This window comes from Crinia signifera, chromosome 1 (assembly GCF_055691185.1).
Source record: "Crinia signifera chromosome 1, ASM5569118v1, whole genome shotgun sequence".
NCBI classification, from domain to species: Eukaryota; Metazoa; Chordata; class Amphibia; order Anura; family Myobatrachidae; genus Crinia; species Crinia signifera.
Genome location: NC_139217.1, coordinates 335,560,072 through 335,848,429, shown reverse-complemented (window position 1 = coordinate 335,848,429; position 288,358 = coordinate 335,560,072). Strand labels below are relative to the sequence as shown.

General features: G+C 45.4%; 4 protein-coding genes across 5 annotated transcripts; 2 read left to right on the top strand and 2 right to left on the bottom strand.

Annotated features, from left to right (window-relative positions):
• The first annotated feature begins 78,032 nt into the window (after positions 1-78,032).
• On the top strand, positions 78,033-195,505 carry CABP7 (calcium binding protein 7). Its single transcript, XM_083145334.1, has 5 exons — positions 78,033-78,595; positions 141,921-142,064; positions 159,182-159,294; positions 185,509-185,662; positions 186,607-195,505. The coding sequence occupies exons 1-5, from the start codon at positions 78,487-78,489 to the stop codon at positions 186,732-186,734; spliced, it is 648 nt and encodes a 215-aa protein (XP_083001460.1). The 5' UTR covers positions 78,033-78,486; the 3' UTR covers positions 186,735-195,505.
• A 23,913-nt stretch (positions 195,506-219,418) lies between these two features.
• Positions 219,419-239,257, bottom strand: ZMAT5 (zinc finger matrin-type 5). Its single transcript, XM_083145329.1, has 5 exons — positions 238,920-239,257; positions 230,994-231,056; positions 226,752-226,832; positions 225,167-225,269; positions 219,419-220,024 (listed from the first exon to the last, which is right to left on the bottom strand). The coding sequence occupies exons 1-5, from the start codon at positions 239,044-239,046 to the stop codon at positions 219,895-219,897; spliced, it is 504 nt and encodes a 167-aa protein (XP_083001455.1). The 5' UTR covers positions 239,047-239,257; the 3' UTR covers positions 219,419-219,894.
• Positions 239,206-240,774, top strand: UQCR10 (ubiquinol-cytochrome c reductase, complex III subunit X). Its single transcript, XM_083145330.1, has 2 exons — positions 239,206-239,457; positions 240,488-240,774. Exons 1-2 carry the CDS (start codon positions 239,317-239,319, stop codon positions 240,530-240,532), a joined length of 186 nt encoding a protein of 61 aa, XP_083001456.1. The 5' UTR covers positions 239,206-239,316; the 3' UTR covers positions 240,533-240,774.
• Positions 240,775-247,645: 6,871 nt separating this feature from the next.
• Positions 247,646-287,599, bottom strand: ASCC2 (activating signal cointegrator 1 complex subunit 2). Of its 2 annotated transcripts, none has more exons than XM_083145327.1 (19): positions 287,097-287,599; positions 284,804-284,885; positions 284,148-284,306; positions 283,752-283,922; positions 282,037-282,166; positions 281,203-281,270; positions 279,230-279,337; positions 279,029-279,141; positions 276,421-276,495; positions 267,093-267,200; positions 265,394-265,462; positions 260,715-260,789; positions 260,468-260,636; positions 260,095-260,303; positions 259,041-259,160; positions 257,086-257,283; positions 250,588-250,684; positions 249,424-249,503; positions 247,646-247,889 (listed from the first exon to the last, which is right to left on the bottom strand). In XM_083145327.1, exons 2-19 carry the CDS (start codon positions 284,882-284,884, stop codon positions 247,718-247,720), a joined length of 2,202 nt encoding a protein of 733 aa, XP_083001453.1. In that variant the 5' UTR covers position 284,885; positions 287,097-287,599; the 3' UTR covers positions 247,646-247,717. The 2 variants fall into 2 exon arrangements, with proteins under 2 accessions (XP_083001453.1, XP_083001454.1); XM_083145328.1 differs by lacking the exon at positions 287,097-287,599 and adding an exon at positions 286,874-287,002.
• Positions 287,600-288,358: the final 759 nt, after the last annotated feature.

Below are 288,358 nucleotides of genomic sequence, written 5' to 3'. Positions count from 1 at the left end.
TAATAAAATACACAATAAAAATGGCACAATTTGTTATCAAAAGAACTGTTGATTGGACTTCCGATCGTCGAAGAGATGACCAACGCGTTTCGTCAAAAAGACTTCCTCAGGGGCAGTGGAAGCAGCATATTATATGAACAGTTCACACTGTAAGTCACAATACATAACAATAAATGTACATATAATGATACAGATAATTATTACAAATCTGTGTATAATATCGTATAGCCAAAAAACAAGGGAGAAAAACATGCTAACGGAGAAAGAGTTGATATGGACAGAAGGACAATGGAGAGGGGAAGCAACATGATATTCAATAGGATCTACAGTGAGTCTCTAGATCATAAGGGCAACAAGTGGGCCACCCATGGGAGAAGAGACCAACAGTTCTCCGCCAAACCAAGAGATGTGAACAAAAAAATGGCCTGCACCAAACAAACTCAGTGAATATACATCATACCGTATTCTGTAACAGGAAATTACGGAGACATTTTTTTCCTTTTTAGATCAAGGAATCCTAAAATTGTTCCTCCAGAGTAGAATTTTGCCACCATTCAGATATAACGGATGATAGAGGAAAAGAAGACCAATTACCCTTAATCACAGGCTTATAAGATGTTAGACAATTAAATAATGGGTCTAATGACCATAGTTTACATATCATCCAATAAGCATATATAGGGAACACAAGTGGTAAAGATGGCCCAGCGATGGTATAAGGGTTCCACAGACAGTCAATAGAACAATCAGAAACTTTGACAGAGTGTCTAAGGGGAATCACATTACAGCATATATAATATACATACATAATAGGGTTATGCCACACTGATCAACTGCCAGATAGAGTTTTGAAAGTACTTACAATGGACCACAATAACAGGATGTGCAGTGCAGGAGTTCCAAAGCTGGAATGATGCTCTGGGGATTGAGTGAGCTCTTATAGGGCTCTAAGTCTGACATCACTTACTGCATTTTCAGACTAAGAACAACCAAGTGGAAAAGATATCTTTTTTTTTTTTTTAGTCAATATATTTTATTCAAATGATCTTTTGCTTTACAATTTACAATAAACAAGTAATTTATGGAAAACAATCATTAAAATTAGACAATGTTATTTAGAATTTTACATAGGACACTGTGACTGTTTAAAATATAGATAATACAATGTGCCATAAAAACAACTCAAACTTATTTTTTAAGACAAAAAATAATAAAATGACAAGATATCTTAATTCCACATTGGTTCAAAAATTGTGATTATTGGGGTTTTTGAACCAATGTGGAATTAAGATATCTTGTCCACTTGGTTGTTCTTAGTCTGAAAATACAGGAAGTGATGTCAGACTTAGAGCCCTATAAGAGATCACTCAATCCCCAGAGCATAATTCCAGCTTTGGAACTCCTGCACTGCACATCCTGTTATTGTGGTTCATTGTAAGTACTTTCAAAACTCTAGGGCAGTGGTTCCCAAACTTTTTTATATCACGGCACCCTAGAGTATCAGAATATTTTTCACGGCACCCCTAGGTGCAAAGTTTGTTATCAAGAATTTCAGAAAAACAATATTAAATTAAATATATTGTGCTTATAGGTCATGCTTTGGTCCAGTTATGTAGTGAGACAAATATTAACTTCTGCTTATCCACATATTTTCTAATTGGAAGCCACAAGCACTGTTTTTGCCTATTACATGGACCACAAACAATTTGAATTGGTTCTGGACCACCACCCTGAGGCACCCCTGCAAGTACTCCAAGGCACCCCAGGGAGCCACGTCACACAGTTTGGGAACCACTGCTCTAGGGGAAGAAAATTGGTCGAACATAAGGTTCTATGGCAGCGCTATCAAAGATATTGTGTGGATATTTTGAACCACTATGTGGTTAAAATTTTAAAAATTGAGAGATTGGATGAGCTATTACAATATATTTAATAAACTGAAAATTTCAGCAATGTTTAAAATACATATGTGTAAAACAACAACATAAGGGTACAAATAGCAGTGGGTGCACTCTGCATGTTGGACCTATATAGAAAGTCCTGGGATGGGGAACAGTGGATTGGATGAAATACAGTTAATGTTATGTGGATATATTTACCACTCCATGATAACAGATGTGGGGAAGTTGAAATTCGGGAGTCCTCCTGCCAGTTGACTGGTTGGGGTGTGGATGGACCAATATTTTCCAATGCTGGATCTCCTGATGGTTATGGAGATGAATGGTCTCCACACTGGATGGAAATGGAGATGGGGTGGGGAAGTTTCTCCTTGTTGTTTGTGGAGATGGGACAGTGCCCCAATGGGCTTGGAGGGCATGCACTCCTGTATACTGGATCCTCTCTAGTAGGGTATCCTTCGGATTTGGTTGTCACTTTCCACGGCCACTGGAGGTTTTCCAGCTACATTTCCCGTAGTTTGAAAAGATGGTGGAGTGGTATTGTATCCAAAAAGGAAAAGAAGTGCTGTATCCACAGGCAATAAGGTGTTGTCCAACAGGGGCAGCAGTGGGAATGTGGATGGGTCTCCAACGTGTTTCGCTGCTTACCCAGTGTGCAGCTTTATCAAGGAGCTGCTGTGGTCTACCACTCATATTGAGCGCCCCCAGGTGAACACCTGAACGGTGTATACCTAACCAATTGCTTACTTTCAAAACTCTATCTGGCAGTTGATCAGTGTAGCATAACCCTATTATGTATGTATATTATATATGCTGTAATGTGATTCCCCTTAGACACTCTGGCAAAGTTTCTGATTGTTTTATTGACTGTCTGTGGAACCCTTATACTATCGCTGGGCCATCTTTTCCACTTGTGTTCCCTATATATGCTTATTGGATGGTATGTAAACTATGGTCATTAGACCCTTTATTTAATTGTCTAACATCTTATAAGCCTGTGATTAAGGGGAATTGGTCTTCTTTTCCTCTATCATCAGTTTTATCTGAATGGTGGCAAAATTCCACTCTGGAGGAACAATTTTAGGATTCCTTGATCTAAAAAGGAAAAAATGTCTCTGTACTTTCCTGTTACAGAATACGGTATGATGTACATTCACTGAGTTTGTTTGGTGCAGGCCATTTTTTTGTTCACATCTCTTGGTTTGGCAGAGAACTGTTGGTCTCTTCTCCCATGCGTGGCCCACTTGTTGCCCTTATGATCTAGAGACTCACCGTAGATCCTATTGAATTTCATGTTGCTTCCCCTCTCTATTGTCCTTCTCTCCATATCAACTCTTTCTCCGTTAGCACGTTTTTCTCCCTTGTTTTTTGGCTATATGATCTTATACACAGATTTGTAATAATTATCTGTATCATTATATGTACATTTATTGTTATGTATTGTGACTTAGTGTGAACTGTTCATATAATATGCTGCTTCCACTGCCCCTGAGGAAGTCTTTTTGACGAAACACGTTGGGAATCTCATCTCATCTGATAACAAATTGTGCCAAAATACATTTTTATTGTATATTTTATTATTACTCATTGAGCATCTTTTATCATTAAATAAGATTGTTACTTTTAAATGTGTTAATTCATGTCTGGAAGCGCACCCTGAACTTTTTCCCTTTCTTCATATATACACACACACACACATACACACATTTAATGTATATATATATATATATATATTCATATATATATATATATATATATATATATATATATATATATATGTATATTATTATTCACCTACTGTCTGTTTGGCTGGCTGTGAGGGGTGGCTGGGCAGGGCTTCTGGCAGCAGCACTAGGACCAGGGTCTCGTGAGAGGAGGGTGACTGGATGGAATGCTGGAGCAGAGAGGAGGGCGGCGCTGGCGGGCCTGCTGAAGCAGCAGCAGAGAGGAGGGCGGCGGGCCTTCAGGGCGAAGACGCAAGATGATGACATCATCTCCCGAGTGTCAGGAAGACTGCAGTGCGGAGGCAGACGCGGGCGGGATGCGGGATGGTATGTACTGGCCACTGGGGAGAGGCGCTGGAGGCTTTATAAGACACCCGGATTCTGGGAGAATCCCGGAATCCGGGAGACTGGTAAAGGCCTCCTGGAGGGTTGCCACCAAGAACGGGAGAATCCTGGAAACCCGGGGTAAAAGGTGGCAACCCTAGTAGTGCATCTTTAAGTTAAATGACTATATTTTATTATTTCGTGGATATGGGTATAAAACTATGTGTAGCATTATGACTGCAATTAACAAACACATATTCTCCTGCTATTCTCCGTACGCCCTTTACTTAAATATGCAGATGCAAATGGCTGCCATAATACACCAAAGTTGCGTAGATGCAATTCAACTTCAACACCTGGATCTCCTTGCATGCAAGCAATAAAGGTAAATATGTTTATCCAATGTTCAGCTGTGTAGTATTTGTCAGTCTTCTATACATGTCCCTAATTACCATGTGCAGATGTATCTATATGCCATAAGGGAGCGCAGGCAGCCAAAATGGCGCACGGAGCGGCATAGGGGGGCGGGGCAGTGGCGGACCGCAGTCTGAACGGCATGAGGGTCAGGGGGCAGGCAGGTATGCCTGACCCCCCCTTTTCACACCGGGCGCTCCGGCCAGCCAGTCAGGGAGAACAGGGGGGAGTCTGGCCGGGAGGGGTTTAAATAGCCAGGCCAGTGGGGGAGGCAGCATTCAGCACAAGCAGAGCCAGGAAGCAGACCTCCCCAAGCAGCATCAGCAGCTTACAGCCGAAGCACAAGCCACTGAGAGGACAAAGGGCAATGTCTCCTTACCTAGCTTTGAGCACCAAAGGGGATATCCATCAGCCAGAGACCAGAGCAGGATATTAGCAGTCTTTGTCATACTGCTTCACAGCTGCGGGCAAACGGCAAAAGTGTGGAAGGGGCTTCAGCGACAGAGGCAGCATACAGCCAGCATCCATACGGCTCGAGAGGAGAGGCCGCAACCAGCATAGCAGCAGCATGAAGACATGTCTCAGGCAGAGGATACAGACGGAGGAGCGAAAATCACCAGCGGCATCCAGCCAGGGATCGGAGCTGAGCAGCAGCAGTCTGTGTCATCCCGCCTCGCAGCTGCCGGGAAAACTGCAATAGCAACGTCGTCACCAGAAGACATGGGGAAACCTATCCACGCCATCTGAGTGAGTACAGCAGCAGAATCCAGCCATTTGCCATACAGCTCCCAGGCCTGGTTCCCATAGCCAGCATGAGCACGAGGAGGAAGTGGGGGAGGAGTCCATCAGGACAAAGGCAGCAGCAGATTCATTGAGGAAGCGGGGGAGAATTTCAGCAGCAGCAGAGGAGTTCGGCCAGAAGGGGCTCCCCCTAGTGGCCGCATCTCATCAAAGCGTTCAACATTCACCAGCGCAGAGCAGCTAACACCACAGCGCAGCAGTAAGGGCCGGCTGCAGCCGCACACTTCGTTTAGAAGAGGCAGGAGCGGGCGTGGCCACGGCGGCATGTGAGTGAGGGAGGTCGTGTCGGCTCTCCTGCTCCAGCTCTCCCCCCCCCGTGCACAGCACCCAATACCCAGCGTTTGCCCATGCTAGGCGGCCTGCCTTTGATGTGTTACCGGGCTGTCCGGCTCGTCTGGCGCGGCTGCTGAAGTGCCGCGTGTCTTGGTGCCTGGATTCACTGTGACGGAGGTCCGGCGGGCGGCCCAGCAAGCAGAAGGAAGCGCTTCTCCCCTCTGACGTGCTTCCGGGTCAGCGGAGAGCGCGTCTGCATCGAGGGCAAGCGCCCCACGCCAGCATCTCCCGCACGATACAGGGAAGCAAACATAGCTGCCGGCATCTATTGCAGTCCCTGGATACTTGGCGACCCCACTAGACGGCGGCTCCACTGCGACAGACGAAGCTGTGAAGACACCACCAGAGTAAAATCGCAGACTCCACTGAACAAACGCTGGTTTCCATCTAGCAATACCTAACAGGGTAAGCCAAGTGGATGTTAAGCCCTGTTATGTGACTGTCCTCCCGCATTAGCAGCTGGTTCCAGCTCCAGGGATGCCTTGCTGCAATACATAGCTGCTCTGGGCCCTTTATGTGATGTTGTGCTTGTCCCAGTGGGGCATTATCTGGCAGTAAAACTTGCAAAGTATCGGACAGCGTTATAGAGCATTCTTGGACTCCATTAAGTCTTTGCAAGGTGTAACATTGTTAAACTCTGTTACAACAGAGCTTGTCATACTTCAAGAGACTTGTATTTTGATGAGCCGTGGTTATAATGGGCAAATCCAGCCAGTCCGCAGCAGCTACCAGGCTGGAGAAATACGCACGTGTACAGTCACAAGCAGGAGGTTCCCACGCCTCTCATCCTAATACCCCTCAAGTTACCCCTATAAAAAAATCTGCTGAGCCCAACACGGCAGAGGGTACTGAGGAAGTTACACTACAACAGCTACTGGCAGCAATAAACACCTGTGAATCCAATGTGACGAGTCAAATACACAAGGTCCAAGCCGATATCATGATTCTTCATGACGATGTGAATAAAATAAGGGACAGAGTTACGCAAGCTGAAAGCCGCATCTCAGAGCTTGAGGATACAGCTCTCCCCCTAAAAGCTCAAGTTAAGGTTCTGTCCGATCAAGTGTCTGATTTGCGGAGTAAACTCTCCGACCTGGAAGGAAGAAATCGTCGTAACAACATCAGATTCCTGGGGTTCGAGGAGCGATTAGAGGGCGATAGCCCAGAAAAGTTTTTGGAAAACTGGCTGACACAGTCATTTGGCCGAGACGCATTCTCTCCCCAGTTCGCCATTGAAAGAGCCCATCGTGTTCCTGCAAGACCTGCTATACCTGGTGGGCCGGCTCGCATCTTAATTGCTAAATTACTGAATGCAAGGGACCGGGATTGTATTCTTCGCCTAACGAGGCAAAATCCAGATGTCACCTATATGGGCAAAAGAATCTCTGCATTTCCAGACTTCCCAATAGAAATCCAGAAAGATAGAGCCAAATTTAAGCTGGTCAAGTCTAGGCTCAGAGAACTGAACCTTAAGTATTCGATGCTATATCCATCAAAGCTCCGAATAGAACACAATGGAACAACAAAATTCTTTATATCTTCAGAAGATGCCGCCGCATGGATAGATGGGGCCTATCCAGGAAAGAAACAGCTGGCAGCCAGATAACTAGATCGCTGGTTTGCGTTAAAAATCATATAACACATCTATATGTCCGATACTTAATTCTATAATCATGCTGCTTTATTCTATAGGTGGAGTTGTGCTATGGGGGGGTGGGGGGGGTAAGCTCAGCTTGAAATATTATTGTCTAATTGGGGGAGCTGCCTACATGCAGGGTGGTTATTGGAGTTGTGTTTGCCCCGCTGGTGCTTGTCGACTCTCTTGTTTTTTTCTCTTTTTTTTTTTTTTTTTTTTTTTTTTTTTTTTTTTTTTTTTTTTTTTTCTCTCTCTTTTGGTAAGGGCAAGGTATGCCTAGGTGGCTAGGTAATACAGGGAGGGGGTGGGGGGAGGGGTTTATGTTACTAATTGTTGTGTATTTCTTTACTGTATGTTTGAAACGCTATATTGCACATTTGCACTATTGCACTTTAAGGTTTCCTAAGTGGCCATTAGTAGGTGGACGTCAGTTTATTAACAAGGAAATTATGAGGGATCTCCTGCATTTATGGTGAAATTTCTCACATGGAACGTCAGAGGTTTAAACTGCAAAGTAAAAAGAGCACTAGTCTTAAATCACTGTAAGAACCTGGGGGCGGATATTATTTGCCTCCAGGAAACACATCTAAGCAGTGATAAAACTCATGCCCTTAAACGTTCATGGATAGGCCACCAATTTCACGCCCCGTTTACATCATCATCTAGGGGAGTGTCTATCCTTGTTAAGAAATCAGTTGTCTTTGCATGTCGCTCAATTAAAATCGATCCAGGAGGTCGTTACATCTTTATGGACTGTAGTATAAACCAGGCCGAAGTATCATTGCTTTCAGTCTATGTCCCCCCTCCATTTAATTATGAGGTGGTGCGTTTGGCAGTGTCCTTCTCTTTAGCATATCCGGATAATTATTTAATATGTTTGGGTGATTTTAACAATGTCATCTCTCCTCAGTGGGATCGATGGAGAAGAAATGATAGTACAATGGGTAAAGAGAAGTCAAATTTTGCTAAATTTGTGGAAGAGGTTGGATGGAGGGATGTTTGGCGGGAACGGCACCCTAATACTAGACAATACTCATGTTATTCGGCCACATACCAGGTATTTTCCAGACTGGATATGGTTTTTACCTCTGATACAATGCTCCCTAAGATTGCCTCTATTGAGTACACAGCTCGGGGTATCTCTGACCATTCCCCTTTGGTGACGATATGTAGTCTGGAGGAGTCTGGGGGCTTAAGAACATGGAAACTTCAGCCTTTCTGGCTTAATCAGATAGATCATGGAGAAGTGGAGAGCGCAATTAAGTTGTTTTTTGAGGTTAATCAAGGTTCATCCTCGATTCCATATATATGGGATGCATTTAAGGCCTTTTTAAGAGGGATACTTATTAAACAAATTGCCTACCAGAAGTGCCAACATCGGAAGAAAAATGCTGAAATGGAGGGTTGGGTATCTAATCTGGAGAATATCTATTTAGCTTCGGGACTAGATACAGACCGTGAAGCATGGCAAAAGGCACAAGCATCTTGGTTGGAATATGTACAAAAAGTGAATTATAGGAGACTTAGATCCAATGCCAACCAAAGGTTTGCTAACTCTGATAAAGTGGGTAGTATGTTAGCCTATCTGCTCAGGATGGATAGGCCGTCAAATATTATAACAAAAATAACAATAGATCATAGCCCACCCTTGATATCCACCCCCGATATATTGGAAGAATTTAAGTTGCATTTCAGTAAAGTCTACTCATCGAGTAAGAATATTCGTAGCAATGAGTTGGAGGCGTTCTTTTCCTCACTTGTATTACCGAAGCTCTCGCCTGATGCTCAGCATTCTCTAGATGCACCCTTTTCTATCGAAGAGATAAATCAAGTTATTAGGACTCTACCCAGGGGTAAGGCCCCAGGCCCGGATGGGCTGCCAGGTGAGCTGTATCAAAGGTACTTAGAACTTTTGGGGCCCCGGTTACTGGAACTATGCCGAGAGATGACTCAAAACGGTGTATTACCCCTATCACTATCTGAAGCTACTATTGTAGTTCTCCCTAAAAAGGGTAAAGATCCTGCTAGAGTAGATTCGTATAGACCGATGTCATTACTTGGTACAGATGCAAAAATTATAGCAAAAGTGATGGCAAATAGACTGAACAAAGTCATACAAGAAATTGTTCACCCTGATCAGGCAGGGTTTATGAGGGGTAAGACTACATCACACAATCTTCGTAGAATCTTTACCTATATCCAGAATATTAGGCTAGATCGTCAAAACGCTGCCATTGCTTCATTCGACATAAATAAAGCCTTCGACACTGTCGAGTGGGCTTTCATGTGGCGGGCTCTGGAGGCCTTCGGGTTCGGTACAGGCTTTATAAATTGGTTGAAGGCGCTATATGAAAGTCCCAAAGCCAGTATTGTCATTAATGGAAATAAATCTACCCCTTTTTCATTACATCGCGGCACAAGGCAGGGGTGTCCCCTATCACCATTGATTTTTTCAATTGCAATAGAACCCTTAGCGCAGTCCCTAAGAGAAAGATTACACTGCTCTCCCCTGGGGTTAACTTCAAACGCAAACATCATATTGTTGTATGCTGATGACCTGTTAGTGGGGATTAAAGACCCGGACAAGGACCTTCCTATGGTCCTTTCACAATTAAAAAACTTTGGGGTGCTGTCAGGACTAACTGTAAACTGGGGCAAATCTCATATCATGCCCGTAGGTCTGGCAGGCCCGGGTGCCATAGGGATGACAGATAACCCGATGGTTGTAGTATCACGCTTTAAATACTTAGGCATAGTGGTGGCGAATAATCCAGAGGATTTTATAACTGATAATTTACTTCCAGCTATGGAGGAACTGAGACATAAATGTAAATGCTGGTCTAAACTTCCTCTGTCAGTAATAGGTCGGGTTAATATAATTAAAATGGTAATACTTCCTAAATTATTATATATCCTACAGCAGGCCCCTATATATATTAATGATAAGACGTTTAGAGCCATTAATAGTATATTGCTATCTTTCATCTGGAACAATAAGCGTCCAAGAATAAAATTATCTACTCTATGGCTTGACCGTAGGGATGGAGGTCTGGCGCTGCCCGACTTTAAGAACTATTACTTTGCTTCGCAATTGGCGCATATAAAGATGTGGCTGGCAGACGCTACCCAAACTCCTGAGCTACTTAGGCTCATTAAGCAGGTAGCCCCTAGGCTGTCTCCCATGCAACTTCTCATATCAAAAAAGATCTATAGGCAATATCCCCCTATTATCACACAAGCATTAAAGATCTGGAATGCGGTATCTAAGTCCTATGGATATGACAGGGTAGATCCAGATTCGTATATTTTCGGGATTAAAGCGTTTGAGGAGGTAAATAAACAACAAGGAGGGAGGTTATGGGCTCAATATGGGATAGTCAATATCGGCCAATTTTATCAAAACCAAGTCCTTAAATCTTTTGGAGATCTTCAGTTTGAATTTAACTTACCCTTTTCCATGTTTCATAGATTCTTGCAAGTCAGGAGTGCTTTAACAACTCACTATCGAGGTCAATCTGACTGGCTGTTGGAGAATCCAATTAAGGTGTTCCTACTGAAAATTCAGGCACGGCACAGTCTTGCAAAACTCTATAGGTTCTTAATCTCGAATTGTCAGAGTAAAGGCCTGAACCAATTAAGACAAAAATGGGCAGCGGAAATCCCTAATATCAGCGACTCAATATGGCAATCTGCCCTAGCTTCATCAAGCCGGGCCTCTAATTCCATCCGAGTACAACAAGTACAATATAACATATTGCATAGGATATACTTGACTCCAACCAAGTTGAAAGCAATAGGTGCTTCATCGTCAGATCAGTGTCCGAAATGTGGGGAACCAGCTGCCTCGTTTAGGCATCTTTTATGGTCATGTCAAGAAGTAAGTAGGTTTTGGGAGGAAGTTATTAAGGTATGTCAAGCAGTAGGGGCTCCACGAGACATCTTAACAGAAAGTAGTATATTATTAGGGGTTTGGCTAGACCCCAGGGTCACTAGAGGGTTGAATCTTTTACTGCTAGCACTTATTTCACTTGCAAAATTAATAATAGCACGACATTGGCTTGCTCACAAAGGTCCGCACTATCAAGAATGGATAAATATAGTTAATGTCACGTATGAACATGAAAAATTCTTTTTCGCTTCCAAGAAAAGGAGCAGCGAATTTTATGAAATTTGGCACCTTTGGCGCTTATCACCTTATTTTACACATAATATTGTTATATAATACTAAAGTTATGAGATTACTAGAAATACAGACACAGCGGTTTTACATATAGCACGTAAGCACTATTACTAGTTGTTCAATCAATTTTATGTGGATGTTATTATTACTAAAAACACTTACTGGACGACTGGCATAAGAAGGTTACATTTATGATGGTATTCGACAGTGTAAAAATATTATCTGAATCGAGGTATGAACACTTTAATTTGGAGTTTTAACTTTATCACTTTAGTTGGAATTTATTAGTGGGGTGAATTTTGAGTATTGTACAAACTATGTAGTATAAGTTTATTATTAAGACGATTGATGGTCAATGTTGCACAAATTATAGAAGATAAAATGTTTTTAGTATAAGATATTATTGAGATGCTAGGTCGCACTAGGAATATGCACCTAATTTGTGGCACTTACGATGGAATTCACGTATGAACGGCAATGCCGGCAATGTTTATTGGCATTAACTGGAGGTTATAGATGTGAATGGTGCAATAGGTTTTCAATTTCTTGTGTTTTTTTTTTTTTTTTTTTTTTTTTTTTTTTTTTTTTTGGTTTGGTCCCGTTCTATCCCAGCCGTCTCCCGATGATGCTTGTAAGATCCAAAGAGGTGGCATCAAAATGAGGGAGAAATGATCGGTCACGAAACAAAAATTGGGTGTACTGATCGGTACTGTGTTTTTGTGTATTTTCCTTATGTATGTTATTTTTTCTATTGTGATGTGTGTATGTTTCTTTTCTTAAATGTAAAAATTAAATAAAGATTCAATTTAAAAAAAAAAGAAGAGGCAGGAGCAATATTTTTATCAGGGTGAGCATGTTTATCAGCACAGATGGAGGGGATACAGCAGAGGGCATCAGAGTCCGCCTATGTGTGGCGTCAGGAGCCGGGCAAGGAAACACGGCGAGGCTGGGGCCTTGGCGACACTCGTGGATCACCAGATACGAGCACATCACCACAGATGAGCAAATACCCACACGGAAGGAGCACATTCATCAGGCTGAGAAGGCATCAAGGCAGGCCATCAGGCCACAGGGAACAGGCCAGGACAGCAAAGTACGGGCACCGCTATGATCGGCGTGGCTTCAGCATTCACGGCGTCTCAGCCAGAATCCATTTGCTCACCTCCTTGCGCATTGTTCGGCGCGGGTAACGGGTGGCATGAGAAGAGGGTTTCCAGGATCGAAGCAGGAGCAAAACAAACGATGCAAAGGATTGGTAAGACAAATGTTGATAACCTGAAAAACTCGTAGTATGCCAAGGTAGATAGTATACAGAAAGTTTGCAATAATATGTACTATGCCATGAGCTGTATATACATTATCCAGAATGTTAGCAATGGTAGTTACTGTTTCCCTTGTGGCGCCTTATAAATAAATGATAATAATAATGATAATAGTATGCCAGTAGGCATTATCCAGAATATAATATGCCAAGAAGGGAGGCAATAATTACCCAGAATGTTAGCAATGCTAGGTAGCATGCCAAGGGACGTAGAATGTTTAACAATGCTAGAAAGTTATACATTATGAGAACCAGAATGCTAGCAATGCTATGGGCGACGCTGTAGGGGTGCCTAGGACGGGTTGCAAAATGCACTTATATTAAAAGGCAGGGCCTTATAGCATAACCCCTGTGGCACCATATAAAGGAAGGATTATTATAATAATAATAATAATAGTATGCCAGTATGCATTATCCAGGATATAATATGCCAAGAACGGTGGGCAATAATTACCCAGAATGTTAGCAATGCTAGGTAGCATGCCAAGGGATGTAGAATGTTTAGCAATGCTAGAAGGTTATGCATTATGAGAACCAAATACTAGCAATGCTATGGGTGATGTTGTAGGTGTGCCTAGGACGGGTCGAAAAAGGCACGCGTCCCGGTACAGAGTGACAACAAAACAACATATGTGCAATCTATATTAAAAGGCAGGGCCTTACGGCCATCAAGAGGGGTATAATTTAGCCACCGTAAAACTGTTTTAAGGACATTGGCTATAGATTGTCACGCGCAATGAAGTATAATGGACAGTTTAAGTCATTCCTGAGAGACCATAGGAATTCCTTTGTTATACGGCCAGAGGGCAGGTGAGTAGTTGCCACGGTTTTCACGGCAAGAAGTAGCCCTGCTGGCCTAGGAAGGAGGGGGGAGGTGGTGTCCCTCACCCCCCAGGGTGATAACAGCCACACAGATCCTATGCTGGGTCTGGGAGGAAGGGAGAGGGGGGGGGGTTGTGTTCCTCTCACCCCCCATAGTGATAACAGCCACACAGATCCTATGCTGGGTCTGGGAGGTAGGGAGAGGGGGGGGGGGGGGTTGTGTTCCTCTCACCCCCCATAGTGATAACAGCCACACAGATCCTATGCTGGGTCTGGGAGGAAGGGAGAGGGGGGGGGGTTGTGTTCCTCTCACCCCCCATAGTGAGAACAGGCACACAGATGCTATGCTAGGTCTGGGAGGAGGAGGGGGGGCTGCGTTCTCCGCACCCCCAAAGGTTGGGCAATCTGTATTGCATATGCAGGGCCATAGGGTATGCATGGTTAGAGAGATCAGTACAAGTAATGTTCTCATGGATATCATGGCATGTCATGGAAGAGTTGGGAGGCAAGGGGGGAGTCCCAGCAGCGCAGCATCCCCTTGTGTGGAAGGGCGCAGGGAAGGGGCAATCAATCACCCCTTGTGCCACGGCAACAGCCCCAACATCGCTCGGCTGGAAGAGCCCAGCGGCATGCCCTTGTGCATGCGGAGCATTGGTAAATGGTCAGAACAGGGCAGAGCGTTAGCAAACAGGCAGGCAGAATGGATTAAGGAAAAGGGAGCGTGCCTAGGGATGGCAGCAGTCAGGTAAAAATTGTTTTCAGCACAGCAGCGTAGGTCTGCAGCCACGGTGCAAGGGGGCACCACAGTGAGATGGATGGTTTTGGGTCAGTTACAGGGCACTGACCCGAGCTACCTACACCAGCCAAGGGGTAAGGGACATTGGAACATCGGCCGAGGTGTTGGTTCACTTACATGGCTTGGTAAGCCCGGACGGAAATGCAGGACCCTTCTTTAAAGGGCATGCATGTTTAGTCTCCAGCGCTAAGAAGCACAGCAGACAAAGGGGATAATTAGCCAGCAAGAAAATTTGCAGCATCAGAGACTGGCAAATACATAGGCGGGCTTAAGCCATCAGGGAGATTAGCACGAAAATGGCATAGGGTAGGAAGGCAGCGCCTTACCTAACCCCACCAATTTCGGTCCCAAGGGGTACACCAGGGAGGCCCGGGCTCAGCCAGCACCCGTCATTTATTGACTCAGCGGTCAGGAGGATAAGAGCGCAGGGCCAGGGAGCACGGAGGCAGACGTTTAGACATTAATTCAGCTTTTAGGTTGCACCCTCAGCGTTTGAAGGCTTTTTAGCCTCAAAACTTTTAGCCTCATGGGAAGGAGCTTGACGTCTGTTTTCATAGAAAAAAGGTTTGGTTACAATTGCGACATCTCATGGGTTTCGCTACCAAGCATTCGGCTCCTTCCCGCAGGAGCGCATAGGGTCAAGGGCGATAGCATGCCTCCAATGAGATCCGGCGGGGCAGGGACCCCCCGGGTCATCGCTATGCTGTCACTTGCGGTGAAACCTACAGAATGCCAGTCCTGCCAGAGGTGCGGGGGGGGGCATTACGTTCCCCTCGTACCGGGCCACAGAAATTGACACGGTCATTCCCCCAGTGGGAGCCTGGGTAAAAGTATTAGGGCAAAGAAAGTCATGCCGCGGGCAGTCAGTATTGGGAAGTTTAAATTACAGTTACTCGTAGATGCCGCAAGGGCCAGAAGCTGCGGAGCTGATGGTCCACCGGAAGAGCGGTGGGCGCTGAGGGGAAACCCTAGTGGGAGGCCATGGAGCAGCATGGAGCTATTGAGCTATGCCCAATAGTTGTGCCAGCAACAACTTGGGCAGAGAGGAGCTCACCAACAGACTGATTCAGTCTGGGGGGCGGCAATCGGGCAGTTGTTCAGGCGGTGAACAGCCAGCAGGTAGCAGAACCGCCGCTCATTAGGTGTCCTGGTAGTCGGTCGCAGCATCCCGGCACAGCACCAATATTAAGTTTAGGCCAAAGGAAGGCGCCGGGAGTGGGAAACGGTAGGGGACGTATTATCCAGCCGTAGCTAGGAGCACGCAAGGTAGCAACTCCCCATGCGAGCACAACAGAACATGGAGGGCGTACAAGTCTGCCCAGTGAAGCTGGATTCAAGTGAAGGGCAGCTGCAGGAGGTAAGCTTCCAGGCAGCAGCTTGCCTAATGATTCTAAAGGGGAAGAAGGCCGCCAAGGCCTGGGTGAGCGCCATGCGGGCGGCCATAGGTGTGTCGGGAATCTAGATTAAGACAATGCAGAGTCTTTTTCAGTGCAAGCAATAATAAGGGGCAGGACATGGGAAAAGGCAAGCATTCGAGCCTCGACATCTAGGGGTAGATATTCATGCTAGAAATGTCGACAATCCGGCCAGGTCACATTTAGTGAAGCAGCGCAGGGGCCTTTAGCGGTGCATGCCGGGTTACCGAGCCCCTAGCAAGAGCTAAGCTCGCCGCGGGGATGGCGGTAGCGCAAAAAATGTGGCGGTAAGCAGCAGCAGGGGCCAGTGCAAAGTGCATAGACCCAAAATGGATTGGGAGGGTAGAAGCTGGGCGCAGCCGTACGGGTGCAACGTGGCAGCTGTACAGGCGCAACAAGGCCTCGGCATGCCCGGGGCAACCGGCCCCAACTACATGGAAATCAGGCCGCCGGGTGAGGAGCAATGCCGGTGCATAGCAGGGGCTCCCCCCCGGACAAGCGACAGTTTGCAGCAATTCCAAAGAGTGGCATGTTGGCTAGCAAATCGAAAGGTTTGGCACACAACTCAGGCAAGCTATATGTGAGGCCGGTCATCAACAGTGCTGCACAAGCGTGCCGGGTAAGCACAGGGCCCGAAGAGGAGAGGCGTATACGGAGCGGTGGCCATTCCCGCATGAATAGGGTGGAGGCCAGGGCTGCAACTAGACCATATGGTCAGCAGCCTGAACTAAGGTATTTTTGGTCAGACAGGTGCACCTGTCGCTGGGCGATAGAGACCCGTTCGGCAATGCACGGCAAAGGTGCCGGGGGGCTAAAATAAGTGGAGGCGGCAGGGTGGGGGTTTTTTCGGCCCCTGGGCAGGTAGAGGGGCCTCAGTGGCGGGAAGAAGCAGTGCGCAAGGCATCGGGACAGGAGGAGCCAGCTGAGGTTTGCAGATTCACCCTCGGTCGGGCCGCACGCCAGGCTCCAGCTGTCGACGGCGGGCCAACCGGCTGCGCGCCAGCCAACGGGTGATCGGCGGGGGCTGGCTCACAGGTAAGGGGCGTAGCCAAGGGCCTACAGCGTAGGCGGGGGGCACGCCCCGCGGTTTAAGTCAATGAAGGCCATTGACAGGTTTCTTGCCTTGCCCACTGTTCTCTGTCCCTACCCTGCAAAAGGTAATTAAGGTGTGGTAAATAAACTGTGGCCAATGATTCAATCCCACGCACTGTCTCTGAGTATGATTTCGGTTGGGGTTGGGAGTGAGGTTACATGAGGGACACAGCACACAGCCCTCGCACCCTTAAGGGAGCGCAGGCAGCCAAAATGGCGCACGGAGCGGCATAGGGGGGCGGGGCAGTGGCGGACCGCAGTCTGAACGGCATGAGGGTCAGGGGGCAGGCAGGTATGCCTGACCCCCCCTTTTCACACCGGGCGCTCCGGCCAGCCAGTCAGGGAGAACAGGGGGGAGTCTGGCCGGGAGGGGTTTAAATAGCCAGGCCAGTGGGGGAGGCAGCATTCAGCACAAGCAGAGCCAGGAAGCAGACCCCACCCACCCATCCCATCTAGTATTTATAGGGTCCGGGACCCATAAGGTAGCATGCATTTAAGTTGTGTGGTATGTAATGATGTGATCTGTAATGGTGTGATATGTACTGTATTATTCAAAAAATAAATAAAAAAAAAAAAAAAAAAAAAGCAAAGTAATAAAGGTAACAAGTAAATTAACGGGATCATGTATGAATACATTGGTGTTTCAAAGGGAATGTATTGTATTCAAGAAAGTGTTGAGCGGTGGTTGGGTAACCAGCTATAAAGGGAAAAGGTTTTAATGTTATGCAATATTGTCACAGTTGAGTGTTGTAAGCATGTCGCAGGGCGGGAAGAAGCAGTGCGCAAGGCATCGGGACAGGAGGAGCCAGCTGAGGTTTGCAGATTCACCCTCGGTCGGGCCGCACGCCAGGCTCCAGCTGTCGACGGCGGGCCAACCGGCTGCGCGCCAGCCAACGGGTGATCGGCGGGGGCTGGCTCACAGGTAAGGGGCGTAGCCAAGGGCCTACAGCGTAGGCGGGGGGCACGCCCCGCGGTTTAAGTCAATGAAGGCCATTGACAGGTTTCTTGCCTTGCCCACTGTTCTCTGTCCCTACCCTGCAAAAGGTAATTAAGGTGTGGTAAATAAACTGTGGCCAATGATTCAATCCCACGCACTGTCTCTGAGTATGATTTCGGTTGGGGTTGGGAGTGAGGTTACATGAGGGACACAGCACACAGCCCTCGCACCCTTATGGCACAAGACCACTGGTGTGACTGAGGCACTCTGAGAAGAATGGCATACCACATATTTCTTTACATTTTGTATATTATTATACCCATCACAGAATCAGGGAAAAGCTGCACACTGCATACTATAGATGCAAGGCTGTGACTTTAACTACACAGCAATTGGCTTCACACATGCAGTCACAGATAAAGCACAACAAAACTTGGCTTGAGAAATGTGCGTCTCTTAGCATTGGAGCACATTTTGCAAAGATTCAGACTCAGTCACACACACACACACACACACACACACACACACACACACACACACACACACACACACACACACACACACACACACACACATTCATAGCCATCTGTGTACACCAGCTAACCTGTTTCTAGTAGGTATAGTAAATATAGGATGCATATTTTGATTGAAAAGCTGCTCAGTGTAGCCAAGCCCCTCGGGACCGAGAAGAGCAATTTGTCACGATTTGAGCAGCAGCTCCATAACTGATCCAAAATATATTAAAACTTGTTCTCAGAAGGAGTTATTTTTATATTTACTTCAAACTCGATGCAACACAATAAGACATTTTTTTATTTTTCAAAATAAATTTATTGAGTTCTCTCAACAAAAATAGAGATACATGAAATATCACACAGTATGATATAACAACATACCTCCCAACTGTCACGATTCCGTCGGGACAGTCCCGATTTTCGGGTCCTGTCCCGACGTCCCACCCGCGGCAGGCATTGTCCCGCTGCGGGGGGTGGCAGTTGGGAGACCCCCCAATGTAGTAGAATAGACGCTGTGCGCATGCGCACAGCGTCTATTCTCGTATGAAAATGAGGTCGCGGCTAATTAGCATAAGCCGCGCCCTCATTTGCATACGCTACGCCCCCTTTTCGGGCCTATTTCTTCACATGAAAAGTTGGGAGGTATGTAACAAATACTTCAAAACTAAAGCAAAAGGCAAAAAGCAATGTGTTATAGTACTTTATAACTGGTATCCTATTACATGCGATAAATTGCCGCACAGCAAAAACTGGCTTTTTTAGACCACTAGTACTATAGTGCTGTCCAATAGTAGCGTGTTTTTAATGTCTGGTAAATGGCCTGTTATTGGGCAATTACAAAAGGGATCTACTGTAGCATGTTCCGGAGCCATATGTTCATGGTGAAAAACAGGTCTCCTGAGGCACACAAAGCAGAATCACTGATAAGTGTCGGCTTTTGGTGCTCAGTGGATGTTATGTTAAGTAATTAAGAAAATATAAGCTAGTAAAAATAAAAAAATTTAAGTTTTCCTTCTTATTACCAAGTGTTAGCTATATGCCATAAAGGGACAAGACACTAAACAAAACAAAAAAAAAAGAGTTACAAAGGAGTTAGGGACAACAAAATGTATTTACCTGTATTTTATTTATTTATTTACAGTTACTTATATAGTGCAGCAGATTCCGTTGCGCTTTACAACTGATGACAACACTGAAAGAACAAACTGGGTAAAACAGACAGACATAGAGGTTGGAGGGCCCTGCTGCAGGCTTACAATAGATAAAACTGAGTAGGAGGAAATTATTAAACCAAATAAATAGTCTAAATGACTGTGGGGCGCATTTATTAAGTAATATTTACGGCTAAATACCCGAAAACACCCGTTTTCAGGGGTTAACCGCAAATATTAAGTATCACCTAAATTTATTAAAGGGGGACCGCAGCAGGAATCTCCGATCACTGCTGCGATCCCCTCTGCAGTGCCGCCGGACACATCTCCCATAGGTTTCTATGGGGGATGCGAAGCTGCCCGATGTATTAACATCGGGCAACCCGGCTTCGCACCCCTGGGCTATCGCCATTCTGGGACGGCGATAGCCCATTGTAGCCTATGGCTACACATTGCACTGCCTGAGCGTCAGTGCGGTCAGCGGGGTCGCCAGCACGTAATTGCGCATGCGCAAATCCTCCTGGCTTCCGGCATCGCAGGGACAGGCTCCTTTTGGAGCCCTGTCCCTGCGCCCTCAAACTTAATACATTCAGGTGATATGATCGCATTTTACAATGCGATCCTGGGCTGTAATATTCCGCCCAGATCGCATTGTAAATGCAATCTTGATAAATGTGGCCCTCTATACCATAGAAATGTATGAGAGAAATGCAGAACATGATGTAGGTATAGCCTCTTATGCAGAGTTCAGCAATTTTCTGTGTAAAATCAGTCAGAATATTTGAGCTTGGGTGGTCTCATGCACAGAATATATATATAGGGACCCCTTTTACAAAATAATTAAATTACCCCTTTTTCAATATCATTTTAATGCAGTCTGATATTTTAACAGCATTTATGTAACTTTACCTAATAGTGATGCAGTTCTAGAAGTCCCATGCTTTAAGATCTTTTTGGCCAGAATTAGGGGGGGTACACACCAAAACGATTAGGGCTCAATTCCATCAATCTGGATCCAATTCCGACCGATTGGATGCAGATTGTATGTAGATTGGGCATGTTTAGGTCCAATTCCGATCCGATTCCAATCCGATGCGCGTCCCCGCTGTTGTTTGGTCGTTTTACAGATCCTACCTGCTGCAGTGAGGATCTGTAAAAGATCCATTCAACTGGATACAGACTCAGATCGGATTGGGATCAGATTGGATGCAGATCGTTAGCAGATTGTTAGCAGATTGTGTGCTCCAACAGATCGTGCGAAAATCACACAATCTGCTAACGATCTACTAACAATCAGGATCGTTCTGGTGTGTACCTGACTGTGAAAAGATTTGTAGTTACGACACTGCGTACATATAAGTGGTCTATTGATAGACATAACTGAAATGTACTATTGGGAAAATTCAGTAAAAATGTTTTCACAAGTACTATGACCCGACGTTACACTTTAGAGGCCTATTGACTTCTCTCTGCAAGGGTGCTGTCCAAAGGAATCCAATCAGATTCCTCCCAGCATTCCCTACAGATGCCATGCCACTCTGCACTTGTGCAGACGGACATCCGTGTCATAAAGCCAGAAGCCCAGAGACCAGAAAGGGACAATCTTATTTGGAGAGCTGCCCTTTACAGAACTAATCGCATATGTAAATACATCCATGATTAGTATCATCACATATGTAAAGTATTATGCAGATAGTATTCTCGCGGGAAGTGGCGGGATGTTACGCAAATGGTTGGTACATGCTGTCTATAATGTAGCTCTGAATCTCTGAGAAGATAAATGAACACATATCAAAAGAGAGAAAAAATTAATCAGAAAAAAAGAATGACTGAATAATAATAAATGTTCCTTGTAACTAATAAATGTTCCTTGTAACTTTAGCGCTATAAAGAATATGAAGATACAAATCTTGAAATACAAAAATTGGTATAAACTGTATGAAAAAAACACTGTAGTTCAGTGAAGCAGTTAGAACATTGTTGTAGAATCCTCACACCGCGATGCCTCCATCTGCTACATCTGCTCATGTGCTTTGTTAGTAAAGTACACAAAATGAACCTGTCATACAATCTGAGGTGTGCAGGGTATAAAAGAGTGAATTTCTGTCTTTATTAATTAAACAGGAGCATAATGGAGAAGAGTCTTTCCGAATGTTTAGCAGAATAATCCTGAAAAATAGAATTGTGTTATTGGCTCTCTACAGCCAAATCAGCAAAAACATGTTGAATATAGAGGATGGAGGGTACAAAATTGTGGATAAAAATCAGACAGATGACTTTACAACAAACTCAGAATGGTTAGACTTCCTGAATCAATTACAGGAGTAGGTCTATTTTGCTGGTCATCTATTTATTGCATGATTGTGTTTGGGATTTTTCTGAAATATGGATATATATATATATATATATATATATATATAAGCGAATAGATCAGGCGGCACTCTCAGGAACTTCAGAGTGAATAAACAGGTGCTTTATTGCTCCAACATGTTTCGGGCTACTGCCCGTCCTCAGGGATCCCTGATCCCTGAGGACGGGCAGTAGCCCGAAACATGTTGGAGCAATAAAGCACCTGTTTATTCACTCTGAAGTTCCTGAGAGTGCCGCCTGATCTATTCGCTTGTACACAGGACCTTTGGGTCCAGGGAGGAAGGCACCGGACAAGTACAACGTGTAACTTTGAGGAGTGCCGGGCAACAGTGGATTCTATATATATATATATATATATATATATATATATATATATATATATATATATATATATATATATATATATATATATAGGGACAGATTACCCCAACCGCGCTTCTACAAATGTACGGCAGCAACTCTGAGGGGCCCTCTGTTAGACAGGACCCAGGATAGAGATAGAGAGAAATGGGTTCTCAGAATGCGCCATTCCTGAAGTACAGGTGACAGGATGATTATTTTTTGTCCAATAATAAACAGATTTATAATAACAATATAAAAAATCTTTTTTCTTTTGACAGTAAAAAATCTTTATTAAAAGATGTCTTCTCAGTGATGGTAAAATTCCAACGCGTTTCGTCAACAAATTGACTTCATCAGGGGCATTTTGACAGCAGAACAATACACAGGAATTTCACACCGAAATAGGTTCCTTTAGCGAGATTCATATATAGCAGTCTGTTCTCATAAAGTGAAGGTAGTTTCAACAATAGGATCATTGGATATTATCATGAAAAGTATCATTTGTGGAAACGGAGTCCACTGATTTTCCTATAATTGCCAGTAACTTCTGAGGGAGATTAGGTGACCTCAGGGACAGTGTCGAAGAATTGACACCAATAAATATTTTTTATAGTGGTGGTAAAACCGGATGTGCTCTCCTGGATTCCAATCACTGAATCCAGGAGAGCACATCCGGTTTTACCACCACTATAAAAAATATTTATTTTATATATAGAAAAATGTGTTTATCTGCTTCAAAATTCAAATACACATATGGGTATGAATAATCTATAAACAATTTGTTTTAAAAAGAAAACACAAATATAATATAGGCAGCCACCTACATAAATAAACAAAATTATGTATCTAATATCGATATTAAAAGGAAATATGAAGATGCATAAATTTAATGGTAATTTAAAATAATGATTTGGTACTGGATTAGTCAGACCAATTATGTAGTACTAGAATGGATTTTGATAGGATGTTCACAATTTCTTTAGCAATTGATATATTGATTAGTTATTCCATGACTCTATATAGTAGCCACTTGCTGGTCATCACACAACGGTATCAGTTCATCTACATTAGAACAATAGATTCCGATGTGTGTGTGGACAATTATCAGGTGTCTTTTGACCAGTTGGCAATTGTTAAAAAATATAACACAGTGTCCGTAACAGGGGGGGGGACACCTACATACCACTCCTGATGGTCAAATGGCGTGAGCTGTGTCAGGTATCGGCAGGGAGCCGCAGTGTCACTCAACCACTGCCTAGTACTGCTCCACCTGCCGGGGTATAGAACTTCGTCTGGCGCAGCTTCGCCACCCATGTTGCTGGGTCTCATTTGCTGATGTGGAGCCGATGTCGACCTAAGGCTGGGGTAGCCAACCCTAGTCCTCGAGAGCTACGAACAGTGCATGTTTTGCAGGTCTCCTCACAGAATCACAAGTGAGCTAATTATCTCCATCTGTGTATCTTTTAAAATGTGTCAGTGATTAATGAGTGCAGCTGTGCAGCAGCTAGGTTGTCTGGAAAATGTGAACTGTTGGTAGCTCTCGAGGGCTAGGGTTGGCTACCACTGACCTAAGGAGTGTCGACCACTTTGTGCTGTCCCATCGACCACATCCCGTATAGAGACATCATGAAATAAATCTCCCAGCTTGTGCTTGGTGTTTAACACTCTTGCCCCTAGAAGGGATATAGGCTGGGTGGAAACAAAGCTTTTCCCCGATGTGGCCTCACGTGCCAGAGCCAAAACAGCAAGTGTAATAAGACATGTTGATCTCCTCAATCAATTGCCATTATTGCTTTAAAATTACGCCATCATTTTTCTCAAAGACTTGTTTTGGTTTAGTTTTTATTTTTATTAGTCTATAAGTCCCATCATGCATTGCCACTGTTTTGCTAATAGGTATTTCTAAAACTGTGGCAAGGCATGCTGGGATGTGTAGTTTCACAGCTGGAGAGCTACAGGTTGACCATGCCTGGTCTAGGTTTTTGCTATTACCCACTTGAAACAGGTATTACTGTATATACCAGGCATTCCCAACCACGGTCCTCAAGGCACACTCAGTGCAGGCAGGGCCGGCGCCACCACTAGGCAGCCTTAGGCATTTGCCTAGGGCGACGGCCACTGGAGGGCGGAAGAAAGGAGCAGGAGGTCCCCCCCCATAGAGGTGAGCAACTCACACCCCCCCTCATCCGACACCCACCCCCCCTGAGCGATGCGGTGGGGCCCGCCCAGCATCACCCGGCACCGCCCCCCCTGGTGGAGCGGATGTGTTCCGGGTCTAGATGGAGGTGAGCGCCGATCTCCCCGCCCCTCCCTGTTGAGCAATGCCCAGGCTGCACAGTACATCACCCGGCACCGTCCGTCCCCTCCCCGAATGGCGCGACGGCCGCACACACACACCACACATCCCCCCCGCACGGAGCGATGGCCGCACCGCTGCCCCCCCGCCCCGCACATGGAGACGGACAAATTCTTCCTCCCACCCTACCAGGAACCAGGACCAGCCCCGGAACCAGGACCAAGGCCCCGGAACCGGACTCTTCAGCCCAGGAGCCAGGACCCCGGATCCAGGGACCGACCCAAGGGCTCAAGATAGGTAAGTATCAGTATGTGTGGGCTGTGGATGTATTAAACGTTTATTTTTCTGGGTGTCAGTGTGTGTTTTATTTAACAATTTCTTGTACTGTGGAACTACAAGTGCCAGCAAGCCCTTTAATGCCCTGCATGCTGGGACTTGTGGTTCTCCAAGTCCCAGCATGCGGGGTAGGCTTGCTGGGACTCATAGTTCTACAGTATAAGACAATAGTTTTTATTCTTTTTTTTTACACTTTTCATCAGCCCGATGCACACCGCCCAGGGGCATCGGGGACAGCCCCGGACTTTCAGCACGGGCTGGTAAGTCCTGGAGGGGGAGGGACCCCTTCTTTGGGGGGGTCCCCACTTCCCCAGGACCCCTGCCCATGCTGACCAGCCAGGGGGATAATGCTTTGGTCGCGGGACCTTATATAATAAGTGTCCCCCGGCTGTGGCATTACCCTGCTGGTTGGTTGGGTCCGGTGCTGGTTCTTGAAATGCGGGGGACCCCTAGTCATTTTGTCCCCCGTATTTTGGGAACCAGCGCCGGACCTTGAGCCTGGTGCTGGTTTCATTAAATCAAGGGGACCCCTATTTGTCGGGGACCGTGATTTTATGTCACCAGCACCGGCTCAATGAGCCCGGGGCTGGTTATGCTCTTGCGAGGGACCCCGCACATTTGTTTTTGTTTTTTTTTAAATTGCGATTTCCTGCAAATGTGCGATTTTCAGACCTGAAAATCGCACATTTTCAGGACTAAAGAAATCGCATCAAATCGCACCTAGTCGCACTATTTGGGCCGTTTTTTGCATCTCATTAAATATGCGAAAAACGGCCCAATCTTTCGATTTTCAAAAGTGCGATTAGGTTTACCGCTACACATAGAATGTCACCCTAAATCTCTCACTTTCTGAATCTCTCATCCTATTAAATTTCACCCTAAATGTCTTTCAGCAAAATATATAACAGTACTTTCTATCCAAAAACATATGCAAGAGGGCCAAATAGCAAACAGAGATTTATATTTGGGATTCCAAGATGACGTAACCCATTTTTTTTATTTTTTATTATCAGCTACTTATACAGTGCAGCAAGTTCTGTTGCACTTTACAATTGGAAATAGGGATAAAACAAACTGGGTAGTTACAAACAGTCAAAATGGTAGGAGCCAATGCAGAATACTAGGTACAGGTTGAGTATCCCTTACCCAAAATACTTGGAACCGGTAGCATTTTGGAAAAGGGATATTTCAGATTATTTTTTTACTCACCTGGTCCCCTGGCAGTCCCCAGACGTTCCACCAGTGTCCGTCCTGAGAGGCATCCTTGGTCCCAATGATGCATTGTGCGATGTACCGGCGCAATGCATCATTGGAACCAGGAGTGCCTCTGAAGATGGATGCTGGGGAATAAAGATGATTTTGAAAAAAAGGTGTGTGTGTGTGTGTGGGGGGGGGGGGGGGGGGTAGGGATTAGTTAGGTTTTCGGATATATGGATGAGGGATCCTCAACGTGTACTCCAAATACCTGGAGTCTGTCTACTCCACTGAGCTCACAGCACTTCTAGTGGCTACTACAGTAAAGCACATTTATATGATGAATTGTTAAATTGACACTAATATGATGGGAAATGATGACAGTATTGTTATTTGCGTATAACATGCATTAATTGAATAGATATATATTTTTAAGCCTGCTTTCTTTGTTCTGCCACTTTGCATTACACTTTTTTTTTTAGAAATGTGTAATTATAGTGCTGAAAGTTATAAGCAGGAGAAAGTTGTGGGGCATTGAAGGAGGTAGTGAGAGAAGTAGGGGCTAAAAGGTATAGAAAGTAGAGATAAGCAGGCAGTGAGAAGTGCAGGGGGATAAGATAGGGAAGCAGGCAATGAGAGGTACAGGGGATGAGAAATAGAGGCAGGTAGGGAGAAGTGGGGTGGATGAGAAAGGGAAGCAAGGAGTAAGAGGTGCAGTGAGTGCGAAAGGGAAGCAGGTAGTGTCAGGTGTAGTGGATGAGAAAGGGAAGCAGGTAATGTAAGGTGCAGGGGATAAGATAGGAAAGCAGGCAATGAGAGATAAAGGGGATGAGAAATAGAGGCAGGTAGGGAGAAGTGGGGTGGATGAGAAAGGGAAGCAAGGAGTGAGAGGTGCAGTGGATGAGAAAGGGAAGCAACGAGTGTGAGTTGCAGCAGATAAGAAAGGGAAGCAGGTAGTGTAAGGTGCAGGGGATGAGATAGGGAAGTAGGCAATGAGAGGTACAGAGGATAAGAAATGGAAGCAGGGAGTGTGAGATGCGGCGGATGAGAAAGGAAAGCAAATAGTGTAAGTTGCAGCTGATGAGAAATGGAAGCAGGTAGTATAAGGTGCTGGGGATGAGATAGCAAAGCAGGCAATGAGAGGTGCAGAGGATAAGAGAGGGAAGCATGGAGTGTGAGGTGCAGGGGATAAGATAGGGAAGCAGGAAGTGTGAGATGCAGTGGATGAGAAAGGAAAGCAGGCAATGAGAGGTACAGGGGATGAGAAGAGAAAGGGAAGCAGGTAGTGTAAGGTGCAGCAGATGAGAAAGGGAAGCAGGTAATGTAAGGTGCAGGGGATGAGATAGGGAATCAGACAATGAGAGGTGCAGAGGATAAAAAAGGGAAGCAGGGAGTGTGAGTTGCAGCGGATGAGAAAGGGAAGCAGGCAGTGTAAGGTGCAGTGGATGAGATAGGGAAGCAGGCAATGAGAGGTGCAGAGGATAAGAGAGGGAAGAATGGAGTGTGAGGTGCAGAGGATAAGAGAGGGAAGCATGGAGTGTGAGGTGCAGGGGATGAGAAAGGGAAGCAGGAAGTGTGAGATGCAGCAGATTAGAAAGGGAAGCAGGTAGTGTAAGGTGCAGGGGATGAGATAGGGTAGCAGGCAATGAGAGGTGCAGTGGATGAGAAAGGAAAGCAGGGAGTGTGAGATGCAGGGGATAACATAGGGAAGCAGGCAATGAGAAGTACAGGTGATGAGAAATAGAGGCAGGTAGGGAGAAGTGGGGTGGATAAGAAAAGGAAGCAAGGAGTGAGAGGTGCAGTGGATGAGAAAGGGAAGCAGGTAGTGTAAGGTGCTGGGGATGAGGTAGGGAAGCAGGCAATGAGAGTTGCAGAGGATAAGAAAGGGAAGCAGGGAGTGTGAGTTGCAGCAGATGAGAAAGGGAAGCAGGTAGTGTAAGCTGCAGCAGATGAGAAAGGGAAGCAGGTAGTGTAAGGTGCAGGGGATGAGATAGGGAAGCAGGCAATGAGAGGTGCAGAGGATAATAAAGGGAAACAGGTAGTGTGAGATGCAGCGGATGAGAAAGGAAAGCAGGTAGTGTAAGGTGCAGCAGATGAGAAATGAAAGCAGGTAGTATAAGGTGCAGGGGATGAGATAGGTAAGCAGGCAATGAGAGGTGTAGAGGATAAGAGAGGGAAGCATGGAGTATGAGGTGCAGGGAATGAGAAAGGGAAGCAGGAAGTGTGAGATGCAGGGGATAAGATAGGGTAGCAGGCAATGAGAGGTGCAGTGGACGAGAAAGGAAAGCAGGGAGTGTGAGATGCAGGGAATAAGATAGGGAAGCAGGCAATGAGAGGTACAGGTGATGAGAAATAGAGGCAGGTAGGGAGAAGTGGGATGGATAAGAAAGGGAAGCAAGGAGTAAGAGGTGTAGTGGTTGAGAAAGGGAAGCAGGTAGTGTAAGGTGCAGGGGATGAGAAAGGGAAGCAGGGAGTGTGAGTTGCAGTGGATGAGATAAGGAAAGCATGGAGTGTGAGATGCAGCGGATGAGAAAGGGAAGCAGGTAGTGTAAGGTGCACAGGATAAGATAGGGAAGCAGGCAATGAGAGGTGCAGTGGATGAGAAAGGGAAGCAGGGAATTTGAGATACAGGGTATGAGATAGGGAAATAGGGATTGTGCAATGCAGGGTATGAGATAGGGAAAGAGGGAATGTGAGGTACAGATGTTAATTAAAGGAGAAAGAGACACTGGAAAGCATATTTGGAATTAAGGGGGTTACTGTGATGAAGATATGGGCGCAAGAGGAGAGTAACAGACAAGAGGGAAAGCTGAAGGGACACAGTAAAGACATAAGAGATTAATACAACCAGGGAAAGCAGAGAGAGAGAAATACTGTAGAATCATGTGAAACATTTAAAAAAGATGAGCAATGGGTGAATAAGCTTTTCGTCATATCATATGCGTTATATTATACTACATAGTACTTAAGGCATGAAATATCATTATTAACTCATTATAAATATCTAAAACTTGTGGAAGGCTCATGGTGAGCAATGGCCATTCCATTCCAATTTCCATACCTAAACTTCTAAATTGCCACTTCGAGGAATGTGTAAATTCATATATGTGTCATAAAAATGGTGCATTACCCTACAGTGCTTTTGCTGGGAGGTTCCTGAAAATCAGATGCCGATCCTGGCCACCTGGAAGGTTAAGTCAAGTTTCCCAGAGCTGGCCGCAGCCCCCACAATACACTCCTTCATTTTGAAAGTCTGGGGACGCTGAAACACAAGTTTGCATAATTGTAGCACCGCCCTGTGCTTTACAATGTGGTAATATGGTAATGAATAACAGGTGTGGGACCATGATGACACAATCCTGCAAATACTCCTCACACCGCCCTACGTCCCTTGTATCCAGGGCCAGATTTTTCACTAGGCCCATGAGGCACGGCCTAGGGGCAGAACCTATCATGGGCGGCAGCTGGCAATCCCTCCCCTGCACCCTTTGAAGGTTTTTTTTTTCAATATAAGGCAGTCCCGCGCTCCCTCCTTCAGCACCGCAGATGCAGTCCCTCTCACCATCCCATGCTCCACTCACTGGGGCTGGTGAGTGAAAGACCCCCAGCAGACGGGGGCAGTATATTGAGGAATATGTGGCCAGCACCATCATTGCTTCTCAGCCCTTCCTGTGTGCAGTGTAAATCTGATCTTTGGCTAGCAGTACTGTATGTAGTGTAAATCTGACCTTCTGTTCCATGAGAAACAGGCTATGAATTGTTAAACACATGCCATTTTCGGTTTGGCCAGGTAATGCATATGCACCACCGGGACCCAAAATGTGCTAGATGGCGTTGCCCACCAGAACCCTAAAGGTGCCCATACACGCTCCGATCCCGGCGGTGCAATGTGTGCTTTGAGGTGCGCGCTCCCGCTGCACCTCATCGCACAGTACAAAAAGTATGTGCTGCACATACTTTTTGTACTTGTTTTTCATCACATCGCATTGCATGCACAAGGCATGCAATGCGATCATGTGATGGATGCTATTTTAGCCCAGAACGCACGCCGGGATCTGAGAGTGTATGGGCTCCTTAAGAGCTTCTATCCATTGCTCCTTTTGGGAGGGATCCAACCGGATTTCTTCTAGCACCACCCACAGTGCTTGATTCACTTGATGTATATGCATATAGGATGCTAGGTCCTAAACTTAGAAGTCCTGTTATTGTAAGCTGTCTTTTGTGATTTTCTTCAATAATAAATGCTGATATGCATGCGGTGAGTAGTGGGATGTATTGCATGCAAAGCGTGATGCTTGATGCATCCTATTCAGTGTTATAGTAATAACCCTTGTCACATACATTGCAACAATGTGTCTTGTGTCTTCTCACGTTGATGTGCTTGCTAATGTCACCCAAGTTGTTCTTTTAAGTGTGTGTTATGATGACTCTTTTACAAAATCAGGGGCCTGGGAATGATAAATTATGGGGTCTGGGATTGTCTCTCAATGACCCTCCACATTCCCCTGTCTCTCAATACCCCCCCCCCCCATTCACTTCTCAGCAATCCCTGCACACACATTTCCCTGTGTCTCTGTGCCCCCCCAGCATTCCCCTCTGTCTCTTAGTGCCTCCCCACACACATTTAACTCTCTCTCTCAACAATCCCACCCTCCATATTCCCCTCAGTCTCTCAGTGATACCCCACATTTTCCTCTTAGCAGTAAATAACATTACTAATGTATGAGTCCTCATCAGCAAAGAACAAGTCCTACTCTCCATGTGTGACCATGTTGGTGTCTGTCTGCATCTTTCCCCATCCACAGCCTCTTAGTACAATTCGGCTGCATGGTGGTGAAGAGATCAGGGGTGACATTCTATTGAATGAGAGTTGTGTTTTTTTGGCGATTTTTACTCCAAAAAACGGCCAATTCACATTTTTCCGTGAATTGGCATATTTAATGTGATTCGAAAAGGTCCCTAAATTGTATATTTTTTGCGATAAGTCATGCGTACTGAAAGTGCGGTAAAAATTCGCACTTTTATCGCATCCAGATGTTTTCCAATAGAAAAGTATACAATTCACTTATTTAATGGAATGGGATTTCGCAAATCGCACTTTTAAGGTGTCTAATAATCGCCATTTTTTCAGACCAGGTTCTGATATGTGAGTTGGCCAGAACCCTGCACAGATCATTGAGATCTGTGCATGGTTCTGCGGTAAAAAATGTGTTTTTTTTTTTTAGAAAAAAATTGCGTGGGGTCCCCCCTCCTGAGCATAACCAGCCCTGGGCTCATTGAGCCGGACCTGGTTCCAAAAATACGGGGGACAAAAAGTGTAGGGTTCCCCCGTATTTCTGAAACCAGCCCCGGACTCTTGGACCGGTCCTGGTTCCAAAAATACGGGGGACAAAAAAATCTGGGGGTCCCCCGTATTTTGAAACCAGCACCGGGCTCCAACAGCCCGCAGTGTCATGCCACAGCCGGGGGACACTTTTTACATAAGGTCCCCCGGCCGTACCATGAGCACCGTGGCTGGTCAGCCTTGGACGGGGTACCTGGAGAAGTGGGGACCCCCCCAATAAAGGGGTCCCCCCCCAAGGCTTCACCCGTCCAGGGCTGAAGCCCAGGGCTGTCACCGGCGTCCCTGGCCATTGGACGCCGGCCTGATGGTGTAAAATCTTTCAATCCTAACATTGCTTTATACAGGAGAACTACAAGTCCCAGCAGACCTCCCCCACAGGCTGGGACTTGGAGAATCACTAGTCCCAGCATGCAGGGCATTAATGGGTCCGCTGGGACTTGTAGTCCACCTGTAATAAGAATGTTAAAAGAAAACACACACATAGAAAAGTAAAACTTTATTACACACACACATCTCACTTTTACAACCACATACTCACCGATCTAGGATCCTGCGCTGGTCTCCCTTCTGCTGCAGAGCCGGCTACCCCCGCACTGACAGCGGGGACAACCGGCTGTCTCAGATGCAGCTAACAGCTTCTGTCGCGTTGTCCCAGCGTGACACAGGCTGAGAGTGTCTTCGGCTTATGCGTCTCCATGGAGACGCATAACATAGCTGTAAAAAGTGTCCCCCGGCTGTGGCATGACACTGCAGGCTGTTGGAGCCCGGTGCTGGTTTCAAAATACGGGGGACCCCCAGATTTTTTGTCCCCTGTATTTTTGGAACCAGTACCGGTCCAAGAGTCCGGGGCTGGTGTCAGAAATACGGGGGACCCCTACACTTTTTGTCCCCTGTATTTTTGGAACCAGGTCCGGCTCAATGAGCCCGGGGCTGGTTATGCTCAGGAGGGGGGACCCCCACGCAATCTTTTTTTTATTTTTTTAATACAAACCCAAAATCGCACATAAGCTCAAATTCGCACATTTTCATGCCTAAAAATCGCACATTTTCATGCCGGAAAATTCGCCCATTATCGCACTCAATCGCACTTTTTAGCCTCTAATGCGCATCTCATTAAATATGCGAATTATGACTAAAAACTGCGATTTCTGAAAGTGCGAAGAGCGGCAATGTGGAGTGCGAAAAATATATGCGCTTTTCTCTCAGCCCATAGAATGTCACCCCAGATCTCCAGCACCCAGAAGAACCCTTCACATGACAGGCTGCGGGGTAGACTGGGGAAAGAGGGCATTCTTGGGCTGCATCTAAGATTGAAGATGGCTCAGTGGCCGGGGCCAGAGGTACAAGTGCAGCCAGGGCCGAATTTGTGCCTAGGCACGTGAGGCACCGGCCTCAGGGCGGCACCAATTAAGGGCGGCAGGCAGGCTAACATTCTGTTAAATAGCAGCATGGCACAGCGGGTGGGCAGCAGCGAGTGACAAGCGCTGCCGCCGCAGACATGAATTATCATGTGTAGGCAGCGCCGCTCGTCACCCGCCACTGCTCACCCGCTGTGCCATGCACATTACATCACCGCTTGGTCCGACGGTCCCCCTGCGCGTCCAGAAATGTCTCAGACTCACTGCTGCCGGCGCCCGCCCATTGGCTACTCTACATACACACAGTCTATTGGCTGCTGTGTATCCAGGAGCTGAGCAACGCGCAGATCCTCCCTGCGCTCAGTCAGTCCCAGGTTGTGAGCCGGAGAGAGACTGACAGAGACAATGTGCTAATCACTGTACTAATAAGTGCCTCCCTCTCTCCGGTTCCTCCGTACAGTGAGCAGTCTACAGTGCTTAAAAAAATATTGAGGTGGGCTACAGTTACATTTTAATGAAATATAAATAACATTGTATATACATATATGATTACATTAAAATAGGAGGGGGGGGGGGACAAAAATGTTGTGCCTAGGGGCGGCCTGACCCCTAAATTCGCCCCTGAGTGCAGCCCCTTTTCATGATCCAGTCCCAGGACTCCTGTACCTGCAATCCCACTCTGACCGCCGCTCTGGCAGACTTGTGTTTTAGCTGTAATAATGTTAATCTCCACAAACAATTAAATAATATTCTGTTAGATGTGTTAATTGTGTTGATAGTTTGCTGTTTAGGTGTTGTGCCAAATGTATTATGCCACAGGAATGAGGCTTCCTAAGTGAGTCCTTTATTGCAATGATTACCATGGTTGTATCTGTAATGCAATGCATGCACAGATGAGTCTTTTTGATTGGGTTTCTAGGGATGTGTAGTCTCATGAGTTTATCTAAAATGCCCATGCCACTGCTGTCAGCAGCACAAGGACATAGCGGGATATGATATAGCTGGGGGAAGTCAGTATGTCTATATTTATAAGAGGAAGTCTGGAGCAAGATGGCAACACTCCAAAGGAGGAACACATTCATTAATATTGCTGCAACATTGTTTTTACAGTTTTAATTTAAATGTCGTGCCACAATAATACATGTTTCTACAGGTGAGGTATTTTGCTAGAGCTGATCCATGTCCCCTCCTCATGAACTGATCCGCATCTTGCCTGGACCTGCCCTATTTCCAACTAGATTATACTCTTGGGCATCTTGTTACAACTCTGCACAGTTACACATCCCAATGTGAGATCAATAATGACTTATAGCCCATTATAGCCAGTAAAGCAAAAGCATCTGATTTTGTGTTTGGAACAAACCATAATGCTTTGCAAGAGTTTCAAATACATGTATTTTGTTTCTCTACAGGGTAAATACTGTCTGCTTTTGCATGTAGCCCACATATGTTAGACAGCTTTATACTGCGATTTAGATTTCAGTTTAAAAACACTCAGGGCCAGATTGAGAAGGACTTTATTCAGGTCCATTCGCTTGCATGTGAATTCGCAACTCCTCATCTCCCGGCTGCTGCAGTTCATCTCCCTGCCGCTGCAGCTCACCTTCTCCTGGCGCCATGCGGACTTGACAGCTCCAGTCGGGTCCAGCACAGCGCGTCCCCAGGGACCCACTCATTTTGTAAAAGTGGGTCCTCGGTGCACAATGTAAAGTAAAATATTGCAAGCCTCATTGACAGGGGTGTGCGTTCATATAGGCAGAAAGCATGCCCCTGTCACTGAGGCACAGCTATAGGTGCCACCTATACAGTTTTTTTCTAATGGGCATTCACAGCCTGCAGCTTGGCCCCACCCCCTGTTTCTAGAACTGTAACATTGACAGTCAGAGGCACTGCTTTTGGTGCCTCCAAAACCAATAAAATTTAAATTATAAGAATAAGATAAAGCAAATACTTATGACGCATAATATGTCATAAATATTATCTTTTGTATTATTTTATTATTTTAATCATATAATGACAGGGGAGGCACTGCCTCCCCTGACTGCACGTCCCTGCTGAGTACAAACCTACAGATTTATCTGTCCAATCTATCTGGTGGGAACAAAAATCTGGCAATGTATGGGGCTCATTGTCTGCTGATCCGCTCTACCAGTCCATTCATTGGTCGCCTGTATTTTACCATATTCAATATAAAATACTTCTACTCGTATAAAGCTATTAACCATACTACACCAGCATATTTCTCTTTACTTATCACAAAATATCTCCCATCTCGACCACTCCACTCTGCACAAGATCTGCGCCTCTCTTCTGCACGGATCACTAGCTCCCATTCACTATTAGAGGACTTTCATTGGGCTGCTCCCACCCTATGGAATGCCCTTCCACGCACAATAAGACTCTCCGCTATCCTCCAAACTTTCAAGCGTTCCCTGAAAACTCACCTCTTCAGGCAAGTCTATAATATTTAAATACCACATGAATAACCCTCTCAGGCACTTATGTATTATATAGGTTTTCTTCTTGACTTGCAACTTGGTGGAACTGCTATGCTATTACTGGTGTCTGTCCTTGTGTGTCCCTCCTATGTCCCTATAGATGTATTCTTTTAGCAGGGCCAGTTTGTTTTATCACTGTCTACAATTGTAAAGCGCAACGGAATCTGCTGCGCTATATAAGAAATTGTAAATAAATAAACCATTTGCACCAAAATGCTGGAAAATAAACAACAGTAATTCAGATAACTTGGTTAGGTACTTATGTATTATCTGGGCTCCCATGTTAAATACACCCCATTTTTTCATACCCCTACTATCCAACTACGCATGGAGTTGATTTTATATAGTGTGGCGAGCGCAGCGAGCCACCGTGCCCGAAGCGTGACGAGCGGACGCGGTCTCATAAGAAAAACGGGAGCCCAGATATTACATAAGTACCCTTGGTTAAAGTAATTTGATTTATCAAATTAAACCAAACAATCATTTTTATCCATTTCCCAGTGTTTTGGCGCAATATATCGATTGTCATTTTCTCCCATACATTTACAGATTTTTGTTCCCACCACACAGATAGGACAGATTAAATCTTTGTGTGTGTAACCAGTTTTAGATTTATGGCGATCTGCCCCTGAACACACTCCACCCGAATCTAAATCTCTCTGCACATGTTACATCTGCCCCACCTGCAGGGCAACATGGTTTTACCTCTTTGCATGCTTTTTTCTTTGCTAACGAAGATAAATCAGGCCCTTACTGCTTAGTCAGCCATAAAGAACACAAGAACTCTGAGTGATATATACAAATAGTTTACCTTTAATTACTGTGAGAGCATTTGCTTTCACAATCTGCCCTTACTTCAAACAACCCTTTCATGAAGGTGATTCTTTCTTTATTTTAATCTAAGGGGATATCTTATTATGCAAATGTATATATTTACATAATTTATTAAAAATGTCTACAAAGATAAATGTTTAATATTCTCTTTTAAATGTTTAAAACAACATTGTCCATTTCCACAGTGAAATTTAATGACAATATTTTCTTTAATTGTTATCTTTGTATTTATTAGGAAATGACACCAGCAGTGTAAAAATATATAAACTAGCTACACAGGATATTCTCTTGCACTTTTTACACTCATACGGTTACGTTTATTGAGCATAAAGTTCACAAAAGATTGTCACATATATGAACGCAACGCGCATGTGCCACGCCTAGACTCCGTACCAGTTCGGCCAAATCCCGTCCAAAACTGTTCCCCGCAATCAGTCGGGAAATCTGGGCGTATTATGGGCGTCATGCGGAATGGCACATGGGCGTAGTTTCAAAGTGGGCAAAACGGGGCGGAAACATGGGCGGACACGGGGGAGTACACTTATGTTGGGGGGCGTACATTCGGATACCACTCCGAATGCACGCGATGAAAAAGGGCAGAAATGTGCGGTGTCCACAAGTGTACTATTGCTTTGCGGACACCACTCGTTCATGCGGTAGGCGAACGTACGCCTAATGACTACAAGCTTTAACACCTGAACCCAATAGAATCTACTCCTTTACTCATTACTCACTAATAGGCCGCTTGTCAGTGCTTTAATTGAAACCATTGCACTTCAATTGCTGTAAGGGTTAATGTGTGCAATGCATGTGTTAGGCATGCTTGTAAGGATATATTGGCATCTAATTGATTCCAATTCCAAATAAGCTGTTTTTTATGAGGATAGGTAATTGAATAAGTGGGTCATGTGATGTATTGCAGAAGATACTTCATAGTGGGTTGTTTGGCGTAAATACTCCGCTTACGGGCGGTAGCACCGCTTGGCTCCCGTTCGGATGCGGTATTTCCGAGCATACTCTGTAATACTCTGTAATACCGTGCATAATCGGAGTGTTTCTCCCGCACACGCATGGTTTGTATGTCGTCCGTAAACACGCCCTGTTCTTAAAGAGTGAGTCCGTCCGAATGCGGAGGACACGTGGGCGTTTCTACGGACGATGGCCGCATGCGGCAAAACACCGTGGCGTGCGGACCGCTCCGTAAGAATGCGGGAATATCCGCACCAACCAGAATAAGGGCCAAAGTACGATGGGGGAGAAATGTAATACAGGTTGAGTATCCCTTATCCAAAATGCTCGGGACCACGAGCATTCAGGATAAGGGAAAATTCCGGTTTTTGGAATAATTTTTTTTTTTGCCATACTTACCTGCCCCTGGTGGGTCCCCGATGGTCCCTCGGCATCCATGGAGTCCTCCGGCGTCCACGGCAGGCCACCAGCACCGTCTCCGGCGTCTCCAGCGGTCCCAGGAGTGCTTTGCGCAAGTTCCCAGGCGCGCACTCGCGCAAAGCACTCCTGGGACCGCTGGAGACGCCGGAGATGATGCTGAAGGCCTGCCGTGGACGCCGGAGGACTTGGTAAGTATTAAAAGAGGGTTGGGGGGAGGACAAAAAAAAATTTGAATTATTCCAAAAAACCACGGTTTTTGGAATAATTCGGATACGGGATGCCCGGATACGGGATACCCGACCTGTATAGGGTGCAATTTTTTTAGGTGTCTAAAAAAATTGCATTATATCACACATGTAGTGGGGTGGAATTTGCATGTGATTTAGTGTGATTTAAGTACGTACTGAAGTAATTAAGTCATGAAAATGTGCGATTCTTTTGACATGGAAGTGTGCAGTATTTAGTCAAAGAAAAATGTAAAATGGCGTGGGGCTTTCCCCGAGCATACCTAGCCCTGAGCTCATTAAGCTGTCCTGGTTCCCCAAATAAGGGGGAAAAAAATCATAGGGATTCCCCATATTTCAGAAACCAGCACCAGGCTCTTGGACCAGTCCTGGTTCCAAAAATATGGGGGACAAAAAATGTAGGGGTGCACATTTTGAAACCAGCACCGGGCTAAAACAGCCAGCGATGTAATGTAACAGCTGTGGAATATTTTTTACACAAGGTTCCCCGGCCATCACATGAGCAATGTGGCTGTTCAGCCCTGGACTGGGGTACCTGGGGGAGTGGAAACACCCAAATATAGGAGTCCCCAAGGCTTCACCCGTTCAGGGCTGAAGTCCATGGCTGTACCCGGCAGGGCCGGTGCTAGGGTGTCCGGCGCCCTCCTGCAAACCATAAATGTTGCGCCCTTTCACATTGCCATTGCAACAAGCTGCAGCCTATTTGTGGGAGCATATGCACTGTCCACCATCCCCGCTGCCTACGTCCTGTTGCGGGGGGCATCACTTCAGCATTTCATGCAAGCCTCCGTCAATGCCCACCCTCCCCGCAGCCGATGGCCTGTTGTGGGGGCATTGCTTCAGCATTTCATGCGAGAGTTCGAGACAATGCAGGCATGTCAGGTAGAGGGCTTCGACGGCTGGGTGACATTGCACACAACCCAAAACATGGCAGCTAGGGTGCAGCCGATACTGCGCAAATGTTTCACTGTGTAGCAAACCACTCGCATCTCAGTGCTGTGTCCGCAAAATGTAGGCATTATTTGAAACGGTACTTGTTTCCTATCACGGCCACAATCGCGGGCATCGTGTGCCTTAACTTTAAGGCACACGATGCACACGATGCGACGCGATGCCCACGATTTCCCCATAGGCTTCAATGTTAAAATATTTAACATTGAAGCCTATGGGGAAATCGTGGGCATCGCGTCGCGTCGTGTGCATCGTGTGCCTTAAAGTTAAGGCACACGATGCCCGTGATGGCCACGATTTCCCGATAGGCTTCAATGTTAAAATATTAAACATTGAAGCCTATGCGATGGACCCGATTTGTCCAGAGGCTTCAATGTTAAATTATTTTAACATTGAAACTGAGTCCATTGAACATAGTAACAAATGGGAAAAGGCCGAATAAGGGCCATTTCTCATTGGCTATGGCCCCGTCATGTGTGTAAAAAATAATGGCCCCCCATTGTGTCCGCCACCCCCACGATTAACGCGAACCCGAAGCGTGGCGAGCGCAGCGAGCCCGCGAGGGGCGGCGGTGCGCGTCCTCCGACCTTTTCATTCCCCTACTATCCACGTCGGCGTGGAGTTGAGAATAGATTAGTGTGGCGAGCGCAGCGAGCCACCGAGCCCCGCGAGGGGACGCTGATACCTGTGAAGCCCGCGACGGGACGCAGGGATCTGTGAAGGTATCAGCGTCCCCTCGCGGGGCGCGCTTCGCTCGCCACGCTTCGGGCTCGGTGGCTCGCTGCGCTCGCCACACTAATCTATTCTCAACTCCACGCCGACGTGGATAGTAGGGGAATGAAAAGGTCGGAGGACGCGCACCGCCGCCCCTCGCGGGCTCGCTGCGCTCGCCACGCTTCGGGTTCGCGTCAATCGTGGGGGTGGCGGACACAATGTGGGGGGCAGTATTTTTTACACACATTACGGGGCCATACCCCCATATTGGCCCTTTTACCATTTTTTACTATGTTAGGACTCAGTTTCAATGTTAAATAAATTTAACATTGAAGCCTATGGACACGATGGACCCGATTTCTCCATAGGCTTCAATGTTAAAATAATTTAACATTGAAGCCTATGGAGAAATCGGGTACATCGCGTCGGTCGCGTCGTGTGCGTTTTGGTATGCACCCGACGCGACCGACACGATTTTTTCCGACACGACCACCACGATAGAAATCGTGGTGGCCGTGCTAGGAAACAAGTACCTTTGAAACATTTCTAAATTAATATTAAAAAAATATACAATTATTAAAAAATATGTTATAAACATGTATAATAAAAGACTCACTGTTCTTTGCTGTTTAAATCTTGTACAGTCCCTCCTCTTCTCTCTGCGTAGGCAGGACGCTAAAGACACCGTTACATCCCTCTCAGACTGAGAAGGAAAGGAGGGGAGAAAAGGAGGAGATGGAAGAAGAGGGAAGGAGATAGAGGGGGTGGAGTGTTGAGGAATGGGCTGCGCTGCACACTGAGAAGAGGGAAGGAAGGGAGGCGGCGCTGCTGCCTGTTTTTCATTTGATTGACAGGTGCAGGGAGCAATGGGTAGGGGGCGGACCTGGACATGACATCCAGGCATTCACAGTGTCAGTGAGTGAGGGGAGCCGCTCTTCAGGCTGCTGGTTGCCTGTCTCAATATTTGACAGGCTGCGGCACCCAGTAGCCATGATCAAAATAAATATAAAAAAGATAAAGTTTAGCCAAGCGCGCAGCACAGCACTGGCTGCGCAGGCTGTACAGAGACTGGGCAGGGGGTGGAAACAATCAGGCACTGCCGCACCGCACGCTCACTGCCGCGCTTTGTTATTACAGCACTGCCTGCCACAGCGCAAGAGTCCGATGACCTTCCGTTGAGGAAGAGGGGGCAGGAGGAGGACTTTGGAGGACAGACAGTTTGGGTGTGTGTGAACTCTGGGTGAGGGATCAGCATTTCATACTGCCACCCGCTGTCAGACAGGCGCTTCGGGCAGCGTGCAGGCAGTGATAGTGAGGCAGCTTTAACAGAGCAGGGAGAGAGTGCCTTTTCAGCATGGCGCCTCCCTGCTTTGCAGGAGCTGCTAAGTGGGTAGCGCCGGCCCTGGTCCCCGGCGTCCCAGAGCGGTGGACGCCAGGCTGATATGTGTAAAAAAATAGATGAAATCCCATTGCTTTTTACAGGAAACTACAAGACCCAGCATGGGGGGCATGAATGTACTCGCTGGGTATCGTAGTTCCCCTTTAAAAAAATGGTGTAAATAATGAGACAGGGCACCCAAAATTGTACAACTTTAGTCTCACCCCTTTTACACTTTAATAACATTCACACATAGGCCCTTATTCTAGTTCAGTCGCAAAGGCAAATTCCTTCTGAAACCATGCGCACTGCAGAGGGGCAGATGTAGCTTGTGTAGAGAGAGCTAGAATTGGGTGGTATTTTACTTCAAAGTGAGATCTACTGTATATTGCAGTGTAAAAATAAAGCAGTCAGTATTTTCCCTGCACAGAACCAAAATACAGTAACTCACCCAAATCTAATTCTCTCTGCACATAATGCATCTGCCCCCCTGCAGTGCACATGGTTTTGTCCATTTCAGAAGGAATTTGCATTTGTGAGTGAACCAGAATAAGGGCCAGTGTTGTCCTCTCTCTGCCACTGCCGCTGACAGCTGGGGGAGCGGCATGCACTGTAGCAGAGATGGAGACCCTGTGACATCACAGGCTGTACAGGCTGTCAGTGGCGAGTGAGTAGTGGCAGTTGCACTACTCACAGCTTGCATGTTGTTACATGTGCAGGTTATTAAAAATGTGCTAATTCGCCCATTTTTGGCCAAAAAAATCACACACATATCTAAAAAATTGCACCCTATTACATTTTGCCCAGGGAGTCCCAGTCCCAACACAAGGTGTAAACATGTTTGAAAAACACTTACTCTTTAAAGTTGTTAAAATGCTGTCTACGTTCTAAAGGTCCATACAATCTGGGCGATTATGCCCAGCGTGTATGGACAGCGATGATCGCTATCATCACTGGGGGGAAAGCTGTCAGCAGGGGGAGGATGGCTTTGCATAGCGCAGCGCTATGCAAAGCCATCCTCAAAGCTGCTCATAATACTAGCAGATGAGCGATTTTCCCAGCGATGATGCGGGAGCACACCTCACCGCTCATCGCGGGCCATACACACTGAGCGGCTTTTAAATGAAAGCCGCTCAAACTTGCTGTTTTGAGCGGCTTTCAGCTCAAAGTTGCCAGTGTGATAAATTAAGTTATTTTCAGCTGCAGCATTACAAATCATTCGATGGTCGGCGATCATCAAATGATTTCTCCTGGGCTCGAAAAAAATCAGTCAGTGGAGACTGACTTATATTTGTGGGCTCCGAGACGAAGACAAGGTGGGTGGCTGAAATCAGCCACCCGCCCCTGGCACTCTGCATCCCACTTGCATTTGCATGGGAATGCCCAGCGTTTTAATGGGGATGCCCATAAAACACTAGGCGGTCCCATGCCTCAGCACCACCTCCACCCCCCATGTGCGAGTGATACGCCCACTGTGCATGCGCAGAGGCTTACCATTGGTCTCCCGTACTAACACTCGGGGGACCTATGAAACCAGAATGAGGGCCTATGTGTAAGCACCACTACTATTCTAAGTATTATTTGCAAGGGACTCTACTGTGATACACACACACACACACACACACATAGTAAAAAGGAAGGCGGAACAAAACCCCTCCTCTAATGGTCTTACCCAGCATTTAGCGCTGGAGGTGTTTGCGGGGGTCAATAACGTTTTGAAAAAAAAAAAGAAAAGGGAGAGAGGAGCGCGCGGAGCGTGATGTCAGAGAGTGGGGTGAGGTAGAGAGCGTGGAGAGCCTCGACGTGCCAGAGAAGCAGCTGGGCGGTATGTGTCCCCGGGGGAACGAGAAGTCGGCGGGGGCAGGGGCGTGAGGTGTCTGAGTGCAGAGAGTGACGGCGGGCGCCTGAAGGCCCAGCACCGGTGACCGGAGGAGAGCCGCGCCGCTGGGTACAGCCGCAGCACAATGAGGCCGCAGGTGACGGAGGCCAGGTAGAGGGCTGCTTGATCGAGCAGCGTATTGCAGCCAGAGAGCAGCGCCTGAGAGCCAGGAGTGGGTGAGCCCCAGTGTCGAGGGAAAAAACAGCGAGTAGTGAGTCCCATACCCCCACACGTGTGAGAATGGGGGCGCCCATTACCCCCTGGAAGCAGCCAAGTGCCACTCCAAGCATGAACCCCACTTGGAGAGAGATACAGAGTGAACCACACACTGATTCCTGGGGCCACTTCACCTTTAAAGATTGATGCCCAATAGACTGTGCAGCAAACTCTTACTGGACGCTAGGGAAGAAAAGAGGGGATCATTGAGAGACTGTGCCTAGTTCATTCCCCCTTACCATACTGCATATATTATTAGGAAAGGGCAGAGGAGGACATCTGTCGAATTTAAACTCTGTGGATTACAAATACCCATTTGGGGCAAGGAACTGACTGCTAAAGACGCTTTAGTCACTTATACAATTCTGAGGGACAGTTGAACTCTAATCTCAAAGAATCTGTCTGGATACACAAAAGAAGGGACAATTAATTAATGAGTGACAGTGATATCCCTCCAGGTGTAAAGTGCACTATAAAAATATTCATTATTGCGCAATAATAATTACTGGGTTATTCCTGCAATATATATATATATTTTCTGTCTACTGTGGTCTAGGCGGAAACAGTAATTACTTGTTTATTGTTATCTACGCAATAACCATTATATGTGTTGTTTTGATTTATGCGAATATGATGCCCAAGGTTATAGTTAATTGAGAGTACCTCCGTGACAGTAGTACAGTTACCAATAGCAAGAAGTGAACTGCATTGATTATTTGCTTAGACCGGTAGTCTGGAGCAAAGGGACGTAGCGACCACTGTGGTCGTAGTTAGATAGCGTACGTGGTACATTATTCAACTGTCATTGTGTTAAGTAATGTTATTGAAAGCAACATGTTGTTCGTAGTGTGGTGCAAATAAAGTGTTAATCCTTTGTGCAATACTTGGTCTCCTGCCATCAATCTCCTGAAAAAAAGAAAGAAGAGCACGGACAAGGAAGTTATACCGGTAAGAAAGAACTGCAAACATCACCTGTGGTTATCACACTACTACTGGCCGTTATGATTGGCAATACTACTGTGGGCATTATATGTGATACCCTTTTTACCCCAGAGGTTGGACCTGGGATATTGCCGCTCCAGTCCGGGGGCGGGGCAAGGTGTAAATGGGCTGGAAAAAAAAATAATGCGGGTACTGTTCCCCGGGAATCTGACCCGGCAAATGTTCAGGGTCGGACACGGGGCTTATCCGGGGCTCAGGGTGGTGTAAATTGTCATTATCCAGGTTATTTGGTGGGGAGGCCGCGAAGAGCTGATTGGTGCTTCTGTGGCTCTGGCAGATGATGTCATCTGCCGGAGACCCGCACAGGGCACATGCAGGGCCGCCGAGAGGCAGGGGGGGCGGGTACATTTTACCTGGGCCCGGGCCTGCCAGGGGGGCCCGGGTCCAGACACACACTTTGAAAAAAATATTTGTTGGGGCTGCGGGAGGACTAGCGTCCGCCCGCCCGCCCATGTGTCCGGCCACCCACTTGTTATCTGTGGCTGTCCCTGCCTTCCCCTGCATATAGTGCACAGTCAGTCAGTCAGTGAGAGACAGACGCTAGAAGTGATAGTTCACCTCTAGCGTCTGACAGGAAGCACAGCTCTGCACTTCCTTGTAACGCTGCAGAGCTGTGCTCCCTGTCAGATGCTGGAAGTGAAAAATGACTTCTAGCGTTTTATCAGCGGAAGCAGGGGAGAGTGAGACTGACAGCCAGGGCTCTGCACTGCGGGGCTGGCCCCGCCCACCACACTCGGAGCAGCAGCAGCAGCCAGGCTCCGTGTGTCAGGGACAAGCCCTGCTCCTGCCTCTTCCAGGGGCGGATTGGCCCACCGGGAAACCGGGTATTTTCCCGGTGGGCCGGCTGATTTAAGTTCAAATGTGGCCGCTCATTCTACCTGCTGGGCCGCGGACCGCCATCTATGCGGTTAGCGGCCGCGGCCGCAGCTCTATTCCATCACTAGACATGGCCGCCCGCAGCCAGCCCTGGCTGCCCAAACTTGAAATGGCCGCGGGAGGGCTGGTGCGCATGCACACAGCCTCTCCCGCGGTACTCGGAAGTGGCCGAGAACTGAAGACGCCGGCTGGTGACGTGATCCCCAGTAGGCAGCATGCAGCGCACAGGACTGGGGATCCGTCTGATGGGCGGCGCTGGGCAGCGCTGAAGAACAGAATACTGCGCAGCAGCTGAGCACACAGTAATGTATTAAAATCATAAATGATAATAGTCTGCTCTGCTGTGCCGTTTCTATATGTAAATGTATATTTATTTATATATGTGTGTGTGTGTGCGTAAGTATATATATAAATATATATATGTGTGTGTGTGTATATATGTGTGTGCTTATATATATATATATATATATATATATATATATATATATGTATGTGCACATATATATACACAGGGGAGGGGGTGGGGGGGGGGGGCGCAAGGACGCACTGCTGTCTGTTATGGCAATAATCGTCCACCTTCACCCATTAACCTATTCCTTTCCAATCCAATATTAATTCACCCTACCAGCACTCATTAACACAGCATCTTTTCACCTGGGAAACCTATTAACCCCCCTCACCTGCACACACAAACATTCAGTACTGATTAACCAGTTAATTAATTGTATACTGGGCATCATGTGCGTGTGGCATATGTTTAATGGGCATCATGTGTGTGACATGTTTAATGAGTATCAAGGTGTGTGGCATATGTATAATGGAGCATCACGGTGTGTGTATCATATGTATAATAGGCATCACGGTGTGCGTCATATGTATAATGGGCATCACGGTGTGCGTCATATGTATAATGGGCATCACGGTGTGCGGAATATGTACAATGGAGCATCAAGTTGTGGGGAATTTGTATAATGGAGCATCACATTGTGCAGCATATGTATAATGGGCATCAGGGTGTGCGGCATATGTATAATGGGCATCATGGTGTGTGGCATATGTATAATGGTGCATCACGGAGTGGGGCATATGTATAATGGAGCATCACGGTGTGGCATATGTATAATGGAGCATCACGGTGTGGCATATGTATAATGGAGCATCACGGTGTGGCATATGTATAATGGAGCATCACGGTGTGGCATATGTATAATGGAGCATCACGGTGGGGCATATGTATAATGGAGCATCACGGTGTGTGGCATATGTATAATGGAGTATCACGGTGTGCGGCATATGTATAATGGAGCATCACGGTGTGTGGCATATGTATAATGGAGTATCACGGTGTGTGGCATATGTATAATGGAGCATCACGGTGTGGCATATGTATAATGGAGCATCACGGTGGGGCATATGTATAATGGAGCATCACGGTGTGTGGCATATGTATAATGGTGCATCACGGAGTGGGGCATATGTATAATGGGCATCTCTGTGTGTGGCATATGTATAATGGCATCATGGTGTGTGGCATATGTATAATGGAGCATCACGTTGTGGGACATATGTATAATGGAGCATCACGTTGTGGGGCATATGTATAATGAGCATCACGGAGTGGGGCATATGTATAATGGGCATCACTGTGTGTGGCATATGTATAATGGAGCATCACGGTGTGGCATATGTATTATGGAGCATCACGGTGTGGGGCATATGTATAATGGAGCATCACTTTGTGGGGCATATGTATAATGGAGCATCACGTTGTGGGGCATATGTATAATGAGCATCACGGAGTGGGGCATATGTATAATGGGCATCACGGTGTGTGGCATATGTATAATGGGCATCACTGTGTGTGGCATATGTATAATGGAGCATCACGGTGTGGCATATGTATTATGGAGCATCACGGTGTGGCATATGTATAATGGGCATCACTGTGTGTGGCATATGTATAATGGAGCATCACGGTGTGGCATATGTATTATGGAGCATCACGGTGTGGGGCATATGTATAATGGAGCATCACTTTGTGGGGCATATGTATAATGGGCATCACTGTGTGTGGCATATGTATAATGGAGCATCACGGTGTGGCATATGTATAATGGAGCATCACTTTGTGGGGCATATGTATAATGGAGCATCACGGTGTGTGGCATATGTATAATGGAGCATCACTTTGTGGGGCATATGTATAATGGAGCATCACGGTGTGGGGCATATGTATAATGGAGCATCACTTTGTGGGGCATATGTATAATGGAGCATCACGGTGTGTGGCATATGTATAATGGAGCATCACGGTGTGCGGCATATGTATAATGGAGCATCACGTTGTGGGGCATATGTATAATGGAGCATCACGGTGTGGGGCATATGTATAATGGTGCATCACGGAGTGGGGCATATGTATAATGGTGCATCACGGTGTGGGGCATATGTATAATGGAGCATCACGGTGTGGGGCATATGTATAATGGAGCATCACGGTGTGGCATATGTATAATGGAGCATCACGGTGTGGCATATGTATAATGGGCATCACGGTGTGGGGCATATGTATAATGGAGCATCACGGTGTGTGGCATATGTATAATGGACATCACGGTGTGTGGCATATGTATAATGGAGCATCACGGTGTGGGCATATGTATAATGGGCATCAGGGTGTGCGGCATATGTATAATGGGCATCACGGCGTGTGGCATATGTATAATGGAGCATCACGGTGTGGCATATGTATAATGGGCATCACAGTGTGCGGCATATGTATAATGGGCATCACGGCGTGTGGCATATGTATAATGGAGTATCACGGTGTGTGGCATATGTATAATGGACATCACGGTGTGTGGCATATGTATAATGGGCATCACGTGTGTGTGGCATATGTATAATGGGCATCATGGTGTGCGGCACAAGTATAATGGGCATCACGGTGTGCGGCATATGTATAATGGGCATCAGGGTGTGCGACATATGTATAATGGCATCAGGGTGTGCGGCATATGTATAATGGGCATCAGGGTGTGCGACATATGTATAATGGCATCAGGGTGTGCGGCACATGTATAATGGCATCAGGGTGTGCGGCACAAGTATAATGGGCATCACGGTGTGCGGCATATGTATAATGGCATCAGGGTGTGCGGCATATGTATAATGGGCATCACGGTGTGAGGCATATGTGTAATGGGCATCACGGTGTGTGGCATATGTATAATGGGCATCACGGTGTGCGGCATATGTATAATGGGCATCAGGGTGTGCGGCATATCTATAATGGGCATCAGGGTGTGCGGCATATGTATAATGGGCATCACGGTGTGAGGCATATGTATAATGGGCATCACGGTGTGAGGCATATGTATAATGGGCATCACGGTGTGCGGCATATGTATAATGGGCATCACGGTGTGAGGCATATGTATAATGGGCATCACGGTGTGTGGCATATGTATAATGGGCATCACGGTGTGTGACATATGTATAATGGAGCATCACGGTGTGTGGCATATGTATAATGGAGCATCACGGTGTTTGGTATATGTATAATGGGCATCACGGTGTGAGGCATATGTATAATGGGCATCACGGTGTGAGGCATATGTATAATGGGCATCACGGTGTGCGGCATATGTATAATGGGCATCACGGTGTGCGGCATATGTATAATGGGCATCACGGTGTGCGGCATATGTATAATGGCATCAGGGTGTGCGGCATATGTATAATGGGCATCAGGGTGTGCGGCATATCTATAATGGGCATCAGGGTGTGCGGCATATGTATAATGGGCATCACGGTGTGCGGCATATGTATAATGGCATCAGCATGTGCGGCATATGTATAATGGGCATCACGGTGTATGGCATATCTATAATGGGCATCACGGTGTATGGCATATCTATAATGGGCATCACTGTCTCCTCCACCACTTTGTGACACCCTCCCTGCATCCCCTGCCACTCTGCATCCTGTGCCACCCTGTGTAAGTCCTCATTCCCTTCGTTCTCAGCCACTCTGCATCTCCCCTCCCAGCATTCTACGGCACCCTCCATCCCCCCTCCCTCCCTGCATCCTCTTCCACCCTGCCACTCTACTGTGTTGGGAGACCCCCTGTCACCCCCCCCCCCCCCCATCTCTATCTCCCCAGCCCCACAGGCTGTAGAATAAACGCTGTACGCATGCGCCTATTCTGCAGCCTGAGGGGCTGGGGACATAGCCAGCAGCTAAGAGAGACACTAGCCATGCCCTCACAGCGGCAAAAATTGGGCGTGGCCTTGTTGGAATAGGCCACACCCTCATATTGATAGGCCACACCCCCTAAAAATTCAGGCGCGCCACTCCCCCCCCCCCCTCAGGGCTGCTTCAAGATTTTTCCCGGGCTGGTTTTAATTCCCAATCCGCCCCTGGCCTCTTCCAGCTCCTATATGTCTGCCTTTAGCTGCCTGCTCCACTACACTGCCGGGTCCCTGCACCACAGGAGGGAGAACAACACAGCCAGGTGAGAGCTGTATCTCCTGGGGCAGTGGGGGCTACAGAAAATGTGTATGTATGTGTGGGGTGGGGGTGGGGTGGGAGGAGTTGGCTGGGTGTAATTTAAAACAGAGCATGGCTTTAATATGATTTTTTATTTGGGGGGGGGGGGTGTATAATGTAATACTGTATAATGGTGTGTGTGTGTGTGTGTAATGTAACAGCAGTGTGTGTGTGTACTGGCTGTAAGATGGCATGCTGTGTATAATTTAATATAATGGTGTGTGTGTAATGTGACAGCAGTGTGTGTGTGTGTGTGTACTGGTTGTAATATGGAGTACTGTGTATAATTTAATATGTGTGTTATGTGGCAGTGTGTGTATGGGGGAGCTGTGCGTAATGCAGGGCTCGACAAACCCCAGGGCCAGGTCGCCAGATTTGCCAGGTATCAGATCACACTGCGCAGAGTGGTGGTTTCTGTCAATGCAACAGCCGGGCAGAGTGGGGGACAATCCCCCTGGCTCCGGCTGTGTCAGATCAAGTCCGCAGTGTGGAGATGGCTTGCGACCAATCGGAGCTCGCACTTCGGGAGCCAAGCAGGAGCAACAGTGTTGGCTCCTGATTGGCTGTCAGACCACAAGCTCCAATTGGCCCTAAAGCCACCTTGAGTTTTGAAATAGCCACGCCGTGGACCTGATCTGATACAGCCGGAGCCAGGTGGATTGTCCCCCACAGCGTTTGTCATTACCGCGCATTGTAGCGGTGGGGAGGGAGAGAGAGGGAAGAGGAGGAGGAGGGGTAATCCCTTATGGCAAATAGCATGTTACCCCTGGCAAAGAGTATGCAACCCCTGGCAAAGAGTATGTTACCCCTGGCATCAAGCAAGTGGTATAATATGTAATGGGTGTGTAGCATGTATAATAGGCATTGCAGTTCACACATTTTCATCCTGGCTCCTACATTTTTAAACATTTGCCAAGCCCTGGTGTAATGTAATAGCATGTATGTACTGGGTGTAATGTGGGGGAATGTGTGTTATGCAATATAGTGGTGTGTACTGACTGCAATATGAGGGGAGGGTTGTGGGGTAGATGTGTGTAATGCATACTTATATATGTATAGGCAGCAAAAGAGGCAGAAGTTTTCTTTCACATGTTTAGTGCAGTGTTACAGGAAGCAACATCCGTAACTGAATCAGGCCCAAAGTGTTCCAGAGTTTTCTTCTGCCACTGCAGGAAAATCCCATAGTGGCCATAGGTGCGCCCATAGGTGAAGTTAGACACGCCCTCTGGGCAGAGCATGACACACCCTCTCAGTGACACATTGCGTTCTTTTAGCAGCTCAAATCTCCCTGAAATTAGTTTTCAAAAGTAGGCAAGTATGATTAACCCCTTGGCAACAAGCTAGAACCACTGGCAATGGAAAATAACCCCCTTGGCAACGAGCATTTACCCTTGGCAAAAAATAACCCCTTGGCAACATCCAATAACCCCACCCCTGGCAACGCATATTAACCCCTTGGCAACGAGCAAGAACCCCTGGCAACAGACATTAACCCCCCCTTGGCAACGAGCAAGAACCCTTGGCAACAGACATTAACTCCTCTTGACAACAAGCAATAACCCCTGGCAATGCATATTAACCCCTTGGTAACCGACATTAGCCACCTTGGCAACGGACATTAACCCCCTTGGCAAAACTAAACTTGGCTAAACACTGCATGCGTCTAATAAGGCGGGGAGGCTGAGGGCATGGCCAGCAGTTCACACAGCACTGGCCATGTCCTCACAGCGACAAAACGGCACCCAAAATTTTTTGGCGTGTGCCTGCGGCACGCACATATATTCCTTTGTCCGCTGCCAAAGTTGGGAGGTATGCACCTCTTTTCTGTAGCTCGCCACTCCAGGGGGGGCCCCGTGACGCTGTTGTACCGGGGCCCAGGATTTCTCTTGGCAGCCCTGGGCACATGGAGCAGCGCAGCAACAGAAGCAGCGTTACCACACTGTTTGCAGCCTGTACTCTACACTACAGCAACAGTCTGTGCTGGAAGCACTCTCCCCAGTGTGTTTTTGGGCACAAAGTGTTACTTTTGGTCTATTTCCAAGTTTTTACAATTTTGTATTCATACGCATCTTTATCTTTCTTTATGAGAATGCATTACATCTATAAAGATTCCAATTTATGACTATTTTATGCATATTTTCAGCTTAATAAAGTAAAAAACTTGAAGAGTTTCATGTTCCATTTGTTGTGACCTCATCATCAACACGCCAAAAAGCCATTTTTTAATGACAGCAGCAAGGATAGGCAGGGCTGATCCATTCTCAGTGTAAAAGGGCATTACCCGGGAATAACCTGGATTGAAGTGCAGTGTAAATGGGGTCTGAGGCAGGGCATGCCCTGGCAATTTCCCGTGTTCCATTTCCCGGGTCCTACCCGGCATTCTGGTGTAAAAGTGGTATAAGGGAACTACCAGGCCTGGATTTCCCACTAGGCCCATGAGGCAAGGGCCTAGGGGCGGCACATTTTATGGGCGGCAGTGGCAGCAGCATAGCCAAGCGGAGCGGGCATCGGCGTGTGATGAGTGACATCATGATCAGCGGCGGCGCAGCTTGTCACTTACCACTGCCCGCTCGGAGACGGCATGCTGCAGCTACACATGTGTGACTGCTGTGCTGTCCGGCCAGCGGCAAAAGTGTTGTGCCTAGGGGCGGCCTGAACCCTAAATTCGCCCCTGGGAACTACTGCTCTGGATGCAGTGGCGTAACTAAAGGGCCGCAGCCCCCGCGGTGGCGGGGAGGCGCCGGGGGTCTGCGGACGCTGTTGTTTGTTCGCCAGCTCCCCACTGCTTGTGGGTGCAGCGGGGAGCTGGCAGAGGGGTCCCTGCGGCGCTGATTATGAGTTGCCAGGGTCCCTGTAGCAAAGTGGAAATACTGCGCTACCGCCATGCGGCGGAGCGGGAAGCGCTTCTAACTTTGAAAACACTGGCCGCGGCCGCACACTGATTGGCTGAGATTCAGCCAATCAGCATGCGCCCAGTGTTTTCAGAGTCAGAAGTGCTTCCCGCGCCGCCGCACGGCGGTAGCGCAGTATTTCCACTTCGCTGCAGGGACCCCGGCAACTCATAATCAGCGCCGCAGGGACCTCCAGGCTCTCCAGAGTCCCTGACCACAGGTACCCCCGTGCCGCATGGACCCCCCCTGCCAGCTCCCCGGGGGGGGGTCTTGTCTTTTAACGGGGAGGGGGGGGGGGGGCGAGCAACATTTTCTGTTACGCCACTGTCTGGATGTTATGTGTCTCAGATTCTCATATGCAGGGCTTCTGTGCCGGCACTTTCACTGACCTGCACAGTCGATGTGGCGCTCGAACAGGGGGTGGCGGGACAGGGGCAGTCCATGGGAACGCCCAGAGATTCATGGGTGTCCCCATGAAAACACTGGGCGTTCCCATGGAGCTGCTGCGGGACATGCGTGGGGATGTGTTTTCATAACATTTCCCCTTGCATGGTGGCCAGGGGATACGGTGGCAAGGGCGGGTACTCTGGGACTCGGCTTCGCAGCTTACTGAGTCAACCAGACTCAGGCCCCATGTGGTCTAATGTGAATGAGACTGTGCTGCTTTGTGGCATTACTTGCATTGGGATTACTATTGTGCGGCCATGCCCCTTCCTGGTAAGGCAACACCCGTTTATTATGTATGGGAGAGATGGCACAAATTCATTGTGTGCAGGTAGGGAGCCGAACACTCCACTGGAAAGTTCATGTAAACTTCTTATTCAACTAAAGCCTCGTAAACACGGTGCGATTTTAGCCATTATCGCTGGGGATATGGTTGCTGTACGGGGCAGCTGTCACCGGGAGTGCGCTCCTGTGACCAGCCCTGGGGTGGTCACTGGTCGCAGAAGCATGCTCCTGCGACCAGCGGCTTCCCCCAGCAATCAGCTGTTTTCCCCAGCAGTGTCTTCTTTTCATCACCAACCATCTCTGGTCGCTGATAAAAATGGGACACTGAGCATATATTGCTCCGTGTGTACAGAACTTAAGTTAGATTAGAACGTAAACAAATGCAAACACTATAGGTTTACCTAATTTACTATCTTGGACATAGTACTCTGGGCTCAATAGGACATACATAAATTCTAAACAGCAGCCTAGCATTCTAAACATCAGTGTGTGCGTTTCATTGCTTTAAAGGCTTAGGAAAAATACTTATTTTGGTAGACTATATTTACATTTTTAAATCTTTTTGATGAATCCATGGGGACATTCATGCTCCTGGTACAAGCTTTATTTAAATTCTAGTGATTACGCTCTAAATCACAGGTGTGAAATGCATTCACAAAACAGCTGAACATATTGGGGCTGATTCAGACCTATTTGTAAGGTTCCAAATTCGGCTCTGTTATCAATGATGGGGGAAGTCCGTGCATGCGCGTATATGCACATGTGCTGACCCCCTGTGCGAACACCTTGCGGCCTGACACTGTCCACCTACTTCTGTGACATCAAAAGTTGCGGAGAAGCTGGCTGGTCTGATAATAAAGTTGGCTGGTTGGCATGTCTGAAGAAAAATCTGGTTAGGTATGTGGAGCAAAAATGTTCGTTGTACAGAGAAGTTGTATGGTTGGTCAGTTGTATGGATGGAGGAAATTTGGTCTGATGTATGGCCCACAGAAGGCGCTTATGGACTGGGCCTAATGGATGGAGGCCTCACTCTCCATCCAAACTCACAATACAAACATCTTGGGCCGCACAGTCTTTTGAATAGAATTTTTCAATTCACTACGCTCACCGCCCTGCCATACCCAGGACACCACCTCTCCGCACCCTGCACTGTATTGGATGCGATACATCATAAGTGCCTAGCAGCAACGATGTGCCACTGATGGCTGCACATAAGATTTATCTTATATGCAGCCCATCCGACCCCCGGGTCAGACCTGATGCGCACAGAACCACACAATGGATCGCATTGGATGTAATACACTTGCAATTTGGCATGATTTCACCCGATTTCTCTGCACAATCCTTCGGAATTGGGTGAAATCAGGTCCAAAGCACATAGGGCCTTATTCTAGTTCACTCTTTCTGACAAAATCCTTCTTAGATGGACAAAACCATGTGCACTGCAGGGGGGCAGATGTAACATGTGCAGATAGAATTAGATTTGGGTGAGTTATTTTGTTTCTGTGCAGGGTAAATACTGTCTGCTTTATTTTTACACTGCAATATAGATCTCACTTTGAAGTAAAACCCCACCCAAATCGAATTCTCTCTGCACAAGTAACATCTGCCCCCCTGCAGTGCACATGGTTTTGTCCATCTAAGAAGGATTTTGTCAGAAAGAGTGAACTAGAATAAGGCCCATAGTGTGGGGGCCTTTACACTACATCAACTGGTGTATGTCTCACACAGCCCCATTGTGCCCAATAGAATAATTTATATCCAAGTTTTAGTGTATAAAAGTGAAAATCATTTTTGTGGTAATTAATAGTAATTAAAAGGTGCAGTGGAAACTGTATGACAAATGGTTACTTGATTTTCTGTTTTATTTTCATATCACAGCAGATTTGTACTGTGGTGGAGAATGCATGGGGGGGGGGGCGAAAATGAGCTCTACAGTGTATTAATCCTATTATAGCGCACTCTTGTCTTTACATTGCATTCAATATAACATAAGTATTGATTTGTGTTGTAAGTAAAGAGGGAGCACTGTACTAGACTACTGCTGGCAGCATGGCTGCTTGAAATTTTTATTGAGATTTCATCAAAGCATTAGTCAGGAAACAGCAAGGGTGCATACGCACTGGGAGTTTTTGGCCAGTGTGCATGGCCAGCAAGGAATTTCAAGATTTCAGATACTGTAAGTGTGGTATTGTACATGCATGGCAACAGCAGAGATTTGAGTATAAATAATATTTGAATAACACTAAGTATATATTAATAAATATACTGTATTGTTCATAGGATCTTTATGTTATTACATGTATAACAGGGTTGCCGACTCTCCCGGAATGTCCGTGAGACTCCCGGAATCCTGGGACATCTCACGGACTCCCGGAAGAGGGCCCCTTAACCCCGCAGCTGCCGCCTCGCTTGCGCGATATGAACTGCGCATGCGCTAGATCATAGATGCCGACGCCGCCGATGCGATGACGCTACATCTTCATCTGAGGAGAGAAGAACAGCGTGTGTAAAGGGCGGGGTAAGTGTATTCACTGCTCTTCGCGCTCACGCGCGCGCTGTACTCACAACAAGCCCTCTGCCGGTACTGTACCAGACTACTCACTGCATTCCTCGGCCTCTCTCCCCTGACTCTCCTCTCAGGGCTGGGCAGGGTGGGGGGCCGCTACGATGTCACTAGGGCTGACTTCTTCTGCACCTTGCTGCTGGGAGACAGATCTATGCAGCCGGGCTGATTACTGGACCCCTGCAGCTATAACAGGTAGAAGGGGACAGCCAGAGGGCAACTTCCAGTGGTGCAAGGAAAAGGGTGAACAGCCTTGAACATTGCTGTTACAAATTATTATAGGGGTGTGTGTTTGTGTGTGTGTGGGAGGGGGGGGGGGGGGTTAATGGTGGCGGTGGGCTGATTCTTTGTGCTGCCACCTGCACTGAAAGTTACTAGCAAGCTCATGCCCCTGCCTGATCTCCCAGCACTAGACTGTCCTTACCCTCCCCATGACACCCCTCTGACTGGTCTCCCAGCACTGTCCCCACTACACTACTCATACCTAGCCCTCCCCCTCTGCCTGTTCTCCCAGCACTGCCCCCACTACTCCTTCCCTGACTCCCCTCTGACTGGTCTCCCTGCACTGTCCCCACTACACTACTCATTCCTTGCCCTCCCCCTCTGCTTGTTCTCCCAGCACTGCCCCCACTACTCCTTCACTGACTCCCCTCTGCCTGGTCTCCCAGCCCCACTAGCAATCTGGCTACATGCTTATCAAAATACTTTAGAAATAGAAACCCCTAGCGACGCAAGGCCCGCCCCTAGCAACGCAAGGCCCACCCCTAGCGATGCACGGCCCGCCCCTAGCGACGCAAAGTCTGCCCCTTGGATTTTATATTTCTCCCTAAAATTATTTTTCAAAAGTAGGCAACCCTGATGTATAATCATGTTTATGGTCAAAACTCACCACCAAATCATTTGTTCGTGTGTAAATCTGGCTCTGATGGAAGCCAATCTGCCTCACCAGCCATTGACCTCTGTGGATCTTTGGGGGAACAGTTATTAGGTCCATAGTGTCTAGGTCCGAAAGATTTTAGCACCACTGCGTTCAGGGTACTTTACTGTTCCCTATCAGAGTAATTGGGGATGGTAAGATATGGAGAAGTAAAAAAAAAACAACTGATGGTGACAATTTAATGTGTCGAACATTGCCATGCCAACCATTTCACCATATCAAACTTCTGACCATGTCAACCATATGTATGTCAACCCTATGGTGTATTAAGAGAGAAAGGGGCTCTTGTGCAGTTACTGTCAGTGTACAGTACCATCTTACCCTGGGCCTGTTCAGGTTTGATGTCATGATGGCCGTCATTGTGCTATTTTGTATGTCTCTATATGACCCAAATACGGAAAAATGTGTTCCCTTGCAGCTCACTTCACTTGTTGACCTTTTCATTTCAACCTTTTGACCTTGTGGATCTTTTGTAGCTGTCGACCCTATGGTGCTGATCTATTGACTGTTGATCTATCATCCACCACCCGTTATATTATGTTTATTTTTTTCCTTTTTTTTTTACCCTTGAGGGGTAAATTTACTAAGATGGCCCATTCTATTGTAGATGGGATGTTGCCCATAGCAACCAATCTATTATCTTCTAGAAGGTGCAAAATAAATAAGAAGTACAATCTGAATGGTTGCTATGGGCAGCACCCCATCTTTAATAGAACTTCCATCTTAATAAATTTACCGCTCAGATTTGGGAATGTATATACAGTATAGCAAACATAAAAGCAGTCAGCGCCCAAAATATTTCAATACACTTTTGCCAGCTGCTCTTCAATCTGGGTCCTAGAGATTCAATACCAAATTATTTTTTTTTTTTTTTTTAAATTAGATTTTTATTAGTTTTTTTTGCAAAACAGTTAAAGGGAGAGGGGTACAGAATGGTAGAAAGGGAAGGGTGGGGTGGTAGGGAATAGAGATACAAACATATGGTCATTTACATAGCATTGTCACAAGACATAGAGGAAACATTATATAAAACATCAAGGCATAACTTCAGGGAGTGTCTATCGGGTCAATTGCACCAGGGGACCGGGTACCGTAATAGTTAGGTTGTTGTAATATTCGCGTACAGTTAGTGAGGTCAAGTCAGCTAGGCACAAGCCTCTTGGGGAATTTTTAGGATGGCTGTTTGGTCACAGGTTTATTGTAATGGGTGAAGGGATCTATAGGTGCGCCAAGCGGACCAGTGTAGGGCCTGGTTGGGAGGGCTTCCAGTGAAGAGTAGACCTGCCGTTTCATATTCGTAGTGGGATTGGACCGCATGTTCGACTGCTAATAAAGTGGGGACTTGGGGGGTACGCCAGTGTTGAGCGATCAGTGACCTGGTCGCTAATAATATGTGCCCCAACACATACCTATCAGATGGGGGGAGAGCCCCAAAATAAATATGTAGAAGTGCCAGTTTCGGTAGTGGGTGTACATAGTAGCCTAGGATGTCAGATATGAGGGTGAAAACTGCTGTCCAGAGGTGGGCAAGGGTAGGGCAGGACCAGAAGATATGGATGAGGGAGCCAACGCCCCCACAGTTACGCCAGCACATACTGGAGTGGGATGGCCAAATTGAATGAAGCCTGGCAGGGGTGAGATACAGCCGATGGAGCAGTTTATAGTACTGTTCAATATGAGATATACATTTTGACACATGGAAACAGTTATAGAACACTCCCTGCCATTCTTCATTTGATATTGAGCAGGTAAGATCAGATTCCCACTTCACTAAGACCTTCAAATTCTGAGGTGAGTGTAGGGCTATGATACACGAATACCACTTACTTATTCCACCCTTACTGTCATTTCTATAGAGTAGTTATCTGATATATGTTGGGATTACATATATTTTATGGGGGGTTCATGTCACGCTATGTAGCCAATGGCGAACTTGTAGAAATTTATAGAAATCTCTATGAGGTATGGTGAATTGGGATTGAAGCTGGCTAAACGTTAGGAGATTGCCATTCATGGTTGCTTCGTTAAGTGAGACCATGCCACCAGCTATCCAGGACTCTAGATTCAAATCCGGGATCAGAGACGCTAAACCTGCTAATGATAGATCAGGGGATGGGAGGTGAGCATTATCTATTTTGGATATCAATTCCAGCCAGGCTTTCCTTGCGGAGTGGACCACTACTGAGCGTGACAGTTGACATTGGCCTTCACCTTCTGGGAGCCAAAGGACATCGGTCAGAGGGAGGGGTGCAGTTAGTCCTATTTCTAGTCAAACCCATGTTTTGGGGTTGCTATCCACAAACCAAGCGCTAATGGGGGAAAGGATGCATGCTAATTGGTATAGGTGTAAGTCTGGGAGTGATAGACCGCCCTCTGATTTAGGGAGTGACATAGTAGAGCGAGCCAGTCTAGGTTTTTTCCCTTTCCAGACATATTTTATGAGGGCTGAGTTGAACTTAGTGATCAAGGCCTTAGGGAGCAGAATAGGGATTGTTCGAAACAGATACATCATTTTGGGAAGGACCATCATTTTCAGAGCAGCTATGCGACCCACCCATGAGACATGGTGCATCATCCAATCTGATAATAGCATGGAAATTTTGCGAAGAAGGGGGAGGTAGTTGGCGGATATTAGGTCTGAGACTTTCGGGGTAAGGTGGATTCCGAGATATTGCAGGCTTCTATCCTGCCAAGCGTAGCTATATTGGGTCTTCACTGATTGGAGAAGGGCAGAGGTAAAGTTAATTGGGAGGGCTTCTGTCTTGGAGGTGTTTAGTTTGTAGTATGAGACAGCGGAGTACTGCTCCAGAGTCACATGTAAGTGGCGTAGGGAGACATCCGGTTTGGCTAATGTGAGCAAAACATCTGCTAATTTTGTATTTGTTACCAAAAACTATGGGGCCCTGAATCAGCGTATTAGTTCGGATAGCTTCCGCGAGGGGTTCTATTGCCAAGGCGAAAACCAACGGGGATAATGGGCATCCCTGGCGTGTACCGTTGGTAATTTTAAATGGAGCAGAGAGGATGCCATTCACGTATACTCTGGCGGAGGGGTTGGAATACAGTGCTGAGATGGAGGAACGTGCTCTTCCCTCTATGCCCAATTTCCTCAAAACTGCATGGAGGTAGCCCCAGTGTAACCTATCAAAGGCCTTCTCTGCATCCAGCGAAAGGAAGGAAGCAGAGGAGGCATCCAACAAATTGATGAGTCTCCTGGTGTTGTCCGGGGCCTGACGGCCTTGAACAAAGCCTACCTGATCTGATGAGACTAATGAGGGGAGTAGGGGGCTGAGTCTGTTAGCGATCAACTTAGCATAGATCTTCACATCTGCGTTTAAAAGGGCTATTGGACGGTAATTAGACACTAATGCTGGATTTTTCCCCTGTTTGGGAAACGCTACTATTCTGGCTTCCAGCATTTCAGAGGGGAATGAGCCCGCAACAGAAGCCTCATTAAAAACCGAGAGTAGAGTCGGCGACAAAACCTCTTGGAAGCAGGAGTAAAACTTGTTAATAAACCCATCTGGGCCTGGAGCTTTACCTTGTGGTAAGCTTTTAATAACCTGTATGAGTTCTTTCTCTGTCCATGGAAGATCCAGGGCTTGGAGGTCGGGCATCTTTAAGTTAGATAGGGATAGTTTACTTAAAAAAGAGTCTATATCTGAGGCGGTTGGTTGTGGCTAGGGATGCCAATCCCGGGGCTATTTTTCAATCCCGGGATTCGGGATTGAAAAATGCCTAATCCCGGGATTCCCGGGATACCCGGGATTGAGTTTGTCAATAGAATGACAAACTTTAGTCCCCCCCCCAAACCCAGTCTAACTCACCCGGCCATTGCTGCGGGAGCCGGGCAGTGATGTTCAGAGGCCGGCTTTTCATTGGGGGCCGTGTGCGGGTGGTCTGGAGGCCTGCAGATGTGCGGCAGCCAGGCAGCGGTGGACAGGAGGCGGACTTGGAGTAGCCGGGCGGCAGTGAAGGCGGCACGAGTACCGGGCGGTGGGCGGGCACGGAGCCGCAGACAGGCTGCGCAGCGTGACCTCTGACATCAGGTCACGCTGCACGCAGCCGCAGAGCAGCGTGCCGGGGTTTGGGAGAAGCCGGGCAGCACCTGAGCTGGTCTCAGCGCTGCCCGACATTAGAATTGCGCATGAGCAGGACAATCCCGCAATCCCGGGATTGGAAGATCCAATCCCGGGATTCAAATCCCGGCATTTTTAGGGCCAAATCCCGGGATCCCGCCGATCCCGATCCCGGGATTGGCCACCCTAGTTGTGGCGTGTTAACGTCCTCTTTTAGATTATATAGATCAGAGTAGTAGTTGGCAAAGGCAGCCGCTATATCTGATGGGTCAGAGACCTTTACCCCTCTAGAGTTGGTTATCCCCTTCACTCTCTCTTTAGCTGTTTTTGCCCTCAGTTGCCTTGCCAATACTCTACCTGCTCTATCTCCTTGGGTATAGTACCTCTGCTTTAAACGGAATATATTCCTATGAACTTCTGTCAGAGCAATAATGTTCCATTCTTCCCTGGCTTTGAGGAGCTCTCTGTAGACCGTTTTATTGGACGGAGTGGATTTAAGCCTATTTTCTAAGTCCGCAAGTCTAGATTCAACTTCCTTTTGGCGAGCCTCTCTCTTTTTGCGCAACTGCGCTGCCGCCTGGATGGCTGCGCCCCTAGTTACCGCTTTAAGCGCGCACCAGTGTGTAAATACTGATGTGTCCATCGGGTCATTAGTGTCTAGATACGTGGTGATAGATTGGGCGATTATCTCTCTAGTTTCAGGATGTGTTAGGAGGTGTTCCCCTAAACGCCAGGGATTGGGTGGGGTTCTAATGGATTGGGGATCCCAGATCAGAAGGAGCGCAGAGTGATCGGACCATGCTATTGGCAGGATAGAAGCCTTACACATCTGTTGCAATGTCCACTTATCTGAGAATGCCATGTCGATTCTGGAAAACGACCCATGGACCGGAGAGTAGAATGTGAAGTCTCTATCTTTAGGATTTTTGGCTCTCCAGATGTCATATAAATCGTATTCATGGATAATGCGGCGAAAAGCCGCAGAGTTATCACATCTACTTCGGGCTTTCGAGGGGCGGAGCTTAGAGGATTTATCAATACTCGGATCAACCACCATATTAAAATCTCCTAACAGGAGCAGTTGGCCGGATAAGCAAGCTTGTAGAACATTACAGAACTTGCGGAAAAAGGGAACTTGTTTGGTGTTGGGGGCATAAACAGTGGCTATAGTGACAGGTCTATCCTGCAGTTTGCCTACCAAAATTAAGTACCTGCCGTCCTGATCTGAGAGCTGCTTAGTTACAGTGAGGTCACAGGAACTTGCCAGTAAAATAGCTACCCCAGCTTTTTTAGTTGGTCCATTGGACATATAACATGTGGGGAATTTATGATTAGAGAGTTTTGGGGGGGAGGAGGAAATGAAGTGGGTTTCCTGTAGGGCAACAATATGTGCCTTCAGCTTGGCAAAATGGGCGAGGGCTAGTCGGCGTTTGTTTGGTGAGTTTAAGCCTTTAACATTTAGCGAAAGTACCCTAACCATTGTCGAGTATGAGAAAGTTGCGTCTCAGGGCCGGCCTGTGGCAATATGACACAGCAACCTTGCAGATAGACACCCCTGCATTCACATGAATACCAACATTTAACTTGATGTTTCTCTCTATTTTAATCTCGAGGAGGGGGTGGGGATGTGGGGTGGGGAATGGGAGGGGAAATAGGGTAGTTAGGTAAAAGAAAAAGCAAACAGAAATTGAAATTGCGCACCATATAGGAGCGTCTGTGGGCCACCGTAGATGGTAGCACATTGGGGGTAGTGGCGGCCAAGGGTGCCACCAATGCTCCACTTAATATTCAGGGAACATAGTGAACCTCAAACATCTATGACCCCAAAGTCCCACCTCCTCCACTCAAATTTGTGAAGGGCGTTAGGACCGTAGGGTGTAGAGAGCTAAAGCCCATCCAGACCTAATAACCTAAACATCGATTATAAAAATTTTTTAGGTGGGCTTGTACCTTAACATTTAACAGACTGGCAACATATTGTGTAAAACATACCAGAAATAGTAACACATACTCTATACATACTGTTTCTAACTGGGAACTGTAGGCCTCCTAGAGGAGAGAAAGCGGGTGGGGGAAGTGCACCTCCTGAGTCCTACCTATGGAAGATTCTAACTTAAGGCAAAACTACATATAGGGCTCAGAGGGCTTCCCCTAAATCAAACATCCTGTCCAAAGGATATCATTTCTCAAGTCGCATCGGCCGCCATTGACCAGTCTTGTGTCAATTTTGGCATAGGCAATCCTCCGCTCGGTGTCGCCTTCAAATTCCAGGAGGACAACAGTTGGGTGCCCTCAGTAGGGGAGGAGATAGTTATGATGCGGCCCTCTCGTCTGATAATCAAACGGGTAGGGAAGCCCCAGCGATAAGGTATATCTGTCTCCCGGAGGGCTCTGGTGATCGAGGTGAAAGACCGCCTGAGGGCCAGTGTGGCAGCAGAGAGGTCCCCGAAGATCTGTAGGTCACCCAGGATAGATTCGCTCTCGCCTGTCGATCTGGCCGCTAGGAGGATCCGGTCCTTGATGTGGTAGTAGTGCAAACGCATAAGAGTGTCTCTTGGTGCCTCCTTAGGTGCTGCTTTCGCCTTGGGGAGGCGATGGATACGATCAAGTAGGAAGTCCGTAATTTGAACTTTGGGAAGCAATTTTGAGAAGATATCTGTGGCAAATTGTGTAAGTTCAGAATTAGGTACCGATTCTGGGATTCCTCTTATTTTTAAGTTATTCCGACGGGATCGGTCCTCCAGATCTCCGACCTTGCTGCGAAGCATCGTAACTTCTACCTGGAGATCTTCATGGAGTGAGATGAGCTCATTATGGGATTTAACCACCTCCTCCAATTTGTTCTCTATATGGTCGGTGAGCTGGCCCAAGGCATCAACGGAATGTTGGCAGCTTTGCAGGGCCAACTTGAATTCTTGTGAGACATCCATCTTGAAGGAGGCAAGTAGCTGTTTCATTGTGCCAACCGTCAGTGGGGCGTCGTCCGCCATCTCAGACATCGTTGGTGGGGTTGTGGGGGGAGGGCCCGGGCGGTTGCTGTTAATGGGCGGAGGGTTTTGTGTTTTGTTAGGATGGGATTTGTCCGATGCACCAGGAGATGGAGATGACTGTTTGAAGAAGCTCACCGGAGGTACTTGGGAGGAGCCTTTGTTGCGTTTAGCAGGCATCCCACCTGGAAAGGAGGGGGTGGACTCCCTATTGCCGTTTACAGTACAATAGAAGTATGTGATATAATGCCAGTGTGAAATAGGCCTGAGGTGTCACATTAGATTGGTAGGTAGGTGTGGAGCACCGGTGACATGAGGTGAGTCGTTACATAGCCAGATGGAGACAGTCTAGATCATGTCATATTTTCAGCAGGTATAGCATATATGTGGTCTAGTGATATAGTTTAGAGCCACCAGATGGAGCTGTGGAGCCCTGACTGTCACCAATGTGAGTACAGATGTTAACCACGTAGGCTCTGGTCAGGAAGCGACAGATGTGTGGAGATTGCAGGCCTTCTGTGGGGTATTAGCAGGACCCCTGGTAAGGGCCTGAGTGGATGATGGGAGTTGCTGTGGGGTCCAGCTGCGTATAAGGGGGGGAGAGTGTGCTGCAGAGACAGTGCTGTGCTCTGCCACACTCAAGATGGCCGCCGCCTCCGGAGCTGAGTGTGGGAGCCTTTGGTAGTGTGCTGTCAGGGCTCAGGAGGGAATAGACCCCCTGTAGAGTGCTGGCCAACCCCCAGGTAAGGGCTGGCGTGTAGGCAGGCTTCCTGGATTACTCACCCCCTCTTTTGCGGTGCGCGCTCACTGCGGAGCTCGCGGCGCGGCCACCTGTTTAAATTTAGGCCGCGGCTCCCGGTTCTCGGGTAGGCCGCAATCCGCGAGCAGCCGCGGACGGCTGCCCCGACTCCGCTGCCTCCCGCCGGTCGCTTCGCCTGCCTCCGGGGCCTGAGAGGAAGCCCCCTGCCCAGATTTGTCTGCTGGTGGAGCCCTGGATCGTGGCTTTTAAGCCCGAAGTTGCCGGAGCTCAGGGTCAGTGCGTCTGCCGTTAATGGCTGCCAGGCCACGCCCCCCCAATACCAAATTATTTCTTAATGGTATAGATGCCCAGTGCACATACATCAGGCTCTCCGATACATATATGGTGGCTATTCCCTGAACTGGATGAATACTGGAAGACAGGAGGCTGTCAATATTAATTACTGGTCTTCCATTGCCAAGCACTCCAGACTTCTGGCTGATTAACGATATGGATGTACCTATTTCTCAGTTCAAAAAGTCACCACTCAGACATCTGATGAAGGCTACTATACCATGTTATTGGCGATGATCAACTCGTCCTTCAATATCTCGATGGTTAGAAGACCTCATATAGTCATCTAAATTAACTCCTGCAGTTTTCTCTGCCACTTTGTATTTGTGGATGATCTTTAAAGAAGGTACAGAATATGCTACATATACTTTGACGACAGCCCATACAGTCACCACATAAACCTAACAGATACAGTATCACTCTTGCTCTCTCTTTCTTTTTTCTTTCTATATTGATTTTCACTTTATATTATATCAGCTTTTTTCTATGTTCTATTGCTATTGTTTTTTTTTTGTATACTATGTGCGTAGTAACCTCAAATGCTGTATATTTGCAGGGTTTTCAAAAACGCTATATAGCGCATATTTTACTATTTTAAATTTGTCACTGGGGACTAAGTTTCTTAAACTGAAGGGGTCCCTAAGGATGCGCTGTGCTGCAGCTGTGAGCCAATCACTGCAGTGGCAGCCGGGCACCAATCATTGTGCTGTGGCCACCCCACAGCCAATCACTATACTGCCCGGGAGCCAATCACTGTGTGGCTGCCTGGGAACCGGAGGAGCAGCTGCCTTGGGCAGCACGTATTATGGGTGGCAGCACCTGCCCCCCTGTCATTTAGCTGATTTTTTAAAAACATCTGCAATAAAATACAGCTGACTGCCAGGACCCATCTGCCACCTCTTGCGGGAGACTGGAGCCGCGCACTGCCAGGACTCACCAGCCACCTCTCATGGGAGCCCTGAGCCAGGCACCTTGGGGACCCACCTGCCACCTCCCATGGGAGTCCTGAGCCATGCATGGCTGGGACCCTTCTGCTACCTCTTGTGGGAGGACGGAGCTGCGCACTGTCAGGAGCTGGGACCCGCCTGCTACCTCTCACGGGAGGCCGGAGCTGTGTATGCCACTGGGATGCTGAACAGGACAGAGGACATGGAGGACAAGCAGAGCCAGCAAGTATATATACACTGTCCCTTCTTTCTTCTAACTGTCTCCGCACTACCCCTCTCTCTCCCCACTCTTTTTCACTCCTTCTTCTTTCTCTATTACTCACTGTGCCCTATCACCCACTCTTAATAGGGAGGAGGGGGTCAAAAATATTGTTCCTAGGGACGGCCTGACCCCTAAATCTGTCCCATGCACAGCCCTGCAGTAGCCCTGTGATCTCCCCGGCCGGCCTCAGCCCTGGGTACACAGTGGAACTACTACTGAAGAATAGGCCCCACTCAGTGGCGTAAGTTCGTCCCAGTTGCCCGGAGGCAAGATAAATATTGGTGCCCCCCCCCCCAAACACACACACACCATCTTATATAAATATATGTACTCTATGTATGTTATGGATATTATGTTTAGACTAGAGTGGGACATCTACTGTATGGTCCTGTTAGGAGGAGGAGACAGCCACAGTAGCGATATTAATAGCTTTCAATTAACTGATTCAAACTCACAGGGGAGGAGAGGTGCCCCCTTGGGAGCAGGAGCCCGGTGGCAGATGACTCCATTGCCTCCCAGAGTTCCGCCTCTGGCCCCACTTCCTGGAAACCTGGTCCAGGCTCGCCAAGCTGTGGGTGCTCGATGCCTACTACGTCTATCAGAATGCTGTGCTCCTTACTATGCACTGCTGTGGAGGGTCTCTGAGGCTAACTGTGGCACTTCCAATGTCTGGGGAGAGGAGGCAGCTGGTGTAAGGTATGTGCCATGCAGGGGAGAAGAGGCGGCTGGTGGATGAGCCGTGCGGTAGGTGGTAGAGAAAGTAGGAGGCTGCCATAGCAATGTAGGTAAGCAGCACTTGTGTAGCATAATATACACTGCTCAAAAAAATAAAGGGAACACTTAAACAACACAAAGTAACTCACACTTTTGTGAAATCAAACTGTCCACTTAGGAAGCAACACTGACTGACAATCAATTTTGCATGCTGTTGTGCAAATGGAATAGACAACAGGTGGAAATTATAGGCAATTAGCAAGACACCCCCAATAAAGGAGTTGTTCTGCAGGTGGTAACCACAGACCTCTTATGCTCCTATGCTTTCTGGCTGATGTTTTGGTCACTTTTGAAAGCTGGCAGTGATTTCACTCTAGTGGTAGCATGAGACTGAGTCTACAACCCACACAAGTGGCTCAGGTAGTGCAGCTCATCCAGGATGGCACATCAACGCGAGCTGTGGCAAGAAGGTTTGCTGTGTCTGTCAGCGTAGTGTCCAGAGCATGGAGGCGCTACCAGGAGACAGGAAAGTACATCAGGAGACGTGAAGGAGGCCGTAGGAGAGCAACAACCCAGCAGCAGGACTGCTACCTCCGCCTTTGTGCAAGGAGGAACAGGAGGAGCACTGCCACAGCCCTGCAAAATGTCTTCCAGCAGGCCACAAATGTGCATGTGTCTACTCAAACGGTCAGAAACAGACTCCATAAGGGTGGTATGAGGGCCCGACGTCCACAGGTGGGGTTTTTTCTTACAGTTCAACACCGTGGAGGACGTTTTGCATTTGTCAGAGAACACCAAGATTGGCAACTTCGCCACTGGCCCCCTGTGCTCTTCACAGATGAAAACAGGGTCACACTGAGCATGTGACAGTCACGACAGAGCCTGTAGATGCAAAGGAGAACGTTCTGATGCCTGCAACAACCTCCAGCATGACCAGTTTGGCAGTGGGTCAGTAATGGTGTAGGGTGGCATTTCTTTGGGGGGCCACACAGCCCTCCATGTGCTCCACTGAGGTAGCCTGACTGCCATTAGGTACCGATATGAGATCCTCAGACCCCTTGTGAGACCATATGCTGGTGTGGTTGGCCCTGGGTTCCTCCTAACGCAAGACAATGCTAGACCTCATGTGGCTGGAGTGTGTCAGCAGTTCCTGCAAGACGAAGGCATTGAGGCTATGGACTGCCCCCCCCCCCCGGCTACCTGCACAGTGATCCAGCTTGGCGGAGAGTCAAAGGGAGAATGGGCAGATCCTGACCAAGTATCGTGAGCAGCTTTGCCTTTTGGCTTGTATTTACAAATCTTGTGGTATCCAGCCCACAGCGGTATTACACTTGGTACGAGGCTTTCTTGTGATGTACCTTGGCTGTTTTATACACCTTTATTAAAAAAACGCTTTTAATGCACTATGGAATGCTCCTTTCTTTCTCTTGTTGCATAGATTTCTCCTCTGTGGATCCCAGAGGTTCTCCACCCAAGAAAGGTTGCAGCTGGGACCTATATGGACTTTGGTGCTATATAACTCTATGAGAGTTTATTTCAGCTGGGAATTCCAGTAATTTTATGTGGCACTTGGTTTTATTATTATTTTTTTTCTATATATATATATATATATATACTGTATATATTTACATATTTATCTCTCTCTCTATATATATATTTACATATATATATATATATATATATGCCACCCTGCATACCCCGTCCCACCCTGCTTCCTTCGTCACCCTGCTCCCCCCTCCCTACCTGAATCCTCCGCCATCCCACATCCTATGCCACGCTGCGTCTCCCCTCTGCCACCCTACATCCTACGCCACCCTGCGTCCCCCCTCCCATGCGCCATATATCCAGTGTACGCTTTAATTTTAGGATAGGATTGTGTTTATTCAAAATAAGTTTTAATTAATTACCACTGTTCTGCCTGTTACATCACTTCAAAGCATCTACTCTTCCATTAAAATATTTTCATGTTGTTTGTGAGCTGCGCCAATAGTTTAAGAGAGTAAGGGCCTCTGATGATGCAACATAAATGTGGGATCCCAGTGCATTACTTTTTATGCAGAAACACCTATTTGTAGCCTGGAAACACTATAGTCATATGTTGTTATGGTTTACAGGACCTGATTTCTGAAGGTGTGATAAAAATAATCTTAACAGTTCGTTACGGCCCTAGGTGGAAGGTGGGGTTTGTCATACTTTCAGTAACACTTTTAAAAACTGTTACAAGTTCCAATATTGTCAGTAACTAAAATGTTGCACTAGATTGTTTATTTCATACATTACACTCCATATGGTTTGAGCATTACCTCTCATTGAGGCATATTCAACTGGGGACAAAATTTTGTCTGCAAAACAAAAACAGATGCTGACTTCATGACCAATTTTGAATTATTGGAAGTATATGTGGTCCTTATACCTGCAGTATTACAATTTTGGGGGGGGGGGGGGGGGGGGGGGCAAATCACCTTTGTACAACAAAAGTGAAAGCAGGGATAGAGGGAGTGACAGCAGGAACAGGGAGAGTGACAACAAGGACATGGTGACAACAGGAAGAGATAGAGTGCGGGGACATAGCTTGGTATTTCAGGGACAAAGAGAGTGACAGCAGTAACAGAGAGAGTTATGACAAGCACAGTAAGTGCAATGACAGGGAGAGTGACAGCAGGGACAAAGGGCCTTATTCTGGTTAGGTCGGTGAAACGGACGTACTGTCCGTTTCACCGTACGTTTCCCGTACACGGACGGTGAGCGAAAGTCCGCCCACAGAACAGCCGCATACGGACGGTCACAAACACCGACAATGGGGAGTGGCATACACTTGAGCGTATGCCACCGTGCACGGACGGGTCTCCTCTTAGACACCGTTAACTGCCATACAACTGAGCGTACACCACCGTATACGGACGGGTCTCGTCTGTTTTCACACCGACATCTTCCGTATATCTGAGCATACGCCACAGTGCACCGACGGGTCTCGCCTTTTTTCAATGGAAAAATCAGTGTGTGTCACCGATCGTGAGAGTGAGCGTACGTCCGTGCATGGTGGCATACCCTTCACATATATGGCACTGCAAATCTTGCCTTTGAACTATAATTAAGACAATTAATTAATTATTCTAACTTTATTCAATAATTGTTTTCTATTAAATCAATTGTCTACCTTAATAAATACCCTAATAAAACAACATTTTAACCCTCATTACATGTATATTTATTATGTTCTAATGTTGCATTTTAATCACTATCTATGTGTCCCCACATTGGTTTTACTTTTAAATAAAGTTATGTTGATGTTACAATGAAAAAGTTGACACATGTGAATAGAGTGTCCTGCTTTTTAAAGTATATAAAAACACTTACTGAATGGGTGTAGATGGTTATAAAATAACTACCTTGACATATATAAGCAGGTCTTAGAATGAATATTACCTAAAATTAAACCAACCTTTACATGTAGAGAAGTGTAGAAAGATATGCTTCCAATGTGGGCTGTGTGTGGCTTGCAGGTAGTGAAATCATGGTTTTCACTTAATAGGCTGCAGCATTGCTTATTACATTCAGGTGTAGTAATCAGCGTTAATTAGCAGACCCAGGCGTCCGCTCTCATACGGGGTGGTCTGGAGCTATCTTTTGCGTCCGCCTGTTTTTGGCCCAAAATGCACGATGCGTTCGCCGATCGTGCGGTTGTAGCACCGTACATTTTTGGTGCACACCCCTGTGTACGCCCATGTTTACGCCCAGTTTTCCTCATTTTTCCAGGCGCTCCCCTAAAAACGCCCCCCATGCCGCCCACAATGACCGTACTCTTGTGGACAGGTTTTTTCGCACGGAGAGACCCGTCCGTGAGCGGTGTGAGGTCGCTGCACATACGCATTGCAAAAGCTACGCATGCGCAGATGAAAAAAAAAACCAATCAAGCCCGTATACGGTCCCACCGTACCAAGCAGAATAACCCCCAAAGTGACAGCAGAGAAATACAGGTGGGAGAGAGTAAGGCTGCAGGGTAAGATTACCTTATTCTGTGATAAGCGGTAGTGGTGGGTAGGAGGAGGCTGAGTTTGGTAGCAGTGGTATGGAGGAGGTGACTGAGTACACTGGCAGCAGTATGGAGGAGGAGGCTGCGGTCGGCGGCAATGGCTGAATGGAGGAGGATGTGGTCAGTGGCAGCAGCTGGGTGCAGTGGAGGAGCCGGTTGCTGGTGGCTGTCGCCTGCAGAGTGCCTCTGGCTGTGAATTGTCCCCCTCTCCTCAAACTGTCATTTCAAATCCGACATGCACCAGCAGCCAATCATGAGTGGCTGCTCATGATTGGCTACTGGTTAAAAATTCCAATTGGTAGGTAAATAGTGCCGAATTTGATATGACAGTGTCAGTGGGATTTTTCAGTCAGTGTTCGAATTGCCGATATGCCATACCAGTGTTTAATGGCCCACTTCGAGCATTGGACAGACGTTGACACACTGACACTGTACAGTAACCCCGATATGCGCTGACACACTGATGCTGAAACACAGATAGATGCTAACACACAGACAGAAGCTGACACACTAATGTAGACACACAGAAGCTGACACAGTTTCACAGACACTGACGCACTAACCCCGACACACTGATGTGGACAACCAGACGCAGACACCAACACGTGGATGATGACATGAACACTGACTATTTTGGCTCCCCTACCATGGGGGCTGGAGACAGCTCAGTCAGACGGGACACAGGGGGAAACCCGGGGAAGGCGTCACCGCCGGGCGCATGAGTGGGAGGAGCAATTGCCACAGTGCTGGGCATGGAGGAGAAGATGCTGGGAATACAGCTCTGCCAGGTATTTGCGCAGGGATTGGGGGAGTGGAGACAGCTTTGTGTGTGCCTGGGGAGGGAGGGGTTATGGTGCCTAAGGTTATTTGAGGGGCGCGGGGACAGCTCTGCTGGGTGTATCACAAGCGCCAGACACAGCAGGGGGGCTAACGGTTGGTGACAGCTCTGTGTAAAGCCCTGGTGTCTGAGCCGCCAAGTGGGGGAGCGGATACATAATACCGGCAAAAAAATCATAAGATTGGTGTTTCACATCTTATTTCTTTAGCACCTTTTAGAAGATATGATTGATTGCTCATAGCAACATCCCATGTGAAATAGAACTCCCATCTTAGCAAGTTCCCCCCACTGAGGTATACCGGCACACTTCCAGCACTGTCTGTAAAAGTATCTAAATCAACAGGCCTCTAACAGAATTTGGCCAAAGTTCTGGCAGATGACTTAGGAGCTGCATGGTCTGGAGAGACAACCTCTTCAGAAGGCCTAAAGGACCATGCACACTGGGCGATTTTTCCCAGCATGTATGGACAATGATGATGGGGAAAATTGCAGGGCTGAAAATCGTTGAGGGCATACACACTGAGCAATTTTCCCTCTTCTGAGCAATTTTCCCGGGGTGGATGACAGGCTGTTATGGAAAGCCATCCACCCCGTCACTCCTCTGCTGGTAATCAGGGGCGGATCTAGACTTTTCTTCTGGGGGGGGGGCATTTACTCTTGATCCTCCCCCTTCCTGTTCCTGACTCCTCCCCTTCTTATTCCTGATTCCTCCTCTTTCTGATATATATATATATATATATATATATATATACTGTATATATATATATATATATATATATATAAAAATATATATATACTTTCCAACTACAGTAACATTGATCATACACAAAACACACCTGCTGCACACTGAGTCATACATGTGCTACACAGTACATAAAACACAACGCATATGTGTGCAAGGGAGCCACATGTGTCTGCGTGCCCGGGAATCACATGGCATGCGCTGCCAGCAGCTCAGGTCACCATGGCAACCACACAACTCAGGCGGCGTGGCCTATAAATGGTTCCTGGCCCGCCCCCTTACCGCCAGGAAGCCCGGAGTGTGTACAGCATGGGGGTCTCTGCTCTCTCCCGCCGCCCCCGGTGCTCCGTCTCTCACTGACACTGACACGACCCAGACATCATCATCGGGACCGGGTGTATCGGAGCATGGGCTTCACTCCCCTCCTCCAATCCCGTCAGTAGGGGGCGGCCCTGAGTCACCTAGTGCCCAACCACGTGCTGAGATGGGAGGACCCGATGCTCTATTGGCCAATCCTGAGCCGGTGGGTGAGGCCTGTGTTATTATTGTATTACCTGCAGTTATGTAAAGCCAGGTTCTAGACTTTTCTTCTAGAGGGGGGAGACCGCCCCATTTGCCCCCCCTTAAATCCGCCCCTGCTGGTAATACAAACATATGAGCGGTGGCTATCAGCGATGATGTGGGAGCAGGCATTAGCGCTCACCGCTGGCCCATTCACACTGGGCAGCTTCTGAGCTAAAAGCAGCTCAAAAAAGAAAACCGACCTGCTTTCAGCTCAAAATCGCCCAGTGTGAATGTGCCTTTAGTAGCAACAGCTCCCCAAAGATAATGACCTCTCATTGCTGAGACGATCCAACCTCAAGCAGTAGAGTTCCCAGTAGGTTTGAATGTTTGGTACTTATATGTTAGTTGGGCGCCCAATTAGCATACGGACAGTAACGTAGGGAAATTGCATCACATCGCATGGGCCTTTGTAAGGGCATGCGATGCGATTTTTTTCAGGTAACTTTTTTTTATATTTTACAATAGCTTTTATGCACACACCCCCCCACCCCCCCCCCCCCACTATCCACGCCACCCTGAAGCGTGGAGAGCACAGCGAGCCTCGCGAGGGGAGGCGGAACGCGTCCTCCGACCTTTTCATACCCCCACTATCCACGTCGGCGTGGAGTTGACATTATATAGTGTGGCGAGCGCAGTGAGCCACCGAGCCCGAAGCGTGGCTAGCGTTGCTAGGAATATTTACATAGCATCCTAAGAACAATTTCAGAAGTTGCAACAATTTACAGCACAAGTGAGGTTATGGTGGGTTTTGTTTTGCATATCTTGTGAGTTGGTGACTTTTCAGCCTTCTGCTACTCTGAACTACAGTGCCATAGGTTCTATACCTTTATATGATTGAATGGCATTTAGGGGAGGACCAATGCACCAGGTGAGAGAGGGGAACATAGATGCAACATGCTACAGCGCTATTTATGTAAATGTGGATCTTAAAATCTTCCTTAATTATAATATGAATATCCTGTGAAAGGATGTGAATGAGTCATGATGAGAAATGACCTAGGATTTGAGAGTGATTTTATGGGGTAAAACGGGAAAAAACATACAAGCAGATTAAATATCAAATAAAGACAAAACAGATATGTTTAGCCAAGTTTGCAGGCTTGATGATGTGATTGGTTGTAAATATTTGTCATGGAAAGTAATGGGGAGCCAGGTAGCTTTCTGTATTGCTTACAAAGGGGGTGATTCTTGTTCATTCGGACGTGGCCGAATTTAGCCCCGTTCCAATGTTTGGGGATCTGTGCATGCGTAAGAACGTATTTGCGCATGTACAGACGCCAGCCACAAACGTCCTCAGTGAGTCACACACATTTGCTGGGCTGTTTGTTGCGGGGAGGGAGGGACCTGAATCAGGCCCAATGTACAGATATGATGCAGAGTTGGACATGATTTACATTTAAAATGCAGATGTAACTGGTGTCCCAAAAATATTAGGACATCTGTAGCTCTGCTTTTATCCTAAATTGCTTGTGATTGTGTTGAGCTCAAAAAGTGTTTTTCTTTATAGAATGTGCTAAAAGCTTAAAGTACGCATTAAATGCTTCAAATGCTTGTGGTTTATCAGTTCTATATAGAGTTGTGAGCAGACACGTGTTTTGATTATCAGTGTACTTTGATTTTAGCAAAATCATTCTCAAATATTTTGGTTTTGGATCTGGATTTCTTCAAAAATTCATAAAATCAGCTAAACTCATGTAACATGGACCGGGTGTGGATCGTATTGTCGACAACACTTAGGTCGACAGTCATTAGGTCGACAGGTGGCAAGGTCGACAGGTGTCTAGGTTGACAGGTGTCAAGGTCGACATGGGGCAAGGTCGACGCGGGTTTAGGTCGACACGGGTTAGGTTGACAGGTCGACACAGTTGGAAGTCAACCGCAGCCTCGCTGCGCTCGGCACACTATTTTATTCTCCCACCACACCCTAATGGATGGTAGGGCATGAAATATCGCCTGTTGGCACATGTCAGCTTCCGACCTAACCTGTGTCGACCTAACACTGTGTCGACCTTGCTACCTGTCGACCTAATGACTGTCGACCTAAGTGCTGTCGACAATACGACCATAATCCCATGGACCTGTTTTTGTTCCTATAGTATTACTAAAATTATTATGTGATCCAACCTGAATTATACCCCTTTTACACCAAGGGATGTTTACCATATATACTAGAGTATAAGCCTACTTTTTCAGAACATTTTTTATGCTGAAAAAGCCCCCCTCGGCTTATACTCGGGTGAGGGTCCCGCTTGAGTCAATAAGTTTTCACAGTTTTTTGTTGCCTCGGCTTACATTCTGGTCGATTTATACTCGAGTATATACGGTATGGTAATTGTTTCCTGGCACGGCCACCCCGATTTGCATCGGGGTGGTCGTGTCGGAAAAATCGTGCCGGTCGCATCGCATGCGACCAAATCGCATGCGATGCGACCGACGCGATTTTTTAATTGAATCAAATGTGAATAGGGTCCCTGGGACCCGATTTTACATTGGATTCAATGTAAAATATTCCCTAGACCCCCAATTTTTGCCGGCAAAATGGACCTGATTTCAAAGGAAATCAGGTCCATCGTGTACCTTAACTTTAAGGTACACGATGCCCGCGATTGTGGCCGTGGTAGGAAACAAGTACCTACGGTATTTTATAAAATATTTTTCAAAGTTATATTCAGTGCTCAAGCACACATAGCAGTTAATAAGTGCAGCATCTCCCATGTGCTCCCCCCCAGCCCCCTTCCCCTGCAGCAGCAGACCGAATCTCCCTTGCGCTCCCCCCAGCCCCCATACCTGTATGCTTCCTGGCTGCTGTCTTCACTTCTGATATCCTTTCAGCACTACCTGGATGTCCCAACCTGGGTTGGGACCATTTACATCGCCCACGACCCAGGTCCAACCAGTGTTCAACCATGGTCAGGACCTAGGTAGGAAACCAGTGTTACTGGACCTGGGTTGGCCCCTTTTACACCAGCGCTGACCTGGGTCCGACCTGGGTCTTTGCCTCGGTGTAAAAGGGGTATGAGTTCCACTGATCCCATAATTATACCCCTTTCATACCAAAATCCCTGGTCTTCAAACACGGGAGTTTTCAGGGTCGGACCCACCTTCATACCCATTTACACAGCACTTCGACACAGGTCAGACCTGGGTCTGCGCTGTTTACACCGAATCTGGGTCAGTGTAAGTGGGGGAGCACAGGAGACAGTGACATCTCCCCCTGTAGCAGCAGACAGCGACATCTTCCTCTGTACTCCCCCCTCGTGCTCTCCCCCTCAAACAAAATTCTCACTGGGGTGGGAAGCACTTGCTTAACTCACCCTCAACTGTCAGCATGGCCGGTGGAGTGCCTGTAGTCTGTGTGCACGTGGAGTGTGTGCGCTCTCTGCTCCCGGCTCGTGTCTTCTGCTTCTGTGATCTGTAGCGCTGCCACTTCACTGATGTCCCAACCCATGCTGGGGCCATTTACACCGCACTCTAACCAGGTTCTACATCGGTTCCACCCAAGTCAGGACCTGGGTAGAAGTCCCATGTAAATGGACACGGGTTGACCCCATTTACATCACCACTGACCTGGGGTTGCCAGGCAAAATCCTGGGTTTTTGCAGCAGTGTAAAAGTGGTATTAGCTAGCAGAGGGATCCCCTGGAACACTACCTGTCAACGGCTGCCATGCATGTGTACAATTCCCACTTCCAATCCAAGCACGTCACAGGGATGAGCTTTTTTGGAAAATGCAGTAACTTCAAGGTAAATAGTGACCTCAAGTTGCATACCGAAGCAAAGGAGAGTTAATTCAGTTCTTCTTTGCCAAACAGCATTAGTAGATCGATACATGAAAAGTTTATATAGTAGTAATTGGATTGTTAGTTACTATTAAGGTGCGTACACATGGATAGATTTGTCCAACGATTCAATCTCGTTAACGATTTCCTCTGAACCTCCTGCACAAACGATTTGGTGACAAATGATGAACGATTGAGCAAACGATTACACATGAAAGATTGATCTTTAACGATGGTGGAGGGAGACAGTCAATTAGCCTTACCAAATCGTTCATCGTGCATACACATGAAACGATTGGTACACATCGTTAACGATTGGTCGCTGATCTTTCTGCATGCAGGAAAGATCAGCGACCTCTACCAACGACTGTCGGGTACGCGCATTGTTCGATATATTGTTCATACACACGGAACGATTTGAACGATTGGTCGTTAAATCGATCGGGAACGCCCAGATCGTTGGCCAAATCTATCCGTATGTACGCACCTTTACAGTAGATCAGTTTCCGTGGTTCACTTAATACCTGCAGAAATGGACTGTATAATTGTAACTATAGTATTTTGTGTATCTGCAGGTGTTAATTAATGATAATAGTAAAGTAAAACAAAATATATATGACATGATGAAAAAACAAAAGATAAATATAATTGTATAGGCAGGATCTGGGCAGAGCAATGGGACAGCTAGGTAGGGGAGGTGGCACCAAGGCCTCCAGGAATGTCACTGCTCCTTTCCATACAAACAAGCACAACACTTGCACAAAATGCAGCATGGAAAAAAAAAGTTTAGTGACTGTAAGGTTTCATTTAAAATAAAAAAAAAAAGAAGCTGAGCTGTTTGGTATGATTGTACACAATGTATGAGAGCAACATCACCAAGGGGCTGCATGTGTGTGCTGCACTGCAAAATGGTGCAGAACTGATTACTAGTATAAAATAAATAAATAACACACCACTAGTAGCAATCATATCACCATGGCACACAGACTGTGGTGCACACAATGCTCTGATTGCAGGCTGAGCCCACCAAAGCTCTAGGCAAACACTGTCAGGAGCTGGTCTGCAGGGTCCTGCTTAATCTAATGGGTCACTTATGTTGGACTCTGTATAGTGACACCTACGAGGCTGCTGAGGGGAGCCACAAAGGTCATTGCACAGTATTTATTTTGACCTCAGCAATGTAATCGGGAGGTCATCCATGTAATCGGGAGAACACCAATGACCTCCAGTGCCAAAAAGCAGCACCGGTCAGTCACCTGTGTGCGGTGGGGTAGAACTGTGTATGACCTGAATAATTCCGTCAGAAGTGTAACTAGCGATTTATATCGCTCTCCTGGAAAGCCTGGCCGCTCTCCCGCCACACTGTGCTGATAGTAATGTAGGCGGCGGGAGAGAGCAGAGAGTGAGGGACGCCGCTCTCCCCTGTATTGGTGCAATGTGTGCTGTGCATATGTCCCTGCCTAAAAGTGCTCTCCGGTGTGCTGGTGCCCAGTGCCATGCACAGGGGCATGCGGGGAGTTAGACTGGGGGTAATGCCACCTGGCCACACCGTCCACTTACAGCACTTATAGGAAGGGGCCAGGTAGGTCCCCCCCCCCCCACAGCTGCACTGTCTCCCGCTCTCCTTCTTTCCAGTTCTCTCTCTTTTCCCTCTCTCTCCATCTCTCAGTACCCCCCTCCAATTTCTTCCCCCCGTCTCCCTCTTTCATTCCTCCTTTCCCCTTCCTCCTGTTGCCTGTCTCATTCCCTGCACCCCCCCCCCCCCAGTCACTCTGCCGCCGCCGCCGTATCTCTCCGCTGTCACTGTCTATCTCCTTCTCCTCTTTCGCGCTCCCCCCTTTTTCTCCATCTTCATCTGCGGGTTCTCCCCTCTCTACCTGTGTCCTACCGCATGCCCGTGTGACATCCCCTCCTCCTGGCAGTCTCTTCCCATCCTCTGTCTCTCTCTCTCTCTCTGCGGTCTCTTCCCGTGACATCCCCTCACTCCGCCGTCTCTGACATTCCCGCTGTATGTGGCTCCCACTCCCCCCGTGACGGCGGCAGGCTGCAGCCCGCATGCAGCTCACCTGTGCCCCTCGCCCAGTGACAGCGTGTGTCGGTGCTCATCTCCCGGTGACGGTCCCTCGGTGACAGTCACTCCGTATGCTGCCCTTGCGAGTTGTGTCTGCCCCCGGGTGTCCTATCGCCCGCAGAGATGCCTTTTCACCCGGTGACGGCGGCGTTAATGTACCGGGGGGTCTACACCATCCCCGAATTACTGAGAGAGCACCCACCCACCCAGCTCCCCGAGGACGAGATAGAGGGTAAGTGGCCGTATGGGGTATAAGGGGGGGTGGGGGGGGGGGGGGGGGTGGGGGGCAGGTGTGCTGTGTGGGGGGGCAGGTGTGCTGTTTGGGGGAGGGCAGCTCCAACAGGTGAGTGCAGGTGTCTAACACCGGGGGAGTAGCCTACAGGTGACACAAGTGGCTCATAGCACATAATCTAGTGCATTGCATGTCCATAGTGTGACATGTACAGGATTAGGGAACCAGGATGGTTGTCTGTAGTGTTAACGTCTATGGATTGATCCTATTGAACTGGGTGCTGGCATCAGGAATATGCCAGTAGTGATAGCTAGAGGGATATATATCTGTCTGTGATGGTGAAGGTTGTAATGCGGGTGACAAAGTATAAGGCATGTAAGTAGGCTGTTCCCATATGTCTTTCATGTATTTCATTCATAGATTGTGGAGTGGGGGTGGTGTGTTGAGTAGATGGTAATTGGTGTATAGCAGTTGTCATTGTGTGTGCTGATAGAAGGAACTGTTGCCATTCTGGTGTCAGAGCTGTCATACAATCCAAATCTCACCACAAGTAGGAACCACTAGGTTTACACTCTGTTCCCGCTTGCTGCCAGCTGATAAGCCACACACCAGTGTGATGTTTAGTTTCCTATAGGAGCAGTTTACAAAAGAAACAGCTAAAAATGGTTTTACTGATATCATTATGCGCAATGGCTGGAAGTTTGTTTCCATAATCAACCATTCTTAAGTAAAGCATTGTTCCAAGGCTTCCAGAACATACTACCTGTCTGTTTACATTTTATTAACTATCTCTGCTGTATTTTTTGGTATGTTTTATAAATTATAAGGAAATCTAGTTAAAAATGATTACAGTCAAAAGAGTTAGGCTCCTCAAACCAAGACACCTGGTAGCTATGACCGCTGCCCTCAGCTTCCTAAACCACTGCAGTGGGTACATCATCACCTCTCTCCTATATCTGTACCTGCCTGGTTCTTATAGGAGAGCTAGACCTAGCACACATTAAGTATGATAGTCACATTATTAGTGTTTATGTACAGTAACATGTACTTTATGTATGCAATAAAACCAAATTCTAGAACATAAATATAGAAACCATATTTGTCCAATCATATTATAGGAAGTAACCTCAGCTATACAGCACACATGTAACTGTGTAACTTTTGAACATAAATATATATATATATATATACTGAGCATAAAACTTGAAGGTGAATCCAAGTTTCTATTCTTCCAAACCTACAGAAAATACTGTTAAAACCCTTTATGTACTGATTTCTGAAGCAAAACTTGTACACTAGTTGTTTTACTAGGATCTGTATGTAACATTGTGACTCTATAATTACTTGTCTGCACACTGACCCAAAAGTGCACCTATTAGCACTAATCTGTAAGCGCCCCTTGCTGAAATTTTGGCTGGTGTATGATTACACGATTACCCATAAATAAATAACTGTCATTGGCCACTTTGAAGTAGAGCATTACGGCACTACATTTTTACTGTAGCTGCCTCTCAGATTGTGGGCCAGATGCACTAAGCTTCAAATGTGATAAAATGGAGAGTGTTAAATGGCCAGCCAATCAGCTCCTACCTCACATTTTTCAAACACAGCCTGTGACATGGCAGGTAGGAGCTGATTGGCTGGCTGTTTATCACTCTCCATTTTATCACTTTTGAAGCTTAGTGCATCTGACCCAATATTTTAGATATATATTTTCTTTTTTGTTAATTATTTATAGTTTATAAACCACATAGAGCAACGGTTTGAGCATACGGTACCAGCTTTGTGGGTTTAAGCATTGTTGTGCACAAGTAGAGCCTAATTCAAAAGGTGGATGCAACAGCAACCATGACTGCGTCTTCTGCAGCAGCACAACTGTGCCTGTATGCTAATACCGCAGCCTATAGATTTCCTACTGAGATGCCCACTGGCAGCAGTGCTAATCCACTATTGTGTGGACAAAGAGGCGCCATCGGACATTGCATTAGCCCTAGAATGTCTGTCAGAAAATTGCCGCTTAGTTCAGTGTAACTGGGTTTTTAGACACAGTCGCTGACCATGACACATCAATGTCTGTGATCATAATCACATGGATCTGTATCTTAGTCCACCAACCATCAGCAGTTTGGATTCGATTTATGAGCAGACTTCAATCATTGACCTCTTATTTGCGCATATTATTTTATAAACCGCATGAAAGCGTCCAAATCAGGTCCGATGTAATGTGCAGTCTCGTGCGCATCGCATCGGAGCCTGTGAGTCCCACCAGCTGCAGGAGAGATATGTCTAATTGCAGCTAAGCCATGGGCAAATAGCCCGCATAGGATATATCGCATGCGATCCTGCCGCCCGGGAAGGTCCCAGCCGGCTCAAGGGGGATGGCTTGCGACTTCTCAAAGGGGATGAGTCACACAAGTATATGGGCAGCTTAAGTGAGAGGGCAGGGCTCAGATGATGGATCCATGGGCACATTTTGCCCAGTGCATTAGGTGACATGAAAACATTGCTTGCCTAAAGGACATTGAGAGAAAAAAAGTTGAAGCCAGGGAATAACTTAACATCAGCCATTAAATTTGATGCTGCTGATGTATTAAACACAATCTCTGAAACCTCTTTTTTAGAGTGGATTTATTACCTTCATAGTCTTACCTGCTTTATTATGTAGGTCATGCACAATTCAGACAGCATCTCATTGAATTGTGTCCTCTTGGATGTATTCTAGGTGTCTGAGTGTAATTTGAGTATTACTACGTGGTCTGGTCCACATTAGTATAAATTACAGGATTGTGTACAAGACATTTAGCGGACATTAATATGTAGGTGGTTTAAACAGTTTTTTAATTAAAAAAAAATGTATAGCTTAGATTACTATTCGAATGGTAATTGTATAGCTGCAGTATCCTAGCGAGATATTCATATTAAATCACTGCAAACACAGCCCTAGTGATTGGTAGAAGAGGAGGTATACAGTATGAAGGTTTTGTTATGAACAATAAACAGTTTATATAATTAATGTTCCTGTAGAAGCACGTTGTGTACATCCTGCAGATGAAAAGTGTTTCTTAATGTGTACCAAGGGCATGATGATCCGCTCAGTCATGTGGCTTTATCCAATTATAGTCTGATATATCCATTTTACCGCTTTCCTTCCTTTTATTTAGTGGTTATGTGTAACATGTAATGATTATTTGTAACAAACCCATTTTTTTTGTCAGTTTTCTATTAATACGAACTAAGAGGCTTATTTACTAAGATGGGAGTTCTATTGAAGATGGGATATAACCAATCAGAATATACTTCTTAATTTATTTATCACATTCTAGAGGATAATCTATAGAATCTGATTGGTTGCCCATAGCAACATCCCATCATAAATTTAACTCCCATTTTAGTAAATAAACCCCTAAGAAGGGCAAAATGGTTGCTTCCATGGAGCCACGCTGCTTGGTTTGCATAAGTAGAGCTAGATTTTACTTAAACACGTAAGTGTGCAGAGCAAGATGGCGCCATAGGCAAAGAAGCAGAAGATTACATCAGTAAACAGGAATAGTTGGATTGAGAAAGCACAGTTGTTACATAGTATATCATAGATGTACCTAAATGTGCTTTAACCCTTTCATGTCCAACGTCTAGTGAGGCTCAACAGCCCCAGCGCTGGTAGCAGATCCAATGGTGAGCCACTTTAAAATAAGAACATTAACATCGTTGAACATTCAATGTAGATTATTTTTTCATTTAAAAAAATGACAATTAATTTCAACATTTAAACCAGACTGTTTAGTGGCATACACACGTAGTGATTTTGTGCTCTTTTCTAAGCAATCTGACTATACTGCTTGGAAAGTAAGCACAGATCTCTCTGTGTACCCCGAGCAATTACGAATGGCAGTCCCGCACATGGCTATTACCTGCTAACTTAAGGGGCATACACACGTAGAGATGTATTCTAAGCAATTTTGCTAGGTGTAGGCAATTTCCCTTTGTCCAGATCTCCCATGGGGAGCACATACACATGCAGAGATTTGTGCTATGCGATTTTGCTAAGCAATTTTCTTAAGCAAAAAAAGGCCGGGTAGTGGTTCAGAATGAGAGATTGCGATCAGTGTCTCTCATTCTGTACACAGAGATAGATTTGCAGTCACCTGCTATGCAATTTGACTAGATTTTGACTGCATGCACTGATTTACGTTAGCAGGAGGTAATAAATCATTCGGGGCATACACACGGAGAGATCTGTGCTTACTTTTTAAGCAATCTAGTCAATGCTGTTTACAAAAACTCAGCATTTGTGTTAGTGTACAGAGATCTTCCCAATTAATGATTAATTATGGTTATGTAACAAACAACCTTCCTTTGCTTGGTGCATCCAGCAGAAGGCCCCACGTTGGGTGCCACTTTGTAATAAACAACCTTACACCAGACAAGACGCTGACACAGTTTTAGGGGAAAAGCAGCCCGTTTACTTCCACAGCAATTCAAACAGGTCTTTTCCACAGCAAGTTTACTGGGTTCCTTAACCAGGCACCGGTCCACAAACTGCATCCACCATTACAAGCTCCCTGTCTCTAACCCACTGGCCCACCATCTTCTATCACTTGGCCACTTGCTGGCATCAGGAGCCCAGAGTCCTTGCCTTAATGAGCTTAAAGCAAGTGTGACGCATGTGTGCCTGGTTGCTGGAAGTGCTTGCTCCAATACATGAATGGGATCTCAGGAATGAAATTGCAGGGTATTTCTCTCAGTCCAGTCCTAAATCCCAGGTTGCTTTGGTCTGGGGCACCTGAACAACTGTTTCCTGTTCTTCAAACATCCAAGGTGGCATCTGGACTGGACTGCCCCATATCCTCACCCAAAGCTTTGAGCCTACGGGTGAAGCTAAGTCCAGGGCTATCAAAACTGGTGCTTTACACAGGGCACTTTTTAAGCCCTTCCAGACAAGCTTGTCCAGACTTTGCTTTTACAAGCAATCAGTGAGTGGAGCGGCTCTGGTGGCAAATTTTAGAACAAACTTGCGGTAATAACCCACCAGGCCTAAGAAGGCCCTGAGCTAAGTGTTTCTCTAAGGCCTTGGCCAGGCAACAACTGCCTCCACCTTATTAACCTGAGGTGTGTTTTGATTCCGGCCTACCACGTACCCCAAGTACTTAGCCTTTGACATACCTATTGCACACCTGGTTTGGCCGTAAAGCTGTGGAAACGCAGTCTCTTTAACACGGCTTTCACCTTGGCTAAATGAGACTCCCATTGGTCGCTAAAGACAACAATGTCAATTAGGTATGCAGCTGCATACTTTCTGTGGGGCTGGAGCAGCATATGCGTAGCCTGCTGGAATATGGCTGGGGCCCTGTGAAGACCAAATGGCAAGACTCTATACTGAAAGAGGCCATCTGAGATGTAAAAGGCCATTTTTGCTTTGGCCCCCACGGTGAAGGGAATCTGCCAATAGTAATAATAATAATAAAAATAATAATGTTATTTATATAGCAGTTTTCTCCTAATAGGACTCAAAGTGCTTGCATTAGCCTTTTACAGCACAAAATACAAAACAATCTTAACAACTTAACAAGGGACATTAGTGAAATGCTTGGGTGAACAGGAAAGTCTTGAGTCTATTTTTGAATGTTTCCAGAGTGGAAGCTTCTCCCACTGAGTGGGGAAGTGAGTTCCATAGAGTTGGAGCCACAGCGCTGAAAGCTCGACCCTCAGATGAATTCAGGGAAATTCTGGGTACTGTTAGTAGTCCTTCATCAACCGATCGCAGTAATCGAGTGGGACAATAAGGGATCAGAAGCTGCTGCAGGTACCTTGGGCCCTGGTCATGTAGAGCTTTAAAAGTCAGTAAGCCAATCTTGAAAATGATTCGCCATCTTATAGCCAGCCAGTGAAGGGAGTACAGAATGGGTGTTATGTGGCTGATCGGTTAATAGCCTGGCAGCTGTACTTTGTACCATCTGCAAGTGGTGCAATTCTTTTACTTGGAGACCGAGGGAGAGGGCATTGCAGTAGTCAAGGCGCGATGATACAAATGCATGTATGACTTTAGGCAGTTCTTCTGAGGGAATTAAGTGCTTGATTCTGGCTATATTCCTTAGATGATAGAATGAGGATTTAATTGTGGCTAATACATGATGTTTAAGTGTCAAGCCACTATCCAGGACAATACCAAGATTCCGCACATGTTCCGTATTTTGAAGTTCTGCACCCCAAGTGTAAGTCCTATTGGTTGGCTCTTCTTCAGTCTTGTCCTGTGACCTATAATAAGCACCTCTGTTTTATCAGGGTTCAGTTGCAACCAACTGACACTCATCCACTCCCGTAGCTCAGCTAGACAGCCTTTTAGGGTTGGTACAGTATTGGGTTCTCAGGGGTGAATTTATGAAGCTTGGAGAAGTGTTATCTATCCCCATAAAGAACGTTATGAGCAAGGTGATAATGGTTCAGCCAATCAGCTCTTACCTGTCAATTTACATATTGTAGCTGATTGGCTGAACCATTATCACCTTGCTCATAACGTTCTTTATGGGGATAGATAACACTTCTCCAAGCTTCATAAATTCACCCCTCAGTACCTGGAGCAAAGGACAGGTATAGTTGTGTATAATCTGCATAGCAGTGGTAAACCAGGCCATGATTATTACCCAGTGGTAGCAAGTAAACAGCAAAAAGCATGGGAGATAATATGGAACCCTGCGGGACACCACATGGAAGTGGCACTGGTGATGATGAATACACTCCAGAAGAAACTCTCTGTGACCTACAGTACCAGTGAGAAATGATTTGAACCAGCTAAGAACTGTGCCAACCAACCCACAGAAATTTTTCAGGCGCTGAATTAGAATATCATGGCCCACGGTATCAAAAGCTCCTGAGAGATCCAGAAGGATTAAGATTGAGCAGTCACCTCTGTCTCTTGCCATCAGAAGATCATTAAGCACACATACCAGGGCTGTTTCAGTGCTGTGTCTTCTCCTGAATCCTGACTGGAATGGATCATAAATATCAAATATCAATAACCTTTTCTAGAAAAAAGGTTTGATACCGGTCTGTAGTTGCTCATGCAGTTTGGGTCTGAATTTGTTTTTTTAAGAAGTGGTCTAACAATTGCTTCCTTTAGTGGCTCAGGAAAAATGCCTGTTTCCAGAGAGCATTCAAGCTATTTTTGCAAATACAGAGCTGATTATATCCATGCACCCTATTAGCAGCTTAGTTTGGGCAGGGTCCAGGTCACAGGTGGTGGGACACAGCCGTCGGGTAATTTCTGCAATGTCTTTTACATCCATTGGGTCAAAGCTGTTCCAAGACGTTGACCAAGAGTGGTCAAGTATTGGCTTTAGGCTATTTGCTCGATCACCTCATCCTTGGCTATGCCCAGGCAGGAAAAGATCAGCAATAATTATTTGGCAATGGTTGCTGTCATCATATTTCTTAGAGCAGGCATATCCAACGTTGGCCCTCCAGATGTTGTGAAACTATACATACCAGCAGGCTTTGCAATAGTTTTAGCATTCTCTAATAGCAAAACTGTGGCAAAGCATGCTGGGATTTGTAGTTTCACAACATCTGGAGGGCCAACGTTGGACATGCCTGTCCTAGAGGGATGGCTTCATGGTTTTGGGTGGCATAATCAAGGAGGACTAGGATATACTGATGTTCCCTTGCTGATTTTTACACCGGCCCCACAATATCCATCCTAATCCTTTAAAAGGGATCAGAAATTACTGGAAGAAGGATAAGCGAAGCTCTGTACTGGGGCTTTGGTGCGGTACACTGGCAGAAGGGACACTTCAGACAGTACTTTGATACTGATACCCGGATTCCTGGTTAATAAAAGCGCTGCTGTACCCTCTTCAGAGTTTTCTCCTCCACCAAATGTCCTCCCCACATTATGAATGGGCAGCTTCTAAGACCAGAGGCTGATGGACCCATAGTACTATAAGCTGCTCAACTTTCTTACCCCATTCCTTGACAAATCTATATAGTAAAGGGTTTAGCCATTTTCCCCAGTGCAGCATATCTCTCCATTACGGCAGCTAGATCCTCCATATTTTGGGGATCAGCCTGGAGAACCCACCTCTGCATGCCTCCTTCTACTACAACGCCAGTCCTGGAACCGCTGGCCTTTGCAGTATGGCAGCTTTAAGCTGTGAATAGGTGGATGCCTGGTCTGCCGGGAAGTCATGGTACGTTTTCTGGGGATCAACCATCAAATATGGGACAGCTTATGTCCCCAGCTATTCTCTGGCCATCCCAGGTGTGTGCCCCTGCGCTCAAAGGTCTCCATATAGGCTTCTAGATCATCTGAGGGACACCCTAGGCTCCTGGTGATGCTGTCACAGGAGACCCACTTAATCATGAATCAGGTGCAGGGTTTCCTGCTGAGCCTGTACTTGTGTTTGGAGAAGCTGCATCTAGTATTGTTGCCCTGCAGCCACATTAGTTAAGGCCCTTAATTACTCCATGGTGGATGGAACGGATGCTTGGTATATGAATCTTGCATCCCTTAACATTTACCAATAAACCACAATTCAATAAACAGAAAAAAAAAAACCACGAAAATAAAATAAAAAAAAAACACTTTTTTTTATTAAATACAACTGACACACACACACACTGGCTGTTTACTAAGGTTACTAACCTGACCAGAGGAAGTTAGCAGCGTCTGTGGAAACTGTCACGGCTTCAGTGGCTTCTGCAGCCGCTAGGTTTTGGCTGTGCTTGGTGCGTCCAGCAGAAGGCAGAAGTGCCACTTTGTAACAAACTACCTTCCACCAGACAAGACACTGACACAGTTGTAGGGGGAAGCAGTCTGTTTACTTCCATAGCAATTCAAATAGGTATTTTTTATTTATTAACAGCAAGTTTACAGGATAACTTAACCAGGCCCGGTCCACAAACAGCATTTATTTATTAACAGTTTCTTATATAGCGCAGCATATTCCGTTGCGCTTTACAAAGGAGACAGTCATACAACAAACAGAGTATTTACAGAGAGTCAAAAGGTAGGAGGGCCCTGCTCGCAAGCTTACAATCTATAGGAAAAAAATGTATTGATACATAAGTATACATACTGTATTCTTTATTGCATTGATTCCACCAGAATGCAAGGTTCTGTGACTGGTTCTGGAATTTGATAAGCTTGCCTGAAGAGATGTGTTTTTAGGGAACGCTTAAAGGTTTGGAGACTGGGGGAGAGTCTTATTGTGCTTGGGAGGGCATTCCACAGAGTGGTTGCAGCCCGAAGAAAGTACGGTAGAATACAGGTAACCAATGAAGTGACTGACAGAGTAGCTTTGCAGACGATGAACGTCCGGCTAGGAAGATTAGCTCGCAGCTGCATTCATGATGGACTGTAATGGTGAGAGTCTGTATTGGGGAAGGCCAATAAGGAGACTATTGCAATAATCAATGCGTGAGATAATGAGAGCATGGATTAGAGTTTTTGCAGTGTCTTGTGTAAGCATGGACGATTACAGGCTCCCTGTCTCTAACCCACTGGCACACCACCCTCTATCGCCTGGCTACTTGCTGGCATCAGGAGCTCTGAGCCCTTGACATAACAAGCTTTAAGGTAGTGTGACACGTGTGCCTGATTGCTGGAAGTACTTGCTCCAACACCTGGACTGGATCTGCATGGATAGGATCTCAGGAATGAAATTCCAGGGTATTTCTCTTTCGTCCAGTCCGGTGACACAGCTCCACAATGGGATGTAGTAGGGTCTGCCAGGAGCCAGGCACCTATGCTTCAATTCTTTGGGAGCAGGCTCCTCCCTCTGAATCCCATAATGCTTCAGTTTCGTTTTAGGTGCCCACAGGAGTGGGTGCAATGCTGAGTGGCTGCGATGCAGCCACACTTTTTTTCTTTGGATTTTTATTAGTTAGACTAGGTTTTTATTGTTTTTTTAACATTAGACTTAGTGGCAGGTTTTGCCAGCGTGTGACTTCTGGCTGAAGGCAATACACGCTGAGAGCGCAGCAGGACACTGACAGAAGCGCGTCCTGTCAGTGATCTGTGTGCAGAGGAGGGCATTCGCCGGAGGAATGCCCACTCTACACAGCGCTTACCTAAGCTCAAACGGAGGTTTGTCCTGGGCTCCGGGGGACCCCATCCAGCGCCTTGCCTAGAAGGGGATCTTGGGGACGGGTCTCTCAGCGATGGCGGCCACCATCTTTAAGAGTTTGGAAACTGAAATCCCCCAGGGGAGTTGAGGTTTCTTACAGGACGCCCAGCGTTTCTGGGCAACTCTAAGTGGTCCCTAGAGGGGGAGTTACTGGAGGGGAGAGGCATAGTGGAAGCGCCTGTGTGTGAGGTTTGTCGCCAAAAGACATCAGCTACCCTCACTGGAAGGGAGACTTGGTCTCTTCCATGATTTACTGGCGCCATTTCTGTGCTTGCTGTGGAGCTGAAAGACAGAGATCCTGCTCAGAAGTCTCTCCTGACAAACGCTTCCCCTGCTGATCGCTGGCAACAGAACACACAGATAAGTACACTGGTGCATTACTCTATGAATTTGCCTGAACGTTTAGCAGTGTTTTATTCTGATATTAACATGGCGGACGAGTGCAGTTCTGTTGCTGGGGAGGGAGCGAATGAGATGTTTTACCATTGCAAAAGATGTAATGTAAATTTATCATGTGAACAGTTGGACCAGGGGGAATTGTGCCCTTCCTGTGAAGCTGTGCCCTGTGGGTCACGGACCCAGAGTCCTGAAGGAGCTGAGCCAGCGTGGGCTGTGGCTTTGGAACGGTCTGTTAAGGCTTTAACAGAGGCTTTAAATAGGCAAAAAGGGATCTTTGGTGGGATCTCCGGGACCTATTCCCTCATCTCAGGGATCTCTTACCCCTGCACAGGGAGACCCTATCTTGCTACAGGCTATGCAGGACACTGCACAGGGTGTGCATAAGATGTCTTCTCTTTTGGAGCAATTTACAAAGGTATCTGATGAGGTGATGTTTAGACAGGGTTCTTCTATGGTACCTCCATTAGCTGCTGACACAGATGATGGTGGAGTAGATGAGGATGATTTGTGTTGGTCACAGGGAGAGGAAACAGATTCTTCAGCCTCTGGTATTGAAGATTTGATTCTGGCTGTAAAACAGGCTCTGGATTTGCCTGCTGAGGAAAAGGCTGCTGCGCAGTGTACTTGTTTCCTAGCACGGCCACACCGATTAAGATCGGGGTGGTCGTGCTGAAAAAAATCGGGTCAATCGCATCGCATGCGATTTGGTCGCATGCGATGCGATTGACGCGACCGACCGATTTTTGACCCGATTTTTTTCATTGAATCCAATGTAAATTGGGTCCCTGGGACCCAATTTTACATTGTATTCAATGAAAAAAATTCCCAACCCCCCCCCCAAATTGAAGCGCGTAAACAGCAGCCCACGATAGACGCATACCCGAAGCGTGGCGAGCGCAGCGAGCCCGCGAGGGGCGGCGGTACGCGTCCTCCGACCTTTTCATGCCCTACTATCCACTAGGGCGTGGAGTGAGAATAGAATAGTGTGGCGAGCGCAGCGAGCCACCGAGCCTGAAGCGTGGCGAGCGCAGCGAGCCCCGCGAGGGGACGCGGATACCTTCACAGGTAAACGCGTCCCTTCGCGGGCTTCACAGGTGTCCGCGTCGCCACGGACACCTGTGAAGCCCGCAAGGGGACGCGTATAACTGTGAAGGTATCTGCGTCCCCTCGCTGGGCTCGCTGCGCTCGCCACGCTTCGGGCTCGGTGGCTCGCTGCGCTCGCCACACTATTCTATTCTCACTCCACGCCCTAGTGGATAGTAGGGCATGAAAAGGTCGGAGGACGCGTACCGCCGCCCCTCGCGGGCTCGCTGCGCTCGCCACGCTTCGGGTTGGCGTCTATCGTGGGGCGACGACGGGGACATCTATAATGTGAAATGGGTCATATGGACCCATTTCACATTTTTTGACATTTTTACACCATTTCAATGTTAAAAATTTTTTTAACATTGAATCCTATGCAAAAATCGGGGGCATCGCGTCGCATCGCGTCGGGACCAATGTTAATGGTCCCGACCGACGCGATGCCCCCGATATTTTACCTTTCCCGACAAGATTTCAATGTTAAAATATTTTTTAACATTGAAGTCTATGGAAATATCGGGGGCATCGCGTCGGTCGCGTCGGGACCAATGTTAATGGTCCCGACCGACGCGATGCCCCCGATATTTTATCCTAGCCGGCAAAATGGACCTGATTTCAAAAGAAATCGGGTCCATCGTGGGTAATCGTGTCCCTTAAGTAAGGGACACGATTACTCACGATTGTGGCCGTGCTAGGAAACAAGTACCGTGTGTTTAAAAGGAGCCATAAGGATCCAGTGTCCTTTCCCTCGGATAAAGGCATGATTGCTTTATTAGGGGAGGCTGGCAAGTCTCCAGAAAAGAGACTGTTAATGTCAAAGAAATATGCAAACATGTACCCCATGCCTGAGGATCATATCAAGGTATGGGAGAAGGTTCCTCTGGTGGATTCTTCTGTGGCCAGATTATCCAAGGCTACTGAGCTGCCAGTGCAGGGTGGCGCGGCCTTTAAAGATCAGGTTGATAAGAAGGTTGAAGGCTGTCTGAAGGCAGTTTTTGAAGGTGTTGGTTTCACTATGCGCCCCATTATTGCTTCGGCCTGGGTGGCAAAAGCCATGATCAAGTGGGCAGAGACTTTGGGTAGTCATCTCCAGCAGGATGCGGAAGCTTTTTCTGTGGCAGAAAAGTTGAGGTGTGCTGCGGAATATATATGTGAAGCTAGTGAGGAGGGTGCCAAAATGTCGTCCAAAGTATCCGTCACTTCTGTTACTGCCAGAAGAGCTCTCTGGTTAAAGGCCTGGGAGGCGGTTAGTGAATCTAAAAAGTCACTGGAAACTATCCCTTTTAAAGGTGAGCTTTTATTTGGGTCGCAATTGGATGAGATCATCAAACAGGCTACTGGGGGTAAGGGTACTTTTCTTCCCACCACCTCTAAATCCTCTGGCTCTAAATTTGGAGCCTTTAAACTGTCTTTTCGTCCTTCCTTTCGAGGGGGAGCAGCTGGCAGAGGTCAGTCAGGGCGTGGAGGATTCCAAGCCGGCAGAGGTAGAGCGACCAATTCAAAGTTTGGCGCCTTTACAAAGAAACATGCCGCCAAGGGGGAAGACAAGCCCTCTGCATGACGGCGGGGACTCCCTGTTTTGGGATCAGAGTAGGGGGTCGCCTCCTGCAATTTCAGTACAGTTGGAGGGTAGCCACGGAAGATCCGTGGGTACTCTCCATTGTTTCAGAAGGATATCAAATAAATCTCAGGGGTCCACCCCCTCGCAGATTTCTTCCCACCCCTTTACCAAGGACCGCGTCTCTCAGATCTTCTGGGAGCTGCCTTATCTCTCGAGAAGAAGGGGGTAGTTATACCGGTTCCTCGAGAGGAGATTGGAAAAGGTATTTTTCTTAGTCCCCAAACCAGACGGGTCATTCAGGCCCATTCTAAATTTAAAAATCTTTGAATGTTCATCTTTGGGTGGATCACTTCCGCATGGAATCCCTGAGGTCGGTGCTGTTGAGCATAGAGCCAGGGGAGTTCTTGGCATCAGTGGACATTCAAGATGCTTATCTCCATGTACCGATCCACAGAGATTTCCAGTCTTTACTCCGGTTTGCAAATGGGGGAAGACATTGGCAGTTCCAAGCACTCCCGTTTGGGCTTGCCACGGCCCCGAGAGTGTTCACCAAGGTGATGTCCACCATGGCTGCAGCTCTCAGACTGCAGGGAATAATTGTTATCCCTTACCTGGACGATCTGCTTTTCAAAGCAGAGTCGGCAGAGTTGTTACAGGTTCACCTGGAGGTGGCAACACAGTTTTTGAAAAGTCAGGGCTGGATCTTGAATCTGCCCAAGTCCCATTTGACACCAACGCAGACTTTCGAAACTATCCAGTTCGCCAGATTCCATTCCAGGATTTTCCAATGGAACATCCTATCCTGTTGGTCCGGAAATGCCAAGACGATGAAACAGAAAGATTTATCCCTGTCACTGGAGTCCAGTGAGTCTCTCCTATGGTGGACGGATATAGAAAATTTGCAGCTGGGGAGATCTCTCAGGCCCTGGGATTGGTTGGTCTTAACGACCGACGCCAGTTTGAGGGGCTGGGGGGCAGTAGTTCTTCACCTGAGGCTTCAGGGCCTTTGGTCGAAGGAAGAGTCCAAACTGCCTATAAACATTCTGGGGCTGAGGGCAGTCTTGAACGCATTAATTCAGGCGGAGGATTTTCTGAGGAGATCCCCGCTGAGAATACAATCGGACAATGCTACGACAGTGGCTTATTTGAACCATCAAGGCGGGACACGCAGCAAGATGGCGATGGCGGAAGTTTCCAAAATCTTCAGTTGGGCAGAAACCAACGTTCGAGCATTGTCGGCGATATTTATTCCAGGCATCAGGAATGTGGAAGCAGACTTTCTCAGCAGGGAGTCGCTTCGGGAAGGAGAATGGACTCTCCATCAAGAGGTTTTTCAGGAGATTGTGAATCGATGGGGTCTGCCAGACATAGACCTGATGGCGACAAGAATGAACCGTCAGGTTCAGAGGTCCTGCTCGCGGGTGAGGGATCCTGCAGCGTGGGCAGTAGACGCCATGACAGTTCGGTGGGACTTCCAGATGGTGTAAATTTTTCCTCCATTTCCCATGTTGCCGAGAGTATTGAAGAAAATAAAGAATCAGGGAGTACGGGCAATTCTAATTGCGCCAGACTGGCCCAGGAGGTCATGGTACTCCGATGTACTGAGGTTGTCGAAGGATTCCTGGAGGCTTCCTCATCGTCAGGACCTGTTAGGCCAGGGGCCGTTTCTTCACAAGGACCCAGGTCGTCTCAATTTGACGGCGTGGCTTATGAAACCTCCTTATTGAAGAAAAAAGGGTTTTCTGATGAAGTTATCCAGACCATGCTGAGGGCCCGTAAGCCGGTGTCTGCGGCAAATTACCATCGGGTCTGGAAGGTATACATTAGATGGTGTGAGAGGCAGAAGCTTCACACTTCCAGATTCAAATTGTCAAGACTTTTAAATTTTTTGCAGGATGGTTTTTCATCAGGCCTTAGTCTGCAATCCTTAAAGGTGCAGCTTTCGGCCTTATCTATATTCTTTCAAAAGAGAGTAGCTTTGCTACCTGAGGTTCAAACCTTTTTACAAGGGGTTGCAAGGCTTAAACCGCCTTATAGGAAGCAGGTGGCGCCTTGGGACTTATCTTTGGTCTTATCTATGTTACAGAATCCTCCTTTTGAGCTGCTAAGATCTGCGGAGCTAAAGTATGTGACGTGGAAGCTCACTTTTTTGTTGGCAATTGCATCAGCCAGATGAGTGTCTGAGTTGGGTGCCTTGTCTTGCAAGTCACCTTTTTTGATTTTTCACGATGACAGGGCTGTGATGCGAACAGTGCCAAAATTCCTACCTAAGGTAGTGTCATCTTTTCATTTAAACCAAGACATTGTACTTCCAGTGTTTTCTCCCCCAGACGGGGTTAAAAATAGGGACAAACTGAAGAGATTGGATGTGGTTTGCGCCTACATTGAGAGGGTAAAGGAGGACATTCGAAAATCGGATTTACTCTTGGTGCTATATGATGTGCATAAGGTTGGGTGGCCTGCCTCTAAGCAGACCATCGCTCGCTGGTTGAGATCTACTATTGCCTTTGCCTACTGTAAAGCAGGTAGACCGGTTCCGTCTAGGATAAGTGCACATACCACCAGGTCGGTTGCTTCTTCCTGGGCAGTGCGCCATGGGGCTACTGCGGAGCAGTTGTGTAGGGGCTGCCACCTGGTCCTCTGTTCATACCTTTACCAAATTTTACAGATTTCATGAGTTCGCATCGGAGGACGCTTCATTCGGACGGGCAGTGATGAGAACTGTTGGTCTGAGCGTACCCTCCCAAAGGACCGGCTCGTGAATGTCCCATTGTGGAGCTGTGTCACCGGACTGGACGAAAGAGAAAAGGGGATTTTTGTAAGAACTTACCGTTCGAACCCCTTTCTCTGAGTCCAGTCCGGTGACACAGCGATCCCTCCCTTACGCTCAGTTAAGTGTACCGTTCATGTGTTGTCATGTTATGGTTCTGTTATGTTACATATAAAGTGTTCAGGCATTGTTCTGAGTTATGTATCCTAGTGTGCTCTTGAAGTTGAACTGAAGCATTATGGGATGCAGAGGGAGGAGCCTGCTCCCAAAGAATTGAAGCATAGGTGCCTGGCTCCTGGCGGACCCTACTACATCCCATTGTGGAGCTGTGTCACCGGACTGGACTCAGGGGTTTGAACGGTAAATTCTTACAAAAATGACCTTTTCTCTTAGTCCAGTCCTAAGCCCAGGTCGCTTTGGCCTGGAGCTCCTGAACAACTGTTTCCTGCAAAAACCCGGGTTGGCATCTGGACTGGACTGCCACACTTACTTAAAGCTTAAATGTGGGTAATTGAGCAGAATCTTGAAAGATGAACAGTTAAACGTAATGAAAGTGATGGATTTTGGAGTGCCGTATAATATTTGCACTATTGCAAAATGCGCATCTTTGTCTTTTATCTCACCTCTTCACACAAGTAGATGCATTTATAATAGTTATAATAATAATAACAACAACAACAGAGAGTAGGCATGCATATTGACATGCAAAGTGTGTCTGGTAAGTCGCTGCAGTGTAAAACAAAAGTGGACACAAAGTTTCTCCACAGATGCACCCCAAATCTCAGGGCAATTTGCATGTTTTGGATCTGTATTTGGATTTGCCAAAACCACCCTTGTGGGTTTTATTTTAGATTTTGGATCTGTATTTGTTTTGCAAAAATCACAGAATTTGGCATATTTTTGTTCCTACGATATTATTAACCTCAATAACATTCAGTTCCACTCATTTTTAGTCAATTTTGACCAGCTCACAACAATATTGTTTTCATCTAGACAGGGTCAATAAACTATGAATATGTTTGTCGTCTACAAAAGAAGACAATCAGTAATGTTCCAAACAGCGCATAATGCAAAGAAAAGAGGTGCAAGATGGAATTATTCTTGGGTCCTCCCAGCCATGCTTATGTTGTATATATTAAACAGGACATGTACAGTATAACAAATAAATTATTTCAGTGACAAGGACTGCAACACTTGTGGGTGAAATGATTGGTTTGTTTGGGGCCCCCACAAAACAAGCTGACAACAGGCAGTGGACATTGCTCTCTCCGTGCACAAACTGTAGTGTACAGTAGGCAAGATGTCAACATCATCATCATCTGCTTCCTAACCCCATCAGTGTGTACATCCTCTTCTTCACACATTATGAATTCATCCCAACTAAAATCCACCATCACAGGTGCCTCTGTATTTATAATTGCTGGCAAAGTTCTTCCTCGTCGAATGTGTAATTTATTTGATAAATATCATCTTTTCCACATTTGGGGGAGTAACCGGCTATGGCGATCTCTGACAAGGTTCCCGGTACATACTGGAGGGTGGGCAACTTTAGTACAGCAAAGCTAGTTTGTGCAAAGGACTTGAAATGATCTTGGTTTTCCTGCCAGTAGTGAAACAGACTGTCTGACATGCCTATTTAGATGCTATCACCAAAAAATTATCAGCCATTATTTGAATGATGACCATATCAGATGGAGTCAGGGAGACATGTCACTAACTGTAGGCAGTTCTTTCTTAGGAACAAAAAATGTTTTCCTGGCAGTTGTCAGAGAAACTGTAGGAGATGTGCCGTGCCATGCCATGTGCCGCTTGAGCTGACAATTTGTTCACCAACAGCTCTTTGCTTCTCATCAGATGTATGACTTACCTAGGATCAAGTATGGTCGCCAAAGTATAGTGATCTGATTTCAAGAGATTGAAGTCCTTGGATCATGGCAAAGAGAATTAAAGGCGGGGCGTGGCTTGGGCTAGCATGTGAGCGGACACAGAGTCCGTGAGCTCCGCTTGAATCCTTTGATAAATCCTCTGTTTGGAACTCTGGACGCGACCCTGCTCCCCTGAGAAGGTGTGTGAGACCCCCCAGACGCTCGGCAGCACTGCGCAACGGACTATACCTGAATAGACGCTCCGGTGTGTGGCATCCAGATCAGACGCGGCAGTTTCTCCTCCAGCCCGGCGCCATCTTGGATCTCGGCGCGGAGACGACCCGGCGGCCTGCGGCGGTGATCCTGCAGCGCGCTCAGCCCAGACTAAACTCGTCTTGTCTGCGGCGGCGTGTGTCCCAAGAGAACCATCGGGTGACGCGTGTGGGGGTGAAGGCAGCCGGCGGGAAGGCACGGTGACCGCGCAACACAGGCGCCGCCATTTTTCTCTCTGTATCTCCCTTTACTATTGTGTCGGAGGGGACCTGCAGTGTGACACCGGAGGGTGCCTGCCGGTTGGGCAGACATCAGAAGAGAGAAGGAGAGGGAAGGGGCGAAAGGGGTAAGCGTGACCCCCCCCCATACACACCGCACATCACCCACGTGACCTGGGAGACCTGGCAGGAGGGGAGCCCTTATAAGATAATACAGCAGCCATCTTCTCTCTCCCTGTGAGGCTGTGCTTCCCTAAAGCAGTCTGTGCTGGGCTCCAGGCTCAGGCATAACTGCTGGGACTATCTCTACATCACAGCCAAACGCCCCCTACTACCACATCCCTGTACTGGACTGCTCCTCTATCCCACACTGTGTATCCCCCTGCCTTAGGTGATACGGACTCTACATCAGCACAGAGAGGGATATCCCCTCTACTCCCTTATCCTTTGTACTGCACTGTGGGTCCTAACTGCTGGCACTGCCTCCCCCAAGACACTGCACTGCACACCCCGGTTCCGGACTGGGGGTGGGTGGTGATCCATATTTGCTGCATATAAAGACCTGTGAACACAGGAGACATATATCTAATATACTCCCTTACCACCTGGAGTGCTGAGTTGAGGCCCTATCTATATTGAGACATCGAACACCTAGGTGTGAAGCGACAGCATAACTCGGTGATACCCTACCTGTTAAACATGGGTAAGACGGGACATGCCTCGGCAGCTTCTAAGCTTGAAAAATTCGCCAGAGGCTCTCAGGCGACCACCCCACCTCACCCTGAGGACTCCCTCCCCCCATCTGCCGGTGACACCGACTCTGCCTCTGCGGCACCCCCTGTTCAATCTGCTCAATCCACCCAACAAATCCTGGAGGCGATTGCAGCATCTGAGCACAGGGTCACAGATAAAATTGGTCAAGTCCAATCAGACATCACCCTGATAAGGCACGATATGCAGAAGCTCCGTGAGAGGGTTGGCGAGACGGAACACAGAATATCGGACTTAGAAGACATTACCAATCCCCTAAAAACCACGGTTGCAGAACTGGCAGCGCAGGTAGACACTGTAAAGGCCAAACTGTCTGATATGGAGGGTCGTCTCAGACGCAACAATGTGCGGCTGGTGGGACTTCCCGAGAGAGCCGAGGGATCTACCCCGGAGCAATTCCTGGAGTCCTGGCTGCTTAAACTCTTTAAACGTGAGGACTTTACCCCCCAGTTCTCGGTTGAACGGGCTCACCGCTTGCCCTCTAGGGCCCCGCCGCCGGGTGCTCCGGCCCGCACGTTTATTGCCCGATTTCTCAATTACAAAGACCGGGATGCCCTGCTGCGGTTGGCTAGGACACAAGGTCCACTAAAATTTGAGAATCACAATATCTCGGTCTACCCAGACTTCGCCGTCGAGGTCCAGAAATCGCGCTCTCTGTTCATCAATATCAAAAAACGCTTGAGGGATAGACAGATTCAATATTCCATGATATTTCCAGCTCGCCTTCGTGTGGTGCATGCGGACACTATCCACTTCTTTAACTCAGCCAGAGAAGCCGAGGCGTGGCTGGAACGTATTCCCAGACCCCGGGACTGAACGTGTGGATCCAAACCCGGTGATGCTGATCTGTAATCCTGTTTGACTGCGGTGGTAATGTTGCGTAGTCGGGATACTAGCTAACACGACGCAGTAGACAGGAGGGTCCTCGCAAATTTAATGCAAATGTTTTATGTTCGCTGTTTAAATATGGGTTCGTGTCTAGGGTATCCAATGATACCCGTGCATAATATCTAGCGGAGCCCATGTAGGTAAATAGCTTGTAGGAACAACTGTCTTCCTATACCCTCTTGGGTTCCACTTGGTAGTACACAATTTTTTCTTAACTTTGGTATTAGTTAGTTTGGTTTAAGGGAATAGGTATATCTAGTTGGGTAGATATGCAGGGAGGGGGGAATTTGGTTTTGTTTTGTATAGTAAGTTTAGTGTGTCTTGGTCTCTATATATGTATTAAGAGCAGATGTGTGAACGTGTTGTTGCCTGGGAGGGGATGTGGCTTGGGCTGGGGTGGGGGGGTGAACGGGAGGAGGTCCGCTCGGGCGGGGTGGGCTTGGGGGTCAATTTTTAGTACATTAACTGCATACAGTGACTTCATGCAACCAACTCCATGGCTGATCACAGGAGTGGGTTGAGGATGCTTAGCTGGAATGTAAGGGGGATGAATCACCGTATTAAACGTGCACTAGTCTTTAATCAGCTTAAAAACCATAAGGTTGATATTGCCTGTATTTCAGAAACACATATCACTGGTAGCAGAACCCTAGCAATGAAGAAACCATGGGTGGGCTTTATGTACCACTCAACATTTTCAAATAATGCTAGAGGGGTCTCTGTATTAATTAGAAAAACCGTTAATTTTCAGATGGTCCACAACCAAATTGATCAATATGGTAGGTACGTTTTCTTAAGGGCCTATGTCAATCGCAAGCTCCTAAATATCCTTGCGGTGTACATACCGCCCCCTTACAGCAATGAGGTATTGAAATTAGCTATGTCATTTGTGTCCCTGTCCCCTGGCACCCCGGTGGTATGTCTAGGCGACTTCAACAACTATATGGACAAACAGCTAGATAAATGGAATGAGCGGGCGTCCCCTGGAGTCTTGCTGCAGGCTCAACCTACCCCATTCGCTAAACTGATAAACGAAGTGGGCCTTATTGACATATGGAGAGTTCGGAACCCCTTGATACGTCACTTCTCGTGCCACTCGGCCAGTGTAAATGCCCTATCCAGAATTGATATTGCTCTCATATCCCCTGACCTATCCCCTAAAATCCTAGAGGTTAACTATCTGCAAAGGGGTATCTCTGATCACTCACCGCTGCTGGTGGTGATGGAGAACCAGGGGACCTCTCCATCCGGTGGCTGGAAGCTTAACCCCTTTTGGTTGACATTGCTGAAGGATGACGGGGGGTTAACTGGCGACTGGCAGACATTTGAGACCTGTAACGAATCATATAATGACCCAACTGTAAAACACGACGCCTTTAAGGCCTATATGAGGGGGACCTTTATCAAAAAAATAGCAAATATTAAGAGATCAAGCAGGCAGGAAGAGCTCAGGTTGGAGGCGGAATGCAAATCTAGGGAAGAGGGTTACATTATCTCAAGGTCCCCGGCTGATCGCATGCTTTGGGATACCTCGAGAAGACAGTGGGCTACACACCTGAGGGACAAGGCCAAGCGTAAATTACTGTTCAACCAACATTCCATGTATGCCCAGGCGGAGGTGGGGGGCAGCTACCTGGCTTACTTGAGCAGGGATGAGAGAGGAGCGGGTACCATACAGTGTGTTAAAAATGGTGATGGCGAGCTACTATACTCTACCCCAGAGATAGCACAGGAATTCAAAACATATTATAAAAAACTATATGCCACCAAAGCTAACTATAGTCTGGAACAACTAAAGGGCTACTTGGACAAACTTTCCTTGCCCCAGTTGTCACCCTCCTCAGTGGCGGCCTTGGAGGCCCCAATCTCCCATACTGAGATTGAAACTGCTTTGGCGTCTTTCCCTAACAGGAAGGCGCCTGGTGGAGACGGCATTCCTATAGAAGTTTATAAAAAATACAGAGATCACTTCATTCCCTACCTGCTGAAGCTATACAATGATTTATTTGAGAAGAGAGCCCTCCCCCCCTCTATGAGGGAAGCAACCATTATCGTTATCCCGAAGCCGGGGAAGGACCCCACAGCCCCGGAATCCTATAGGCCTATATCCCTCCTCACTTCGGATATTAAAATATTAGCAAAGGTCCTCGCCCTTCGGCTAAATTCAGTTATTTCATCAATCATCCACAGCGACCAGACCGGCTTTATGCCTAATAAATCGACCACGCAGAACTTGCGCAGACTTTTCTGTCATTTACAGAGGGGGGACACGGCCGGGTCGGGGGCAGTGGTGGTGTCCTTGGATGCTGCCAAGGCCTTCGACTCGGTCGAGTGGTTATACCTGTGGGAAGTTATGCGAGGGTTTGCCTTCGGCCCCAATTTCATACGATGGGTAAACTTGCTCTATTTTGCGCCCAAAGCTAGATTGTCTATTAACGGTAGTCTGTCTGACAGTTTTGAGCTGGGAAGGGGGACCAGGCAGGGCTGCCCGCTCTCCCCGACTCTATTCGCTCTTGCAATAGAACCACTGGCCTGCCTAATTAGGGGTAATTGTGCGATTAAGGGGATAAGGGTAGGGGGACATCCAGACGTTGTAGCATTATATGCAGACGACATGTTGTTGTTTTTAGACGATGCTGGCCCCTCCCTGGCGGCACTGCTTGACACAGTTAATACCTTTGGGGTATTCTCCGGTTTATTAATTAACTGGGATAAATCCAACATTTTCCCACTCTCCGGAAAGGTGCCGGAACACCCACCGGTTAATTCCCCCCTGCAGTGGACTACTCGCTTTAAGTACCTGGGCATATGGATAACTCCTGTTGGTAAAGACTACGTACTCCATAACATTACCCCAATTACGAGTGCTTTTCAAAATAAAATACATGTCTGGAAAAAACTTCCCATCTCGGTGACAGGACGTATTAATCTACTTAAAATGGCTATCCAGCCTAAATACCTATATGCTCTCCAACATGCCCCCATATATATACCTAAAAAAATCTTCACCAAAATTAACAGTGTAATTATCTCCTTTATATGGGGGAGCGGGGCACCTAGGGTGGCTTTCAAAACTCTGACTAGAACTCGCACTGAGGGTGGGCTCGGCCTCCCGAACCTACGCTTGTACTACCTGGCATCTCAACTTGTTCACATTTCGGAGTGGATTGGTGAAAAAGGGGGTCCCACTTTCCCTAACATGTGCGGTGAGCTACTGGGGATGGGTCTCCCCCCGCTGCATTTTCTATTAGCAGGTGGCGTAGCGAGGGGACTTCCCCCCTTACTGAGACAGTGCAGGTTGGTGTGGAGACAGGCTCACGTTATCTATGATTGGAAAGGTATTGATAATGATACTCCTCTCTGGGACAACGCTACATTTGGGGAGCTTCTTGCCATATCCGAGGATAATATATGGCGGAGGACAGGGGTAACTTCTATACAGCAGCTGTTTGAGGAGAGCACCCTTAAATCCTTTCAACAACTGAGCACAGAATTCCATGTATCAAACAGGGCCTTCTTCAGGTATTTTCAGTTACGGCACGCCGTGCAGGCTCAGTTTCAGGGTACCACGCCAGCCATATCTAATTCTCCGGTTAAGCAAATGCTACTGGGACTTGGACAACGCAAAAGGGTTTCAACAATATATGCTGCCTTAAACTCGCTGGCGAATCCCGAAACGTTAGATAGGCTGAAAAAGGGTTGGGAGGAGGATCTAGGTCCTATTACTGACGAGCAATGGACACAAATACTTGAAACGACCAAGGCCTCGACTCCATGTGTGAGGTACCAGCAGATTTCATTTTATATATTACATAGGTCTTACCGCACTCCATCCTTACTATGTAGAGCAGGGCTTAGGGAAGATTCGAACTGTCCTAGATGTGGTGCAGAAAACGCCAATTTTTGGCACATGTTATGGGTGTGCCCCAAGGTGCTTGATTTCTGGGAGAAGGTTTGGAATAGTATACGCCTAACGGAGCCCTCCCTCCCTCCATTCACTCCTCCCCAATGTATATTTGCCTTGGACCTGGATGAGACATGCTCCCCTGTCATATATAAATATGTGCTATGCTTAATCACTCTGGCTAAGGCCATTGTAGCGCGCAATTGGTGTGCCGTGACAGCCCCTAGCGTCCAGCACTGGAGCGCTCTAGTTAATCAAGTATCAGAGCATGAGCGCTTTCTCTTTCAACAACGAGAGTCCCTCCCTAAATATCATGCTAAATGGGACCGCTGGAATGACTATGTGGTGGCCCTTGACCCTCCCCCTCCCTTGGCCGATGAATAGGTGGTTTCGCTTCAAGGCCTGCTGGGTTCCCCCTCACCTCCCCCCCCCCCCCCCCCTGACAGTCTGGATACAATGAGACGGAGTCCCTCCGGCTCGGGCGCGCCACGCCCTGGCCCCGACCCTCCCCTCGTAACCTTATGCTCGTAGATTAGCCATCCAAGTGTAGTACTTTTTTTTTTCTTTTTTTGTTTTCCTCTCCCCTTTTGCTGCTCAAAATTACCTAGCCATTTGGCAAAGGGCTTTATGTCAAATAAGAGACCAAGACACAACTTGTTGTTAGTTAGAATTTTTAATGTGTGTTCTTTTCTTTTTCTCTTCTTTATTGGAAATGTTTTATTGACATACTCAAGTACGAAGTGCACATTGCCTTATCTTCTCTTTAATTCTCATGTATTTAAGATTTGCATAAGTCAACAGCTGTAACACAGGTTTATGTAACTGTGATTCTAGCACTGTACTACAATGCATTGTCATGCTTGCTATTTCTTCTTTTTTTTTTGTTGTTGTTGTTTTGTTTGCTAAAAGAAAAATAAATAAAAGACGTACTTGATTAAAAAAAAAGAGAATTAAAGGCTTCATCTACAAGTCCGACATACCTATTGTTATATTATTATTGCATTTTATTTATATGGCGGTCCGCAGTGCCGTACATAGAGCACATATTAGAAAAATATAGGATACACCGAACTAAACATAACAGTAGATGAAGAACAAATACAGTACTACAGCAGCATACCCCTTTATAATTAAAACTACACATTCACCAGTATAGGGCACAGCCTGCAATACTGCAGAGTACAGCGCAGCATATAGCAGCATGCTCCTATATAATTAACCATATTCAGTAACTAGTATAGGGTTTACTAGTAGCATATATACAACTGATTTACACCAGCCATACAACACATACACTTTTTTTCCATCTCCGATCATGTTTTAAGTGTTTTTTTTATTTGCAAAAACACATTCAATATTAAACATCAATCAAACATCAAAAAAGTGCAGAAGAAATAAATGTCTGTTTAAAGTACAGTAGAATAAAAGTTTATCTCCCTTAAGCAGAATAAATGCTCTAGGAACAAAGAAATCTCCAACCAGCATCAGCAGAAGAATTACAAACAGCCTAATGTAGGGTACACACCAGAACGATTTGGCCCAAAATGACCCAATTTAGATACAATCTCGACCGATTGTATGTAAATTGGGCATGTTTTGGATCATTTCGGATCCGATCCCATGCACGGCCCCGTGGGTTTCTTTCTCAGATCCTACCTGCAGCAGGTAGGATTCATAAACGACCATTCTAGTGGGTACGGGTTGCGATCGGATCGGGCCCGGATCGGATGCAGATCATGAGCGGGTCTTGAGCTCCACAGATCGTGAGTGGGTCGTGAGCTCCACAGATCGTGAGTGGGTCGTGAGCTCCACAGATCGTGAGCGGGTTGTGAGCTCCACAGATCGTGAGCGGGTCGCACGGTCGTCTCACGACCCGCTCACAATCTGCATCGTTCTGGTGTGTACCCAGCATTACATGAATAGCGTTGGAAACCATCATCATCTGCTATCTGCACCTGCCCTGACTACCTGCAAATAATGTGGTTTTCCCAGGCATAAATGTATTGTTTGTCCCAGTCTGCATGTGTTTGCAATTGTGAAAACATACCCTTACTGTACTGTACTTTATAATGCCTTTCCCACCCTATTCAGGCACCTGCAGGTGTGCATGCGGTCTAATTCATCATGGATCACTAATCAGAGAATTTGACATCTGTTCAGTAATCAAAGAACTGGGCGTGTGCAGCGTTTGAATTGCGCATACGCGGCCGCAATTAGCGACTAAATATCATACACATAGAAGTAGCAAATTGATTAAAAGGAAGCTAGAGTTTAGGTGGAAAAATGGTGTTTTGTGGGTGTGTTTGTTAAAACGCAAGAATGCCCAAGCATTTTTGGGGAGTGTATCTAACATCAGCGATGTCCACTTCCAGCATGGTTCTTTAGCAGATAAGTGAAAGTCCTAACCTTAACAGTTTGATGGTTCTGTTTTTGCACATGGATCTGCACGTGTATGACTATTTGCAATGTATTCTCAGTTTTGCAAGAGGCAGCAACCTTTTGGTTGCAGGTACCTGCTTTTCTCTAATTAGCAATCCATGCTTTATGTTCACAATTTATGCTTTATAAAACGGAGTAACTAGTATTTCCCAAATTAAGGTTTAAATGCTTCTTGTTTTCATATTAAGTTTCATGAAAAATATTACAAAAAGAAAAGCATTTTATTGGTTTGGAATATCTATGGGGTCTAGTCATATAGGGCCTTATTCTAGTTCACTCTTTCTGACAAAATCCTTCTTAGATGGACAAAATCATGTGCACTGCATGGGGGCAGATGTAAAATGCGCAGAGTTAGATTTGGGTGAGTTATTTAGTTTCTGTGCAGGGTAAATACTGGCTGCTTTATTTTTACACTGCAATATAGATCTCACTTTGAAGTAAAATCCCACCCAAATCTAATTCTCTCTTCACAAGTAACATCTGCCCCACCTGCAGTGCACATGGTTTTGTCCATCTGAAGCCCCGTACACACGGGGGGACATATATTGTTCAGCAATATATTGCTAGCAATATATTACTGAGCAATATATTGCTCAGTGTCCCCTTTTCATCAGCGACCAGAGATGGTCGCTGATGAAAAGGAACCTCAGCTGGCGGTGCCGCAGAGGTAATCAGCTGGTCGCAGGAGCAAGCTCCTGCAACCAGCGATTAGAATGGGGCTGAAAACGGGAGCGTGCACAGGGCACACTCCCATCACTGGCAATATGGTCGCCAGCGACCATATTCCCAGCGATTTCAGCCCCTATCGCCCCCGTGTGTACACAGCATAAGAAGGATTTTATCAGAAAGAGTGAACTAGAATAAGGCCCATAGAAACGGAAATGGTTACCACTAATTACCATTACTTATATTGCATTATATCAATATGATGTATAGTAGTGTTATGTTGGAATTCAGTAATACTTACCTTTCCCTCCACACTCCTGTGGAGGAAAAGACAGATATAACATGAGTCCCCACATGTCTTCTTCTTCTCACTGCTTATGCACCAGCAGTGAGCACAGATCACTGGTGGGGAGTAAAGGCCCCCATACACTAGGGCGACTTGTCCTTAGGACAAGTCGCCCCCGACTTCCCCCTGAGCTTCCCCGGCTGCTCCCCGGGGGAGCTTGATTAGATTGGCACTTGATGTGCCATTTTTTACATGTGATAAATCGTCTCGATTTATCACATGTAAAAAACCCGGGGAGCAGGGGGGGGGGGGGCTACAGAGGTGGGAGCAGGGGGGCTGGGGACGCTGCGGGGGACAGCGTCTGTGTCCCCCGCTGCTGGGGACAGCGTTTGTGTGCCCCGCTGCTGAGGACGCTGCGGGGGACAGCGTCTGTGTCCCCCGCTGCTGGGGACAGCGTTTGTGTGCCCCGCTGCTGAGGACGCTGCGGGGGACAGCGTCTGTGTCCCCCGCTGCTGGGGACAGCGTTTGTGTGCCCCGCTGCTGGGGACGCTGTGGGGGACAGCGTCTGTGTCCCCCGCTGCTGGGGACGCTGCGGGGGACACAAGCGGCATAGAGCCGGGCAGGGGGAGCCGGCGGGAGCTGTCAGTGTTGAATAAAAAAAAAAGCCCATACAATGCATGGGCAGCCTGTGATTGGCTGAGCGCTCTCTCAGCCAATTGCTGACTGGCTGAGAGAGCGCTCAGCCAATCACAGGCCGCCCATGCATTGTATGGGCTTTTTTTTTTTATTCAACACTGACAGCTCCCGCCGGCTCCCCCTGCCCGGCTCTATGCTGCTTGTGTCCCCGCAGCGTCCCCAGCCCCCCCTGCTCCCTCTACCGCAGCAGCGCCGCCCCAATAGGTCCCAAGTCGGGTGGTCGGACGTGCAGCAGGTCCGACTACCCGACGCAGATCCGATGCGCACGGGACCGCGCATCGGATCTGAGGGGACATCAAAACTAGCCAATTTTGGTCCGATTTCGGCCAGATCCGACTGATCTGGCTGAAATCTGACCAAAATCGGCTAGTGTATGGGGGCCTTAAGAGTCAGCGGCAGGGAAACAGTTGTCATCTTTATTGGGAGGGGTGGCAGAAGGTGTTGGTGGGGGGGGGGGGGGCAGAGTGAGTTGGTGATAGGGTGGGTGGCAAAGCAACATGAAGGGGGGAAGAGGGATCAAACCCACTAAGATACTACTTAAGCAGTTCAGGTTGATCTACTTGTAGTGGCAGTGGAAGACAGTGCATTTGGGAGCCAGAACCCTTTGTGCTATAGAAGATTCCGCTAATCTGTGCTGAGTAGCCCAGACACCAATGATTGGCTAGGTGTCACTGAATGAGAAGGAGTGACTCGTGAGGATGAAGGTGATTGGCTAGGTGTCACTGAATGGGCATATAGACCTAGGGCCAGATTCTCTAAGCTTCAAAGGTGATAACATGGAGAGTGATAAACAGCCAGCCAATCAGCTCCTGTCTGACATGTTTCAAACACAGTTTGTGACATGGCAGGTAGGAGCTGATTGGCTGGCTGTTTATCACTCTCCATTTTATCACTTTTGAAGTTTAGAGAATCTGGCCCCTAGTCTCTGATGCTCTTCTTCCCAACTATACCAGGCTGATAGCGGACTGGTTGTTCTACAGTAAAAAGACAGACAATCAATAATTCGACCCCAAATAGTCAACATGTAAAAATGTTAACAGGGTCAAAAGGTTAACAGGTAAAACACATGACAATGTCAAAATAACAAATGGGAATAGTAACCTTGCCGAAGCCTGGCAGGTGTACACGTTTCCATTAATTTGGCTAAGATATGGTGAAACAAAAAAACTTGTCTTGAACATTTTTGTGTCAACCATTTTATGTTGATCTTATGATCCTGTAGATCTTTTCTATGATCTACCTTTTTAATTTCAAACTTTTTACTCTGTTGACCTTGTTAACCTTTTGAAGGTCAACCATATGGGGGTCAACCTATTGACTTGCTATCAATTTACTGTAGCTCTATTAAACCAGACCCCTTCCAACTACCTTTTTCTCCATGTCCTATAATAATCCCATTGATTTTGACTAGATTGTTACCATGCATACTGCTCTTTTTGCGGTCAGTTGCCAGTGATGGTGCATATTTTAGGCCCTGCCCCCTTTCCACCCGCGAGTCACAGCACTGCTTTGCCCTGCTGCTGCTGGCCAGGTAGTGGTAGAGTGTGCAGGCTGGGGCAATATGTGCGCAGTGTGGGGAACCTTGGATGTACGATATGTCTGACACTGCTCTAGGCTGCCAATCCATGTTGATAAAATCAGACGGGGCGGATGCCATTACGAAGCTCCTGAACCTTTGCCTGCCCCTGGCCTGGGACTTTACACCAAGAGACAGACTTCTGCAGCAGAGGAGGCGGGTGGAAGGGTTGTTACATCACGCAGCGCGGAGGAAATGCCATGTCACAGTGAGTATGCGGCGCAGGGAAGAAGCCTTCCACTGCGCCGCCCTCACACGCTATGCTGACATTTGATCCATCGGCGCTGGAGATGAGGGTCCGTGTAGTTGATGCAAGAAGAGCTTTGGACGCTGCAGTCTGCTGTAGCAGCCAGGAAGAAAAAAAATCCTGTGTACAGCACTAGACATCTGCAGATGCTGTGGGCCTATTTTGGAGGTTTATTTGCAACTAATTGTATGCTGATTTTTAAATAAATAAGTAAAAAATTACTTTTTTTATTATTTAATGTAGCATATTTTAACAATTTTCATGCATATTTTACGTATTTTTCATGCATATTTGCATGCCTATTTCAAGCTTTTTATGTTGCACATAATCCCATTATCAATAATGCAGACATAGCTTTTATAGTAAAGATAGATAGATACAGAGATACATAGATATGCCCACATCTAAAAACTATAACAATAACATACTTACAATTCCAGGCAATATTAATTATCCATTCTTATGAACAGAAGAACATGGGCCGCTCTAGTGTAACTTTGTTCTTGAGATGGAAGCAAATCAAGTGACTGTAGATTATTAACAGCTGTGTGACAGCGCAGAGCAGCTGGACAGCAGATCTGTCCCTATGAAACATCACTGGGACCTTCCAGCCATGTATTGTAGCCAGTGCTTGGCTGCTTCATTAAAATTCTCAACTACAAATCTGAGCATGAAGACATCTTCATGCAGCAACAATTGATCACAGTGCAGATATAATATACAACAGTGTGGCAACAACTGCAAATCACTTGTAAATTATTGTGCCTTTGTATGCAGTGTCCAGTACATGTAACTATGTTTATGAATCTCCCATTCTGGCTATTTTGCAACCTTTCAAAATAACATCTAATGACTCAGCCGTATCAAATGATATACATATTTTTAATAAAATAATTTAGCAATGTGAAAATTCACAGAAACCATGTTACTAATTTGTCACTGTGAAGGGCTCATTCACTTATAGCCTTTTCAGCCACACGCAAGTAAAGACGTTATTAAAATTGGTTGAATGGCTTTTTATGGGCATGCATTGCATATTAAAATGTTAATGTCGTGTTTAGCATTTTAGAACGCGGTTCACCTTTTGCTCAAGTGTTAACATGCGCTACCAGTAGAATAGATTGTACGCTCAAATGCACTTGAAGTTAATTCTTAAATATATTAATGTGAATGAGCCCTGAAAGCATTAGAATGTCACCTGAATCAGCATTACACATAACACTTTGCAATATGAAGATATATTTTGACATTCTGTGGTAAATGTATGAATGGTCGTATGAGTGCCGTAATCTGTGCTGATACTGTTTCTCCCCATGTATGAAGGATGAGAAGCGGGCTCAGTGACAGTGCCCCTTTCATTATTGGTGCTGCTACCTACAAGATAGCATGCCGATAGCAGAGGGCAATGTATGATGTCGATAGTTGCGTGTGCCGTTGCGCATACCCCACAGCAGGGACAGTGCTGTCGCTGGCTGTGGCAGGTGCTGGGGCAAGAATACACAGCATGCCCAGCGATTGATCAGAGGAGGCACAAAGCAATGTGGGGGACCTGGCAGGATCTCTGGAGATTCCACTACCCCGCTTCAGTGCTGCGGCTTCCTGCTTTGCCTGAGTAAACAGTTACCCGTATATACTCGAGTATAAGTCGACCCGAATATAAGCCGAGGCACCTAATTTTACAACAAAAAAACTGGGAAAACGTATTGAGTCAAGTGGGACCCTCACTCGAGTATAAGCCGAGGGGGGCTTTTTCATCATAAAAAATGTTCTGAAAAAGTAGGCTTATACTCGAGTATATATGGTATATTGCACTTATCATTCAGGTATAGTACATTCCCACCTCTCTATATGCTACTACACTGCAGGCAGTGTCAAACTGGGGCATGAAGGGCCCACCTAGGGAATGCAGTTATAAGGGCCAAAGCTTTAGAGTGTGGCCAGCCCCCACAGAGGAATGGCCAGCCATTATGAAATTGACCTAATAATAGAATCATAATGTATAAAATAAGTGCACAGTCTGGAACATGACATTAAAAGAAAGTAGGAGGCCCACCAGGGATTTCCCTGTGCCCCCCTGACTCTACGTATGCTATACTTATGTATTCCTTACTGTATTCAGGACATTCACTATTCATTATGAGAATGCTGATATGGTTGTAATGTCAACAATGCGTTTTAAGTCTAACTCTATTCCTAACTCTAACTGTAATGGAAATGTTGACATTTTGCAGCTGTCAACTTAAATTATGTCTGCAATGTAATTATGTTGATATAATCCATGTTGTCTTTCTGCTGTCACCATTGTGAATACTGACTAGTGGGGGACTTAGGGTTAGGCTGCGAGAGCGGCTGGGGGTAAGGTTAAGTTGCGGGGAAGGAGGGTTAATATTAGGCACTTAAAAGGGGGGCTAGGCTGTTAGGCTGCCCCACAGTGCCGAAAGGTGTCAGACTCCCACACTGCCACCATGCTGATCGTCTCACCAGCCTACACACTACAATATCAGTTGACTGGTTGACAATCATTGCTCCTAGTTTTTAAGCATCAGGATCGGGGGTATGGGAGGGTCAGCAGGGTACACAATTGTTTAATTTCAGATAAACTGGTCACTCAGGAGTCGGAACTCCCAAGGACTGGACAAGTGTGTGACCAGATTTAAGGCCCATACACACGGGACAATTTTGAGCTCAAAGTGGCTCACTTTTCCCGTTTTAAGCTACTTTGAGCTCAAAATCACCTAGTGTGTACATGGGCAGGTAATGATCACTGATACTTGCTTCCACATCATCTGCCCCTGGTATTAGAGGGTAAACAGTTTCCCACAGTCTCTTACTCTTGAAAGTGGTTCACCCCCTGGGCTGGGTGAAAATCGCTCTGTTTGTATGGACTGAGGGATTTATCGGCCATCAATTCATGTTCATGTGCAAAAACGCACAGTGTGTATGCACCTTTAGTCCTGATTGTCTGAACTATGCAGCCCTGCCACATCTCCACCGCCCAGTGTGAATCCTGATTGTTTTAACCATGCACCCCCACCTCCAATAAAAGCAGGGTTGCCGACCCTCCCGGAATTTCTGGGAGTCACCCAAAAATCGGGACCCCCTCCCGGCCCCTCGGAAGGGTGGGCAACCCTCCCGGATTCAGGGGCGACCCCCGCTGTCCCCCGGATCGCGGCATTAAAATGCCGCAATCCTCGGGTCTCAGAGGAGGGGGCGGAGCTAAAACGGCAGAATCGCGTCATTTTAGCCCCGCCCCCTCCACGGAGATCCGTGAATTCCCTGCTTTACCAGCATGGGGCGGGGCTTAGTGATGTCACTTGTAAGCCTGCGCCCCCTGAGCGGCTGCTGAAACTCTCCTCTCCGGGCTTCTCCCGGAGAGGAGAATCTTAAAGTCGGCAACCCTGAATAAAAGTGATGATAAAATAATGTGAAAAGGGTGAGAAAACATAATTTTTCACATTATAGTAAAAATAATTTTCACAAATATTCCCATGAGGATGCTGTGAGGTTAAAAGGAACCAGTAAACTGGGAAACAGAAACAGAGAGTATTTATGCTGCTCTACTCATGAATGAAAAAAGCTAAGTTTCCAAAAAGAAATAAATGCCAGTGTGCAAGACAAACCTAAACTGCCCATGAATATATGGCCTTATTCAGCGTGGATTGCTAATCAGATAAATCGCAATCCGTATTATTATCAAATGACTACATGTGCACAGCATTCACAGTGTGGCATCAATTGCCAAATACATATCCATGTGCATAAAAGTTGCGGTTTGATTAACAGGAAGCCGGCATGTAGGTGCAAATACATGGCATTTTCTGCGTGTGCTTGTGAAAACGCAGGTGTGCACAGGCATTTTTGGGTTTGTCTCTGACATCAGCAATGACCACTTCCAGCCTGGTCCTTTAGGAGATTAGTGGAAGCTATAGGCTGGTGCAGATCTTTTGCTTTTTAGTTCGGTTAGATTTTTGCAAACGGATCTGCAAATGCTATTTGAGATAAATTCCCAATTTTGCAAGGAAAGTTTTTTCTTTCTGTCTGGGTGGCAAAAAAATGTCATCACACTCAACTGATTTTTCTCTAACTAGTGATCCATGGTGAGTTAGGCCCATAGCTAGATCACATAAAGTAATTCTACTGTCAAATTTTCAGTAATCAAAGTAATATTTGACTCTAAAAACAGAAAATGCCTCATTGTGATTCCCTGTCATTTTTTTTTAAATATATTTTTAAAATGCAGTCTTGGTGGGGGATGTACAGCCTTCAGATATATCACTGTTCTGTATGCGCAGATTATTGCCCAAAATGACATCAACCATTATCTATCGCAAGCATAAAAGTAGCACTACAATTACACATCATCTGTCTCCCGTGTCATCTCCTTACCAAGCTGTCGGTTGCACAAGCTACTGTTTTAATCCTTCCTGCACAATGTTAACCACTGCAGAAACATCAACTTGCAGAGAAGTTTAAAGACGGAAGGAGCCAGGCAATCCCAAGGCTGTATAGCACAGTGTCTGCGACCCAGAGCTGCCAAACTAAACAGGATTACTTCATAGGGTACCAAGAAGTGCTATATATTCTAAACTAAACATTTTGTATTTTATTTTTTGGTGAGTCCTGATAGATTTAATAAAGCCACGTGTTTTAAATGTCCTATGAAACTTCCATACCTACTCGGTTTTTAAATTAACATGGTTCAGATTTATCTGTATTTTTCTTATTTGCTATCCAAAACACATCACAGTTGGACAGCCAATACAATGCCATTTTTGAGATCCGAATAAATCCAAACCGCATGTCTATAGGGACAAAACTATTTGGCCACACCTGTTAAATATTGAAATCAGACCAATTGCACCAGGTGTAGAAAATCAAGCACCTAGCAATACAGTCTTCATTTGCAAACATTTGTGAGACAAAATGGGTAATTTGGAATAGTGATATTATTACCACACAAAATCACAGAATATGCTCATCCACTGCTAAGGCGCATGGTGCATAAAAGTCGCCAACGCTCTGCTGATTCCATAGCTGAAGAGTTCTGAAATTCCACTGCCAATGATGTAAGCACAAAAACTGTGCGTCAGGTACTTAATGGAATGGGTTTCTATGGCTGATAGCTGCATGCAAGCTTTAAATCACTAAGTCCAATGACAAGCCTTGGATGGAGTAATGCAAAGCACACAGACACTGCACTATGGAGCAGTGGAAACATGTTCTGTGTAGTGACGAATCACACTGCTCTGTATGGTAGTCAGATAGATGAGACTGGGTTTGGTGGATGCTAGGAGAAGGTTACCTGCATGACTGCATTATACCAACTGGTGAAGTTTGGTGGAGGAGGGATAATGGTACTCACCAGGGGCGGGCTGGGCCGGGGGGCAGGGTGCCATCTGCCCCCCAGGCCGCTCTGGCAGGTGTGCTGCGGGCCGCGGCCGTATCCGCTGCCGCCTACCGTTTTGCACTGCCGGCGGCCATGTTCCTGTAGTCTTTTAAAAGATGTCTGAGTTTGCGGCCACAGGAACATGGCCGCCGGCCTCCACGGCTACGTGGAGGAGGACCCAGCCGCCTGTTCCCTGCAGGCTGGTGCCGCCCACACTATTCGGCTGGCGGCAGCCAGAGCCCGTGTCCCTGGGCGGCCCCGCCTCCTCTGACTGCATAGCTGGGGTGGCTAATCTGCGGCTCCCTGTCTCCTTATTGAGCTGCCTGCGACCCTTCGATCACCTGACCCTCCCTCACTTCCCCCGTCGCAGAAGCAGTGCGCGCTTCTTCCCGATCACTGTGGGCAGCAGTGATCGGGAAGCCCATGCCTCCCCACACAGTTTGTCGGAGGATAGCGGGCTGGCCGCAGCCTGCGGAGCACCCCCCCTCTCCCAACAATTAGAGGACGCCTGCCCCCCCCCCCTCCTCCCCGTACCTGCACAGCGTGCGGTCAATGCACGGCATCCTCCTCCCCTCCCAGATGCAGCAGGACCCCTGAGCCGACCATCGGCAACAGAGCCCGCGGCAGAGTTGAAAGTGGCCAGTCAGAAGTAAGTTAACCTTTGTTTAGCTGGCCATGTCGCAGGGTAGCAGGGGGTTGCGTTGGGGGGGAGAGGATAATTTGAAACGTGTGGATAATGTAGCCGCAGGAAAGCTGCGGGGGAGGGGGGGGGTGTATATATCTATGTAGCTGCACTATGTTGTGGGGGTAGAGTTTGTGTATATATATATATATATAGTGTTGGAGGCAGTATATGGATGAGAGTGGTGGTGTATGTACTGAATGTACATAGGGCGGTGTATAAATGTATGCATGTATGAGAGTGGTGATGTATGTATGTATGTATGTATGACGGTGGCGGTGTATAAATGTATGTATGAGGGTGGCGGTGTATAAATGTATGTATGTATGTATGTATGAGGGTGGCGTGTATAAATGTATGTATGAGGGTGGCGGTGTAAATGTATGTGCGTATGACGGTGGCGGTGTATAAATGTATGCATGTATGAGGGTGGTTGTGTATAAATGTATGAGGGTTGCGTTGTAAATGTATTATGAGGGTGGCGGTGTATAAATGTATGTATGTATGAGGGTGGCGGTGTATAAATGTATGTGTGTATGTATGCGTAAAGAACAGGACACCCCTTGCATAAATAAAGAACAGGACACCACAGTTTGCTCCCTCTGTATAATAATAATGCAATGACACCACAGGCTGCTCCCTCTGTATAATAATAATAATTCCATGATGCCACAGGCTGCTCCCCCTGTATAATAATAATGTCCTGACACCACAGGCTGCTCCCCCTGTATAATATAAAAGTAATGCCATGAGCCCACAGGCTGCTCCCTCTGTATAATATAATAATAATAATAATGCCATGACACAAATAATTATACAGGGGGAGCAGCCTGTGGCATCATGGCATTATTATTATACAGAGGAAGCAGCCTGTGGTGTCATTGCATTATTATTATTATACAGAGGGAGCAGCCTGTGGTGTCCTTTTCTTTATTTATGCAAGGGGTGTCCTGTTCTTTACGCAAGAGAGCAGCCTGTGGTGCCCTGTTCTTTACGCAAGAAAGCAGCCTGTGGTGCCCTGTTCTTTATTTATGCAAGGGGTGTCCTGCTCTTTAAGCAAGGGAGCAGCCTGTGGTGCCCTGTTTTTTACGCAAGGGAGCAGCCTGTAGTGTCCTGTTCTTTATTTATACACAGAAGAGCAGCCCGTGGTGTCCTCTTCTTCTTTTTTTTTATTTTTTTTTATGCAGGTAAACAGCACGTGGCAGGGGCGGATTGGGAAGCCGGGCAAATTTCCACTGTGCCGTGTCCCGCACCCCTCTCAGTGGCCGTTCTCCTACCAAACCTTGGCTGCCACAATTGGAGCTTCTGCACATGCGCAGAAGCTCAGTTAACCCAGAGCCACACGACAATGGCGTGCTAGGCGAGGGGGCAGTGTCACTAGCTCCCCTGCATCATATATTAGGCTGGCTGTAGGAGGCTGTCAGTGTGGCAGCTGTGGCCACTCTCACTGCCATAGGCAAGCAGCTCTGCCTCCTTCAACAATGCGCTGTTACTTATGGGCCAGTGCTCTGGACTTGCCCCCCAGGCTAAAATGTGCCAGCCAGCCCCTGGTACTCACCTACAACTCCTTCAGCTTCTCCCACACCTTAAGTCTCCAGGTTCATCTCCCTAGACATAAAAACCTGTCCTGTCTGCTCTACCAACAACCAGGTTCTCAACTCCCCTCGATTAACACATCACACTATTATTTCTAAAAATTATCCCAGACCGCTTAACACCTAAAAAATACACTCCAACATCCAATCAGACTGTACATCAGTCTCCAAAGCTTAAAAGTCTCCTTAATAAACAGCCTGTGCATCAAATCATATCAGTCCTCCTATTTACACTCAACCTCCATACACCTGCATTTTCATTATGTAATCCCCTGTTTTCTCAGATTCTCCCCCTGCTATTACTCTGAAAGCTCTATCGAGTAGGGCACTCTTTCTTCTTGTTTATTGTCCCATCATGCCTTGCCACAGTTTGCTATTAGGGAATGCTAAAACGATTGCAAGGCATGCTGGGATGTGTAGTTTCACAACAGCTGGAGGTCCGCAGTTTGGACATGTCTGCTTTAGTCCATCCATGTTCATTCAGCTGACCCATTTATGTGTGTACAAGCCATAGATCAGAGGTGGCCAAACCGGTTCTCGAGATCTACCAATGGTCCATGTTTTCCAAATCACCTACAGATGTAGCGCCGCTCATTCAGCCTACCTATAGCGGTTATACCGCCATGGCAGCCCATGGTGCAAGGCGTCGCAATACATTTTAACAGCTTGGCAATTGGCAGTGGCGTTGCCGGGTGAGTGCAATACCATTGATCATCCACCATATGTCACTTTTTGAAATCTTCACTGCGCACGCGTGATATGTGTGCTGCAGCATGTGCAGGAAGTGTCTACAGTATTAAAAAGCTCTGTAGCACAGGAACTACTTTGCTACTACTGTACTGTTCAGTAAGCTACAGTACTGTAGATAGACACTAATAAATACAATTACATTGAAGTGCATATCATTACACTATTTTATAACTTGCTATGGGCACAAACGCTAATGGATTAGTGGTTAGTGGATATGCGCGCCGCACTGCATGTTGTACATTAAAGTACAGTATGCCTGAATTTGATTAATAAAGGGAACTGATTTTTTTTTCCAACAAATTTAAAGTAGGTCAGTTACTGTATATTTTACAAAATATCCTGCATCCCTATAAAGCTTTCTGTGCATCTGCATGGGCACAGGCGCTAGTGCTTCTGCACGGGCACAACCAGCTTTTATTGCATTGTACTTTAATGGCTAAAGCTATAAGTGATATCTCTATAAATATAATGGGGAGGCATACAAGCTCATCTGTAAGTTCCTGAATGCCAAAACACTGTGTTTAGCCTCTTTATACAGTATGTCCTATTTGTGGTACTCAGTAGTAATGTGCTAGGTGGACAATTGGAGGGGACCCTACCTCAGTTTGCTTGCCAATTCCCTTACTGATGTCATATAAACTAATACTGTCTGCTCTGAAAACCAAGTCTCCTCTTTCATTTGGTACCAGACTCAAGTCTCTAGGACACATAGAACCGGACATATCAGGGTGCAAATTAGACAAATTTTTCCCCATTGACTAGAATGGACCCATTAATTCAGACCCACCATGGGTTCTGATGCTTGCAGTTACTCTTTCCGGGGTAGAGAGAAGTGTGGGGCGCTAAAGGTGCACAGTAAATTAATAAAATGTATTAAAGACAAACACACATACAACAATACATATATAAACAAGTAAGAACAAATAATATATACATATACCATTTACTGCTTAATGGTTTCCAGTCAGGATTAATTGTAAATTCAGATGCCTTTTTAAAGCTTCACACTTAATGCCGAGTGTCTGGTAGAGACTCCTCTAAAAACGCGTTTCGCCGCTCTCTGGGTGCCTTTTTCAAATCAAGAGTAATGGTGTGTACACACGGGCCGATATGGCTTCCGATGTTGACGATATAGTCAACATCGGACTACCTGCGGGGTCAAGATAGGTAAGTTTCAGTATGTATGGGCTGTGTATGTAATAAAGTTTTAGTTTTCTGGCGTCAGTGTGTTTTTTTATATAACTATTGGTTTTGCTGTGGAACTAAGAGTCCCAGCAAGCCCATTAATGGGCCACATGCTGGGACTTGTGGTTCTCCAAGTCCCAGTTTTCTTTCCAGGCTTGCTGGGACTCATAGTTCCACAACAAAACCCAATGGTTTAATCTATTTTTTTTACAATTTATCAACCCGGTACCCACAGCCCAGGGGTACCGGAGACAGCACCAGGCTTCAGCCTGGCCAGGTAAGTCCTGGAGGAGGGACGACCCCTTTATTGGGGAGGTCCCCACTCCCCCAGGGCCCCTGGCCAGACTGACCGGTCACTGGGATGAATGCTTTGGCCAGGGGGGACTTGTATTAAAAATCCCCCCCCCCCCTGCTGCGGCATTACCCTGCTGGCTGGTTGGGCCTGGGGCTGGTTCTTAAAATATGGGGGACCCCTAGTCATTTTGTCCCCCGTATTTTGGGAACCGGCCCTGGGGCTGGTTTTAAAAATTACAGCAGAGCTCTGTGCAAATTGTTCCCTGATTTTTTAATACCAGCCCCAGCTCTTTCAGCCTGGTGCTGGTTACGGCCGTGGAGGGGACCCCACGACGTTTTTTTTTTCTCATTTATTTTTCTATACACTGAAGCCTGCCGGGATCTGACTGATCCGTGCAGGCTGAATCCAAATATGACAGGAAAATTAAGTGTATTTTTCTGGCATATTTGGCCGGCAATTAGCGGGCGTATCACGCTAATTTACGATAATTACCGGCCATATTGAAATTACGGCCGGTTAGTAAATTAGGAAACACCATTCTTTTGAATAGTGATTCCTAGTCGTATTCTATTGATGTATTTGTAAATACGAATAATCATATTTTTGGCATAGTGAATGCCAAAAATACGAATACGCCGAAAAAAATTGTATTTTACTATGAAAATACGATTTTTTTTTGTTGAATTTTGCATAGTAAACTTTCCCCAATAACTTTTTTCTTCCCCCTGCCCACCAATGTGTTAATAGGGGATATGGTCATTTGGTCTACAACATTTAGTTCTACAAGCATTAGGTCGACATAACTTAAGGTTGACATGGGTTAGGTTAACAGGGTCATTAGGTCGACATGAATAAGGTCGACATGGGGAAGGTCGACAGGCAAAGGTAGACATGTGGAAGATCGACATTCAAAAGGTAGTAATGTTTTTTTTTTTACTGTTTTTTTTGAGCCGACGTGCCGACAGGCGGTACTTCATGCCCTACCATCCACTAGGGCAGTGGTAGCCAACTACGGTCCTCGAGAGCTACCAACAGTTCACATTTTCCAGACAACCTAGCTGCTGCAAAGGTGCACTCATTACTAGCTGAAACATTTTCAAAGATCCACAGGTGGAGCTAATTACTTCACTTGTGATTCTGTGAGATCTGGAAAACATGCACTGTTGGTAGCTCTCAAGGACTGGAGTTGGCTACCCGTGCCCAAGGGTGTGTGGGGGGGGATGCGACTGCCACGCTCCACTGGGGGGGAAAGGGTTGTGCGGCCGCCGCTGCACTCCATTGTGGGGGGGAGAGTTGGTGGCAGGAGTTGTGGCAGGGGGAGGGGGTTGGAGATGCGGCTCCAAGGGGGGGGGGGGGGGGTCGTCACTCACCTGCTACCAGCTCCTTTCTTCCTGCTCTCCTCGGAGGGAGCGCTGCTGCTTCCTGCTGCTCACCACCGCCCTCCAGTGCCCGGCGCCCTAGGCAAATGCCTAATCCTGCCTAGTGGTGAGCCAGCCCTGAGCCCAGGGGGTGATCCGCTTTCAAAAGTAGGAGACTGTGGGAAGTTGTTCACTCTCTACTACGCAGATGATGCGGAAGCACGTATCAGTGATCATCACTTCCCCATGTACACACTAGGCGATTTCGAGCTCAATGTAGCTTAAAACGGGAAAAGTGAGCCATTTTGAGCTCAAAATTGCCTAGTGTGTATGGGCCTTAAATCTGGGCACACACTTGTCCAGTCCTTGGGAATTCCGACTACTGACTGACCAGTTTATCTGAAATTGAACAATTGTGTACCCTCTGCTGATCCTCTCATAGCCTCGATCCTGATCGGCTGTCGATCTGTTTTTTAAACATGCTTAAAAACTAGGAGCAATGATTGTCAACCAGTCAACTGATATTGTAGTGTGTAGGCTGATGAGACTATCAGCATGGTGGCAGTGTGGGAGTCTGACACCTTTCGACACTGTGGGGCACAGTAGTGTCATTTTTTAAATTTAAGATTACCATGTTGAGCCAATCGCAGCGACACACATCATTGCCCTGCCCAGCAATATTAGCCAGCGTGATGTAGGGGGCGGCAGTCTGACGGCAGAGGAGGCTAGATGAAAAGCTCCTGAAGAAAGAAGACAACGGGAGAACTGGTGGGTGGCAGAAATGCAACAGAGATTAGAGGTTACCTCCCTTCAGGTGAAAATCACAAAAGAAGACGCGGCTGCCACCAAGCAACCTAGGACCCCCCCGCACCTACCACCACCAGGAGCGCAGAGTATATCCCTGGGCTGGTTGTTGCTCAAGAGGAGGATCCCATTTGATTTGTTGGTGTACCCACATTCCAAGGAATTCTAGCCCTTGGTTGACCACTTTATGGGCTGGTGCAATGTGATGTCAGGGGAACTCCCACTGAGTGTCCCTCTGCTATAGCATTATCCCTCTGGCTAGTTTAGCTTTGTGTTGTTAGTTGGAAAATAGGGGCGATCCACAATGATTTTCCTCCTAATTTTCATTACCAGAATAGGGTAGGGGTCCAGGGCTGGTAATTGAGTTTTTGAGGCGACTTCACTATTTTATGTTTTTAATATGGGAAACATGATTCATAGCAGTTAATATTCTAACTCCCCCCTTCAAAGTATTTATTCATAAATTTCTCCTCTGGGCCTGAGACAAGTTTTTACCACATTTTTTGTAAGTAACCTATTTCAATTGCTCACAAGGTTCCCAGCTGTGCTGAACACTCTTTTCAAGTACACAGTGGAGGTTGTGCAGCTTTAGTACACCAAAGCAAGTATGTACAATGGGCTTTACTTTTTCCTCCAAGTACAAAAAATGACATGCTAATTTGTACATTGTCATTAAAATAATCATCCCCCATTGTATTGACATTTATTGTATGAGATTGAGTCTCGGTAGAGGTGTCAATTTTTGTGGCCAATTGTGTTAAGCCAGACCAGATGTCATAATGTTGTTTCACTCTATTGTGCTGAGTTGACTGATTATTACCAGTCAGTCTCTTGGAAAAGGTCAGTTTTTTTTCCTAGCAGCATTTGCAATAGATGCTGAAGCAGAGGACTCTGTTGTATCATGTGCCACTTGAAGTGACAAATTGTTTGCAAGAGGCTCTTTGCATCGCTTAAGCACTGTGTCATTTGGAAAGAAAGGTGTTGCATAGGGCTAAAACCTATAGTCTAGCATGCCCAGAATGTAATGATCTCATGTCAAGACGTTGTAAACCCTTGTGTCTCAATAAAAAAGTAACTTTATCTTCAAGTCCAACATACTAGATGTAATCACTTTGTTTAATCTCTTCCTTCAGCTTCTCTACCTGCTTTGCCAGTAGTTTAATTTAGTGAATCACCTGACTCACTTCATTGGTTACAATATCTGAATTCACTTCACTGGTTCCAATTTCAAGTGGTTTCAATAGCGTGCATTAAACTGAGTGTATTCTTCACTCTGCTGGACTATAGGAGCAGGTCTCCCCTTTACCTATCTCATGCTCTGCTATGTACACTTAGATGTCTTGTTACTGTTCCTCCAATCGCAGAAGCATATTAAGAAGAGGATTTGTCACCATTAGACCAGTAAGATTCCGGAACCCATTGCTGGTGGGGGTGGTTACAGCAACTACTGTTAATGAATTTAAAGCAAAACTGGATGCATTTTTGGCCACTAAGTAAATCCTATAGATATGCTTTATTCAACTCAGTAATTACAAGTCAAATAGGTTAAACTCGAAGGACTAACATCTTTTTTCAACCTTAATTACTATGTTACTATATAAAAGATGAAATTGCACCTGGATACCACCTCTTGCTTCAATTGATGGTATGCAAAATGTTCCGCACGATTGTGTAATTTTTAAGAAATTCTGAACCAAAACAAGTTTGAGTATCGCCTGGCTTCATCAATCTGGTGTGCAACCCCACCACTGGGTCCAGGGGTGCATACTCCGCATATGCTGCACCATATTTATAGTACTAACCTCTCATTAGTTTAGTTGTGCTACAGCAGCCCTGCAAAATCCATCGCGCGATACTCCCAGAGTTTTTTGCATGCACATTAGGGGGACATGGTCACCTGGAAAAATGTCCAATGTTCTACAGTATTTACAAAAAGACCTGTGCATACACAGTAGACTCTTGCATCTCTCTGGAGTCTACTAGTGCCTGGCCCTGTGGCACTGACCACATAGCGTGGCTACCGACAGAAAAGTGCCCCGGTTGGAGACTGCATACATTTGTCCGTAATCAGCAGGTGTAAAGGCAATGTATATATGAACGGGGTAAAAATGTATGTTTAAGTACCTCCACTCCAGTGTCCAAATCAGTCCGCCCGTGTTCACAGAACCATGCTGTAGATTTTGTGGGGCTGTAATAAGTGTGCTCCCAATAGACTCCCTGCTTTGTTCAGCAATCCTGGCTTTCAGCAGAGACGCCGATTTTATTTATTTATTTACAGTTTCTTATATAGTGCAGCAGATTCCTGTTAACACTTCACAGAAGATGCAGAGATGTTATCCGATTTTTATTCTTGTGCATGACTTATATTGTTTGGACTAAAACATTCAAAAAAGAGATGAAAAAGAGGAAAAAGTAAAAAAAAAAGAGTGACCACGTCAGCAGGTTTGCGGCTATTTGAAATGTCATGCCTGCTCCTGAGCCAACCGGAGCTCACAGTCTAGCAGCGAATCAGGAACCACTACTGCCATTCCTGATTGATTGCTGGTCAGCGGGCTCCGAGTGGCTCGTGAGCCAGCATGAGAATTCAAATAGCCCCAGGCCTGCTCTGAATACAGCCGGGCAGCGCACCGCTCTCTGCCCAATTGTCACTGCTTTCAGTTCTGCCCGGCTGGTGGCGGCTATCCTGATGTCCTCATGCAGCAGCATTTCACTTCCCTGTGGAAACAATCAATTCACTCCCCCTTGGCAATGTGTATTTAACTCTCCGTTGGCAACGAGCATTTAACTATCGGCAATGAGCATGTAATCCCCCATGGCAACAAGCATGAAACCCCTGTGCAACGAGCATGATACCCCCTTGGCAAAGAGCATGAAATCCCCTTGGTTTTGAGCATGCAGCATCTGCATTCGAGCATGAAGTCCCTGGCATCGAACAAGAACCATCTAGCAATTACATGTAGGTAAGCTGTGGCATAATATGTAATGGGTATCTTGCTGTGTGGTATAATATGTAATTGGCATCATGGTGTGTGGCATAATGTGTAACTGGTATTATGGTGTGGTATAATGTGTAACGGGCATCACAATGTGGCACAATGTGTAATGGGCATCAGGAAGTGTGGCACAATGTGTAATGGACATTACAGTATGTGGCACAATGTGTAATGGGCATTACCGTGTGTGGCACAATGTGTAATGGGCATTATGGTGTGTGTGTGGTACAGCATAATGGGCATTATGGTGTGTGGCATATTGTGTAATGGGCATTACGGTGTGTGGCACAATGTGTAATGGGCGTTACCGTGTGTTTGTGTGTCTAAGGGGCTCTAGTTGGTGCAGTATGTCTAAGGGGCTATAGCTGGCACAGTGTGTTTATGGGGCTCTAGCTGGTGCAGTGTGTCTAAGGTGCACTACTGTGTGTTGTAATTTGAATTGGTACTATTTTGTACACACTATCGTTGTTTTTATGTATCAATTGATACTCCACCCAAATTGTAGTCCCCCCCAGAATATCCACATTGAGGGGCGATACCAAAAATATTAGGCTTGGGCCGGCCCTGCACATAGGTCAAAATGAATTTATATTCCTAATTTTCAAGTGCCTATGTTGTTACAGTCATTGGTGCACCCCTGATTCAAATACAGCAATAAGGATGGCAATTCACTACGAATATTATGATCTACATGCAAGGGCTGATACATTTATTTTAAACATACTAATAAAAGTTAAATTTTAGAAACTGGCAACTTAGCAGCCTTTGCCACAGAGACTTAAGGGCGCACATCACCAGAGTTTTTTTTCTTCTCTGGTTTCTCTCTTGGAAATAGCCTCCTTTATTGCTGTATGGTAGAGTGGCCAGACGGAAGCCAATCCTTAGTAAATAGCTCATGGCAACCCACCTGGAGTTTGCCAAAATGCACCCGAAGGACACTCAGACCATGAGAAACAAACTTCTCTGGTCTGACAAGATAAAGATTGAACTCTTTGGCATGAATACCAGGCGCCATGTTGAAGGAAACTAGGCACCACTCATCACCAGGACAATACCATCCCTACAGTAAAGCATGGTGGTGGCAGCATTATGCTGTGGGGATGGGTTTTTTTTAGCAGCAGGAACTAGGGGACTAGTCAGGATAGAGGGAAAGATGCATGCAGCAATGTACAGAGCCATCATAGATGAAAACCTGCTCCAGAGCGCTCTTGACCTCAGACTGGGGAAACTGCATCGTTGACAATGACCCTAAGCACACAGCCAAGATATCTGTAGTGGCTTCCTTAAGTGGCCCAGTTGGAGCCCATCCCAGAATCAGAGTGAACATCTCTGAAGAGATCTGAAAATGTGCACCAAAGCTCCCCATCCAACCTGATGGAGCTTGAGAGATTCTGCAAAGAGGAATGGGCAAAACTGTCCAGAGATAGGTGTGCCAAGCTTGTGGCATTATATTCAAAAATACTTGAAGCTGTAAGTGCTGCCAAAGGTGCATCAACAAAGTATTGAGCAAAGGCTCGGAATACTTTTGTACATGTGATTTTTTTATTTTTACAAAATTTGCAAACCTCTCCCAAAACCTATTTTACATTGTCATTATGGGGTATTGTGTATAGAATTTTGAGGGGAAAATTAATTTATTCCATTTTGGAATAAAGATGCAACATAACAAAATGTGGAAAAAGTGAAGCGCTCTGAATACTTTCTGGATGTATTGTATAGTAGATGAGTATTTTAGAATTATGTAACTATTTGTGCTGTACTATTAGGTTGCAGTGTGAGTTTATTTAACACTGTGAAATCCACATGTAACAGTGCTAACAGTATTAGAGCTCCTTATGCCTAGTTCAGTGGCATAACTACGGCTCTGCAGCCCTAGCAGTGGCGGGGGGAGCCGGATTTCTCACTAGGGGTGGCAACTATCATGGGCAGCAGGCTGTGACCAGACAGCCGCCAGGCAGGCAGAAGTGACACAATACAAGGCAGAAGTGACAGCCAGGGAGAACGGTGGGCTGCCCGGCTGTCCCCAGACCAGGTTTGCGGCTATTTGAAATCTCCCGACGACTCGGGAGCCAATCAGAGCTCCAATTTACTTGCAAGTCGGTGGGAAATTTCAAATAGCCGCCAACCTGCTGTGGGGAAAGCTGGGCAGCCCACTACTCTGCCCGGTTGTCTCTGGTGTCAATTCTGCCCAGCCATTGCCTATCTGCTGCAGTCCCTGGCAGGGAGTTAATGAGTGCACCCAGAGAAGAGGTGTACAGGGAGAACAGATCATGCTGTTCATAGCTCTGGAGGTTAGAGGCCGGAAGTCCGGGATATTGCCGCTATGCTTTCTGATAAAATTATGTCCCTGATCATGGAGGTAATAAAATATTTTCTCCATCACTGCAACATGCAAATCTGGGTCTTAAGTGCAGAGAGTGTTAAGACTCGGGGACCCGTGGGTGCACGGACCGGTGCAGGCCCGGTGACCGCACGGGATCCCCGGCGTCCTGTACCTGGTGCTGGAGACCCCCCGGTGGTAGGCGGGCAGACGTTCTGTACTGCGCCGTCTGTGCGCCGAACAGACAGGGTTACTTAGCAACCAATCCGGCGCGCAGCTTCCGGGAGTTCACAGGAACTCCTGGCCGGTTACTAGACAACCGTTAGACGCTAGGTAGCTATCTGTCCTAGCTGTTACTAAGCAGCCAGGATGCTTTTACATTCGCGCCCAACCAGCTGTCGGCATTTTCTTTATTAGGGGCTGGTTGGCTGGCCGTCCTCTCATTGGTCTGGGTCCTCCTCCTAAGGGGGCTGGACAGGACATCACACGCCGGTGATAGTTACCCTGTGGTTGTTTTGGGGTTATTAACCCCTTAAAGTGGTGCTGTGCACTACGAGGTCGCTTAAGTTTGGTTGCGACAGGCTCACTTTATTCTGGTTGCGACGGAGTCCAGTATTTACTTTACCGTTTGTGATGAGGTCGCTTGGTTTTGGTTGCGACATGGTCGCTTGGTTTTGATTGCGACTGAGTCGCTGTATTCACTGTATCGTTATCTAACTATACCTGTGTGCATTTATCCTCTTTTTCTGTACTTGTGTTATTACAGGGATTTTTACGTTAGCATTATCCTTCTTTATCTGGGGTTTATTAGTTTATTTCGATTTTCCTCTTGGACCTATCCTTGGCGGTCATCGTGGGCTTGTCACATCCTAACAACTGGCTGCATCGGAGCTAGGGTGGGCTTAACTCGCTCTTTCAAACGTGGTGGCTACAGGCAAAGCCTAGCATCCCACAGTCCACGGCCACCTGTCAGCGAGGGCCAATAGAGTCAGGTTAGAGGGTAGCAGCACCGTTCAGTCTGGGCGGCATTCAGTTACCAGAGTTACTCCCTGGATCGTAACAGAGAGGAAAGGTCTTCTTCTAATTTTGAGCAATCAGGGTTTTTGCTGCTGCCAAAATGTGTGTGGCTAGTTTTTTAGAGAATTTACCGGGGGTTGGGGATAGCAGAACATAAATATCCAGGGATCTATTGGTACTCATGTCGATAGGAGAGCGTTCAATAGGACCATCGAATCCCCGCAGTCACACCCATGCCAACATCCAAGTGAAGAGGAAGGAAAATTTGATATGCAGTTTCAATAGATCATTTGGCTATGCCCAGTCTCATGTCGTCCCTGGCTTCTTCATCCGAAAAGAGGTCCTAGATCTCGCTACCAAGCAATTTCTCATGTAGCGTAGGCTAGCATTAAAAAGGAAGGAGTAAATCTGGGATATCAAGCCCTTAGAAAATGGGCAGTGTTTACAAAGACTTTCGAAAGGTAGACATAGATAGCAATTGACCCTGGTCAGAAAAATCAGCAGGAAATGTAAGCCTAACCTTAGTCCAATTATGGAACCTTGTGTTAAAGAGAGTCAAGGGAGATGTTGGGAAGGTAAGATTCATCTTAAAAGAGCCCGAATCCCAGAGTTTAGTGATACATTTGATAGCAGGGAGCATTGTAGATATAATGGGATGGTGTGAGGAGGGAAATCCCCATAAGGGAGTCAGGTCTGGGAGATTGATACAATGTCAAGCCATGATTTAGAGCCAGGTGGAGGCACAGGAAGCAATAATTTGAGAAAGATGAAAGGCCAGATAGTAGAGTTTTATGTCAGGAAGATCTTTACCACCTCCTGCGACCGTCCTCCCCAAGGTTTTGGCTGCAATATGTGGGGGTCTCTGTTTCCAAATGAAGAGGATCAAGGCTTTTTAAATATTAGTAAAGAATGAGACAGGAACAGCTACAGGGAGAGTCTGAAATACATTTTTGGGGAGTATATTCATCTTACTATGACGACTATGATTCTACCCAGCCACAAAATAATAAGACGATTCCATGAAGCTAAATCGGTCTGCATTCTAGAAAATAGAGGTGGGAAATTTTCATGAAAGAGGGAGTCATAGTGGGAAGTCAGATAAATCCCCAGACATATGATCTTTTTGGGTTGTCATTTGTTAACATTTGCTCTAATGCTTTCAGCTTCACAAGGGGAAACATGAGGCAGCATGGTCTCAGACTTGTAATAATAATGTTATAGCCAGAGACTGTGCTGTAAGACCGAAGGACAGAAAAAAGTTTAGGAAGGAAAATTGCTGGTTGAGTCAGGGAAAAGACAATATCATCCGCAAATAGAAATATCATGGGATTGATGTGGAGTACGGGAGTAGGGAAGGCAGGTCCAGTGGAGAAATATCATGGGATTGGTGTGGAGTACGGGAGTAGGTCAAGTAGAGCTCATGCTCCATGCACTGAAAACGTGTATGTTCCAGCCGGTACCCTCTCACTCAATGAGTCTATTGGCCACCTAGCGCCCAATCAGGAGCCAAGAAATTCTGCTCCTGATTGGCCGCTAGGCGGCCAATAGAATCATTTGGAGGAGAGGAGCTGAAGATGAAACTTCAGCGTCTTTCCTGTTAGATAGTGCGAGGGTACCAGCGGGAACATACGCCTTTTTTTTTTTTTTTCTGAAGACCCGGACTACGGTGGAACGAAGGGTACGTGATCTTCGCCGGAGGACCTTGGTAAATAGGATTTTCTTCCACAGGTCCCCAAATGGATTTCTACGGAGCCTGGAGCCTGGACCCCGGATCATAGAGCCCCAGAGCCCGGATCATGGAGCCCTGGACCCATGGACCTACCTACAGGCTCAAGAAAGGTAAGTATCAGTATGTATGTGTAATGTATGTATTAAACTTTTATTTTTCATATGTGTCAGTGTGTGTTTATTTAACTATTTCTTTTACTGTGGAACTACATGTGCCAGCGGGCCCTTTAATGTCCTGCATGCTGGACTTGTGGTTCTCCAAGTCCCAGCATGCGTGGGAGGCTTGCTGCGACTCATAGTTCCACAGTATAAGACAATAGTTTTTAATTCTATTTTTTTTACACCATTTTATCAGCTCAATGCCCACCACTTAGGGGCATTGAGGACATCACCAGTCTTTAGCCTGGCCAGGTAAGTCCTGGAGGGGGGGACCCCTTTATTGGGGGGGTCCCCACTCCCCCAGGACCCCTGGCCAGGCTGACTGGTCGGTAGGGATGAATGCTTTGGCCGGGGGGACTTGTATAAAAAGTCTCCCCCCGGCTGTGCCATTACCCTGCTGGCTGGTTGGTCCTGGGACTGGTTCTTAAAATACGGGGGACCCCTATTCATTTTGTCCCCCGTATTTTGGGAACCAGCCCCGGAGCCTGGGGCTGGTTTAAAAAAATCGGCGGAGCCCCTATTTGGCCGGTTTCCTGATTTTTTTAATACCAGCCCTGGCTCTTTCAGCCTGGTGCTGGTTACGGCCGTGGGGGGGTACCCCACGCCGGTTTTTTTATTTTACTCTTTGGTACTTGTGTATTATCACGGCGCCCATCGCATCACATACCACTAATTAAGGTATGCGATGGCATGCGATGGACCCGATTTCAGCCTTTTCCCGGGCTTTTCACAGGTATACGCGTCCCCTCACGGGGCTCGCTGTGCTCGCCACGCTTCGGGCTCGGTGGCTCGCTGCGCTCACCACACTTTATACAATCAACTCCACGCCAACATGGATAGTGGGGGTATAAAAAGGTCGGAGGATGCGTACTGCCGCCCCTCGCGGGCTCACGGCGCTCGCCACGCTTCGGATTGGCGTTCATAGTGGGGTGGCGTTAACAATGGGGGGGCATTTCACATACTCATGACCCATGAGGGTGGGTATACAATTAAAAATCAGGTCTGGGGGGGCATTTAACATGGTAATAAGGCATCTGGGTGCCTGTACAATACGAAAACGGGTAAAATCGCGTCGCATCGCGATTTTTCATCGTACAATGCCCTGCGATGGAAATCGGGAGCACCGTGATAATACCCAATACGTTCTCTTTTTTTAACACACTGAAGCCTGCACGGATCTGACTGATCCGTGCAGGCTGAAGCCAAATATGCCTGGAAAATGAAGTGTATTTTCCATGAGTATTTGGCCGGCAATTAGCGGGCGTATCCGTATTGAAAATGCGGCCGGTTAGTAAATTAGGAATCACCATTTTTTTGAATAGTTATTCGTATTCTGTCGATGGCGTATACATTCGTATTTGTAAATACAAATACGAATGTGTCAAAAATATGAGTTAGCCTAAAAAATTTGTATTTTACTATGAAAATACAATTTATTTTTTTTCGAATTTACCTTAGTAAATTTCCCCCAATGAGTCACCGCTGCTCACTCTGCAGTCGTCTGACTTGCACACCCGGCATGTGCTGCCAAGCTGGTGAATAGTCACAAGCCTCCCCACTCCCGTTGCCTCAGCACTGCTCAGCTGAAGCCACCTGTGTCAAAGCACAGCTCTCTGTCCCAGGCAGCACAGTTCTCCTCTCCAGAAGGCTAAACTCAGGAGACCTCTTCAGTGTGGACTGCAGTCCACTTCCCGCTGACCGCACGTGCTACCAGGCCTTCCCTAGAGCAGCCCTGTAAAACTCCAGGAGATAACGTCAATTGCTTTTTCAGCGTCTAAAGAGAATAAAATAGTAGGGAGTTTGAGATGTGAATAAGATCAACATCACATCTGGTGTCATTTATAATACGCAGCTGTAAACCCATCATTGACAGGAGATTTGCCATGTGTTTGGTATTTTATATATTTTTCAATTTCTTCATTGGAGATCTCAGCAATAAGATGGTCCAAAGTGGCTTGGGATAGTTTTGTCAGGTTAGGTTTGGATAGGAAGTCAGAAATTACATAACAATGGGTCAAAGGAGATGAGGTAGGAGATTGTATAGGCAGCTCTAATAGTAGTAGGATCGTGAACCATCTGACCATAGGGATCTGATATTTTTAAGCAGAATGCAGTGTAGGGGTCGTTGCTGGGCAATTGCGACACGGCTTTCCCCTTTCCCTCGGCGGCAGCATGGACGGCCCTGGCACTGGGGAGAGACTATAGAGGGCTGGAGGCCTTTCTAGACACCCGGATTCCGGGAGAACGCTACTTGAGGGTTGCCACCAAAAAACGTGAAGATCTCGGAAATTCAATCCTTACTGAGAGAATTCGTAAATGTAACTATTATGAGTGCACATGCCTGCCGTTCACATCGCGCATGTGCGGGGGGAATTAGCAACAGAAAATGTGCATGGATCCTTAACATAATCCTTACACAGTTTGAGTGACGTTTTTTGGGTGTGTCTGGAAAAAAACGCAGGTGTGGCCAGGAGGGTCTGTCAAATCAGCGATTACCACTTCTAGCCTGTCTCAGTCGCTGAATACTGGAAGCCTTCAACTCACATTTGCACAAACAGTAAAATCCTTTCAATGGTTCGTGAATTTCATATGGATTTGCAAGATACGATCAGCGATCAATTTGCAATTTTCTGGCAATTTTTGCAACGGGTGTTTAGTCTTTCTGTCTGTGCAGAGGCTTTGTCCTCGCAGTCCACTACAAATTCGCACATTAACGGCCAAGTATGTATTAGGCCCAAGGTCAGAAATCATTATTTTTTCTAGAAATGGGGAGACCCATCTTCCCCATACTGGCACGAACAGACATCTTGGCACTCTTGATACAAAGAGGGAGCCCTCAACCAGCAAACATACAATGTATAAAAAAATAAAATAAACTTTGATTCATGATGACATTTTATTATGAAAGTCCTGGTGTAAAATAATTTTGCTGTTTTGGAAAGGTAGATTAATGCTGAACGCACTATATATACCCCACTATGGGGGTATTCAATTAGCAGCAGGATTTAATTGGCATAAAAAATCTGCACGGCTTAGGGAAAGTATTTTAAATTAAAAATCCTGTTTCCTGCGCTCAAAATCAGTATTCAGGTACAGAAACCCACTGATTCCACATAAATCATGGAATCAATAGGTTTTTTCTTGTGCACAAACCTGATTTTTTTATCTTTTTTTCTGCAAAGTCAGTCAGTGGATTCCCTAAAGCAAGGCAAATAGCCATGGGGAAAGCTGTAAATAGTTCAATTGTTTTTTGTTATTTTTATTTAATTATATTTGGTGTGTTGGGGAGCAACTGAAACAAACACAGTAATATATAGATTGTTCCAGTGAGAAGAATATAGAAAGTCTTTCAATAATTAATATGTCATATATCTGTCCACAGAGATGAATTGACAATAAAATGGTTTCTCTTTTTAAAACAATTATTAAGACTGATAGTCACAAATAGACAAAACATACATTGATACATAAAATAAAGTTATTACGCGCTCTTATTTCCGTGCATATAGTAAGAAATGCCCAGTATCTGATATCATGAGTAATGATAATTGTCAGGCACTTTTCAGATTGCCAGGCTTTTGGCTGTGATTTGTTATCATTCGTATTCATTTGAGCAGGGTTTTTTTCCCCAAAGATTAGATCTCGATAATTTACTAAACACAAAACCCAGCAGAGTTTTCTCAAATACTAATGAAAATCACAGTAGAACAAACATGTACGAATCAATAGACCATCTACCAAACTCGGCAGGATTTTCCATATTCCCCACTACAACCTGGAAAATGATCAACATTTGTTTCTGCAAACTCTGCTATGAATTCAGCTCAAAATGAACTTTTCAAATAGAAGTGTTTTGGGTACTTATGTAATATCTGGGCTCCCGTTTTTCTTATGAGACCGCGTCCCCTCGCTGCGCTCGCCACGCTTCGGGCACGGTGGCTCGCTGCGCTCGCCACACTATATAAAATCAACTCCATGCGTAGTTGGATAGTAGGGGTATGAAAAAATGGGGTGCATTTAACATGGGAGTCCAGATAATACATAAGTACCGTGTTTTGGCTGGCTGGTCTAGAGAAGCATGCATGGGTCAGTCAGATCTCTCGTCCTAAGCATAACCAGCCCTGGTGCTGGTACATAGTACATAGGGTCCCCCTGTACATAATACATAGGGTCCCCCTGTAAATAAACAACCAGCACAGGGCTATTGGACTGGTGATGGTTCCAATAGTACTGGGGGGAAAAAGACATAGGGGACTATTTTTTAAACCATCATCGGGCTCCACTAGTCAGTTAGGTAATGCCAAAGCCAGGGGACACATTTATAGTGGTCCCTGCAGCCGTGGCATTAACCAGTGTCAGACTGGGGAAACCCCCATTGATCCCCACTGCCTGGGGGACACCTCCAATTATAGGGATCAGGTTCCAGACTGTTCAAATGAATTAAACATTATACATATGTTACATCAGGGTTGCCAACCCTCCCGGAATGGCCGGGAGGATCCCGAAAATCGGGTCCCCCTCCCGGCCCCCCGGAAAGGTGGGCCACCCTCCCGGATTCCGCCAGACCCCCTTCCGCACCCTAATGTACCTGTGGGTAGAAGCTATAAATTGCCGCGATTCGCGGCTTTTCAGCGAAAGGGGCGGGGCTAAATATGCTAATCATTCATAATTAGCCCCACCCCCTCACCGGAGACCCGCATATTGCGGTATTTGCATCACTGGGGGCAGGGACTGATGATGTCTCCATCAGACCCCGCCCCCAGAAGTAATGCTGACAGTCTCCTCTCCGGGCTTCTCCCGGAGAGGAGACTGTGAAAGTCGGCAACCCTGTGTTACATTATACTGCACATGACTATGATGTACATTCGGTACTTGTTTCCTAATTGGGCGCCCGCTACGTTAATTGCGCACCATGCTATTCTCCGTATAAAAATCGGATCGCATCGCATCGGATACCACAAATGCACATACACGATATTGAACGATGCGATGCGATCCGATTTTGTTCCCGCTTTTATGGTTGGCCCATAGGATATATAGGAAACCCCCCCTGATGGTTTAAAATGCGCCTCCATTGTTTACGCCACCCCAGTATTGACGTCAACCCGAAGCGTGGCGAGCAGCGGCGGTACGCGTCCTCCGACTTTTTCATACCCCCACTATCCATGTCGGCGTGGAGTTGAGAATAGAATAGTGTGGCGAGCGCAGCGAGCCCCGCGAGGGGACGCGGATACTTCACAGGTATCCGTGTCCCCTCGCGGGCTTCACAGGTATCCGCGTCCCCTCGCGGGGCTCGCTGCGCTCGCCACGCTTCGGGCTCGGTGGCTCGCTGCGCTCGCCACACTATTCTATTCTCAACTCCACGCCGACGTGGATAGTGGGGGTATGAAAAAGTCGGAGGACGCGTACCGCCGCTCCTCGCGGGGCTCGCTTCGGGTTGACGTCAATACTGGGGTGGCGTTAACAATGGAGGCGCATTTTAAACCATCAGGGGGGGGTTTCCTATACAAATCGTGGGTTTGCGGGGTTATTACATTGAAATCAATGTAAAATCGGGTCTCAGGGACCATTTAACATTGATTCCAATGTAAAAATCGGGTTGATCGCGTCACCGCATGCGATACGATCCGATTTCAAATGAAATCGGATCGGATAGCATCGTATGGCATCGTACATCATCGAGTACCGAATCCGATGCGATGCGATCCGATTTCATTACGATGCCGTACGTAGAAAACCTGGGCGCCCAGATAGGAAACAAGTACCGTACATTCTACAGTGCATCACTGTTATTAATCAGTTACATTTTCATGCATGCATTATCATGCATGCATTAGCTGGATTTACTCTATTTTGCTATACTCTATAATGGTTAGGCAATCGTCTGTGGCAGCTGGTCACACCCCCCTGGTGACTGGCCAAACCCCTTAAGAGGACACTTATAACTGCATTTCCCAGTGGGCCCTACATGCCCCAGTTCATGACTGCCCCCAACTAGTAAGCCCTGGCTGGGGTCCTTGGTGTAGTGGGGACTCCCCCAATAAAGATCACACCCCCCCTTCTGGACAACCAAGGGTCCCTGGGCAGTGGGGTGTGGAATAGTGTCCCGACAGTTGGGATTCCGACTGCCAGTATAAGGACATCAGAATCCCGTCTGCCGGTACTCCGGCAGGGGGATGAGCGCATCGAAGCGCCTTGCAGGCTTGTTACCATCTGCAGGCTCAGTGGTTTGCTCCTCTTACCACAAGTTCTATTCTCCCTCTATGGGGGTCGTGGACCCCCATGAGGTAGAATAACCTCTGCAAGTTAAGATCCTGAAGGTCATGGATTTAACAGTCAGTAATCTGTAAAACAAATATTTCAATAAAGCCAGAACACGCACACACACCTTGAAAGTAAAGTTTTATTAAACATACATAAACACACATACTTACCTACATCCCACATACTGTAGCCCTTTAATCCTATTCTCCAGTAGAATCCTTAGGGTGAATATAAATAATCATAATGCCCACTTAATCCAGTGTAGATCGGTCCTCTTGGTTCCAGGTAGGCATTCTAGGGTAAAAAAAGTCTGAATCCTGAACCACGCACAGTAAAGAAAATCTTTTTTACTGTTATGTGGAGACCCATGAGCCAATCAGAGAGTGCCACGTAGTATTTATTTACAGTTTCTTATATAGTGCAGCATATTTCATTACGTTTTACAATAGTAGACAGAGATAAAACAAACTGGGTAACAACAGACAGACTTGGAAGTAAGAGCGCCCTGCTGCAAGCTTACAGTCTATAGTACCGCTCTTCTGATTAGCTGAACTCCACTGAGCTGTCAATTAAGCCAAATTCGTATGCTTCTATAGTGAAAAATCCCAAAAGAAGTGCATCTGTGCAAACCTTGTGGTTTGCGGTAAACCACAAAGTTAATTAGGTCAATCCACAAGCAAAAGGTTTACAGTGACTAAAGGTTGACACATGAAAAGATCAACATTAGTTTTTCATGGTTTGTAGTGTCTCAATGACACATGTGGACTGAAGAAAAGTATACCACATACACTTCCTTGAATGGCTTGCTTCTTCATTCACCATGCTTCGGCCCAGGTGTCACACTCTGCTACCTCTGTGCTCAGCACACTTTAGCGTTCCCAAGTGGATAATAAAGCATGAAAATTTTCCAGAAAAAATTTAATAAAATCATGTAATAGCTAATCGCTGCGGGGAAAGCCGCTCAGTGCATACACACTGAGCGGCTTTCCCTCTGCCCGGTGCCGACGGAGGGGGGGGGGTTGCATAGTGGAGCGCTATGCAAAGCCGTCCTGAAAGCTGCTCGTCTGCTGGTATAACCAGTGGATGAACGGCTTTCCCGGCGATGTTGTGAGAGCGCACAGCAGCGTCACTGCTCATTGCTGGGGCCTACACACTGGGCGGCTTTGAGCTGAAAGCCGGTCAAACCTCCTGTTTTGAGCGACTTTCAGCTCAAAGTCACCCAGTGTGTATGGGCCTTTAGAAATTCACATGGAATGAGCCAAAATTCATGTTATGCCACACAGAATTTGCAAAAATGCACATTATGCCACACAGTATGAGCCAAAATTGACATTACGCCACACGGAATGAGGCAAAATTCAGGGACAGGGAGAGTGACAGCGGGGACGTGGGGAAGAGTGACAATGGGGTTAATGACAGCGGAGAGAGAGTGACAGCGAGGCCACAGAGTCAGGAAGTGACAACGAGGACACAGGGACAAAGTGAGTGCAGAGGCCTTTTGTGGGCTAAAGCACTACTTATTTTTTAATCCTACAAGGGCTGTAAATGGAGAAGAGACAGGCAACCTGTGGGGATGCGGCGCTGGGAGGAGGGAGGGGAACCGGGCCACCCAGCAGCAGCTCAAACCCCCCTCAGCCACATTTCTCAGCGGATGACCAGACAGTGCCATTCCTTTTGCTAGAACTGTTACTTGCCAGCCTGCTCCCAACACTATAAACCTTCCCCCTACCTCACCTTTATAATGAAGCAGCATTAGAGGCAGAGCTTTACCAGAAAATCAGTCCCCGAGCGTAGCTGCCAATTACTGTCCAGCAGCTAATCAGGAACCAATGCTGCCTGATTGGCTGCAGGACTGCAAGCTCCAATAACTTGTGGCCGGTGCACATGCACATTTCAAATAATAGTAGAGCTATTGGAGTCAGTGGGGTTCTGCCACCTTCACCTTATTCATTGTGGAGCCTTACACGGCCACGTACCTGGCATAATGGTCGGGCCTACCCTGGGGGCAATGCTCATTGCCTGGGGTCAGTGCTTATTGCCAGGGTTTAATGCTCGTTGCCAGGGGAATTACATGGCATCAGTGCTAAGCGCTCCTGGAACTTCTGGGTAGCGCTGCAGCGAGGTGCTTCCTTTCAGATGGTAGAGGTCAAATATGATATCTAATGTCTGTCTTCTCCGAGATGAAGGAGTGCGGGGTAAGGCTGTGGGTGGATAGAGACAGATGGGCACTTCGTGGTCGAGCTACCCAAATTGCTGCAGTTCTACGGCTTGGAAATAGCAGTACTAGACAAATAGCTTATAACTGCCATGTTCCAGGCTGTACTTGAAAAATAACAGTTAGGAACTTATAAGCTGGAGCTTAGGGGGTTATTCTGATTCTCATGGGGGACCGAATTTTAGAGTCTGCAGATGCTTGGTGCAGACGCTTGGTGTGAGCAGGCACTGCAAACTGCATGTTTGCCATCCCGCTTGCACCTAGCAGTGTGGGTGTGGGGCGGTGGCAGGGGGCACAGCTCATGGGAACGCCCAGCATTTAATGGGCATTCCCATGAAAATTCTTGGCATTCCCATGGTAATAGGGGGGGGAAGGCAGCTGACGTCAGTGGATGTGGTGGGGGGGGGGGGGGGGGCGGCATCGGGGGGACTTGCAAGGCTGCCAATGTCACAGCCTTGCGAGTCGACCAGAATAAGGTCCTATATCTTCATCCAAAGCTTAGTAAATAGACCCCAATATCACCAAAATTGTATCAGGTCCAATATATTGACACCTGCACCCCTTTGTTATAAAAAGAAGTAAAGGCATATTTGTAAGCCCACATAGGCATACTGTACATCATTAACCCAGAATGAATCAGCTTTCTGTCATGGTTACTTTTCACCCATTTAAGTCATTCTTAAAGCTGACAATGTGCAAATAAATGTAGCGGAAACTAAAATGATGCTGACAAAAATCAGTTTTACTGTGTGTAGTGAAGAATTCTGAGTACAATATAAATATTAACTCAGTGTATACACAGTGCACATAATTTAAAGTGGCTAGAGTGTTTGTGTGTGTGTATATATATATATATATATATATATATATATATATATATATATATATAGTCTGTATAGGTGCATCACTGTGCTGCAGGTGTGTACATAGTAGGTGCCTGCGGAGTATCATTGTCTCATTCACATTAAAATTCCTCTCAGGTTTCAGTGTGGAATTCAATTTGTTCAAACACGAGGCACAAAGGAGTGAGCTGAGGAGACCTGGAGACTGCGGTGTATGTGTGTGCATGCGTAGCGTGTGTAAAAATGTGTGGGTCTAGTGTGTTTCTACATGGTTTTGTTTCTTATTTACATAAATTACACAGTGTCTGCAGAGCTGTAACTGATGAAAACGACACATGAGGAGATATGATTCAATAAGAAACAAAGGCATTGAAGAGAGTCAGTGGCTGGTAACAGCTAAATTCACATGGAGCTTGCATGCTGTATGCGTGTTTGTTTTTTTGTATGCGACTTCCATTTTACTATGTTACGAGTCAGCGTGGGTATGTTTAGTGGCTGCAGTGGGTGTTTATACTGTGTATGCCATGCTCTGCCTGCAGAAGGGAAATGTTTACATTGTATGGCTGAGTATTGTGTATATCCGATAAGTGAATGACAACAGTGTAGCTGAATATGTGTAACAGGATTCCAGCCTTTGATTGAAGTTTATGTATGTAAATGTGTGTAAATACACTGCAGCTCTATGTATAGTGATGTATGTTGCTCATTTGTTCATCACGTGACTGCAGTATATATGACATCTCCTGGTTCTTACATTTGTTCTTTGTATACAGCATGTCATTATTCATTTTTATATGTTTGTGCACCACTGCAGTATATTTGTAGATGTTTAAATTGCAATGCGATTAATGAAGGGTTATAGTTCCGAACGCAGGGTTTATTAAATCCGCCTTCTCTCATCCTCCTGCTCCCCCCCCCAGAGGCTTTTAGTTGTTTCTTTTTTTGCAAATAACATTTTTCGTTACATAATTCAGACAGTATTTCGGTCACTCCTGTATTCTCATTCCATGGATATACCAATAATGGTCATTGGTTCCTTAGGTCCTTCTGAAGATGTGACCTCTGCAGAAATTTATCTCTTTGCTGCTTATTTTGTTCTGGCCATATAATTTCTGCATTAGAGTCATAGCTGCCTACCCTCCTGCATTCTGCAGGAGACTCCCTGAAAATAGCAGCAATCTCCCTCTCTCCCTCATTAGTCTAGCAATCTCCCTAATTTCACCTAGCCTACATTACACTGTTATATTTTGGGGGAAAAAGGAATGAGAGATAGATACATTTACATTGAATCATCAGTACCATTTCCTAGCACTTTAGCAAGTATAATATTAATATCTCTTACCAACAGCTATGTGGCTCATCTACAATTTGGATATAAGTAATTTTAAAAGATTCCTCTCAGATGTAGCAGTACACACCCACGCTTCTAGGTGCCCCGTTCACAATTTCTTTTCACAATCTCTCTATTTATGGAACTAGATAGGCCCTGTGGGCAGTGTTCCCTCTAAGCTGTGCACACGTGCACGCGCACACACCTTGACGAGTGTGCACACAGACATTACAACAGAGCGCACAAAGCAGCAGTAGTCCCTTTTTGCAGTTGTGGACTCAATTAATGTGCGTTTCACCCATTAACTACATTGTGTACTGTATTTTGAATGTTGAAATGTGTAATATCATTTTGAAGTAAAATTAACACAAATGCTGAACGTCATTTTCCAGTTATATATAAGTGACGCACAAAAATGTAAATTTCATTCCAAAGTTGCACAACCAAAATCTTTAGCCGCACACAGCCTTCGTAAAATTAGAGGGAACATTGCCTGTGGGTGGAGCATGACACCCCCCCTCAATGGGGCGCTGTGGAAAGTTCTATTACAAACTATATTCTCCCTGAAACTAGTTTTCAAAAGTAGGCAAGTATGATTATAGTTAATTTTTCCACATATTGTTTTTCGGTGTACCCTACAGTGCCAGTACTCAGCAACACCCCCCCCCCCCCCCCCCTAAGAAGGCCGTTATCTATTGGCCTTATATATAATCATGCATGCATTTATTTAATTCTTACAAGACAATACAGATGGGTCTGTTCCCATCCTTGCAGGGGATGGCGCTGGCGTCGCCAGCCGCCATCCCCCGCCAGCGCCATGGCGATCGTGAGAAGGGGGCGCGCGCGCACGAGAGGCGTGCGCGCCCCCTTCCGACGGCGCTTCCAAACGTTTCCCCGGGTCCCCGCCGGCTTGCCGGCGGTAACCCGGGGTCCCCGCCGCCTGCCCGCATCCCCCCTAACCCCCCCCTAACCCCGTCCGTCTCCCTGAGGCGGAGACGGACAGGGTTTCCGCCACGCTAGCGACGGAGACTGAGACGCGCGTGCGCGTGAGACGCACGCGCGTCTCAGTCTCCTCGCTGGCGAGGCTGCTGGCGGGTCGCCAGCGCGTACGTTCTGGCGACCCGCCAGCAAGGATGTGCCTATGCACATACTGTATATCCACTGCTTTACACAAAGAAAATTAACATAAATACAGTAGAAAATTACATTATGGTGACATGAACAAGCATGCTAATGAAAGTGCAAATGGAAGTATAAAAACTTTAAGCAAGTATCAATTTGATTTTAATGTTTCTATTTAATTGGTGTATATTTATCAGTGTATAAAAGTAGCTGTATAAATATAGACAAACATCTGTCCGAAGAGACAACAAGGATCCCAGTAAAAATGCAGCTGACTTACGTTGCAGCCAGTGTCTGATTAACAATTGGCTGATTAGGCTGCAGAATAGGGAGCCAGGACTGTAAAGGTCATTCTGATTGACTACTTTGTGCAGTCCCCCTCTCGCACGCCGTTTTTAGCATAAACATCCATTCGCAGCCTTGCGTGGGGTGTGGTATAGGTTTCCGACAGTCGGGATCCCGACGGTCATTATCCCGACGTCGGGATCCTGACTGGCCGGACCCAGACAGCATGGTAAGTGCAACAAAGCTACGCTCGCCACCTATTCTTTTCTCCCTCTATGGGGGTTGTGGACCCCCACGAGGGAGAATAGCTGGTGGCCGTCGGGCCCCTGTGTGTTGGGGTTTTGACTGTCGGGATCCCAACGTCGGGCAAATGACTGTCGCATCTCTCACAGTGACGTTGGCATTTTTAGCAGATATTTTGCTAATTATATTATTTTCAAAGATGTTGGCACTCAAAGGGTTAAAACACAGGATATAAGGCCACATTAATAACATAGAACATGAAAAAATACCTATATTTCTTTTTGCATATAGGCCAATTGGCAGTTCAGTAGGTCTTGTTGATTTCAGTAATGCAAATAATCCAATGCGTTTCATTAAAAGGCTTCTTCAGAGGTGTTTACTTTCTTCTAAAGTCCTAATTGGCTATGTTTTGTAATCATTTTGGTGGCTGCCCTAGATCCCATAAATCACCTCTTTTGAATTATTTATAAATACATCACTTGAGTTGTAATGAATTTACTTCTAGTTAGTAGGATGAGCTTTCTAAGCTATTGAATAGAAAACCTTTGGTATATAGCTAACCAAGTGATAAGTAGCAGAGTCCTTGGTTAGTCTCTTCTCTATGAGATATAGCAATATGTGTCCCATCTGTACCCACACTCTTCAAACAAGCACAGAATGGAGACTACTCACCTACTTCCTTGAAACACACCTGCTTTGTGCATCCATCCATATGATAGCCTTGGAATTGCAGTCCAGAAATACCTGTTTAATGTCCACTGCAGATCTGCATATGGTGCTCGCTCCATCACTTAAAATACTCTGAAATGCATGTGCAGACCTCATCTGTTTTTGCCGCATACGCAGCCTGCAGAACGCCATGTGTGACTGATCTGCATTTGCACTCTTGTCCATCTTAAAATCAGGTCATTGATGTGTGTTTGTAGCACAGGGGCAATGTGTTTTAAGTGAATAACGTGTGATAAATGGTTGTTCTTTGTCTGTAAACACAGAGATTCGAGAAGCCTTCAAGGTGTTTGATCGCGATGGAAATGGATTCATCTCCAAGCAGGAGCTGGGCACTGCAATGAGGTCTTTGGGGTATATGCCCAATGAAGTGGAACTGGAGGTTATTATACAGAGGCTGGATATGGATGGTAAGGCACTGTCCGTACTTCATGGTAGTGTACAGTCCAGAGCAGATCAATTCATATTTTATACCTGTTCTCAAGGATGTTAAACTGGTTCTATTTCTCTCTCTATAGATATATATCCTTATTACAGTTAAGTAGCTGATATTGACTTAAGTAGAACCTTTTTTTTTGCTTATAAAGTTTTACATTTTAAATAATCTACGTGTCATTGCTATAAACTAATAGACAAGTGTATGAACTACATAGAGTAGATTGTACTTCAGTAGATTGTACTTTGCTACATCGTTTTTATAAAAGGTTACAGTTATGTAACACCTCTTTAGAAGTAAGTGATATCCCAAAAGTATTACCCTACTTGGCATGACAAATAGTGTGTTAGGATAAGTATGATTTATGTATGACCTGCTCAGATCTCTCTGATGGTTCTAGTCTTTTGGACCATTGGAGTCAATTTGGGAAAAATCTCTACTGTGAAGCACATTTGTAAGTTCTGATGTAGTATGTTGTTGAGTCCAAGCTCTTGCTTATTTGACTGTCATTGGGGGTTTAGACATTAGCCAGTCCCTTTTTACTGTACTGAGACCAACGAGATGCTGAGTATAATAGTATGATACCTGAGTATAATAGCATGAATACTGTGAGGGAGAGATCGGAGATCTGGGGGGGGGGGGGGGGGGATCTGGGCAAAGTGTAATGAACCCAATTGGGGAGTACAATAACAAAAACTCTAGAAAGGAGGCTTACCAGATTTAATGCTGAGTCAGAGGGATTAAAACATACAGAGCGTAGCAGTGTAAAAGTGACAGGTTTAGAAGCAGAGTAACAATGGTTACGCGTGTCAGCTCTTCAGACTTTCGATGTGACCTTCTGACTTCATGTTAAATGTACTAAATAACTGTGCAGTAAAGAAAAAAAGTGATGTCATAAAGAAGTATATATAGCATGTAGCTATTTCATTTAACTGATGTTAGTGTACCAAGCTACAAGACCTGTGTCATCTGATCATCCACTACCTTATAAAGTAACTCTATATACACACTAAAAGATTTATCTGTCCAATCTGCCTGGTGGGCAGCACAGACGGTGTAATGGTTAGCATTGCTGCCTCACAGCACTGAGGCCATAGGTTTGATTCCCACCATGGCATTCACTTGAAATCCACAAGAGCCTGAGATCTGAGCCAACCTGGGAGTGACAGATGTATGTTCCATACGGATGCAGATACTGCATACCACATGACTGTGACCCGAGGCAGATGCGGAACTACCATTGGTCATCAGGTGCAGTGCACCTGGGCCCCTGAGAACTAAGGGGCACACTGCTGCCACTGTCACCCTCTTCCTGTCGCCCACTGTTTTTGCCTGTGACATTCTGCTTCCCCCTGCCTCTCGCTGTCACCCTCTTCCTTTCCTTTTCACCCACTGTCATGTTGCATATTGTGAACTTGGTTTGGGGTGGAGGAGGGGGGCCCAAATTACATTTTTGCACCTATGCTCACCACTCATAAGTTCCACCACTGACCAGAGGGTTACAGTTGCATTCAGGCGGGGATCTACAGTATACTTTTAATTAATCTTGTCTTACAGCACAGCAGACACTGCCCAGGGGTCTCAGAGTGCCCAGGCTCATCAACAGGTCGGCACTCAATAAATCTAGACTGTAGCAGACAGCATAATCAATGTAAGATATTTGAATCTGGTAAAGCTACTATACAGGAAATACAAACAGCAGGGGATAGCGATCACAGCCACACAATTTGAAGGGAGGCGATTTACCCAACCCCCTGGATCTGCCCATGGTTACATGTGGAGTAATTGCAGTAGACGTGTTTTGCTTACTTGTTTACTTAATGCGCCTCCTCTCTGGGAGAAGCCACTCTGTAGGAGACTCTCTGCAGCATTTCCGGGTGCGGGGAAGGAGCTTGATGTCATTAAGCCCCACCCCATTACAGTAAATGCCGCAATTCTAGGATCGCAATTTGCATGGGGCTGATGTGGGGGTCCAGGTAAATGTGAAAGGCTTGCCCATCCTTTCAGTGGGCTGAGAGGGGACCTGATTTTTATGGTGTTTTTCCTACTGCTAGAAATTGTGGGAGAGATATACTACACCTTGGAAACTAATAAAGTAGAGAGAGATAAAGTACCTGGCAATCAGCTCCTTGTTTCCGCAGACACACCTCCTTTTCGACACTTTGCAGGCGGAACATTAAATTCCGCCTGTTGAGAACCTGTCGAGCTGGGCGAAAATGAAGGAAGTTCCGACAGTCGGAACACAAGATTGAATACCCCCCTATATTGTCAATGATCGCATGTATGGAGGGGGACCCAATGACATACCTGAACAATATCATTCCGTGTGTTTGCACTATATCATTCGCCAAGGAGTTCCGATTATATCGTTCATAAACAATATTCTCTCGTGCAAGTATTCCCTACCCCGGTCCTTGCGGCGCACTAGCAGTGCAGGTTTTAGTAATATGCTGGATTCAGAAACGGTGGTTAACTCAAAATAAATTAGGTCATCATGAAGTCACCTTGGGGCCAATTTAGACCTGTTCATACGGGTCCGAATTTGGCCCCTTCTCCAAAATTTTCAGGGTCTGTGCATGCCCGAATATGCCTATGCGCAAACCCTGGGAGCGAATGGCTGCGGTCAGTTTCAAGAGGACAGGAGTGCTCCAGGAGGTGCAGCAAGGGTGCGGGCAGTGGGCAGCAGCATGTTATAAGAGTCCCCATAAAAATGCTGGGTGTTCACCTGGGAATGCAGGCATGGTGATGTCTGCATGGGGAGGGCAGCACACATCACATGACGTCAGCGCCCGCCCAAAATTTGTCCATCTCCGGCCAAGATAAAAGTCAGTTCAGATTGACATTTATCTGCGAGCAGCAGAAAAATTCGATAGGTCAACAGTGTTTAGGTCAACAGTCAGTCGTTCGACCACAGCTTTTGGGTGCGGATGTTTGATTGTCATTTGCTCCAATACATTTCCAGATTTTTGTTCCCACCAGACAGATTGGACAGATATATCTTTAGGTGTGTATCCTGCTGAATGGATTTTATCTGGGGCAGGCTAGTTAAGTAGCTATTGAAGTAAAGAACTTAAATATCCACACTGGTTCCCTCTGGGAAAAGCCCACAATCTGTAGGCTGCCTGCTGACCTAGGGCAGTATGGGATGCGTGTAAAGTGGCAGATTCAGGTCCTATGGGCCTAATTCATGTTTGTATGCACATGCAACTGCTATTTCAATTCTCTAGGCTACAGAGCTGCTCAATTTAGCACTGGCCTCATCTACAAACAGACACTTTTCTGTCAATCTCAGGCAGATGTAACGTGCAGAGAGAGTTAAGGCCCATACACACGTTGAGATTTGTGCTAAGTGATTTAGGCTAGGTAATTTCCCTTGAACTTCCTGGTGTCTAAATGGCCCATACACATATAACTAATCTGCTAAGTGATCTAACTAAATTGTGCCTCCATGCACATGTGTCAGCACGCACAGGACCGCAACGTGTGTATGCTTCTTTAGATTTGGGCGAGTTATTTTGTTTCTTTGCAGGGTAAATACTGAACATCTTATTTTTACATTTGAGATTGAACACACCTCACGCCAATATAAAGGTGCCTACACTTGTTTGGGTCCCGTGCATGGTTATCTGATATCTGCGGTTGTGGGGATCCCACGGAGTGTTGGCATCTGCAAGCGGTGAGGGGCGTGGTAGTGTCTGTACATGCACAGACGACAGAGGGGGTCATTAATAACCCATGGGAGTTCGCTTAGTCCGTTGGTGGGAGCATACATTCTGAGAGATATCACTTACAACAGGGTTGCCAACCTGACCCTCTCCTTCAGGGAGAAAATGCTCTGTTCCTGGACATCCCTGATAACATATGATTGCAATCACCTGTGGGGAGCTGGTTAATTGATAAGAAAGATGTTTCACCACAGGTGATGGTAATCATACATTACCAGGGAAGTCCAGGAACAGAGCATCTTCTCCCTGAAGGAGAGGGTCAGGTAGGCAACCCTGACTTACAAGGTATAAAATGAGTAATATCACAGTCATTTTATCGCCCAGTGTGTATGGAGCTTAACTCTCTGCATATATTACATTTGCCCCACCTGCAGTACATATGGTTATGTCCATTTGAGAAAGATTTTGCTTTGCAATCACGGGGCATGCTCAGTCTGCCTATATTTGCTCCATTGAGTGATAATTGGTCATTGAGTACAGATATGATTTGGGCCCAATGTCCCTTTACTGAATAGACAGTGTACTGTAATGTAGTCCAGTCACATCATTTTGCTGTGCACATACAGTAATGTGACCAACCCTGTTTATAGTTCATACAGTTTTTATGTCCAGAGTCTCAGGGGGCATCTAAGGGGGCAGCAGTCTAGGGCAGGGATGAAATTATTGCCGGTGCATTGCACCGGAGCCCAAGGAGTTCCTGGGGCCCTCTGCTGACTGCACCGCATGCCGCCGCCATTTCCATATTATTTTTTTAATCCTTAAGTGTGGCACAGTGGCAGCCTTGGTGCGTGGGCCGGTGGAAGGGAGGTTATGTGAACGAACCGGACAGGATTCCGTAGGGGTATCGTGACGGCAGACAGGCATAAATGCAGCCCCAATGTCTGCATCCATGCCAGTGAAGGCAGGAGGATGGTGGTCCTGTTAGTTACCAGCATAGCAACAGGGAGCCAATCGCAAGGCTGCCTGTTGCTGAATGGGGGGGGGGGGCAAAGCAAATTTGTTCCCCTGGGCCCACAACTAGGGTTACCACCTCATCCCTTTAATTCCGGACACATATTAATTACACAGGTTCTGTGGCTGGCTGACTTCAAGACTCCATTTCAACTGTTGTTTTTAAACAGCCATGAAGACTCCATTTCAACAGTTTTTTTTTTAATCAGCCACAGAACCTGTGTAATTAATATGTGTCGGGAATTAAAGGGATGATGTGGTAACCCTACCCACAACTCTCTAGTTCCGCCTCTGATCCAGGGAAAGCTACACGGAGACAGTGGGCATGTGTTGGCAGCAGTGTGACACACAGCATCTATTCACCAGTGAGTAACTCAACAGCGAGAGACTCACAAATACCCCCACCCCCCCCCCCCCTTCCCCACTGCGGTCCTTTGGTGAGACAGTCCCAAAAATATGGTACTGTTATGCAAAAATCGGGGCAGTTGAGAGGCATGGTACAGAGTGGGGAGGGAAAGTCAGAGCTGCAGGGTGAACTCTGGCCGTAAATTGCTGGTCAACATGGATGAAGGCCGACAGGTGTCAAGGTCGACATGGTTTTAGGTCGACAAATGCGTTAGGTCGACATGTGATTTTTCACTGTTTTTTGATCCGACATGTGCCGACAGGAGGTATTTCATGCCCTACCATACACTAGGGTGTGGTGGGAGAATAAAATAGTGTGCCGAGTGCAGCGAGGCACCGTGCCTGAAGCGAGCGATGTGAGGGGCTGCGGTTGAGTTCCAACTGTGTCCATGTCGACTGTGTTGACATTCGGGTAAAAAAACTGTGAAAAAAAACTCATGTCGACCTAACCCATATTGACCTAACGCATTTGTCAACCTAAACCCATGTCGACCTAGACACCTGTCGACTTTCACCCATGTCGACTTAGAACCCTATCGACCTTGCTGCCTGTCGACTCAACGGTGTCCACCTAATGACTGTCGACCTAAGTCGGGTTGACAATACGATCCACACTCAAACTGCTGCATGTGCTGCTGGAGACTTTTATGTCACTATAGCTGTGTCCAGTGTTATTATATGGCAGTTGAATCTACATTGGCAGAAATTTACTAAGATGTGTATTCTACTTCAAATGTGATGTTGCTATGGGCAACCAATCAGAATCTACTTCTTATTTATTTAGCACCCACTAGAAGATAGTAGATCAGATCTGATTGGTTGCCCATAGCAACATCACATGTGAAGTAGAATAAACATCTTAGTAAATTTATCCCATTGTGTCTTATTCTGCATATACCAGGCGGTATTCTCACTTAAGTTAGTATGTATTAGTTTAAAAATCTTATCCTGTTTAGTCTAAGAAGCGCCTCTTGAAAATATCAAACAATACGGTAAAACAGAGCTTGGCCCATTTTTTTCTACCATTCAGAAATAACATTAATGACCATTGATGGTTTGCCACCAGTGGTCAAGATGGTCAGAGCAGCTGCTGATTGTGTGATTCTTCTTTTAATAATAGCAACTCCAGCAGCGAAGTTGGCTGCCCAGCAATGGTGAATGCCAGGATCAGCAGCTGCTTTGATGGGAAAGAGGAACTCATTTGTAAAGCGCAAAGGAATGTGCTGCACTATATAAGAAGCTAAATAAATACATATTTCAAACTATGAGGAAGGGAAAAACACATTCTATGCTATAGGAAGGGGGATGCTCATTACTTTTAATACTAAATGGAGGCACACGGCTTGATTCTGATTGACTTATAGTCTTTGTGGAGGGGGGTGAAAATATATATTTCTAGTACAGGTATATGTCATAGCACAGGTATTTCTAGTACAGGTATATGTCATAGCACAGGTATATGTCATAGCACAGGTATTTCTAGTACAGGTATATGTCATAGCAGTTATTTCTAGTACAGGTATATGTCATAGCACAGGTATTTCTAGTACAGGTATATGTCATAGCACAGGTATTTCTAGTACAGGTATATGTCATAGCACAGGTATTTCTAGTACAGGTATATGTCATAGCACAGGTATTTCTAGTACAGGTATATGTCACAGCACAGTTATTTCTAGTACAGGTATATGTCACAGCACAGGTGTTTCTAGTATAGATATATATCACAGCACAGTTATTTCTAGCACAGGTATATGTCACAGCACAGGTATTTCTAGTACAGGTATATGTCACAGCACAGGTATTTCTAGCACAGGTGTATGTCATAGCACACACAGGTATATGTCACAGCACAGGTATTTCTAGTACAGGTATATGTCATAGCACAGGTATTTCTAGTATAGATATATGTCACAGCACAGGTATTTCTAGTACAGGTATATGTCATAGCACAGGTATTTCTAGTATAGATATATATCACAGCACAGTTATTTTTAGCACAGGTGTATGTCATAGCACAGGTATTTCTAGTATAGGTATATGTCCTATAGATTGTAAGCTTGCAGCAGGGCCCTCTTACCTCCAAGTCTGTTTGTTGTTACCCAGTTTGTTCTATCACTGTCTACTATTGTAAAGCATAATGGAATCTGCTGCGCTATACAAGAAACTTATGGGAGGGGGGATCTTAGAATGCACACCCAAGATACATGAGGTGCTATCATGCTGGGACTTGTAGTTCTGCAAAGAAAAATACATGGTGCAGATGCACACTCCATATTATTAATCAATAATAGAGGCTCTTGGTATATTAATTGGCCAAGAAATATTTGCCCACCAACCAGCTTCACGGTGGCCTCATTTCTGGTGGGTCCCTAATACTAAGGGGGGTATGCAATCGCCGTCGAGCATCTCCCGTAGGTCGAGCTGACCGAGAACGGGACCGGGTCACGGCGGGCGAGCAAGCTTGCCTGCCGTGACCTGAAGATTGAATACCCCCCTAAGTTTGAATCTGGGGCGCGGAACCCCGAAAAGGTTGGCATAGGCCAGTCACCCCAAAGCAGCACACAAGTGAAACACTAAGCTAAAGGTGTGTTAATAAGTAAGTAGCAGAAGCTAGAGGTTAAAAAGTGAAGTGCTAGAAAGTATAATATATTAGTGTAAAATAAATAGTGCAAAATAAATGTTAGGGTGTGCCACCCCGAAAGCAACTCAGCCACACCAACCCAAGGGGAGCCGCACCCCAAATCCATCCCCAAGACTATTTCTTGGCCAATTAATATACCAAGAGCCTCTATTATTGACTATATAAGAAACTGTAAATAAATAAACACAGGTATTTCTAGCACAGGTGTATGTCATAGCACAGGTATTTCTAGTACAGGTATATGTCACAGCACAGGTATTTCTAGCACAGGTGTATGTCATAGCACACACAGGTATATGTCACAGCACAGGTATTTCTAGTACAGGTATATGTCACAGCACAGGTATTTCTAGTACAGGTATATGTCATAGCACAGGTATTTCTAGTATAGATATATATCACAGCACAGGTATTTTTAGCACAGGTGTATGTCATAGCACAGGTATTTCTAGTATAGTTATATGTCCTATAGATTGTAAGCTTGCAGCAGGGCCCTCTTACCTCCAAGTCTGTTTGTTGTTACCCAGTTTGTTCTATCACTGTCTACTATTGTAAAGCATAATGGAATCTGCTGCGCTATATAAGAAACTGTAAATAAATGTAACAGCACAGGAATTTCTAGTACAGGTATATGTCACAGCACAGGTATTTCTAGTAGAGGTATATGTCACAGCACAGTTATTTCACAGGTATATGTCACAGCACAGGTATTTCTAGTACAGGTATATGTCACAACACAGGTATTTCACATATATATGTCACAGCACAGGTATTTCTAGTACAGGTATATGTCAAAGCGCAGATATTTCTAGTACAGGTATATATCACAGCACAGGTACTTTACAGGTATATGTCACAGCACAGGTATTTTTAGTACAGGTATATGTCACAGAACAGGTATTTCACAGGTATATGCCACAGCACAGGTATTTCATAGGTATATGTCACAGCACATGTATTTCTAGTATAGATATATGTCACAGCACAGTTATTTCTAGCACAGGTATATGTCATAGCACAGGTATTTCTAGTATAGGTATATGTTATAGCACAGGTATTTCTAGTATAGGTATATGTCCTATAGATTGTAAGCTTGCAGCAGGGCCCTCTTACCTCCAAGTCTGTTTGTTGTTACCCAGTTTGTTCTATCACTGTCTACAATTGTAAAGCGCAACGGAATCTGCTGCACTATATAAGTAACAATAAATAAATAATTTTAACAGCCCAGGTATTTCTAGTACAGGTATATGTCACAGCACAGGTATTTCTAGTATAGGTATATGTAACAGCACAGTTATTTCTAGTACAGGTATACATCACAGCACAGGTATATGTCACAGACCAGTTATTTCTAGTACAGGTATATGTCACAGCACAGGAATTTCTGGTTTTCTTTACTTTCACGGCGCCACTAGAAATCGCGGGCATCGCGGCCATTGAATGCACTAAAAATCGGGTGCGACGCGACCGACGCGATGCCCGCAATTTCCCATAGGGAACAATGTTAAATTTCTCAAGTGACCCGATTTTACTGTTCAATGCCTCAATTGACACGATTTTTCCATAGGAAACAATGTTAAATGGCCCACAGAGGCCAAATAGGCACCCTCAAGTGTGAAATGGCCCCCACAATTGTTAACGCCACCCCACGATCAACGTGAACGGCGGCGGTACGCGTCCTACGACCTTTTCATACCCCCACTATCCACGTCGGCGTGGAGTTGAGAATAGAATAGTGTGGCGAGCGCAGCGAGCCACCGAGCCCGAAGCGTGGCGAGGGGACGCGGATACCTTCACAGGGTCTGCCACCCGGCAGATTCCCCACACAGATTCCCCAGCACCGGGGTAGCAGGCCGGGTGCCAGACGGGGTCCCGACAGTGTGCTGAGCGATTTTGCTGAGCGTTCTGAGCAATCTAGCATTGGTCAGAAAGTCTCTAGGTGTGTAGGCCTTTTAAAGTAGTGCTGGGGAATCTGTGTGGGGACCCGGCCTGCTACCCCGGTGCTGGGGAATCTGTCTGGGGAATCTGCTCGCGTGGCGAGCGCAGCGAGCCCCGCGAGGGGACGCGGATACCTTCAAAGGATACCTTCACGCGGATACCTTCATTCGCGTCCCCATCCGCGTCCTTCATCCGATACCTTCATCCACGCTTCAGGCTCGGTGGCTCGCTGCGCTCGCCACACTATTCTATTCTCAACTCCACGCCGACGTGGATAGTGGGGGTATGAAAAGGTCGTAGGACGCGTACCGCTGGCGCTCGCCACGCTTCGGGTTCACGTTGATCGTGGGGTGGCGTTAACAATTGTGGGGGCCATTTCACACTTCAGGGTGGCTATTTGGCCTCTGTGGGCCATTTAACATTGATTCCTATGGAAAAATCGTGTCAATTGAGGCATTGAACAGAAAAATCGGGTCAATTGAGAAATTTAACATTGGTCCCTATGGGAAATCGCGGGCATCGCGTCGATCGCGTCGCACCCGATTTTTTAGTGCATTCAATGCCCGCGATGACCGCGATATCCTATCTAGTGGCGCCGTGAAAGTAAAGAAGTACCGAATTTCTAGTACAGGTATATGTCACAGCACAGATATTTCTAGTACAGGTATATGTCACAGTACAGGTATTTCTAGTACAGGTATATATCACAGCACAGGTACTTTACAGGTATATGTCACAGCACAGGTATTTTTAGTACAGGTATATGTCATAGCACAGCTATTTTTAGTACAGGTGTATGTCACAGCTCTGGTATTTCTAGTACAGGTATACATCACAGCACAGGTATTTCTAATACAGGTATAGGTCACAACACAGGTGTTTCTAGTACAGGTATATGTCATAGGACAGTTATTTCTATATATGGTTTATTTAATAAAAAAAAAGAGAACCTCTGTGAGTTGCAGAGAAGACTGGCACATTCTTTTTTTTATGTCCCATTTTATCCCAAGCTGTAAATCACACAGGCTTCAAGAGAACCTCTTTATGAGATCCAGCAGGGAATATTTGCTGCAGCCTATTTATCAATTGTATTATTAATCAGCCTGCCATATTTAAAATTTATCTGCATTGTTTTGTAATCTGTAAACCTTATTTGTGAATGTCATATCTGCTCAACTTGTGTTGTTATTCTTTGTAATACACATTTAAGATATCTAAATTTCTCTGCATTGTCAAACAAAAGTTCAGAGAATGTAGTAACATTAAAAGTGTGTTTTGTAGGTCTTCAAACCCCCCCTCCCCCCCACTCCCCTGTTTTTTTGCACAACCTTCTGCACTTTACTAAAGAGGCCCCCAAGCTAAAATATTTGCCCACCACTACTTTAAAAGGCCTACACACCTAGAGACTTTCTGACCAATGCTAGATTGCTCAGAACGCTCAGCAAAATCGCTCAGCACACTGGCCCTTATTCTAATCGGAACGGTACGGCCCGCGTGCGGCCGTACCGCCGATGTTTTAACACTGCACATGCGCAGAGGTGAATCTGCGCATGTGCAGCCCCCTTCGCCGCAGACGGATTTCGTCCGCCGCAAAGGGGGCGGATAGGGGCGTGAGAGGCATCATGCCCTCATTTCCCTATGTGTACGCCCCGCGTTTCATGGGCGTTCCCATGCAAACGCGGGGCGTATGCATGGTAATGAGGGCATGACGCCCTCATTACCATGACATGGGGGCGGAAAGCTGACGTCGCCGGATGTCAGCTTTCAGCCCCCATACAAGCTACCACACGGACGATTGTCCGTGTGGTCTTAGCTTGCGGGAGCTGCCGCGGCGTGCGGGCCTGCCTTCGATGGTCGACGACCATCGAATGCAGGGGGCAGCTCCCACCATGGTGGAGGCGTAGCCTCCACCATTTTAATGCGGATCGCCAGCCGTCCGTGTACGGACGGCCGTGGCGATCCGTCTGGTGGGCGGCCCTTGGTTTGTGCGGTCGGAGCCCCGTGTGCGGCTCTGACCGCACCAACCAGAATAAGGGCCACTGTCGGGACCCCGTCTGGCACCCGGCCTGCTACCCCGGTGCTGGGGAATCTGGCGATCAAAAGACTGACCCCCTCCCAACTCGACCTCTCCACTCTTCACTCTTCACAAGATCTGCGTCCCTCATCCACAGTCATTACTAGATTTAATTCACAATTGCAGGACTTTCATCGGGCAGCACCCACACTATGTAATGCCCTCCCATGCACAATAAGACGCTTCTCCAGCCTCCAAACTTTTAAGCATTCCCTGAAAACTCACCTCTTCAGGCAAGCCTATGAAATTCCTGAACCACCCACATAGACTTCAAAAGCTTTCATTCTAAGTACATCCCACCAGGACTGTTCTTTGTAATCTGGTGGGACCTCTATGCTATAGATGAGTGGTTCTCAGACTTAGTTCACGTTTTCCAGGTCACCCAAAAAGGTGCGCTCATTACTGACTGACACATTTTAAAAGATCTGTGAGGAAACCTGCAAAACTGCACTGTGTGGGTCCTGGGCACCGATTTTGAGAACCTGTGCTATAGTCTAGATCAGGCATTCCCAACCACGGTCCTCAAGGCACACCAACAGTGCAGGTTTTAGTTATATCCAGGCTTCAGCACAGATGGTTTAATCAGAATCACTCAGGTACTAATTAAGTCATCTGTGCTCAAGCCTGGATATCACTAAAACCTGCACTGTTGGTGTGCCTTGAGGACCGTGGTTGGGAATGCCTGGTCTAGATAGTACCTATCCTTATGTATCCTTCCTTTTTCCCTATAGATTGTAAGCTTGCGAGCAGAGCCTTCCAACCTCTATCTCTGTCTGTGATTACCCAGTGGAATGTGCTGCACTATATTACAAAATAGTGTTAACTCTAGAAATTGTGCCGGGCAGGGCGCCGGGGGGGGGGGCGGTCCGGGGCCGCCGACGGCACACTTGTGGGTGGTCCCGGACCGCCGACGTCACTAAAGTGGGCGGGCCGGACCGCCGACGTCACTAAAGTGGGCGGACCGGGCCGCCTACGTCACTAAAGTGGGCGGGCCTGGCCGCCGGCGTCACTAAAGGGGGCAGGCCCGGCCGCGCCGAAGATGCTGTCACCACAGGGGGAAGGTGCCTTGATGCCGGGGAAGCGCCGGGCATCGCCGCCTAAGGTGGCGCTGGACTTCCCCGTGCAAGGAGTCGGGCAGGCACCAGGCTGTTTTAGTGGGGCGCTGCTAGAGGGGCAGGGTGCATTTTGCCCTTTAAAAAACGGGCAGGGCGCAGCGCCCCGCTAAAACAGCCTAGCGGGAACACAACAAAATGTAAATAAAAAATGAATCTGTAGACCATAGGCTGCAATGCGCTACCGCCATATTCAGATGATAGTTGTGCGGGTACTAAAATCCAAAATGCTGTGCATTCTGGATATTGGTAAATTGGTCAGCAACGGTTCTATATAGGATGCAGCTGCTTTTGGAATGGAGGGATTGTAGTAGGCATCCTAGATACCTGCTGCGGTCCCTCCTTCATACATATGGGGATACTTCGTATTTGTGGCTAATCCCTGAAAATTGTGATCAGAGAAATAGTTGCAAATATGTCATGCTAAATGGGCCACTAAGCTCTGATACATTGTGTTACATGTGAAATCACACAAACGTTAGTTGGTGTTGGTTAAATCCCAGTTTTAATCGTATGCATGATATAGGAGCAGAATTATCACCATCGGCATATGAGGATGCAGATATGATGTGATAAAGTTGATAATTGATTACATCTCATTGGTGTATCAATTATCACATGCAGGGACAGAGCTTGTGACAAAGCTCAGTCCCTGCAAATGCCCTCCGCAGCATTATCTGGGTATTATTTTATTATTATTGTTTAGTTATATGGGGTCACAAGGGTTCCTCAGCACATAACAGAAAACATAATAGAGCAAAAACAAGAAAACAATGACTTAAGCTGTGTACACAATGGGCGATTCCCAGCATGGCCGATATTGTTCATTATATCGGCTGTGCAATGGAATCACGATATAGTGCATACACTATGGGCGGCATTCAATGCCACGGCGAGGGGTTTTTCTATGGTGTGGATGGCTTATTTTTGTCAAGGAAATGCTAAACTCGCCGTCAAACCCCCTTGCCGTATTCAATGTTAGGGAGAAATCCTCGCCATCAGAGGATGGTGAGGGCCTCCTTAAATGGTGAGGTTTTCCGCAAATGCAGCGAGTCCATTGCATTTTGTGGCGATTCCCGCCGTTTTAATGGCCACACTCGCTGTTTCCACCTCGCCAAAGGAACCAGTGTTGTGGACACAGGGAGGGGGTTGAATACTCTGACGGCGAGCTATCGGCACTGCTCACTGTCATAGTTCGCTGTCAGACAATTGAATACCGCCCATTGACTGATATCGGTAATGGTATCAGTTATTGACATGAAATGCCCCCCCCCCCCCCGGTTCAGTACACGCAGTCATTGACTGTCAAGATTGAGCTGTATGTACAGATGATAGGATTGCGCATCGTTAACGACATTGAGTGTACACACTGGACAATTTGCACTATGGATCATTAACGATAATAGGTTGAACTCGATAAACTAACATCTTTTTTCAACCTTATTACTATGTTACTATGATATCGTCCATATCGTTAATGATATATAGCCCAGTGTGTACCCTATATTACAGTCCAAGGCAATTTAGGCCAAGTACATGGTAAATAAAGAATGCAATCACGGACAGAACACTAAAGTAACAGGGTAACAAATACCTAATGTTAGGTACTATTAAAAGGAGCATGGAGTCTAGCCCTGCTCACGAGAGCTTTCATTATTACAGTCAATTTCATGAAAAATAATCGAAATTTGTACTGTGCATGCCACCAGTGCCCTCTCCCATACTCACCTACATACAGGGACCAATGATCCCTGCTGCAGAATGTGCTGACTGTGATAAGACCCTGTGTTGTTGCTTCACAGCATCACTTTACTGCACCAGGGGTCACAGAGCAGCGCAGGAGGGCCTGATACAGCCCTTGGGTGTAAGAATTTTTATGCGATTACTGTACTTTAATTTAATTTAGTTCTAAATCCCAGTGCGAAAAAACAAAAACGCGCCCCCTTCCCATACATAATGCGCTAGTGAATAAATTCTGCGTGTCGAAGGCGCGCTCGCCAAAAACTGTGTGGCTTAATAAAAAGGGTGTGTGGCTTAGTATAAGGGCATGGTCTAGCAAGAAAACAGTTACCTTACACCTCACTTTTGCAACCTGCATGACCAAACATTGGTTACTGCAGGAATAGCCTCCTAAGTTGGCAGGCTGACGGCCACACAGTGACCTAGTATGCCTCACAAATGAAGCCCATACAATGACAGGCTACTTAAATCATTATATACTGTTTATCTGTAATGCCAATTACACATTATGCTGCACACCGTGATGCCAATTACACATTATGCTGCACACCTTGATGCCAATTGCACATTACGCTCCACACCGTGATGCCAATTACACATTACGCCCCACCTCATGATGCCCATTACACATTATGCCGCACACCATGATGCCCATTACGCCACACACAACCCCACACTGTGATGGCAATTACACAATACTCCACACATGTTAATGCCCATTACACAGTGCCGCAGCCACATGCCACTAATTGGATGTGGCCAATGAAAATGGGGGCATGATACACATATGCCCCCAGTAGTGCAGTTCCAGATACACATATGCCCCCACAGTGCCAGATACACATATGCCCCCACAGTGCCACATATGCCCCAGTGCTACATATGCCCCCTAGTGCCAGATACACATATGCCCCCCACAGTGGCAGGTATGCCCCTACAGTGCATGAAACACATATGCCCCCACAGTGCCAGAATTTCCCACCAGCAACTCACAATTGTTGCTGCTGCTAGCACCATCTGATGTTGTTGGGGGGGGGGGGGTGGTATGCACCTCCCATGCCATCACCCCCATCCAGTGTCCCCCCCCGCTTCAAGTTCAAAAGGGGAGAGGAGGTGAGGTGAGCGCTCAGCTGCTTCAGCGCATCGCACGTATCTCCTTCCCTACACTGTGTCCACTGTCCCTTTGCCATCAGCCAGTCATACCTTGCGGGCTAACTCCTGATTAGCTGCAGGGCCACGAGCTCTGGTTGGCTTGCGGGCCAGCAGCCAATCAGGAGCTGGCCCACAAGTTCTGGTTGGCTAACGGCCCAGTCACAGGAACAGAGTGAGGGGAAGGACTATGAGAGACTCGCAATGTGCTCTTTTCCTTCTGAAGGGAAGCGGCAGTGGAGGGAGCTGGCGCCCGGTCAGATATAACAGAGGCGGACAAGCCATGCAGACACGTCCCACGCCCCAGGCGGCTGCACGGCTTGTCCGCCTCTAGAAACATCCCTGCTCCCGTGGCACCATCGATATAGTTAACAATATCAATGTTGCCGGGGATCGCCCAGTGTGTACCCAGCTATGTGTAATAATGTGAAATCACACTACTATTAGTAATTGGTGTTGGTTAAATCTAAAGGGGCATACACACGGGCCATTTCAGCCCTTTTTCTAAGCGATCTGATTAGATCACTTAGAAAAGGAGCACGGAACGCTCCGTGTATGCACCAGAGTGATGCCAGTGTGCGGTCCCGCGCTTCGCTATCGAAAGCATGTCGCTCAGCTAAAAGCTGGGTCAGGACAAGACAAGAGTCTGATAGCAACAGAATATGCTGCGCTATATAAGAAACTAAATAAATAAATAATAGGAATCCAAGTTTTTTCATCATGGATATTGCGCCAAGGAAGCTGATTATGCAGAAGGACAAGACCTAGACATAAATCAACGTGAATTAACAAACCAGGGTCAGGGAAGGCACAAATTGTTAGGAATCTGTATAGCAGGCGGAAGTCAGGGGCACCAGCATACAGGCAGAGTCAGGGATCTGTATAACAGGCGGAAGTCAGGGGCACCAGCATACAGGCAGAGTCTAGAACAAGCTAGGTCAGTAACAGTAACATAGACAGAATAGCACAGGCTAAAACAATCTGGTGTTTAGGCATAAAAAAAAAGAAACCGATTGCGCTGGTTACATATATGTTCACAGTGGTGGCAGTGGAGTATGCCATACAACTAGCCATGGTGACACAGAGGCATTTGTAGAGTCTTTTGCATTGCTCACCATCTCACAGGAGAGACACACAGGGATGCATCCATACACAATGGAGGATGAACATGATATGGTTTGCCCCAAGGTCATAGTTCAGGAAATAACATTTCTATGTCAGTCAATACAGTAATTTTCCCTGTGAGACTTCTGAATCAACGATGTGACAAATTCTTGCTGATTCTCTTGAACTTTGAATGTATGGAATACACCCATTATTGTCTCTGTGTGATTTTTATTTTTTGTCCTCCAGGGGATGGTCAGGTGGACTTTGAGGAGTTTGTGACATTATTGGGACCAAAGATCACAACTTCTGGGATCCCCGATAAGTTTCGTGGAGCTGACTTTGACACTGTGTTTTGGAAGGTATTGTGAATGGTTTTTCAAATCTGTACACTAGAAATGTCTACATTCATAACAGCACACGACTTGAGTGCTGACACATAGCCAACTTGAGTGTAAACAATCTTGTCATTATAATAAAATGTAGATGAAGTGTTACATTATTTCTTGGAGCAGTGTCAGATGCTTTGAACACTAGTGTTATTCTTGTCAGTACAGGACGAGGTGAAGACTGAATTCTACTCCCCTGATAAACAACAAATACTGAGCTCTAAAGATGCTGTTTGGCAAAAAAGAACTGATGTAATGTACCTGTGTGGTACCACCCTAAGCATAGGCGTGTGCAGCACATTTTAATAGGGGGTGCACCGTCAAAGGGGTGTGCATCGCTCCATCAATTGGGCGTGTCTAACACCGCCAATTAGGCATGTCTACCATCATCGATTGGCACTGGCTACAATATATATCTCAGCCACACCATAATCTTCTGCCTACATTAGTTCAGTTTTAATCTTCTAATTACTCTGTGTGACAGTACATGCAAATAAAGTCATAAACATATATGGATTACGCAGGTATGTAGTAATATGAAAATGGTCTAGGACAATTAATAATGCAAAACACACTTTATTGATTGATAGGTGCTCCTTTTAATGGAATACAGTTCTAAAAAGCAAAAGTATTTTGCTGGTATTGCTAGCAGCAGAGGTGTTTATAAGGTTGGGCACTGCATTAGGGGGTGCCTGTGCACCCCTAACACTCAATGTGCGCACACCTATGACCCTAAGGAGTTTCTATTTTCTATCAGTGAACTGGCGCAGGAAGCATTCTTTCTTACAGCATAACTTGAATCAGACAGAACAGGGAGTAGAAGGGCCAAACATGTACTGTAACACTATGTTCACACTGCTAGTGTGAACTACCCGGCTTTTATAAAATAAAAAACCTGTGTTAAAAGGCAAATTACCCAGGAATTTGCCTAGCAGTAGGAATGGGGTATAAAATGCCTCTTAAAGGTGCTTACATCCGCCTTCTTACCTGGAAGCTTCGCCTAAAGGAGTAACAACACAAACTAAAAAACCATAGCTGATGTTTTAAAGAGAAATTAAGGGGTTTATTCAGACCTGATCTGCACATTTGCAGAGCCCTGTGACCAGGTAAGCGCCACAAAGAGTAAAATCATGCCTTGTGAAATTATTACAGTCCTGCGATTACCTGCAATGTCATTCTGGCGTTGGAAGGCCTCAAACTGCTGCATATTGGTCTCCTTCCAAATCCCCATGAACTCCACAAACTGCTGCTGACGGTCTGCAGCCTGCACCCCATGCTGCTCGATCCTGTCCAGCATCTCCAACAACCTGCCATCATATGAGGCCAGTGGATGGGTGTGGCGTATTGGTGGAGGCTGGACCACTTGCTCCACTTGTGGCTCTGAAGAGGAAGATGCTGCCGGTTCATCAGGTGCTTCTGCTTCTTCTAGGATCAAAATTGAAACCAATGTCACCATCACATACACAAACAATCTCTCTTACCACAAACAATGCATTACTGTGACTTACCATCAAAAGCACCAGCAAAGACCTCCGCCGGGAGCTCACTATCCATATTGGATACCCCCCTGACCTCGACCACATCAATGACAGCCAACGCGTCCTGCTCCAGGGGGGTATATTCCAAACTGGATGGGATAGGCCCCATCCCGGTGGACATGCTGTGGTTGTACCGGTCAGTCATCTTCCTCTTCAGTCCAGTTTTGCAGTCTGACCACCTACAAATTTGTGCTAGTGAACATCATTACTACGTAACATTTCCTAGTGTGGGTGATATTATTATTTTTATGCATACGTTTGACACACACACATTAATGTCTCCATTATGAGGCATTTCAGTGTCTCATCTCATTCATTAGGCTGCTAAATGCACATACATATCTCACTATGCAGAAATGACAGCAGCCATGGCCAAATTATCCACATCCACCTGTTGTGAAAATACACATCCCACCATAGCTTGACAGTGTTGATATTATGGATTAATTTAACTATGGGAAGGCATGCTGGGATGTGCAGTTTCTCAACAGCTACATGTGCACAGTTTGGACATCCTTGTTTCAGTAGCATCATATGGAACATGTTACTACAACTCTTTTTCAACAACACACTTTCTGTTGTCCCATCACATACTTCACATGAGCAGAACTGTGCCCATAACCTCACATCACACCAATGGTGCATGTTTTATATATTAATGTGGGTTATTAGACATGGTTGTGTTCACATGTGTCATTGAAGTGTAGCACTATCTACAAACACACCTTTCTATTTTCCAACTGGCTTCCTGGTAGGCAATTCAATCCATTATCGTGCTCTGGGCACTAAAATTCTAATTTCTGCCTCTTGAAATGCAGGGTTTCGCTTTTTGGTGGTGGTATCCTGCTCAGTACTCGGCCTAGATGGTGCAGGTCGTTTTCTGGTGGCTCTCACCATGCAGCTGCTGGGTCACACATGTTTGGAGAGATGCAACCTCTTGTTCTGGCTGGTTGCTTGGCCCTTGTGTAGCTGGTGGCGTTGCAGTAGTGCCTGTTAGTGAGGGACCCCCTTGCTCTTGGGCCCTCCTTGTCCTCTCCTGCTCCCTCTGCCTTAACCTTTCAAGCAGGGATTCTGCTCTTGCTCTCTGTAGAGCGTCCTCAGCTGCGGAATCATCTGAGCTAGACATGTTTGCAGCAATTATGGCCTGCATCTGACTGGAGATTTATATGGTAAACTCCCGCCTTGAACAAGGGGGCGTATATTTTTCCCCGCAATGTAGTAGCTAATTTACGCCGATATTTTCCGCCGATAATTCCCGCTTAAATTACGCAGGTCTCAACGCACCTGAGCATTCACCTGTACATGCACATACACAGGTTGTTGACCATTGTGTGCTACATGGTTAAATGTGTGCACATGTCACTCCAATAATGAGTGCTTTCAGGTGGTCTCTGTTGGAGTACGTGTATGCTTTCTTAAACAAATTTAAAAACATACCAACGTTACAATGCTTTCATTACATTTGTTATGAGTAATAATTTGTCATACACCAACATGTTGTATGTGCGTTGTTATCAGCGTATGTATTAGTAGATGGTTGCGTGTATAATTTTTCGCACACTGTATATACAGTACGTCTCTCTACATTGAAAGCATAATGTATGTTATGGTGTGCATATCGGAACGGGCCGCGAAAGTTTTTATTCGCATACATATTGTTAATGTAAGATGGATTAATAAAGTTAAATATAAAAAAAACTAGGTTTTAGACCAATCAGCAACCACCAAAAGTTATATATGTACCTGCAATTAATAACTGCGCCATTGCCAATATGTCTTCTGCAAGGGCTAACCCCTTTTCAAATGAGGAGCTGCAGGCGTTGGTCCAAGTCATGGACCAGCGCCTGGGGCCCAGGGGCCCATATGTATCAAACAATGAGAAGCGGCGGGTGTATAACGCTGCCCGCCGCTTAATCTACGCCCGGACCGGCGTCCGCAGAAGCCTGGGGCAGGTGGAGCGGCGCTGGTCTGACCTGCGGCGACGGCAGCCAGAGCTGCTAAGCACAATTCGGCGCCATATTGGGCGATGTAAGTATATATTTACAAATATGTCTGCGTTTGTTAGAAATTATTTCTGTAGTTTATAAAAATATGTGCATGAGTATGTGGGTGTATATGGGGGGTATATGGGGGGTATATGTATACGGTCTGATTTTGTGTGTAGCATATCTATTGGTTAGTATGATAAATGTATTAAATATATCTTAAATGTTCATTTGTAATGTTATGAACATGACTAATGTGAATTTTTCTTTCCCCCATTTTCATGAAACCCAACCTTCAATTTCTATACCATCAACATGAACATTTCAGCACGCACCAGGGCACGCATGGCAGCCCGTGAGGAGGCAGCTCGGCAGGAGGCAGCTCGGCAGGAGGCAGCCTGGGAGGAGGCCGAAATGCAGCAGGAAGAAGAGGAGGAGACATTGGGGCCTGCTGGTGCCCACCCCATATCCACCTCACCTTCCACCAGCCACTCCCCTACCCCCACCCACTCCCCTACCCCCACCCACTCCCCTACCCCCACCCACTCCACTACCCCCACCCACTCCACCACCCACACCCCACTCCCCATCCCCTCCCCACCCCATTTCCAACCCCCCCTACAACTCCCCACCACCCACCCCCAAGCCTTACCAATCCCCACTCCAACCCACTACCTCTATCCCAACTCCCATCCCCCTTACTCCTGACCCCCCCATCCAGATACAGAGGACACCCATCCAGCGGAGACCAGGATGGCACAACGAGCCGTAAGTAAATAATGTGCCTAATGTTTACATACACATAAACAATCACAACACCCACATATGTGTATCCAACATCATCATTAGTTGCAACATATCACTGCAGGTCGACCCTGAGGTGTGGCGTGTCCTCCTCCAGGAACAAGGGTCCCCTTGGTGTATTTTTTGAGTGTGGGCACGCCTCACCCTTTGAGTAATTGACATAACAGTACATCCAATGACATATCCTACAGTAGTGGTATTGAAGTTATGTGGGCCCAGCTGTTGTGTAACTACACTTCCCAGCATGATGTGGAACATTAATTTATAGATTGGTTTGTTAATAGTGTGTGAGGCCATGCGGATGCATGCTTTTCTAAATTAGATGTAGGCCTATAATTTGTACAGCAATGGACAACATTTTACTAAGTAAGGAGTGGTTATGCCACAACAATGTCAGTACCCTTAACTAGCACAGGTGAGGTTAGAGGTGATTCCCCCACCACAAACCTCCCAATTGTGATAGAGCATACATTCATCCAATAAGGAGGAATTTATTTCATTTCATGTAATATGTACAGTATGTGTGTGAAAACATAATACTAATTAGTACCGTGTTCACAGCATACCCATCTTCAATGTAATTGAAAAATGTATGTGGCCTTCACACTTAACTCACAAATTCATATTATGTTACAATGCAACAAACATTTGTGTATATGATATATTAAATATAATGTTTTTTTTCCCTTCACTACAGACACAGAACAGCACCAGGATGAAGTTGGGCAAATTCTTCGGGAAATTTTCCTGACATTATTTTATTTAAACATTCTTTTTGGCCAACTGGAGGCCCTCCTTTAATTTTTTTTATCCCCCCTTACTCTGTTTTGTTCAAATAAAAGTTTTTGTAAAGTTAGAAGTTGCCTGTCTTTTTAATCATAAATATGTGAGAGGGTTTGTAAGGGAAGGTACATACAGATGTGTAATGTAAGTTATATTGGTAATTTGAGGTGAGGGGTAACGAATGATGTGTGAATGTGTGTGTTTTTGGGTTAAATAACACATAGTGAAAAGGCATGATTTTTTTATTGTTGTTAGATGAAAACATCACACATAACATCAGGGTAGGTATACATATTACAAAATCGGATTAAACTAATTATTTACATAATTTAATACATACACAGAAACACCACCATGACTTTATTTAAAAGTAAAAGCAATGTGGGGACACATAGATAGTGAATAAAATGCAACATTAGAACATAATAAATATACATGTAAGGAGGGGTAAAATGTATTTTTATTAGGCTGTTCATTAAGGTAGACAATTGAGGTAATATAAAACAATAATTGAATAACAATTAGAGTTTCATTTAATTGGCTTAATCATAGTTGAAAGGCTAGATTAGCAGGTCCATATATGTGAAGGGTATGCCAGCGTGCACGGACGTACGCACACTCTCACGATCGGTGACATACGCTGAGTTTTCCATTGAAAACAATCGAGACCCGTCCGTGCACGGTGGCGTACGCTCAGATAGCCGCAAGATGTTGGTGGGAAAACGGACGAGAGACATCTGTAAATGGTGGCGTACGCTCTGTTGTACGCCAGTTGTCGGAGTCTAAGCGGTGATCCGTCCGTGTACGGTGGCGTACGCTCAAGTGTACGCCACTCCCCTTTGTCGGTCTTTGTGGCCGTCCGTATGCGGAAGTTTTGTGGGTGGACTTTCGCTCACTGATACGGAATGTACGTACGTTTGGCCGCCTGAGCCAGAATAAGGTCCAGAATCACAAGTGAAATAATTAACTCCACCTACGGTTCTTATAAAATGTGTCTGTGAATAATTAGTACACCGGTGCACCTGTTGGGTTACCAGCAAATCATGCACTGCGTGGGGTAATGAGGACCGAGTTCCCTGACCACTGGTCTAGATAGACAGTCAAAAGGTCAACAGGGTCAAAAGTTTGACCAGAAAAAAAAAGATCGAAATGTAATAGGATGACAGGGTCAAAATGTCTATATTTATTTATTTATTTACAGTTTCTTATATAGCACAGCAGATTCCGTTGCGCTTGTCTATATGAAACAAGGTCGACATAAGTTTTTCGTAATTTTGTTTTTTTAATCAGCTTGTTCTTCTGTTGGCACAAAGGGAGAATATAATAGTGTGCAGAAAGCAGCGAGGCATCTATCCCAAAGCATGGCGAGGGAACACATTACACAACTTGAAGGTCCATGTCGACAGTTGTCGACATTGACAAAAAAAATGTGGAAAACTCATGTCGACCTTTTTCATGTCTCTTCATTTGACATGTCAACCATTTTACACTGTCGACATTTTGACCCGGCCGACCGATTGCATGTCGACCTTTTGGGGTGACCTGTGCAGCACTGAGGTAAGAAGCAGTCAGTAGTCTGGGCCTGCACATGTTACATTTGCCCCTCCTGCAGTGCACATGGTTTTTCCCATTTTGAGAACAAATTTACCCTGCAATTAATTAGGCCCTCTGTCTCCCGCCATCCCCTTCCTCTCCCTCTGATGCCACCTCTGCCACTCTGTGCTGATGCACATATTTAAGATGTTAGTTGTTTTTATGGAGGGGGTCTAGCCACTCCTACTCCCATTGGCCATGCCCCCTCCGATTAGCTGAGCCTGATAAAGCTATCAGTTTCCCTGGATGTGATATTTGAAGGGACTAAACAATTTTTTTTCTTGTACAATAAAGTACTCACACCAGGCATTAGCAACCTGTTCACATAGGTACTAAAGGTCTAAGTATGGCATAGTTGCCTGCCCTTCTGCATCCTGCTGGATGCATAGGTGCCGATTTATGTTTTTGCTGGTGGGTACTCAAGCCAAAAATATAAAGGAGTGGCTTCATGAAAAGGGGTGTGGCCACAAAATAATGCCAATTTATATTACGGAGCACAGTTGTCTCTAATATTCAAATGACGGCAACAGAGTTCCAAATACATAAATGCCCTCACAATACAGATACATAAATGCCCTCACAATACATGTACATTAATTCCCCCCACAGTGCAGGTACATAAATGCCCTCCTCAGTGCAGGTACTCCGCGGACAGAATACACTCTTCCCGGCATACTGTTTCCCAGGTTGCCGCAAAATAGCAAGTTAATATGGCGGCCCAGCAGCTGGACTCGGGCCTGTGGGTGCTCATCAATTTCCGTGGGTGCTCAGGCCCTTGAGCACCCACAGAATCGGCACCTATGGCTGAATGTAAATCTTCTGCTGTTCGGCATTGCACTCTTAAGGCCAATATACACACTACGATGTCTTCTTAAGGTGCGTACACACAGGGGCGATTTTGTGCAAAATCGCAGGAAATATGGTCGCTGAGCGACCATATTGCCCGCAATGGGAGTGTGCACCGGCGATATATCGCCGGGTGCGCGCTCCCGTTTTTTCCCCTGTAGTGATCGCTGGTCACAGGAACATGCTCCTGCGACCAGCTGATTACCACAGCCGGGCTCCCCCCGGCAGTTTCTTTTTCATCAGCGACCATCTCTGGTCGCTGATGTAAAGTAGAAACTGAGCAATATATTGCTCAGCCATATATTGCTCAGCATTGGCATAGTCTGTATTATCTGATTATTATATGTATATTTCTCATTCAGTGTGCAATTGGGATACAAACAGTTTTTTTTTCCTAACCAGATTTACCCCTTCCTGTTGGCACCTGAATGACATAACCTCTGATTGAGCAGCTTGCCAATAAAAGTGATCTAATAGGATTGCCTGATAAAAACCTGAAGGTGAAACATCGGGCTACCCCTATTGATAAAAAAAAACTAAAATCAATGTTCCTAGAATATTAATAATCTCAACAACATTAATTTCCAGTCATTCCAGTCAATGTTGACCACCTCACAGCTCACAATTATGTTTTCGCCAATATTATCCAAAGGCTTCAGAGAATTGGATGGTTACTAATTGACAGAGCAGTGGCACAACCACTTTTATAGCACATCTATGAAACATTGCCATAGCTTACTGGAATACAATAAAAAGAACAGTGCAAACAATAGAGCTATTTATTTGTGGGTTTTTTTAACTTGTAGTCCGGCTCAAACTGCATGGAGTCTCACAGGGATTATAGATGCATGTGAACAAAGCTCACCAAAGAGTATTAACAATATATTTTGTTTGTTTTTTCATCTTTTGACTTCCAGCTCGGTACAAACTGCATTGATCACAGAGTTTATAGATGTACACAGGGATTAAAGTGGTCATGCAGAGGTGGGGGAACTCATGTCTCTATGCATGTCTCTATGCCACCTAATTACACCCCCTCCCCTCCCAGAAACCCCCCCCAGGAGTCTAAGGGACCTAGCCTGAAAGCTGAGGGTCCCCTCTTTCCATGGGTACAAGAATTTTTAAAATCGGCCCTTGAGAACCGGAGATATTTGACTTCAAAATAGTGGTCACCATCCAAGCCTGTTAATTGCTCTTCCCAGTCAGATATTTCAGGTTCTGTCTGACTTAGAGTTTTTCTGAGGGTATATTTCAAAAGCTGGGACTCTCCCACTTTGATGGACACTAGTAGCTTGTCTCTACTGTTCCCAGAACCAGAGATATCAGCCTTCCAGCAGCTGGTTACTGCTCCAGCTCCACACACCTGGTATCTAGTTGTATATACTCATTGGCAGATTGCTCTGCCTCCTTAATTCTGATCCCATATTCCCCAATACCATTTGGTAGGTGGGATTCTCTAGTTTTTAATTCCATTAAAATCTAAGAAATCTATTTCTGGGAACTGGAGATATCTGCAGTCAAGCAAGCTGCCCTCCCACCAGAAAATTATGAATAATAAGCCCACTCCACTATACACCCCTCCTCTGCTTATTAAACCTCCTCTACCACCCTGGAAGTTATGTATCAGGGCCCCTTCATTCAGCCTATTGCCCCCTTCTACCACCCCATCTCCCACCATCTGTGCAGTAAAGGGGTAATTAGTGGAAATTACTGTTCCAGGCCCAACATGCTGAGCGGTTGATATGATACCCCCTACCACCCGCGGGACATCAAAGCTTCCCCCACCCTTACCGCTGGATGATCGGTAGGTGCCCCAATACATTGCTATGCCCAGGGGTCTACACTGCTGTTATGTATGTATACGCAGGGCTATTTTTCAGTAGGCTCCAGCAGGAACTGAGGCCCTTATTCTAGTTCACTCTTTCTGACAAAATATTTCTTAGATGGACAAAACCATGTGCACTGCAGGTGAGGCAGGTGTTACTTGTGCAGAGATAATTAGATTTGGGTGGGGTTTTACACCTGCCTCACCTGCAGTGCACATGGTTTTGTCCATCTAAGAAATATTTTGTCAGAAAGAGTGAACTAGAATAAGGGCCTCAGTTCCTGCTGGAGCCTACTGAAAAATAGCCCTGTGTATATGTGTGTGTGTGTGTATTATTTATTATTATTATTATTATTATTATTATTTATATACATTTGGTCTATCTATAATACTTTAACTGACCCGGCATATACTGGGTCACCTAAGTGTCCATCTCCGTGCTTTGCTCCGCCCCTCTGGAAACCCGCTTCTGAAAATCCTGCGTTTGCCACTGCCTTCCCCTATTAGACAGATACAGGGCCAGTGGTAGGGTTTTTGGCATCCCCCTGCAAACTAGAATACTTTTCTGTCAGAATTACTATGCAGGGTCAATGTGGAGGTAAAAATGCTCCACCTCACCATTAGAGGTGGTGGAACTCAGTTCCACCCTGTTCCCCCTCACTTTAACCCCTGGATGTACATGACAAAAGCGCACAAAAACATACAAACAATATATATATATATATATATATATATATATATATATATATATAGACTTCCAGTGGGGTGATGGCACTCACGGAAATAAGACACATAGACGCAAAGTAGCTTAACGTTTCAATTCATTAAAGAATTTTCCTCAGAAGCAATTGACAGTGTAACAAACAAGCGCTGAGGAAAATTCTTTAATGAATTGAAACGTTAAGCTACTTTGCGTCTATGTGTCTTATTTCCGTGAGTGCCATCACCCCACTGGAAGTCTGCATTTGTGTATACTCGAGTGGCACCCGGAGTTCCTGTGTATTTTGGAGAGAGTGCCGATATTCTCTGGACTATATATATATATATATATATATATATATATATATATATATATATATATATATGGAAGGATGGAAGCGGCAATCAGCAGACTGCAATTAAAATGTCCTTTATTCCAACGGTTTCGGGGTTACCCCCCGTCGTCAGGGATGGACACAGCACACACAAGATCATAAAACAAATGGCAATATATACACAAAAACACACCCCATCCCACCCCTCCCCCCACCCCAATCAAGCAAGCCCTGCACTCACCTGCCGGAACTGGGAGCGGCCCACAATGCCAGGTAACCTGTAAAGGTACTCATGGCTGTGGGTGTCCCTCGGGTCCAGCTGACAGTAATAGAAGCGTCTAACACATCCCTTAGCTTACTGAGACAGCGGGTGTGCTGCGTGCAGGCAGCCGGAAGTGACAGCCTCGCAGCTGCGCTTCCGCCAACCACTGACACGCGCACCACCCGCCAATCATAAGATGGCCGCCGGGAGTGTGACGTTCCATATGACTGCCGGAGGGCAGAGCATTGCTATGCAACAAAGAACAACAATAACGGTAAACAAACAATCTGTCATCATTGTTAAAATGATGAATGGCAAAAACGCCAGTTATTGATGAATAAAGATACATAAAACCACAATAATATATACAGCGGAGAAACTGACAGAACATATATATATATATATATATATATATATATATTTTACATTTTATTTTTTAACTTGCAGCTTGTTTCAAACTGCGTGGATCACAGGGCATATAGATACACATAAAAAAGTGCACTAACGCTAAGCTTACCAAATGGTAAAATTAGTCAGCAGAGTACAGTGAAACATACAGCAGCGTGCCCCTATACACTTTCACTATCCAGAGTACAGCCACTTGAGAGTCTGCACACAGCACAGCGCAGAACCCAGCAGTGTTCAGTCACTGTACAGAGCACAGCCAATACAGCAGTTTACAGTGCAGAACACAGCAGCGTGTGGCGTGCCCCAGCACAGTAACTTTAGACAGAGAGCACAGCTACTTGTGAGACTCCTCTCTGGAGAAAGCACACCCTATATAGCAGATTACAGCACAGTCTAGGGAGGCAGTGGTTTTCCTGTAATTTTATTTCAAATAAAACAACAAATATACCTATGACACGTGAGATTTAATAGGATGAGAGTTTCAGAAAGTGAGAGATTTTGGGAGAGTTTTCCCATGTTTTTTAAAGCAACAATCAATTACACTGCAAAACCAGGTTGATTTTGCCATGTAATTGATTGCTGCTTTAAAAAAACATGGGAAAACTCTCCAAAATCTCTCACTTTCTGAAACTCTCACCCTATTACATTTGGCCCAGCGTGAGAAATCTCCAGTTTTTTTAAAGCGGCAATCATTTACACTTCAAAATCAAACTGGTTCTTGCAGTGTAAATGATTGCTGCTTTAAAAAAAACTGGAGATTTCTCACCAAATCTCTCACTTTCTGAATCTCTCATCCCATTAAATCTCACCCATAGTCTATGTCATAAGAATTTTCTTTATATTATTTTAGTCATTTGTAACAATGTAAATTAGTATGGGAGGCACCGATAAGTGTGGCTCCCAAACAAGTGAAGGGGATGAAGCGACGGGGGTGGGGCTAAGCTGTGGGCTAAAAAAGCCCATTTAAAAAATGGTAAAAGCAGTGTCTGTAAGATGACGGCCCCTCCAAAAAATGGCTGCCGCCTTAAAGGACACATGTCAGGGGGAGCATGTATCCCCTAACTTTGAGAAATATACCTCTGAGAATGAGCATGTAGGTAAGTGCCAATTATGTGGCATAATATGTAATAGGCATTACGGTTTGTGGTATAATGTGTAATAGGCATTACGTTGTGTGGCATAATATGTAATAGGCATTATTGTGTGTGGTAAAATTTGTAATGGGCATTACGGTGTGTGGCATTATGTGTAATGGGCATTATGCTGTGTGGCATTATGTGTAATGGGCATTACGGTGAGTGTGGCATTAAGTGTAATGCGCATTACAGTGTAGATGTTTGCAGCACGCACATTTCTGGTGTGTGTGTGTGTGTTGGGGGGAATAATTTATTCTAAAGCCTAGTCCTGCACAGGCAGAAGGACGAAACATGTTGAGTGTTTTTGTGGGGATGCTGTGACACCTCATCGTGCTAACAAGACGCAGCACTGGCCGTTAAGCTGTTCATTTTTAACCTTATTGTGTGTCTTTTATTACACATTAAATATTAGTGTTTATACAGTATCACCCTATTCCTTTGTTTCTATGCAATATACCACTGAGAGTGAGGGAAGAAACCAAAGGAGACTGCATCTAAAGAACTGACAGCACATGGTCATTCACACAGTAGAAATACAAGTGGTTGGCAACCACTTTTAAGGGTACACCTGCACATGTTAGGGTGTATTTCATGGTGAAGGTCTAATACCAACCATAATTACTACACTAGGAGGCGCTGTTCTCACGCTATATTTCTAGATCACCGCAGATGCCTTAAGTAGAACACAGACCCACCGGAGAACCAGCCGCCACCCTGTTTAGGAGGGGAGTGTATTGCTCATGTATCGAATACATTTTCTTCAAGGATTTGTTTGTTTATTTCATGAACACTTTATATGAATTGTTTATATTAATTGTTTATTTACCTATGCAAAATTGTTGGGGGGTGTAGGGCCATATATCACCACCAATGGTGAAGCCCTAATAAAATGGTCTGTGCACGCCTATGACCATGGGCCACCTGTAGAGACCACCCTATACATAAGTATACACTGATAGAACCACTTTTAATCTCAAGATAAATACTGACAACTCTGATAACTTTAGAGACGCCAGTCTGTACTGATAAAATATCAGTTAATAAATGTGAGAATATTGGAGGGGAGTGAGAAATTGTCTCTCTATATATACTTTGACTTAATTCCCAGTGAAACTAAACTCTGTTATGACTTGTATTTGTTTAGTAGATGTAATTAGCATGTATGGAAGTACTGAGATTCCACAGGTATTGTTTTTTTTTTAGTCTTTAGTGTTACAGCCTATTTTCATAGCAAGATCTTCTTTCTGTCCCAAAATGCTCTTTGATATTATAGTAAAAAGGAGGACAGTATTACTAATAATACATCACTGTGGCCATTTGTAAAAAAAAAAAAAAATCTTTAAATCAGATCCCTTTGTGCCAATAAAACGAACCCCAAACCCTTTGTACCTTATTCCTTCCCTGCTTCTCCACCTCCAAAGCTAAGACCATACAATGGATTTAGAGTATATGATAAATATACCATTTCTGCTTCATTCATTGCCAGTAACTATGTGGGAGACTTGAATCTCTATTCAGCAACAGTGTCAATATTTTCCAGAATATTTTAAGACAATATATTTTTTAAGGCATGGAGAGTGGAGTTTCAGCTGACTGCAAATACTTTTTGGATAATGGAAGAAGTTGTGAGTGGTCACCCCACCCCTAATTAATAATTTGCGTTACAGCATTGGGTGACAGAGAAAAATATTGGATGATGGAGAGAAGCAGTGGTTGACAAGGAGAGGCAATGATGGAGAGAAGCCATGGAGAAGCAGTGGACAACAGGGAGAGACATTACATAACAGGTGTAGGCAGTGTGTGACAGGAATAAGGAGACAGAGAGAGGCAGTGTGTGGCAGGGAGAGGGTGATGGAGAGAAGCAGTGGTTGGCTCCAGGGAAAGATAGTGGGTGACAGGGAGACAGTGATTAAGGGCCTTATTCTAGTTCACTCTTAGAGGCAAATTCCTTCTCAGATGGACAAAACCTGGGCCCTTATTCTGATCGGTGCGGCCCGATCAGAAATATGCGGTGATGTCCGTCTTGGCGAATCCCCGCCTTCCATACGGATCGCCACCTCCGTCCGTATGCGGATATGTGGCGGTCCGCATGAATGTGGACGGGGATACGCCTCCTCCATGGTGGGAGCAGCCCCTGCATTCGATGGTCGCCGAACATCGAATGCAGGGCCGCACGCTCCACCAGGTCCCGCAACACAAGACCACACGGACACTTGTCCGTGTGAAATCTTGTATGTGGGCGGGCAGCTGACATCCGGCGATGTCAGATGCCCGCCCCGTACCCACGCGTCACGGCCTCATTACCATGCATACGCCCCGCGTTTGCATGGGAACGCCCATGAAACGCGGGGCGTATGCATAGGGTAATGAGGATAAGTAGCCCCTCACGCCCCTCTACGCCCCCTGTGCGGCGTATAAAGAATCCATGCGGCGAAATCGCCTGCACATGCGCAGAGTGACCTCTGCACATGCGCAGACGATAAACATCGGCGGGCCGTACGCAAGCGTGAATATCCGCACCGATCAGAATAAGGGCCCATGTGCACTGCAGGGGGGCAGATGTAACATGTGCAAAGAGAGTTAGATTTGGGTGGGGTTTTACTTCAAAGTGAGATCTATATTGCAGTGTAGAAATAAAGCAGTCAGTATTTTCCCTACACAGAAACAAAATAACTCACCAAATATAATTCTATCTGCACCTGTTACATCTGCCCCCTGCAGTGCACATGGTTTTGTCCATCTAAGAAGGAATTTGCCTCTGAGAGTGAACTAGAATAAGGCCCTAAGAGAGGCAGTGGGTGAAGCCAGGAAGAGATTGACAGTCAGTGGGTAACAGAAAGAGGATAATGGAGAGAGACAGTGAGTGTCAGTGAGAGGATAACAGCAAGAGGCAGTCAGCAGCAGGGAGAGCATAATGGAGAGAGGCAGTGGGTGGCGAGTGATGAAGAGTGGCTTAGAGAGGGGGCAGCAGTGGGTGATATAGAGAGAGTGAAAGGGAGAGGCGGTGGATGACAAAGAGTAGGTAATATAAAGGCAGTGGTTGGCAGGGAAAGAGTAACATAGAGAAGCAGTGGGTGGCAAAGAGGATAATGGAAGGACACAGTTGGTAGCAGGGACAGGGTGAGTGCAAGAGAAGGTAACAGGGAGTGTGTGACATTACAATTTACTTACCTGTGCCCAGAACTGCAACACTTGGAAGGTATACTTCTCCTTGAGTTTTAATGCTGGGATCAGTAACGCATAGCCCAGGTTTACTAGCACTCTATGCAATAAGTTTTGGAGACACAAATCCAGCTATATCCCCCTATCAAACACACTTTGGCCCCACAGAATAGTGCCTTACAGTGCCCCATTATTATGCCAGGCAATGCCTCTTTTTTATGTCCACTTTTATGCCACACAGTGGCCCATTATTATGGTACACAGTGGTCAAAAAATGCCAGACAATGCATTATTAGACTCACCTCTGTTGCACACAGGGTCCAGCCTCATTATGACACACTGGGGCCTCTGAGCTCTGTCTCGGATGCTGCTGCTGTATATTATGTATGTACTGTATGGCAGCCCATGGAGCAGGTTCAGACATAGTAACATAGTAGCATAGTAATTAAGGCTGAAAAAAGACGTTAGTCCATCGAGTTCAACCTATCTAACTTGTAACTACTGACTTGAGTAAGTCATATCTATAGGATTCCCTTAGTGGCCAAAAATGTGTCCAGTTTTGATTTCAATTCATTAACAGAAGTTGCTGTTGCCACCCCCACCGGCAATGAGTTCCAGGATTTGACTGCTCTAATGAGTAGTAAATATAATGAGTCATTGTAAATCCACTGGCTCTTCACTGTGGCACTGCTGCTAGTTCCACCACTGTGATTGTATGATATTCCCCTGTCCCAGCTGTTTTTGGCTGAAGTAAGTATTTTCCTTTATATGACACCATTCTAAGATGGGGTTGTATAATGTAGGCTTTTATGAGGTTTTTGTTGTTGTTGTTTTCCGGCTCCTTGAATGTCAGAAAACCATAATGTGCTATATAGAGCAAAGGATTGTTCTCTATGGTGCAATATTTTCTACAGGTGCAGGGTATTAATGGAGAAGATACTTGTATTAACTTCTCTGTTAACCCTTTGCTAAACAGCAGGATTACTTCAATAATGTGGAACTGCTCATTTCCGCATGAAATTTGTTTGTTGAATGGAGCCCTTGAACTAATTCATTGTACCCTGCAGTGGAGTCTGCAAGGTGGTAGATGGATAAGGATGCACATTCAGGCACTGCTGACACATGTAATATAATGTAACTAAATGTTTCTGAATTACTTTGTTGGTTAAGATTTTTCTTGAATCAGTGAACAACAGCTGGAGCAGAAAGCATTTTAATTACAGCGTGAAATAACGGTTATCTTCACATTTTAAAGCTCTACCTTTAAATGACACACTACATGTGATGTAGGTGCCATAGCATAGTACCGATTAAGTTTTGTCTTTTTGTGATTTTCATTTACATAACTAGTTTTGTTAGACATATATATATCAATATTCAGAGAGTGCTTATATTTAAGAGTATTATATTTATTTATAAAATGAAACAAAACATATAGATTTTAGTCAAATCCACAGTCTGGTCTGCTAAGCATAGACTTCTGTAGCTAGGTAGATTGTATTCAAATTCTGCAGGTACAATTTCCATTAGTGCACAAGACAGCATAACTTTGGTATATATTTGTGTATGTATATGTGTATAAGTACATATATATATATATATATATATATATATATATATATATATATATATATATATATATACTCAGCAAGGTAGTGGTAGCACTCGCTATAAAGAAATTTTCAAACGGACAACGAATATGCCAACGTTTCGAAGCCTTTTAATGTATGCTTCTTCTTCAGGACACAATAAAAAATGTAACAAACAATCAAGCAATATATAGGTACATACCAACACACCCCCGGCGCCACAGTGCCGCGAAAAGCGTGTCCACGCTGTCGGACGTCATCCATGATAGACAGGTGCGTCAGCCAGCAGAACGCACCATGCTGACGTCACCTTCCAGCCCACATGGGTGCACCTCCAATGACGTGGTGTACTACGCTGACGCATCGCCATGGTAACCGTTACAATATAATAAAGCATCCAAATGGTGAACTTTTGTACATAAAAATACAATGTTGCAACACAATATACACATTAGAAAAATTACATAGTAAAACACCAAAACAAAGTGCAATGTATAAAAAGGGACACAAGGTAAACACTCTTTACTAATCAGAACGAATGCATCTACACACGGGGAGTAGACCAGTTTAACGACATTAACAGATGTCGATACTTGAAGTCGTCATCTGTAAAAAATATAAGAAAAAATAGAAGAGGGAGAGGAATGGCACATATAGTATCGAGAAAAGAGACCAACCGCAAGTAATATGGATATGGTAAATGTGGATAGCAAAAAAGTTTATTATAATATTACTATTAAACATATAATGCATATTATAGAATATCACAGCAGCAAACAATCAATTAAAGGCAGTGGTTTTACAATTGATTGTTTGCTGCTGTGATATTCTATAATATGCATTATATGTTTAATAGTAATATTATAATAAACTTTTTTGCTATCCACATTTACCATATCCATATTACTTGCGGTTGGTCTCTTTTCTCGATACTATGGCCCTTATTCTGATTGATGCGTACTTTTCCGCATACTTTCGGATAGCGTCTTTACGGCGTCTGCGCATGCGTGGAGAACGCCACGTGCATGTGCCACGCATTGACTCCGTACCTGTTCGTGCAAATCCCGTACAAAACTGTGCCCCGCAATCAGTCTTGAAATATGGGCGTATTATGGGCGTCATGCGGAATGAGACATGGGCGTAGTTTCAAAGTGGGAAAAACTGGGAGGAAACATGGGCGGACACGGGGGAGTACACTTATGTTGGGGGGCGTACATTCGGATAGCACTCCGAATGCACGCGACCAAAACCGATAGAAATGTGCGGTGTCCATAAGTCAAGTATTGCTTTGCGGAAACCACTCGGTCTTGCGGTAGCCGAACGGAACGCCTAATGACTACAAGCATTAACACCTGAACCCAATACAATCGACTCCTTTACTCATTACTCACTAATAGGACGCTTGTCAGTGCTTTAATTGAAACCATTGCACTTCAATTGCTGTAAGGGTTAATGTGTGCAATGCATGTGTTAGGCATGCTTGTAAGGATATATTGGCATCTAATTGATTCCAATTCCAAACAGGCATTTTTGTATGAGGATAGGTAATTGAATAAGTGGGTCATGTGATGTATTGCAGAATAGACATAATAGTTTGTAGTTTGGCGTAAATACACCGCTTCCGTGCGGAAGCACCGCTTGCCATCCGTTTGGATGCGGGATTCCCGTGCATACTCTGTAATACCGTGCAGAATCGGAGTGTTTCACCCGCACACGTATGGTTTGTATTTCGTCCGTAAACACGCCCTGTTCTTAAAGAGTGAGTCCGTCCGAATGCGGAGGACACGTGGGCGTTTCTACGGACGATGGCCGCACGCGGCAGCACACCGTGGCGTGCGGACCGCACCGTAAGAATTCGGGAATATCCGCACCGATCAGAATAAGGGCCTATATGTGCCATTCCTCTCCCTCTTCTATTTTTTCTTATATTTTTTACAGATGACGACTTCAAGTATCGACATCTGTTAATGTCATTAAACTGGTCTACTCCCCGTGTGTAGATGCATTCGTTCTGATTAGTAAAGAGTGTTTACCTTGTGTCCCTTTTTATACATTGCACTTTGTTTTGGTGTTTTACTATGTAATTTTTCTAATGTGTATATTGTGTTGCAACATTGTATTTTTATGTACAAAAGTTCACCATTTGGATGCTTTATTATATTGTAACGGTTACCATGGCGATGCGTCAGCGTAGTACACCACGTCATTGGAGGTGCACCCATGTGGGCTGGAAGGTGACGTCAGCATGGTGCGTTCTGCTGGCTGACGCACCTGTCTATCATGGATGACGTCCGACAGCGTGGACACGCTTTTCGCGGCACTGTGGCGCCGGGGGTGTGTTGGTATGTACCTATATATTGCTTGATTGTTTGTTACATTTTTTATTGTGTCCTGAAGAAGAAGCATACATTAAAAGGCTTCGAAACGTTGGCATATTCGTTGTCCGTTTGAAAATTTCTTTATAGCGAGTGCTACCACTACCTTGCTGAGTATATCGGATCCTTGAGGGGATACCATGGCAGGCACCGCACCTGACTCTGTCTAAGGTGTGCTGCTCCAATTGGTCGTCTATATATATATATATATATATATATATATATATATATATATATATATATATATATATATATATACACTTAGGATGTTGTTACCACATCATCATCAGGATAACAATACTGTACACAGAACGTACCTAATCACACCTTCACCAGCACACATCATCCACCCCCACGCCATCCATCCAGGAGTGACGCGCCCACCAATGTGACACCAAATGCGCTGAACACCGTGAACCTGGGAACAATGCACCCACACTGGGACGTCATCGAAGCCAGTCCGTTGACATAACAGCGCATATACACCAAAATCAAATACAATGAAAAGCATAATAAAAAGCAGGGAGGACACAGGAATACACAATGAAATATGGACAATGCAAGCATGAGATATAATGGTTACATGATAGTTACTTAATAGTAAGCATGAAAATGAGCGTGAAGCAAGGAGAGTAGTCCCGCTATATGAATCAAAGAGTACACAATGCATGCAGTAGTCAGCTGAGGTAATACAGTAGTCAGCTAAGGTAATGGACATGTAAAACTGTTGAAAATGTCAGTAACTGCAGAGGAGGGACATCATAAAAAACAATGAAGTCCTGCTGTTTCATTAAGGCCCTTGGGAGCCAGAGTGCCCAATCTATGAATCCAGCGTGCTTCTCGTTGGAGGAGGCGTAGTGAACGGTCTCCTCTTCTCAATCTCGCCTGTTCATGATCAATGATCATGTAACGTAGCATGGCAATACTATGGCCATTCTGGATATAAAGTCGGGCAACTGGCTGGTCAATGTGGCCACTGTACATGCCACTCCTAATGGCCGATTAGTGAGCCGCAATGCTCTCTCGTAATGTCCGCTCAGTCTTGCCGACATACGATAAACCGCATGGGCAAGTAATGAGGTATATAATAAATTTAGTTGTGCAGGTGACGCAATGTTTAATGGTAAATCTGTACCCAGATGTAGGATGCGGAAAATCCTTCATGGTAATTAACGAGTTGCAAAGTGCACAATTCAAGCAGCGAAAGCAGCCCTTCCTCAGCTGCAAAAATGTATTCTGCTCTGACTGTGTTCTTTTCATACCCGTAATATTGGTGCATACCACTAGATCCCTGATGTTATAACCGCGACTGTAACACGGCATTACCCTTGTCCCCTGTAGGTTCAACTCAGGATCTGTGCTCACAATCGGCCAAAGATCATTGCTGACTCTTTTAATCTGGCCACTGGAGGTGTTATAGTGGTTAACCCAGGGGAAATATTTCTGTAAAGTTTTTTGGGAAAAGTTTTTAAGGTATCGGCTCTTGTAGAGCGTAATGCTTCAATTTTCGCTTTCTCAAGTTGGTGACGGTCATAACCCCTTTCTATGAAATTGTCAATCATCCGAATGATATGTGTCACAGCTAATTCTCTCTCTGAGCAAATCCAGATCGCTCTCAAGAATTGAGAGTACGGGAGGGAAAATTTAAGTTTAGAGGGGGGGAAACTAGCAGCTTGCAGGACAGTGTTACGGTCCTTAGGTTTGCAATACAGTTCTGTAGACAGTTTGCCTGAAGTCAGTTTTACCAACACATCTAGGTAGTGAATGGAATCAGTACTGATGTCAAAGGTAAATTGTACTGGATGACCAGATTGGTTATGTACATTGATGAACTACACTAGTGTGCTCTGACCCCCTGTCCACATAATAAACACGTCGTCGTTGGTATGTCAACGTGTTAGCCAGAAATGTAGAATTGTGAAACATTATATCTTCCTCTGCTGCATACATGTATGCGTTAGCATAGGTTGGAGAAACCGGAGACCCCAGTGCATCGCAGAGCACGGATGTCCAGGGCCACAGCACCCTACATTGTTTGCATTGGTAGTCAAAGCTACTTACATCACATCAGCCTTCTAACTTTATCCCTTTTTCCCATTTGTGTGTCACTCACGGTGTTTGAGGTGTGCACTACCTATTACATCCACTGTGGGAAAGGATATCAGTAATGCTGGATTTGATTTAGACAATTTAGCTCTGCTGACTCAGGGAGCAACGCTAACATTTTCTGAAGCTAAGGCTGATGCCATCCTGTTCAGCCAACATCTTCATGCTGATGCGGAGGCATTACCCTTAAACTACCTCTACAAAGATTGGGTGAAGTTAAAGCAGAAGGAAATCAATTACCACGGTATCACACTCAGTGACTATTACAAAGAGAAAAAAATTCCTTGATGAGGAATTTGGGTATGAAACTGGCCGACCATCGTGCGCAATAACACAGCCTTTTGCAGACATTGGATACCTGTGCTCAATAAGTGCATCTACGATCTCTTACTACTAGTCATTGAGTCTGCTAGAGAATTGGAAATAGCGAAAGAAAGGATTGCCGATTTAGAAAAACTTAATCTACCTGCATTTAAAGAGCACGCTTCCCAAAATTGGCAAGGTAAACTCAAAAATCAAATTGCATCATACAAACGAGACCTGATCCAATTCAAAAAGGACACGTTATCCAAGGTGAACGCCGACTATGAATTCAACAGAGTATATCAGTGAGCTAATAATAGTGATCGCCAGAAACAGTGCAGATTTCAACCCCAATTACCGACAATCAGACACCTCACAAGAACCTGGTTCCAACAGCGAATCCGATATACCATCTGATAATATCAATAGCGCAAGCCAGCCCCTTTAGAGGTAAGAACCCATCGTGTCCACGGCAGAGCAGACAAAGGACAATAAGTGGTGGTCAGTGGCAAAGGGAGAGAAAGTGGAAGAGGACGGGGACAGGTGGGACGACCACCGCTACATCACAGAACTTGATATTCAATCTATCGCATCACCCTCTCACCCCCACTGAAGAAAAGGTACTACAATGCGGCCTTTCCTTTGTTCCGACTGTCCCTCTAGATGAGATGCAATGGTCCATTGAACAATATAAGATGAACCGGCAACTTAAACTGCATGAGTACTTCAAGGGTACCAAAGCCAACCCTTCTCCAGAGAAGACAACAAGTTTGCCTCCAGCATTACAACATCTACAGAAACGCTTGAGGTTCGACCTTCTATCTAATAATGTCTCCATAAAGACCTACAAGAGGCTGCTTGATCACACTGTGAAGGAGGAGAGCCTGAAAAAACCCACTATGCAAGGCAACTTTCCTAATCTTAGCAGAGATTAACTACAAGCCCTACGTGATCTATCTGGCTATATAGACATCACAACAACACGACAAGGGCGGGGCGATTGTTGTACAAGATCTGACTGATGATACCCATTAAATTAACAGACAACTGAGTGATGAAGTTGCTTAGATGGCATTCTACAACCATGCACAGTGAAACATCCATGCCACCTGTTGGACACTACATCGTTTCTGAACAGACTTTTAGACATTGTTGATATTCCGGACGGTATCTTTTATGTTCAAATGTCTGGTTGCGCTATGGGGTCTCCGGTTGCTCCAACCTGTGCTAAGGCATTCATGTATGCAGTAGAGGAAGATATAATGTTTAACAATTCTACATTTCTGGCTAACACGTTGACATACCAATGTTACTTTGATGACGTGTTTATTATGTGGACAGGGGGTCAGAGCACACTAGAGTCGTTCATCAATGTACTTAACCAATCTGGTTATCCGGAACAATTTACCTTTGACATCAGTACTGATTCCATTCACTACCTAGATGTGTTGGTAAAACTGACTTCAGGCAAACTGTCTACGGAACTGTATTGCAAACCTACGGACCATAACACTGTCCTGCACGCTGCTAGTTTCCACCCCTCTAAACTTAAATTTCCCCCCCCCCGCACTCTCAATTCTTGAGAGCGATCAGGATTTGCTTAGAGAGAGAATTAGCTGTGACACATATCAATTGGATAATGGAATAATGAAAGAAAGTCCCGAATGAGTGCGCTTAAAACTGCCTTGTGGTGGGTCCAGTCTAAAATGGTGACCCCAACACCATCAAATACACGTGTAAACAGAAAGAAAGAAGAATGTACCCTCCACTGGCACTTTAATAAATAATACGTCCCTTTTTATTGGGATACGCTCTTCTTCTAATATACGATACAATAGCAGGTAAGTAGGTAACTACCTTACGCCCCTCATTCCGTAATTATATTCCTCTTCTCCACCTCGGTATTGTGTGTAACAGGCCATTCTTCTATTCACCTATCCTTGTATTGTTACCTGTTTTTACCTCTGTATGTGTTCTGTATTAAATGGTTTTACACTATTTGCCATTTTTTTTAAATTTCTTTTGGGGGAACTCATCATCCTCTATCATGTGTTAGAGGGGATTCATCCATATATGGAAAGTGGGAATCCTCTCTTTTGGAATTCGAAAATCACGATACAGAGGCGGAGAAAAGGAAAGTTATTATGGAAAGAGGGGCGTACGGTATTTACCTACTTACCTGCTATTGTATCGTATATTAAGAGAAGCGTATCCCAATAAAAAAGGGACTTATTATTTATTAAAGCGCCAGTGGAGGGGACATTCTTCTTTCTTTCTGTTTACACATATCATTCGGATGATTGACAATTTCATAGAAAAGGGTTATGACCGTCACCAACTTAAGAAAGGGAAAATTAAAGCATTATGCTCTACAGTCTACACCAGGGGTGGGGAACCTTTTTTGTGCCAAGGGCAGTTTGTATGGGGAAAAAAATCCTTCGGGGGCCATATGTAAAAATGTATCAAATTGTCCTGCTGCAGCTGTCCCACGCTCCGGCGGCTGCCGCTGAATAGGACCGACAGTCTCTGGCTGCTGTTGATTAAGAGGAATTTTGCAAGAACTACCGGCCTTTCGCGAGAATTCCCCTGTACTTTACTCCCAGCATAGCCGCCGGGCGGGTGGGAGGGCCACTCAGACCGGCTACAGGGGCCGCATACGGCCCCCTGGCCTGAGGTCCCTCACCCCTGGTCTACACAAACTGATACCTTAAAAACTTTTCCCAAAAAAACTTTACAGAAACGTATCCCCTGGGTTAACCACTATAACACCTCCAGTGGCCAGATTAAAAGAGTCAGCAACGATCTGTGGCCGATTGTGAGCTCAGATCCTGAGTTGAACCTACAGGGGACTAGGGTAATGCTGTGTTACAGTTGCGGTCGTAACATCAGGGATCTGGTGGTACGCCCCGATATCACGGGTATGAAAAGAACACAGTCACAACAGAATACATTTTTGCAGCTGAGGAAGGGCTGCTTTCGCTGCTTGAATTGTGCAGTTTGCAACTCGTTAATTACCGGGAAGGATTTTCCGCATCCTTTGACCGGGTACAGATTTACAATTAAATATCGTGTCACCTGCACAACTAAATTTATTATATACTTAATTACTTGCCCATGCGGCTTACTGTATGTCGGCAAGACTGAACGGACATTACGAGAGCGCATTGCAGCTCACAAAACGGCCATTAGGAGTGGCATGTCCAGTGGCCACAGTGACCAGCCAGTTGCCTAACATTATATCCAGAAGGGCCATAGTATTGCCATGCTTCGTTACATGATCATTGATCATGAACTGGCAAGATTGAGAAGAGGAGACCGTTCACTACGCCTCCTCCAACGAGAAGCCTGCTGGATTCATAGATTGGGCACTCTGGCTCCCAAGGGCCTTAATGAAACAGCAGGACTTCATTGTTTTTTTATAATGTCCCTCCTCCGCAGTTACTGACATTTTCAACATTTTTCATCTCCCTTACCTTAGCTGACTACTGTATTACCTCAGCTGACTACTGCATGCATTGTGTACTCTTTGATTCATATAGCGGGACTACTCTCCTTGCTTCACGCTCATTTTCATGCTTATTATTAAGTAACTATCATGTAACCATTATATCTCATGCTTGCATTGTCCATATTTCATTGCATATTCCTGTGTCCTCCCTGCTTTTTATTATGCTTTTCATTGTATTTGATTTTGGTGTATATGCGCTGTTACGTCAACGGACTGGCTACGATGATTCAGCAAATTCTCTGCGTTGGTGTCGTTATTTGCTATCCGAGTGCCGCCTGTCTGGAATCCATGTATTGTCACTCCTATTGGAGTGTCATGGAGGGCATCGGAGCCCAGCTAACTTATTTAATGGTGTGCTGCCCATTAAACTGCACTTATTTATATGCTTAGATACATTTTTTAAATAAACAGTTTTTTAAATAAACAGTGTCTAAGTGTGTAGACAGTGTATATTGAGTGTGTTCATATGAAGAATTGGTACTTATGTATTATCTGGGCTCCCATGTTAAATGCACCCCATTTTTTCATACCACTACTATCCAACTACGCATGGAGTTGATTTTATATAGTGTGGCGAGAGCAGCGAGCCACCGTGCCCGAAGCATGGCGAGCGCAGCGAGCCACCATGCCCGAAGCATGGCGAGCGCAGCGAGCCCCGCAAGGGGACGCGGTCTCATAAGAAAAACGGGAGCCCAGATATTACATAAGTACCGAAGAATTTACACTCAATCTTTATTATTAAATTTGCGCCTGATTTTGTGTTATCTTTCTAGTGTTGTTAGACCTCTGATCATGACTTCTTGGTCTTGGAGGTGTACATTACAAATCCTATGGTCATATCTTAGATTACTATAATGACATGCCTGTGACTTGCCATTGTTAAATATTTATCAGTCTGATGAACCCCATATCCCTGGTGTATCCCTGCAGTGTGACATGCAATCACTGTCAGTAGAAGAACTTAAACGGTTGTTGTACGACACATTCTGTGAGCACCTGTCCATGAGAGACATTGAGAACATCATCTTGACGGAGGAAGCTGGAAATCTGGGTACAAGAGGGGACTGTCCCGTCGATATGGAAGGTAAGTGTTATTAATATGTAGCGAACTGTGCGTTTTTGACTGTTGTCATTTTTCAGAATCATAACCCTCACAATAAATAAAAGTTAACCTGTCAAACAATAACTCTCAAAGGGAAAATATATATTTTTTAAAGTCGCACCACACTTAGGGGCCGATTCAGGATCACTCCGTGTGATCCGAATTTGGCCCCTGCCCCGATGGTTGGGGATTGAGCATGCTCACTTCTGCGCATGTGCAAACCCTGGCAACAAACAGCTTTGGTGAGTTACACACTCGCTGGGCCATTTGTTGGGAGGGCCGGACTAACGGAACGCACAACATTTTATGGCCGTCCCCATAAAAACACTGGTGTTCCCCTGGGAACGCAGACGTGACGATGCCTACCAGGGGTGGGCAGCTGACAGTCCCTCTTCAGCGGACACCAAAGGAAATAGAAGTCAGTTTAGACTGACTTTTATTTCCGAATGGGAGAGAAATTGGAAAAAAAAATCATTTGATGGTCGCCGACCATCAAATGATTTTTTTCCCAATTCGTCCGCATGCGGGGGGCTTGTGTTCATGTACATCCCCTCGCATGGTACCGAGGGGATTTGGCGGTGGGGTGGGGGCGGGCATTCAGGCGGGCGGGGATTCAGGGCTCGCTAAGCAGTGAGCGATGCTTGCTGAATCAGTTCCTTAGTGTAAACATCATATCACTGGATAATTAAACAGTCCAAGAGCTAGTCCCTCCAAAGCAGACAAAAGATGGGAACATATACTTTTGAATTAGTAATACAATTAAATGCCGATTGTATTATTTATTTACTTGAAATGCTCTATAAATGGACATTTCATGAAAATGTGTTCACTAAATACACAATTAGTCAACCTTCCTTTGATCTTGTTGCTTATGCAATAATGCAGCAGATGTTAATACTAATGGAACTTGTTTACCTTTGTTTCAGCTTCCCCAAATCAACAGATCCGCCAGACCTGTGTACGTAAGAGCCTGATCTGCGCCTTCGCCATCGCCTTCATCATCAGTGTGATGCTAATAGCAGCAAATCAGGTCTTGCGCAGTGGAATGAAATGACCACGTGGGGATACCAAGCCATGAACTTTTATGTACTTTCAGGAGATTCTCCTGCCTCTTCCCCACCCATAAAAGGACTGCAACATACAGAGAGGGAACCCCCAGGAAAATTTGGGATACCCCCTCCAGTGTCTGAATGTGCATGGGAGGATTTGCATGGAAAAATGCATGGGCATTTAAATTGTCAGGTGACCATCTGTGCTTTCAAAATCTGTGACACGAAGGGACTCTCTCTATATATAATAGGTGTATATATGTATACGGATATATAACTCTATATTTATGAGCAATAACACTTTTGGTCGTTAAAGGGTTAACTCTGGTTGCACAGGGTCAATCGGGTTAATAAGCTCCTGCTAATGTGTACGCTTTTCTACACTGCAAAATGAGAGGCAGCATGAAGGTTAATTTGTCTTCCCTTCCCCCAGTCATCCGCCTTAGCCCCTAATATGCTGAATGGTTTGATGTTAAATGTAGCTCTACTTATTTTCCTTCCCAAATTCTCTATATTTAAATATTTGCTTAGAGTATATAACTGAGCCAATACACTGCTTGGACATTATTCCTTGTGACAAGGGGTGCGTGGGGTGCAGCGGAGGTGTATTGCTTTGAAGCCCTGATCCCATTTGCTGCAGTTGCATTGGGTACTCATAAGCTGCAAGTGCTTCAAGAACAAAATAGTAGATATTGTTATTTTTGAACCCAGGAATGTTCATCATGATAAATTGTCTGTATGCAGAGTATTCACTAGTTCCCTATTTTACCACTGATTTCCATCTCCTCATTCCTTTAATATATCGCCCACTGCATCTGTTACATGTTTTCTTCCATGTCTTAGATGAATTCAGCATCTTCTCTCCCTTATCTAATTTACCTGTATTACGTATTCTTATTATCTGTATCCTTCAGCATCGATGTTAGTCATTTACTTCTGCATCTCCATCAAGTCTGTCATCATTATTGTTTGCTCTCTGTCTTCTATATGCTCCCTCAAAAAAGTTTGTTACCTTATTTGATCGGGGATCCAATTAATGTCTTGAATCACCTTCACAACATGTCGATTTCTTGAATGTTGTACTTCCCATTGACTACACATATGTATGGTACTGCTAATAATATACAATGAAAAGAAATTGGGTACATAATATAATATTAAAATATGATTAATAATCATTTTATTAGTTGCTAATACTCAAGTAGATTGCAAGGACTCAATATAAATGGTTTGATAGCCAATACTTTAGATCCTGACTCATAGAGTTATGATTCTTTGGGCTTTATCTTATTCCGTGGAGCTTGCCTCATCTTATTTCCTACTCCCCATTTTGATTTTTATATATTACTCATCACTGTGAACTGCTATTTTCCCATCCTCTTACTTTGCTCTCCCTCTCACCTAGGAGTTGTCATTTTCATGTCTACTTGATGCTCTGGATACATTGCTGTACGTTTGCTGTATGTAAGCTCTTAAGTCCGTTTTGCCTTCTTCTCTGTTCTTTTTCATTTCTTCATGTCATCGGATTGTGGATTCTTTATGTTGCCTGAGTGATGCGTCTGCCTGTCTAGTGTGAAAGCAAAGAGTAAAAGGTTGGAGTCCTGAGATTACATACGCACATTTCAGTATCACATCGCACTGCAGGAGGTGACTGTTTGACAAGCAGTGGAGTATATAAAAGGATTGCAATTTGATGTTCTTTTTATTCAAGGCACTTTGGTGGTTATGTCTCACTTCAGGGGTTATATAGCCTATATTTCAGCACACATTATGTGACATTGTAGATGGCCCCTCCAGCAGCTTTGAGCCATTCTGATTCCTTGCACATAGGACTAATCTGCTCCCTTCACGCTCACTTCTTGGCGGAAGTTATTGTTTCATCACAATGAGAGACGGGATAATGAGATCTCAGAGTGACAGCCTGCAATAATCAGCTAATGCTGCATTCATCCCACATCCCTGGCTCACCTCTGCTCTCACCACCTGTCTCTTTTATTACCACACCTCCTGTCCTCTCCATTCGCGCTCCCCCTTATGTCCTTCTCACTCCCTTTTTTCTTAAATATTTTGATGGCAAAGTCACAGGAAGATGTAAATGTAAATCTCATTTTCATGTCTGCCAATATCATAAAGACAACAGATAAGAAAGTTACACCTCTTCTCCCTTATTATACATCAGCTGCTAATATACCAAAGTCATGTATTACACGTTACCGGGAGGTACAATGCCTGTCATTGGTACATAAATGACACACAGGGAGGTGTAGCAGTGATCTGTGTAAGATTGGAGATGCTCTGGCTTGTCATCTCCCCTGGGGAAATCATTCTTTAGAGTAACATATATCTATTATCAATGAACATAATAACCCATATATATCATTTCTTTTCATGGCTAATGAAAGCACTGTACGCTTCGTGTGATGTAACTAATGTTTGAATATAGACCTCATGGCTTGCTGGCTTTCTTTGGCTAATGACAGAAATTACATACCATACCACAAGCGGTGTAAATTCCGAAGTATTTCAGTGTTGCCCTGGATATATATAACTTTTGTGTTTAAATAGCAATTCTGCCCTTGCAAGCAAACCATTGCGTTATTGCTCTCTTAACACAAACATTAATTGTAAGTATTATTGTTACTTTTTGCCACCCAAAGAACATTTAGTTATAGATTTTATATGAGTTATAAAGAATAAAAAGGCAATGTAATCTATAGAGAAGATATATTGAAAAACTATGTAACTTTATATTTAAATAAATCAAAACTACAAAATATTTCAGGAAAAATCTAAATTGGTTAATGATAAAAATCTTTAGGGTTTACTGAACATACCAAAGGTCAAATGCAATTGCAAAGGACTATGGGGCTGATGTTAGAGGTGGACGCCATCTCACAGCCGCTGTGTCTTTGTTCAAAGTGGCTGTCCAAAATTGTGCTTAAAGTGCTGGAGGCATTTTAAGTAGAAAACTCCCACTGCTGGCTTCTCTGACACAGCATCTAATAGCTGCGTGACCATTAGACACCTGACTAGCCCTCAGGTCGTTCAGCCAAATCATGCTGCTGGGGCTGGTGAAACTGTGTCCAAAGATGAAGCCAGCAGCTTTGGCACTCCCAGAAAATGGGGGCAACCACCCCATCCGCTACCCCTATTTTCTAGGACACTTCCTGCTTCCTCCCCCACATGCCAGTAGCATGTCTATCAGGCTGTGGCTTATGGGCACCAAGTGACGTCGCTGGACCAGACAGAAACATAGAATTTCATAGCAGATATGAATGATTTGGCCCATCTAGTCTGCCCCTTTTAACCACACCTCAAACCCCATTTGATGCTTATTTCTTTGTAAGGATATCCTCGTGTGTAGCCCATGCATATTTACTCTACTGACCTCTACTGTCCACTACTCTTTCTGTGAAGTCATTTTCTTCAGATTTCCCCTGAATCTCTCTCTGTCCAGTTTCAGTGCTCATGTTCTAATGGGTGCCGGACGGGTTCCCGACAGTCGGGATCCCGACAGTCATTTACCCGACGTCGGGATCCCAACTGTCAAAATGCAGACAGCCGGGTGCCCGACGGACACCCGCTATTTTCCCTCGTGGGGGTCCACGACCCCCATAGAGGGAAAATAGAATAGGTGGCTCGCGTAGTGAGCCACCGTGCCCGCAGCGTGGCGAGCGCAGCGAGCCCGCAAGGGGCTTCTTTGCGCTCGCCATGCTGTCTGACTCCGGGCAGTCGGGATCCCGACGTCGGGATAATGACTGTCGGGATCCCGACTGTCGGAGTCCCATACCACACCCGTTCTAATGATTCTGTTCATTTAAAGAATGTTTACCTCCTGGACCTTGTTAAAACCCTTGATATATTTGAAAGTTTATCTTTCAGTAGTGAATACAGAACTAAATTATTATTAATTATTATTATTAAGATGATCTGCTATTACAATATCTTTATTCTTATTAGTCTGCCTTTTGTTTTTCTACTTTCACTTATACTATATACAATATATATACTTATACAGTATACCTAAAAAAAAGTTTTGACTCCTTTAGCCACTGACCCCATTTTCTCCTCAGCTTTTGAATTTGCATATGTGATTACCTTTTTAGTCTCCTTCTGTCTAACATCGCACATCTCTTTGGGCCAGATGCACTAAGCTTCAGAAAATAACATGGAGATTAATAAACTGCCAGCCAACCAGCTCCTAACTGCCATGTCACAAGCTGGGTTTGAAAAAATGTCAGGCATGAGCTGATTGGTTGGTTGTTTATCACTTTGAACTTTATCACTTTGTGAAGCTTAGTGCATCTGGCCCTGTCTTTTTTCCCCCTAAAAGCCACCTCTTTTGCTTTTACAATACTTTTGTAAACCACACTGGCTTATTTTTCCTTGTGCTTTTCCGAACCCTTTCAATACATAGTACTGTTGCCTTTAGTATTGCATTTTTTAAATTTTCCCACCTCTCATGCACTCCTTCCAAGTTCCTCCACTCTACCAAAGAATTGCTTACATTTTTTCCTATCCCTACAAAATCAGCTTTCCTAAAATCGAACACGTTTGTTTTTTTATGGGATGAGTCAGTTTCAGTCTTTATTCTGAACCATCCTGCTTGATGATCACTGGATGTCACCCTCTTCTATGTTAGATATGTGTCCATTTGTAAGTAGGTCTAATATTGTATCTTTGCGAGTGGGCTCCTTCACCAATTGCTGGAAGGAGTTCAAACAATCCCTACAGACACCTCCCATTTGAGGAAGATGAAATCTCCTATTATTATTACCTCTCTTTTAATGCCATTTTGGTGATGTCCACCATTAGTTTCTTATCCAGTTCCACTTCCTTATCTGGTGGTCTATATTTCACCCCAATACGAAGAATTGCCATGTCCTGTGTTTCTATGATCACCCAAAGGGCCTCAGTTTTTTCTTCAATACTTTGTATTAAGATAGTATGTACAGTATGCTTATTGTTTTACATACATTATATCCCTCTGATTTTTCCCATTCTTTCCTTTCTAAACAAAGTATATAGCGGTATAGCTATGTCCCAGTTATGATTTTCATTGCACCATGATTCTGTAATAGCTACAATATCTAGATCATCTCTTGTCATGATCTAGATATTGTGGCTCATGTGCAGCAGAGGGGTTACTAGCTACGTCTGGACAACACTGGAGGCTGTATAAAGCAGTGCTACCAGTGAAGTGTGCCAGTGGAGAAGTTGCCAATGGCAACCTATCAACTGCTGTGTATAATTTTATAAGCATGCAAATTATAAATGTAATGGTGCCCAAATGCGTTCCGACAGGCATCCCATCGCACAGTACAAAAAGTATGTGCACATACTTTTTGTACTGCATGGATCGCATCGCATGCACATTGCATGCCAAATGAGTGCCATGCCATGCGATCTAGCCCATAACGCAGGCGATTCTCTTTACTTCAATGCTAATTGGTTGCTATGTGCAACTTCTCCACTGGCTCACTTATCCACTCTTAATACTGCTTCATATATTTTCCTTGTGTATGACTCCAAAATGCCGGCTCCTCTGAAGCACCTAGGGACCAGTTGATGCAATGTGACATTATCATGCAGTGCCCAACTGAGGGTGAGGCAGCAGTGTAGGGAGGGTGTCTGGGGGCAGACCAGCAACCTCGAAAATGCTGGACACACCCCTGGAGTGAAGAAAATGGGGGATGTACCATGAGACCACTCAAACTCTTGTGAGGCCATATTCCTACTGGTTAACCCACTTCCAGTGACACCACAGATGCGTAGTACAGCTACTCTTTATGCACACATCCAAAACTATCGGTCATCTGCAAGATACTCAAAATAGTGTCCACCTCTGAATCAACAGCTATCTCCTTAAAAGGTTTGTCACACTTCTCATACCCTGACTTCTGCTATTCACAATTGTGTACCACTACTGTGGTAGCTAACACCCTCATGAAAGCCTCTGCATAATGCGTTGTGTTAATTTTCTTGACAGCTAAGAAAAAGAAAAGAACCAGTGCGTATATGCCTGAGCTAAACTGGCAAATATGCACAGTGTTCAGGTGCCCTTCTTATGCAAATAGCCCTGCATACTGCTGTGAGTCAGATCCCGTTTCTGAGCATTAAAGATTCTTATATAATATTCTGTCTGTAATATAATAGGCTGCAGCTCTCTTATGATTGGCTGGTTGCATGCCACTACCCTTACTGCACTGTTCAGAGAGCCTATGCATGTGTTAATTACCAAGGGGAATAGGTTTACCTGGTGCAATCCAATTAACCCCAATGAGCAGCCCCGTTTTCCTACAAAAACGGTCTGCAGCCGCAAAAACACACAGATTTTACTGAGCCTGTGTGTTTTAGGGAGAAAATTTATTTTTTACAGGCAACCCTAATATATAGACTGGATCAAAACATCGGCAAAACAGAAAAAAAAAACAGTTGTCTGCTCTGATGTTTCTTCAGGGCTAATTGGATACCTCTCATAGTTAAGCTGTTTTCTAAATTGGAATAAACAGTGATAACCCATTGTTCTGCCGGAAAAAAAAGGGTTATTGCTGCTTAGTAAATATAGTCCTCAGTACAGTATGTAGACCTTTGCCCTAACTAAATAACTTTCCCACCTCCATTAATGCCATCAGGTCTATTTAATAAATTCCTCTTTGACAACCCCACAAACCATACCACACGATGAAGCAGAGACAGATGGATAGTACACGGTACAATCTATATTGCAGTCATCTTAATAGTAAATACTCTAGCCACAGACATATGGGACATGGCTGTTGCAGATAATATTTTTTAGGATTGGTCCTTGAATGTTAAACAGCTGCAAATCAATGTTCTCCTGGTATATTTCCATTATTGTAGCTGCATTATTTATTTTTGTTCAGGAATCATTTCTTCTCCTTTGCTTACAGCTGTGGATGCATATTATTCTCCTACAGAAAATGTATTATCTATGCAAAATGGAGGCTTATACTTCATGTTGTTTGTATATTGTGGATATGTGTGAAACTCTCCTCTCCATTATATCCTTAATGGAAAACTACAGCTAAAGAACAAAATGAAATTGTTTGATGACCATCATATTAATAAGCAGAAAAAGATATGTTCACATGTGCAGGCAGTTTCCCGCACAGATACAGGTGTACCCATCAGCTGCACACAATGGAGGCCGCCTCAACTGAAAAAGGTTGGCGCAGGGATGGGCAATCAGAAATGCAGGGCTGACCGTACAGAATGTATCCGCATCAGACCTAGAATCATGTTATTTATTTATTATTAGATTATATCAAGACTAGTTGTAATAACAATACTGAGAATATATTGGGCGGTGCACTCTGGAATATGAGAAGGATGCTTATAGACAATAGACGAAATCAGCATGATAATTTAGGTACTCCAGTACTTGCATTGGAAAACAGCTTTCTTCTCCTTTTATTTGCTTGAAAGGTATAAAGGACAGGCATTGTAACCTTCAAAAGAAACACACTTCCACTTAAGCCAGGAACGAAAAAAATAAATAAAAAATGCCCCCACATGCCCATCAGTTACTGCAATATTCCATCACTCAGATCTCACACTTTTCCCAATACAGCCTTACTTTCCTTCAGACCCAACTTGCCATGATTAACATACCCTTCTCCCATGCCACTGACACAACTGACTCCCATGCTACTTTTACGATTGGTGGAGTGTACAGAGAAAGAAGTAAAAAAAAGCACAACCACTGGTTCTGTTGCCTATCCTCCATGCAATATGCAAAAAATACCACACAAGGCTAGAGTCTGCTGCTTCCAATCAGTCTCATTTCACTCTCATAAGAAAGCAGAGAATAACTGAGACTAGGAGCAGTAGCCTATGGGCCCCAGTTGAAGGCAAGTACTTTTATTTACTCATTAACCACTTCTATGAAAACACTATTCCTAGAGAATTCTCATGTTGGCTGAATACAGAAATGGCGGCCTCCATTTTGTGTAGGAGAAAGGTACACTTTAAGTGTTTATTCCACCTTTATAGTAGATATTTTTAAAACATACCTCCCACCTGTTTACTACATTATGCAGATGTCCTATGGGGCCACTTCCTCGATGCAGTTGAGGTCCATTTTTCTATTGAGTTTCCATAACAAAGAAGTCAAAATGTAAATAGGCAGCAAGCCCTCTTAGAGCCATCTGCTGGTTTCATCATTACACCAGATAATGGGGCAGATGTATTAAAGCCTGCTGAAGAGATAAAGTGGAAGGAGATAACATACCAGCCAATCAACTTGCAACTGTCAGATTTTAGAACAGATGATTGGTTGGTGCGTTATCTCTTCACCAGGCTTAATACATCTGCCCCACTGTTGGCTCTATAATCTCAAATGGCCTGAACTTACACAATGAAGGAAACACCTGTTTGAAATTGGAATCAGCTTCTGGCCTACTCACCAATTGGTTCTTTGATGGGACCTGTTAAAATCATGGACATTTGCAACACAGGGAAAGCGATTGGGTTATTTTTCAAGATTTCCATTGTAAAGTAAAAGTTGACCTTTAAGCACAGAAAAATGTTTAAAATAGAAATGCATATCATTGAAACATAGGCCGCTCCCTATGTATCTTCTATTACTATATATATATATAAACATGCTGGGACATTAATAAAAGTTGCAGATAAAGGTGTCTAATAAAATATCACACATTTTCGCAGACAGTGAAGCATTTCTGTATTGAGTAGAAAATGAAATCAACTGTGCTGCAACAAGTGCACAATTAAAAAGAGGGATTTGCTTATGTGTAACTTGCTGCTCTAATTGTAAAACATAAAAAACCTTGCATGCAAAAGCCTAATTAAGGCAATACTCCATATGGAATATATGTCCGTATAGGTCCATACACACTGGCCAGTTTTGGCCAGCGTGTATGGACAGCGATAATAGGGAACATTGCCGGGCTGGAAATCGCTCTGTGCATATACACAGGAAGCTATGGAAAGCTGTCCACCCCTTCGTTCACCTGCTCATAATACCAGCATATGAGCGGAGGGGCCAGCATGGATGTGGGCGCATGCATCAGTGCTCACCGCTAACCCATACACACTGGCAGCTCAAAAGAGAAAACTGGGCAGCTTTCAGCACAAAGTTGCCCAGTGTGTATGGGCCTTGTCATATACATTGTTTATATGACTATTTGGGGACTGCTTATTCATGTGCTTTACTGTATTCTAGATCCTTTGACCTAATGTTTGATATATTTTAATAGTACTGTACATGTACAAATCGTATATTGAAGTAGTAAGCAAAGAAAACAACAATGGTTTCGAAAGCCAAAAACTGTATCAGCATATAATGGTCATATGGTCTTACTCAATGTGACTTCATTCTTTCAGCCAACTTATTTTAATAGTATGGCCATACACTAGGAAATGAGCCAATTTGCATCCATAAACGTTGGCAAAAGTGGACCCTTATGGAGTTGAGTGTCTTCATCTTTAGGCATTGGCTTATCATATGACAACAAACAACACTCTTCCGCGGTTCTTATGGACTCTTTCAGGTCTTGTTTCTGCATTTTTGTGATGCCGCTGAGCACGGTCTCTCCTTCAATTCTGAGTTTTTAGGTCACTGTTGACAGCAGGTAGGATGAGGCCTTCAAAATCTCAGCAGAGACTCATCATAGCCCTATCATCACATCCGCTTTAACTGATAATGGAATGAATAACATAATTTCTTATTTTAATGGGGGCATGCCATATTGATTTCCTTAACAGCAGTAATGTGAACATGACAATTTTCTCTAAAATATTTACACTGTTTGTGGATATATGCCAATATTTCCTGAAAGTGTTAGAATAATATAGGTACCCTTACATGCCAAAAATGATATGATCAGGAACAGCTTGCAAATCAGTCAGTGTTATTTATTACAATGTCAAATTTAAATGCTAGATCTAGCATTGACATTTTATTCAGATAGTTTTCTCTAAATGGATGAGCTTATACACAACTGACATTCTGAAAGTATAACTGTTTAATGCATGATATTCCTTTTTTGTTTGCAGCTGCCTATTCATGGTTACATACCCGCATTGTATTGTGAGTACACGTGAAAAGCACGGGATGCAGTTTAAATCCCAGCGGTCGGGATCCCAGCGTTCAGAATCCCGACGCTGGAATCCCGACCGCCGAAATCCCGACACTTTCTCCCTCCAGGGGTGTCCACGACACCCCTGGAGGGAGAATAAATTAGAGTGCCGAGCATAGCGAGGCACCGGGCCCGCTGCGTGGCGAGCGCAGTGAGCCCGCAAGGGGGGGGGGGCGGCGAACCACGTCCCCCCCTTGTCGGGATTTCGGCGGTCGGGATTTTGAACGCCGGGATTTCATACTGAATCCGAAAAGCCCAGCTACCATCCAAAATAACAGGGACAAAGTTTGTTCAATGCATAGACATCTATTTCTAGACTTGGTCACACATAACCAGAGCATTGCCCAATATTGCTGTTGAAGTGGTTTCCAAACACAAAGGATACCTGAGAACAATTTATCTAAGGTCAATAAGATAATTTCTTCCCCAATATCCATTTCTGTTATTACAAAGGTTAAGCTGCATACTAGATAGGTAGCGATGTCTAGATTTTGACACTCCTACTAACGGTATAATGAAGCGCCACCTCTTGCCTATTGTCTTTTCTTGCCTCTAGCTTGCGCAGGCAGGTAATGGTTTTGGCTTTGTACTCAGGGTATAGGATCCTGCTATTCTTGAGGTCTTGTGCCATGCCATTTATACTGCAGAACCAAAGGACAGAATAGCTACTTAGGGTTTCCACTCAGCTTTAAGCAGGCAGGATGGGCCTACACAGGAATACTGCAGGGTTCCCGTTTTCTGACTTACAGCCCGGTGGAAGCAGCAACATTAAGGCAGCCCGAGCCCAAGCCACAAAAGGATAGTGTCTGCTCCAGGTAAGCGCCTAAAAATGCAGTGACATTCTCTTACACTTTTCACATGAAAACATAGCCATAGGCTGCCTTTCTCTGTGTGGTTGTAGGTTATGCTGGGAAGACTACAACTTCATATAAGATGTGCACAATAAGTGATTTTAACATTTTGCAAGTAAAGGATGAAAATGTGTGCCCCAAATGTGTTTCCCAGCCTAATCAGGCATGGAACGTTTAGGGGCAGATGTATGAAGCAGTGATAATTAAGAAGTGAGCCAGAGGAGAAGTGGCCCATGGCGACCAATCAGCACTGAAATAAATCTATTAATTTGCATAATATCACATTGTACAGGGCAGCTGATTCTCCTCTGGTTCACTTCTCCCTTATCACTGCTTTATACATCTACCCGCCAGTCTCTTACACAATACAGGTCGAGTATCCCGTATCCGAATATCCGTTATCCGAATTATTCCGAAATACGGACATTCCAGAAAGTGAAAAAAAAATTTTTTTTTTTTATAAAAACTCACTGGGGACATATGTAACAGCATCACTGGGGACATGATATGTAACTGGCACTATATATGTGCAAGACAATGATTGCTTGGCATTCAAATTCAGTGCTGAGATAGTACACACATTTTGTTTCACGTTTTGAAACCTTGTTTTTTGAACAATTAAAATATATTTGTGTGTATAGTATGTGTTTATACAGCATAAATGCAAGATTCTTCAAAATACATCATTGAAATATTAAAATATTCCGAAATACGGAATAATCCGTTATCCAAAATTCTCCTGGTCCCGAGCATTTTGGATACGGGATACTCAACCTGTATAAGGAGTCTTTATTCTGGATAGCACATGTATTTTTAATATGGAAGAAATAAATACTAAAGAGGTTATGACCAACGTATTCACCACTGACAGAGGAAATCAATTAATGATCTCACTATGGGCCCTATATATTTAGAGATATGGGGCAATAATTAACTTTTCATGGGGACTATTTAACTTGTGCGGTCACCAGGAGATACATAAAAATATAAAGGGATAGCTAAAACCCAGGTTTGGACTTGGCGATGCTACTGTGCAGCCCACTGATGTGGAAAATTAAGCTCCGTCTCCAACTATGTAGATCCATAAACATAGCAATGGCATCTTCCGATGGAGTTATCTTACCAGATAAGTTCTGACATTGTTTGGTTTCCAGAGCTTGTTAAACTGAAGACAAGTGCTTCATCAGTACTTTTATATCAACCACAAAGAGATGGCAGTGTTTCAGACACTCTTAGACCAACATTTTAGGGCTGGCATGCCCCTTTGTCAAGGTGTACAGGAGAATCAAGGATTCACCTGTACACCTTGACATAGGGGCATGCCAGCCCCGAAACACTGGTCTAAGTGTTTTTTGAATACAGCACGTTTTAAAGTCCTCCTGAGTGCCATCTTCATTCCATAGCTACATTTATCTGCCAGAGGAGCATCGGAGTCAGTGACCAGGAGAGGAAAATGCCGGGCCGCAAAGATACTATGTATATGTATGTATATATGTATATGCATGTTGTAGGGATAGCACTCTCCAATTCAAATGCCAACAGCCAGGGTGCCACATGCCAGAAAGTCACCACATTCCTGGTGCTTCCATATCCACAAGAAGAATTGGTACTTGTGTAGTTTCACGGCGCCGCCGCGTGCACACTCTGTCTCTGAAACTTGGCAGCCTGCCAGAAGCTCTGTTTAACTGTGCGCGTGCCGCTCTAGCTGTAAGCTACGTATTGTAAGATACGTTATCAGCGTAGCGCCGGGCAGCAGCAGCGCACTGCCCAGGCGCTGACAGGTCACTGTGGTACTTGTAGTTCCACAGTGAAATAGGCAGCCCTGCGCACCGGGGGCATGTAAAAGTGGACACCGTGGGCACACCGCTGACGTGCCGGGGCTTCTAAACTACACACCCCGGCACACTGCTATCAAAGGGGGATAGTGGCACTAGTCGACGCAACAGCAGTCGGCCTTGTAAATCCCACTATCCACGCCAACCCGAAGCGTGGCCTTTTCATACCCCCACTATCCACGTCGGCGTGGAGTCGAGAATAGAAAGTGTGGCGAGCGCACCGAGCCCGAAGCGTGGCGAGCCCCACGAGGGAACGCGGACACCTGTGAAGCCCGCGAGGGGACGCGGATGCCTGTGAAGGTATCCGCGTCCCCTCGTGGGGCTCGCTGCGCTCGCCACACTTTCTATTCTCAACTACACTCCGACGTTGATAGTGGGGGTATCAAAAGGTCGTAGGACGCATACCGCCGCCGCTCGCCATGCTTCGGGTTGGCTTGGATAGTGGAATTTACAAGGTCGACAGCTGTTGCATCGACTAGTGCCACTGTGGACAGGTTTAAGAGTGTTTTGCACAGTCCATATGGATTCAGACCCTAAAGCGTCTAAATTGTAGCGTCTGCATTTCGGACACCCCCTTTGATAGCGGTGTGCTGAGTTTAGACGGAATTAGATGCTACGCTGATAACATAGCGCTGCGCTGAGAACAGCTAGAGCGGCACGCACACACGCTACGCTGGTAACGTAGCTCTGAGAACAGCTACAGCGGCACGCGCCCAGAGTCTGGCAGGCTGCCAAGTTTCAAACAGAGTGTGCGCGTGGCGGCGCCATGAAACTACACAAGTACAGAAGAATTTTGCAGACACGGGCTTGCTTGTAGCTTTTTTAATAAGACATATCACCTTAATCAGTGCATAACAGTGGGTACAGGTCGACGTTTCGGTCCCATGCAGGACCTTTCTCAAGACCCCCTTCCTGCCTTCTCCAGGGTGTCACAGTTGTGCTCATAAGTTTACATACCTTTGCAGAATTTGTGAATTTCTGGCCATTTGTCAGAGAATATGAATGATAACTCACAAACTTTTCTTCACTCATGGTTAGTGGTTGGGTGAAGCCATTTATTGTCTACTCTTTTTAAATCATAATGACAACAGAAACTAGCCAAATGACCCTGATCAAAAGTTTGCATACCCTGGAAATTTTCCCCTGATAACATGCACACAAGTTGACACAAACGGGTTTGAATGGCTACTAAAGGTAACCATCCTCACCTGTGATCTGTTTGCTTGTAATCAGTGTGTGTGTATAAAAGGTCAGTGAGTTTCTGGTCTCCTTTGCATCTTTCATCCAGTGCTGCACTGACGTGTCTGGATTCTGAGTCATGGGGAAAGCAAAAGTATTGTCAAAGGATCTGCGGGAAAAGGTAATTGAACTGTATATAACAGGAATGGGATATAAAAAGAGTTTGTGAATTATCATTCTGTGTATATATATATATATATATATATATATATATATACATATATATACACTGCTAAAAAAATAAAGTAAACACTTAAACAGCACAATGTAACTCCAAGTCAATCACACTTCTGTGAAATCAAACTGTCCACTTAGGAAGCAACACTGATTGACAATCAATTTCAGATGCTGTTGCGCAAATGGAATATTGTGGAAACAGGTGAAAATTATAGGCAATTAGCAAGACACCCCCAATAAAGGAGTTGTTCTGCAGGTGGTGACCACAGACCATTTCTCAGCTCCTATGCTTTCTGGCTGATGTTTTGGTCACTTTTGAAAGCTGGTAGCATGAGACAGAGTCTACAACTCACACAAGTGGCTCGGGTAGTGCAGCTCATCCAGGATGGCACATTAATGCGAGCTGTGGCAAGAAGGTTTGCTGTGTCTGTCAGCGTAGTGTCCAGAGCATGGAGGCGCTACCAGGAGACAGGCCAGTACATCAAGAGATGTGGAGGAGGCCGTAGGAGGGCAATAAACCAGCAGCAGGACTGCTACCTCTGCCTTTGTGCAAGGAGGAATAGGAGGAGCACTTCCAGAGCCCTGCAAAATTACCTCCAGCAGGCCACAAATGTGCATGTGTCTACTCAAACGGTCAGAAACAGACTCCATAAGGGTGGTATGAGGGCCCGACGGTTTGGCAGTAGGTCAGTAATGGTGTGGGGTGGCATTTATTTGGGGGGCTGCACAGCCCTCCATGTGCTCAACAGAGGTAGCCTGACTGCCATTAGGTACCAAGATGCGATCCTCAGACCCCTTGTGAGACCATATGTTGGTGCGGTTGGCCCTGGGTTCCTCCTAATGCAAGACAATGCTAGACATCATGTGGCTGGAGTGTGTCAGCAGTTCCTGCAAGATGAAAGCATTGATGCTATGGCCTGGTCCGCCCATTCCCCAGACCTGAATCCAATTGCGCACATCTGGGACATCATGTCTTGCTCCTTCCACCAATGCCACATTGCACCACAGACTGTCCAGGAGTTGGCGGATGCTTTTGTCCAGATCTGGGAGGAGATCCCTCAGGAGACCATCCACCACCTCATCAGGAGCATGCCCAGGCGTTGTAGGGAGGTCATACAGGCACGTGGAGGCCACACACACTACTGAGCCTCAATTTGACTTATTTTAAGGACATTACATCAAAGTTGGATTAGCCTGTAGTGTGCTTTTCCACTTTCATTTTGAGTGTGACTCCAAATCCAGACCTCCATGGGTTAATCATTTTGATTTCCAAGGGCAAGGCAGGGGACTGCTAAGGTAAGTATCTTTTCTCCTACTTAGTGTAGCATTCAGTAAAGAGTTTGACATAAGATGACACAGAGGTGCACTATTCTATTAAGGACAAACAAAAGTATTAACCCTGATTTTTTTGCCCCAAGTTTTTTTTCTTGGACACTTCAATTACGGAGCATCCTCTCCAAAAAAAAGCACTCAATATTCACAATTGTCACCATGAAAATTGGTCAATTATCAGGGATTTTTTTTTCTCCCGCCAAAGTCAGTCACTTTGCACTAGGACAAGCTCGTACTCTTTTTACTATGCTAAAGTATATTAATGAACCACTCTAAGACATCCTGACATAATTTTAACTAGATCGGAGCTTTTTCATACATTTCGTTATTTTCATCTAAAAAAGCTAAACTTTAGGTCTCTTGCCAGAACAGAAGATGTTGACTCAGATCAAAACGCTTTTGTATTTTTCTTATTCAGGTCAAGTCACAACTTTTCCACACTAACCGATTTTAAATATCTCAATTTTAACTTTTTCACTCCGCCCTAATATATCTATATCTATCTATATGTGTGTGTGTGTGTGTGTGTGTGTGTGTGTGTGTGTGTGTGTGTGTGTGTGTGTGTGTGTGTGTGTGTGTGTGTGTGTGTGAAAAGGATTGGAAGAGACCTAATGCAAATCTTCAACTTTCTTACAAAAAATATTGATTTAATTTTTTATCTAGCTTTGCTTGCCGTAGTCGACAGTGGCGTAACTACCAAGGGTGCAGCTGCTATGGGGCCAGAGCTGTTCCTAAGGCCCGCAGCTCCCCCTGCACCCAGTAACACTGAAAGTGTATGTAGAAAATGGCAAGCAGTAGCACCGGAGCCGCAATCAGCCCAAGCACTGCAGCGCAACCACCCTCCCCACGGAAATGTCAGTCCCCTGCCTCTTCCCTCGTACAGCCCAGCCGGAACCTCCCTTCTCTGGCAGCTGTGCCTGCCCTGCACTGACCATGAGGGAAAGCCGTGCTCTCCCCCACCCAGCAGAGCAGACACCAACCTCCTCCAGCAACTATGCCCTGACAGTTCTAGTTATGCCCCTGGTAGTCGATATGAGTGTTGGATGCCCAATCCAATCCTGCCTAAGGATAGAATATTCTTCACTTGCGAGACATAATTAATATTGAGGAGAATGGGTTACAACATCTAATCCTCAATCAGAGAGATTCCCCAGTATGTCCTCCCCTCCTCCCTGCATATTTAATGTACACTCTCAGCTATCATAAAATATAATTATATTACAAATTAGAAAGTAATAGCAAAATTCTTAATTACTGTTAATAACTTTTATACTCATTAATTATTGGGAGACAAATTGCTAATTTTCTACTAATCTCTACTAGTCCTGTCTATTATCTATGACTACACAACGCAGATGTTCTAAGATGAATCTTTCTATACAACAGGGTAAATGTACTAAAGGTCAAGTTTTGTCAACTCCATATAGATCTAAATTGATTTACATATCTTACATTTAAAAATCCATAGATTTGGGGCATTGTCTGTTTGTAATTGTGCACTTTATGCCATGAAACACAACATTGATTTAGACAGATTTTTAATTGACCTTTAGTAAATTTACCCTTGAGTCTCCATTTTATCCTGTACAAATGTAGCTTAATGTATGCTAGCAAGGGGAGTATGTTTGCACTAGCACAGGGCTCTCCTAACAGCATTGTAGGCCCCCGGCACAGCAATGCAGTAGGGCCCATACCCACCCATTCACACTAAACATTTCTTTAAATTCTTAACTTACTCCTCCTGCGCTGTCTATCCGCATGCTTCCAGGCATTCACCAATCAGAATGCTAACGGGCTGGGAGGCAGGTAGAGAATGATGAGGCTCCAGCCAGCCATTGCTCTAAATCCCCTAGGGGCAGATTTATTAACTAGTGATCAGGGGCATATGCGCTATCCCCATGCGCTAAAGCAGGGGATAACGCTTCCCCTGATCTATGACACCTGCTGAGCGGGTGTCTTACGTGCGGCGGTGTGGGGCAGGAGGCATAGCGCAGCTACAATATTTTGTATTGCGCGCCTGCCTCCTGCCTGATCTATTGACATCGACAGCTGCAGGCGGTGATGCCCTATGCCTCTAGCAGGGACAGCGCTGTCCCTGCTGCTGGCTCTGAGCTGCGCTGGGGATCTTGCGTGAGTAGCGAGATCCCGCACATGCGCAGTCCAGCCGGCCGGGGAGCAGCAGACAGCGCGTCAGTGTTAACTGATGCGCTGTCAGCTGAAGGAGGCATCGCGGGAGGGGGGAGCTATCGCTCCCCCGCTTCGGCGGGCAAGATGTTAGTAGATCTTGACACTCTCCCCTCCTGCTTCGCCTCGCTACTGAGGCGAGCAGGAAGTGTTATAGCGGCACTTTTTGCACCACTATAATAAATCTACCCCCTAGAATCTTGGAGCAATGGGCAGTTTCCCAGTGATCCTTACATTAAAATGGCTCTGGCTAGGCATTACATAAATCAGGAGTAAATATAATTTTAAAGTCAGACACAATTTTTTTATCTATATAACTGGTGCAGTGCATCTAAATGTAGAGCTAGTAGTCGCAGAGAGTGTTATCACAATTAATAAAGCCTCTTTCAGACGATTAGACATCGTCTAAACACATAAAGTAGTCCCAACACCTATAGGCCCTTATGCTGATTCACTCACAAAGGCAAATTCCTTCTCAAATGGATAAAACCATGTGCACTGCAGGAGGGGAGGGGGGGGGGGGGGGAGCAGATGTAACTTGTGCTGAGAGAATTAGATTTGGGTGGGGTTTTACTACAAAGTGAGATCTTTATTGCAGTGTAAAAATAAAGCCGTATCTTCCCTGTACAGAAACAAAATGACACCCAAATCTAAATATCTCTGCACAAGTTACATCTGCCCCACCTGCAGTGCACATGGTTTTATCCATTTGAGAAGGAAGTTTCTGGTGAACTGAGATATAATGACTTTCCTATTCTTTTCTGCCATTTTCAAAATTGTGCAGGCTGGTTTGGGAGCAATGTCACTAATAACCCTTTCACATCGCAAATTCTCAGGATTTGGACACAGTCTGTCACGGGAGTGTCCCGGCATTTGCGATGATTAGCCCCCACAGCGACACGGTTGCTGACGTCAGAAAGGGGGCATGGCGGACTGGCGGCGCATCATCGGGGGCAAGGGCGGAGGCAGAGCTTGGAGCTGACACTGCCCCCTCCCTGTAGTGAGAGCTATAGAACTACCCTTTTTTTAACCCAGGTCGGAATGCCGTTTTTTTTGTTCATATGGCCCTTTCACACAGCACAGAGAGTGGGGTCGACCGGCAACAACCCAGGTTGGACCCAGGTTATTTGTGCAGTGTGAAAGGAGTATAAGAAAAAGAGTAGAAGAGGTCTAGCCAACCATCATTTCTTTGTTTCTCCTATTACTTTGTTCAAGAGTCAAATTTTCTAGCTATTTTTGACTTTATTAAATCTTCAACTTGCAAAATCAACCAAAAATCTGTGGAAATACACATAATTAGACAAAACTAACCTTTAGTAATTATACACCCAGGAAACAAAAGCCACGTTATTTGTAAATGGTCAGGGGCTAAAGAAAATAGTAGATGCAGAAGAGAACAGCCCACATGCAAACCACCTGTAAATGGCATCTTGTGAATGCTCTGCTATCAAAGCTTAACTTCTAGCATCTAGATAGCTTCTGTCAATTTCCTGTGTATGAGTAAGTGATTATTATAAACATATTCCATGCATTGATCTCCATACACAGCAAAGCTGGGGAAACATTCCTTATCTCGATTTTCTTTACTGTAGCTGTGTACTCTGCTTACTCAGATCAAGGAATCAGCAGACTATGTATGGATGCCAAATGATAGCCATCGATTCCTCGTTTATGGATAGACTTCTTCCCCTTTCCACAGTATACTCTATTAGTAAAGAAACCAGTGAGTTATAACAAAGAGGGTAATATATCTGCACACAGACTTTGCCAGTAAAATAATACATCTAAAACAGTCATTACAGAACTGTTTCCTTCTCATTCACATTATGATTTCCTTAGTAACATTTTATTTAAAGAACCGGATGATAAAAGGTAAGTGACCTCCAGGGAGCAAAGCCTGCACACAAGCCTAATGCCTCCCCTCTGCCCTGTGAAGAGATCATTTTAGAAGATGAGGTCTTTGCCACAATAAAGGAGGGAAGAGTGGGAGATGGTGATGGTTTCAACACCCGCACCTAATGTAGACCGCTCCAGAGAAGGCATGGAGGGTTTTACAACAGAAATAGGATTCAGAATTCAGTGAACATTATCTTTATTGTGATCACTTGGAAGATGAGTGTAATAGTCTAGAACTTGAGTTAGTAAATCAATACAGGATGAGTATCTCTTATCTAAAATGCTCGGGACCAGGAGAATTTTGGATAACACATTATTCCGTATTTCAAAATATTTTAATATTTCAATTATGTATTTTGAGGTATCTTGCATTTATGCTGTACAAACACAACAAACACATGAAAAACACACAAATATATTTCATTTGTTCAAAAAACAAGGTTTCAAAACATGAATCAAAGTTTGTGTATAATCTCAGGCACTGACTGAATGCCAAGCAATCATTGTCTTGCACAGATATAATGAGTTACATATCATGTCCTCAGTAGTTACAAATGTCCCCAGTAAGTTTCTAGCAAAAAGAAAAAAAAATCACTTTCTGGAATGTATGGTTTTCGGAATAATTCGGATAATAGATATTCGGATAAGGGATACTCAACCTGTAATAACCTTAGAATCTGGAAATTCCCACTAGCTCAGCTGAGACACCACCAGACACAATTACCCTGGTAAAAGCACTTCTAAGGAACTCAAAAGTATTTTTTGGTACTGCAAGCCATAACCCAAAGCTATAATCCCATCTATGCCAAATGCTATAATCCTACTATACACATTGTCTCACTGATAATCATTATGATTATCATTGCCTCCATAGAGCTGCAGAAACTCAAGTACTGTAGTCTTCAAGTTACTAATGTGGAGTATTTAAGGCCGATCATTCTCAACAGGTGCAAAATCAGCTAAAGAAGACAGACATCAGCCCTGGACATCAGGAAGTTAGAGGCTAACAAAAAAAGCAAGAGAAGAGACACATCGATCGGGATGGCATTGCATTTTCTGGGCACAATCAGCAGCACAGATCTTCCGGTAGTCTCTTTACAACCTTATTTTCTTTAAAGTAATCAGAAAAAAATGTATGTTACATGCTTTATGTTCAGGATGCCTTTTTTTTTTTTTTTTGTGTCCATACTATTAGATTCCTGGTATTCTATAACAGAATCAGATAACTGGAAACAGGACTTTAATCATCTGGGGGTTATCACTCTGCTTTATGCTGAGGTTACAATTAAATTCACTAAAGATTAGGTGGTTCACAATTCAACACCAAATCTGGTTTAAGATTAAACTTTGCGGCATTCCACCACCTGAGTTACTTACTGATAAGGTCTTATCATCAGTTATCTGCTAAACTGTGAGTAACAGCAAAGCTCCAAACTATGGTCTCACATTTAATGTCTTATTTTAGAGTATACCAAATTGAACAAAAATACTCATGTATCACAAAACACAACCGCATAGACATGCATAGCGCATTATATAAGGACGCATATGACTTATTGGTCATGTCTACCACTATTTAACAATTAGGAGTACCTTTACTAGAGTGTGAGTTTTTAGAAGCGAGAGATGTTGTCCATAACATCCAATCAGATTCTACTTATCATTTATCTAGCACCTTGAAGAAGATACAATCTAATTGGTTGCTTTGGACAACATCTCTCACTTCTAAAACCTTACACTTTAGAAAAAGAAGTGCTAGCGCTGAACTGGACGGGTGTGAGCGATCGAAAAAAACATTTTGCATGCCAGATTTATAAATAAAGTCAGATTCACATAAAAATTAAATAAACAGATCCACATGAGGGGCATTTTAACTCCAGGATCCTCCAGGTCCATCACAGTAACGCATGTGGTGGCTGGGCAATACTAGGTGGGTGAGATATAGCCCCATGTTACCTCTCTCAGAACTGACTCTCACTTCTTTGGTTGAGCAGCCCCCTCACAGAGACCACGGCATCCCCAGAGCATTTAATAAGTGGGCAGCCAAGGAAACAGCAACATAGGGACAGCGACAGGGTCAAATGTGGCACCAGTTAATTAGAACTCACAGTCTGGCAGCCAATTAGGAGCGGCCACACTTGATTGGCTGCAGTTCCACGAGCTTTGAGTGCTACTATGCACATCACTCAATCCATGGGGGAGGGAGCAGGATTTGGAATATAAATAAAGAATAATATTAATCGAATTTACAAAACTATACTAGATTTCCTACAGATAAATAACATTACTTGCAACTCAGAGTAGCGCATAAGGAAATAAAAAAATGTATGACATAATCTTACAGAAAATTAGTAGAGTATTTTGGGAAATCCCGATAACACTTTACAATTCTTATAGTAACAAGCTGAGGAAACAAAATTATTAGTGTAATTTAATGCAGAATATTTAAAGCTTGTAAACAAGGTTTTTATGAGAACAGTGATGATCGCGGCAAGCTTTTAGCTAAATTCACCAGCAAAAAGGGTTATAACCCTTACGGCAGGAATTAGAAACAAAAATAGTTTTATACATAGGGATTAGGAATATTGCTAATTTATTTAAAGATGGTTATGAAGGGGGGGCGTGGCTACGGCGGCAAGCGGATAGGACGTGGCGCGCTGGGGCTCCCTGGACACCCATCCTGACAATAGATCCTGCACCGGCGGTTTGCTCCCCTGACCCCCCGTGTACCTGTTGTAACTCCCGCTGCAGCCGGAGAGCCGATCGGGACCCGCGGGCGCCATCTCTGGAGCCTGGGAGCCGGGTGTGAGACCTGCGGCCTGTCCTTATTGGAGTCCCCGGCACTTCCGGCCGGGCGCGACCTCTGCTGCTGCTGCGGACGGACGGACGGGCGGAGGTGAGCGGAGGTGAGCGGCGGCTGGTGGGGCTTGGACAGGCATCTCCCCCCTGCTGAGTGGCTGCCTGTGCCCCTGCAGTGCCCAAGTGGTGACCCCAGATCTCCCTGCTAGTGGGCCCTTCATTGCTGAAGCTCCGGCGGCCATATTGGAGGTGGCAGGCTGGGTGATTTTGCCAGAGGGCACAGTCGATCCTGAACTAGGTGGGCAGTGGTAGATGTCTGTGGCTGCAGACTGTTGTCTACTGTACCTGCATGCAGCTGGATGATTTAACCCCTTGTCTGCCACACTTCTACAAAACTGTCTGATCACTGTCCCCCAGCACACAGCCTTGTGCTGCACTGAATACTACTGCAACTTAACCAGATGCTGCACTGAATAACACTGCAACTTAACCTTGTGTTGCACTGAATAATACTGTGACTTCACCTTGAGCTGCACTGAATAAATACCGCAACTTAACTTTGTGTTGCACTGAATAATACTGCAACTTAACCTTGCGCTGCACTGAATACTACTGCAACTTAAGCCTGTGCCTGTGCTGCACTGAATAAATACTGCAACTTAACCTTGCGCTGCACTGAATACTACTGCAACTTAAGCTTGTGCTTATGCTACACTGAATAATACTGCAACTTAACTTCATCCTGTCCACTGCTAAGGAACCTACCTAGCGGGTATACGGGAGGATTCATACTCCTGCCTCCACTTATCATGGGAAAACAAAATCATGGTACCCCTGCGGCCAAGCTGGCAAAATATGCGAGGGGCCCTGGGGCGCAGAATCAGTCTGCATCTAATGTGGAGGACACGCCCGACTCTGAAAATCCAGTTGACCCCAAGGAGCTGAGTGCTGATGCACCTCCTGCACCTGCATCCTTACAGCAAATCCTAGATGCTATCTCCGGTACTGAAAAGAGGCTATCGGACAAGATCGAAAAAGTGCAATGTGATCTGTCATTGCTCCGACAGGATGTACAGCGCATTCGTGAACGGGTGGGGGAGGTTGAGACTCGGGTCTCTATGGTTGAGGATGTGATTGATCCCCTGAAAAACACGGTGACTACTCTGACACAACAGGTCACTACTATCCAGACCAAGTTAATGGACATGGAGGGCCGCCTGAGGAGAAACAATGTGCGGTTTGTCGGCCTGCCGGAAAAGGAGGAGGGTTCAGCACCTGAGACGTTCCTGGAGGAATGGCTCCTAACAACCTATGGTAAAGAATCTTTCACTCCTCAGTTTGCGGTCGAAAGGGCGCACAGGGTCCCTACTCGGCCTCTCCCACCTGGGGCTCCTCCTAGGACATTTATTGCGAAATTTCTCCACTACAAAGACCGGGATACAGTACTGCGATTGAACCGTACCAGGGGTCCCATGACTAGGAATGGTGCGACCATCTCTACATTTCCCGACTTCGCCATGGAGGTGCAAAAGGAAAGGGCTTTGTTTGTGCCCGTGAAACGCAGGCTGAGAGATTTGAACCTCCCGTACTCCATGTTGTTTCCAGCCAGATTGCGGGTGGTAGCAGATGGTGAAACAAAGTTCTTCAGCAGTCCTCGTGAGGCGGCGGCCTGGCTGGATCGCTTTGCACCCGGTGCTAGACAGCTGGCCCCGGACTGATTCTCCGTATGACTTTGTGGTAAAGTGTGGTTACAAACATCTTGAAAATGACACAAAGGTTCCTCTTTATTGTAGGTGGATTGGGGAGATTTCAAGATCAGTAGCTGTGGACGTTCCCATACATATTTTTGATATTGCCGTTATCAGTTTGCTTATATAAGGAGTGTGGTCCCTGTTGGGTCTCTGGGGCTCTTTATAATCTATGTTCGGGGGGGGGGGGGGGGTGGGTTACTTAGGGTTTACACTTACTAATATGTGTCTGGGGGGCTCCCTTGCTTGTATTGGTAGCTATTACGTAAGTGCCCTCAGAGGTTATTGGGGGAGATTTCTACTCTGTTCCGATAAAGTTCATAGTTTAGGGATTTAAGTATGCCATTGTTCGGGGAGGTATACAGGGAGGGGGTGAGTTATTGGGGATTCTTCTTAGTTATGTCTTTTTCTTTCTATTTCTTCTTTTCTTCTCTATATTGTGTAGTGTATCATGCATTCTATTTTAATGTGTTTTGTTTAAATCGGGGGGATTTAATAATTTATGGTTGGGTGATGAGGCTACACCTCGTACCTCAAGGGGACTGTCGAGGTGACAATCGTTTTAACAGTGATATGTTTTTCCCTCCATGATGACGCACCTCACTATGCTAACCTGGAATGTCCGGGGAATCAATGATAGGATCAAACGCTCCCTAATACTTAAGATGATCAAACAATATGGTTCAGATATTACGTGCTTGGTGGAGACCCATCTGGAGGGAAATAGGTTACTTTCATTGCGTAGGCCCTGGGTGGGCTGGGTTTATCACGCCACTCACACCACATACTCCAGGGGGGTTTCCATTCTAATTAAAAAAACGGTGCAGTTTGCGGTAATCTCGGTTAAAACAGACCCTCTGGGACGATATGTTTTCCTGCACTGTAGACTACATTCCCGACCCTTTTTTGTCTTGGCAGTCTATATTCCTCCTCCCTTTAACTATGAGGTTTTGAACCAAGCAGTTGAGTTTGTCGCCCAGTCGCCTGACACGCCAGTCATATGCCTTGGGGACTTTAACAACTTAATGAATCCCGGTTTAGATAAGTGGAGGCCTCCGGGCTCTATTCCTCTCAACAACTGCCCATCGAATTTTGCAAATTACATTATGTCACTTGGCCTGGGGGACGCGTGGCGGGTCAAACACCCTGACGCTGCTCAGTTCTCGTGTTTCTCTAGGACTCACCACTCATTTTCACGAATTGACCTTGCTCTGGTTTCCCTGTCCATGTTACCAAGAATTGTGGATGTATGCTACAAAACTAGAGGTATTTCAGACCATTCCCCTCTCATGCTGACAGTGGATATGGAGTGCCGGAGGGGACAGTCCCATTGGAAATTGCATCCTGCATGGTTGCTCCAATTCGGTGAAACCTCGGATCTCCAAAATTTATGGGAGGGGTACTTTAATGATAATGTGGGCTCGGCCTCTGTTCCAATGGTTTGGGAATCATTTAAGGCATATATGAGAGGCACCTTGATTTCTAAGATTGCCTCTCTAAAGAGATCTGCTAGGGTTAGGGGTGAGGAGCTGGAGGAGAGATGTAGGGACCTTGAGATTAGGTATTTGAATAATGGCCTAGAGGAGAATAGAGTGGAGTGGGACCTAGCGCAAGCTGAGTGGATCTCACACCTAGAGGATCGGAATGCCCGTAACCTACTGTTTAGATCCCATCGTATATATATGAGTGCCGACAAGTCAAGTAGTCTCTTGGCACACTTGGTGCACTCGGACCGTCCTGCAAACTCGGTTGCCCAGATCTATAGACCTGATGGTGTACTTCAGACCTCTACTGTGGATATTGCCGAAGTCTTTTTTAACTTTTTCCAGGATCTCTACGGTTCTAGATTGACGTGTTCGCAGGGGGACCTCTGTGAATACCTGGGTGTATTGAGTTATCCCTGTTGTCTAATGAGGCTAGAATTGCTCTGGATGCCCCTATTACAGTGACCGAGGTTGAGGTGGCGGTCCGATCTTTTTCCGGGGGGAAGGCTCCGGGTAACGATGGCATACCAGTAGAGTTATATAGATCAAACTTAGACCTGTTTGCCCCCAAACTGCTAGATTTATTTAATGGTCTTTTTGACCTAAATGTCATGCCAGACTCTATGTCAGAAGCAGTCATAATAGTCCTCCCTAAACCCGGGAAAGACCCTGAATACCCTGATTCCTATAGGCCTATCTCCCTAATCACAACAGACGCTAAAATTCTGGCAAAGGTCCTGGCTATTCGGCTTAGTAGTGTAATTTTATCCATAATACATCCGGACCAGACTGGCTTCATGCCAGGCATGTCCACCTGTACTAACCTGAGACGCCTGTACACACATATTCAGGCTATTCATACGGAGGAGGAACACTCGGTTGTGGTCTCGTTCGATGCTAATAAGGACTTTGACTCTGTTGAGTGGCCTTATCTGTGGCAGGTAATGAAGCTTATGGGGTTTGGCCCTCGGTTTCTGAAGTGGGTGCAGCTGCTATATCTTCACCCGATGGCCAGGATCTCTGTCAATGGCCACACGTCACTCCCTTTTCAGCTGGGACGGGGGACTAGGCAGGGATGCCCGCTCTCCCCGGGTCTATTTGCCATAGCAATTGAGCCGTTGGCGTGTGTGCTTAGAAACCATTCCGATATAGTTGGGCTAACATTGGGACAGAGAACTGACACTGTGGCGCTTTATGCAGACGACTTACTATTGTTTCTAAAGGATTACAGGTTATCTATGCCAATTGTTTTACAGATAATGGAGAAATTTGGTAGATTCTCGGGCCTTACCATAAATTGGGCCAAATCATCCATTATGCCCCTGCGGGGTTCCCCGCCTCTTAACCCAGATGTCCCTCTTCCACTCAGTTGGGTTTCCCGGTTTAAATACTTGGGAATCCTGGTCACTAATAATAGCCACGACTTCATTCCTCAGAACTTAACTCCAATTTTATCCTATATTAAAGATAAGACCTCAGTCTGGAGTAGACTACCCCTAAACATTCTTGGCAGGGTTAGTTTGACTAAAATGATTATACAACCTAAGGTCATATATGTGTTACAACAGGCGCCAGTCTATGTCCCGGTCTCCTTTTTTAGACACTTAAATAGTTTGCTGTCCTCCCTGATTTGGGCGAACAAACGTCCTAGGATTAGTATTAATACACTTACCAGGTCGAGGGTGGATGGGGGTTTGGCCCTGCCGCAGTTTAGACTTTACTATCATGCTTGTCAACTTTCCCATATTAGGCTTTGGGTACAGGATAATGATCGGTCATCACTTCCCGCTGTGTTTCTACATCACATTTGCCCCATGGTGACGCCCCTACAGTTATTATTGGGTGGCAAGATGCCCAGAGGTGCTCCCCCACTGGTTGTCCAGGCCGTCAAGATTTGGCGGGAGGTCCAGCGGATAATGGGCTATACTGATATTGATCCGGAGGCTCCCCTCTGGCACTCCATGCAACTCTCTGAGACCGCGTCCTTGTCGGGTAGGCGTCTCTGGTCGTCTCGGGGCGTGGTGACTATTGGACAGCTCTATGAGGCCAGCGTGCTAAAGTCATTTCAACAGTTGAAGGAGGAGTATGGACTGTCTCAGCTTTATTTTTTTAGGTACCTGCAACTGCGCCATGCCCTGGGTACACAGTTTAATAATAGTCCCCCTGTATTGACACCTTCCCCAATAAGGACCTTTGTAAGCAACCTGGGTCAGACTAAGGCTATTTCTTTGACATATTCCCTTTTACTATCCTATTTACATAAAGGTTCCCTGCCCACTCTGAGGTCTAGGTGGGAGGTAGATATTGGGCGACTGGGGGAGGAGGAATGGGAGGAGGCGTTGGCACTCCCCAGACATGCTACGGTCTCGGCGAGATTCCAACAGGTGCAACTATTCATACTGCACAGGACATACCTGACCCCAACAAAACTTGTAGCCTTTGGAGGACGTGCCACCCCAGACTGTCCTAAATGCCACTCCCTGCAGGGGTGTTTTTGGCATCTTCTGTGGGATTGTCCCCTGGTTTCATCCTTCTGGGCTGGGGTTCGGGCGACCATGGTCTCCACTGGGATCTCTGATCAGGCACTGACCCCCAAGCTATGTGTACTGGGCAGTAGGGAAAATACCCCTCTTAACAATACAGAATGTCAGTATGTGATAAATCTCTGTTCTCTTGCGAAGGTGGTGATAGCTAGGCACTGGATGGCTAGTCTGGGACCTACATTGGTGGAGTGGAAGACCCTGGTAAACACTACTGTACAAAGTGAAAAATATGTGTACATGTCTCGCGGTACCATGGCTAAGTTTGATCAAATTTGGAACAGATGGTTGGAATCCCCACACTCTTCGTTTCACTCATAATATGGGCCCGAATTATGATAACCTCATTAAGGATCAGTAATTGAAATGGAAATGTGACTGGAATGTGTTATTAATATTTTGTGCCAATCGGTTCTTGCTGATCTAATCGCGAGGAAGATGTTATTTCACTGCGATGCCCCCTTTTATATGGGGGATATATCCCCTAATTGATGTTTGCATGATACCCTCTACTTTCTTTTCTTTTCTCTTTCCCTCTTTCATCTTTCTTTAATTATTAGAAACTGATATTATGGTCTAGCTATATTGAATGTGCAGGACTCAGACATTAAGTGTTCAATATTGTCTTTATTTTTATATATACATAACTCCATATACTCAATACATTGAATGCAGATTATATTTGTGTATAACTCCGGATATGCATAACTTCTCTGTATATGATTAGTGTACTACTGTGTTCTGTACAGTCTTCTTTCTTTATTGTCCAATAAAAAAGATTCTATTAAAAAAAAAAAGATGGTTATGAAACACTATCCAATTTACAGAATTCTGTATCCCATCCTCCCGATAATTCTGCAAGAACCAGTATCTCTCTTCCTTGAAATGACAAACCTTTACGCCAGCTCAGGTTAAATCCTTAATGAGCTTAATTTACACCATAAAAATTAAAGAAGCTATAAAACAGAGGTAAGGTGGAAAAACGTTCCAGACGGAGCTGCTCCCTTTTATCATATGCCTGAAAATGTCAACATTTGTCTGACACACGTGACCATTTTTTTTTTTATCTAAATCTTTAGTTATAGGAAAATAATTGAGAAAGGACATAAAACAGTTTCGCATATGGGGAAAAGGTTTCTTTTTTTTATGTCTCCCCTGTATGTCAACTAGGGGAGAATTTGGTGGATTTATCTCGATCATCCACTCCATTCATTGTGTATAACTCCTGTGCGATTTCTGACGAGTTGCATTTGGTTTTGTATATTTTATATTCACTTAAGGCTATTTACCTTTGAACTTAGCTACCTCTGAGCGCTATTTTTCAGATTCACTTCTATCCACAAGTATCAGTAATGCAATTGGACAGTAACTGGAGCACATGGTGAGTTTACGGCCTTCCCTGGGAATCACCATAATATGGGCTTCTAACGAATGAACAGAGAATTTGTGTTTGAAATATTAGTACTTTAGTAAATAGTCCATCAAAATATATATCGGTACTTATGTAGTATCTGGGCTGCCGATTTTGTGATTGTATGCCTTACCTTAAGGCATACAATCAGATGCGATGCGATGCTTCATAGGATTCAATGTTAAGAAGGTCCTGTTCATTTCCCCACTATCCAAGTGGGCATAGAGTTGATTTTATATAGCATGGCGAGCGCAGCGAGCCACCGAGCCCGAAGCATGGCGAGCCCCGCGAGGGGACGCATATTTCTTAAAAAGTATTCTGTGTCCGCTCGCCACGCTTCGGGCTCGGTGGCTCGCTACAGGTTTATATCCAACTCCATGCCCACTTGGATAGTGGGGAAAGGAAAAGGACTCCTTTTTCCCATTGAATTCTATGTTAAAATGGACTCAGACCATTTTAACATTGAATCCTATGGAAAAATCTTGACCATCGCATCGCATACGATTTGGTCACATGCGATGCGATACGATCAGATTTCTAAATCGGACGCCCAGATACTACATAAGTACCTATATATCTTATAGTAACCTCAAGAGAAGCCACGAGGCACAGGACTTTTACAGACTGCACATGACATAATGGCTTCTGAGTGCTACTAGAAGTATCCAGTAATAGTCTCAGAAAGGATGGTATGGGATTTGGGGGGGGGGATCTACAGCTTCACAGACCACTCCAAATAATGACCCTGCCCTCAGATGTCAGCAGCAGAGACAAGTTATACAGTTTTAGAGTAAAATGCTCTAAATGTCTCTGCAATGCGAGTGCAATAGATTACTTAATCTCCTTAATACTAGAGATACTAAGTAAGGGCTCTAAGTACGCAGCCAAGTAACCTACTAGGCTTACATTTTCATCTACAGATTGTTTAATGCCAACATGGCTTGTGTAGGTCTAATATTGTATCAGCAGTAATACTCATAAGCCCTGTGTTCTCTATCCAAAACTACATGGGTATCTGGGTAATTATCCTAGTTAGCACATCAAGACATTGAGGAGGTACGGCTTGAAGGATACTGCGGATTCTGAGATCGTGTCTAGGAGTGGCAGGAGTATCCACCCAGCAGGTGCTGTGCCACAGACTAAGGTCAAGAGGCAAGAATGGGCATCCCTGTTGGGTATGGAAAAGTCCAGGGGAACACTGGGAAGTCCCAGATGACTGGCACAACTCTTAGCAGTTGCAGTGTTGTGCCCAGATGCTAGTGCCCAATGCAGCGAGAAGACCTGCAGAGCTCTGAACCTGATGGAAATAGTGGCTTGTGAACAGCACAACTTAGAGCTCAGACAGGTAGGGACAGTAGGGTGAAAACTATCCAGCAGAACCTCTTCTGTGTTATGTGCATTGTTTTTAGGTCTGTAAAGCACCTTGAGTCCTGTTGGAGAAAGCTGTATGTAAATAAAAGTATCTGTTGGTTTATTGAAGAGATGTTGCCCATAGCAACCAATAAGCCATTATCTTCTAGACGGCACTAGAGAAATAAGTAGATTCTGATTGGTTGGCACAAAACCTATATTTTAGTATCATATATATCTCTGTTTGTCCATCATAACATTTTATCAGCTGTGAGTACACATCTGATATCACATTAAAGTAGATAAGCAATAACCGGAGCACAGCCAAATAGCAGACTGGGGTTTAATCACTCAGAGTGACCCTTGGACCTTCTAAACAATAAATAGAAATAGGTGTGTGTGGTAAAGACACCATTGAACCATTATTAATAGAGGTCTAGAAGTTGGAAGCTCATCGCTCTTCTTATATTCCTCTCATGTTGGAAATGTTTTGCCTGGTTGTCTTATACTGGTCAGAGTATCAACATAAATTATCAGCACAACCTTTATCACAAAGTAAAAATGGGTACTCTTTACCTAGAAGGGCGCCAGCGATTGAAATCGCGGGCATCGGGGGTAAAAAATCGCGGCCATCGCGGGTACATTAAAATCGGGTACCCGCGATGACCGCGATTTTCCCATAGGGATCAATGTTAAAAACGGTGATTGACCGCGATTTTAATGTTAAATGCCTCAATGCCCGCGATTTGGCCATAGGAATCAATGTTAAATGGGCCACAGAGCCCTAATAGTCACCGTGAACTCTGAAATGGCCCCCACAATTGTTACCGCCACCCCACGATCAACGTCAACCCGAAGCGTGGCGAGCGCAGCGAGCCCGCGAGGGGCGGCGGTACGCGTCCTCCGACCTTTTCATGCCCTACTATCCACGTCGGCGTGGAGTTGAGAATAGAATAGTGTGGCGAGCGCAGCGAGCCACCGAGGCCCGAAGCGTGGCGAGCGCAGCGAGCCCCGCGAGGGGACGCGGATACCTTCACAGGTAAACGCGTCCCCTCACGGGCTTCACAGGTGTCCGCTTTTCGCCACGGACACCTGTGAAGCCCGCGAGGGGACGCGTATAACTGTGAAGGTATCCGCGTCCGCTCGCCACGCTTCGGGCCTCGGTGGCTCGCTGCGCTCGCCACACTATTCTATTCTCAACTCCACGCCGACGTGGATAGTAGGGCATGAAAAGGTCGGAGGACGCGTACCGCCACGCTTCGGGTTGACGTTGATCGTGGGGTGGCGATAACAATTGTGGGGGCCATTTCAGAGTTCACGGTGACTATTAGGGCTCTGTGGCCCATTTAACATTGTTTCCTATGTAAAAATCGCGGGCATTGAACACTAAAATTGGGTCCAATCTGATTTTTAACATTGGTCCCTATGGGAAATCGCGGCCATCGCGTCGCACCCGATTTTTAGTGCATTCGATGGTCGCGATGGGCGCCCTTCTAGGTAAAGAGTACCTAAAATTGTCCTAATGACAAGTTGCAGGCTATAAGAGGGACCAGAACAATGTACTTTGAATCCACCATTTAGCACTACGGTTGTGTTTAGGCCTCATTTACATTATTTCTACTGGGGACATTTAGCTACAGATTGGTCTGCAGTTCTGGCAATGAACAGGCCATTTCTCAATTATATTATAGTAAAATGAAGATACCAGTTATCTTCAAATAAAGTTTTCTTAGATTTAATACCATCAAAAAGTCAGCCTGAAATAAAGAAATACGTTGCCACACATGGGAAGTCTTATAAAGAGAATTTCCAGAACTCTGTTTATTGTGCTTATGAGTAAAATCTGGTACAGTCTATTAAATATAGACATATAGAAATAAAAAGTTCCATTTGGCAATTGTATTCCTTTCAAAACAATATAACCCGGACTATAATGATGCAGCTTGTACTTCAGGACGTCTGATGCTCCTTTGACTGTCACAGCCCAAGGTCACACGGTGCATATACAGACCACCATCTAGTGTTATATACTTGATATGTAACCGCCTGGGTCATGGCTTATTGAACGCAAGGATCTCAGGTTTGTTCTGGATACAAGATAAACGCTTTATGCCACATCTATCACTGACAGTGCCTGTAATTATCTCATTCTTTATCCTTTTATCAATGTCTTTACATTCCCATACTGGAAAGGATCAGCCCCATTCCAGGTCCTCTTCATCGCATAGATCTGCAGCTGTTGGGGGATGGAGAGATGGGGGCAGCTCACAAAGAGGAGGCCATCCAGGTGGTAAATGGTATACAGGATGCTCAGACGCAGGGGCACTGTGAGGAGAAAAGGCGCACATTGTATTATCAGGATTTAGTATCATAGACCTTAATATCATTGTATTGAACAATACATAATTCCTAATGTTACCTGTACACTAGCCTTTGAATGTTACTAAAGGATTTAAATATCTGGTATAGAGCCTCTCCCTAGTGTACATGTCATGCAATAGACATTGATCAAATAGCTTGTATCCATTAGCATTGTATTTTATTATTTATGACCAGTTATGTATAGGAGCACACTCTCCACAGCGCTTGTACAATACATAATACAGCACAAATAATCTATATTATAGAATGAGGTCTCTCCCTGCCAGTCATACATGTTTTAGTTGTGATGTAAATTAGCTGTTGCTGTAGGCACACACACTTCTACATACATTAAGCCTCCTACCAGTATGTGCCCGAAGATTGCTAGCTTCATGGCGACATGCATAAAGCAGACTACTGGACAGTGACTGGTGAATGGGTTCCTATAAGGATGCTCTTAATACTCCTGCATGCATGCATCCCAATTTCCCTATGGTATTCTCAACTCCTGAAGATTTGTCACAAGTGCTGCTCCGTAGGGAGAGGCACTCGGGGCCCTTTCTAAGAATGAAGTAGATTTTGGCCACTTTTCGGAGAACAATGCTCTAACTGTTCATTTGTCATATTGTACATTTGGGGGGGGGGGGGGGGGCATGAATCTAGTTGTCTACAGCTTCTGACTGCACCTTTTGCGTGACTGCCCTGTGGGCCAAACATTTTGGAGCAGGCATGTATTACCAGGGAGGACGTCTGTCCCTTTAGATTTGGCTTCTGCCTGTCTTGTTAGCTTACAACGCCTTCTGATTACAGCGGACAAAACTCTGTTCTATGTTTATAGTGCACTCATGCTGACGAAAGTTTGGACTGAGTTGAATGGCACCTGCTTAGGAGTATAGCATTGGATAAAAAATTGGGAAAAAAGGGGGAATCGGAGTGTGGGTCTAGGGCACTGAACTACTAGGACTACAAATGGTGAGAAGGCGTACTCCTGTCAATGTTAGTGAGTGCTACAGGCAAGTATTGTTGAGGAGGTGCACCCTGGGAGTGTAATGCTTATGTTGGAAAATAATGGACAGACGACATAAAACAAACATCATACAGTGTATTTGCACAGTAATATGACGGTGTGTCATGAGAGAAATATAAGAAAGCAGTGAGATATTTAAACTTTCAATGTGTGCCAGGATAAATAACAAAAAATGAATCAATTATTAGGGAAATACCTATAATGAAGGTTCCTGGTAAAACACCAAAATGTATTGCTACTAATATACAGTTGTTTAAATCATGTACAGGTTGGTGGTTATTAAACACACAAATACATTTGTATATGACAATCGTATTATCACCAATTATGTTAGAAAAGCCTGATAAGCATGATCCAGTGTAGATCCATTATTAGCTCATCGCTCTTCTTATATTCCTCTCATGACACACCGTCATATTACTGTGAAAATACACTGTATGTTGTTTGTTTTATGTCCTCCCATTTTGTCTGAGGCTCACTGTCACAGACATTTTAATAATTTCAACTAAAAAGGTTATTTTATTACCATACACTGTTACACATATAGAAGGCTAGTGCCCCGGCCAAGGGAGATCTTTCTTTATCCTTTCTTGGATAAAAATTTGAGTATAGCATTGGTTAATGACTAGGTAGAGCACAGGTTTTCAAAGTCGGTCCTCAGGTCCGCACACAGTGCATGTTTTGCAGGTCTCCTTACAGAATCAAGTTAAATAATTAGCTCGATCTGTAGATCTTTTAAAACAGAGTTTGAGAACCACTGAGGTAGAGTATGAGTGGTTTGTTTACATGGGATGGAATGGTCTCCTTAACCCTATGAGTGCCAAGTGTAAGCGATGCTGACATTTTTAGCAGATATTCTGAACATCAATCAGAGATGTTAGCACTCAAAGGGTTAAGCACGACTGGGGGTGGTTATACAGCTGCTACCTAAAACAACAATTCTATCATTTAGCTACTGCCAGGTTGCTTTCTCTTTAAAACTAATTTCTCCTTTAAATTGAGTTACTTTATCGCAGAAATCTAGCTGCCGTCCACATATCACATTCGGGCTTTGAATGGAGTAACCCCAGTGGTCATTGATTCCAGGCATATGTGCGTGTCATGTACACATTAACCATACCTAGCAATAGGATTCATGCTGGCTTCCGGTAGATCAAAAGGGAATATATCCAGGTGGGAAGTTTGCAGATGGGGGAATGTTGGCGTGGTGCCATGATTTCACAGGTGACCATGAGATTGTGTTTTACAGCAAAATGAGACATCACGCCAGCGTCACTGGAGATGTGGGCATGTTCTCTACAGAAAACGCCTTGATATTCAGGAGTTATATGGAAATTCCTTTTTATTACAGAAGACTTTTTAAAATCTCAATATCAGAGTTAATGGTTCACCACTCCCATCATCTTAATTGCTATACGTGAGTTATCTGTACGGTACTTGTTTCCTAGCACGGCCACACCGATTTGCATCAGGGTGATCGTGTTGGAAAAATCGCGTCGGTCGCATCGCATGCGACCAAATCGCATGCGATGCGACCGACGCAATTTTTACATTGAATCAAATGTGAATAGGGTCCCCGGGACCCTATTTTACATTGGATTCAATGTAAAGTATTCCCCAGACCCCCAATTTTACCCCCTCAACGCCACCCCACGATTGACGCCAACCCAAAGCGTGGCGAGCGCAGCGAGCCCGTGAGGGGCGGCAGCGTGCGTCGTCCGACCTTTTCATACCCCTACTATCCACGTCGGTGTGGAGTTGAGAATATAAAGTGTGGCGAGCGCAGCGAGCCACCGAGCCCGAAGCGTGGCGAGCGCAGTGAGCCCCGCGAGGGGACGCGTATAACTTCACAGGTATACGCGTCCCCTTGCGGGGCTCGCCACGCTTCGGGCTCGGTGGCTCGCTGCGCTCGCCACACTTTATATTCTCAACTCCACGCTGACGTCGATAGTAGGGGTATGAAAAGGTCGGAGGACGCGCACCGCCGCCTCGCTGCGCTCGCCACGCTTCGGGTTGGCGTCAATCGTGGGGTGACGCTCACAATGGGGTTGCGTAACCCATGACGGGGCCATATACAATGTGAAATGGGTCATATTAGACCATTTCACATTGTTTCCTATGTGAGATAGACTTAATCAAGTCCATCTCATCTTGTGCCATTATAATGGCACAAGACCGACGCGATGCTCCCGATTTCAATGTTAAAATATTTTAACATTGAAGCCTATGGCAAAATCGCGGGCATCGCGTCGGGGGCCATGTTAATGCACGCGACCGACGCAATGCCCCAGATTTTGCCTTTGCGGGCAAAATGGACCTGATTTCAAAGGAAATCGGGTCCATCGCGGGCATCGTGTACCTTAAGTTAACGGTACACGATGCCCGCGATTGTGGCCGTGCTAGGAAACAAGTAGCTCTGTACAATTTGGGGCTCTAACACCTAGGCTCTGCAAATGACCATTAGCAAGTCATTTTACAGATAATCCAGATTGATTGGAATCCACCTCTATTTCCCATGTGTTTCCCCACGGCTTTTTCCTACCCTTGGTTGCTCAGAATGCATGCACTGCAATCCTTTACAGACATGAAAGAATAAATTTCCGTAGTACCCCTCTAGTTCAATATGTCCAACTGGGTATGGATCATGGGGGTCGACAAGAACAAGGTAGACAGGCATTAGGTCACAATGCATCAAGGCCGACATGCAGTTAGGTCAACAGGGACACTATTCTTTTCTCCCACCATGCCCTGGTGGATGGTAATGCATAAGATACCACCTGAAAAATCTCATGTTGACCTAATGCTTGTTTTGACCCAGTCGAACTAAGTGACCGTATACTATCCAACTACAAGTTTCATTCAGGCACAGATCCACACTTCACTCCAATGCCATTTGAGCCCCTGCTGCATAGCACTATCCCATGGGGTAAGCACAGGGAGAATATACAAACTCCACACAGTTAGAGCCACGGTGGGAATGGAACCTATGACCTCAGTGCTGTGAAGAAGTAATGCTAACCATTACACCAACCAACCTTTTCCACAACATTTGGGGGGATTGCACACTTATATCTAGGTTCTGGGATGACATTTAACTTTTAATGGCTCAGGTTACTACTGTACAAATGCCTAAAGACACACTGCCTGTTTTCCTGTTCCAACCTATCAGCTGTATCCAAACGGTCTGATAAACGCATCATAATATCAATACAGCTAAACTTCATATAGATAACCTAGATTTATACCCTTTATCATTTGTAGAGGTGATTATATTGTGAATTAGGGGATTTTATAGTCAACTCGCTTACAGTACATCTCAAGATGGCATGCGACATCGGTTGCTGAAAGGGGTCACTTTTTGCACCACTAGATGCGATTGTGGTGCATCGAATCCGACCGCATAAGTGTATGAGTAGCATTATTACACTTACCATACAACAGGCCAGCTCCATTTCTGCTTTGTTTTGAGCAAACCAATATCCATTGAAAAAAAGAGCTTGGCCACAGTGCACGAGTCCCCATTCCTTACTTAAATAGAGTAACTGAAGGTCATGTCCCCCGCGACTACAGTTCTAATAACCCAAGAAACCTTTTGTTCGGAGACTGCCATACCCCCCACACATTGCCTCACTGCTGCTGCAGTAAAATAACTGTGTACACCCCCCCCCCCCTTACAACACCTGAACTACCTATTCATGTTAATGAATATCTATACATATCAATTATTGTGCACCTGTGCATTAGTTGATTGTGTCTGTGAGAAAAAAAAAATGAAAAGGAAGTATTTACAAGCAAATAATTGGACTATGGTTTGCCAACATATTGTATATTTGCAAGATTACAAAAAAAACAATCATTATGTAGCACAATAAGCTACTGTATTTCTGAATGCAAGTCCTATAGATTGGAAGCTTGCAAGCAGTGCCATTCTGCCATTTCACGGTCATAACCCTGTTTGTTGTATCCCTATTTATAATTGTTAAGCACAACGGAATCTGCTGCACTGTATAACAAACTGTAAAAAATGTTAGAAAGAAGTATAGGCTCTGTACTACATGAGCTCCCCCTGCTGTACTCACCTCTCACTGCGAGTGCTTTCAATCTTAGCTCGCTCTTCCAGCCACAACTCCACACGACAGGGAGGAATCTGTTTACTCTGCTCCTCTTTCAACCTTCTTTCTCCTAATATATTAAAAAAAAATTTAAAGTCTTATTAAAAATTGTATTGCGTATAGACTGTATTGTGATGACAGTTGCCAATCAAATCCTAATGTCTATTTAAATCAGGGATGGGGAATCTTCTGCCCTTCAGCTGTTGAACCACACAACTCAGCATGTCCTGCTACAGTTTTGCTATTTGGCCATGTTAAAATGGTTGCAGTGCATGCTGGTATATGTAGTTCAACAACAGCTGGAGGGCCAAAGTTTCCACATCCCTGACTTTAATGGATGAAAATACTGTGAACTTTAGAGGAAGCATGGATGCACACAGAACATACGATCCAGTGTTCACATGTTCTCATGTTACAAGTAATAGATGGCAGGCTATAGTTACTTAACATATGGTTTTATCTTTGTGTAATTATTTGTGGTAATGCTGAATTAAAATGCTTTGCACTTTGTGATATAATTTATTACATTCTATTAGATTCATATTCATATTATTTAGTTGCTCAAATACTGATTAAACTTGAAACCAGTTGGTGATTAATATATAATTTACCAATTCACCCATTTACAATTATTTGGGGTGTATAGATTGGCCCTCATTGGACCTGCCTACAACTACAAGCCCTTTTCCTAGTGTGTACATAAATGTGCTGGCTTTAGATGCAACCATAGGTCACACCACGGAAACTTGCACCAGCACTATGGGGTATATTCAATGCTTTTTGCGAGCTGTGACAGCAGTGCTGACTGCTCACTGCCACAGCTCGCACAGTCAGTGTTCAACTGGCCACTACCTCTCTGGGTTTTTACAGTGACATGGAAACAGCGCATGCGGCTGCCGAAACAGCAAGGCTCAGGCTCATAGCTAAATGCAACAGGCTCCCTGCATTAGCCGCAAACCTCGCTATATGGGGGAATCCTCACCGTCATCTGACAGTGAGGGTTCCCCGGAACATTGAATACGGTGAGCGGCCGGCGAGGGAGTTAAATGGCGAGGGTCCCCGAAAGCCCCCGCGCCGGCCACTCACCATATTGAATACTGCCCTATGACAAGCTTTATCCATCTGAATAATGCCCCCAATGTGAAGGATAAAGCAAAACACCCAGAACACTCCCATAGAACGCCCATACGATGGACCATTTGTGAGCAACTTCATAGCCACTTCCCAGGAATGCGCAGTACTTTCCCAAGACATTTCTTGTACTGTGTGTCTCAATCACACATGCCCCTGTGCATGCACATTGTGTATAGAATGTGCCAGAACTGGTTTTGGGGCTTTTCACAATTGGAAAAAAACAACAACATCAATAAACCGTTGAACATCCGTATTGCTCCCTCAGGTGATTTTAAGGGAATGTTCATATGCTTCCTTTATGATTGTTGCATAAACACAGATGAGAAAAGCGGTTTGTCATGTTTACCAATAATGGATGATCATACAGAAAACTATAGCGAAGTAGCAAACTCATTAGATAACGGTTACATTTTCTCACCTTCAACGCGAGCCTTCAGTGCATCCAAGTCTTGGGCAGACATGTGTGAAAAGCGGCAAGATGGACCAAAGTCACACTGGCCTGAAACATGATATAAAGTAGTGACATTAGCTGGCGGAATACAGTTTTGCAGTGAGCCTAATAACCAATAAAACCTGTGAGCATTACATAAACACTGAAAAAGGAACATTAGCAGCAAATAAACTACAAAATTGGAAGTTATCTAAGCTGGGTGAAGATGAAATATACCATTCATACTGCCCACTGCAGCTTTGTTATAAACAGATTGTGCCATTCCCACTATCCACTAAAGGCAGTCATAATCCCAGGCTGGCTTATGTGTGTCTGATACAGTACACAAAACTGACTGCAAAGCAAGTCAGTCTGTTGTGAAATAATTGACCCTTTGTACAAGTCCATCAATCTGCGGCTTGTGGAGTATTTGCATTTCTTTGAGGAAAAGCTAGCCTCATACAAGCTCTGGCTTTAACTGCAAGACAGAGAACCCTAGGTTAATTGGCTTCTCACAAAATGTTATATAGTGTGTTAAAGCGTAGGGAACATAGACTGCAGGGGACGGACATGAATGATTAAACGTTATCTGTATAGTACTGCATTATATATACAAATACCCTTTTTTTATAATATTAAAATTACTTTTATAAAACTTCATTATGAAGCCTGCTAAGTTACGCCTCATTGGCTCCACAACTGTGAGACTAGAAGGGTATATCTCCTCGGTCTGACGGTCACTGTTTCGGTACATGAGCACCTTTCTCAAAGACTGCTAACAAATGCTAGGGACAAGGATATATACAAGTCACTAATACCCATTTCACACTGCAGCTATAACCCGGTAATTTGCAGATTTTAAATTTTTAACTGTTTCAAAACTGTTATAGCTGCAGTGTGAAAGCAACAGTTTTAAATTACCGGTAATTAAAAATCGGTTATGTGTGCAGTGTGTCCGGTCCTCCCTCTACCCTGGTAACATGGCCTGCACCCCCCCGGTACTTGCCAGCGTGTGGGGATCCGGGCAGCGGGGTCCGTTCGTTGACAACTCCTCCATCTGCACAGTGAGCCAGGAGCGCCCAGGGAGAGAATCGCTGTTCCTGGACTCAAATGCTGTTAGTTACCGGCACAGAAAAGACACTCGTCCTCACTGAGTCCCCCTGCCCATTGTGCACTCATTGCCCCGATCACACGGCAGGCTCCGGATGGAGGCAGCCGCAGCCAGTTCAGCAAAAGCCAGGTCCAGCTCCAGGAGTGCCGGGAAGGGTAGCTGTGATGCGGCAGATGGGAACTAGGGGAGGCAGCGGGGTCCATTTGTTGAATGGGCAGTGTGCGGTGGGGTCCCTGTGGCAGATGGGAACTAGTTCCCATCCGCCGCAGGGACCCCGCCGTACACTGTTCCAATCCAGGTTGGATCCAGGAATTTTCTCGTTTACACCGAGGTGCTGACCCGCAGTGTAAACAGAGCGGTGCTTGGAGAGGACATAATCTCCAAGTGCTGAGACCCCCATGCTCAGGGTAAATGCAGAACCAAGTTAAACTGCTAGGTTGCCCCCTGCCCTCTGTGCACAGCTAGCCCCCCTCCCCCGCAAGGTGAATGAATGCTGCACACAGGCATCCATTCACCTCCTCCCTGCCTCTGCTGCTGTCTCCTGTGTGTGCCCCCCGCCCAACCTCCTTACTGACAACAGGGCATTGCGGTCAGGAGGTTGGACTCTCCCATTGCTGTAAACAGGAGTTTACACTGCTCCTCACCCGGGTCCTGCCCTTGTTCCACCCTGGTCAGGACCAGAGTAGGATTCGCTGGGAAATTGACTCATGTATTTTTCTAGCTACCCCTTTTACACCAACGCTGACCCGGGTCCACAAGGCAAAAACCCGGGTTTTTGCCTCTGTGATAAAGGGTCATATTTGGTGATCAGAATAGTTACCAGACAATAACCTTAAAACTAAAGAAGTCCAGAGATGGGTAGCATCCTGGTTTCAATAAACTCTGGAGTACTCTCTATTGAAAGAGGGAAGTGTGTTTATTTCAACTGGTGTTGCTATTTGGTAGGTCTTGTCTGGTGATCACTAGACCATATCACACTGCTCTGCAGAAATACTAGCAAAGCCATTGTATAAGGAGGTGACATAGTCAGAAGAAATAAGCAAAATAATGGTATTTTCTGAGAATTCTAATCTCTTCTAAATCAAAAAAGGTATATTTTTGTGTAGGCATTACATAAAATAAAATTTATATTGATGTTAGAATGGGATGAGCCCAAAATAGACTTGTCATAGGGGTGAGAAAAACCTGTGAGATAAAATACATGCATCCAGCATGCCAATTAACCCGTGACTAATTACTATGTATTTCTATAAACATTAAACTTGTTGACAAGTCGGTTGCTTCTTTACATCACTACCAAGTTAAATTTTTTAATAAAAAAAGGGTGATTTTTCACACACAGCTGATTGGCTGGTACGTTATCACCTTCCACTTCATCAGCCCCATTATTAATACAAAAAAACGTAATAAATTACAGGGTACAACTGGAATACATTGAATTTGATTGTTTTGCGGTCGCCCAAATGTAATGGGCAACAATCTGAGCAATTCAAATGTTCCCGCTATAGCATTGGTTCTCAACCTCGGTCCTTAGGATCCCCCAACAGTTTACGTTTTCCAGGTCTCCACACAGAATCACAAGGGAAATAATAAGCTCCACCTGCGGATCTTTTAAAATGTGTCAGTGAGTAATGAGTGCACCTGCAGGGTGACCTGGAAAACATGCACTGTTGGGGGGATCTGAGGACTGAGGTTGATAACCAATGCCCTATAGCATGCGAGCACAGCATGCTTGTGCCCAGAAGTATTGAGTATAGCAGCACAAAGTGGCTAAACCAGTCTAAAGTACTGTTTTGGATGCCCAAAGTGCCATCTTATCGCACATGTCATTTCCCTACAACAGGAGGCTGCCATTTGAAATGTGACCCCTGCCTCCCTAGTCAACAATTGAATTGCTTAGTGAAGCGCTACCGGGTAAAACAAATAAAGGTACTTGTTTCCTAGCACGGCCACACCGATCAGAATAGCGGTCATCGGGGGTAAAATCGGGGCCATCGCGGCCGCTAAAAAAATCGGGTGCGATGCCCGCGATTTCCCCATAGAGAACAATGTTAAATGCCTCAATTTACCCGCGATGACCACGATTTCCCATAGGAAACAATGTGAAATGGCTCAATTTAGCCAAATTATCATAGGGAACAATGGTAAATGGGCCAAAAACACCCCTGAACATTGAAATGTCCCCCCAAAAGTTATTGACGCCACCCCGCCATCAACGTGAACCCGAAGCGTGGCGGCGGTATGCGTCCTCCGACCTTTTCATGCCCTACTATCCACTAGGGCGTGGAGTGAGAATAGAATAGTGTGGCGAGCGCAGCGAGCCACCGAGCCCGAAGCGTGTCGAGCGCAGCGAGGGGACGCGGATACCTTCACAGTTATACGCGTCCCCTCGCGGGCTTCCCAGGTGTCCATGGCGACGCGGACACCTGGGAAGGCCGCGAAGGGACGCGTTTACCTGTGAAGGTATCCGCGTCCCCTCGCGGGGCTCGCCACACTATTCTATTCTCACTCCACGCCCTAGTGGATAGTAGGGCATGAAAAGGTCGGAGGACGCGTACCGCCGCCCCTCGCGGGCACGCTGCGCTCGCCACGCTTCGGGTTCACGTTGATGGCGGGGTGGCGTCAACTACTTTTGGGGGGACATTTCAATGTTCAGGGGTGTTTTAGGCCCATTTACTATTGTTCCTATGATAATTTGGGTAAATTGATCCATTTAACATTGTTTCCTATGAGAAATCGTGGTCATCGCGGGTAAATTGAGGCATTTAACATTGTTCCCTATGGGGAAATCGGGGGCATCGCGTCTGGACCATTTAAGCATTTTTAGGTGCACACGACGCGACCGACCCGATTTTTCACTGTTTTCAATGCAAAAATCGGGGGCATCGCGTCGGTCGCGTCGCAGGCCACTCAAATTACCCCCGATGGCCAAGATTTGTGGCCGTGCTAGGAAACAAGTACCCAAATAAATTGTCCATTTAATTTGTGCAATGTTTCACTGAGCATGAAATATGTATTTACCATATATCAGCAATTTCAGGAAGTTCAGCTAAGTACATTTGGTTGACACACACTAAAATGTTATATTTTGAGGTAAGCTTCATAAAGAAAATACCCACCTGTTTGAAGGAAGCGTCTGCATAGTTTCTTACATTCTTCTTCAGCAAGGATCTCAGATGCATCTAACATAAAATGCAAAAGAAAAACTGATATTATTGTAAAGCACAACGGAATATGCTGCACTATATAAGAAACTGTAAATAAATATTATACACAGAGACTACATCAATTGTAAAATCCTGGAACAGACCATAATGTAGAAACATTAAGCACTTTATATTTTAGTTCTCTGATGATTTGTCTCTGACTTCTACTGTGCTGCTTCCACCCACCCGGACCAGACTCTCCCTAAACTTCAATCTGACAACTGCTTTCCCTGTACCCATCTCTTTACTTAAGGCTATCATTACATCACATAATACATCAGAGGGGTATATTCAATGTTTTTTGTGAGCTGTGACAGCGAGCAGTGCTGCCTGCTCGCTGTCACAACTCACATGGTCAGTATTCAACCCTGCACACACCATTTTCATGTCGCTAAGTTTTTGCAGCTAAACAGCGAGACCCACAGCTAAATGCAGTAGGCTCCCTGCGTTAGCCACAAGCCTCCCTGTTTGGGGGAAACCTTGTTGTCCTCTGACAACGAGTATTCCCCCAGAACATAGAATAGGGTGAGAGACCGGCGCGGGGGTTAAATGTTGAGGGTCGCTTGTTTTCAGTGATCCCCGTTTAACCCCCTCGCCGGCCTCATTGAATACAGCCCAGTGTGTACTATCAGATCAAGGGACTCAATTTTCAGAGCGTTAATTCCCAGGTGAGAACTGGTTTATTATGGTCTAAGCTAAAATGTCCTGTAAGCCAATCCAGTCCATATTTGACAAGGCCACATAAGGAACACCTGAAGATTGTCAGATGCAAGTAAAATAAAACAGAAATAACATGTGCTTCACCAGACCCTTGGACACAAGTAATAATAGTAACCCACAACTGGATAAAACCTCTTGCGATAGATATGGAAAGAAATAACATATAGCAGTAAACACAAGATTACTGCAATACACAAAGGTGTGGGGTAACCAACAGCTGAATTATGCTTTAATTTTCTATGCTGTATTAGAGACCCTGAGCATTGTCCTGGGACAGCGAAGTGGAGAGTCCTAATAAAGGGCCAGATGTATCATGTCTCGGCGAGATATAAAGTTGAGAAATAAAAAATTATTGATCTCTGTCCCAGGGGTCAACCCTATTATTTGACATGAATTTGCAAAAGCAAGTTTGCGCAAATTTGGGACAACTTACAAGACTTTAAAGTGGATAAACACCTAAAGATTTATCTGACCAAATTGTTTGGTGGGAACTAGAACCCTCTAATGTGTTGGAGAAATTGACAATTTACTATTTGCTCTCAAACATTAAAAACAGACAATAGCTGTTCAGACAAAATGATGAAATCCAATTGCTCTAACAGATTTGTTCAAATAATAGTTTTTTGGCTTTTTCAAAAGTTTGGAAGCAAATGAGTGATTATGGGCCTTATTCTGGTTCACTCTGACAAAATCCTTCTTAGATGGACAAAACCATGTGCACTGCAGGGGGACAGATGTTAAAGGTGAAAAGAGAATTAGATTTGGGTGAGTTATTTTGTTTCTGTGCAGGGTAAATACTGGCTGCTTTATTTTTACACTGCAATATAGATCTCACTTTGAAGTAAATCCCCACCCAAATCTAACTCTGCACAAGTAACATCTGCCCCACCTGCAGTGCACATGGTTTTGTCCATCTAAGAAGGAATTTGTCAGAAAGAGTGAACCAAAATAACCCTCTATGAGCTTTCATTCATTATCTACTGTTCTTTCTAGCAACTGGTTAGGGCAGGGCTGTACAATGGCTGCATAAATGGGGCAGACCAACATCACCAAAGGGGGCAGCTCGGGCATCCACAGGGGCACTGGGCTTCACCATGTGCACTGGCGGAGACAGGTAGCAGGCTGTTCAAGCAGGGCAGGGCGCATTTTGCCCCTTTAAAGTCTATGGCATGGTTCTTCAAACTGTGGCCCTCCAGATGTTGTGGAACTACATGTCCTAGCATGCCTTGACAGTTTTGGCATGCTCTTACAGGAAAAAATGTGGCAATGCATGCTGGGACATGTAGTTTCACAACATCTGGAGGGCCGCAGTTTGAAGACCCATGGTCTATGGGTTTGTAGCAAGCCAAGTACCACTATCTGCATCTCTGAGCACACCAATCAATAGCCTTTTTAGGCATAACCAGGGTCTGCCATTCACATTGCAGCTGAAATGGGTCCGACCCAAGATTAAGGATGGTTGCAGACTCGGGATGCAACACCTGGGTTGAGCCTTTCACACCAAGCTTGAACACGATTCACACAGGTTTGCCCCGACAATACACTGGTATGCAGTCAATGGATAGACAATGTATAGGTGACAGTCACTAGGTCAACAGAGACTACTTCAACACCTAAAAAGGGTCAACATAACTTAGATCGACTGCCAAAAAAGTCAACTCTGCATATGTTGATTATAAGCTTATGTTAACAGTCAAAAGGTCAACGTGAGTTTTTCAGTATTTTTATATAGTAACCTCAGCCTTTTAAAATTTGTATATAGGCCTTAAGATGTGAATACAATGAAACTTGACTTGAGTGCTACTGCACCTTAATTATATAGGCCCGATAAGTTATATAACCAATCCAATGCAGAGTGTATGCTCTTTGAGATCCAGCCAGTATGTATGTATGTATGTATGTATGTATGTATGTATGTATGTATGTATGTATGTATGTATATATATATATACACACACATACACACACACACATATACATTATATATATATATATATATATATATATATATATATATATATATATATATATATATATATATATATATATATATATATATATATATATATATATATATATATATATATATATATATATATATATATATATATATATATATATATATACATATACACACACACACGTATGTGTATACAAAGGTGTCGCACTCCGGCCCGTTTTCAAATGCTTTTTATTGCAAACAACGATGACACAGCAACGTTTCAATACACTTAAGTATTATCGTCAGGCTCATTGAACTTACACACAGCCACTGTTTAAATAATGAACACCGCGCCACTCAGCCAGAGTACACGTCCAGCCAGGCGGCGCTATCAGATGACATCATCAAACGTTACTAAGTTGCAATATCTAAGACAATATATCAAAATTCTAAAATAACCAAAACCCCTATAAAGTATAAACAAACACCATGTAACATACATATCCATCGTGAATAAACAGTTATCACAATGTTAATCAGGACAATCAATCCCGTATTTAGCGTGATATATAAATAGACATAGCAAAATTACAAAGTAACCAAAACACTTATAAAACATATACAAACAACATATAACATATAGCAGAAAGTCTCAATGATAGGTTAACAAGACGTCAGTGAAAAATAGGGGTCAAATGCTGAAGACATCAAATCGATAATATCGAGATGGTTTAATTGAATCATTGCAGTAAAACGTTAAGACCCATACTTTCGTTAAGCCCCTTAGGAGCAACTGTGTCCAATCTTATAATCCATCTGGATTCACATTGCAACAATCGAAGACTACGGTCACCCCCCCGTAGAGAGGGTGCCACGTGGTCTATCATACGGTATTTTAAGGAAGCAATGTTGTGCCCAGCTGTTACAAAGTGGCGAGCCACTGGCTGCTCACTCTTACCTGTCTTGAGGGCTTTGGAGATCGAGGACCGATGTCCAGCCATTCTTTCCTTAAAGCTACGATCGGTTTTACCGATGTAGCTTAAGCCGCAAGGACACAAAATCTGATAAACCACACGAAAGTGTGTGTCTGATGTTAAGTACCTTTCCAGTATGTGGGTGATAAAATATTGGACCAGGGATCATAAATCTGCACGTAGTGCAAGGGCATCGCACACAACCTAATTTTTTAGATCTATCCATATCGGCTGGTGTGTATGTCCTCACTAAATGATCACGTAGGTTAGGAGGGCGTATATATACACACACGTACGTAATATACACACACACACATATATATATATATATACACACACACACACACATCTCCTATATATTTGGCTACATCTGTCACTCAAAGTGGGTGTCTGTGTCTATAACGCTCTGTTCCTGGACTTTCCTCTTAATGTGTGATTGCCTTCATCTGTGCTGAACACCTTTCTGAGAAATTAACCTGTTTAAAACAGGTGATGGCAATCATACATTAAGGGGAAGTCTAGAAACAGAGCATTGTGTCCCTCCTGGAGAGGGTCATGTTGGGAGGTATGTGATAGAGAACCAGCCCAGTGAGCCCACAGACAGTGCCAGACACCCACTGCCTTCCCATGTTGCCCAGCACTGCTACTCCACAGCCACCAGGTGAGTGCCCCCCTCCCGCGATTTGCGGCAAAACCTCCCCCCCCCCGCGCCCCCCCCCCCTCCCGCGATTCGCGGCAAAAACACCCGCTCCCCCGCGACCCCCCCTACCGCGATTCGCAGCAAAAACACCCCCGCGACCCCCCCTCCCGCGATTCGCTGCAAAAAGAACCCCCCCACGACCCCTCCCGCAATTCGCGGCATAACCACCACCCCGCGACCCCCCCCCTCCCGCGAATCGCGGCAAACCCTCCCCCGTGACCCCCCCCCGATTCGCGGAAAAAACACCCCCCGCGACCTCCCTCCCGCGATTCGCGGCAAAAATAACCCCCCCGCGACCCCCCCTTGCACGATTGGCGGCACCCCCCCTGCGACCCCCCTCCCGCAATTGGCAGCAGCCCCAGGATTAAATGGCACATGCAAAACACTGACATGGCTATGGTCGACAATGAAAAAGGTTGACATGAGTTTTTGAAGATTTATTTTAAATTTTTTTATTTTTTTCATATTCATTGTCATGTGTCGACATGGACACCAATGAAGTGGCACACTTATGTCAACATTTACATGTGTTGACCTTTCTGTGTTGATTTTTTCTTGTGGCGATTCGCGTCACTCCCCCCCGCAACCCCCCCTCCCGCGATTCGCGGCACCCCCCGTGACCCCCCACCTCCCGCAATTCGCGGCAACCCCCCACCGGAACCCCTGTGAACCCCGCCCTCCCGCGATTCGCGGCACCCACCCCCGCGACCCCCCCTCCCGCAATTCGCGGCACCCCCCCGTGATTCTCGGCAGCTCCAGAATTAAATTGCACATGGAAAACACTGACATGGCTATGGTCGACAATGAAAAAGGTTGACATGAGTTTTTGAAGTTTTTTTGTCATTTTTTGAATATTTTCATATTCATTCTCATGTGTCGACATGGACACCAATGAAGTGCCACACTTATGTCAACATTTACATGTGTTGACCTTTCTGTGTAGATTTTTTTCTTGTGGCGATTCGCGTCACACCCCCCGCAACCCCCCCTCCGGCGATTCGCGGCACCCCCCTGCGACCCCCCCCCCTCCCGCAATTCGCGGCAACCCCCCACCGGAACCCCCATGAACCCCGCTCTCCCGCGATTCGCAGCACCCACCCCCCGCAACCCCCCCCTCCCGCAAATCGCGGCACCCCCAGGATTAAATGGCACATGCAAAACACTGGCACGGCTATGGTCGACAATGAAAAAGGTTGACATGAGTTTTTGAAGATTTATTTCATTTTTTGAATGTTTTCATATTCATTGTCATGTGTCAACATGGACACCAATGAAGTGGCACACTTATGTCAACATTTACATGTGTTGACCTTTCTGTGTTGATTTTTTCTTGTGGCGATTCACGTCACACCCCCCCGCAAACCCCCCCCCGCGATTCGCGGCACCCTCCGTGACCCCCCACCTCCCGCAATTCACAGCAACCCCCCACCGGAACCCCTGTGAACCCCGCCCTCCCACGATTCGCGGCACCCAACCCCGCGACCCCCCCCTCCCGCAATTCGCGGCACCCCCCGTGATTTGCGGCAGCTCCAGAATTAAATTGCACATGGAAAACACTGACATGGCTATGGTCGACAATGAAAAAGGTTGACATGAGTTTTTGAAGTTTTTTTTTTCATTTTTTGAATATTTTCATATTCATTCTCATGTGTCGACATGGACACCAATGAAGTGCCACACTTATGTCAACATTTACATGTGTTGACCTTTCTGTCTTGATTTTTTCTTGTGGCGATTTGCGTCACACCCCCCCACCCCCCCCCCACAACCCCCACTCCCGCGATTCACGGCACACACACCTCCCCCGCGATTCTCGGCACCCCACCCCATGACCCCCCCTCCCGTGATTCACGGAACACCCCCGCGACCCCCCTCCCATGATTCGCCGCAACCCCCGCCCCGTAACCCCCCCTCCCGCGATTCGCGGCACCCACCCCCGCGACCCCCCCTCCCGCAATTCGCGGAACCCCCCCGCGATTCGCGGCAGCTCCAGAATTAAATTGCACATGGAAAACACTGACATGGCTATGGTCGACAATGAAAAAGGTTGACATGAGTTTTTGAAGTTTTTTTTTTCATTTTTTGAATGTTTTCATATTCATTCTCATGTGTCGACATGGACACCAATGAAGTGCCACACTTATGTCAACTTTTACATGTGTTGACCTTTCTGTGTTGATTTTTTCTTGTGGCGATTTGCGTCACACCCCCCCCACCCCCCCACTCCCGTGATTCATGGCACACACACACCCCCCCGCGATTCTCGGCACCCCACCCCGTGACCCCCTCTCCCGTGATTCACGGCACACCCCCCGCGACCCCCCCTACCATGATTCGCCGCAACCCCCGCCCCCGTAACCCCCCTCCCGCGATTTGCGGCAACCCACCCCGCGACCCCCCTCCCGCGATTCTCTGCAATCCCTCCCCTCCCGCGATTCGCAGCATCCACTCCCCCACAACCCCCCCTCCTGCAATTCGCGGCACCCCCCGCGACCCCCCCTCCTGCAATTCGCGGCACCCTCCGCGACCCCCCTTCCCGCGATTCGCGGACACCTAAGTTGCAATACAGGGCATCTTTCATACAATTCTAACCATATTTCTCATATACAAACGTTCACAAATTAAGGGGGCGCAGCCCCTTACGACGGTGTGAAGAGCGCCCGTAGGGCGCGATGAATCACCTAGTACACATATACATACATACACACACACGCAAATAAGGCGTCACTCAGAGATTTTTGCAAAAAGCTCAAAACAGCATGTTTATCTAAAAATGTTGGAATAAACATGCTGTTTTGAGCTTTTTGCAAAAATCCCTGAGTGACACCTTATTTGCCTGCACCGGCCTGGGGAAGGCACCAGGGTAAGGAAACAAGGAGCCGTAATGCAATTTCTGGGGAGTACCGGGGCTATATACACACACACACATGGTGTCCATATCAACGTACGATTACATAGACTAGACAATCCAAAAAAATATCACGAAAAACCTCATGTTGACCTTATTTATTATTTATTTACAGTTTCTTATATAGCGCAGCAGATTCCGTTGCGCTTTACAACCCTAGACAGTGATAAAACAAACTGGGTAACGACAGACTTGGTGGTTAGAGGGCCCTGCTGCAAGCTTACAATCTAGTCAACTATAGTGCCTATGTCAACCGTAAGCTTGTGTTGATCTTTTAGCAGTCGACCTAGTCCCTGTTGACAATTAGTTGTCGACCTAGAGACATTGTCGATCATCTATACAGTAACCCAATACACTGGGTTCTCAGCTCCATATGAATAGAGCAGCTTGGTGCTTTCTCGCTCCAAACTTTGATAACTCTCCACCAGAAAGTAGTAGACCACTGCTGGACTGGACTTCCTCTGCCATAACAATTTCTTAAGGAGATGTGTGCACTATAAAAATGAGCAGCAACAAGCTGCCATGGTAACACATTCTGATGCTGCCCCCCGTACGTGCACATCACACACAAGACAGGGGACGGGCGGGGTCTCACCTCTGAACAGGTCATACCAGGCCTTCTTGCTCCTCTGGTGCTGCACCCCGTTCAGGTGCTTCTTGCGGTTGTGCAGATTGTCGTGGAACGAGCGGTCACAGTAGTCGCACAGATACCGCCGGCCCATGGTCCCTCTTCGTCCGCAGTACCGGCCACTCCTCGGATGCCGCACACCTGCCCCCTGCGCTCAACGGTACCACGTAGTTACACGATCACGGGCGGATAAGGGCATACCTTTGCGCCATGTACAAGCGTTGCCCGTACGCAGCTGAGCGCAGCCGGCCGTCTGCAATATCATAAGCACCTGTGCAGAATACCAGTCATGTGACAGGAAAAGGCGTCGCCCCCTTATTCGTCACTTCCGGACGAGAGAAACCGCTGGGCACACAGGGTCACCATGTCCGTGCTGAACACCGTATACCGCTCGCTGTTCCGCCGCACCTCCACCTTCACCCTCAGCATCGTGGTCGGCGTGGTGCTGTTTGAGCGGGCGTTTGACCAAGGAGCGGACGCGCTGTATGAGCACCTGAACCGAGGGGTGAGGACAGCGGGGTGACCGGGGAATGTCAAGGACACGGGGCGGTTTGTGGCGGGGCCGGCTACGGAGGTGACAGTCCCAGCATCATCACAGCCTGGGACAGATGTACTATGCTTCAGAAAGTGATAAAGCACCGGCCAATTGGCTCCTAACTGTCTTTTCCAAACACAGCCTGTAGCATGGCAGTTGGGAACTGGTTGTTTATCACTCAAGTACATCCATAGGCTTAAGGTTATATGGTCAGATGAGAAGTTTGAGTTGGTTAAGTTTAAATGGAGCAACAAGTCTTTCTAGATTGCTACTGCTAGTAGACAATGAAAAACGAATCACGGTCCTCTTAATGCAGCTGGTTGGGTGGAATGAAAATCTGACAATGCATAGGAGATAATGACAATCAGAAACAGACACTGTTAGACAAGTTGGTTAAGGCACAGAGGTTCCCAAAAGCCGTCCTCAAGGCTCCCCAACAATCCAGGTTTTAAGTTTGTCAATGGCTCAGCACAGATGGTGAAATAAAATTGGCCAAAGCATAAATGAAGCCACCTGTGGCCAAGAATGGATATACTGTGAAATCTTAGGGTGCCTTGAGGACAGCGTTTGGGAACCTCAGGGTTAAGTCCTACTGATTTATCAATTTGTCTGAATGACAGGTTTTGTCCATTTCCAGGGTTTGAGAGCAAAATGCTGACTCTCTTTTGCTTCCAAACTGCTAGATTTTCATTTTAGCCAAGCAACTAGTTCAGTGAGAGTTGGTCTAGTGCAGCCAACGCCAGTCCTCAAGAACTACCAACAGTTCACGTTTTCCAGCTCACCTTGCAGGTACACAGATGCACTCATTACTGACTGACACATTTTAAAAGATCCACAGGTGGAGCTAATTACTTCACTTGTGATTCTATAGTGACAGTCTCAATAATGGTTTGTGGTTTAAGAATATAGATTAATGTCGTAATATGGAATAATCGTTAGAAAATGAAGATGAGTATAGTTTATAACGTTAACATAAGTTTTCTGTTTGCTTTCCTCCTAGAAAATGTGGAAACACATCAAACACCAGTATGAAGAAAAGGAATAAGACGTCTTCATTTGTCCAGAACAATTTTGGTCAATAGTCCTTGTCCAAGATCCTTCAGAGGACAGCAAAATGGTTGACATTGAAAATGATTAGTAACATCAGGGACACAACTGTCACATGTTTGATCGACATTGAGTAATAAAATGTAAATGGAAACCTTTATATGTCCCTTCATTTGCTGCTATGGATTATTGAGTTTAAAAGATGGGTATTAAATTATTAAAACAATTGATATAAATTCATTCTGTGTCTAGAACTCTGATTATTTTCTCGCATGCTTTGGACTACAGCTAGCAAACAGCAATGTTCACCTAAAAAACCATGTCACTAAAAAATTTAAGTATAGCATTTGGGGGTTTGGTTTTTTATTTTATTTTTTTATTAGCCTTCTATTTGGATCACTTGTTAAGGAGGTTATCCATGAAGGGCCCCTTACACTTGTGAGATTTTGCCAGATTTTACCCAATTCAGGTGGATTGGGTCAATTTATCTGCCAAAATCTTATGTGCCTTATGTGTAGGACCCAATGCACAATCCCGTGCCATTGGGTATAACCAATAGATTGATCCTCCTGCACATAGGATACATCTTGAGTCAATCAGGTCCAACTTGTTGGACAAGTGTAAGGGTGCCTTAACTGTTAACATTCGATCAGAGCCAAAAATATGTGCACAGAATAACTTTGCAGTCCATGCAAGGCGACAAATTCTAATGCAGGGTACACACCAGAATGATCGTGAGACGATCATACGATGGTTGCGTGATCTGTTGGAGCATACGATCCAAGCTGTACCCAGTCGAAGGGATCGTTTTCAAATCCTGACTGCAGCAGGTATGATCTGCAAAATGACCAGCACGGACGCACATCGGATCGGAATCTGATCTAAAACATGCCCAATATACATACAATTGGTTGAGATTGTATCGAAATTGGGGGAATCGTTCCGGTGTGTACCCAACATAATACTAGACGAGACGGTCTTACATTTTTGGGAAGAACAGAATTAAGGGGACAAAAAGATGGTAAAAAAAAAACCTGATGGCAACCTGTGGGGGGAAAAGGAAATAACAATGCAACGGAATCTGCTGCGCTATAAGAAATTGTAAATAAATAAATAACACAAGGGGGACTTAGGTGGTGACTTGTGAGGCTTTTGTCATATTTGGGAAACTTTATTTACCCCTTAATATCTTTACTTTCTTTTACAAGTGGGTAGAAATTAGGATTATGATACAAGGGAGTTAAAGGCAAAGGCTCTCCTATGAAATGGAATATATTTGGTTGGTGCAGAGCTAAAAGGCACAGGAGGGTAGGGGTGGATGCCACCCTCAAACTCTCAATTCTTCTGACTGAATTTAAGTTTTTCTGTAAGACATGTTGAGCCAGGTGCATGGCAATTCAATAATGTTCAACATATGGGCTTCCTCACACAGGGCCTTATTTTGGTTCACTCTTTCTGACAAAATACTTCTTAGAAGGACAAAACCATGTGCACTGCAGGGGGGCAGATGTAAAATGTGCAGAGAGAATTAGATTTGGGTGAGTTATTTTGTTTCTGTGCTGGGTAAATACTGGCTGCTTTATTTTTACACTGCAATATAGATCTCACTTTGAAGTAAAACCCCACCCAAATCTAACTCTCTCTGCACATGTTACATCTGCCCCACCTGCAGTGCACATGGTTTTGCCCATCTAAGAAGGAATTTGTCAGAAAGAGTGAACTAAAATAAGGCCCACAGACCACTGTGAAATCCACACATACTCTTGATCTTTTGCTCAGATAAATGGATAGTAGTATGTTGTAGAAATTAATCTATGCATATGTTTTTATGCATGCAAGTTCTGTAACTAACAGTAACAAAATTGGTGTCATATGGGGCATAAAAACAGGGAAATTTAAACCCCATTTCTAAGCGATCTGACCAGAATGCTTACAAATGAAGCACAAATCTCTGTGCATGCCCCATAGCGATGCCCGTTTGAAGTTTCTAGTCCTCGCCCATTTTCAGATCACTCGGCACACATCGCCTGTGCAGCGGGCGATTGTGTAGCTCAGCACATAGCTCAACTTATTCCATGTGCACGGAGCATTAGAAATAGTTTCTAAATAACAAAGGGCTTGTCTTTTGCATGTTGTTGGACTGTGCAGAAGTGTTATACAGTAGTATTAGAAGAAAAAAAAGAACGAGATGTATGGTTTTGTTGTATTGTTGTGCAAATAATCATATTTTACTGACTTTTATGTGACTATTAGGCTATTGCTAAAAATGTCTGATTTACCAATCCAGAGTTGTGTACCGCTAATTGTATGTGGCAAAACTCAGAAACCTAAATCTCATCCCTTGTTTCAAAATATGGCCTCACTTCATCCCTCCGATCTGCTCAACGTCTGTCTCTCATCTGTCCAGTACCTGCAAACATTTGAGACTTCTTATATTATTGAGGCGTCACAAATCATACAGCAGTACGTACTGAAATATTGGTATCCCAGCAGAATATTGACATTACTTGTTCATCAGAATATACATTATTGCAGAAACATATTGATAACTAGTGTAAGATCCATCACAGCTACATCGATTGTGGCCCTGAATAGATCAAGAAGAAAAACATGGGAATTTTACTTTGACCAGAGACTAGAGGGGGTATTCCATCTGTACCAATATTTGACAGTCGGAAACATAGCCATTATTCCTTTAAAATTACATTTAACCTATTCAATCTAAGTACAGATTTTCCACTGTCGAAAAACACGCGAATCAGCAAATGATTCACCAATCTGCGTGTTTTAGTCGAAAACGCTTCTGTTTTCAACAATTTTCCGCAAATACAGATTCGACTTTAAAGAAAGTCAAATCTGTACCAGCAGAAAAGCCGTGTCTGGATTTTTGGGGCAGCTGAAAATTCCAGACAAGATTGAATACCCCCCTAATGTGGGGTACACACCAGGACAATATGGCCCAAAACAAGCCAATTTAGATTCAATCTCGACCGAATGTATGTAAATTGGCCATGTTTTGGGCCATTTTGCTGCGATCCCAATCCGATGCGCGGCCCCGCGGGTCGTTAGGTCTTTTCTGAGATATTACCTGCTGCAGGTAGGATATCAGAAACGACCATTGTAGTGGTTGTGGATCGCGATCACATCAGGGTTGTTTTGTGCCGGTCGGCGGCTCCTTCAGCTTGTGAGCAGGTCGTACGTTCCTGTGACAACCCGCTCACGAGCAGGATCGTCCTGGTGTGTACCCAGCATAACACTGTGCTATAATATACCCAGAAGAGGTTTGTTTGGGGAAACTGCACTAGGTAATAGGGAAATTTGATATATTTTCAAATATACAATATGGAGACATAACGGACTATTGATACCCAAGGAAATCCAATCACACCCCAGCCTAAGCCATTGGCTATTGCTTCATATATGTGATGGTCAGTGGTGCACTCCCGAGTTATAACACGTTTAATTACAAAAGAAACTCGGGTGGGGTGCACTCTTAATCCCCAATTTGAAGTTGCTCTATTAAGATGCTTTATATTTTTATTTTTATATTTTTTAAATGCTGTGTATAATCACTTAAGTATTGAGGCTTTTGGTCATATGACTTTTAAGTCCAGTGTGATGTCAAGGGATGCAGTTTAAATCCCGGCGGTCAGAATCCCGACCGCCGAAATCCCGACAGTTTCTCTCTCCGTGGGTGTGTTTTTACACATTTTACATTTCTTACATTTTTTATTGTGTGTTTTTATAAATAAATTGGTTGATTACGCTATGAGTGTTTCCCTTATGTATCTCTGAGGAAACTAAGAAGAACAGGACCCAAAAGGGAAAACACTTCCTGAAATTACTAAGTGACCCCAGACCTATGCTCGATTTCTTGGCCTAAGGGAAAGGCCCATACATGGTACGAGTACCCTCACTTTTACGTTATTTGATGTCGTATGTGTGCTAAACATCTAGGTAAATCTGCACCATTAGATTTTCTTCTTTTTTGAGGTGAATTATATTGAAGAATTGAAGCTAAGGAACAAGATCTATTCAATATAAAAGGAAACAATGGAAAAGAAAACTTCTTCCATCGATCCCATTGACCCCAATAGGAAGCGCAGGATTCCTACTCTCTTTTTTTCTTTTCTCTCCCTGTGGGTGTCCACGACACCCCTGGAGGGAGAATAAATTAGCGTGCCGAACGTAGCGAGGCACCGGGCCCGCTGCGTGTCGGGATTTCGGCGGTCGGGATTCCGGCGTCGGGATTTTGAACGCCGGGATTTCATACTGAATCCGATGTCAAGACAAGTTTTTAAATGCCTTGGTCCCTACGAATATTTTAATTAATTACTAGGGGCTGGTGTTTAAAAGTTTGTTAATTCAGTATTGGATTGACCGTCATAAATACTTAATACCAATGTCCCATTGATATTCTGGGTGTTTACTCAATTGATTTGAGATAAGGATTTTAATCATGGGTCAAAAAATAAAGATTCAGAAAAACAAAGTATATACATTCTGCCATAAATACATATATACAAATCTACCATTCTCCTTTCATACTTGTTTAGCTGGAAATTGTGGCACCTGCTGGTTTTTGGAACGAGTTTGAGAACCACTGTTCTAATGTGTTTTCTCAACAACAACAGGTTAACTTTTTTTTTCTGCCCAAAAAACTAAATAAAAATCACCATATTATGTGTGTTGTGGCAGGGACAGCATCTTTACACATGAAAGTAATTTGTAAGATCCAGTCCAGGTTTTAGAGCAGCAGCAAGAAAACTGATGTGATGACGGTCAGGCTCATTAGCAGCACCTGTGGTTTCCTAAGAAAAGTGTTTCCAGTGCAGGAGGTCATTGCTCTTGCTGGTGGAATAGTTACCCAAGTGATAAGCTGGGGTGTGGGCTACAGTAGAGAATACTGGAGCATTCTCAAGAGCTTGAGCTATGCTGTGATGACCTGTATGCTGCTTGCTGTAACTATACTTGCCTAGGCTGTGTACCTGGTATGCTGTGACCTGCTCCAAAAATAAAGACCAAAACTTCATCTTGATCAAGTGTATGCGATTCCTTGTCACATTTGGCACCCAACATGGGGCACATCTCAGGTGGAAACTACATACAGCAGAGAACCTTGGGTCATACTTGCCTACCTGACCCTCTCCATGCGGGAGAAAATGCTCTGTTCCTGGACTTCCCTGGTAATGTATGATTGCCATCACCTGTGAGGAGCTAGGTAAAGGTGTTTCACCACAGGTGATGGCAATCATACATTACCAGGGAAGCACAGGAACAGAGCATTTTCTGGAGAGGGTCAGGTTGGAAATACGCCTTGGGTAAGACAGCGACCTGTCATTTTTCTGGTTACACATTGGGCCTTATTCTAGTTCACTTTTTCTGTCAAAATCCTTCTTAGATGGACAAAACCATGTGCATTGCAGGTGGGGCAGATGTTACTTGTGCAGAGATAATTAGATTTGGGTAGGGTTTTACTTCAAAGTGAGATCTATATTGCAGTGTAAAAATAAAGCAGTCAGTATTTACCCTGCACATAAACAAAATAACTCACCCAAATCTAATTATCTCTGCACATTTTACATCTGCCCCCCTGCAGTGTACATGGTTGTGTCCATCTAAGAAGGATTTTGTCAGAAAGAGTGAACTAGAATAAGGCCCATTGTGCAGCTGGCTTGGTCAGAAAAGGTTTCACTTGTGGTGTGAGAGGCAGCTAGCCTTAAAGAGCCACCACATAATTAACAGAATGTTTGCAGTTTTGTGTTACAAGTGGCCAGTAAAGCAGGCAGGTGTCAGCTAACACTGTTTTGTGAGTCTGGCACATTATATTAAGCCTCCTAAATTGTCCCTTAAAGGGGAAGCACAGAGTAATATGGAGGAATCACTGGAAAAGTTTACTAAACTGGCAGCAAGCTCGGGTCCAGATGATACATGAGGGCCAACAAGGTTGTAAGCAGGGCCTTCCTACCTCTATGTTGGTTTGTTCCTACCCTGTTTGTTTTATCACTGTGTCCAATTGTAATGTGCAATAGAATATGCTGCGGTATAGAAGAAACTAAATAAATAACAAGCTCAAATTCAGATGCTGAATGAGGAGTTAAAAGAGCTGAGAAAAGATGGGCATGAGCGGGAGAGGCTGTTTTGGGGTTCATAGGTGGCTGCTGAACCATGTTGAAGAGGCCAATCCTAGACCTCAAATATATAAAGTGTTCTTTCACCAGAAGTTAGCAGATGACGTCATTTGGATGATGGATGCACCTGTGTGTCAGTAGCATCTTCAGTACTGCTTGGCTGCCCTTTTGTATAATTACCAATCCCCTGTGACCCTTCCATTCATGTGAAATAGAAGGGTCACTGAGTAGGAGCTTAGTAACCACAAACAAGGACTACAGCAAGTTTGGGCAATTATTTAAGCTGGGGGGGGGGGACGGACTTAATACTTCCAGCAGATATTCAAGGGCTGCACTCCAGAAATAGGGGCTGTGGTCACTCAAAGGGGGGGGGGGGTTACTTTAATGTATTGTATCACACCATATCCCCTTTTACACCTCATGCAACAAAATAGTAGGCCCATTATAATTGCCCCTTACATTAGTAATTCCACACACCAACACCCCTTAGTAATGCCACACACCTGCCCCCATTAGTAATGCCACACCCCTGCCCCTCTTTAGACATTCCAAACACCTGCATGACAGCCTTGAAAAATGGCGCCGATTGCAGCCCCATGCAGTCACGCCGACTCACCCATCCTTTCTTTCGTGCATGCGCTGGGCAGCGCCTGGTGCCTTCTACACACAGGCTGAGCATCAGCTACACAGGACTACGCTGCGTGCACATGCAGCCGCCATCGGACACACATACAGCAGCGGCGGGCCAGTCAGGAGCTGTTCGCGGGCTGCATGAAGCCCATCCCTGGTCTACAGGAACATGAGAGGTTTTTTGCTTGGGCTGTTAGAAGCATCAGCGTTCACTCAGGATCCAAGAGGCCAGTACATACAACCATATTTTATTTGAACTTGGAATTTTAACTTTTCTAATTTCACACTAACTGAATTGTAAATGTATACAAATGGGGGGAGAGAGAGACTTGTTGAAAGAAGTTACTCTGTAAAGCTCAACTGGTTTATTATTGCTCACAAAGCAATATTTTACAGCAATTGTCCCATGTAATGATGACATATTAGGATGGTATCATCCCTTTATTCCTCTTCCGATCTGCCATGGACCTACGATTGTGATTCGATCTGACTCCCTTGTTCGCTTCCTTCTTTCTTCGCTCCTGTAGTGTATCACGGCTCTGTCCTTGTCCCCGACTTGTTCCAGCAATTGCTGCACTGTTATCATGTCGGAACCTGGAAAAAAAATAAAGTTTATTGTGTTTTAAAAAGTTCTACTATCTATTTGAACTGTACATCATAATTTGGGAGCTTGGGACAATAAAAAGCCATTATATAAAATGAACAATGCATTGCTTTTCAGTGATGGTGTGACTTCAGGACTTAATTATACAACAGATTGCATTTGTAGATTGTTTCCTATATATGTGATGTCCGTAGAAACCACAAAGTACCTACAGGCAGAAGGCCAACCATGTTTGCCAACAGATCATGCTTTAACCTCTAGTTAACACCATAGCATACCACAGTGCCAATCCACAAGTTGGCAGAACAGTTCTTAGTTAAGAGAAGACCCAAACTGGGGCAGACAGAGAGGGCCATGTACAAGGCCATAATTGGCATCACACTGACTTGGAATTTGCAGTGGATTTCATGTAAGCCTCTTAATGTATTCTGGCAGATATCAATTATTAGTTCATGGGCAAAAATGTTCCTTGCACAGTTAAGGATAAGTTAAAGGGCCCATTCGCTTGAAGTGGACATAGGGACTGCTAACCTACCTAAATGAATCACTGATATGTACAGGCTTGTTCATAAACAATTATGTACATTTACCACAAATTTTTATAATTAATATTTACCAAGGACTTTTTACATGATCCATCTTCCCAGGAGTTATAGAAGTAGAACCACATAACACACTGGGATAAATGTTGTGTCGTGGTTTAATTTAAACATGGGAGCTTAGTTGCTTATGATGTCAAGTTCCTGATCTATACAACTTAGAAGGGTCCACATGAGTTAACAGTCATTATTAGTTACTAGATGCTGGTTCCACCCTCAGTAACAGAAACGTAACGGTTCTAGAAATGGAGGTTCTAGGATTATAAGGAGATCTTCAGGATCTGTATTCACTCAGTTCTCGCAAAAGTTCCAGATGCTGGAGATCTCCACCTAACATGTCGAGCCACGTGACTCAGCTTGAAATACAGTCACAGAGACTGTTCAAGGTTCCATTTGATTTTACAAACTACAACTATTTTAGAAATGGTGTTTTATTATATTTTTTTTCAACAGAATAACAGTATGTCCTCCTTTGCCTGTGAGAGACTAAAGATTACCTGGCCTCTTAGTTGGACCTGCGCTGGCTGGCTTGTGACCCCACAGATCACATAATGGACACTGTGTCCTAGGATGCAGCTCGGATCAGTAATGCAGCAAGAACCTTGAGGCATCCTGCTGTATGACCATATTACCGTTATTGCTGCTGCTGCCATTAAAGTAGCAGCGATAGCGTCTTTGTCCCCATCTGAATCAGGTTCAGTTATGTTGACAGAGATCATGAAAAAGACAAATATATAGAGTTGACATCTGGACAAGGAAATCAATTTTTTCTGTGTATAATTATGTGCAATTTGTGTGCATTCTTTGCTTACCCTGCACAAAAAAAAAAAAAAAAACACGAACAAGTAGTATGATCATGAAGACAATAAATACTTCAGGTCATAGTAGAGACACAGAAAGCAACAAAACAAAGCCTGGTGCTTACCCTTTTCTTGCGTTATAATGTGCTCTTCTTGCCTCAGCTTGTTCTCTTAGCACGGCTGGGTCCTGCACAAAGTGATCAGGCTGTTGGAAAACACAAGGAGGTTGCAATGACATTAAATATAGAAACTGGGTAATAAGGGCCGACACAAAGTAGAGGGATGAGCACATGTACAGAATGCGATTCAAATCTGAATTTCAAGTTCTGCTTCTCAGACTTTCAAGTCCAACATCTAGTCAGGCTCAACAGCTCTAGCGCTAGTAGTAGATCCAATGGTGAGCCACTTTAAAATAAGAACAATAACATTGTTCAACATTCAATGTAAACCATTTTATAGGATAGGATTAGGGTTGTGGGGATGAGGGTTTGTGGTGCTGAGGGTTTGTGGGGCTGGTAAGTATACTAACCTGACCCCTGTCGGGATTACCTCCTTCTGGATGCTGGCGTCGGTATTCTGACCACCAGTTATCCCCAAAAAAAAGTTTATTAGGTTTTATATTTATTTTTTTATATTTTCATTGTATTTTGTTTATTTTTGTAGTGGGTGTTTGGAGTCTTCAGGACTAGTGAAACATGTTTGCCCTTAAGATCCTGAACTATTCTTGCAAGGTGCCTATAATTGCTGTATTCCTGTGACCTACAGATAAGAGGAACCACTCCCCGCCTTCATCCTAGTGGTCCACACTCACCCATTACCCAAGTCCTGATTCAAAAAAAGCAGTTAGGGAGATCCAGCAAAGTAAACAGGTTCTGCAGAAGCTGCAGACGCCACAATCAAAACACTCCAGGTGCTGGTAGAGGCAGCGATTATTTTCTTGAGGCCATTATCATGTTGCTACAAAGTACGTTCATCTTGTAACAATTTTTAGAGACTCTGAACAGACACATTAAACATCTGGATGTAGACTCCAGCTGTGAGTTTTGTACTAACATGGTATCAGTGTAGAGGCAGATTCCTAGAGAAGACTCCAACTGATGTATTATCATTAGGAGTGTATTCCCTCAAGTTAAAATGTAACAAATGTAAAAAAAAATAAAAAAAAAATTAAGCTTTTTTTTTTTTTTAAATGAAAACAAACAGAAAAGTTACTTTTAGAAAAACCTAATACAATACAGTGATGTCAATACTGCAAACCATGTGTTTTTTTTTTTTTTTTTTTTTTATACCTTAACAGTTTCCTCTTCAGGCTCCTCATCTTCGACTGAATCTTCTCCCTCATCTACCTTCTGCCGGAACCTCAGCACTTGAGGAATAGTGAAAGGCCTTGGATAACAGGACACAGATCATATATATATATATATATATATAATGGGATATTATACCATTATAGCCTACCAATACATTTTATGTAAATACGCATGCCGTATGCAGTCCTAGATCACAGTTGTTTTACATCTAAAACTTAATGTCAAGGTGCAGGGCAGGAACTTACTAGTCCAAAGCATTTATATAAGTGACTAAGTTAAGCACTCATGGCCTTATCACAGAATCAGCAGAACATTTAAGGGGTGTACACATGGAAAGATTTTGGCAGGTGATTTTGGCTAGATAGTCAAAATCTCCTAGAAGGTTAGCCCAAATCTCCCACTTTTTCTCCTGCTTAAGGGGTGTAAGGGAATGCAAAAGAACCGCATATGTTAGATCGCATGCAATCCTGCCTGGGATCCTATGTGACTTCTCCCCTTGGTAAAGCCACATAGTATATGGGGCCCTTAACATGCACTTCTGCTGTATTCTTAACCTGGGGATCCACTGCAAGTATTATCTCTGCCAAAACTAATGGATAACAATGATGGGGAGGGAGAATGACCTCCTGACTGGATGCCGATTGTGTACACCGATTCCACGATGCACACTTCCGGGTTTAGTCTAAGATCAGGTGACCAGAGCCTGAGTCACGTGGGACCTGTCATACAATTAATCCCGCTTACCTGTCTACTCAGAATATGTTTGTCCTTAAGAAATATGAATTTTAGATCATTATAAAGGGGCGATCAAAATGACATAGATCTGTTAAAAATAATTTTAGTTTTTAGGAACGCTTTCTTATTTTCACATTGCAATTGTACAGCTGACAATTATTATGCAATCAGCTCTGGGGTATTTTCAGACTCTGTGCGGAATAAACTGCTCATTCTGCTCCTGAAGAAGCTGGGAGGCTAATTCTAAGGAAACGCAGGTACTTGTGTATTATCACGGCACCCCCGATTTTCATCGCAGGGCATTGTACAACCACAAAATCGCGTCACATCGCATGCCATATGATCGCATGTGACGCGATTATACCCGATTTTTAATTGTACAGGCACCCATGTTAAATGCCCCCCCCCTCCCACCATTGTTAACGCCACCCCACTATCAACGCCAACCGGAAGCGTGGCGAGCGCAGCGAGCCCGCGAGGGGCGGGGGTACGCGTCCTCCGACCTTTTCATATCCCCACTATCCACGTCGGTGCGGAGTCGATTTTATATAGTGTGGTGAGCCCGAAGCATGGCGAGCCCCGCGTAATACTTGTGAAGTAATGCACGTCCCCTCGCTGCACTCGCCACACTATATAACATCAACTCCACGCCGACGTGTATAGTGGGGGTATGAAAAGGTCGGAGGACGCGTACCGCTGCGCTCGCAACGCTTTGGGTTGGCGTTGATAGTGGGGTGGCATTTAACATTGTCATTACCCATCAGGGTGGGGATACAATTAAAAATCGGGTCTGGGTGGGAATTTAACATTGAAATCACGTCGCATCTCATTGCATGCCATTATAATGGCATGCGATGCGACGCGATATTAAAATTGTACACTCATCCTGGGAAAAGCCTCAAATCGGGTCCATCGCATACCTTAATTAGTGGTATGCGACGCGACGGGCGCCGTGATAATACACAAGTACCGAAACGCATTAAGCCCATTACACTTTTACATCACCAATACCATTCTGAAGGACATTTAATGAACATTATGGACACTGAATTCTTCTGAGATTTCCATCATACCCATCCAGAGGCATATACGAGACGGCGACAGACTTGCACAGTCATCTAGCTTTACCTACATGGTATATGTGAAATTGGCATAAATTAACTCTTCATTTCTGAATTCTACATTTGGGACTAAGTTTGCCACTTATTCCTCATGGTATTATGCTTGATATGATTTTAACTTACAACTGTTTCGAAGTGCACTTGTACTTGTTTATTTTATTATAGAATTCCATATATTTTTTATTATTAAATAAAATTTGTTTATTGTAAAAGATACTGTTCCTATTGCACCTAATTTGTAATATATAGTCTAACAACCAGCGCTGGTACACCTTTGGTTTTCTCTTATGATGGGGAACATCACTGGGCTGAAAAATGCTCAGTGCATACACACACTGAGCGTTTTCCCTGGGGTGGGCAACTATCCATAGCAGGATGCTGTGGAAAGCCCGCCACTCATCTGCTGGTAATAGCAGCAGATAAACGGCGGCAGCCGGCAATGATGTGGGATCGTGCAGCAATGCTCATTGCTGCCATGTTCACACTGGGCGTCTTTCGTGCGGAGAGCAATTCAGATGAGTAAAAGGAGCTGCTTTCAGCTCAAAGTCGCCCAGTCTGTATGGGCCAAGAACTACTGCAACCTCATCATACTACAATACTATGTTCACTGTATTATATAGAGCATTTACACACTCTTACATGGAACACTGTTGAATCTAAAGTACATGCCTATGCCAAAGTGTTGAAAACAAATAGGGGGAGCTATTCTAGAAACAGTTATAAAGTGCTAGAAAAGAGAAAGGTGTAGAACAACAGCCAGAGACAATGAATACCTCTTCCTCCATGTGGAGGCAATAAGAAATGTGTTATAGACCACACAGAAACAAAGTGTAACAAAAAAAAAAAGGCACACAGCCAAGTCCACCAAACCTATTAACAGGACACTAAGGATATGGCCATTAAAGCTGATGTCACTAGCGACGGGTGTGGTATAGGGTACCGACAGTCATTAGACCGACGTCGGGATCCCGACTGGCCGGACTCAGACAGCATGGTGACCGCAACAAAGCCCCTTGCCACCTATTCTATTCTCCCTCTATGGGGGATGTGGACCCCCACGAGCAGGGCTGCCAAGAGAAATCCTGGGCCCCGGTACAACAGCGTCACGGGGCCCCCCTGGAGTGGCGAGCAACAGAAAAGAGGTGTGGCCATTAAAGGATATAGGGGTGTGTACCACACCATATACCCTTTATGCAACACAATAGTAGACCCCTTATACTTGCCCCTTACACATTATGCTACACAAAATTCAAATCGATTACTTGCCGCCCCGTTCGTATGCAGCAGTGTGGACAGAAGCGTGGGGTGGTGGATATGGGTTGCGCCCATGGGAGTAAGGGGTCGTGGCCACGGATGGGCAGATAGCGGCAGGGTCCCTGCGGAGGATGGGAACTAGGTAATAGCTCCCATCCTCCGCAAGGACCCCACTGCTGTCTGCCCATCCGTCACAGGGACCCTCTGCCCCCCTGCGCTGCCCAGACCCCTATGCCATACAGCAGGGGTGGCCAGCCCACGGCTCCTCTCCCCAAGATCTGTGACTGGCACGATCATCCCCATTTGAAGCGCCGCCTCTGGAGTAGAAGGATCCCAAGCTCACACACGCAGCAGGGAAAGCGGCAACAGTTCTGGCAAGAAGCAGCAGATGCCACTACTTGCAGTATCGCCGAGCTGAGCTGCCGGTATCTGCTGTGTCCCCCAAAGCTACAGATCCGGCACCAAGAGCAGCTGCATTGTGATGGCCAGCGGTATGTGCAACTGGAGGGAGAGGGGGATTGTGTCCATTAAACCTCTTGGTACTTCTTTACTTTCACGGCTTCTTTACTTTCACGGCTGTTACGCTCGCCACAAACTATGTAAAATAAAGGAACTTAACGCCATGCCAACATGGATAGTTCATACCTCCACTATCCATGTTGGCATGGAGTTGATTTTAAATAGCGTGGCGAGCGTAGCGAGCCACCGAGCCCGCAGCGTGGGCGAGCGAAGCGAGCCCCGCAAGGGGACTGACGCGCGGCGCCATGCTGGCGCCGTGAAAGTAAAGAAGTACCAACCTCTTTAATCTCATGTGATCCTGCGCAGTATGGTCCCACCCAGATCGCATTCCATATATGATCCGTCATAAATAGGCCCCATGTAGCCTGTTCCCTTCACACACATTGGAGGTCATTCTGATTGACCACAAAGCTGCAAAATTTGCAGCTTTGCGGGTCATCTAAATACCTCAGATTTCACGCATGCGAACGGATGTTTTACATAATCATCGATTTGCAGCTTGTGTGCAGGGCAGTGCAGTCGCCGACCATCAAATGATTTCTCAAGCGCTCGCAGATCTAAGTCAGTCTCTGCTGTCTTAGATCTGTGGCGCCCCTGTACGAGAAGAGGGCGGGCAGCTGACATCCGGTGACATCAGCTGCCCTCCCCCGGCACCCACGTCATGGGAGTTCCCATGGGCGCAACCCATATCCACCACCCCACGCTTCCGTCCACACTGCTGCATGCGATCGGGGCGGCAAATAATCGGTTTGCCGCACCCGCTCACACAAAGTGGCTGCACATGCACAACATCGCTCCCCTGTGTGACCGTGCGGGGGAGCGAACCAACCTGAATGAGGGCCATAGCCTGTTACACACACACACACACATAGCCTGTTCCTTCACACATACAGTACATAGCCTGTCACACACACACACACATATATATACATACATAGCCTGTTACACACACACACACAGCCTGTTCCTTCACACATACAGTACATAGCCTGTTACACACACACATATACATACATAGCCTGTTACAAACACACACATATACATACATAGCCTGTTACACACACACATATATACATACACAGCCTGTTCCTTCACACATACAGAACATAGCCTGTTACACACACACACACACATATATATATACAAAGCCTGTTACACACACACACATATAGACATACATACATAGCCTGTTACACACACACACACACACACACAGCCTGTTCCTTCACACATACAGTACATAGCCTGTTACACACACACACACATATACATACATAGCCTGTTACAAACACACACATATACATACATAGCCTGTTACACACACACACACACACACACATATATACATACACAGCCTGTTCCTTCACACATACAGAACATAGCCTGTTACACACACACACACATATATATACAAAGCCTGTTACACACACACACACACACACATACATATAGACATACATACATAGCCTGTTACACACACACACACACACACACACACACACACATAGCCTGTTACACACACATATATACATACACAGCCTGTTACACACACACACATATACATACAAAGCCTGTTACACACACACACACACACACACACACACACACACACACCCTTTTACACACACACAGCCTTTTACACACACACACACACACACACACACACACAGCCTTTTACACACACACACACACACAGCCTTTTACACACACACACACACACACACACAGCCTTTTACACACACACACATACATACATACATACAAAGCCTGTAACACACACACATACATAGCCTGTTACACACACACACACACACACATATACATACACAGCCTGTTACACACACACATATACACACACACACACACAGCCTTTTACACACACACACACACAGCCTTTTACACACACACACACACACACACACATACATACATAGCCTGTAACACACACACATACATAGCCTGTTACACACACACACACACACATATAGACATACATACATAGCCTGTTACACACACACACACACACACACACACACACAGCCTGTTACACACACACACACACACACACATACAAAGCCTGTTACACACACACACACACACACACACATATATATATATACATATATACAAAGCCTGTTACACACACACACACACAGCCTGTTACACACACACAGCCTGTTACACACACATATATCCATACATACACAGCCTGTTACACACACACACACACACACGCTTTTTGTCTGTTCCCCCTGTCCATAGCCATGCATTGCGGGTGGCATTACCTTTTGAAACAGGAACTTGGAGCAGGAGCAGGACAGCCATCGCTGACCGGGCTTAATTCGGGGGCGTGGCCTAATCGCGGACCTGTGGCCACGCCCCCTTTTAAAAAAAAAACTTTTTTTTTTTTTTTTTGTGTGTCGGGACCCGGGTTACCCTGGCAGGCCCGGGCCCAGGTAAAATGTACCCGCCCCCCCTGCCTCTCGGCGGCCCTGCCCACGAGGGAGAATAGCTGGTGGCAGTCGGCCACCCGTCTGTCGGAGTTTTGACAGTCGGGATGCCTATGTCGGGTAAATGACTGTCAGGATCCTGACTGTCAGGACCGCGTCCGGCACCCACTAGCGACGGCGGGCATCCACATATCGGGGATACACACTGTCCGATAGTTGTTGAATTAAGCAATATGTCATCTGATCCGGATGTCAGGAAAAAAAAAAAAAGAGTCAGGGAATTTAGGGAGTTAAAAATAGTGCAGACGAAATTATGAAACGAAAGTAAATATGGGAGCAGAGAAAGGAGAGAGGAAGGTTGAAGTGAGATCAGGGAATAATAACATGAGAGCGCCCACCTGCGGCTGATCAGCTCATCGTCAGAATCTGCATCATTAGCTCCAACCTGGTTCCCATCATATGTATCATCATACTCATCATCATAATCAGCATTTACTGGCAGTTCTTCGGAGATAATGCTATACTGGGAATAGCGCGCCTTCTGTTCTAATATTACACTTTTATCTGCCAATATTTGTGCTGCTGTTTCCGGCTTCCTGTAACGGCATACAAATCATTATAAGTTAGATTTTCTTATTGTACATTTGTTAAGTGTAATCTTATATATATTTTTTAAATATGTTTGCATTTATACATAGACATAATATTGACAAAAAAATGCACAATAAATTAAAAATACATATAATTGGGGATAAAAATACATTTTTAAAAAACAACCCCATTTGTACCGGCTGATACAATTCATGTGAAAAAAAAAAGAAGTAGGAATCTGCAAGATTCATTGATAAATTCTTTAACTGTAAAAGACCAATGATAGTGTTTTTCGTTGGTTAGTAGGACATCTTTGCTAGTGGTAGCGGTGTTAATACCCCTTTCAGACAGAAAAACCCCCAAAACCCAGGTATTTCCCGAATACAAAAACCAGGGTAAGACTCTACTAAAAAGCTCTGACCCGCGTCCTTTCAACCTGAGTGTTTCCCGTGTCGACCCCTTTCACACAGAAGACTGATTTTTACTGTGTGTCATAAGAAAAGGAAGTTTTAAAGGCAAACAGAGATGAGGCCATGAAAAGTGGGTGGGTATGCTCATTAACCATGGCATGACAAAAGGATAGGTTGTAAACAAGTTTTATTGTTTTTATATACTGGTAGGTACGTGTTACCTCACATGGCTGTCAGTATATTTGCAATGTTTGAGTACACTGTGGCATCTTTAACTGTCCCAGTCATCTCATTGCGGATCTCCTCCTCCACTCTCTCTGCCAGCAGCTCTCACCTCTGAAGCTCCCTAATGACCTCAGAGACCAGCCCCAGTGCCATGTCCTCCCAGCTAATCAGAGAGGCCCATCCTCACAACCTCAGCCAGCACCCCACCAGGAGAGTCAATTAGTGCCTAACAATGTGTAATAATGCCAAAAACCCGGTCACACCCTTTCAGACAGCCGGCGACCCGGGTTTTTGGAATTCAGACCTGGTAAATTCCAGGGTTAAAGCCCTGGTATTTTAGACCTGGGTTGACCCTTTCAGACAGAAAACCCTGGACCAGGGTAATTCCCGGGGGGGTTTTCTGTCTGAAAGGGGTATAACAGTTTTTTTTCCAAGGATGTGGTTAATCAAGAGAAGCACCATAGCATTTTATAGTTGAAATGGGGATCTAGTTATCACTCGCAATTTATGCTTCCAGACGGGGTACAAACTGGAGGTTTCAAGCGCAATTATTGGCTGCAGGTACTGATGATCATCTGGATAATGCTTTGATCCTCCCTGGGTCACTATAAATAGCGATGCTGCCTCTAGTGTAAAATCAGCTCAGGAGTGTGCCGGCCAGTGACTGTTTTTTTTTTTGTTTGGGTCATATTTTTTTGTAAATGATGAACATATTTGGTTCAAGTTCAGAACATGGGACATCTGGGTTGCAAGCCTTTTTGAAAAGCAAATGAGCTTCTAATACAGTCCCCATTGCAAGCTTGCCCCAGTTAGCTGTCGCCATTCTCGATAAGTCAAAAATGTCCACATTGAAACACCTCTTAACATGTTAACTAGAAGATTGATATATTTTTTTAATTTACTTCTATGGTTAGGCTAAATATAAGCATTCTGGTATCGACATGTCACATGTGACCCGTATGAACGGGTCATCGATTTAACCATGTCGACATGGTGGTTGTTGACCTAGCAATCGAGATTAAACATTAAGGCCTATTTAATGGTTTAATTAAACACTAATATGGATACTGTTGTTGTTTATTGTACTAAAGTCAAAACTACTTAATTACATGATCTAAAATGCTTACCTCCTCCCCTTCCATATCTTGGAAGTGTCCACAATGTCTCGGGTGAAGACATCAAATTCATCATCAGCGAAGATGTTTGACCGTGAAGAGACAAGGGGACAGGGATCCACCCGCTCCTGCCTAAAAAGGTGAAAAATACATCATATGCACAATATGAAATACACATAAGATACATGATAAACTCAGAGGGTCACTCTATATGGATTACACCAGAGTGCACTGGGGTTTAACAGACTATTTGAAGACTAGGATGAACATAAAGATGTTCAATTTTTTTTAATTAAGGCAGAAGAATTATTTTTATTCTCGAATACCAATATCAGGCCAAATTTATATCAGCTAGTTCTTGACATGCTGGACCACCTTAAGTCCACAAATAATAGTACCACTTTCACATCACAAGCCCAGGTCGCACCCTGGATTTTTGCGATGTGAGAGGGGTAAGAGAACAGTTCTACAATCCCCCAACCCCTCTATGGGGGGTATTCAATGAGTGCCTATTTTTCTGACAGTGGGAAAATCTTTTTTTTAACAATTTTTGGTCGAATCTGCATGCGACCTATTATATTTAAAAAAAAAACGACACGGTCACAAAATACCTGAATTGACGAATTACTCACCAATCCACATGTTTTTATAAATAATGCAGCCGTTTTGGATTATTTTCCACCAACGCAGATTCAAATTATTACAAAAGGGAAACTGCATCAGTGGAAAAACATCCAAAAGTGGACACAACTAAATAGGGACAGTGTGGCTTTTTCTGCTGAATAGCTCCTGAAGGCTCTAAACTAAGACTGAGTTGGGAGATGTATAGAAGGGAGGAGCAGACACACTACTCAAATTATTTAAAGTGCCAGCTCCCAGTTACTACACTTCTATACTCACTGTAATGTCCACATTCTAGTGTCCTTGCTGGATGAAGGAGAAAATACACTAAATAAAATATGCATTTTAACTATACACAGAAAAATGGGTTTATTTATCATTTACCCATTTTATTTTTCTCAATATTGAAAGCATTCCTTTTCTATTAAACACATTGCAGCAATACCTTGGCATGCTCCGATCTAGCGACTGTAGACTTGGCGTCAAATTGTCCTCCAGCAAGTGGTTGATGACACTTTCAAGATTGTTTCCATATTCTTCAAGACACCTCAAAATGAAGCCCTCACCCAGATCAGGAAGCAAATCTCTCACCTGGGACACTAAGGAATCCAGCTCAACACCACTTAGGTAAGGACCAGCTGTAGCACCTGCACACTGAGCAACACAGTGACAAACAAGACTATTAAAAACTTCTAAAGATACTTGAGAAATTTAAAAATAAAAAAGGAGGAGATCAGTCTAAAACTGCGTCCAGATGGCAGAACAGACAAAAAGTAAAGAGAAAATATTGAAGTTCATAGACTCATCTGTGTCCTCACTTCAGGTTCTTCTTGATAATGTGAGGGTTGTCCATTGCTTGCAAATGCCCCTTCCATGCCTCTCTCTGGACTAATTTGAGCTGGGGGTACCGTATGTGGCCTGGATCTCCGAGCCTCTGCCCATGCACTCTGAACACCAGCCAAAAGATATGTGGTTCGAGTCTCATCACTGATAAAGAGTTAAGGGATACTTAGACTGAATGAGGTCACATTTCTTTCTTCTGTTGTGGGATTTAATAAAGGATACAGCGAAGGGGAGACTTGTTGAAGCAAGCCGACATCCTCAGCAATAGGGAACAGCTCATCATAATCACAAAGAAACCTAAGATCAGATACAAGTAGCATTTGAACATTAAAATTCACAGAGGCTGATCAACGCTACAAATGAAAAACATAAAAAAAATTAATAGCCTAGAAAACCTGGCTAAAAAAAATAAAATAAACGGTATTCTAGAGAGAACTTTGGTGAAATGGTTAAAATTTCATGAGACAAACTAAGATTTTAAAAAAGGGACCATTTTTATGTATTTAATTAAAACTTTTTTAAAATCTTTTTCTTTCTTCATTCTTAGAGATCCATAGGAGACACAGGGCTGATGCTGGGGTGTAAGGGTTGGATGGTTAAACCTGGCATTCTTTTTGCCTCCAGGCAGCACAGACTCCTCCTACCCTATTCTCCGCCTCCACCTCATGCAGCCAGTTATAGTTAGCAAGCTCAAGGCAGGAGCAAGAAGAGGAAGGAATAAGTGAAACACTGAAAGTTAAACACACACTCAAGTCCATACATCAAAAGGGACACCTCTGGCTTTTAACAAGGAAGTTTCAAGAGCCTCTGTCAAAGTTTGACAAGGGAGATTTAGATGGAGGCACAGACCCTGATTGAGAAGATCCGGTAGCAGTGGGAGATGGAATGGAATGTCTAGGGAGAGCCAGAGGAGGTCTGCATACCAGACTAGTTTTGGCTAATTCGGGGCTATCAGCATCATCGTTCCCCCCCCCCCCCCCCCCCTTCGACTTCAGCTTGCAAAGGATCCTGGGAAGCAAAGATATTGGTGGGAAGATGTACACCGGTTAAAAATGACCATGATACCAACAGAGCGTCTATTAGGCCGGCGCCTAAGTGTCTTGCCCTTGACCCTTATAGGTGGGCTTTCAAGTTGTGTCAAGACACCAACAAATCCACCTCCAGGTTTTTTCACCGAGATGGTACTTGATCCATGATTGAAGGATCCGGCAGAAGTCCGCTGGTGATATAGAGTCCAAGAGGGCACCTAGGTATTGCATGGACTGAGTGCAACTGCAAGAGCTCCACCATTTGATTGATGTGTTCCATGTAGTCTGAGGCAGCCTGCCATGACAGCCATGACCTACGCGAAGACACAAAACTGTACATATTAAAAATACGGTACTCTTTACCTAGAACGGCGCCCGTCGCGGGCATCGCGGGTACATTTATGGCTACCCGCGACGCGACCGACGCGATGCCCGCGATTTTCCCATTGAAAACCATGTTAAACCTGAAAAATCGCGTCGGTCGCGTCGCGGCCGGCCATAAATGTACCCGCGATGCCCGCGACGCGATGCCCGCGATTTCCCATAGGGAACAATGTTAAAAGGCAGATTGACCGCGATTTTACCGTTAAATGCCTCAATGACCGCGATTTTGACATAGGAAACAATGTTAAATGGGCCACAGAGCCCAAATAGTCCCCCTGAAGTCTTAAATGGCCCCCAAAATTTTTAACGCCACCCCACGATCAACGTGAACCCGAAGCGTGGCGAGCGCAGCGAGCCCCGCGAGGGGCGGCGGTACGCGTCCTACGACCTTTTCATGCCCTACTATCCACGTCGGCGTGGAGTTGAGAATAGAATAGTGTGGCGAGCGCAGCGAGCCACCGAGCCCGAAGCGTGGCGAGCGCAGCGAGCCCCGCGAGGGGACGCGGATACCTTCACAGGTAAACGCGTCCCCTCGCGGGCTTCACAGGTGTCCGTGGCGACGCGGACACCTGTGAAGCCCGCGAAGGGACGCGTTTACCTGTGAAGGTATCCGCGTCCCCTCGCGGGGCTCGCTGCGCTCGCCACGCTTCGGGCTCGGTGGCTCGCTGCGCTCGCCACACTATTCTATTCTCAACTCCACGCCGACGTGGATAGTAGGGCATGAAAAGGTCGTAGGACGCGTACCGCCGCCCCTCGCGGGCTCGCTGCGCTCGCCACGCTTCGGGTTCACGTTGATCGTGGGGTGGCGTTAAAAATTGTGGGGGCCATTTAACAATTCAGGGGGACTATTAGGGCTCTGTGGCCCATTTAACATTGTTTCCTATGTAAAAATCGCGGGCATTGAGGCATTTAACGCTAAAATCGCGGTCAATCTGCCTTTTTAACATTGTTCCCTATGGGAAAATCGCGGTAATCGCGGGTACCCGATTTTGATGTACCCGCGATTTACCCGCGATTACCGCGATTGCCGCGATTTTACCCGCGATCCCGCGATTTCAATCGTGGGCGCCGTTCTAGGTAAAGAGTACCAAAAATACTTAAATGAAGAACAAATCAACACATAACTAATCGTCCTTTGGAAGCAGTTTTAGTGCCTCCAGAATTCTTTCGAAAGGATCCTCAGATCCAAGAGTCTTTTTCCACATGAATTCTGTGAGGTAACTTTTAAGTTCATGCCTGGCTGTACCGCTTTGCCCCTTGTTACGCCATTTGCATTGGCCCCACATCCTCTCCACAGTTTGTGTATGTACACCTGTTGTTGGATCTATGAAGTTGTACCTATGGTTAACTGTAAAATGTTGGTATCCGGCCTGTTGCAATTGTTCGGTGCTCTATGCCCTCCAGCAGTCGGTATAGACATTTGTGCCCGGCTCCACATTTTGAATGATACAGTTCTTCAAGGTGGCCTGATCCCAGCTGGCCACCATTTCCATGAAGCATTGGACAGTTTTGCGGCAAATACCGCCAAATATCCACTGTTGTGGCAAAACTCTTCCAGCATAATTTTTTCGCTTCACGAACAGTGTCTCATCACATTCCATATCGAGGGCACACGCCTCCCTGACCCAGCGGTTATACAACACTGTGGTCTTCTTTGAGATATGCAGCTGCTGTGCACAATATTCCACAGATGCAGGAACCGCAGCAATGTCAGAAATGGTAACCGGCAGCCAGGAAACCATTGCGCTGCACGCAAACTGACCTTCAATCAACACGCCTTGACGTCACATTGCCTCCTTAACAGAAAGGCGCATCGTGTGCCCGTTAGCGCAATTCTGCGCGACTGGAAGCAGTCCATAGTCCTGAAAAAAGAAATGGCCTTCTCCTTGGACTGAGGCAACGTGAAGATATTCAAAGATGCTGCCATATCAATGGAAAATCACTGTAATCGCAATAAAATTATGCTTTCCGCCGCCGCTCGCCACGCTTCGGTATGACTTGGATAGTTGGGGTGGGGGGGGGGGTGTAAATAAATGACATTATATGTCATTTAATGTATACTACATTAAATGCAATTATTAGATGCAAAATCGGATCCGATATCTGATCGCATCGCATGCCATACAATAATGGCATGCAACGCGATTTTTTATTGTACCCGATTTTTGTAATGTATTCACTGACAGAGAGCAGTGAATACATTACATAGGAAAATCGCATTGCATGCCATACAAAAATGGCATGCGATGCGATTTCACTACGCAGAATAGCCCACTACGCAAAATAAATCATAGAAATAAAAAAGGCTGCATAAAGCAGCCCCTCATTATAAAAGGTGCACTGGCTCCTGCCGGCACCAAACGAAAACTGGCTGTTTGAGGTGGAGGTGGGGCATAGGGGAGGAGCCTGGGCTGCCTGGAGGCAAAAGTTTAACCTGTTTGGCACCAGATTCATCTGTCCAACCCTATACCCCATCATCAGCCCTGTGTCTGTCTCCTATGGAGCGAAAAATAAATAAAAGATACATACTGCCAATTAAATGTAACCCATAAACACCAATATAAGTAAACATAATTTGAAATATAAATATATCAGTTATATAACATCATCAACAAATATCAGGTCAGAGTATCTAAAGGTCAGCTATACAAACTTTCCACTTGAAATTGGAAACTAATTATACATATATACAGTAAATGAGGATGTTTATGGTGGAGGATTACAAAATCAAAAGTTAAGTATGTCATTCCAGAAATAAGATACGGGAGTTTACTTCACTGGAATATCAGGATCCGTAAGGGGGGGTGTACCCAATTATCCGTGGTAATTTACTGCAGATAACGGATTCGCCTGGGACTATCCAATTAGCCCCCGGTGCAGGCACTTTGCATGGATTATAGTGAGTATATCTCAGGCAGGCAAAGCATAATCCGCAATGGTCTCGTTTTTCATGATAACACATGGGTCCAGATACTTCTACAGGATCCCATGTGTTATTACATGAAATGTAACAGATCTGAAGCAAAACAGAACTTGGGAAGTAAAAAAAGCTGTGGTCGTTGCATCATAGCACTTGGTATACAGATTCAGGGAATCAGTCGCACACAGATATACAAGTATCGTACAGCAAATTAATCAGCACAGTCTCTTGGTGTGTACTAATCACAACTAAGATCCATTGTCAGCAAAAAAAAAATTAAAAAACACACAGAAAAAAAATGAGGAGCTTTTTGGCACGACTACCGCAAAGATGTATGGGGACACATCCGTACCTGCACATGTGTGATTTCCTGATCATGCAGTATGCACTGTGGTCTAGGTTTAGTAGCATTGCAGGGGGCGCTACATGTGTATTAGCCTCAGGCAAACAGGAACCTAACCAGGACCTGCCTGTGGACTAAAATTGTAAGATACAAAAGAGATTACATTTGCCTAATAAGTAGGACTCTACAGTTTTCCAGCAGCTTAGTTTATACAACTTAGTTTTACCTCCTCTCTGGTAGAAGACTTGTTAATATTTGTAGTAACTCCTCCACAAAGGGTTGTATATTGTTTGCTCTGCAATAAAAAAAATAAAAAAATAAAAGACAGTTCGGCTTCTCGGTGCATACTGGAGACAGATAGGAAGGTGGTGTCAACACACAAAAAAGTGACACAGAACTGTGCAGGGTGATTAGAACAGACAAGGATGTCTCCACACTACAGTGGGATTTAAATAAACTAGATGAGTGGGTGGAAAAATGGAGAATGAGGTTCAATGATGATAAATGTAAGGTTATGCATCTTGGGAGACATAACCAGTATGCTATGTAAATGGGGTGGAATTGGGTAAATCAGTTTTGGAAAAGGATCTTGACAACAAGCTGGGGTGCAGTGCTCAGTATCATGTAGCAGCCAGCAAGGCCAACAAGATATTAGACAGTGTAAAACCGCTAGGGACACCAAAATAATGATGCCACTGTACAACGCACTGGTTAGACCTCATCTACAATTTTGAGTACAATTCTGGGCTCCTCACTCCAAAAAGGACATTATAGAACTGGAAAAAGGGTTGGAGTCATTAACCCCTTCAGTGGTGTTTTTTTGGGGGGGAGCGCTCCCCACTGGGCGAGTTTTTAATGGGGAGTGCTCCCTTAAATAAAACAAAAAACTCACCACTGCCTCCCCGGGTCCGGGCAGCGCCGCTGAACTGTCAATCAGCTGCTGCCCGGCCCTGCGCCCCGGTGCCCTGTCCCTGTCCCCAGCAGCCGGCTTGTCATAAGCCGGCGCCGGAGACTTGTATAGAAAAGCCGGAAGTGAGGGGGGAGGCGCGGCAGAGGGGAGGGAGCCGGGCAGCGCTGAAGCTGCCTGAGTTCAGCGATTGAACTCAGCCGCGCTGCCCGGCTCTAAAACAGTGACAATCCCGAGAATTTTACGGGCTTACCAGACTGGGCACACAGCCCGGAAAATTCTCAGGATTGCCACTGAAGGGGTTAAACTATGAGGACAGAGTAGCCGAGTTAGGAATGTTTACGCTGGAAAGAGACTTTACGGGGAGACATGCTTAACATATCAAGGGGACAATATAATGAACTGTCAGACACCCTATTTACTTTTAGGTCAGAGACTAGGACACGTGGGCATGCGCTCAGGCTGGAGGAGAGAATATTTTGTACCTTCCGAAGGAAAGGCTTTTTTACAGTAAGGGCAGTAAAAGTATGGAACTCTCTTTCAGAGGAAGTGGTGTCAGCAAACACAATAAATACATTTATAATAAAGGTTGGACAAACATTTATTGGATGAATACATCCAGGGGTACAACAGATAAACAATTTAACCCAAAGTGTAATCAAAATAAATTCAAAATGGAGACCCGCTAACGGGTCCTGTAAAAGGTTGAACTTGATGGACGTAATGCTGCGTACACAGGGTGAGATATTCCTTTCAGTTTTGACTATATAGTCAAAATTGAATTGAAATTGAGCGGTTTTCAGCCGCATTCAATGCCGATGCGCACTACCGTTGAGTGTTAATCAAAGAGAAAAATAGACTGTACAAGCAAGGCAATATAGTACAAATATATACTATATAGTTAAAATTTAATGTGTACACTGCTCTGTGTGATTCAATCCCAATCGAATCAAACAATAGTCACACGTGTATGCACATCCTAAGTCTTCTTTCAACCGACTGTAAACTACTATGTTACCTGTGTTCCAGGATGGGCTGTAGACATGTATTACTAATAATAATGTGAGAGATTTCCAACAATTTCTTCCTGGAATGAGACAGCCTTCTCCAGAGATCATGTTGCATGCTAAAAACAGAAAGAGAAAATATTTTATTATGTACAAAAAGAAGGACCATCTACAAAATAAGCATGTAAAACACATTAGACTACAAGACCAATGGACACATTTTGGTTGCTATTGTACCTGATGGTTTTAGAAATGCATATGGTCAATATACAGTAGGACTTGTGCTGCTTCTTCATTTAAGATTAGGTAGTACATGTAAAAAAAAAAAAAAAAAAAAAAATAGGATTTGTGGTGTTTAGCTGTTAAATCCTTTTCTCAGAGTCCATGGGATACACTAGAAACCATGGGTATAGAGTGAACAGAGTCTGTCCCCCAACGAGTTGATCTTTTGAACCTGCAACAGCATAGACTCCTCTTTCCCTATAACCATACCTCTACCCAGAAGCCAGTTAATTGCAAGCCCGAGGGGGGCATGGGCTGAGAAGGAGAGAGTACCCACTGTCCAATGGACTGCAAGAAAATCATTTGACAGGTAATTGGAATCCATGGGTATTCACAAAGTTGATCCTTCAGGAAGGGAATGCTTCAAAACCAACATATCTCTCGAGACGATGGTTTAAAAAAAAAAAAGGTAGAGACTTATTTAAGGAGCAGGAAACCAAGTGGCCATCTGGATAAATTGGTCCACAGAGCATAAAACACTTGCCATCCCAGGAAGTCCTAACTGACTAGGTGGAATGGGCACAAACCAAATCCTTATCCGGTTCGTTAGTCAAAGTTTAAGCCTGTTGGATCACCAGGCAGATCTAAAAAGTGACAGTTCTGTTTGGTAGCGGGCCAACCAAGTTTTTTAATTGTCGTACAGGACAAAACAGGAATGCATCCTAAAGATATCTCTCGTCCTAGCCACAGACGTGATCACATTGTATAAAGTACGTTTGTGGCTCTGCTCCGAAGGTATGACAAATGGACCATAGTTCCAAGATGTTTTATGGTTTCAAAAATTTCAGAAGCATCCAACAACCCATAGCAGGAAATGTCTTGAGACCTAAGATGGTGGGGGCATCGATCCGCATGGATAGAAGATCTAACTGAAAAGGTCTGGAGTGAAATGGACTAAACTACGCCATATCGAATGTGAATACCAATTTCTACAGCACTTGCATGTAGAGGTCAATCGAATCATGGCACATCTGCAAAAAATAACAGCATCTGCAACTACACTATCTTGTCTCTGAGGAGAAAGAATCTCTGGGACTCTGTCTATCAGAGCCCACAAATGTATTAACACTGGCAACGCTGCGTGAAGACTGCAAAACATAGATATCGCTGGCAGTCCTACAGAATGGGAACATGCTAATAGACATCCTTGATATCATCTAGTTGCAATTTCTGAATAATAGGTTTCAGGAATTCCATTCTGAATTGGAGAGCTTTGAGGAAAACTTTGAGGGATTTTAGATTGAGGATAGGGCAGAAGGATCCATCTGGCTTTGTGGATAAGAAACCAAATATGCTCAAGCTAAAATCCCTCCATGTTTTCCGCAGAAACACTAAACGCAGCCCTGTTGGAAGGCCTGTTGTGAAAAACTGGTTTGGCAGATGTTTCATGAAAGCCAAAGCTGAATCAATGATACATTGCTCTGTATTCAGGAGTCACAGGTCAGGAGGAAGGTCTGCAGGTGCACACATATACACCACACAGTGCATGTGAAGTGGCGGGAAAACCGTAAAAATCAGTATTGCAGTCTTAATATAATAAGTTCATAACTATATGCAAGGTGTTACCTATTACAAACACTTGGAAAATATCAGTATTCCAGAAGTACATAAAGGTGGAGAATGGTATGTGGTACAGAAAAGTCAAATGCAGAAACAGCAGTAGTCACAACAGCACAACATTAAAACAAAAGAACAGTTATTAAGAAATAAAAAATATTATCTCCCACATTCAGCACCAAGTTGTGGTTCAGGCAGACAAATTATAAAAACTTGCACCAGGAGGTGGGAGGTATAGGGAAGGCAGGAGTCCCTTTCTGAGGTAACAGCTCTGTTCTTGGGTAGCCCAGTACAGGGGGTGCGTCAAAGGGTGGTAGAGAAAAGAACAGGTAGAAAGCTCCACCCAGATCAGACGGCAACACAAAACCCGCCAAAACCGAGCGTAGGGGAGGCAGTGCAATGTCCCCCAGCCGGATTCAGAGAAAAGGAGAAAATGCAAGTACACAAAAATCCTCTTTTCTTTTTCATCCAGGATGGGTGTCAGTGGTACCATGGGAGTTTAAACAACTGCCCCGAGGGAAGGTAATGCTCAGACGGGAGAATTGTACACTGTCGGCATCAACAGAGGAAAATGGAAAAGGACCAAATGCTGCTGGAAAGAAATTACCAGAGACAAAAATCAAAGAAGGAAGAAAACTCAGGCCAAGAAAGTCAACCAAGGAAGGTCAAGGTGCATAAATGGACCCTGTAGCAGCAGATAGCCACAGTGTAAAACACCAACTGGGATCTACCAACAGTTTAGAACATCTGTATAGGAGAACCTGCATGGCCAGTCCTTGAAGTTCTGAAACATGCAAAACAACATTGGAAATTGGGGGGGGGGGGGGGGGGGCATGCCAGACTGAAGTCCCATGGAACTTTGAAGTCATGACGACAGATGACATGATTGCCAGGAAGAGAATTTTCCAAGTTTCCACACCTGTATGAGCTAGTGCTCTAGGTTGCGTTCGAAGGTCTATGCCCAGGAAAAAATGCAGCTGCTGCACAAGAAACCCTTGCACTTCAGGTTTGTCCTCAGTGAGCATCAAATGCCAAGTGTGGTTTATAATGAAATACGCAGAGGCTACAAAGCCAGGACTGTCTGGGTCGCCAATAGTGCCAGAAAAATAAGGAATTTGGTACTTACCAATAATTCCCTTTCTCCGAGGCAGCAGGGGACACTGCAGTCTACACGTGTGGGATAGTGTGGGTGCATTGGAGGAGTCGGCACTTTAAGAAATTTGAATACAGCTGGCTCCTCCCCCCGCTATCCCCCAGCAGACTCCAGTCTTAGAAACTGTGACCGAGAGAGGATAGGGGCCAGGGCTCGTTCCCTGGAAACAGAGGAGACACTTTGCAGAAGAAAAAAGATTAGTAAGAATAACTCATAACAAGAGCTCACAACTTGCAATCATCAAACATTCAATGTTTAAGTAAAACAACTTGTAAGATGGCAGGAATAAAGCGCTGGGAGGGCGTGCAGTGTCCCCTGCTGCCTCGGAGAAAGGGAATTACCGGTAAGTACCAAATTCCTTATTTCTCCTCCCAGCAGCAGGGGACACTGCAGTCTACACGTGTGGGATAGTACCAAAGCACTAAACCCGGGAGGGAGAGCGCTGAGAATCCTGCAAAACAGCTCTGCCGAAAGATGCCTCCGCACTGGCAAAGCTGTCAAACTTATAGAACTTGGCGAAGGTGCTAGCACCCACCCAAGTGGCCGCCCTACAAACCTGTGTAAGCGAAACACCTCTGGCCGCAGCCCACGATGTGCTTACGGACCTTGTTGAATGGGCGGAAATCCCTGAAGGGAGGACCTGGTTAGCCCTAGCATAGGCCTCCTTGATTGTGAGACACAGCCACCGAGCCAGCGTCTGCTTGGACGCCGGCCAACCCTTCTTTCCTGCTCCATACAACACGAAAAGACCATCTGTCTTTCTCCACGATGCCGTTCTGGAAACGTAGATACGCAGCGCGCGCACCACATCCAAGGATTTCATATCTCGCGAAAGGGCTGGAACCACAATAGGCTGGTTCACATGGAAGGAAGAAACCACCTTCGGAAGGAAACCCTGGCGAGTTCTGAGTTCCGCCCTGTCCTTATGGAAAACCAGAAACGGAGAACGACAGGAAAGAGCCCCAAGCTCCGACACCCTGCGGGCCGAAGCCAGCGCCATCAACATGACCGTTTTCCACGTTAAGAACCTTAGATCTACCGAATCCAAGGGCTCAAAGGTATCAGATCTTAGGAATTTCAGAACCAACTCCAAGTCCCATGGTTCCGAAGGCGGAACAAAGGGAGATTGTATACGAACAACCCCTTTTAAGAAGGTCTGTACCTCTGGAATTAGAGCCAATCTTCTGTGAAAAAACACCGATAGGGCAGACACCTGAACCTTCAAAGACGCCAGTCTGAGACCCTTCTCTGAACCAGACTGTAGGAACTCCAACAAACGAGAGAGATGAAACACCGCCTTTGGCGCTGATCTAGCTTCGCACCAGGCTATGTAGGATTTCCAAATCCTGTGATAATGAGATGCGGTTACCTCCTTTCTGGCCTTCAGCATAGTTGGAACCACAGACTGCGGTATTCCACGTCTCCTTAACAAGTCGGCTTCAACAGCCACGCCGTTAAACGTAGAGACTCTAAGCCGGGGTAGATGAATGGTCCTTGTTGCAGAAGATCCTGCCTGAGTGGCAGGCGCCACTGCACATCCGCTTGAAGAAGCTTGAGGTCCGAATACCAGGCCCGTCTCGGCCAGTCCGGGGCAATCAGAATGACTGAAGCGGACCCTCTTTTTATGCGTTTGAGCACTCTTGCTATGAGTGGAAACGGCGGAAACGCATATATCAGCTGGAAATGCCATGGGATGGAGAATGCATCCCCCGCCAGAGCTTCCGGGTCCCGAGACCTGGCACAATACAGAGGTAGCTTCCGATTCAGCCTGGAGGCCATCAAATCCATTTGAGGCATGCCCCACCGGACCGTCAACTGATGAAAAACCTCCGGATGAAGGGCCCACTCTCCTGGGTGGAAGTCCTGTCTGCTCAGATAATCCGCCTGCCAATTCTCCACACCCGGCAGAAACACCGCAGAAAATCGAGGGACAAACGCCTCGGCCCATTCCAAGATAGGACGCACCTCGCGCATGGCCGCACAACTCTTGGGTCCTCCCTGTCGATTTATGTATGCGACCGCAGTCGCATTGTCCGACTGGACTCTTACCGGACGTCCCCTGAGCAGGTTGTGTGCCTGACCCAAAGCCAACCTGATTGCTCTTAGTTCCAGGACATTTATCGGAAGCTTTGCCTCCTGCGCCGACCACCGACCCTGAAAAGTCTGGTTGAGAACAAAAGCTCCCCAGCCCCTGAGGCTGGCGTCGGTGGTCAGTATCGTCCAACTGCATGGACTGAAACTCCGGCCCTGGAGTAGATTGGGGGTATGAAGCCACCACTGAAGTGACTGACGAGCTGCTCTTGACAGGATAATCTTCCTGTGGATCTGTAGATGCGACCCTGACCACTGTGACAATAGGTTCCATTGGAACGTTCTGGTATGAAACCTGCCGTACGAGATGGCCTCGAAAGAGGCTACCATCATCCCCAGCATCTTGGTGCACAACAGGATCGAAACTCTGCGGGGAGCTAGAACCTGTCGTACCTTTAACTGCAGCGCCGCAATCTTGTCCATTGGAAGAAATACCGATTCCTGCGCCGTATCCAAAATAAGGCCCAGGAATTGAAGCCTTTGTGTTGGATTGAGTTGGGACTTGTTGAAGTTCAAGATCCAACCATTTTGGACCAGAAAAGAACATGTGGTTATAGCGTCTGCTATCAACTTGTCCTGAGATGATGCTTTTATCAAGAGATCGTCCAGGTACGGGACGATCGTTATCCCTTGTAACCTGAGTACCGCCACCATGCAGGCCATGATCTTGGTGAAGACCCTGGGAGCGGACGACAGGCCGAAGGGCAGAGCCCTGAATTGAAAATGAGAAGCCTGTATTGCGAACCTTAGAAACCTCTGGTGAGATTCCCAAATAGGGACGTGTAAATAGGCGTCCTTTATGTCTAGCGACATAAGGTATTCTCCCGGTTCCAGTGATGCAATCACGGACCGTATGGACTCCATCTTGAACCTGTTGTAACAGATGTATTGGTTTAAGTCCTTGAGGTTTAGGATATGCCTTACGGAGCCGTCCGGTTTGGGGACCACGAACACACTGGAGTAAAACCCCTGTCCCCTCTGATGTTCTGGTACGGTATTATTACAGAAGCGTTCAAAAGCTTTTGAACTGAATCCTGTAAGGCCTTTTTTGTCTGATCCAGCTTTGGAAGGCCCATTGGAAAGAATCTTACTGGAGGTGGCGCTGAAAATTGGAGTCTGTATCCCTGTGCAATAATCTGCAAGACCCACTCGTCCCTGCAGTGAGTCTTCCAAACCTGAGGGAACAACAACAGACGAGCGCCCACCCTGGATTCTCCCACTAGAGCCGGAAGACCGTCATGCCACGGTCTTGTCGGAAGCCTTGGGCTCCTGGCGACGTGCTAGGGCAGCAGCGGCCGCGGCTGTTCCCGCACCTCTACCTCTGCGGCCTCTAAAGGCCGTAAAACCTCCTCTGGGCCTGCCTCTAAAGGCAGAGGAGCCTCGAAAGGACTGAGTGAGGGACCGCCTCTTAGGCGGGGGTGCGGCTGTAGGCAAGAATGTAGACTTACCCCCCGTGGCCTGGGAGATAAGTTTATCGAGCTCTGGCCCGAAAAGCATATCTTCAACAGCTTTTTTAATTTCAGCCTAAGCCTGCCATGACCTCAACCAGACCGACCGTCTGGCCACCACAGCTGACGCAGAGATTCTGGCTCCTAGAGACGAAATGTCTGCCGCTGCCTCACCTATGTAAGTTGAAGCATCCCTGATGCCTTCCGCCATAGGCAACAAATCTGCCACAGGAATGTTTTGTTCCAGACCAGCCACAAGATCAGCGGCCCATTGCTCCATCGCTCTGGCCACCCAAGCAGAGGCCAACGCAGGACGCAACAGGACCCCTGCCGTGGAATAAATGGTCTTTAGTGAGCAGTCTAAACGCCTATCCTGCGCCTCTTTCAAAGACGCCACCCCGGGAACAGGCAGTGTGGCTCGCTTAGACAGCCTGGATAGCGAGATATCCGGAGTGGGAGGAGTCTCCCACCTAGCCCTGGATTCAGGAGAAAAGGGATATAGAGTCTTTAGGCGAGCTGACACCTGGAATTTCCTATCCGGACACTTCCATATAGAGAGGAGAGGAGAGTCTAATTCCTCCGAATCCGGAAAACACAACTCCTGTCTTTGAGAGCGACCAAAAATGGACACCTGGGGAGTGACCTCAGGCTGCTCTAATTTCAGGGTGGACCTAACTGCTCTGATAAGCCCCTCCACACCCTGTGATTCATCCTCCCCTATATCCAAGGGTTGGATATCCTCCACAGGGGGAAGAACCTCTCCTTCCTCTATAGTATAATCCTCATGGTCTGAATCATCAGCCAAAAACAGAGAGGGCATACAGCAGCAGCCGAAGGTCTCTTAGCAGGACCTGCCATAGACTGAGTTAATGAGTCCACTGACTGAATTAAGGATTGAGCCCATGCAGGCTCTGCAGAGGCCAATCTAGAAAGCTGAGTCTGAAACACCTCTCTATCCTTCCCAGAGGCAGCCATTTCAGCATTCAGATTAGACAGCAGTGATTGCAGCACATCTGAGGAAACAGCAGCTGCCTGCACAGGTGCTGCAGGGGCAGCAGTAATTTGAGAAGCTTTGTAGCAAATCTCACAGAGGGAGCACCCTCTAACATGTTGTGTGTATTGCTGCTTGCAGCTCTTGCAGGAATAAACCTTCAAAGCAGCCTTAGATGAAGTTGCTTTTCCTGCCATCCTGCCCAGTTAATGTAACAAAACTGACACACACACCAAACACCAGTCACACAAGAAAACCCCAAATACAGCCCAACAGCAGGGAAATACCCAGTAAAGTAGCCCTGAAGTCTGGCAAGTTACAGGGGAAGAGGAGCCAAACAATAACCCCCGATTCTTGTGTGTAATATGTGCCCCTTAAGACTCACAGTGTCCCTGTAGTCCGCTGGGGAGCGCTGAGCTGCACAGGTAACAGAGGTCCCGTTCTGTACAGCAACTGCAGAGAGAGAGCACCGCAAAGGCCACCTCACAGCTCAAAGGCACCGAGAGAAAGAGAGAGAAGCAAGCTCCGCCCTCCTCTCTTACGCTGAGGCGCCAAATCCAAGCCCGCCCCAAACAGCCGGCATCCTGGAGGGTGCGCTGACGTCACTACCGCGACTCAGCTCTCTCTGCCACCGACCATCGCACTCAATGGCCGCCCCCTATCTGGCGCACAGCGCCCTTACTTGTCACCGGCGTCCCTGGAGTTCGGGGGAGATAGCCCAGGACCCGCGACGCACGCCGCATGCAGCTGCGGACGGGTCCCCGGAACGGAGGCTCCGGTGGCTGGACTGTGGAGGGAGGCTGCATGCAGGCCCGACCACGTCCCTCCAGGGTCCCGCGTCGCAGACAGGCATTCCCAGCCTGTCTGTGTCCAAGATATATAAAAAAAAAAACAAATTAAGAAATAAAAAACCTAGTCTCCTTAGGAGACATAGCCCGGGAGTCCGACTCCTCAGGGCACTTTTTCTAAGACTGGAGTCTGCTGGGGGATAGCGGGGGGAGGAGCCAGCTGTATTCAAATTTCTAAAAGTGCAGACTCCTCCAATGCACCCACACTATCCCACACGTGTAGACTGCAGTGTCCCCTGCTGCTGGGAGGAGAAATGGCTTGGACTTTGATTGCATGAAATGTTAGTAAATGCCCAAAAATAGAACCACCACCGTTATGGCACCCCAACCTGGGAGACTGCAGTTTGTCACCTTGGCTTGAGTCATTGCATCTGCAAAGAGGGCAAAAATGCTTGGAAACCAGCCATTAACTTTAGAGATTGTAAAAAACTGAAACAAATTAATTGCAGCTCAGAAAAATGTGCCCACTCATTGGGCATCAAAAAAAATAAAACTGGTTGTTGGGGCAGAGTCTTCAACAATTAACTATTTGATGCCCACACTCCTTGGCTCATCCTATAACCATGGATGACAGAGATTATTAAATTTGTTACTACTTTACTGTTGCTACATTTTTCAATTCCACTTTCTCCTAATGTACAGGACACAATGGCTGTGGCCTATCGTATCCTAAATGAAAGAGGTGCTGCCAACAGCAAGGTCTATACTTGCATCTGATGCTCAACTGTAATAACATCACACGTACTTTAAAGGTTTATTAGAACACTATTTTATAATATTTAATTTTTAAATACACATCCTTGGGGGGGGGGGGGGTGTATTTGGGATGTTTCTTGGTCATCCTTGCTTTGTTACCTCAACAACTGCTCTTGTAAAGATGTTGTGCAAAAAATATTTTTTTTAGATAGGAAAATAGCACATGTTAAAATAGGTTGAGGATGTTGGAGTATGAATAGAAATTATATTTACCTTTTATCCTCAAACTTCCTTTTTATTATGGCAGATTCAAGTTCTGGGCAGAATAGCTCATAGAAAGAGCTCAGTCTGAAAAGAAGAAAATTCATATTATAAAAGCAGTGGTAGCACCAAGCTGTGTGCTTAATAACCCTGGGGAGCCTCAGGTTAGTGGTCCAGGACCAAATCAAATTATTTATTGTCAAGGTGATTGGCAGACACTAGCACATATCATTTATAATAAGCGCTGATTATTATTTATGTAGAACTAATTAAAATAAAACCAATTCCATAAATAATAAAAGATAGAAAAACATAAAAAAGAGACAAAAAAAAATAAAAAATAATGCACCTGTAATGAAAAAATATATATTAAAAAAGTAAACAATGTTTACAACTCTTCCTTGAAGAGTTTTGTAGTCCGTCTATGGTTCTAAACACTGTCCCTAGCTATTTGGGTCCTTTGGCTGCGTGGGTCAAGTTGGGAGACGGCAGGGTGTTTGAGACACCTCTCCCTCCACTCTGCCCAGTAAGCTCTGGCGCATGCAGGGGCGCTGACTGATGATGTCACATCGCTTCTCCATCTTGTCTCAGCAGCACTAGAGCGATCAGACTCTATTGTGCATGCCCAGATCCAGGGGTGAATTTAGGGGTCAGGCCGCCCCTAGGCACAACATTTTTGGCCGCCCCCCCCTACATATGCCCAGTTAAGCTGTAACACAACTTGTGGGGGGAGGGACAACATGGGGACGGGAGGGAAAGAAGGGACACAGGAAATGGGAACAAGAGGGGGTCACAGATCATAATGTGTGACACAGGACTTTTGCACATAGGGGGGAGAGAAGGGACCTAATACTTAGGGGAGGGGGTGACACAGGGCAAAGGCACACAAGGGGGGAAACAGGGTAGGGTGAACACATGGCCTAGACACATGGGGGGGTGGGAGAGGAGGGACACAGGAATGGGGACATGAGGAGAGAGGAGTGGAAGGTCACAGGACCTGGCACATGAGGGGGAGAGATGGGGCACAGGACCTTAGGCAATTAGGAAAAGATTAAGCCACCCCTGGAGTGTCAGGACCGCAGACTGCATATATATATGTATATATATATATATATATATATATATATATATATATATATATATATATATATATATATATATATATATATATATATATATATATATATATATATATATATATATATATATATATCAGTTTTGTAGCCCGGCACTCGTACCAACAGGAAAGGTGGCGATGTTAGCTTGCCCGGGTGCCCGCGCAGAGAGCCGTGGGATTCTCAGATATAAACAATGAAGTAGAACGTCACTCCGGGGCTTGTGGATAACAAAAGTTTTAATTCAGCGTTATGTCAACGCGTTTCGGGTATAACCCGTCGTCAGGACATGTCCTGACGACGGGTTATACCCGAAACGCGTTGACATAACGCTGAATTAAAACTTTTGTTATCCACAAGCCCCGGAGTGACGTTCTACTTCATTGTTTATATCTGAGAATCCCACGGCTCTCTGCGCGGGCACCCGGGCAAGCTAACATCGCCACCTTTCCTGTTGGTACGAGTGCCGGGCTACAAAACTGCTATATATATATATATATACACACACACACACACACACATAATTACACAGTAAGTGCCTAAACAGATTATTATTATTTTTTTAATCTACATCCCTTTACCTGGACCTAGCTTGTAGTTTGGTCGGGTGAGGAGCAGTTAATTTGTGCCATGGCTGACCCTGTTTTAACTGTGTGGACTGTCTGTGGAGCACAGGCAGCACTTCCTGCACAGGGATGTGTGACCCAATAGCTCCGCCCCCAAAACACCGCTGGCTGGGACTGGGGGCATTACCTTTGAAAGACCCTGACAGAAACACCACGAGAGGAGGTGGGGGCTGAAACACAAGAGTAACTGCTAGCGCTGTCCCCAGCTATTAGAGGCACGTTGCACCTGCCAGTCAAACAGGCAGCTGCTGAACGTCCGTTGTGCCACTGCATTCACGGAGGGGAGGAGATGTACTGTACTTTACCTGACCGCACATCACTCCTCCGCTCCTCTCAAACAGTGCCTTTGTCATTGTGTGTGTGCATGTCAGAGCGGGAGGGTAGAGGCGGGTAACGAGCGACGCTGCCGCTGACATATGATGAATCATGTCAGCGGTGTAACTTGCCGCTTCCCACCCGCTCTGCCATGCTGCTATTTAAAAGAATGGCAGCCCGCTGTGCCGCCCTTGAATGGTGCCGCCCTGAGGCCCGTGCCTCACGGGCCTAGGCACAAATCCGGGCCTGCCCAGATCTCCCGAAAAAATTGTGTGATGAACATTTTTTTAGTCGATTGCTGGCAGCAGTGCAACGTTGTGGAGTCAGACTCCACTGCACATTGCACTGCTGCCCCCATCGCTGGACTCCAAAAGGTAAGTATTAAAGAGAATGGGGACAGCGCATGCGGAGTGGGAATCTCTGGGACAAGTGTGCCCCGCACACTGCACCCATTCTTAATATGCCCCATGCAAGGGATGTATTCACCAAAGCTTGGAGAGGAAGAGATAAAATGTGAGAGCAAAAGTAATAAACATAAACCTGATTACGTGTCACTAGACATACCTGCTGAGGAAGTTATGTTTCTGTAGCGTGCGAGAAGCATCTGGAAAATTTTCAAGAAAGGCCCAGATTGTGCTAGATGTGTCACAGAGATAAAGCACTGCATCCTGCAGCTCCTGTGCAGGGGAAGAGAACGGAATACACGTAAGGGCAGCTCTAGAGAATGTTTACTATAATAGTGTATGGGAAGCCTACTCTGCCAACCTGCTCTGGCATATCTAGTGGTGTTGTCGGATTCCGGTCTCCCAGCTTCAGAGGTTCCTCACATTCATCATGCTGAAGCCCACACACCTTCATAATGGAGCTGAACACCTTAGGAAGACAGTGACAGAACATATGCTAAACCTTCATTAAAAGTAATGTTACGCCATTATTAATGCTTTTCCAGATGAATTCCTAGAGTTCTAAAAAAAAATATTTATGTATGCAAATGTAATGGACTGCTTTGGTCAGCTTTCAGACATTGAAATAAAATTAGAGGCTCTAAATATTTTCCTATAAGAACTTATTTTGGCCAGGCTAAGTAGGCAGCTCTTTCCCTTTTGTTGGTTTGTACTGTATCTTGATAGGTCAATCATGACCACCAACCCTATACCACCAATTACTTTCTGTCAGTTTATGTACTGAACCATAGTGAAGCTATTCTCACCCAATGACAAGAGTAGCTAGTTGGATAATGGGTACAGTGGTGGAGATGAAGAACCTTTAATGGACCCAGGATAATGGCGGACTGCTTACCCCTCCCCAAAAAATCCATAAGATCTTTCCCAGGTGGTTCCCAAAACCAATGAAGTAGATAGTAAAGTTTAGAGGCCTAATCCCTTATTAACTTTAGAATCCTGGAGAGCGCCAAGTTTAACTATTGTTTGTCCAGCCCCCAAACCAGGAAGGACATACCAGTTTATATTTTGAAAAACATAGATAGATAGATAGATAGATAGATAGATAGATAGATAGATAGATAGATAGGACAATGATGCAAAGGGTACATATACTTATGTTGTAAAATAATATTAATTTAACTGGTTAATACATCTTGTACATCTACTGTATGTGGCCAAATGTGCAGGACTGAGATACCTATTTTGAGCAGTATTCAGCCATCATCTCCGTGAAACCCCCTCGCCGTATTCAATGTTTGGACCGAATCCTCACCCGTGAGAGGCCGGTGAAGATCCTCTTAAATGATGAGGTTCGCCACAAATGTGGCAAATGCACTGCATTCTGTGGTGAGCCTCGTCATTTTAATGCCCACACTCGCCTTTTCCACTTTGCCTCAGGGAACCAGCAAGTAGATATACGGTGAGTGAACCTCGCCTCAGGGAAAGTGTTGAATACACAGACGGCGAGTTATCGCCACTTCTCGCCGTCGAGAATTGAATACCCCTCTTTCTGTGCCTGTTGCAATACCTTATATGTCCCAATCTAAAACTGCAGTGATCCTATGGAAGGTGCAGTTTTCCTACTATACTTGCGCTTGTGTGTCTGGAAATTCAGCCACTTGCACAAAAATGTGCAACACTCCCGCGATAAACCTACTGTACAGCACATTTTTGCACACGCTAGTAGCCACAGTTCAGGAATGCCCATCACTTTTCCACTACCTTATGGATACTGTCTAAATCCATCATGACATTATAGTTGTGCTTACATGCGCCTTATGAGTTTTCAGAAGTTTTTGTAAGGTTGCAAATAATCAAGACTTCTGCTCATAGTGCATTATTTTACAGCTTCTTGCCTTTTACTTTCACTTTAAAAGCCCTCATAAAACTTTGATAGCTTCAAATGTCATAAATGGCCTGCAGTCAGCATTTGGCACACTTAGTGTTATCTTTATTTAAAATGGGGTTATTGTTGCTTAAACTATAGTCCAGTGGTCTCAACCTCGGTCCGCAAGACACCGAAAAGCTCACTCAAGGTCATCAAGCAGGTGCTAAGGCGCCCTCTGTACTCACGGACACATTTTAAAAGATCCACAGTATGGAGCAAAATAGATCACTTGCAGTTATGTGTAATTTTTCAGACCTAGGTCTCGGGGGAAATCGGGAATTTACCCCAATCCATCACAGATATAGGAGAGCCCCAAGTATCTATCTATCTATCTATCTATGGTGTATTTATCGGTCTTCCATATCACTTCTACTGAAATCTCAAGTGACAGCTGGTTTGTTCCTTACCAGTAGTAATGTTGGTACACTGTCATCCAGATCCTGGTAATAACTAGGTTGTTGCTGGAAAACATTACCTGTGAATATACATATGCAGAAAATAAATATAAAATAGGCAACCATTTCTTAAAACATGGGATCTGAAACTGGGCGAAAAGGTGAGGAGACCAATTGGATTATTTCATTTGACACGCGCTTGCTCTACTAGTGTTGGTGTTTAGGAGACCCAGTACAAGTTAATTTCCCATTGGTGCAGATGCCCTTTCTATGATGGGGATTGGCGTACCCATTTTATGCGGACAGTGCTCAAACACCCCCGTAACCAGTTTTATATCTAGCGGCAAAGCGCTCTCCTCCATTCATTCTGGTCATAGGTTCTTAATCGTTTGTTCTGGTTTCACCTGTCCCCAGCCCAGATCTCGAGATACAAAATAAGCTCTGCTGTGCCATTTGAATAATGCTGCTAAGTCAGTTATTTAAGTGCTGGGCCGCACATAGTGGCCAAGCAGGTCTCGTTCAGCGTTATGGCCGGATCCTGCAGAACAGGATCCGCCACTGCCAACTGAATTACTAGTGTTACATAGTATGGCACAGCCACAGTGTGTGAACACATACATTGTAAAATCCGCCCATACTACTGTCCAATCCCGCCGTTAGTGTGTGGGTGGCCGCATAGGAGCCTGTGTACGGAACGGTACCCGCTTGACTGCTATGTTGGGTCCAAGAAAACAAGAAAAGGGATACTAAAATACAAAAGCTATAAAGCAGCACGATGAAGATAAGGTTGCATGAAAGTTATGCACAAAGAACATGATTAACTAGGTACACAATAACATTGCTCACCAATCATTTTTTGCAAAAGAGCAGAGTTGCCTTTCCCAAAGAGGACACACATATCCAATAGTTTTGGGATATCCAACAGAAAGTTGTTGTACAAAATCTCTCCAAACACAGAGGGGGTGATGAAATGATCCTGTGAGGAGACATGGAGCGTGGGCATAAAACACACTAATGTCACATAAAGCCTCTCATGTCAATGCCAATATACTGTATTATAGGAAAATAATAATAATCAATATGTCTATCATACCATACTGCAGGTTTTATTTTCCTATGGGGTCCATTCTATTCAGCATGCTTTGAATAGATTTAGGAGGGAGCTCGAGGAGCTACTCACATCAGCGCACTGGTAAACCTACAGTTTTGTGTCACAGGAAAATGCTGAAACATTCCTGTGTGGCAGGGAAAGGGCTCCTATTCAATGTTATGGAGCAGATTTTTGTCAAGCCAACATGGACATTTGAGAGAGAACCCTCCCCCCCCCCCCCCCCCCCCCAAAAAAAAGACAGCTTTGAGATCAAGTCTTACATTAAGCCCTATGTATCAATAGCCTAATAAAAAAGGGATTTCACAGAAATTTCCTGCAAATGGCTAACAATTGCTGCAAACAGCAGTCCCCGTTATTCTCAATGGGGGCTGTAGTCTACATCTATGGACAAAGCTTCAAGAAGCTGAGATAGTGGTAGCTGTTTTATGCCTATGGAGATGTATCTCGCCGCAGGGGAGCTTTTTGGAAACGGTCACCGTGTGCATGCATAGTGTCAGGAAACAATAGAGAAGTAAGACTCTTCCGATGTGCAGCGGGGGTATTTTATAGGGACAGAGCTTTACCTTAAGTGATGACTCTTTAGAAACGGTTACTACAGTGGGATAATCATGTAAAAGATTTGCTCCCACTGCAACATAAAATGACATCACTTCTGAGTTTACCACATTCAGTGTTACTATGGATGCATTTAAAATCTTCAGCAAGCCATGGTTTATCAATGTGATAACAGCCGTGTCAGTCTGTTAAAGCCATTATACAAATGATCATAAATACTCTAGAGGGGAGATTTAAATACGCATCATGTAGATGTAGCTTCCCTTTTAAATGCACTGCAATATTAAATTCACTGCATTTTACCAAGTACTTAACCTGCACATCTCCACTACGAAGGCCTGTGGGATAGACACAGTAAACGGCATCTCCTGGGATAATTGCTGGGTGCAATGCTGTTACTGCCCACGGAATGCCTGCAACTAGCCCCAAAGTACTAGTTAAACTGGATTTTTTTGTTCACACACTCAGGAGGTCGTACGCAGAAATCCCCTCGTCATGGGCTAGAGCAGGGGTCCTCAAACTATTTTGCTCTGGGACCCCATCAGGCAATAAAAATAATTAGAGGACCCCAGCAAGTTACTGCAGAAGATCATCACATCACGTGTGGAGTCAGCAGACCGCACATACATGGCAGCATTGTGGAGGCACAACATGATGGGAGGAGTCTAAAATAACAGACAATTCAACAGATTTTTGAATCACTGTGAGATTAGAAAAGTCATCAGCCTGATGGTCAGCAACATGGAGTCGCGACCCCATGCTGAGAAGGTCGGGACCCACAGTTTGAGAACCGCTGGGCTAGAGCAATTGAATAGCTCTGGGCACTCAACTAGGGGGTTACATCCTGGATATACTAACAAATATCACCCCCCACGGATTTATTGAAATGTGATACCTTGGATTCTTTGTGTGTAGACATCCGTAGGAAAGTGAGAAAAACATAGTGATGAAGTTTATCCTGCACAGGCTGCACAGCAGGTGGGAGTGAGATTTGATGGTCATACCTCCGAGGGGCATTACTTAGATAAGAATCCAGGCATTTTTGCAGGGACTCATCAAATATTACCTGTAATAAACCATGCATCAGATAAAATGGGACAGATTTGAGCACAAAAGATCAAACACCAAAAAAAGGACACATAACCTGTATTTTACTTACATTATTTCAATGATAATAGTTATGCCATTGCCAATAGTCGGGCAATGATAGCAGGCAACCAAAGATATATATATTTTCTAAGTGAAATTGAAAAATGCAATTTAAATGTCAGTTAAAGAAATGATACCTCACCTGGCACCAGAAACGATCATGCGGTAGTTCTAACAACCAATGTAGATCACTAGTGATGAAATCTACCCTTTCCAAAAATTCCTCCAGGAGGGCAGCAGCACAGGAGGCGGGCGGAGGGGTATACAGCACAAAGTGCCTGGATGTAACTCTGCTTGGATGCTGAAGTGGAAAAAAAGAAAATGCTCCCTGAGGCGAGGTGGAAACTGCGAGTGTGGCTCCCTGCATTTGTGGGGAACCTCACCGCCCTCTGACAGCAAGAATATGGCGAGTGGCCGGTAAGGATGGCTTTTCCTTGTTAGAAAAAAAAAAAAAAAACATCCGAAACCCGCTCGCTACCGCTCACCCCCCACATTGAATACAACCCAATGAATTATGGCCACAATTATTAGTACATGTGCAATATTGACACCAACACCAGGGGTACATAATAGTTCATACATTTTTATTTATTTATTTATTATAGTGCACCCAATTTTTGCACTCACTACCAGAAATATTATTTATCTTGCTGCACTTTGTGTAAATTAAAATTAGATAAATCTAAGTGAGAATGTTACATTCCAATTTTATATAGCTAACTGGAATACAGTACATTTTTGTCCGCACCTATCGATTTTTTGGCAACAGTTTTCTTCTTTATTTTACAGAAATCTTACCAGAGCGGGCACAGTCTGCAACTTTCCTGTCTGCGGATCCTTCTGGGTTACCTGCAGCTCATCCAGAGGCTGACTCGGCATGCTGGAAATAAACACACAGGAGTTTAGATAGTGAAGGTAAAGTCTGGTGTGATTTCTTTAGCACTGCCTTAACTCCTCAACATTGTCCATACTTGTGAACGCTCAACTCCAGAGGATGTGCAATGTAAATTACTTGCATTAGACTTTTTCCAATAATGACTGTCCAGAAGCAAATTATTATTATTGTGTGATTGTATACACATTATTCACGATGAACAAGCAACTTTGTTCACTCACATCTAGCCTCCCTACACATTCAACAGCCCTTCTTGTCAAGCCATGCTGTGACATGGTAGCGCTGAATAACCTTTTCACAAAAAGGTATGGATAGGATACACAAGCAGCTATTGATGACAAAAATTATATGCATCAATACCTATATTTTGTGCTACCCCCGCTGTTTATGGAAAACAAAAAACTGGATTCAGGAACCTGGATTATGGCCTCATGAGTCACAATCTATTAAAAGGGTATAATGGGCCCTACACACATAGCTATGTGTGTAGGGCGACCTAGCTATGCTAGGTCGGGCTGTGCTGTGCCGCTATCGCATAGCACACAGAGCTGACAGCCCACACACAGAGCGAGCTGTCAGCTCTGTGTGCTAAGCGAGCAGACAGCGCCAGTGTTCTCCGGTGGGAGAACCCTGCCTATGCCGATATTGATGGACACTGTCCATCAATCTCGGCCAGCGATAAAGACGCGCGGGGATGCGCATTGCTGCCGATATAGTCCCTACACACACACCGATGTGAGGGCAGAGATGGTCGCTGATGAAAAAGAAACTGCCGGGGGAGCCCGGCAGTGGTAATCAGCTGGTCGCAGGAGCATGTTCCTGCGACCAGCGATCACTACAGGGGTAATAACGGGAATGCGCACACTCCCATCGTGGGCTTAGCGACCATATTTCCCGCGATATTATACAAAATCGCCCCGTGTATACGCACCTTTAGAGAAGCAAGTCCCTCCTCCAATGTGCCATCTTCCCAAATATCATTGAAAAGATGGCACTGGCCAAGTAGGAAAGACCTGCTTCCAGGATCAAAGTAAGATGCTGTTGCCTTATCCTCTCCCCCATACAAGGCCATATGGACAGTTAGGCAGCTTTAAGCAACTGCCTAGGGTGCCTGGTCTCCTTAATAATATGGTGTGTTTTTTTGTAGGGTATGTGGGCACTCCCCCTGTTCAGGCCATGTCCCCATGCAGTACACAGGCCTGGCACTGCGCTATACCACCCAGGTTACTGGGAGGGAGAGATTACAGCATCCCTGGACCATACATGCTGTAATCAAATGCTTCCCATCAAAGCTGTCACAAGCTGCAGGGAGTATGAGGTCCTGACCACTGTGGCCTTTACCCAAACACCAAGGACACTGATGGACCCCAAATAAAAACAGTATCCTAACTCATAATAGATTGACTCTATGACGACAGTCATAAGGTCAACCACTATTGGTTGACAGTCAAAAGATCAACATGGTGAAAAGGTCAACTTGCTTTTTTTAAACAAAATTTTGAGCCGACAAACGGTATTTCATACCCTACCATCCACTACGGCGTGGCGAGTCCAAAGCATGGCGAGCCATGCGAGGGTACACGGTACACTTAGGCAGTGTCCATATCGACCTATGTCGATATATACACCCCAAAAAACATGAAAGACGCATGTCGATCTTTACTATGTCGACCTTTGGACCCTGTCGACCATTTGACTGTCAACCTTTAGACCCTGTCGACCATATGACTGTAGACCTAAACATTGTGGACCTAATATACAACAACCAATAAAAACAAATTATTACCACCAGCATATTACTGAACAGTACTCATTATTAGGTTCTGAAACTTATCCCCTCCTTTGATCTTTAGATGTAGATTTTTTTAAAATTACTAAATTCAGACCTATACATTATTCTAACACCACAGAGAGAACACCAATGCTAACATAAAGCAGTAGCCATGGATAAGGAATCATAGAAGACTCCATACTTTGCAATAACTCGCCCGGATTTGTACTGTAATGTCACAAGCTGTCAGTACGATACCGATCACAATATAACACGAACGCGATGCTGCAGCCTGCACAGCTGGCACCAGCACACGAATCGCTTATCCTCATCCGGGTAGTACAGGCTCGCCGTGCCGGGCACAGTGAGTGACAGGAAGATGTGGCAGCACCAGGTAGAACACATATAACCGGCAACCACGTTACCTGTCTCCGGGAACCGGGGAAAACGTCCTATAGAGTCGGGACTCTCTCCACTACTGTGCTCTGTAACCAGAAGTGATGATTATCTATTACTACCGCAAACACTAACGTTATAAGCGGAAATTACAGTGCGTTCTCACATGCGCCATTTTATTGTAGACAAGATTCATTAGTTTTGTCTCTTGCACTATGGCTGTATCCGTATGCTAGGAGGCTTGAGTGACAACTGGAACGGTCTGCAGCGACCTCTACCGCTGTGGAGTTGTCTGTAGCAACTGTTCCTGAGCGGCAGGATGAGAGACTTCGTCGTTGATCTAGCTACTGCCTGATATAGATGGCTGCTACTGCTCATAGTACTCACAGAGGGGTTTGCACTTCACAGACAGAGAGACTTGGGAAATAGATTTCTTTTATATAGTATTATAGATTTTTTTCATATAGTATTACATAACATAAGCAGGGCCGAAACTAGGGTTTCCGGCGCCCGGGGCAAGGCAGTCTTTTGGTGCCCCCCCCCACACCCTAGTGATGCTGCGGTGATGTAATTTGGGGGGGGGGGGGGGGGGGCGTGGCCTAATTTGGGGGCGTGTCCTATAATCGCTGCTCCCCGCGAGGCCACGCCCCCATTTTGCCGCTATGGGGGCATGACCCAGAGGCTCTGTGAGCCTCTAGCCATGCCCCCAGCCACACCGTAATGCCCATTACATACTATACAACACTGCAATGCCCATTACATACTATATAACACTACGCAATGCCCATGACATACTATATAACACCGCAATGCCCATTACAAATAAATACTCCGTAATGCCCATGTCATACTTTATAACACTAAGCAATGCCCATGTCATACTATATAACACGACGCAATGCCCATGACATACTGTATAACACACCATACACATTTGACACATAAGTGCCACTTACCTATATGCTCAATGCCAGGGGCTTCATGCCGATGCCAAGGTGGACTGAATTTGCTTGTTGCCGAGGGGGATAGATCTGTGCCTCTGTGCTCGTTGCCGAGGGGGATAGATCTGTGCCTCTGCTCGTTGCCAAGGGGGATAGATATGTGCCAGTGTGCTCGTTGCCGAGGGGGATTGATCTGTGCCTCTGTGCTCGTTGCCGAGGGGGATTGATCTGTGCCAGTGTGCTCGTTGCCGAGGGGGATTGATCTGTGCCAGTGTGCTCGTTGCCAAGGGGGATAGAATGCCAGTGTGCTCGTTGCCAAGGGGGATAGAATGCCAGTGTGCTCGTTGCCA

What these genes read in the sequence shown, in the direction of transcription:
- CABP7 (XM_083145334.1), top strand. Translation starts at nt 78,487, where the DNA reads ATGCCTTTTCACCCGGTGACGGCGGCGTTAATGTACCGGGGGGTCTAC. An exon ending in CCCCGAGGACGAGATAGAGG is followed by an intron (nt 78,596 to 141,920) that starts GTAAGTGGCCGT and finishes CTGTAAACACAG; the next exon opens with AGATTCGAGAAGCCTTCAAG. An exon ending in TTGACACTGTGTTTTGGAAG is followed by an intron (nt 159,295 to 185,508) that starts GTATTGTGAATG and finishes GTATCCCTGCAG; the next exon opens with TGTGACATGCAATCACTGTC.
- ZMAT5 (XM_083145329.1), bottom strand. Translation starts at nt 239,046, where the DNA reads ATGGGCCGGCGGTATCTGTGCGACTACTGTGACCGCTCGTTCCACGAC. An exon ending in CTGGTATGACCTGTTCAGAG is followed by an intron (nt 231,057 to 238,919) that starts GTGAGACCCCGC and finishes ATTTTATGTTAG; the next exon opens with ATGCATCTGAGATCCTTGCT. An exon ending in ACTGAAGGCTCGCGTTGAAG is followed by an intron (nt 225,270 to 226,751) that starts GTGAGAAAATGT and finishes TTAATATATTAG; the next exon opens with GAGAAAGAAGGTTGAAAGAG.
- UQCR10 (XM_083145330.1), top strand. Translation starts at nt 239,317, where the DNA reads ATGTCCGTGCTGAACACCGTATACCGCTCGCTGTTCCGCCGCACCTCC. An exon ending in ATGAGCACCTGAACCGAGGG is followed by an intron (nt 239,458 to 240,487) that starts GTGAGGACAGCG and finishes CTTTCCTCCTAG; the next exon opens with AAAATGTGGAAACACATCAA.
- ASCC2 (XM_083145327.1), bottom strand. Translation starts at nt 284,884, where the DNA reads ATGCCGAGTCAGCCTCTGGATGAGCTGCAGGTAACCCAGAAGGATCCG. An exon ending in AAGATATGGAAGGGGAGGAG is followed by an intron (nt 257,284 to 259,040) that starts GTAAGCATTTTA and finishes ATGCCGTTACAG; the next exon opens with GAAGCCGGAAACAGCAGCAC. An exon ending in CTGAAGAGGAAACTGTTAAG is followed by an intron (nt 249,504 to 250,587) that starts GTATAAAAAAAA and finishes GTTTTCCAACAG; the next exon opens with CCTGATCACTTTGTGCAGGA.